Source organism: Harpegnathos saltator, unplaced genomic scaffold (assembly GCF_003227715.2).
Source record: "Harpegnathos saltator strain DR-91 unplaced genomic scaffold, Hsal_v8.6 scaffold627, whole genome shotgun sequence".
NCBI classification, from domain to species: Eukaryota; Metazoa; Arthropoda; class Insecta; order Hymenoptera; family Formicidae; genus Harpegnathos; species Harpegnathos saltator.
The window spans coordinates 1-221,898 of NW_020230457.1; the positions used below are offsets into that span (position 1 = coordinate 1).

At 41.6% G+C, this 221,898-nt stretch overlaps 9 protein-coding genes and 1 non-coding gene across 25 annotated transcripts; 5 read left to right on the top strand and 5 right to left on the bottom strand.

Moving 5' to 3' along the window:
• The first annotated feature begins 8,933 nt into the window (after nt 1-8,933).
• On the top strand, nt 8,934-10,932 carry PI31 (Proteasome inhibitor 31 kDa). Its single transcript, XM_011148004.3, has 5 exons — nt 8,934-9,188; nt 9,571-9,720; nt 9,832-10,118; nt 10,403-10,540; nt 10,616-10,932. Exons 1-5 carry the CDS (start codon nt 9,042-9,044, stop codon nt 10,746-10,748), a joined length of 855 nt encoding a protein of 284 aa, XP_011146306.2. The 5' UTR covers nt 8,934-9,041; the 3' UTR covers nt 10,749-10,932.
• A 201-nt stretch (nt 10,933-11,133) lies between these two features.
• On the bottom strand, nt 11,134-56,208 carry LOC105187285 (protein tyrosine phosphatase type IVA 1). Of its 13 annotated transcripts, none has more exons than XM_011148013.3 (7): nt 56,032-56,208; nt 16,412-16,524; nt 16,061-16,119; nt 15,408-15,895; nt 15,192-15,323; nt 14,870-15,036; nt 11,134-14,768 (listed from the first exon to the last, which is right to left on the bottom strand). In XM_011148013.3, exons 4-7 carry the CDS (start codon nt 15,522-15,524, stop codon nt 14,657-14,659), a joined length of 528 nt encoding a protein of 175 aa, XP_011146315.1. In that variant the 5' UTR covers nt 15,525-15,895; nt 16,061-16,119; nt 16,412-16,524; nt 56,032-56,208; the 3' UTR covers nt 11,134-14,656. The 13 variants fall into 13 exon arrangements, with proteins under 13 accessions (XP_011146315.1, XP_011146312.1, XP_011146314.1 ...); XM_011148010.3 differs by having other exon boundaries at nt 16,061-16,122; XM_011148012.3 differs by having other exon boundaries at nt 16,355-16,524.
• Nucleotides 56,209-62,405: 6,197 nt separating this feature from the next.
• LOC105187283 (Organic anion transporting polypeptide 30B) lies at nt 62,406-96,780 on the bottom strand. 2 transcript variants are annotated; one of them, XM_011148003.3, is made up of 15 exons: nt 96,409-96,780; nt 72,535-72,816; nt 72,228-72,428; nt 69,322-69,375; nt 68,000-68,105; nt 67,112-67,328; nt 66,839-66,982; nt 65,743-65,958; nt 65,443-65,550; nt 65,129-65,362; nt 64,467-65,009; nt 64,191-64,380; nt 63,930-64,118; nt 63,702-63,853; nt 62,406-63,601 (listed from the first exon to the last, which is right to left on the bottom strand). In XM_011148003.3, exons 2-15 carry the CDS (start codon nt 72,741-72,743, stop codon nt 63,297-63,299), a joined length of 2,868 nt encoding a protein of 955 aa, XP_011146305.1. In that variant the 5' UTR covers nt 72,744-72,816; nt 96,409-96,780; the 3' UTR covers nt 62,406-63,296. The 2 variants fall into 2 exon arrangements, with proteins under 2 accessions (XP_011146305.1, XP_019698779.1); XM_019843220.2 differs by lacking the exon at nt 69,322-69,375.
• Nucleotides 96,781-98,004: 1,224 nt separating this feature from the next.
• On the bottom strand, nt 98,005-98,076 carry TRNAP-UGG (transfer RNA proline (anticodon UGG)). Its single transcript has one exon. It is a non-coding gene; the product is annotated as a tRNA-Pro (tRNA).
• Nucleotides 98,077-100,655: 2,579 nt separating this feature from the next.
• Nucleotides 100,656-160,594, bottom strand: Oatp26F (Organic anion transporting polypeptide 26F). Of its 2 annotated transcripts, XM_011148000.3 has the most exons (13): nt 160,398-160,594; nt 154,210-154,262; nt 125,880-126,099; nt 121,306-121,474; nt 120,716-120,857; nt 117,970-118,144; nt 117,762-117,864; nt 106,764-106,885; nt 105,990-106,253; nt 104,532-104,733; nt 104,269-104,419; nt 103,483-103,865; nt 100,656-101,308 (listed from the first exon to the last, which is right to left on the bottom strand). In XM_011148000.3, the coding sequence occupies exons 2-13, from the start codon at nt 154,252-154,254 to the stop codon at nt 101,122-101,124; spliced, it is 2,163 nt and encodes a 720-aa protein (XP_011146302.1). In that variant the 5' UTR covers nt 154,255-154,262; nt 160,398-160,594; the 3' UTR covers nt 100,656-101,121. The 2 variants fall into 2 exon arrangements, with proteins under 2 accessions (XP_011146302.1, XP_011146303.1); XM_011148001.3 differs by lacking the exons at nt 154,210-154,262; nt 160,398-160,594 and adding an exon at nt 127,659-128,972.
• Nucleotides 160,595-164,788: 4,194 nt separating this feature from the next.
• Nucleotides 164,789-178,016, bottom strand: LOC105187280 (dynein assembly factor with WDR repeat domains 1). Its single transcript, XM_011147999.3, has 8 exons — nt 177,656-178,016; nt 172,808-172,880; nt 172,277-172,486; nt 170,429-170,551; nt 168,769-168,953; nt 167,073-167,202; nt 165,206-165,504; nt 164,789-165,123 (listed from the first exon to the last, which is right to left on the bottom strand). Exons 1-8 carry the CDS (start codon nt 177,693-177,695, stop codon nt 164,927-164,929), a joined length of 1,257 nt encoding a protein of 418 aa, XP_011146301.2. The 5' UTR covers nt 177,696-178,016; the 3' UTR covers nt 164,789-164,926.
• Nucleotides 178,017-180,069: 2,053 nt separating this feature from the next.
• On the top strand, nt 180,070-182,398 carry nmdyn-D7 (nucleoside diphosphate kinase homolog 7). 2 transcript variants are annotated; one of them, XM_011147997.3, is made up of 10 exons: nt 180,070-180,334; nt 180,451-180,587; nt 180,659-180,825; nt 180,904-181,062; nt 181,154-181,361; nt 181,456-181,576; nt 181,686-181,810; nt 181,902-182,015; nt 182,074-182,181; nt 182,278-182,398. In XM_011147997.3, exons 2-10 carry the CDS (start codon nt 180,471-180,473, stop codon nt 182,311-182,313), a joined length of 1,155 nt encoding a protein of 384 aa, XP_011146299.1. In that variant the 5' UTR covers nt 180,070-180,334; nt 180,451-180,470; the 3' UTR covers nt 182,314-182,398. The 2 variants fall into 2 exon arrangements, with proteins under 2 accessions (XP_011146299.1, XP_011146300.1); XM_011147998.3 differs by having other exon boundaries at nt 180,073-180,183; nt 180,460-180,587.
• Nucleotides 182,399-185,908: 3,510 nt separating this feature from the next.
• LOC105187278 (uncharacterized) lies at nt 185,909-208,778 on the top strand. Its single transcript, XM_011147995.3, has 12 exons — nt 185,909-186,286; nt 192,937-193,156; nt 195,206-195,360; nt 197,901-198,121; nt 199,110-199,254; nt 200,834-201,037; nt 203,096-203,471; nt 203,712-203,892; nt 203,994-204,157; nt 206,912-207,115; nt 207,234-207,401; nt 207,747-208,778. The coding sequence occupies exons 2-12, from the start codon at nt 193,060-193,062 to the stop codon at nt 208,364-208,366; spliced, it is 2,535 nt and encodes an 844-aa protein (XP_011146297.1). The 5' UTR covers nt 185,909-186,286; nt 192,937-193,059; the 3' UTR covers nt 208,367-208,778.
• Nucleotides 208,779-212,325: 3,547 nt separating this feature from the next.
• LOC105187290 (uncharacterized) lies at nt 212,326-215,621 on the top strand. Its single transcript, XM_011148020.3, has 4 exons — nt 212,326-212,638; nt 212,794-212,943; nt 213,029-213,335; nt 214,760-215,621. The coding sequence occupies exons 1-4, from the start codon at nt 212,499-212,501 to the stop codon at nt 215,300-215,302; spliced, it is 1,140 nt and encodes a 379-aa protein (XP_011146322.1). The 5' UTR covers nt 212,326-212,498; the 3' UTR covers nt 215,303-215,621.
• A 754-nt stretch (nt 215,622-216,375) lies between these two features.
• LOC105187289 (uncharacterized) lies at nt 216,376-221,629 on the top strand. The gene is made up of 4 exons (XM_011148019.2): nt 216,376-216,560; nt 216,754-216,910; nt 220,680-220,902; nt 221,014-221,629. Exons 1-4 carry the CDS (start codon nt 216,557-216,559, stop codon nt 221,245-221,247), a joined length of 618 nt encoding a protein of 205 aa, XP_011146321.1. The 5' UTR covers nt 216,376-216,556; the 3' UTR covers nt 221,248-221,629.
• The last annotated feature ends 269 nt before the right edge of the window (nt 221,630-221,898 follow it).

The window sequence follows — 221,898 nt, forward strand, 5'->3', positions numbered from 1 at the left end:
TCCTGTCCGAAGCCTGTATCTCTAACCGTTTAGGAGATATCGAAGGTTAAAGTTTTCCAACCTTTCTCGTCGAATCCAGTTTCATCCGTCGATATCTCCGCTTCTACTGGGAGTAGAGAGTCGTCCATGTAGTCCAAAATGTAGGTTTTGAAAGGGCTTTAATTTGGTACCTGTCCGAAGCCTGTATCTCTAACCGTTTAGGAGATATCGAAGGTTAAAGTTTTCCAACCTTTCTCCGTCGATATCTCCGCTTCTACTGGGAGTAGAGAGTCGTCCATGTAGTCCAAAATGTAGGGTTTTGAAAGGGCTTTAATTTGGTACCTGTCCGAAGCCTGTATCTCTAACCGTTTAGGAGATATCGAAGGTTAAAGTTTTCCAACCTTTCTCCGTCGATATCCATCTCATCCGTCGATATCTCCGCTTCTACTGGGAGTAGAGAGTCGTCCATGTAGTGCAAAATGTAGGGTTTTGAAAGGGCTTTAATTTGGTACCTGTCCGAAGCCTGTATCTCTAACCGTTTAGGAGATATCGAAGGTTAAAGTTTTCCAACCTTTCTCCGTCGATATCCAGTCTTCATCCGTCGATATCTCCGCTTCTACTGGGAGTAGAGAGTCGTCCATGTAGTCCAAAATGTAGGGTTTTGAAAGGGCTTAATTTGGTACCTGTCCGAAGCCTGTATCTCTAACCGTTTAGGAGATATCGAAGGTTAAAGTTTTCCAACCTTTCTCCGTCGATATCTCCGCTTCTACTGGGAGTAGAGAGTCGTCCATGTAGTCCAAAATGGGTTTTGAAAGGGCTTTAATTTGGTACCTGTCCGAAGCCTGTATCTCTAACCGTTTAGGAGATATCGAAGGTTAAAGTTTTCCAACCTTTCTCCGTCGATATCTCCGCTTCTACTGGGAGTAGAGAGTCGTCCATGTAGTCCAAAATGTAGGGTTTTGAAAGGGCTTTAATTTGGTACCTGTCCGAAGCCTGTATCTCTAACCGTTTAGGAGATATCGAAGGTTAAAGTTTTCCAAGTTTTCGTCGATATCCATTCATCCGTCGATATCTCCGCTTCTACTGGGAGTAGAGAGTCGTCCATGTAGTCCAAAATGTAGGGTTTTGAAAGGGCTTTAATTTGGTACCTGTCCGAAGCCTGTATCTCTAACCGTTTAGGAGATATCGAAGGTTAAAGTTTTCCAACCTTTCTCCGTCGATATCTCCGCTTCTACTGGGAGTAGAGAGTCGTCCATGTAGTCCAAAATGTAGGGTTTTGAAAGGGCTTTAATTTGGTACCTGTCCGAAGCCTGTATCTCTAACCGTTTAGGAGATATCGAAGGTTAAAGTTTTCCAACCTTTCTCCGTCGATATCCACCTTCATCCGTCGATATCTCCGCTTCTACTGGGAGTAGAGAGTCGTCCATGTAGTCCAAAATGTAGGGTTTTGAAAGGGCTTTAATTTGGTACCTGTCCGAAGCCTGTATCTCTAACCGTTTAGGAGATATCGAAGGTTAAAGTTTTCCAACCTTTCTCCGTCGATATCCAGTTCATCCGTCGATATCTCCGCTTCTACTGGGAGTAGAGAGTCGTCCATGTAGTCCAAAATGTAGGGTTTTGAAAGGGCTTTAATTTGGTACCTGTCCGAAGCCTGTATCTCTAACCGTTTAGGAGATATCGAAGGTTAAAGTTTTCCAACCTTTCTCCGTCGATATCCAGCCTTCATCCGTCGATATCTCCGCTTCTACTGGGAGTAGGAGTCGTCCATGTAGTCCAAAATGTAGGGTTTTGAAAGGGCTTTAATTTGGTACCTGTCCGAAGCCTGTATCTCTAACCGTTTAGGAGATATCGAAGGTTAAAGTTTTCCAACCTTTCTCCGTCGATATCTCCGCTTCTACTGGGAGTAGAGAGTCGTCCATGTAGTCCAAAATGTAGGGTTTTGAAAGGGCTTTAATTTGGTACCTGTCCGAAGCCTGTATCTCTAACCGTTTAGGAGATATCGAAGGTTAAAGTTTTCCAACCTTTCTCCGTCGATATCCAGCCTTCATCCGTCGATATCTCCGCTTCTACTGGGAGTAGAGAGTCGTCCATGTAGTCCAAAATGTAGGGTTTTGAAAGGGCTTTAATTTGGTACCTGTCCGAAGCCTGTATCTCTAACCGTTTAGGAGATATCGAAGGTTAAAGTTTTCCAACCTTTCTCCGTCGATATCCAGTCTTCATCCGTCGATATCTCCGCTTCTACTGGGAGTAGAGAGTCGTCCATGTAGTCCAAAATGTAGGGTTTTGAAAGGGCTTTAATTTGGTACCTGTCCGAAGCCTGTATCTCTAACCGTTTAGGAGATATCGAAGGTTAAAGTTTTCCAACCTTTCTCCGTCGATATCTCCGCTTCTACTGGGAGTAGAGGTCGTCCATGTAGTCCAAAATGTAGGGTTTTGAAAGGGCTTTAATTTGGTACCTGTCCGAAGCCTGTATCTCTAACCGTTTAGGAGATATCGAAGGTTAAAGTTTTCAACCTTTCTCCGTCGATATCCAGCCTTCATCCGTCGATATCTCCGCTTCTACTGGGAGTAGAGAGTCGTCCATGTAGTCCAAAATGTAGGGTTTTGAAAGGGCTTTAATTTGGTACCTGTCCGAAGCCTGTATCTCTAACCGTTTAGGAGATATCGAAGGTTAAAGTTTTCCAACCTTTCTCCGTCGATATCCAGCCTTCATCCGTCGATATCTCCGCTTCTACTGGGAGTAGAGAGTCGTCCATGTAGTCCAAAATGTAGGGTTTTGAAAGGGCTTTAATTTGGTACCTGTCCGAAGCCTGTATCTCTAACCGTTTAGGAGATATCGAAGGTTAAAGTTTTCCAACCTTTCTCCGTCGATATCCAGCCTTCATCCGTCGATATCTCCGCTTCTACTGGGAGTAGAGGTCGTCCATGTAGTCCAAAATGTAGGGTTTTGAAAGGGCTTTAATTTGGTACCTGTCCGAAGCCTGTATCTCTAACCGTTTAGGAGATATCGAAGGTTAAAGTTTTCCAACCTTTCTCCGTCGATATCTCCGTTTCTACTGGGAGTAGAGAGTCGTCCATGTAGTCCAAAATGTAGGGTTTTGAAAGGGCTTTAATTTGGTACCTGTCCGAAGCCTGTATCTCTAACCGTTTAGGAGATATCGAAGGTTAAAGTTTTCCAACCTTTCTCCGTCGATATCCAGTCTTCATCCGTCGATATCTCCGCTTCTACTGGGAGTAGGAGTCGTCCATGTAGTCCAAAATGTAGGGTTTTGAAAGGGCTTTAATTTGGTACCTGTCCGAAGCCTGTATCTCTAACCGTTTAGGAGATATCGAAGGTTAAAGTTTTCCAACCTTTCTCCGTCGATATCTCCGCTTCTACTGGGAGTAGAGAGTCGTCCATGTAGTCCAAAATGTAGGGTTTTGAAAGGGCTTTAATTTGGTACCTGTCCGAAGCCTGTATCTCTAACCGTTTAGGAGATATCGAAGGTTAAAGTTTTCCAACCTTTCTCCGTCGATATCCAGCCTTCATCCGTCGATATCTCCGCTTCTACTGGGAGTAGAGAGTCGTCCATGTAGTCCAAAATGTAGGGTTTTGAAAGGGCTTTAATTTGGTACCTGTCCGAAGCCTGTATCTCTAACCGTTTAGGAGATATCGAAGGTTAAAGTTTTCAACCTTTCTCCGTCGATATCCAGTCTTCATCCGTCGATATCTCCGCTTCTACTGGGAGTAGAGAGTCGTCCATGTAGTCCAAAATGTAGGGTTTTGAAAGGGCTTTAATTTGGTACCTGTCCGAAGCCTGTATCTCTAACCGTTTAGGAGATATCGAAGGTTAAAGTTTTCCAACCTTTCTCCGTCGATATCTCCGCTTCTACTGGGAGTAGAGGTCGTCCATGTAGTCCAAAATGTAGGGTTTTGAAAGGGCTTTAATTTGGTACCTGTCCGAAGCCTGTATCTCTAACCGTTTAGGAGATATCGAAGGTTAAAGTTTTCCAACCTTTCTCCGTCGATATCCATCTTCATCCGTCGATATCTCCGCTTCTACTGGGAGTAGAGAGTCGTCCATGTAGTCCAAAATGTAGGGTTTTGAAAGGGCTTTAATTTGGTACCTGTCCGAAGCCTGTATCTCTAACCGTTTAGGAGATATCGAAGGTTAAAGTTTTCCAACCTTTCTCCGTCGATATCCAGCCTTCATCCGTCGATATCTCCGCTTCTACTGGGAGTAGGAGTCGTCCATGTAGTCCAAAATGTAGGGTTTTGAAAGGGCTTTAATTTGGTACCTGTCCGAAGCCTGTATCTCTAACCGTTTAGGAGATATCGAAGGTTAAAGTTTTCCAACCTTTCTCCGTCGATATCCATCCTTCATCCGTCGATATCTCCGCTTCTACTGGGAGTAGGAGTCGTCCATGTAGTCCAAAATGTAGGGTTTTGAAAGGGCTTTAATTTGGTACCTGTCCGAAGCCTGTATCTCTAACCGTTTAGGAGATATCGAAGGTTAAAGTTTTCCAACCTTTCTCCGTCGATATCTCCGCTTCTACTGGGAGTAGAGGTCGTCCATGTAGTCCAAAATGTAGGGTTTTGAAAGGGCTTTAATTTGGTACCTGTCCGAAGCCTGTATCTCTAACCGTTTAGGAGATATCGAAGGTTAAAGTTTTCCAACCTTTCTTTGTCGATATCTCCGCTTCTACTGGGAGTAGAGAGTCGTCCATGTAGTCCAAAATGTAGGGTTTTGAAAGGGCTTTAATTTGGTACCTGTCCGAAGCCTGTATCTCTAACCGTTTAGGAGATATCGAAGGTTAAAGTTTTCCAACCTTTCTCCGTCGATATCCAGCCTTCATCCGTCGATATCTCCGCTTCTACTGGGAGTAGAGAGTCGTCCATGTAGTCCAAAATGTAGGGTTTTGAAAGGGCTTTAATTTGGTACCTGTCCGAAGCCTGTATCTCTAACCGTTTAGGAGATATCGAAGGTTAAAGTTTAACTTTCTCCGTCGATATCCAGTCTTCATCCGTCGATATCTCCGCTTCTACTGGGAGTAGAGGTCGTCCATGTAGTCCAAAATGTAGGGTTTTGAAAGGGCTTTAATTTGGTACCTGTCCGAAGCCTGTATCTCTAACCGTTTAGGAGATATCGAAGGTTAAAGTTTTCCAACCTTCATCCGTCGATATCTCCGCTTCTACTGGGAGTAGAGAGTCGTCCATGTAGTCCAAAATGTAGGGTTTTGAAAGGGCTTTAATTTGGTACCTGTCCGAAGCCTGTATCTCTAACCGTTTAGGAGATATCGAAGGTTAAAGTTTTCCAACCTTTCTCGTCGATATCCATCTTCATCCGTCGATATCTCCGCTTCTACTGGGAGTAGAGAGTCGTCCATGTAGTCCAAAATGTAGGGTTTTGAAAGGGCTTTAATTTGGTACCTGTCCGAAGCCTGTATCTCTAACCGTTTAGGAGATATCGAAGGTTAAAGTTTTCCAACCTTTCTCCGTCGATATCCAGTCTTCATCCGTCGATATCTCCGCTTCTACTGGGAGTAGAGAGTCGTCCATGTAGTCCAAAATGTAGGGTTTTGAAAGGGCTTTAATTTGGTACCTGTCCGAAGCCTGTATCTCTAACCGTTTAGGAGATATCGAAGGTTAAAGTTTTCCAACCTTTCTCCGTCGATATCCAGTCATCCGTCGATATCTCCGCTTCTACTGGGAGTAGAGAGTCGTCCATGTAGTCCAAAATGTAGGGTTTTGAAAGGGCTTTAATTTGGTACCTGTCCGAAGCCTGTATCTCTAACCGTTTAGGAGATATCGAAGGTTAAAGTTTTCCAACCTTTCTCCGTCGATATCTCCGCTTCTACTGGGAGTAGAGAGTCGTCCATGTAGTCCAAAATGTAGGGTTTTGAAAGGGCTTTAATTTGGTACCTGTCCGAAGCCTGTATCTCTAACCGTTTAGGAGATATCGAAGGTTAAAGTTTTCCAACCTTTCTCCGTCGATATCCAGCCTTCATCGTCGATATCTCCGCTTCTACTGGGAGTAGAGGTCGTCCATGTAGTCCAAAATGTAGGGTTTTGAAAGGGCTTTAATTTGGTACCTGTCCGAAGCCTGTATCTCTAACCGTTTAGGAGATATCGAAGGTTAAAGTTTTCCAACCTTTCTCCTCGTCGATATCTCCGCTTCTACTGGGAGTAGAGAGTCGTCCATGTAGTCCAAAATGTAGGGTTTTGAAAGGGCTTTAATTTGGTACCTGTCCGAAGCCTGTATCTCTAACCGTTTAGGAGATATCGAAGGTTAAAGTTTTCCAACCTTTCTCCGTCGATATCCACTTCATCCGTCGATATCTCCGCTTCTACTGGGAGTAGAGAGTCGTCCATGTAGTCCAAAATGTAGGGTTTGAATGGGCTTTAATTTGGTACCTGTCCGAAGCCTGTATCTCTAACCGTTTAGGAGATATCGAAGGTTAAAGTTTTGCAACATTTCTCCGTCGATATCCAGTCTTCATCCGTCGATATCTCCGCTTCTACTGGGAGAAGAGGGTCGTCCATGTAGTGCAAAATGTAGGGTTTTGAAAGGGCTTAATTTGGTACCTGTCCGAAGCCTGTATCTCTAACCGTTTAGGAGATATCGAAGGTTAAAGTTTTCCAACCTTTCTCCGTCGATATCCAGTCTTCATCCGTCGATTTCTCCGCTTCTACTGGGAGTAGAGAGTCGTCCATGTAGTCCAAAATGTAGGGTTTTGAAAGGGCTTTAATTTGGTACATGTCCGAAGCCTGTATCTCTAACCGTTTAGGAGATATCGAAGGTTAAAGTTTTCCAACCTTTCTCCGTCGATATCTCCGCTTCTACTGGGAGTAGAGAGTCGTCCATGTAGTGCAAAATGTAGGGTTTTGAAAGTGCTTTAATTTGGTACCTGTCCGAAGCCTGTATCTCTAACCGTTTAGGAGATATCGAAGGTTAAAGTTTTCCAACCTTTCTTCGTCGATATCCAGTCTTCATCCGTCGATATCTCCGCTTCTACTGGAAGTAGAGAGTCGTCCATGTAGTCCAAAATGTAGGGTTTTGAAAGGGCTTTAATTTGGTACTGTCCGAAGCCTGTATCTCTAACCGTTTAGGAGATATCGAAGGTTAAAGTTTTCCAACCTTTCTCCGTCGATATCTCCGCTTCTACTGGGAGTAGAGAGTCGTCACTTACGGCAAAATGTAGGGTTTTGAAAGGGCTTTAATTTGGTACCTGTCCGAAGCCTGTATCTCTAACCGTTTAGGAGATATCGAAGGTTAAAGTTTTCCAACCTTTCTCCGTCGATATCCAGTCTTCATCCGTCGATATCTCCGCTTCTACTGGGAGTAGAGAGTCGTCCATGTAGTCCAAAAATGTAGGGTTTTGAAAGGGCTTTAATTTGGTACCTGTCCGAAGCCTGTATCTCTAACCGTTTAGGAGATATCGAAGGTTAAAATTTTCCAACCTTTCTCCGTCGATATCTCCGCTTCTACTGGGAGTAGAGAGTCGTCCATGTAGTGCAAAATGTAGGGTTTTGAAAGGGCTTTAATTTGGTACCTGTCCGAAGCCTGTATCTCTAACCGTTTAGGAGATATCGAAGGTTAAAGTTTTCCAACCTTTCTCCGTCGATATCCATCCTTCATCCGTCGATATCTCCGCTTCTACTGGGAGTAGAGGTCGTCCATGTAGTCCAAAATGTAGGGTTTTGAAAGGGCTTTAATTTGGTACCTGTCCGAAGCCTGTATCTCTAACCGTTTAGGAGATATCGAAGGTTAAAGTTTTCCACCTTTCTCCGTCGATATCTCCGCTTCTACTGGGAGTAGAGAGTCGTCCATGTAGTGCAAAATGTAGGGTTTTGAAAGGGCTTTAATTTGGTACCTGTCCGAAGCCTGTATCTCTAACCGTTTAGGAGATATCGAAGGTTAAAGTTTTCCAACCTTTCTCCGTCGTATCCAGTCTTCATCCGTCGATATCTCCGCTTCTACTGGGAGTAGAGAGTCGTCCATGTAGTCCAAAATGTAGGGTTTTGAAAGGGCTTTAATTTGGTACCTGTCCGAAGCCTGTATCTCTAACCGTTTAGGAGATATCGAAGGTTAAAGTTTTCCAACCTTTCGTCAACCGTCTTCATCCGTCGATATCTCCGCTTCTACTGGGAGTAGGAGTCGTCCTGTAGTAAAATTAGTTTTGAAATGCTTTATTGGTACCTGTCCGAAGCTGTATCTCTAACGTTTAGAGATATGAAGTTAAAGTTTTCCAACCTTTCTCCGTCGATATCTCCGCTTCTACTGGGAGTAGAGGGTCGTCCATGTAGTCCAAAATGTAGGGTTTTGAAAGGGCTTTAATTTGGTACCTGTCCGAAGCCTGTATCTCTAACCGTTTAGGAGATATCGAAGGTTAAAATTTTCCAAGCTTTCTCCGTGGATATCTCCGCTTCTACTGGGAGTAGAGAGTCGTCACTTACGGCAAAATGTAGGGTTTTGAGAGGACTTTAATTTGGTGCCAGAACCAGGTCTGTATCTCTAACCGTTTAGGAGATATCGAAGGCTAAAGTTTTCCAAGCTTTCTCCGTCGATATCTCCGCTTCTACTGGGAGTAGAGAGTCGTCACTTACGGCAAAATGTAGGGTTTTGAGAGGACTTTAATTTGGTGCCAGAACCAGGCCTGTATCTCTAACCGTTTAGGAGATATCGAAGGTTAAAGTAATTCGTCAACATTATTGGTCTGAATGTAAGGATCTAAAGCCAGCGGCACACGGTGCTTGTTTTCGTGCTGGATTGCTTGCTAGATGAGAATATTGCGTTCTGATTGGTACATTTCCGAAGATGGATGGAAATGCACCAATCACAACGCAGTATTTTCATCCAGCAAGCAATCTAGCACGAAAACAAGCACCGTGTGCCGCTGGCTTAAGGACCAATAGTTCCTAAGCGCTCAGTGAGCGCTTAGTTTTCTGAACGCAACCACTGTGTGCCGCTGACTTTAGTACTGTCAATGCATTTTGGAACGCAGTATGAGAGCTCAGTAATAATGGCGTATACTCGGAAAATTTGCAACTAATCTTTCAGTGAGAGTCACATTCAGTCATAATGGCAAACGTGAATGATACATTTGGCTTTGAGGCCTTTCATAAATTGTATCATAATGAGATCCAGAAAAAAGAAGACATATTAATCTTATTTGTGCATTGGTACTTGGTCAAGTGTGGACTTCGTTGTATTGGCATCGGAGATAATGTGAGTTTCGAGATAGATTAAAACGTTGTTAAAATCACATCTCATAATAAAATTGATAGTTTACGTTATACCTTCCCATTACTATGTTTCTATCTAAAGTATCCTCTTTCATGCTTTTTTTCTGCTATTTATACCATGTTTTCTCATACTCATACCATGTTTTCTTAAAGGTCATTCCACGATATGTGTCGTAAGTTGTAAGCCGTAAGAATTGGCGAATCACAGTCGATTATTACAAAAATAATCGGCTATAATTGGTCAGTTCGTACGGCTTACAGCTTTCAACACGTATTGTAGAATAATTTTAATGTTTTAAGTGACTCTAACCTGCTATAAATATCAGTTATTTTGTAAAAGTAATATCTGAATGTGTATTTTGCAGAATGTTTTTAACATGTCAGACAAGGGATCAGAATTACTTCCAAAAGAGTGGAACACTGGTCCCAGCTATGCGTTACGTTATGTCAAAAATAATACATTGTATTTACTCTGTGGGATCAAATCAGACGATGAAATACTTATAAATCTCGCGGTAATTTGCAATAACTTTATGATAAAATTGAGATTAATTTACCACCAAGTCTATGGCAATTATGTGTTTTGTATCTGTAGTATGTTATGTTACTTGATATTATTCTTGCAGAAACTTGACAATGATACTATTTCCAACACTGCATTCCCAATTGACAAAACTGTAACTACACTAGATGGATCTCTAGAAACTATGATACCATGTTATGAAGCACTGTTGCATCAGTTACGCAATGAATTTTTGAAACCAGTATGTAAATTGACGCTGACTGATTTGGAAAATACTGTGGAAACAGCAACCCAAACAAACACAGGCGAGGTTGTGGATTTTTCATTGTCGTCAAGAATTCGAAATCCACGGGAACTCGATTGGCGGCAGCCAATACAGCCTGTACAGCGGTAATGACATTAAATTAAGCTTGCGCTTAGTTTGACATTAAATTAATGCTTGCGCTTAAGTTGATACTTCTTGATTCTCCAGTTATATATTATGAATCTGGTATAATCTCAATTTAAAACACAGCTATATTGATTTTTTCAAATACAGAATTACATTTACTTTTGTAAATTGAACAATGTTAACCTTACCAATGTTAACTTTAACAATGGTATCATTGTTCAATTAATGGGTACAATTTTGCAATAATTCTACGATATAAAGTGGTCTAATTCATTCCTTGTAGTCCACCTGAACCTGGAACTATCGGTGTCTCTGATCTGTATCCAGGTGGAAACGGCGGCGGTATGATTTTTGATCCTTTCCAAAGACGTACACCTGCTGATTTGCACGATCCTCTAGGAGTTCCTGGGAGATTGCCGGTGTATGTAGACCTGACTTGACATTTCGAATTTGGATATGGAAGCTTCATTTAGACCGCACATGTATTTCCTCTTAGAGGTGCGGTGCCACCTGGTGCGAGATTCGATCCGTTCGGCCCGCCTGATCTGGACCCGATAAGGCCACCTCGTCACAGACCCGGAGACGATCACATGCGACCTCCGCGATTCTTCGGCGATATGTTTATGTAGACAAATAAAACTGCACACGAAATGAACCCGGAGAAGTAAACTACAAATACGTCTGGTGCGTGTACATGCATACCCAATATTCTGCGGCGACGAATGTACGTATCTTGATTGTATGAGAGAATAAGATGCGCGCGCTATACTTGTTTCGCTGAAATAAAATTAGAAACTTTATTTTCACAGCATACATCAGAGTATAAGAATCGTTATAAAACATCGTTCTTTATTTTCTCACAAAAAAAAACAACTTCCTTTCTGTTTTATTTCATCACTGACATTTACAATGTAATAAAACGAGCGTTTGTTAAATTTAATTAAAGGTAAATCGTAGTAGTAATGGGTATAGGAGAAATTGCATCGTGAAATTAAAACAGTAAAGCAACGTTCATTTAAATTGCGCTAACTCGTTACTTTTATTCCTTTTTTTTTTTCTTTTCTTTTGTATAATCAATTTGTAGGGAGTGATTGTTCTTATTTTATTACGTCGGTTCAAAATAGAGGATTTCTTTGCTATCTAAATTGTTCTTGCTTCGAATATTCACATTGAACGTGTAATTAAACGCAAAAAGGTTTTTATCGGCGCGTAAAATTATCGTATTATCGAGATCATCAAGTAGCTATTGAGAAAAGAAAGATTCATTTATGCAATTACGTTTCTTCGAGCGATTGTTAACGTTTTTGCAGCAGCGATTCGATTCATTTCTTCGAGAGAAACAACATTCCACGCTCTCGTATGTATATCGTTTATAAATAGCATTATTGCACAAGTATGTGATTTTTCAACCTGTTAAATTGCAATTTAACATTCAACTTTCCGAACGAAACAGCAACGTGCATAATTTTCTACACAGGAGACCGCGCAAGCATTTACACTTAGCATCACAGTAGTTTCAACATCGCAATTGTCGCTCTACACTATTTCTCTCAGTCTGCGCCTTCTTTATGCACACGAGGAAAAACCTATCACAGATATGAAAGAAAAGAGAAGAGGAGAGAGAAAAAAAAGAAGACATTTTACATTTATAGTTATTTATCGGATTAACTACACGTCTTGAAGAAGTGAATCGATGTGTGCAAAAGCAATAGCTAAATGATGAAAATCATTGCATGGTAACTTGTCTCTTTCGAGGCCACGCCTACCCTCCCGCACGATGTCGGGGCGTGCCTGTTTGAAAAAGGGGGGAGCTCGATATATCGGAAAAGAAGACGCGCGTGTCCAATTGCTTTTTAATTATCGTAATTAAATTAGGAGTGAATAATAAAGAGTAATGTTACTTTTGTATCTAAGGTTGGATCATCTTTTTTTCTTTTCTACGAATATCCCCTCGTCCCATCCTCTGGTAAAAAATATTGCAATTTTTTAATATTACAAAAAAGGAGATGTACCAGATTTAGATTTCAATCCGAGTATCTGCGATCGTAGCGCGTGAATGTACTCCGTTGTATACACAATCGTGTGTCGTCACCCGTTATAAAAACACACGCACGGCAATCGGAAAAGGCGCTTTTGCGGAGGAGAGATGGATTGCTCGCTGTCCACCGGATAACTGAACGTCGATCGGTCGTGTCTTGCGGAATAAAAGGTGAATATTGCCGGTCAAAAGAAAATAATGCGACGACGACGATGAGTCGCTGCGCTCTGGAGATACGACCGCGCGCCGGTGCCGGTAACCGCGACGATTCAACACGGTTGGGGTCGAACATAGCATGGTGTATGTATGTGTGTACGCAAAAGCAAAGCTTGATCATCGCCGCGTAATCGTCGGAGAAACCATTTTCGGCGCGTGTCTATTGTTGTCGGACGGCGCGAGAGACAGTCGGAAGCGAAGATGGCGGCGGCGCATCGGTTCGTTTACAAAGTGCGTACATTCACGTGAAATCGGCAGACGCCGGGCGAAATGTTTTCTAAGTTATTATATTCGTTATTAGTTTACGAGTGAATTTCTTTTTCTATCCTTTGAACACAGTTTAGTGTGGCGTATAGCGTCATTGACAATTTTACCAAAATAGAAGACGACGATGGCTTTCACATAAAATGCTTGTGTCAGATTGAAAAATCTATCCCTTTGTTTCCGCACTAAAAAGTTCATATATAATAGATATGCAAACATTTTGGTGAAATTGTCGTTGAGCTACGATAAACGTGATATACAACTCTGGAGTGTGATTCTTTTTTCTTTTCTGTTTTTTTTTCTTTTTTTTTTTACCTCGCGTTAGTTTCTCATTATTCTCGAGTTATTCGTGTGCTCGTCGTTCAAGTTAACGCAGATTCCAAGTCCAATAAGAGTTAAGAACATCCATCAGCGGTTCGGCATGCCATTGGAAATGCAACGCAATACACGCACGTGACAACGCGTTCTCTTCGTGCGTTCTTTAAATCTGTGGACGAATCTTTAAAGAACGCTCGCGCGAGTTATATTTTCGAAAGATCTGAAAAACGCGCCTCGCTACTACAATTCGCGTGTATTCGAGAATATTAAAAAAGGAAAAGTACATTTGTTTTGACAGATGTACGTATCTATATCTACACGTGTGTGTATGTATACAAGTAAACCAAGCATCGACTGTGTTTCTCTCTCTGCAATTTGTATTGTGTTGACAAAAGTTAATATTAGCCGTGGACTCAACCTCGTGACCACTCGCAGGAGCGGCAAAAAAAAAAAAAAAGAAATTTTCGGCAGATTTGCAATGTCACGCGTTTCGCAAACTTAGCACCCAGCACTTGGCACAGCGCATGTTTACATCGCAAGATTCACAACTCCTCGTTGCTGTGAGGCTGATCCTGATTCATCGTAAAAATAATTGTGACATCGATCGTGTCCGTTCGTCTTACAAAGCTGCGACCGATACGTTATATCAAAACCATACATATGTTAGACATTTAAAAAAATGCGCATGTATACATATATAGCTCCTTTTTATTCTAAACATATTTTGTAAAAAATAGATTTTTATAAGACGCTTCCAAAGAGTGATCAGGTAGTCAAGATGTACTCCCCCCCTTTTTTTTGAGACGAAAAAGAAATTCGAGTCTAACGTTCCACTTCGGATGTCTTTGAGTCATTTTTGCACATGCTTTGTAAAAAGAAAAAGAATTCTATGGTTTCCTCATAATGGGGTATTTGTCTCTTGGCTACGCTTATCTGGAAATGTAGACCGTAATCACTCAATGTAATCTTAACAGTAATTTTCTAACGGTTTGTTAAAAATCCTACAAATTAGAAATATCCTACATTTCCTACTTCCTCAAACACAATGTATAATTATCGATGATGATAAAAAGATGAAAAAGAAAAATTAAGCGAAGAGCCGCGATTCGTACATCACATATATTAGCCGTTTACAATATAGTTATGATTGAAATTTCTCCAATATAAATCGATCACAAGCTTGCAACGATGATTTACACAATGAACTTTTCGTTCGCCACATTGGAGGGGAAGCGTATAATGAACAATGCGTGTGAGTAAAAATCTGGTGTCGCGATTCGTATTTTACGCACGAGCGAGCGAGAGTAGCAATAATAATGACTGGCGAATATTTTAAAGTTAATAGTTATTACACAGTTTTAAAGCTTAACTTCTGTCTTATTACGATCAATATCGATTAAGTATCAAAAATAAATACAGGTTTTTCATAAAAGGAAACACAGCAACAATTTGAAGCAATTCACGTGTTAACGGCTCGTCTCAAGATACATAATTGGACAGACAGAATGTGCCTCAAAATTGCGGCTGGTTGTTCGCAACTGGCAAGTTGCAGTTCTTCATCACGGTTGCATTTCCATTGATAGGCCATTCAAAACAGATTCGCTACAATATACCGGTTTTTGTTGCCAGACGTCAAAACCTATATCAATCGTGAATTAGTGACTTTTCTGTCTTCCGCTCTTCGAAGAGAGATCCTTCCGTCTACTGGATGCAGCAGGAGTTCTTCTGCCCGTTCTTAATCTTCAATCGAGACTTGGGACGATACTTCTCAAGGAAAGTCAACTGCTTCGCGTTTATGGCGCCTCGTCTTTTCCTGGAAACACACACACACACACACAAGGTGATTAATCCGCGCGCGCCTAGTAGACAGAGTCCAATGTGCGTGGACGACAAAGATGTGCAAAAGCTATTTACTCCCTGATTAGGGCAACGGCATCTTCGAACTTAAGCCCGAGTTCAATGAGAGCCACCGCTACCAGGACTGGTGCTCTGCCGAGACCCGCGACGCAGTGTACTGCTACACACGCGTCAGGCGATTCCCGGAATCGATTTTTCAGCAATTCGAACCATTCATCCACCACCTGAAATGTTTTGGCAAGTTGAAGTGTTGATCTCTTTGTCTCTTTCTCTTTCTCTCTCTCTCTCTCTCTCTCTCTCTCTCTCTCTCTCTCTCTCTCTCTCTCTCTCTCTCTCTCTCTCACTTCCCCTCTCTCATACGCGTATAAGAATACGTTACCTCGTTAGGCGGGAATGTACCGTCATCAAACACCAAATCTATCACATTGATCCCTTCCGACTTAAGTTCTTCGACTTTGTACGTTGGTTCGCAGACTCTCACCACCTCCTTCACATTGTGCTTTTTCAGTTCCTGTGGAGAAGACAGACAACGTTATATAGTTTGTTGTATAGTCCTGAGAACGAAAGCGTTCCCGCGGAGAGGGGGCTGACTTACTTGAATAAAAGTATGGATGGTTTGATCATTGGGCCGATCGGTGATGAGGAACTTCATGTTTTTGTATTCAATTTCGGCGGGCGCCGGCCTGATATCCTTCACCCTCATGTTGCTCATTTCCTTCTTAACGGCAGATGGTTGTATAATATATCTATCTCCCCTTATTGTTGTTAACTCTTAAAAGATCTTAGAACTTGTCTCTTCGAGTCTCGTACGTGTGCCACACTATACGAAGCGACAAAGGCTGGATTTGACAACTTAGCCCATTAAATGTCAGTCTTATAAAGTTGCTTCTCATTTAACTAATAAGAATTATCCCTTATTTTTTTACAGAGGACAGAACCGTGGGTTTACATGTAGACTTCGAGAGAGGTTGTCGGGATGCGAATCTCGCCGAAAGGGTAAGGGCTACGTTACATTAGGCGGTGTTGATATGCGCTTTACTCTTTCCCACTTGAGAGACTTTCGACTATGACTCGGAAGATTATCTGAAAGAAGAACAACGCGGTTACACGCCGCGGAGTGAGCCGCGCTCTTACTTTCTCAATGCTCTCGACACGTCGAGAGCGAGATAACGGCGCCGCTAATCTCTCCTCGTATCTCTCAAAACGGAGCTCAGTCTCCTCGGAGACGACGAGGATACCCTCACTCACCTATTTGGCACTGGGTGCTCCCGTGTGACAGGTGCGCTCAGTAACTACGATGCTTGCATCTACTAATGTAAATTAATAATTGTTTCTATTAAAATTCTCCTACGCCTTGCGTGATGACTAGTTGATGCCTTTTCTGTTTCCAGCTCCCCCCGGCTGTGTATGTGAGAGCGTGTGTCCGTGTGTATATGTGTGTGTGTGTGTGTGTAAGTGAGTGAATGAATGAGTGAGTGAATGAGTGAGTGAGTGTGTGTGTGTATGTGTGTGTGATAATTCTCTACTTCAACGTGTGTCCACCTTTCTTCTCTCTCCGAGACGTGTCTATAACCCTCCCTCTGCTCGCTTCAACAGTACCTAATAGTCCTCAGCGAGAGTGCGGGCGTATCTCTCTATTTGTGTTGAGCCTGGCAGTATTCTGCGCTATCCAACTGAAACTCCATGTATGTGAGGATGCACTCACCAGGAAACTGCAACAGAGACGAGATCACACACATCAATGGCGGCACGAGCAACGATACACACCCCCACGTTCACAGGGTGTCGCGAAATCCTGCGGCTCGCGCGCGCGACCACCCGATCGTTCGTTTCTTTTCTTTTCTTTTCTTTTCCTCTCCTCTCTTCTCCGGGCTACCTGCGTCCCCCCTCGCTGCACTCGCGCGACTCCCAACAACGGCGAGAGAGCCCTCGGCGGTCGCGACAGGTAATAGCCGAAAGTCGCGCGGCCGATGCCAATTTGCCCGCGCGCGACATATGTCTATTCAATGTCTTTCCCATCTGAATAGACGCGACGAATCAAAGCGACCTGCTCGACGTGGCGCCGCCGAAGTCGCTCGCTCGCACGTGCGACGAACGTGCCCCGAGATCATTTCTCGGGAGCTTCATGCATATATAAAGCCGCCACCGCGGCGCGGCGCGGCGCAGCGCGTTATGTCACGCAGGTCGCGCGGTATTTCCTTCGCGTCATTCCATGCCAAGCCTGGCCGGGAAGAGCGAGGCGGCGCACACAGTGGGGCCAGATGACAGTTTTTGCTTGAAAATTCTGTAGAGACCTGAATTCCCAACCGATCGACACATCAATGGATGAGATTGATCCTGAATGAATTCCCAAGAGATCTGTCTTGGCACAATTAAAAAAAAAATGTTTTTTCTCGGATTTCTAGCCCCAAGAGAGGAAAAATTATCGTTAAACGCGAGAAACTTGTGAAACACTCATTATTCGACATTTATTTCTATCTAATAGCGTATTCAGCGGATTGAAACTATGAAAGCAATCAACAGACACTTTGAGATTTATCGATTCTGAAGCAGAAACCCATTAACCCAAAACTCGTGTGCCCGAAATACAAAAACATGAAATATAGACAAAACCGAGGGATTTTGAGTCTTAAGCCCATCAACCTAGGAATCTGTCAATCCGCGAACTTTTTAGCTCGTGGATGCACGAAGCCGTACATACATTAAGAGCCCCAAATAATCCAAGAACCCAATCTAGCCATAGCTCGAGAACCTAATAATACTCGACGTTGAATAATATTCAGCTATAAAACATTAAGTTCGAGCCTCGAAACTTTTAAGACAAACCCTGAAAACCCACGAACCCTGAACCAATAATTTTTTTCAAAAGATCTCGGCTAGACAGATCTCTTTGGAATTTATTCAGGATCAACCTCATCCATCGGTGTGTCGATGATCGATTGGAAATTCAGTTCTCTAGAGAACTGTTTGAACCAAAAAAATATCATCTGGCCTCACTATGCGCGGCGTTTGACAGACCGCGCGACGTAGTTGCAGCAACCTAACGACGACCTCTCGCTCTTCGTCCGGACGGATTTGCGAAAGCTCCCCTTTGCGCAACGCCGCTGTCGATATGCGACGTGAGCGCGTTTGACTGATGGGGAAAAAAGTGCGACCGACCGACCGACCGACATTCGGCCGCGCGTACGTACCGGAATAACCGAAATAATTGGCAAGGGACGCCGAGCCACGAGAGGAGCGGACTTTACGCTCCGCGTGCCACCGCCAAGGTCGAGTCCGCCGTGACGACACTCGCGGCCGCGACGACGGCAACGACGATGAAGAGGACGACGACGACGGCGTCGGCGTCGGCGTCGTCGTCGCGCTCCGCTCATATTTTACACCGCGTCGAAACTTGGCGATCGAATTTTTCAACTTCGAGCAACGTCCTTCCTCGCTTTGGACGGCGCGATTCAAGGGTCTCACACTCGCGAAGAGAATCACTGATACGTGCGAGTCACGAGTCTTCCTCGAGAGAAGTTCCTCGTGTCGTCCGCGTGACGATTGACGCACGCACACACACGCCATGCAGTCACTCGATAATGTTGTAGGAAGTAGCAAGATTTCATTTATTTTATATTATTGGAAGATCTTTCTTGCGCGCTAAAGCGAGCGCTGTGACGGTTGGTTCCATAGACTTCTATATTATAGATTAGACCAGGGGTCCTCAATCAGGGATGCTCGCACCATCTGGGGGTGCGAACGAACATTCTTGGGGATGTGAGGAAAAATTGATGGTAATTGATAATGATTAAGATGAATTCTGGAATAATCCGGCATTTTTACCATCAAATTAAAAAAATGTTACTAAAATTATATATTTTTTACGTACGTATTCTTTACGCTCATATATATTCATTATATATCACTACGCGAAGCTTAATACCATGGATAATAATTTATAATATTAAAATGATAGTTAATTTCTATAAAACAATACTATGTAATAATAAATCATTATAAATTAAATTCTTATCTTAAAACCCTAACATCTAATTTTTATCATAAAACATATGAATGATTTTTTTGTAGGGGGTGCGAAGGTCAATAAATTTTTAAGGATGCAAAATACAAAAAAGGTTGGGAAACCTTGCACTAGACCGATAACTGGTCTCTTTAACATGTCCCTTAAAAATAGGTATTAAAATTCTGCACATGCGCATTGCAAAATCCCGAAAGGAATCTAACTGCACCGTACAGGCATTTTTATTCCAAAAAATGTTAATATTTATATATTTAATATTTCCTCTTGCAACGTCACATTCAATGTTTATTCAATATATAGAATACTAACGGGATCTTGCAACATGCATGTGAACACGATTTTATATTTTACATAAGAGTCACTTTTATACATGAAAACCAATGGAAGTTCTCAGTCTAGCTTATATATAGAAGTCTATGGTTGATTTCGTCCTTGCTTCGTGTTTTGGAGAAGTCGCCGCGGTGGCGCTGAGGTGCGCAATTTTGTTTGAAGAGAAGAGACAGACGTAACTTTAGCGTTGCCCCGTCCTCTGTCGCTTCTGTACTCCATATAAAGAAAATATATTTCTTTTTTTATTTTCCTACAATATTATACCGAATTTTGCAGCGGGCGACACGCACGAAGGGCTGCGCCGCCCCCCATCGGCGAAAAATGCCGCTTGGAGCTGTCGCAAAATTCGCACATCTCCGACTGTCGCGTGTTCTCGATCCTCTGGCCGAGTCTAACCAAACAGACTTGCGGATTTTACAACAGCTGCAAAGCAGCTTGTTGCCCTCACAAGTGTGTCGAAGACGTACTTGCCAGACGCACTCCAGAAATCGATCTTTGTGCAAATCATTTCTTACTTATGACCGGTATTCGTTCATCGATGTTGTTTCGTTTACCCCTGGATAATCAACCTTTTGCAAAGGCGATCGGAGCGTTCCAAATTCGATTGATAAATTTAATGCCAGATATTAACGCCACTTAATTTCATTTATCTTGTTTCTTTAGAAGATAACCCAGGTAGCAAAATGACGTTATAATGACGTTAAAAACGTCTTAATGACGCATAATGAGATCTTTAAATGTCATCTTGCTACTTGGGAAAATATTTTGTTGCCAAAGAATTAAAGAAACTTAATTATTCGTTTCTTTTTTTTATTGACGTAATTTTCACGAACGTTTAGTGATAACGTTACTCGCAGATAGCTTAGTTATCTTAATGGAGAACTCAATCGCGTTTCATACAAAACTCAAGCAGGAAAGAATCGAATTTTTAGTCGCTTCTTTCAAATGTTGATGAACCTGTTTGCGTTACAATTGTTGAATACAGACAATATTGATAAACAAATACATTCATACATAACAATTCTCGGCTATATCAATTTTATCATTACGCTGTTTATTTTTGTATTATTTATTATGTTACTATTAAGAGTGTGATTTAGTTTTGAGAGTATTGCAAGAGATGGCACTAACCTCACCTTTCTCGAAGACATTCCAATCACAGCTATTGTTTCTTAATATTAACCCATGATATTTAGTCATTTACTAACAATAGACGCAGTAAAAATCGTTTTGATATCCATTTTAAAAATGGAGCTTCCTAAAAAATATCTTCGATATGCGTTGTTTTTATTTTTTAATCAGAAGAAAACAACGGCTGAAGGTTATAGAATTCAGTGGTGGAAAACTTACGGGTGATGTTGCTTCATCAATTGAGACATATAAATATTGGTTTAGACGATTCAAAAGTGATGAATGTTAACGACAAATATCGGAACAAGCAAAAACGCTTGAAAATGCAGATTCGCAGGCATTATTGAACGAAAATCTAGCACGATTCACTTCAGAACTTGTCAGAATATTAAGTGTTGATTGTACAACAGTTGCTAAACGTTTACATGATATGGGAAAGACTCACAATGAAGGAAAATGGCTTCCACATCAATCATCGGAAAATGCCATTGCGAACCGGTTGAACATTTGCGTTTTGTTGATCGCCAGACAAAAAATGAAGAGATTTTTGTATCGAATTGTTACTGAGGATGAAAAACGGATCTATTTCGATAATCCTGAATGAAAAAATCATGGGTTGATCCAATCCAACCAGCAACATCCACTTCGATGCGCAATATTCACGGCTTAAAGATATCGCTGTATATTTGGTGGGATCGAAAAGATATTGTGTACTATGGACTGTTAAATCCGAATGAAACTGTCACCGCTGATCGTTATCGACAATAATTATACAAATTTAAGCGAGCATTGGACCAAAAATGATCACCAATTGCGAGTAAACGACGCAAAGTAATCCTTCTTCACGACAATGCTCGACCCCATGTTGCATTATCAGTGAAGCAAACGCTATTAGAGCTGGAGTGGGAAGTCTTACCACATCCTGCATATTCTCCAGACATTGCTCCATCCAATTATCACTTGTTCCGGTCGATGCAACATGTTCTCTAGAGGGTACACACTTTCATAACTTGAAACTTGTGCGAAGATTTGTTGAAAATTGGATCGACTCTAAAGAAGAACCTTTTTATCGTCGCGGAATACGTCTCTTGCCAGAAAGATGGGGAAAAGTTGTAAAAAACGAAGGAAGATATTTTGACTAAGGTATTCCTTCGTTATCTTATTTAAATGAACCCGTTTTTGAGAAAAAGACTCTTCAAAACCAAATCACACTCCTAATATCATACTCACAAAGTAACACTACCCAATTGTCACTCACCAATCGGAATGAAACTTTGCTCTCTTATAAAGCATTGAAAAATATTGAAAATCCGTTTTTTATTTTTCCTCAAAACGCTTTTTACTCCCTTAACTGTCGGAGGCAAATTGTACCTTGTGTAACTAAAATGCGTTGACACAAAGTAACTCTGATGGTCATAAAACTCGGTATTCTAAGGTTTTTTGGGTCGCTAAATCCGAATATATCAAAATTTTAAAATTAAAAATGGCGGACACCAATTAAAAGAAGTCAACATATTTTCATAAAACTCGGTATCCTCAGATTTTTTTGGGACACTGAATCGGAATATGATATCGAAATTTCAAAATTAGAATACCGAGTTTTACAAAAATATGTTGATTTTTCGAAATTGGTGTCAGCTACGTTGGATCTGCCATTCTCAATTTTGAAATTCTGATATATTCGGATTCAGCAATGCAAAAAATGCTTAGAATATCGAGTTTTATGATCAGACTCACTTTGTGTCAACGCGTTTTTGGCCCATTAAGTACAATTTGCCTCCGACCGAGTTAAGGGATTAAAAAGCGATTTGAAGAAAAATAAAAATAAAAACGGATTTTCAATATTTTTCAATGCCTTATAAGAGTGCTAAGTTTCATTCCGATTGGTGAATGACAGTTAGATAGTGTTACTTGTCAGTATACTTATTCATCAGCGTATAACCGACGAATAGGCGTATTCTCGAGGAAGGAAATCGATCCTCTGAAAATCGAATCGAGGTGGGTGCAGATCGCGCAGGGATTACCGTTAGATTCACAAAAGAGATCCCGGGGCGAGAAGCGAACTCGAGAGGCAGCCTACAAACCTACTTAGGCCGCGGCGCGTAAAACGACGCGCGCAAACTCGCTGGGGCACGCTCGCGCGGACTTAAGCGGGAACCCCGCGTGTGCGATTACAGCATGGCGATGTGTGTCTGATTTGAACTTTGCACCGCGCTTTGCGGCGGCGCGCGCACACACACGTTCTCGCGGAACCCGGCGCTGTTACTCGAATCCGGCGGAAATAAAACAGCCAGTCGCGCGTCAGTTGGCCGATAATCGGCAGCGCAGAGGAAAAATTCGCGCGAACGCGCGGACCGCCGCTAACTTCTCGTCGAGGGGAGGAAACGAGCGCGAACGCGTATCGATGCGCGAAGGAGGGATATATACAGGGTGACTCATTTTGATTTACCCGTTCAAACATCTCGAAAAATATAAACGACACGGAAAAATGTGTGAGACAAGAGTCGTTTGGTTTGCGAGTGGGCACAAGACGCGAGCGATATCGTTTTGTTTACAGACGGCGCCATGATGATTTCGAAATGACGATCAGTGAATATTTCGAGAGTAACGCCATCTATAAACAAAATGATATAGTTGTTTCTGAAACATTTTTTCCGTATCTTTTACATTTGTCGAGATATTTGAATGAATATATTAAAATAAGCCACTATACATATACAGGATATTTTGGAAACGAAAAATTGTCAAGATTAATCAAGTCAAACTGAGAAGAAAAGTTATGTACCATTTTACAAAAATCGCGATAGTTATTAATGATTGAAACGATCATATCCAGCTTTTTTAATTGATAACTTGAAAATTTGCGTACTTATTTGCAAAATGGTAAAGAACTTTTTTGTTCGGAATGGCCTAATCTACAATTATATGACGATTATTGTGCCTAGCAACAGATTCAAGATTCAGGGCTCAAAGTTCAATATACTCATATCTATTGCTACAAACTCTACCTAGATATAATAGCCGTCGTATAATTGTAGGTTAGGTCATTCTGAATAAAAAATCCTTTACCATTTTGCATGTAAATACGCAAATTTTCAAGTTATCAATTAAAAGAGCCTCCGAATGTGTCATTTTCAATTCACTTAAAAACTATTGCGATTTTTGCAAAATGGTATATAATCTTTCTTCTTAGTTTGATCCGGTTAATCTTCACAATTTTTTGTTTCCAAAAGATCCTGGACACCCGGTATATACAAAGTGGCTTATTTTAATTTATTCATAACTATTTTGACACAATAATACTTGACTTTTCTTCTCAGTTTGATTTGATTAATCTTCACCATTTTTCAGTCCCAAAAGATCTTGGATACCCTGTGTATGTATATATATATATATATATGTGTGTATATACACACACACACACACACACACACACACACACACACACACACACACGCACGCACGCACGCACACACACACACACCGATACACACACACACACACACACACACACACACACACACACACACACATATGTGTGTGTGTGTGTGTGTGCGTGCATATGCGTTGCATCGCGAATGGAATTCTTTCACGTCGCGATTCATACAGAAGATCATCGCGTGCGTGTTTTGCAAACAACACGCACCGCTGTCACAAACACACGTACGCACAAACACACAACACGCACATACATACGCGTGCGCATGTAGGTGCAGAAGCACAATCGCGCACGGTGTATGTAATATGAATGTACATACGCATCTACGTTGTGGAAACAAACGAAGCGGCTGAGTTGTTTCGCATACGACGGACGACGAGAGTTTCCTCCACTCGCTCGCTCACTCGCTCGCCCGCGACTAGACAGAGACGAGAGACGATCCGCGACGACTTCGAAAGCGATCGAATATTTCGAGCTCGTGTCCATCACCGGCGCGCGAAAGCATCACACCGCGGCTTGTCACAAGACCGATGATGCGTCGGCTGCCCTCACACGGTAAACAAAATTCTATTTGTAGAGTTGCGTCGTGCGGGAGCGAGCGAGCGAGCGCCGCCGGTCAGCCGGAGCGAGGCGCGAAACGAGAGAGGACCGTTTGTGTCCGTAGCGATTCTGTCGATAGACTGTTAGATATGTACAGATAGAATAGCGCGGAGGCGCTCTACAACGTGAGATAACGGAGCGGAAGTTTCCGCTTCGGAGAGGGGAGAAGAAACTGCCTTTTCTCGAATCAGAATCGAGAACCACCATGCGCGACTTTATGATTCGATCTCCGGAAAATTGATTTGTTCCAACTGACCCTTTTCTAGGGATGCCGATTTTAAATCGATGTAATCGAAGATCGATTAATTGCAGTCTAAAAGATCGATTTCAAATCGATTTTCCGGGACTGAATCAATTCAAAGATCGATCTTATGTAAATTCTGAAAATCGCCAACACGATTCTTTCAGTCTCTACTAGTAATATAGTTATATAGTAATATAGTTTTTTTTAAATTCTTTTAGTTGTAACATTTAAACTCACTCAATGGCTGCACTATGTATTTTATGTTGCCTTTAGGCCGATGTCCCATAGGCGAAAATTTTCAGCGGAACGCGCGAACCAATCACAGCCACTCCGTATAATAGTATAATAGTATACATTGTATACATATGCATATGCATATAATAGTAAATGTGATTTCTTATTTAATAACGTTAAAAACCCTTGATTGACGTTTAATCGAACTAATTAAATCCTTAGCATGAAAATTTAAAGATCTTTTTCTATCTTATTTTGGTCACACATATACACACACAAAACCAAAAGAGTACCATCTGTTTAATTTCTTTAATTCATATTAAACTTTATATGAATTGCACGAGGTCTACTTTAGAGTGTAGAAATTTGACAGATAGTATACTCTAATATGAGTAGTTCACTTTACATGCATACCAATTCAAATCGATTTTCTGAAATCGATTCTTTACAAACCGGTTTTTTAAAGATCGATTCTTTTCTCCGTGTTCGAATTCGAATCGATCTTTAAATCGTTTGAAAAAAAATCGGCATCCCTACCCTTTTCTATTCGACTTTTCTGCAAACAGATTCTCGCTCACGACCGGCATTATTTATCAACGTTATCTCGTCTGATGGAGAATTCAAGCGGGGTCGAAATGTTTGGAGGAACCGATGTAAAAATCGATCTTCTGAAGATCGAATCTAGATCGGCCGTCGTTAGCGCGCGAAGCAAAGGTAAAGTACACTTAAATCTTCGCTTAATTAATTTTTTATGGCTCCGAGTTGTTTCGCTTCGTTTAACCCTTTGAGGCATAGTGGTAAGTATACTTACCACCTATTTATTCTCACATTTTCATGAAATATTTCATATTTGAGGGATACTTGTTGGGTTTTTTGCGTTTTTTAGCTTCTTATATGATATGGGAACATATATGAAAGATTGAAAAGTGTATTGCATAAGTTGTCCATTTACCATAAATAAAGCGTGAAAAATACACATTTTTACAGAAAAAAATCATTTTCCACAAACTATGAGTGAATTTTTTTCTCAAAATTAAGATTTGGGGATTTTTTGAGTCGCTGATCACGAATCTGAGGTCCAAATTCCAAAATTAATTTTCCAAGATGGCGGATCATAGAATTTTTATTAAATTAGCTACAATCGTACTCTGGTTAGTTTTTGAACTCGCTGATTACGAATCCGAGGTCCAAAATTCATTGTTCAAGATTGCAGATTCAAGTTGGCGGATCATGGAATTCTAATATATTTATCTGACATTGTCTTCCGGTTGGTTAATTTTTCATATTTGTGGCCGCCATCTTGAATTTTGAAAATCTGATAACGGATTCGTAATCAGCGACTTCAAAAACCCCACAATACCCATTGTCACCGAAATTATTGTGGTTTTTCATTTTTGCGTCCGCCATCTTGAATTTTGAAATTCTGATAACGGATTCGTAATCAGCGACTTCAAACACTCCACAATACCCATTGCCACCGAAATTATCGCGTTTTTTCATTTTTGCGTCCGCCATCTTGAATTTCGAAAATCTGATAACGGATTCGTCATCAGCGACCCTAGAAAACCAGAGAACCCCGTATGTAAATTTTCATGTGATTCGGATTTTCTGAAAAATACCTGCCTCAAAGGGTTAACTAATAAACGCTACTTCTTCACTCAACACACACATCTAGACAGTTCTTAATTGCCCTCGTTCAACTTTGTGATGACTTCGTCAGTATTTCTCCCGAAATCTGTTTTCAACGTCCCGTCTTCACGCCCGAGCATTATCAAGTCGAATGAGTGTGCGAAGGAAAAAAACACTCACGAACGGCTCGGCCGGCTCGTCGGTGTGCAATTAGCAAGAGACACGCCACATATCGTGCGCGACGAAGACGGGACGAGACGAGACGGGACGAGAGAAATCGCGGGTCAAGAGTCAGAACAGCCATATCCGGCTGCGAGCGACGCAAGGACCCATTTATCCGCCTTCGCTAAAACGCGAAAGAGCGCCGAAAGAAAACATCTCCTCACACCGTCAGACGCCTCTCTCGGGCGACGACAGCGAGAACGAGGATCTCTCTCCGGAAGACGAGAGTCGTCGGTAGCGAGCGGCGATCTGCGTCTCGCGAACAATAGAGTGAGCATTGCATAATCCGCGAGCGACATCGACGAATTTATACGGCTCGCACACGCGCGCTCTCGGAGGAAACCGAAAGTCGTAAAATCGCCCCGACGAAAGTAAGAGACAAGGCTAATCGCTACCGGTTTCACGGCGACGGGAAACTGCGCGCGTGGCGCAAGCAGGTGGACTCTGCCAAACGGAAAACCGTGGGCGGAAACCGTCGACGGATTTTTCAGTCCGCTGCTACGCGGGAGTAGCAGCTAAAAAAAGTCCCGGCGAAGCTCAAGAGCGAATTCACGGGCGCACGCCTCGAGTTCAACTCCAAATTCCTCTATGAGGAACTCCCCCCCCCCCGCGCCATCGTTCTTGAGGAACTTGCAACTCGTGCTGCATTGCGTGCGCGACGACAATTTGCTTCATTCATATGCGCGTCACGACTTTGCCGAGTGTACGTTGCATCGGCTGACGGTAGAACGGTAGGATTTTTCTGTGTGTATGAACCCTTAAGCGGCGTGTAGAAAAGATGTAGGCAGTAAGGGAACTGACCCATCAAAATTGACTATCCTCCTTACGGTCGGAAAATGTTCAACCGATCGGTTCACTTGCTCGCCACTACGGTTTTTCGGTGAGTACGGGCCTTAAAGCGGATCGCACATAGAAAAACGCAAGCAGTAAGCAAATTAACCAACCGCAGTTGAATTATTTTCGGATCGTAAGGAGAACAATCGATTTTGACCAGACAATTTCCTCATTGTCGAGTCGGTGCATAATTTCGTAGCGCTTTTTCCGACGGAAATTTGTCCAAGAAAAAGACATTTTGTAATGTCTTATACGTTATTTTAAAGCCTTCTAAAGGCTTGTTCTTTCAGATCGTGTTTGAATATTTTGATTTGAATAATTTTTTTTTCTAATTATCGATTAAAAATTAGGGAGTGTCAAGTGAAGAAAAAGAAATATTTTCGAACGTGCGTCCAAACTGAAAAGAAAAATCCTTTACCATTTTGCAAATAGGTACGCAAATTTTCAAGTTATCAGTTAAAAGAGCCTCTAGATGTGCTCATTTTCAATTAATTTTCGTTAATAACTTAATAACTATTGCAAGTTTTACAAAATGGTACGTGACCTTTTTTCTCAGTTCGATGTGATTAACTTTCATAATGTTTCGTTTCTAAAAGATCCCGGGCACTCTATATATATGTAATATTAATATACAGGGTGTCCCATTTTAAATAAACCAGACAAAAATCTCGAAAGACATAAAAGAAAAACGTTTCACACAAAAGTTGTTTGATTTGAAGGGGGACATTTATATGGCGATATCATTATGTTTACAGATGGCGCCACTTTTGAACTATTCACTTTTGATCGTCACTTTTCTTAAGTAGAAACTTCATTTTTCTTTATTATATCATCTTTTCCTATCAATTTTAACAACTTTTGTCTCGAACATTTTTTTATTTGCATAATATTTGTTTAGATATTTAATGAAAACTTGGTAACTTTCTCAATATTTAGTCTACGATATCTCGCCAACTATTTGTCGAAAGAGAAAATAGTCCTAGACTATTTTACTCTAGTCTCAAAAATATATTGTTACAATAGCGCCCTGATTTTTGTTAACTTCTCGACTCTTGGAAATTTCAAAATCATCAAATTAACAAAAGTCTATTGTAACAATATATTCTTAATACCAAACAGAGTAAAAAGTCTAGTACCACTTTTTCTTCCAACAAATAGCGAGATATCGTGAGTTAAATATTGAAAAAGTTATCAAGTTTTCCTCAAATATCTAAAAAAATATTAGACCGGATTAGACAGGATTAGAATAAAAAAAATGTTTCAAACAAATGCTGTGGAAATTAATTGATAGAAAAAGAGGATATAAGTAAAAACTTGGGGATTTCCATTTGAGAAAAGTAACGATCAGCGAATATCTCGAGTGTGGCGCCATCTGTAAACGAAATGATACAGTTTTGTTTTATGTCCCTCTTGAAACTATACAACTTTTGTCTGACATTTTTTTCTAAAATGCTTAGTTTTCGAGATATTTCGCCGTCCCGGTGTACTTTTTATACACTCTGTACGTTATATATTGCACACTATAGTTTAAATTATAAACTATAGTGGAGTAGAGTCGAACATTTCTGAGTCATAAGAATAATCAATTTTGACGATCGATCAATTTCTCGCCGCTTACGTCTTACTGCTGGGCTTTTTCCGGACATTGAATTCTCTTCGTCTCTCCGAAGGCCAGCTGCGTGTCTCCGCGGCACGTGTACTCCCGAGGACACACGTTCGATCCTTGGCGACTTTTACCTCACGGTCATCCGGCGAGAGGGCTCCGTGCGGAGTCCGAGGGTGGCGGAGAGCCTCGCGAGCAACGAAGACTCGATCAGCCGCCTTTCCTCCCCCCCCTCTCTCTCTCTCTCTCACTCTCTCTCTCTCTCACGCCACCGGCTGCCGTCGAGTCCGAGAGACAATGTCGTCGCGTGACGCGAGGCGGCCGAGAGCCGGAGGATCACAGAGAGCGCGCCGCTCGCTCAGGAAGTCACATCTTCATTCCACGCGCGCACACTCGCGGGACACCTCCCGGAAGTTCGGCACTCTCAGCGCGCGAACGGCCTAGCGGCGCGGCGCATCGCACGACTTACGACTCAAGATTTCTCTCTCTCTCTCTCTCTCTCTCTCTCTCTCTCTCTCTCTCTCTCTCTCTCTCTCTCTCTCTCTCTCTTTCTCTCTCAGGGCTCTACGCAGCGTCCTCGCAGGCTCACATCCTCCTCCGCGAGCTCCTCGACGTACCGAGAACGCGCGAGAGGGACCGCAGCGAGCGCGAGCAGGCACGGTTCAGCAGTCGGGCGATCTCGGCGCGAAGCACTCGGCGCGGCGGTCGTGTCGAATCTGGGCCAGCCGCGAGTGCTGATGAAAATAGCACGGCGTCGAGACAGCTTCCCTCTCGCCGTCTTCCTCGCCTCGCCGCCGCCGCCGCCGTCGGGTGCTCGTTCGTCATCTGATCCCCCACGCGCGTTCACGCACGCACGCACGCACGCAATGTTCACTCTCCGCGCCACGCCGGCAAGTCGCCCCTCTGCCATTCGCTTTTGTGCCGAGTCCCTGCGGCGATGACGTCCGTCGTCGCTTTTTCGCGCCTCGGCCGTCGGCGTCGTGCACGCGCAGTTCCGCCGGAAACCGTGGCCGTTGTTATTATTGTCGGTTGAGCAACGGCCGGGGCGTCAAAGGCCGACGGAGCAAAGTCGGTTGGGTCTCTCTTTCTCTCTCTCTCTCTCTCTCTCTCTCTATCGCGCAGGTGGATTCCTGTACCTTGACGGAGGGCGGGAGGTCGTTGACCGTCTGACCTTCTTGGGTTCCTCCGGAAGGCGCGCGGCGCACCACGTGCTACGCGCCTCGAGCGCGCTCGCTTTCCTCTTCGGCGAGGAGAAGAGGAAAGTTCGGCCGTCGCGGCCTTTTCCGGGATGAAACGCGAGTATATCGGCGGGGCGGGCTCTGTCGAGGAGAATCGGTTTGTCGGAAACGGCGAGCTGCGCTCGCGACGCCCGCCACCGACTGGCCGCCGCGTTTAATCAGCTTCGGACTTCGACACCGCCGGCGCTTATCTGAGCGCCGTTATCTAAGCGTAGATAAACGTGGCGCCAGATTTTCGTCGGCCACGGGCCGACGAAATCGCGATTGACGATCGGGATTGTTGATCGACGAATAATCGGCCGGGTAGAATCGATCAATCGCGACGACTCGCGTCGTCGATCCTCGCCCGCCGTCCTTGCTCAGTGACGTAGTGGACGACCTTCGAAAAATCGATCTTTTTCCGACGGAAATTGATTTTCTTTCTTACATCGATCCTTTCCCCCCGCATACGAACCGATTCTGTCCGATAGACGATCGAGTTTCGATCCGTCGATTGATACGCTTATTCGTCAGTGTTTATTTTCCGGGACGCTGAGCACTCTACCTTTGTTCTCTCTCAGCCCTGGAAATGTTTCAAGGACTGCTCAACAAAACCGATGGAGTTTTCTTGTTGTCTCGTAGGTCCATAGAGCATTGGCAAATGCGACAAAAGTACATGCAGTCGTTAATCGTTAACTGCAAAAGTATTATGAACAAACGAGTAGTCAAAATTAGCAGTTTCTTTTTTTAATGTACTCGGCCATGTTTTTTCTTCGCCATCAACGTCTCTCTCGTCAGAAGGTACAAACTTTGGTCAAGAAATCCAAACGAACACCCAAAACAAAGTATTCTATTTGTAAAGTGATTTTTCCCATAATCTCATATTCTAAGCGAAAGCCTTTTACAGAAAACGGATTCCTCTTTCGATCAAGTGATTAAAATGAGCCATTTATCTAAAATTTATTAGATATTATTCTGTTTTTCTCTTGTTTCAAGAGGATTCCCTCTTAGATCAATTAACTTTCCTCTTATATGAAGAGGAATATGTTGATTTGAATGTCGGTCTTTTTTGTTCAGTCATGGCTCTATCTCTAGATATCAACGAAAAAATAACCATATGCTCATGGATCAGAATATTTGAAACAAGATATTTAAGCTTTTTAAACAAGATATATGTGTAACATATAACGAAGATAATTTACCCATATTTGGTCAAATACAGTTTATAATCTATTGCAAGAAGTTGAACAATATATTCTTTCTTTTAATTATGTTTCATGTAATTGATTATGATAAACATCTGTGTAGCTATGGAATCCATAACAAAATTGATTGGAAATTTGTTTGTTATGATGATCTTATTTCATTCGTGCCTACTTATTGTAGAACCAGAGCCAGAAATACATCTATATATATATATATATATTATTTTTCGCTATACATTATAATAATTTTTTCAAATTAACTAGTATAACCAGCAAGGATAAAGTACAGCAAGAATAACAATCCTCCTAAAAAGATTAAATAATCTGTGTATAAGAGGAAATTTATTGTATATTGAATAATATATTACATAATATATAATCTTAATATATAATGTATAATATTAAATAATAAATTAATATATTAAAATGAATAAGATTTGCATTATACATATAATATATAATCTTCTCTTTTTTTTTCTTTTTTATTATTTTCGTTCACTTTTTATTGTATGGAAATTTTCTTACTCGTATACTACTGTCTCAATTTTTGTATACCAAAGGGATTAGACCTATATATTATTAATAAATAAATAAATAAATAATCCCTCTAACTTTAAGAATAATGTGTTTATAATATTTTCCTCTTAATCTTAGAGGAATCCTCTCGAAGCTGTATATAAGAATAAAATTTTCTAAAATTTCGATGATTCTGCTTGTTCTGAAATTGCTTCTTTTTTTTTAATGAACCATTTTATTGCTTTCGAAACGACCCCCTGTCTATTTGTACTTTCAACCGCCTTATTGAGTTCTCGAAATTAAAAAATCCCGTTTATGGATCTGGACTCAGCAGTCCGGAAAAAAAAAAACAGATATTCCCGATTATTTTCAACGCAAGGAACGACAGGAAAATTGAATCCCAATCGCCCATCGTCCCTCCCCCGCAGCCGCTAATTAATTCGTCCGCTCCGAGCGAGGTGCGGGCGCGCTCGCTCGCTCTTGTCGCTCGAGGAAATCGCGCAATGTCCGCCGCGCAGTTCGCTCTCGCCAACGGTCGAGACGAATTAGTAATCTGCTGCCGAGATCGCGTGTGATTGCAGGCTATTGCATGGGATTGCATAAGGTTGCACGGCTCCTCCGTTCCGCGGGCGCGCACAAGCCCGACAAGACGCTGCCGGCCGCGTCGGCGACGCTTTGCGAGCGTCCCCCACGCACTCGCGAGTGCGTGGTCGTCCTGCGGAAACTACGCGCGGACTGTTTTCTTTTATGAGGCGCAACGTCATCTCTCCTGAGCAGAAAAGTTTCTCAATCCTATTTGTATTTCGCATCCCTAAAAATTTATTAATGAACTTTTACGCCCCCTACAAAAAGCAAATTATTCGTACGTTTTGTGGTAAAAATTAGTTGTTAGGGGTTAGGGTTAGGGGTTAGGGTTTTAAGGTAAGAAGTTAATTTATAATAACTTATTATTACATAGTATTGTTTTATAGAAATTAACTCTCATTTTAATATTATAAAATTATTATCCATAGTATAAAGCTTCGCATAGTGATACGTAATGAATATACCGGGTGTTTCAGACCACCCGGGTCACCCGATTTTTTCGTTAACACATTTTAGAGAAAAATATTTCAGACCAAAGTTGTAGGGCTTCAAAGGATCTATTTACTGACGCTATGAATTTGACCTTGGGATAACCTTGAAAAGTCCAGCCAAGATTAACATAAAAATCTTAAATGGATACCTCAATTTTTTATTACATCATCTTTTTCTAGCAATTAATTTGAACAACTTTTGTCTGAAACATTTTTTATTTACCTAATTTCTTTTTTAGATATTTAAGGAAAACTTGATAACTCTTTCAATATTTAACTCACGATATCTCGCTAACTATTTGTCAGAAGGAAAAGTGATACTAGACTTTTTTGCTCTATTTAGTTTGAAGAATATATTGTTCCAATAGCGCGCTGAATTTGATTAATTTGATGATTTTAAAATTTCCAACAATCAGCAAGTTAACAAAAGTCAGGGCACTATTGTCAAAATATATTCTTGAGACTAAATAGAGCAAAAAAGTCTAGTACCACTTTTTCTTCTGACATATAGTTAGCGAGATATCGTGAGTTAATTATTAAAAAAGTTATCAAGTTTTTCTTAAATATCTAAAAAAAATATTAGGTAAATAAAAAATGTTTCAGATAAAAGTTGTTCAAATTAATTGCTAGAAAAAGATGATGTAATAAAAAATTGGGGTATCCATTTAAGATTTTTGTTGATCTTGACTGGACTTTTCAAGGTAAAATTCAACGTAAAATTCAACGTAAAAAATATATAATTCTAATAACATTTTCTTTAATTTGATGGTAAAAATGCCGGATTATTTTAGAATTCATCTTAATCATTATTAATTATAATTATTTTTTCTTGCACCTCCAAGAATGTTTTTTCGCACCCCTCCTTGGGAATCCCTGCTCCAGAGACTCTCTTCCCCCCGTAACCCTTTCGTATCATTAATATCTTCCGAATTCCCTTCGCGCATTTTTTTATGCTAACCAAATACCAGGGAACTTCAGAGTTTCTCCATTGTTGCGGAGAGTATTTTAAATGGACAAATAAATTTAAGTTTTTTTAATGCAGTCTCTTTCGTGAAAATTGTTACGCGATTCTTTTTTCATACTCTCAGTGCAAATTGGTTTTAAAAATTTTTATTTAAAACAAGAGTTTTAAATAAGTTTTAAACATTCGATAATCCTAAACACACTTTCTTTTTATCTTAGATGTTTAATATAAATTTTGGACGTAAAATTGTTGGTGATATAAATTTGATCTTTCCGCAAAATATCTAGTTTTTCATATTCTTGCAGATTGCAGTATTATATATTACATGTGTGAATTAATTCGGTCCATTTTTTCTTCCAAAAAAGGTTTTAGTATGAAAAAACATGAAAAAATATACTAATAAAAGTATTTGCCATCGCTTGCTATTATTTTTTCCCATCTGTCTGGCAGTTGCATTCCGTGACGGAAAAACGACTCGTCCTTCGAAGCGATCCATTCATTGAGCCATTTCTCTGTTTCTTCATAATTGTTGAAGTGCTGGTCCGAAAGCCCGTGTGCCATCGATCTGAACAAGTGATAATCGGATGGAGCAATGTCTGGTGAATACGGCGGGTGAGGTAAAACGTCCCAGTCAAGTGCTTCCAAGTGAAGGTGGCTTTCACAATCTTTCCAACATGTGGCTGAGTGTTATCGTGCTGGAAGATCACTTTGTCGTGTCTCTGCATATTCCGACCGACTATTCTCCAATGCGTTGTTTAAACGGATCAATTGTTGTTGGTAAAGTTCGGCAGTGATGGTTTGGCTCTGTTTTAATAGTTCATGATACACTACACCCTTCTGGTCCCACCATATACAGAGCATTATTTTCTTGCCGTGAATATTCCGCTTTGGTATCAATGTGGATGGTTTTCCTGGGTCGCTAACGCATTTCCTTTGTTTGGGATTATCGAAATATATCTACTTTTCGTCTCCAGTCACGATGCAAAAAACCTTTTTTTCTTTTTTGCCTGGTAAGCAAGATTTTAGACATGGCTTTTCGCCTCTCGACGTCTCTTTCTTTCAGTTCGTATGGCACCCATCTTCCTTCTTTGTAAATCTTTCCCATGGCTGCCAAACGCACAGAAATTGTTGATCGATCAACATTCAACAATTGTTGCGAGCTCATGTTGCGATTGACACGGATCTTCATCGATTAGCTCCTGCAATTCCTCGTCCTCGAATTTCTTCGACTGACCTGGACGAGGTTTGTCATCGACACTGAAATCATCACTTTTGAAATGTCGAAACCATTCTCTGCATGATTTATCGGTGGGAGCACTTTCACCATGAGCTTCTACGAGCATTCGATGAGCTTCAGCGGCTGTTTTCTTCAAATGAAAACAGAAAATGAGAATTTCTCGGGAATGATGCTCGAATTTCGACATTTTCGAATCAGATAAACACCATATTATTGTTACAAACCCAAACATTTACTGAGTCAACTGAATATTATTGCCAGATATCAAAACTAAAAAATAAAGCCTTCTGCAGACATTAGAAGTTAGAAAATTACATAGTACAGCAATTGACCACCATAACGATACGCTCAAGTTTAAAGAGGTTAATGAGGAGACATGTCTGATTAAATGCTGAAATGTACCGTGAAAGACATCTCGAAATGCTCGAAGGTAAAAATACGTTATAAAAAATGTCAGCTATCGTGTATTGAGATATTAGCGTCACTGCGCCAACTACGTACTTATGGAGTTATTACTCCGTAATAATTGGACCTTCTTTACTAAAAATCAAATGCATATATGTTTAAAGCATGTTTCTTGCGCTTGTCTAAAACATGTTTAAAACACAAAAAGTTTTAAACAAAAAAACATGTTTCTATTTTTTTTTCATTTTAACGGTATATTTTACCGAGTCTGCCATATGGTATACTCTTCGGCATTTTAGCAGGATTCCCGACCATCTTTTTTCTTTGTAAAAATTTTTTTCATCAAAAAGCGTAAAAGTGATCAAGTTCCTTATGCTACTCGCCTTCAGTTCGCAACGATACATCTCCGTAAATCCCACCTTGTAGCGCAGTCGTATAAATCTTGAGCGAAAACTTCAGGTCCTGAGATGCGACCTCTACGAATCACATAGCAACTGATGGAAGACGGCGAAGAAGTTCGCTTCCCGACATGCTCGCGACTCGTCCTAGCTACTTGAGGCAATTCCGAGTCCGGTATGGAGCGACCTTTGAATAAACTTCTCTCATCGCGCAGCAACGGTGCATATTAACAAAACCTGGTTCTCCCATTACGCTCGCGAGTCCCGAAGGGGCGTAACAGGACGGCGCAGCGCGCGTGAGATCGGCGCGACGCGACTTTCACGGTCATTCTCGGCGGCGGAGAGAAAACGGAAACGTTTTAATGACGTCAAAAGCCGTCCGACCGGCTAAATTACTGGGTCACTTACGCAGTGGCGTATGTATTCGCGCGCGCGCGCTTTCGGGGAATCACGGGTCGCCTCGCGACCGCGCGTCCTCGTCGTCGTTGACGTCGCGGTCGCGCCACGTGCGCCGGCAGATAATGTCCTGGTACCGTTGCGGCCCGACGTGTCCTTCGGGCACGAAACCGTCGCAGCGCGGGGCACAACGCAAGTGATTAAGCGCACGACAAGCAGCAGCGACAAGTCGAACGTTTTTTTTCCACGGACGCCCTTCGGGATGCGCGCGCGAGCGCGCTCTCGGTACCTGGGGCGCCTGATACGGTTTCCGGCCGAATTTACTCACTAACCGCATTGTCATTTTACGTGACGTTGGTCAAGCAATTACGAAACTGTCGAGTGAAAATGCAAGGTGACTGGGCATTTCCGGCGAAGCGATCGACTGGGCATTTTCGCGAAGGCTGCGCCGCGTTCGTCGCTTCGGACGTTTTCGCGCAAAACGAGCGCGACCGATTCGCCAATGGCGCCAGCAAAGGTTAAGATTGCGACAGATTTGCTAAGAAATTGCGCGATTATCGGGGAAACGTGTGCTGTTGGCAACCGCTCGTCCTGATGATTAATACCTTGGGTCGGTTGTTAGAAAAAGAGAATAAAGATGAAAATAGAATGGACATTACGGAGAAGCAGAAAAGAGTATTATTGAATCATTACCGTGATCAATATTAATGTTAATTATTATCATTATTAAATGGAATTATCCACTGTGGAGATAATTTCTCCTCGTCACTGTACTTCGGTTTGCTCTTTTCAGCTGCGCTGCTACACCGGTGTAACAAATTGGAGTGAGACGGATATATAGGGTGTCCGGGATTTTTTGGAAAGGGAAAATTGTGAAGATTAATCGGATCAAACTGAGAGGAAAAATACGATTTTGCGAACATCGCAATGGTTATTAAGTTATTAATGAAAAAGATCACATCTAGAAGCCCTTTTACTTGAGAATTTGAAAATTCCCGTCCCTTACTTGCAAAATGGTAAAGGACTTTCTGATTCAGAATAATTTAACCTAACCTAACCTACAATTATATGATGACTATTGCATCTAGCGATAGATATGGGTATATTGAACTTTGAACCTGTCGCTAGACACAATAGCCGTCATATAATTGTAGGTCATTCTGAACAAAAAAGTCCCTTATCATTTCGCAAATAAATACGCAAATTTTCAAGTTATCAATTAAAAGAGCCTCTAGATGTGGTCAATGTTTTCAATCATTAATAACTCAATAACGATTTTTACAAAATGGTATAAATGATAACTTTTCTTCTCAGTTTGATCTGATTAATCTTCATAATTTTTCGTTTTCAAAAGATCCCGGACACCCTGTATTTTGTTGCGTCATTTCACCTTTTCGCATGAAATTTTGCATCAAGTGTCGAGTTTGCTCACGCGAGTAACTTTGCATTTTCACGAAGGTGAGTGAATATTGCGCGAGTTGCTCGCTCCTGTCATCTTCGCTTAATCTGGGAATCCTAAGAGGCCCCCTGAGCCTCCGGGTCCGAAGAATCGCAGAAGAAGGAGAGAGAAGAGAAAAGACACGGGAAACCACACAAACAACGAAGGCACGCGGCATTTCGCGAATGAAGCAGTTAAGTCACCGGAAATCAATAACGAACGAACGAGCGAGCGAGCGAGCGAGCGAGCGGGAGGACAAGCGGGAGTGGGAGGCGTCGTGACGTCGTCGTCGAGGCGTGACGTCACAGCGGGTGCCACGTGTGTGGGTGGGGATGCACATAAGTATGCGTGCACTTCGCTCGGCCGGTGTGTATGGCTTCTTTACTACCGAAGTTGCAAATGTTTTTATGGAACGGAGAGAGAGAGAGAGAGAGAGAGAGAGAAAGAGAGAGAGAGAGAACGATAAGTCAAGGCGAAACGCATAAAGATATGACGTCTGCCATATCGAGTTTCCGCGCGTGCGTGTCTTCGTACGTCACGCGGATTTCGTTATCTGCGCCACCCTGGTGCCCCCTCCCCCTTCCTCATTCCCCTCGCGACACCGCCGGCGAGTTTTCCAGACGACAGGGGGGCGGGGTTGAACGAGCCCTGGGGGGCCGACGAACCGCGCGCGCATTAGGCACCGTTCATAACTGCGTGCTCTGCGGTTCCTCGCCCGCCCTACTAGGTCTTTCGCTCCTCCCTCCGGCAAAAAGTCTGGCCGGCCGCTCGGTCGGGACAATGCGCGACCTTGGAGAGCCGCGATATCGAGGGTGGAAAGGTCTCCGGGAGGTTTCCCGGGATAACGAGAGATACTCGTCGAGCATTGACACGCCGTGAAACGTCGGCCTCAAAGAGAAAGTGGCCGCCGTCGTGACCTCGGGCTGACGACGAAGCCACGCTCTGGGAATTAGCCGCAACCTTCGGCGCGATTTTTCGACGGCGCGCCTACGCGCCCGCCCTGCGCGCTATTCTTGAACAAAAGAGCGTCTATAAATAATTTCCTTCGACACGCGCTCTCTCATATACATGCTCGGCCGCGAAAAGCGCGCGGCGGCCGCGGCACGAGCGGTCTCAGGTGCCCGTTAAAATCGATATTTCAAGTAGGTCAGTGGGTTAGCAGGCGAAGGATGATAAGAGAGACGACCTCCTCCTCCTCCTCCTGCTCCACCTCGGCCGCAGGATCGTCGGCGTGATCGCGATCCGAAGTAACGTCCCGTGCGCCGGAAGTGTATCCGTCCATCACGTTTCGAGCGCCGCCGCCGCCTGCGCGCGCGCGCGAGAGAGAAAGAGAGAGAGGTGCGGACCCTTATCGGCCCTCGCGCGGGGGAAATCAGCTGGGTGAAAGCCGCTGTATTTTTACAGCGTGCTCCCTCTCCGCTCGCCTCGCTCCTCGCGGCGCGGAGAACGCGGCCGCAGTGCGCGAAAGCAGGGCTTGAGGGGCGAAGGGGGACGGGAGAGAGCCTGTGCATTGTTCGCTTCTAAATCAGGAACTAGCCGCGGAGCGGATCCGCGTGGCTCCCCTTTGACGAGCTCAGCTGGACCCGCCGTCGCCGATGGCCCGGCAGACATCGGCGATCGTTAGGCAAGGTCAGTGACACCGGTCGTCCACCCTAGGCGCGTCTGGGCGTCGAATATCTCCCCCCTCTTTTTTGTCTCTCCTTCATCGAGCAACGCTCCTGCGGGGACGGCGACACTCGTCGTCCTGCGGCCGACCCTCGCAAGGCTTGTTCACACCCCCCGCAGACGGCGCTCTATTTTTGACCGTCCCTGTGTGTGTGTGTGTGTGCGTGCGTGCGTGTGTATGTATGTGTGTCTTTCACGAGACCCTTTCGCCTCGCGAAACGAGAAGGCTTGCGCGAGTTCGCTCATGGCGGCCGGATCGCGAGAAGTCAATCGCGCGCGCGCATCTCTCTCTCGTGCATTTCATCACCTGGACGACGAGAGGAGCACGTGCTTAGAAACGTGCGGCCGTGTGCGCAGCCCATGTGACTCATAGCCCATGTATTTGCAGAGCGCGAGCGAGGCGAGAGATCGCGCCTAGGTCGGCGCCGTTGCGCGATTACGTCCCGCTGCGCGAACGCGCCAATCAATTAGCGGGGGGTTGGCAGTTCTCCCAATTCGGCCGAATTCCTGCCGGCTTGGCCGGCGTTAATTGTTTCGGAAGCGCGCCCCCTACCTCGGCTAAATTTAAGAGCGCCGGAAATCCGCCGCTCGCGGCGCCCGCTGGCGGGCGAAAGCGAAGCGCTCCAAAGAAGCGCGCGATTGCCAGCGACGGACGACACGCGACGACGACGACGGTGGTCCGCCGCTCTTTGTCTCTTGTCCGCCTGTGTTTTGTCTCGTGTTGCGACCGTGACGACCAACAGCAGCGGAGGAGCCGCACAAGGGGGCAACTTAATCCGAGCACGCCGAGGAGCCTCTCCTTATCGCCCGGCTGAGTGTTCAAACGCTAACACACAATGTTACATCAATAGATCATTCCACGTCGTCACAAGGGTGATTTACATGGTGTTGCTTTCGTTTGCTGGCGAACTCGCTGCTAAAAACTTCTAGACGGCAGACTTTTATTTAGACGCTAACGTCTAAAATTTCGAGGACGCGAGACGAAGTTGGACACGTTCAACCTTGACCACTCTAGGCATTGCGTTTTCTAAATTTCAGACGCTGGCGAATAAAAAGAATAAAAAGAAGTTTTTATCGGCGAATTCGCTGGCGAATCAAGAAGCTTGCTCAGAGCGAATAAAGGCAGCAGCATGTGAATCGCCCTACAGATGGCTCCGTCTGGCATCGACGCTTGTAGGTTGGCGATGTGGCGATCTCGATTCGATTTTCGGAATGGCGATTCTCTCCCGTTCGACTTTTGCACAAGTCGATCCTCTCGAACGTTCGCTCCGGTTGGACTCTTCATCGAAGCTGATTTTTACCAACGCCGGTTGTGATCTAACCGACGGTTAAAAGTAGCAGAGTACCAACTTAAATTCTAATGGTCACGGATACTTAACCTCAATTTTCCGATTGCAGTTTGTAGTTGTCATGTCACATCTCGCGTTAGAAGATTCGAGGTCATTGTGAAGTATCACGTCAAGGTGAGTGATAAAGGTCCATATTGAGTCCTCTTTCATCGATAAATGTGATTTATAATCCATTAAACATAACACATTTAATCGCAGTTTACAATGGTGAGTTAAGCTTTAAGCCGGGACTTATCGATAAGAGCTCTATCACTTTTAAAAAAGTAAAAGATCAAAGTAGCAAGGTGATGGATTAAATTCTAACGGATACTTCATACTTAACCTCAATTTTCTGATTGTAGTTTGTATCACTCCGTCTCACGTTAAAAACTCGAGATCATTAATCCGCCGTCATTGAGGCTGGTTTTTCAAATATTAAATATTTTATCAAATTAAAAGACTACTATTCCATAAAAGCCACTAGCTTTCTAAAATCACAGCTGACATTGCGAGACCAGAAGAAATTCATTAAATCGAGCAAATGTTACATCACGGTTACAGCGCTAAAGGCCCAAATTTTAAATTCTCTTTCGTCCATAAATGCGCTTAGATGTGATTTATAATCCATTAAAAGACACTTATCGATAAGAGAGTTAAAAATAGTTTCACAGCTTATTACTTCCGCTTCTTCGCTTTAATGACTTCGAATTTTTGATGCGAGACCCAACTACAATTGGAAAATTGAAATTAAACCTGAAGCATTCACGTTCATTATTAGAATTCAAGTTGGCACCCCTTCTGTTTTTGACCGCCGCGGCCGCGGTTGGATGAACTAGAGTTGGCGAAAGTCATCCTAAAAACGAAGCAACATTGACGAGTGAGGCCCAGTTCCACAAAATCAAGTTTAAATCGTGATTATCTGAACTGACGTTACATTTAACGGCACTTAACGGGTTAAACTTATATATCGCGTTCCACATCGTGCTTTTAACAATAGTTTACTTAAACCTATAGTCTGTGTGAAGAAACTGTCAAAGACTTCTCTTTCTTTTCAAACGTAGAGTATGATTGGTTGTTGCTAAAAGTGAAAAGAGGGAAAATTGAAATAAGCTGGATGCTATGATACCTAATAGAGCAATATATCTGTTTTGTATCAAGTAAACACTAACCAACATTAACATTTGCTCTAATTGTTTATAAGTATTAATTTATTAAAAGGTGGAAGTCCAGTGTTAATAATAATCAATTAGTTTATATTATTGATTTGATTAAATTCATCATATAATAATTGACTTTTATATGTAGCTGCTACTCTGTTTTAGAATATAATCTGTCGAAGTAAAAAACTCAATATTTTAAATTAAATTTATATATTTACTGTTCTGTTTTATGAGAAATTTTATGCTCGATTTCTGCTAGAACTGCAATAACAGATTCTTTTGATAATCTACATCGTGCATAAAAACCGACATTATCAAATTCTTCCAAATATGATGGTCATCTTATTCTTATATTTCTTGTCCGTCGATAAATTAAGTTTTCAAAATCTTCATCTTCAGATGAAGATAATATGTAATATGTATTCTAAAGCCATATCTCTTTGGCGTTCAAACGTTCAAAATATTTGTCAACTGAACTCCAACAGCGGGATATATAAATACATAAATTTGTTTCTCAAATTGATGGTGCTGCAGTGTTAAACTTCGTTTAAATTCGTTAAATGCCCTAAGTTTTAGGTTTAACTTTAACTGTGAGAAATCAACGTTAATCATGGTTTAAGGCAGTTGTGGAACGCAATTTTTCGTCTAAACTAGGGTTAACGAATTAAACGTTTACAATACATTGTGGAACCGGGCCTGAGTGTATCAACGGATCGAAACTCGATCCGCCATTGAAAAGAATCGACTTGTGCAACAATCGAGCAGAAAAGGATCTATCTTTGGAGGAAAAGGATCGGCTTTCTGAAGATCGAGATCATCCATCGTTGTACCACAGATCGGCTTACGGATCTGCCGGCGCGATCACCTTCGGCCAGCGAGAGTGCGTCGAACCTTCCGAGCGAGCTCGAATCCCGCGGAAGGACGTATCGCGTGTTGCCGCTGGAACAATGAGAGTCTCGTCCGACTGTTTCTCGCGTTCGGTCCCGCGGCGTTGCTATCGACTATGAGCCGGCCGGATATCTCAACGCTCCGGGTAGCCGGGGAATACCCAAAAGACTAGTCTGATCGTGCCTGAGGCCGAAACTGACGGTGCTCTATTATGCAAAAGGTCTGGCTGGTATAAAAAAGAGCCCCTCCGCTGGATGTCTTTTCAATGAATTGTCCGAGCCGCCGAGGAAACGACCGCGCTCGGAGAGACGGAGACGAAGGGTCAATCGAATGCGAGTAGACGAATTCGCAGGAAAGATTCTGAGCGGGAAAACTCAAGAGACCGGGTTAAGCCTGGCGCGCCTATTGTTGCGTAATAGGCCAGAGCACTCCTATTGTCGCTTATAAATATAAATTCTCCTCCGATGTAGGCGCACGATATCTCTCCTCGCTCGAGCTCGGCAGCCTTTCTCAGCGAGATAACGAGGACCTGTCGCGGCGAAGAGAACGAATCGTCGACAGCTCGGCCATTGAGCCGCGCGTTTTCCTCTCTTCAAAGATAAAAAGCGCGACCCACCAGCTGTCCGCTCAAGAGCGCTTCGTGTTCTACCTGCTATCGGAGGACGGCGTTTCCGGCTATCGCGAGCTACAATATTGGCTGAAGACTGCCGGCAGTACACAAACATTCCGAAGACGAATTCCTAGTCTTTAGCTGCCTTATGTTACATTCGCTTTTTCCCAAATGCAAGAATAATCGGGCGGAACAAGTCGAAGCGGAACGTCAACGAATGAGTTTTAGAGTTCGTATGTGCAAAGTCTAGGTTTCGGTTGACCTTGGTGGGAACGGACTTTGGGCACAGTAGCGACACTCTGTCGGCACTGTGTTTTAGCTGCACTGCTGAACTAAGTGTGATAAGTTAGAGTGAGATGTATAGTATATTTTCTGCGAGAAAGTGAGATAGAAAAATATGTCTGTAACGCTATTGGTTAGGTAACACAGCTGCGCATGTGCAGTTCATTTTTGGAGATGCGAAATTTGGAGAGTGTCGTTACTGTGTACACTGAGCTTCGGGGAGGCGAGCGTCACTTCTTGTGTTCTCGCTCTCGCATCGATGCGTACGGCCCTGCACGCACGTCGTGCTGAATCGTCCTTTGCCTCGAGCCACACGTATCGCTCGCAACCGGTCTAGTCGAGATAGTAACTCTATCCAACACGTGGCGCGGCGGGAAGAAAGAGGAGAGTCTCGGAATAATCTTGCGGGAAAAGCCTTGGCCGCGGCCACCGGGAGCTGGTCGGAGGCCTCTGAAAAGACGACACCGACAGAAAAAGAGGCGGTACTTACTAGTGCCGCCGTCCTTCTCCTTCGTCGAATTACTCGGAGCGCACGCTCGACCTAGCGCGTGCTCCCAGTGTCCAGTTCGTTTGGACGAAACAGAAACACTCATTGAACCTACGACTCGAATTCAACACCGTAATTATCGCTAACGACATCCCGACGACCCTTGGATTTCGGTCATCTCCCACTCGGTTTTAACTCACTGCGGTCTGGCCAGAATCCTTCCGGCGACCGCGCTTCGACTTGGTTCAAAGCTTTGCAAACGGAATCGTTTTAAGTTAAAAAAATATCCCCAAGGAATATCCTCAGCAGCCTTCAATGCTAAGCAAGTTTCTAAACATTTTTTTTACATCTTCATGCTTTTCGTTTTTCTTGCAAACTACTGATTGCAACACAAGTATATATATTTATGTATAAACATCAAAACATGTATATATTTTTAGTTTCTTGTAAACTGCTGACGAAAGAAAGAAAAAAAGAAAAAGGAGAAGAGAAAACTAAGGATTTCCTTTGAGGCTTTATAGATAAATGAGATACGAATTTTTATTTATAAAAACGAACAATCGCTGTTACTTAATGTTTCGATTTATACAAAAACCCGCTCGCGTAATGCAAATAAACGGACAACAACAAAGTGAAAGAGAAAAGGAAGAAGCAACCTCTTGTCTGTCTCGAATCTTCTTCGTAGGACATACATTTTTGACACTATAGATTCCCCTAACCTGTATTACAATTTTTAACAATTTGCTGATGCAAATCAAGATATATTGAAATACACAGAAAACATAAGAGTATAAAAAAATATTTAAGTAACCAGCTTAGTTCTCGCCAAAAATTCTCTTGGGAGATACTTTGTTTTCAATATAAAATGAATTTACAAAACTCGAGTTTCAGCGGAATCAGCGGGTGACCGGTTTTGGAGGAACAGCGCCGCCGCCCGAATTATTCGCGTCCTTTCCGGTCGATCTACAAAAATTCTGTTGTTTCATCGCGGTATCGTGTAGTTTGTGTTCATAGTTCGATATTTAGATATTTATTCTTCGATATTTAACCCATTTGCATCGCGACGAAAGAATGAAAAGTATGCCGTTATTACCAAATTTTTTTTTTCATTAAATCTAAGCACAAATATTTTAAAAAGCATTGAAAACTTAATATTTCAGTGATTTAAGGATAAAGGATAAAAGTGAAGAAAGAAGTTCACATGTACATCATGTGTCGATTATTTCACGATAAAAATCCAATGTTCTATAATAAAAAGGAAAAAAAAAGAAATATGTATACAGGGTGTCTGGGATCTTTTGAAAACGAAAAATTGTGAAGCTAAGAAGAAAAGTTAAGTACCATTTTGCAAATAAGTATGCAAATTTTCAAGTTATCAATTAAAAGAGCATCTAGATGTGGTAATTTTCAATTATTAATAACTTAATTACGATTTTTGCAAAATGGTACTTGAACTTTTCTTCTCAGTTTGATCTGATTAATCTTGACAATTTTTCGGTTCCAAAAGATCCCGGGCATCCTGCATAATTATTTAAGATAAAAGAAGTTTCGAAGAAATAATATCTTACATTACTTTAATTGTTATAAATAATTTAGCCTGCTCGCGGCCGTCACAAAACTTGATGATTTTGAAATTTCCAATGGTCAATATCGATACATTTTACGTTAACAAAAGTTAGGATATTATTAGATAAATAGTTAGGACACTATTAGACAAATAGATAGATTAAGGCGCTATTGTTCAGCAGTACATTCTTGAGACCAAATAGATTAAAAAAGTCTCGTACCACTTTTTCTTCCGACAAATAGTTATTGAGATATCGAGAAAGTTTTCCTGAAATATCTCAAGAAATATTAAACAATAAAAAAATGAAATTCAGACAAAGTCGCCGAAATTAATTGGTGGAAAAAGATGATATGATAAAAAACGGAGGTTTCTAGGATCTTAAAGCTGACTTCAAGATTTCTTTCATAACTGTTCTCAAGGACAAATTGCTATTTGGACGTATTGCTATTTGTTAAAACCCTACAACTTTTGTCTGAAACATTCTTATCTGCCGCGTTCAGTTGTCGAGTTATTCGGCTGGCGGAGATAGTGTGTATATTTATGTATGTGTATATATATGACTCGGTTGTAGACGCGACGACTAAGCCAGATTTAACGTGGGATGAAGATAAAAGCGACAAAGACTTCAGGTAATCAAGGCACTCTTAAATTCCTCGTCTTATTACGCTTGACCGATTTTACGACAAGGAGCGTTGGCAATGTCACATATGCATGGTTCGAGGATTTTCAGAAAGTTTTTCGGATGACATGGCAACTGGACATTTCTAAAATTCCTCGGATATCTCGACATTTGGAGATAATATTCTCACAGATAGTAGAACGATTATTTCCGGTGCTCGTGTTTGTGCTCCATCTTTCCGAACAACAAAATAGGTATAACACGTGAGTAACAAAAGGAAAGATGAGTAAAGGGGAGAATAAAAAGAGAAGGAGGGACATACGCCGATAGTACACGCGAGATGCGGGATCGCGGAGTTAATTACATTAGTTAATATTCACGTAATTATGCCACGCGCAGCACGACCACTCCCAGCTCGCCGCCCTGGACTCTCTCTCTGTTCTCTCTGTTCACTGTTATATAATGTAATGCAATTTGCATAACAGGAAACGGAACGTTAGATCTGTCCTAACGAATCGCGGGTGCAGTCGCCGCCGCAGTTTTTCGGCGCAAAACTGCAACGCAGGCGACTTTATTCGCGCGATGATCGCGCAAACGCCATTTTCGCATGCTCAGTGATGGGCGATTTTCTAGAAAGAAATCGATATGGAATCGATTTACCAGAAAAGAAAAAACATCGACCTAAGAGGAACAGTCTCCTAAAAATTGGACTAGAAAAATCGCACGCAATGAGCACAATTATTCGTGTTTCTTACGATTTTATGAAATTTTATAAAATTCATAAAATATTTTTATATCGCTCTGGGATCGATTTACTGAAGAAAAAGGAATCAGTCTGAAACGGTTTCCTAAAAATAGATCTGAAAGAATTATACGCAATGAGTGTAACTAAACTCTTCCTGATTTTATAAAATTTATAAAACTGGTTTTTGTATCGATCTAAAGTCGATTTCCATCAGAAAAAATATCAGAAGAGAAAGAAACGGCTTAAAAGAAATGGTTTCTTGAAAATCGATCTAAAAAAGTTGTACGCACAATTATTCGTGTTCTTTCTGATTTTATAAAATTCTATCAAATTCGTAAAATTGATTTTTGTATCGATCTGGAATCAATTTACCCAAGAAGAAAAATAATCAGTTTGAAACGGTTTCCTAAAAATTGATCTGAAAGAATCGTACGCAATGAGCGTAACCAAACAATGCTGTTTCTGATTTTATAAATTTTGATAGAATCTATAAAATTGGTTTTTGTGTCGACATGAAATCGATCTACCACCAGAAGAAATAAAAATCGACCTAAGAGAAACGGTTTCTTGAAAATCAACTTAAAGAAATTGTACGCAGTGATCACAATTAAGCGTGTTCCTTCCGACTTTATAAAGCCGACGCCACACGGGGTTTTAAAAGAGCGAAAATGTAAAGCGGACGGCTTTACACAAATTTCCATAACTACAGGCGTCAGTGAAAACGTAATCCTTGAACACTAGTTGTTGTTACCTCCTGTTACTAGAATGAATGAATTTTCAGCCATATATTTTTATCTTTTTTTTTCATTACATATGTACTATATTAATAAAGATTATAAATCCCAACAGGGTACCGCTCCAACGTAATGTCCTGTAATAATTAAAAAATGTCGGATGAATTTTCACCCAACCTAGCGTTTAAGAGTTAAGCTGAGAAGGACCAATGGAGACATTGCTCTAGGTTTGCGTAATCTAGAAAAAGACGGAAATAACCCCGTGTACGCAGTAAACGAGTAAACAGAATCTCAACCGCTTGCGTTCTAGTTACTTCTGCGTAACAGGTTCACCGTCAGTCGATCCTCTTCCAGAGGACATAAAAATAAAACGATATCCTGATTGTATTGAATGTCGACTCTGCATGTCAACTCTTCGTTAACCCTTTGAAGCATGGTGGTATCCCACAATCCCACCTTTTCTCTCTTCATTTTTAATTATTTAAGCTATCTTTTTGATTTTTTCATCCGAACTTTTTTCACTTCTAAGATATTTTAGATATTAATATACGTGCTAAAAATGTAAAATGTCCATTTTTTTTAATTTAAGTATCCTATAAACAAAGAAATTGCATAAAATTATATATTTTTCAATAAAAATTCACTTAACGGTGATCTATAAAAACAGTCGTAACGAAACTTGTTCATTTTACGTTTTTGAGGTCGCCGATTACGAATTCGGGGTCAGAATTTCAAAATTCAAAATGGCGAATCCAATATGGCGGACAAAAATGTTCAAAATCCTTCGATTTCGACAGAAATAGAGATACATGGAGGTTTTTTGGGTCATTGATCACGAATTTGTTATCAGATTTCCGAAATTAAAATTCATATCATATCAAAGTTAGCTATTTGAAGTCGCCATATTGGATCCGTCATTTTTAATTTCGACTCTGTATTTGTCATCTATGATCGGAGAAACATATATAGTTTAATACATATCCAGAATATCATATCAAAGTTAACCATTTGAAGTCATCATATTGAATTTTAAAATTTTGACTCCAGATTCGTAATCAGAGATCCAGGAAACCTCTATATACATAATCAGTTTCTTTTATTATTGCATAAAAAAATTCGTGCTTCAAAGGGTTAAAAGAGACAACGTCGATGAGAATAAGCGCATCAACGAGCTGAAAAAAATCGAGCGAGAAGGAATCGATCTGAAAGACGCGTTTTGGGGAAAAAAGTCGATTCTCCAGAAATCGAGAGATCGCCAAGTACATTCAAGGAATGTCCGTTCGGACTTGTTCTCGCGCGCCCTCCAGGCAACGAGAAGGCGAAAGAAGAAGGATGGCGACGGAGAGCGAAAGTTCGCGCGCGGCTTTTTGACAGCCCCCCCCCCCCTCCTAGTCGCCTGTGCGCGTCCGGATGTAGGTTATTTTCATTGCAAACACCGCGAGAAATCCGACGACCGCGACATCCGACTGAACCGATCGGTCGTTGCACGCGGCGTGAAAAGCACGTCGGCCTTATCAGCGACAACGGGCGGGATAAAGACTTGCGCAATTTCCGCCTTGCGTGAGGATGCCGGCGTTCGCAGCCACGACGAGACGTAAAATGTGCGAAGAGCTCGGCGACACGCGCCAATTAACGAAGAGAGGCGAACCGCGGACTAGAGAGACGCGCGATTTTCCTTTCTTCGACCGCGCCGCGAATTTCTGCCGCGAGATCGCGCTCGCGGCGAATCGTCCGTGCTCCGATTCAGCCGACTTGTGTGTGTATGGGTGTATGTGAAAACGGGCTCTCCTTAGATAAAAAATAAATATCCCGAGAAGATTTCCGGCAACTCGACTTAAACTAAACTAATCTAACGCGCCATGTCGTATTTTCCAGACTTGCAGCAGGGAAAATAACTTGCTCTCTCGTCTCGGCACGAATCACCCGTTGCTTGCGTTTTGCACATCGCTCATACATCATGAATGAGTTGCATTTCTTTGAGACTCTCGCCGCGACTGTTGTTCGGCAATCGTTCAATCTCTCGGCGGGAGAAAATATTAATTTAGACGGTCATCCGACGTGTCGAAGTCAGTCGGGACACATGTTTGTACACAGCGTTCGTTATCGGCCGACTAACTCGGAATCTCGCGAACCGAAGCAGCTCACAAGCGATGTAAACAATGTGCACCAACCAACTGACAACGTTACTACAACGCACGTACAATTGATAGCCAAGAACATGATCGTGACAATACACGGCAGAATAAACATCATCGCAACGCTGCACGTCGCGTCCTTTGACTCGATTAATTTTTTTCGCGGATATAAAAAAGGTTGTGTAACGCAAAAATAGCGAATATTAACTTCTCGATGTGAATTGATATAGATAACTCTAACTATTATTATATTAATAACAATTTTAACAAGTCGATAATTAATTTACAATTCTCAAAGATTTTATTTTATAAAAAAAAAAAAAAAAACCGGTTGTAAGTTTAGAGTTACACCGGGATATATATGTAATTTATTATAATTATTGATAAATACGCATAAAAGGTTATACCGATTTTTTTCATCTTGAAATATGTTGTAAAAAATGAAATTCTGAATAACTTTTCCCGATACAATTATATGGGAGTCGCTTATAGTTTCCGAGATACATGACTTTAAGGTTTCAAAAGGTAAATATGCATGAATGGTTGTACACTTCACTGATTTTGTTGAAATTGAATATATATTGTAGGAGTGATGGAAATTATTTCCAAAAAGGACCTAAATTAACTTATTGTTAATTATTGGCAAAAAGAGCCTAACCTAATTTGATCTTTGACAAATTTACCGTATACTAAAAATAAAAATCTTGCGAAGATTAGTAAAAACCCGTACGCAAGGTTAGGAAGAATTGATTTTAATCTATGAAGTATTGGATTTAAACTTTTTAATTTTTTAATAAATTTTTCTGCAAGACGTATATGTATCTGTCACTTTTGTCAACTTTGTATCTTTGAAGAAATCTTTGCTAATCTTCATAAAATTTCCATTTTTAGTACATGTAAGTTCATTAGTAAATTCATCAATTTAATAAGACGAAAGATTTATGTAACTGTAAACAATAAATATTTAGAACAAGATTGTTAAATAAAAATAAACTTCTACAAATAATTGCATTCAACACGTACAATTTTATAAGTTAATAATTCTATAATTTCAAAATCATATGTCTTGGAAACTACAAGTGATCTCTATATAATATATTAGGAAAATATGTTTATTACATTTACAATTTATTTTTATGTATGTAATTTAGATTAAAAATATCGACATCAGTATGTAACCTTAAAATTACACGGCGTAATAGAAGGTTAGAACATACAGAGCACAGAAAATTGTTAAAAAAGATAAAAAAAAAAGCTCATCCCAAATTGAAGCGCCGACGTTCCCGGAAGAAACTCGCAAACGCAACAAGTCGCGCCATTTGCGATGGCGATTGAAGAGATTCAATGGCCGGTGTGAAATTGCCGACCGAAAGCCGCACCAGCAACGCGAAATTGCACCTGCACTAAAAACCGCGATCGCGATTCCGCGGAGAAATCGCGTCGCAAAGCGCGACTTCGTAAATCGCCACCGCGAACAAAAAAAAATAACATAAAGCATATGTGTACACCGGCGAACAACGAACAATGGCGGGACGAGGTGAGGAGGGCGAAGCAGAGGGCAGCGTTTAGAAAATACTCGAGCGCGAATCGGCGCGCGATCGATCGATCGCACTTCCTGAGATTCGCGCTCTCCCGGCGACGGCGATATCGCGCGCCGATTAAATTCGCAGCGTGAAAATCGCGAGTGAAAAATCGCCGCGGTCGCCAGCTCGATCGCTCGACCGGCGCGGCGCGGCGCGAGCCAATTTCGCGAGTTACGATCGTACCTGATATGTTCTACATAGGTGAAATGCGATCGCGGCGTAATTCGACGACCCACGCGAACCAGACCGCGCACGTGGTCGCGTAAAGCGAGATGACGAGAGCGGATAACGAGACTTTTTCTTCGGAAAAGCCGAGCCCGAGCCGTTCTCCGAATTCGCGACAGCACAATATTTCCGGAGCGATACACGGTACATATTAATACATACACAGCGGGATACATATTAACACATATTAATAGACGCGACCTCACCATGTGCGAGACGTGCGGCGATAGCTGCCGTCCGCAATCGACGACGACGACGACGACGACGACGACGACGACGATGACGCTTCGACGGATCTCTCGAAACGGGCATGCACGTCGCCGGCGAGTGATCTTTCTAGTTTAGTTGGGTTGCATTTCTTGCATTGCGTGGAGTAAACCGAGTATACAGGGTATTTCGAAACGAACGGACTGGTCCTCTGTATTCTTCTCAGCGGGACGAAGAAAAAACATGGCGCCCAGAAAACGCTCGGTTGAGAAGGTTACGCCGGAATTAGAGGAATTGGTTTCGATGTTATAACATTTTATGGTTGTTTATAATTATTAAAACACGCTTGACTTTTATCCATTCGAAAACGATTGTTTACTCGGCTCCGACTGACGATGAATAACAAGTTTTACAAAGAATGGAAGGCGAATTATATTGCGAGAGATATCAGCAAAGCATCCGGTGATTTTTTTTTAGTTTTTGAAATTCATGTCGATAATTATATATTAAAATCGACATTGGCTTTTTAAATAAGCATTTTAGGCACTGCGTTCGTCGGAACTTTTTTGTCTGTCTCGATGAGAAGGTTACAACTACATATAGCCAAGCCAGTCTTTTTGAAACATCCTCTGTATAGCTTCCCACTTGGAAACGCAAGTCGACGCAAGCATCGTCTTACTTTTGCCACTCGCTGTACACAGAGAAAAATATAATTCTGCTGCTAAAAGAAAACCGATTCTTCGACTCACGCTTTTTCCCTTAAGTAACGATTATTTTCTCTCGACGATTCTTAAAACATATTAAAATATACTCATCGCAAGTCGGAGAAAATCTCACTGTCATATGCTGAGAAGAAGAACTTAACCTCTGCTTAAGAGAATCACAAAACTTGCGCTTTACATAGCGAAAAAAAAAAACAAAAAAAAAACAAAAAACCGGATTTTTGTTTCAGTTTAATATTCTCGATCAAAGTCCCAAACTTACTAGCCACACAAACTTGCTTCAGACACTCGAAACGAGTGACCTTTGCAACGTGTATTCTTCTGTGTGTGAAACAAGGAGCGATAGTTCGCGCGGCCCGCGTTACCGAGTGGAAAGCCTCGGCTGGCCGGCCGCACGTCGCAGGGGGAGGGGGCCCGAAAGTCCCGATACAGCCCTGCTCCGGCCGAAAAGAACAGGCCTGACACCGCGCGCGCGATCTCACGGGGCGAGAGTTGCCGCGCGTAAAGGCCAACGGCGTATTTCGCGAGCATCGCTTTCGCGGCCCTCGGCGGGCATGGACGCCGCGTCGGGCGCGCTCGTGCCGGCCGTATCGTGATTACGAAACCGATAACGACGTGGCGCTTCTCGATCACTCTCGCGCGTGCGACGCGGCGGAAAGAAACGCCGACGCACGGCCGCCGCGCCGGCACTCGCGGTCGTTCTCGCCGGACGAGACGTTCGGCGGGCGCGCTCGATAAGCCGAAGTCACGACAATGACTGCAATTTCGCACCTATCGGACCGGTTGACGCAAAGCGCCAGTAAAACATGGCCGAAGTTCGCCGACGCGATTATCACTTCCCGGCCTCACCGCACCATCGCGCGCGTCACACACACATATCATGCGTGCGCTCGCTCGTCCGCTGGTTAGTTAGACGCCTCTTGGTCGCGCCGCGCCACGCCGCGCCACCGAATGACGTCAAGCCATTTTTCCGTTTTTTTCCGAGAAATCGAGTCACCGCGGGGTGGCAATCGGGCGAAAATGTGTGGGAGATCGGATCTATCGAGCGGACAGGGACGCTCCTGAATAAACCAGCCTCCTTTTTGTTCGTATCGCAATTATAATTAACACCGATGGGGATCAGCGATTTGTCGCCGAGGGGAGGAGGCGAACGACGTCGGAAAAAAGAGAGAGAGAGAGATCTCGCGTTTTGCGTTCGCCTTTGTCGGCCCTCTTTCTCTCACTCTCTCTCTCTCTCTCTCTCTCTCTCTCTCTCTCTCTCTCTCGATATTTCACGAATTCGCCCACGTCAAGGCGAATTTGTCATCGACAAGTAGATGACCCGCGTCTGTTTATCTTCTTGATGCGCCATATCCAATCTCTATACGCGTTGCGCATCTAGATTATCCACATATATACGGGACTTACGGTTTAACGCCGATTCCGAACAGCAATATTAGAGAGATTTTACCAGGCAGGATACTCTCTCGGTGCTTTGCCGAGAGGAGAGCGATCTGTTTAACGGACACGTTTTTCCTCGGGGGTCCTTCGGACGTAAAGCCAATTGGAAAAGGGAAAATAATCTCAAATATAGCAAACTCAGTCTTGACTGGTTAAATTTCAATCCAATACTCAATCCCAATCCGTAGTCTGATCCGGGCTTAAGGCGACTGCGAGATGCGCGCTACGCCAAGATACCGGCTGGTACTCGTCGGTGCGCGTACGCGCGACGGAGTTATCTCCGGCGACAGCCGGCGCTCCAAACGGGAATAAACCGCGGCCGAGTCGGCCGATTGCGAGATATCCGCTTGTTTCGCATTGTTACGCGTTGAGTCACGGCCGCGATATACGCGCGAGTGGACTCGCCGGTTTCGCACGCGCGCGTGCGCGCGCGCGCTCGCGCCGCCGAGATTGAGATCGAGATCGGGATTATGCGAGGACGCTCTTCGGCGACCTCGGCGCCGAGTAATCATCGGCGCAACGCAACTCTCGGAAGTCGGCAAGAAGGTTCTCTCTGAAGACTCGCCGAGGAAGGAGGAAGCCGAGCGCCGAAAGCTACTCGAGCAAGACCAAACGTCCTCAAGAGAGAGAGAAAGAGAGAGAGAGAGAGAGAAGAGCAGCAGGAAAGAAACGGAAGCTCTTGCGACCCCCCCCGTCGATAAACAAAAGAGCGAGCCCGACGCGATCGCCACGCGGTTACGCTACACACTGCGCAACGTTGCGCGGCCACATGTCTCATGCACACACATGCGCGCGTGGCCGAAGCACACTTTTTCCTCGAGCAAGGGGGGAGGGAGGAAACGTACATCCATCGATCACCAAAAGTATCGGCGAGCCGGCGCGATCGAGAGAGCGTGAGGAAATTGGCGCGGGCGCGTCAACCTCGACGACGTGTTTGACGTTTCATGCGTCGTCGGGCTGGAGAAACCCACTCGAGAGCGGGCCCGCCTTTTCTCTCTGTCTCTCTCTCCCTGTGACTAGTGTGAGTAGAAGAGACGACGCGTGGACGCTCGAGCGCGCAAAGCATGCACGCAACACGCAGGCCGTCGCGGAGCTGGCGAAGGAGGCGTCACGCCTCGCGAGGCGAAGCGATCCGATGCGTCCCGAGCGTGCAGAGGCTGCCTCCTCGGGGACATTTCGCGAGATTACCGTCGGCCGAGAGGGACCGGGGCGCGGGCGCGTGCCGAGAGACTCACGTTTCGACACGACGCGACGCGACGCGACGCGGCGCGGCACGCCACGCCACGCCACGCCACGGCGAGAGCGCGGCTCTGATGGGGAGAGAGAAAAAAGATCGCGGTTTCGCGTGCGATGGAGTTGGCGGCAGTGGAGACGAGACGCCAGAGTTCGTCGCCCGCGCCGCGTACATCCACCGAATGCAGCACACGGACGAACGGGAGGACGGAGGGACGGGGATGCACACGACGCACGCAAGGACGAGCGCAAATACGCGTCGTGCACGAGCGTGTTTTCAGCGAAACCGCCGACACGACGAGCGATCGACATTACGCTCGTCCGCCTGTTCGTCCGTCCGCTCGCTCTCTCGCTCGTACGCAAGTGTGTACACACGCATGTCGTGCCGTGTACCTCGCGACTTTGCGCGTCGTCTCTCGGGCGTTCCGCATGGGCGCGAGCACTCACCTGAATCGCCATACACATTGAATATGGAAGCTACGGTGGGGCGTTCGTTAGCGAAAACGCAACTCCGTAGGTGACAGGAAACACGCCGAGGATACTCGCACCGCTCGCGCACTCGTCCACTCGCCTGAGAAGCCCGTGAACAACTGGAACGGCCGACCGCACTGACGGACGCACTCCGGATGAAGGGACAACTCCCACCACGCGCCGCGCAGCCGCGCACCCGGAACCTGCGCGCCCGGCTCACGTGACCGCCGCGCGCCAGGGCTGTAAGGCCGCCCGGCGGGCCCGTGGGTCGCTGTGCGACTTCTTATCCATAATTTTTTTATTCTTGTCTATAATTCTTTTTATCTTCTTATATTTCTATATTTTCTTATCTTTTCTTAATTTTGTTTATTTTCTTATATTTTCTATAATTTTTTTTACTCAATGGCGTGTCGAAATACGTGTACCGGTGTATACATGTAACGAAAAGATTCATTCGTTTTGTCTGGGAGTCTGGGCGAATAAACTCGAGTAGGATTTATATATACTTGTTCAAATTGTAATATTTTGCTCGTCCGCCCTATCGAGATTTTCGAAAAATTTCCTACATGGGATCTCAATTATTTCATACATCTTAATCGAGATATCACATGAAAAAGTAAGTAATGAAAAATAGAAGATTATTTCTTATGTGATATATCAATTGAGATATCGTATAAAATAATTGAGATCTCACGTAGGAAATTTTTCATGTAGGAAATCTCATTTCAGATCTCAAAAAAGCTTTTCACTAAGGTGGGAGGAAATTATCCGTATATGAATTTCCTCTAAAATCGTGTATACGAATGTTGTGCAAGCATAATTGAAGTAAATGGTGGTGTTTGTAGACTGTAATGTCAACGTTTAATTGACCCAAATCATTATTTCCTGTTTCCATTCAGTAGCATTTTTTGGTGTGAATTATGGTTATATATGCTCAAGTATAGAGACAAAATTCATGTGAATCGTATACGATTATATGCAATTATATATAATTTTATATAATTATAAATTTTTTAGATTTTTAGATTTTCTGCTGCCTCGCTTCAAATATTGATAACTGTGTGATAATTTGCGAGAGCAAACGATTCGATCTGCTCAACTTTTCTCAATCAACCGACATGAATTTTATAAATTTTTGTGTCTTCCGCACAAATCAAGGATACCTCTTTTTTCGGAAAAAACTACGCTACTGGAGACTGACCGTACTGCTGACGCTATTGCGCGTGCGTGACGCTTGTCCATTTGGAAACGCTGGATGGATGAACGGGTTAGGAAATGGCGGAAATGGCCGGAAGTGCCGCAGTCGGATCTTCGCTGCGATTGGACGACGGGAGAGCGTGCGAAATTCCAATAATACCGCTCCGTGCAAAGGGGAATTCGAATAATCGTATGTCTCGTGCGAAATAATGCACAAGGTGTCGGAAAGAGAACAACGCTTTGCTGAATCCAGTTACGATACGGAACGTGCGAATCGACAGAATTATCGTTTCGCATCGTCGAGATCGGCTCTCGGGGAATTGCGGTCGCGCGTCACATCAGACCTCCGACGAATAACAGTTTTCAAAACATTTATTCATTGTAAATACATTGTCTGTTTGTGCCTTACTCTTCGAAAAATTAGGCTTGTATGAGTCACATAAAAGGCGTTTCCGATCATTATGATTATTATTTCTATTTTTTTTTCCCCGGTTGAAGTAGTTAATTCGACAATAATGATTCCGGCACGCGAGACACGTTACGTCCTGTGCATCAACCGTAAAAATCGCGCGCGGCGACTCGCTCCCTCATTCGGCACGGACGAGTGTTTTCGAATTATGCGAGCACTCTCGAAAATCCAAAACATCGCTCTTCGTCGCAGAAGGGAGAACGAGATAATTTATAAGAAGCAGAGATTTCACAGATTTCGCGGGCGCGCAGCCGTCGGTCGAGTGCCAGCGGCTCCGCACGCGGGATTACTCAGAAATAAGATGGCGGTCGCAAAAGTGCGCTGCGATTTGACTGTTTCTTCCGCAAGCGCTCCGCGCATTTCTGCAACCATCTCTTTTTAATCCTTTAACTCTTTCGCTGCGAAAGTGCGCGCGTGTACCGTTCAAAAAATATGACTCGACATCTTCAAGGGATATGCTTTCGATTGCCGTAAGCGGTCGCCTAAAGAAAGCTGCTCCGGAAATTTGCGCCGGAAACGGATGGTAGAACTCCTCGGATGAGTAACATCGCTACGAAAGAGTTAATTACGTTTTTTTCTTTTTAATCTCCCTATGTTTTAAGGCATATCTTGACTTGGATAAAATTCGATCCGTGTTTCTAAAGCAGAAAGAATTCTAGAGATTTAGTCGTTTTCTCTCCCTAAATCTCGTATCGCATTGCATCTTCGTATCACCTAATATCTCGCGCCGCGCGTCCTTATCGCTCCGATCGACGCTTAAGGCCCAGTTGCACCAACATTATTTTGGTTTTAAGTGAGACTTAAACATAAGTCTATCTTTATTTTTCTTACTAAATAAATAAAGACAGAGATATATTTAAGTCTCACTTAAAACCAAAATAATGTTGGTACAACTGGGCCTAAGACACGCTATCTCGCTTTAATATAATCGTCGTGACAAACATAAGTGATAACGCATCTCTCTCTCTCTCTCTCTCTCTCTCTCTCGCTATTTTGTTCCTCGCACTATTACAGTGTCGCGACCGATTGCGTATTGCTTTCATAAATGTGACAAAGAATCATCGATTTGTATCACTCGTTAGTACTGATCGTAACTTTATATATATATATATATATATATAATATATATATATTCCGCTTATATTATGGTCCCTACAAAAAATACATTACATCTATAAGCAGCTTACGTTACCGTGTGTAATAATCATATGTATGTACATAACAGTTTCGTCGCACTTGAACGCATTACCGCTACGTGTGCGTAGAGATGTGCGAATGTCCGAAATCGCGGTAGTCCCGTCCCGCGAACCCCGAAGAAAATACCCGACGAAAATATCCGACCCGAAATTTTCGGGAAGTCGCACATCTCTAGCAACTACTCGATCCCTAGGAGACGGTCGATCGTTCTCTCACACTCGTCCGTCTTCTAACCTCTCGTCCTCTCTCCGCATTCTCCTCGTACCACTCCGCTCACGCACGCACGCACGCACGCAAGTACAGACACACCTTTAGCTCCGGAATGTTATCAACGCATTAGTATCAACGGTCGTAAGAAAAAAAAAAGGACTGTATCAAGCTGCGCGAACGAAGGGTTCGTCAAATTAACGATACAGCACTGTTGTCGCAGCGATGATGGTAGAGCAATAGTAACGATACGCGCATTATATTACTCGTGTTAATAATATAATAATAATAATAATAGCGACAGAGCGACAGGCGGTGGAGCAACGCAACACGACGATCGTAAAAACCGACGACGCTTCATTACGCGAGAGAGTAAACGAAAACTACGAGATCCGGTGAGGGCGTTTTGCGTCTCGCCTCGCTCACACGGCGGAAAGAACAATATACACACATGTACAGGAGAGAAAAACTCTTACAAAAGTACTTAAGTAACGCTCTTAGAAAAGAAGAAAGAAATATACAACAATAAATACGAGCTACGCGCAAATTATAGGCTGCTACAGGCGAGTCAATCGTCTTTTCAGAGTCGATTACGCTGCGATCGCCCGCTTTACGCCGATAAAAATGTCGTTTCATCATGGCAACCTCAACGAACGAGATTATACTATGCGATACATGCGCTCTTCTCTCTCTCTCTCTCTCTCTTTCTCGCTTGATATAAATCGCCCTAACTACTTTATGTATGTACAGTCGCGGGACAAAGATCCGGCATGAACTCGCGCCTCTCCCTCCTACCGTCTTTCTTTCTCTCTCTCTCTCTCTCTCTCTCTCTCTCTCTCTCTCTCTCTCTCTCTCTCTCTCTCTCTCTCTCGGCACGTACATTGAGTAAAATTTGATTTTAACGCGTGTATTTTTCCCTCCCCCTCTCTATTCACAGCACTTTTTTGTTATTCTCTACGGTTCTTCCTCAAAGGTTACCGTTCGGAAGAAGTTTATATCACAAAGCAGGTATATAAGTGTTCAGTAATATGTAGTTACGGAGATCATACGCGCGCTGTCCTTCGAAACGTGGTGGCGAACGGTTAGCTTTGACGAAGTGATTTACAGTAAACTCGAAAATCCCGTCTCTAAAATATAGTAACGTGTATTACAGTATCGAGAAATTGACAGTGATGAGCCAAAGCGGGGTGGGTAGAATTACGTGAAATTAAGGCTACGCCTGCTCTTTCGGTAAGCGACAATACGCGCTAAACTATTTAGTACCCGCGAAGCGTGGAGAATAGCCTGCAGAGAAATGTCCGAAAGTCAGCCGGCGGCGAACGTATATCCGCGGAAAGCAATTGCGCCTAAATCGTCTACTCTAGATATCCTTCCTCTTTGTTTTCCTCATTCACGGCTCAGTACCCTCGAATCCTTCATGGAGAGGAAGTTTCATCGGAGAAGAAATAGATTCGACGCGCAACAAAGACAAGCTCCTACTTCCTCTACTACTAACAATCTCTCTCTCTCTCTCTCTCTCTCTCTCTCTCTCTCTCTCTCTCTCTCTCTCTCTCTCTCTCTCTCTCTCTCTCTCTCTCTCTCTCTCTCAAACGGCATATTGATTCGTACGAGTCCTTTAGTTTGAGTTAAATTAGGAGTGGTGCCACTACCCTCTATATAGAATTTCACATTCCTGAGTGATTTTATAATAGTTTCCTTTTACATCGAAATTGATTCGAGAGGCTTTCAGGTACGAAGCAAACAGGCTCCCCGTACGGCGAGCGAGCTCTTTGCGTAAAGCCAGGACTTTGAACCGAGACAAAACGGTGATATACGTTAATCCCAATCATCCCTCGATACACACCGAGCCACGGTCAGCAAATAAAAGTCATCATTTTCGTTGCTTGGAAGCATCGTTTGTATGATATAGGTGTACAGCGACTTCCACGGTTCATCGTGGAAACGTTATCCTCTAGGACTCTCTATGAAAAGCTCACGTAAAGGAACGGTCGCCTACGAACCGAAGGAAAGAAGAGCGTGTAGAAGAACTAAAAGGAGACAAGAGATCACGTGCGGCTGATCGATGCGCACTTTGTGACGGTTGCGTATGTTTGCCTACGGGGAACAAACATAAGACACAGATCAACGCGTCGTTCAACAATGGGAATTACTTATAGAAATTCGTCATACTAATCCTCGTCGTTTGTCTCACTACGCTAAATTGACTACTGGTTTTCCGAGAAACCTAATCTCTAGTTATAAAATAAATCGTAGCTCTTACCTTTGCACTAGTGATATCATATATATATATATATATATATATATATACAAGGTGTCTCAAAAATACCGGACCCCCTGGATAACTTTGCAGGATCAAATTTTTATGAAAAACTTTACATACAAAAGTTGTAGGAAATCGAGCAACGGACTTGAAGGTGACCTTGAATTTGACCTTGGCCATGACCTTCAAGATCATTTAGAGGTCAACTTGAAAAATTTAAATAGGAACCCCTATTTTTTATCACACTGTTTTTTTTCTACCAATTAATTTTAACAACTTTTGTCTAAAACATACTTTTATTTGCCTAATATTTTTTGAGATATTTGAGGAAAACTTGATAACTTTTTCAATATTTAACTTACGATATCTCGCTAACTATTTGTTGGAAGAAAAAGCGGTATTAGACCTTCTTGCTTTATTTAGTTTCAAGAATATATTGTTACAATAGTGCCGTGATTTTTGTTAATTTGATGATTTTAAAATTTCCAAAAGCCAATAAGTTAACAAAAGTCAGGGCGCTATTGTAACAATATATTCTTGAGATTAAATAAAGCAAAAAAGTCTAGTACCATTTTTCCTTCCGACAAATAGCCAGATATCGTAAGTTAAATATTGAAAAAGTTATCAAGCTTTCCTCAAATATCTCAAAAAATATTAGGCAAATAAAAAAATGTTTTAGACAAAAGTTGTTCAAATTAATTGGTAGAAAAAAACAGTGTCACAAAAAATAGGAGTTCCCATTAAAAATTTTCAAGTTGACTTTCAAATCACCTTGAAGGTCATGGCCAAGGTCAAATTCAAGGTCATCATCAAGTCCGTTACTCGATTTCCTACAACTTTTGTATTTAAAGTTTTTCATGAAAGTTTGATCCTGCAAACTTATCCGGGGGGTCCGGTATTTTTGAGACACCTTATATATATGTATATATATATATATACATATACATACATACATATATATATTTATATATATATATATACATATATATATATTTATATTTATATATTTATATATAGATCGTTAGTTCTGATACTTAGTTCATTATCTTTAAATATACATTTGTCTAGTCTTGTATATTTCTTAAGGCAGGAATTTTCATATTTACAATTTCATCGTTACGTTGGCCTTCTCTTGCAATAGCGCAAGGCTTATTTTATCGCGACGCGACAGAACGATTCGGACGACAAGAGAAGTTTATCCGCATTGCACATCCGTCGTATCTTTCCCCATCTCGCTCACCACCCTATCCCCCCTCCCTCCCCCCGTACATATTTGTTCGTTAACGATATACGTAGCAACAGTATAAATCTAAATGTGCAATGAATAATACAATCTCACAAGTTGTACGTTTGAAACGAACTACACTTACGCGTTATATATCTACTTATTGACATACATATGATTGCTGTAAAAATTTACGTTCTAGTGATATTATTATTCCCTAAGAGTAATCGACTCGGCTATTTAAATTTGTGACAAATCATCTCGACTAATAAATAATAAATTTTTACGTGCACCCATACGCGCATGGTACACGGTGTGCTATATGCATACAAAGAGAGATGGAAATATAATAAATAAATACAATCGCGAGAATTCATTACATTTACGGCTTCTCGGATGTTTCAGTATCGTACAAACTTTTACCGCCTACGGACATTGTAACGCATCTTCTGTCGACGGAAAAGAAAGAATGTACATGTGTGTATGTGTGTGTGTGTGTGTCTGTGTGTGTGTGGATATGTAGACCTGTATTACTCAGGCAAGATCCATCAGCAAATATACCTGTATACACGTGTGTGTATATATATATATATATATATATATAGTTATATAAAATAATTTGTCACAAATTTACATATCACTAATTTGATATATTCATTTTTATAGCTTCTAGTGTGAAATAAACATTAAACATTTCGGTTACGATTCTCCGCCATACCGCTCGACGGCTTGATCTCGACGTCCGGCGGCTCTTGCATGGCGGCGAACGGCGCTTGCCTCGTATCGGGAACTTCCATTTCCGTGTGTTTTGAGCGATTCGTCGTCTCCGTGGAATCTTGCGTCTGATTCGACGACCCTGTTTCCTCGAGATTCGTTGACTTGGTAGGTTCTGTAGGCGACGAGATGGAGGATGGCGTTGGAATCTCGGAACTCGGCAGAGTTGCGTCACCATCTCCACCTAGATTCTGATGATGCGGCTTCTCCTCAAACACTGTACGGCGTGCGATAGCGCGCGTTATCGTTTCATCGTCGAGTCGCGAGCGCGATATATATCCTGTAACTATGCGATGTAACCGTCGTTTGCTACTCACGTTTATCTAGGCTGATAATTGACCCTACAAACTCATTGACAGTGAAGGATGGCGGCTGGTCTTCCATTTGTCTTCTCCTCCTCACCAGCCACCAATCGATTAGAAATAACGCCAGGGCTAAAATTTTTATACCAGCACATAGGCCGACGTACCTGGAATCGTGTCAAGGAAAGATTCGCGTCAAGATCAAGCGCAAACACGCAATCAAGATATACGAAACCTGTCTACCTGTATCTAAATTGTTCGATGTCGTAGAGTAGACATCGACCCCCCTTTTCCCCGCAGGTGCTCTTCCACAGCAAGCACGTGGAGTCGATCAGATTACCGAACAGTATCGGTGCCGGTATATAACCGAACAATCGAAAGATTACAAATTGCATACCCAGAGCGAAGGATCTTTCTTCTTCGGAAACGGACCTGCAAGCGACACACATAGCGGTAGAAGCGCACTCTCGCGGCAACCGGCAGACATGCACGCTGGGGACTCACCGTAATACTATCATGAGTAAAGGCATCTGAGTCACGGCGACAATGAACGTCATGAAGAATAAAAGAATTAAAAATGGAAATATAGTTTTGCACGGCGAAGTGCAAGGACCGGCGGTCGCTACCGGCACGACGGTCACTTCCGCAAATTCCGGAGCGGCTGGTGGTAACATAGTCAAATTACCGTGTATACCTGAGGACACGGGAACGAGGCGATTAGTCGCGACAATGCCGCCTCACTCATTATCCCGGACTATCGCACACTGAACATGGACTTACATGCGCAATTTGTGAAATTTGATTTTGAACTGAAGGCAGTGCAACCTGCGTGACATGGACTAAAGTACGTCAGACCGTTGTTGCCGCAAACCGGCTCGACGTCCGTCATTCGGCATTCACAACCAAAGTTGCATGCGGCAGTGAGATTTACTTGAAAGGGTTCGGGGCCCTTTGTACTACTGTTAAAGTACGGTATAGTGGTCCCAGCCATCTTTACATTTTCGCAGCCGAGGAAAAATAGCAGACCGTAACACACCAAGCAAATTATATTCGACACGAGAACGAACTGTACCGCACCCTTCGGCCTTAGTTCTAAGCGTTTGAGCAAACATCCGCCGGAGAAGATCCCGATGCAGGCGCCCGGTATTGCGATCGAGCCGGTGAAGATGCTAGCTTGGCTCTTCCCAAGACTGAACTGCGTTTCCAGGTACTTTGGTAGAAACACCACGAAGCCGGACACGATCACCAGCTCCATGCACGCTCCCAAACACGTCACTACGTAGACTGGATTGCAGACAAGCCTCCACATACTTCGTGGGATATCTGTCGCGAGAAGAATAACATCTCAGGGAGATTCGCGTTGCATTAACGTTAAGCGGACTTAACGACACGACGTTCGACTGAACATTGAGAGTGGGAACTGCGCAGAAACTGATTCATACCTTTCACATCCTTGCCGTAGCCGCTATCGTCGACGTTTTCTTTCTTAATTTCCTTCTGTTGCTCCTTCTCCTTCTGGTTGGTTGGTTTGTTCTTTTCTATGATCCGTATCTTTTCTTTCTCACGCTGCAGTGTCTTGGGAAAACTGAAAAAGGGGATTGCCACTAAAATCAGAAGCAGGCCGCAGAGTAGAAATCCGCCCCACCACATGCCGACCCATCTGTGATCTCCGGGATCTGAAACGAATTTGTGTTACAGGCGAGTTCGGGTGACAACGACACACGGTTCAAGGTACAAGGAGAGAGACTTGTCTTACCGATGCTTATGATCGTTCCAGAAAATGAGTCCATATGAAAGGACAAAAGATACGCTCCGAGGAGAAAACCCAAGACTGGTCCAAAGGCCGCCATACTATACATACAACCTGGCAAGGAGAAAGACCACTTCTTGCAGCGCGATTGGGAAAGATTCGCTGTCGATTCATCATCGACAATCAGAAGAGAAGAGCAAATGCGAAGAGTAAAAGCACAAAAATTCGACTTGACCAAACGTCGACCTTCACTTTTGACAAACACCCTCTTCAACGCACGCGCGATCCTGCGGCACTTTTACTCACCGATATATAAAGACGCGCTTTCCGGTCTCACGTGATCGTCTATATAAGTAGTACCGAGAGTAAACAAAGGAGAACCCCCACATCCTAATAGTAACTGAGCAAGTACAAACAGCATGACGGGTCCAGCTGTAGACGGAGATCCCTGTATGCAATTGTCACCTCTTAAATTATTATGTGGCGCTAAAGGAGGCGAAGATAACCCTGACGAGAGCCGACCTGCGGACAGATTTCCAAATTACACGGTTTTGAACCCTTGAACATTGGGATGTTTTTGTTACTTCATTATCGTTAGAACGAGTGAATTTTCACCCACAATTGTTTTGTGTTACTTTCTTTGAGTGTACATGAACTATAAATATTTGGCCAAAATTTGTGGTAACGTATAAACAGTTTCAAATCATATACAATTTTTCAAAGGAAAAATAATAACCCTTTGCTGTAGAAGAAAAAAAAAGATTGCTTTTATTTGAATGGTCCGAGATCTTTATCAACATTATAAATCTTTTCTTTAAGAATGCAGAAAAATATATACTTTTGTTTGAAACAAAAGTTTCAAGCATTCGATAATTTTAAACATATGTTTCGTTTTAAAGCAAGCTTTTTTTAATTGTTTAATATAAATTTTGGGCAATTATTGATGATATAAATTGATCTCCTTGCAAAATATCCATTTTCTCATTACTTTTGCACATTACACGGTTTTACACACAAATGTATACATTATTGCACGATTATTTAAAAAGAAAATAATTCCTGCATCAACAATTGGCACAAAATTATAAATATTTTCCTTAAAAGTGTAGAAAAATATACATTTTTGTTTAAAATAAAAGTTTCAAGCATTCGATAATTTTAAACATATGTTTCGTTTTAAAGCAAGCTTTTTTTAATTGTTTAATATAAATTTTGGGCAATTATTGATGATATAAATTGATCTCCTTGCAAAATATCCATTTTCTCATTACTTTTGCACATTACAGTATAACACAGAAACAGATGTAGCTTGTTAAGGGTTGATTGAAAAAGCAAAAAAAGACAAGAGAGAAAACTCGATACGGAGCTTTCTCAACAAACATCACTCTCTGGAGACGCTCACCCAAACCCATGTCCTGTTCACGCAACGACACGCCACGACAGATATTATCCGAATTGGAATGATTCGCTGTAGTCGTCAGGTTGGGTTCCGCTGTGAAATGTGGCACCATAAAGATCATCGATCCCAGTCCCATTATCACTGCACCTTCATCGCAAGAGAAAGAGAGAGAGAGAGAGAGAGAGAAAGAGGTGTGAGTTAATAAAACACATCTCGCCGTCCGGCGTGGTCGCGAAGTCGTCGCGTGCGCGTTTAATCAAATGACCATTATCGTACCGATCGCTATCCAGACAGGTATATGCCTGCGACTACCGAGATAACTGACGAAAATGACAGTGATAACATTGCCGATCTCGTAGGAGCTCGCAATGAGGCCTGAAAGGCTGGACGGGATCTCGAACCTCTTCTCTATGGTCGTTATCACAGAATTGATGTAACCTGAGCTAAGCGCTTGCTGCAACGTAACGAGGAACGACAGGAGGAATACGAACACCTGAAATTCGAACATCACATCGGTGATCGGCAGGAGTGAGTAAGGCTCGCGCGGGTCCTCCCGTGATCCTGAGCCGTCGCTCGACCTCAGCGAGGGACGGCGCAGGTTCTATTCCGAGAGGCGAACTTATTCGCGCGATATGTCGCGGCGATCGCCGCGCGCGGTCCCGAGCCTCTTTCGTACAATTCCACCGTCATACGGCACGGCTCGTATCCTTTCGAATGATGAGTCACGGCGCCTGTTTTATACATCCGCGTGCACCGCGCCAATTGAAACGCGCCACTCGCCGCTTGTAATATGTGAGCGACCTTATAAGATGAAGAGCGCGGCGATCGCTCACCTCGTAACGCGTTATCTCCCTCGCGACTTCGGCGACTTGACGCTCTCCTACGACGTAAAAGAAGAAGAAAAACAAAAAAATTCGCGACACGGATCTCTCTCGCCCCGTTATCCTCCGCGTAGGACGAATACAAATCTCCGAAACGCCGCCGCACGGCAACGATCAATTTCCCTTGAAACGCGTCGAGAGAGCAAGCGAGATGCCAAAATACTCCGCGCGCGCGTGCGAGAGAGAGAGAGAGAGAGAGAGAGAGAGAGAGAGAATCAAGACACGGCTTTTCCCAAAGGCGCCCCCTCTCGCGAATAAACATGCAAATTCGCGGCCTTCGTACCTTTATTCCGGCGAATCTCTGAATGAAGGCCGGCCTACAACTCAGAATCCCACAGTCCTTGGAGTCCGGATTAAACGGCGGAGTTTGCGCCCTCTCCTTCTCCGCCCTGCATTCGTTTCAAGGAGATCAGACAATGAACAACGGAGCGTGTTAAAGTGTGAAACCGCGAGAATGAGTAAACTGCGGCCCGGCGATAAAGATCGACGCGACGCGGCGCGGCGCGGCGCGGGCGGGGGGAAGAGAACAAGCGGGAAATCGAATTGAACGCACGGCCGGCGGGCCGAAGAGAAAACACATCGGGGAAATCCCCCGAGATCTTCCTCTCCTCTTAATACGCGCGATCGTCGTTTCCCCGAACAAGCGTGTCGCGCTAATAGGTTTGTCCGCGTTGCTTGCACCTTTGACATCTTTATTAGGAGTGTGATTTAGTTCTGAGGGTTTCGCGAGAGGTGGGGCACTAATGTCAGTTTTTCCGAAGACATTCCAATCACAGCTATTGTTGTTTCTTAAGGGGACTGGAGAGTCAGATTACTGAAAAATCGTGCTTGTTTTTGATAATATTTTCTGACGAACTGAATAAATGTGCAAGAATGAAAATTTTTGATATATTTATATATCAAAGGCATCGAATGTCCCCCTTAGAACTGAGCAACATTTGTCTGACATTTTTTTCTGGAAAATATCATTCTCGAATTTTATTCAGCCGGCCGGATTAAAATGGGACACCCTGTATAATTTTAATATTTTTTTTTAATCTGATGATGAAAATGCCAGATTATTCTAGAATTCATCTTAATCATTATCAAATTGTAATCACTTTTCCTCGCACCCCCTCCCCCCAAGAATGCTTTTTCGTACCGCCGGTTGGGAACCCCTGCTCTAGGGAGTACACACTTTCATAACTTGGAACAAACGCGAAAATTTGATGGAAATTGGATCAACTCCAAAGGAAAATCTTTTCAACGTCGCGGAATTCATCTCTTGCCAGGAAGGCTGTAGGAGACAAAGGAAAATATGTTGATCGAGGTATTCGTTCGTCGTTTGTTTAAGTAATTCAGTTTGAGAAAACAAAACCATCAAAATTAAGTCACACTCCTAATATATCTAATGCCTGTTACACACCGGACGCGATAGACGATATCCAACAAGAGGCCTCTTCTTTCTAAAGAGAGGCCAGTATGCAACGCCCAGTGGGCGCGAGGTACAAAAGTGTCAAAAGTGCAAGCAAACAGACTGAACACAAGGCACGAACAGCAAACTACGCTAATGACGACGGACAACAAAACAGCGAGCGGCAATGGAATGATGACGTGATATTTTACCTGTCCACCATAGAAGCACTGGGATTCCTGCTGTGACATTTGATGATAAAATCTCTGAAAAATAATTGGAACAAGAGAAACGAAGCATGAATACATGTGTGCTGTGCGATGCGGCGGCGTATGTACGTGCATGTCGGTGCTGCGACGTTACGACCGACGGCGCGGCGCGGCGTTAGAATCGCCCGCGTTAGAACGCCGTAATTAACCCTGGGTGACCAGGCTTGGCACGTTTTGAACTTTCTGTTTAAAACTGAAGTTTCAAACATGCCTTAAACACTCGGTCATGTTAAACGCGCGTTTTCTTCTAAAACGTGTTTTTCTTTTTCTTTTAAACATTTAACATCAATTCTCGTAATTGTTCGGAGTAAGGTCTATTTTGCGAATTTTGATATTCTTTGCACTTTTCTTGATAAAAATTTTTATTGTGCTCTAATAGTGATAATAAGTCAGGGGAGCCTGAGAAATATCGTCGTTTGCGTATTTTTTTAACTTAACCTAACCTATTTAATTAAAACATATCTATACATATTTGCATCACATCAGTCCTTTTTAGAGCTGCATGATGTACAAAATCCGACCGAGCAACCTCTTCGTGGTGTGCACCGGGTAACGCTAATGAGAGCGGTTTTTAAACTTTAATATCTCATAACATAAAAATTCTGAAAGAAATTCAACTTATCCATAGCGTCTTGAAAAGACCTCGATGTCTGCTACAAGAATCTACAATAAAAAATAGAAGTTTATATTAAATAAAAATTTCAATGTGACCTTCACGTGAGCTCGGAATTGTGGACGCGAGGTCAAACTGACTTTATCACTTTGTGTCTCCTTCAAAATTAAACAACTTTATCTGAAACATTTTTTTTCTAAAACGCGACGTTTTTGATACATCTAAGTATATATATATATTTTTTAATGTGACACCCTGTATATATTCTACTTTTTTACCCTTGTTAATCTTTTTCTATAGTCTTGTTTCGTTTACAGCTTTGTTTTCAAGCATAAACAGGCACAAAATCGGCTCTTTCAAAGGCCATCATCCATATTTTTAACCTTGCCAGATCCAGACAGCCATGTTGGAAAGAAATAGTTAAAAAAAAGTATATAGATAGCATGTTTTTCAGGCTTCCCCGATTGATTATCACTGTTAGAGTCACAATGAAGATTTTTATCAAGAAAACCGCAAAAAAATGTCAAAAATCGAGAAAGACCTTACTTCGAATAATTATATGAATTTTGGACGTAAAATTACGATATAAATTTGATCTTTTTACAAAATATCTATTTTTTCATACTCTTGTACGTTACAGCGTTACACACAAATATATGCATCATTGCACGATTATAAAAAAGGAATAATTATTACATATATATGTGTATATGTATATTATACCTATTTACTTAATAATTCCCATTTTGTTTACATACATCTCATAGTTTATCTAAATGAAATAATTAAAAAAAAATTTTAACCGCCGACTACGCTCCAAACCGCATCAAGAGTCAAATGTTCAAACTGTACTAAAAATCAAATGCATATATGCCTAAAACATATTTTTTCTTACGCTTGTTGAAAGCATATTCAAAACACAAGAAAACAGTTTTAAACAAAAAGGCGTGTTTCGTTTTTTTTTTATTTTACTTTAATCGTATTTTTTATCAACCCTGTGGATAGCAAACCTTTCGTAGAAATGACGAACGTCGGGACATTTGTTCCAAATGTTTCAATATGAAAAATATAATTTTCTAATTTCACTTATCCCGTTTCTTTGCGAGATAAGATGTTTCCGCCGTTGAATCAAAAGAGCCTAATTGTATTCGCGTTTTTTTTTAACTGACGTCGTCATTTTCACGAATGTTTAGTCACAACGTTACTCGTAAGTAGCTTAGTTCCTATCCGGGGTTAAGCGCCACGCGTTTTCTCCTCCGAATGACACGGGGAGCGCGCGGTCACGCTTCCGAGCTTCTCCGTTAATTCTCCGCCGGCTCTGCAGTAGGTGTCGCAAATCGCAAGCCGTAAGAATTGCTCGCAATCACAGCCGCGATTATTCTCGTGGTGATCAACTGTGATCGACCGTTTCTTACTTACCGGCTTACGACTCGCGATATTTATCGCCGAGAACCGGCCCAAGAAGAAGAAGAAGAAGAAGAACCTTTTCACGCCACAGTTCGCTCGTCGTCGACGACCCCCTCCCCCCTCCCCCCACCCGGCCCGGCCCGACTTTGCCCGATGAATTGCGTATTGCGAAGCGAGAAAACGGTGGTGGAGCAACGAGAGTGCGGCGTAACGATTGTGACGATAACGAAAAGCGTGCGGTGCGCTCCGACACGAAAATCTACGCACCACGCACGGGCAAATATGTCATGGTCGTCGTGCTCTCGCTTTCTACTTGGCTACTTGAGCAGTCTTTCGCGGTAGCGCACTTGCGACTTTGTCGCGCGCCGTGTTAACATTTCGCAAAGCTCCGGTCGGGGCGAGAATACAAAGGTGCGTGCGCTTACGGCGCAGCTCGGAAACGCGAAAATATCGCTACCTATAAAGAGAGGAAGAGAGAGAGAGAGAGAGGGGGGGGAGGCGCAACAATAATCTCTCCTTCTGCGCGGACGAGCGAGAATGAATCACGGTTAATCGCAGCGAGCGAGAGACTGAAATCCGCAATGACGTGTCGCGCGCGTGGCGAAAGGACATCGATGCGATCAGCCGGTCCGACGGCGAGATAAGAGCCGGGGGGGGGGGAGGGGGCACCTGGCGATCTTCCGTCGGCCGAGGGAGCCGAGGTGTCGCGGACAAAGAGAAGAAGGAACGGCCGCGGGCGAGGGATGCGCGATGATCAGAGTGACGTAGGCGGCTCGGCTTGGCTCGGCTAGTCATCGCTCGCGGGACTCGGAGGACCTTCGCCGCTCACCTATGATCCACAAGGCCGGAACTCGGGTTTCTGCTGTGACACCTAATGACGGTGTCGTGGGTCAGTCTGCTGCCGCTCGCCTGCAACGGGTCCGCGTTGTCGTCGGTGCCAGTGCCGGCGCTCTCGGCGTAGAGGCCCGTCATGGCGTACATGCTCTCATTCCGCCGGTGGCCGGCATGGTAGTTGCTGCCGGACTCGGACCTGCAAGAGAGAGAGAGAGAGAGATAGGCGAGAGGGGGGCGTGAGAAGGAGGCTAGGAGCCAGGAGCTCTGTCTGAAGGAAAAGAAAAGAAAAAAATATGAGTCACCTCTTGTGACCGAAGCCGCCGCTGCTCTCGTTCCTCTTGTGGCCACTCTCCGATCGCTTGTGGCCAAAGGCACTGGATATACTCTCGGCACGCTTGTGGCCGCCCTCGGTGCGCTTGTAGCCGACGAAGCCACCCCCGGACTCGGTGCGTTTGTGCGCGAACATGCTCGAGCTGGAGCCGTTCCTCTTGTGCCCGCTGGTGGACGCCATTCTTCTGACATCTATCTGTCCCCGTTCCCTCGCGCTACTCCGGATATTACGAGTCGACCGACGGCATTGTTGTCTGCAACAGAAATCAATCGCACTAGTCAGCGGGGGAGGACGACTGCGGCTACGGCGTCGTGATCTGGGCCCTCTCTCTCTCTCTCTCTCTCTCGCTCTCTCTTTCTTTCTCACTCTTTCCCGGCCCAGACACCGGCGCGTTCCCGAGCGCGCCGGGGAGACGCGCATTAGCGAGCTTCATTCGCCGCGCTGACCGCGCATTGTGAAGCTGCACGATCAATTGACATCTCAAGATTCAACGGTTCAACGAACCCGCGCCCATAAGGTCAGGGCCGTTCGCCAGCGCGCACGGTGCGCACCGGCGACGAGAGCTCGCGCGCTATCATCTCCGTAGCGGAGATAACTAGATATAACTGTATTCGTCACGCTACATACGGTATACGGAGAACAAAAGGAGCGACCCCACGTGCTCGGGGCCTTTTCGGCGGAACCTCACGCGAGCGCGCGCTTTGTTTTAGCGATCCAGCAGCAAGTCGCTAGAGAATCACCGTCGACGCGCTGCACGTCGCAGCCCGCGCGGGGCAAATTTATTTTCTTCAACCCTCGTCAACCCCGACGTTGCTGTCGATCTGACTTTTTTTCAGGCTCATTTGAGCGGGACTTCTTTTTGGTAAATATTCATAAAAACGGAACATCCTCTAGTGACCTTGACATACAGAGTGTCCGGGATCTCTTGGGAGCGAAAAATTGTGAGATTGATCAGATGAAACTGAGGAGAAAAGTCATGTGCCGTTTTGCGAAAATTGTAATGGTTGAATAGATTGAAAATGACCACATCTAGAGGCTTTTTTAATTGATAACTTGAAAATGTGCGTACTTATTTGCAAAATGAAGCAGGATCTTTTGTTCAGAATGACCTAATCTACAATTATATGACGGCTATTGTGTCTAGCGATAGATATGAGTATATTGAACTTTGAACCTGTCGCTAGGCACAACAATAGCCGTCATATAATTAAAGGTTAGGTCATTCTGAACAAAAGGTCCTTTACCATTTTGCAAATAAGTACGTAAATTTTCAAGTTATCAATTAAAAAAGCTAGATGCGATCGTTTCAATCATTAACAACTTAATAACTATTGCTATTTCGGCAAAATGACACATTTACTTTTCTTCTCAGATTGATCTGATTAATCTTCGCAATTTTTCGTTTCCAAAAGATCCTGGACACTCTGTATATTATATACGGTATAGTTGGTTGGTTGGTTGGTTGGATTGAGTTAGATCAAGTTAGGTTTATATATCATTGTGCTTCGTAGTAATAAGGTAATAATAACAAAGATTATATTTCGTTGATCCAACATTACAAGTCCAAGTTACGTCAATACAAGCTACAAGTGCCCATACTTAAAATATAGAACGGTTGTGGCGTGATATGCGAACGACAATATCACTCTATGAGATACGCAAGTATCATTACGAAAGCTATATTGCAGGATTTCTAATTAAAAGGCAAATAAAATTAGATAACCGATCTGATAGTTTCTTTTTTTAAATAATGAACGACGCATATCATCAACAATATACAAACTAAACTTAATCTAACCTAACCCTAATCCAATCTAATCAACTGACTATATCATGTTTACATACATGGTGTCCAAAAGTTCCGTCCAAAAATGTCGGAAAATTGCATTATGTGTTAATAAAACTTCTCTTGTTAATAACTATTTAATAAACAATGAGCGGCGGCTAAAACTTTTAGTATGCTACTCAGGACGATGACCTTTACAATACATATCAAAGTCTCAAGGTCATTGGAGGGTATTCCGTTTTTATGAATATATTCTTTTTTGTTTCCTGCAATCTCATCCGATAACCTCGTCTTTTAGCTTCTATCAAACTATAAAATGTCATCGTTACTTTATTCAGCATATCGATTTACTTGCGGTAATCGAATTCACCCTGACATCTGATCTGAGCTTTGAAACGAACATCCGATGAATAATAACAATCCGGAAACCAAAGTACTTCTTTACACTGCGAGAGCCTAAATTATCTGTTTGTCCGGATACTCTTTGAATTTTACAATATGAAAATTTATACCACACATAAGATAATTTCCCATGTTACCTTCAAATATCTCGAATGGAATACGAATATATCCTAGCTGGACACTAATGTGGAATTTTTTCAGTATATGGGTGCTATAAATCTTCCAGAAAAATGTCCTATATGCAGGAAAATGGCATATTTTCAATTTTTTGTTTAAAACAAAGGTTTTTAATATGTTTCAAACATTCCATCGCTTTAAATATATATTTCTTAAAAACATGTTTTAAGCATGTTTAAAAAAACGTATGTTTAAAACATGTATTTTTTAAGTGTTTAATGTGAATTTTGGACGTAAAATTATTGATGACACAAATAAATAATTTGATAAATCTGACACAAAATAAATCTTTCACAAAATATTTATCTCTTTTCTATATTTCATTTTCTTGCACATTACAGTATTACACGCAGATTCATATTTATGTTTTTTTCCACTTTAAAATATAAAAAAAGTTTTAAACAATAAACATGATTTGTTTTTTTATTTTAAACATATTTTTTATCAACTATGTCTATGTGTGGGACGCATTACTTATACTATATATGTAAAAGTTGTGAACGTTAGAAATTCTTATAAGAAATTTCTATATATGTAAAAATTATCCTTCTGATATGAATTCACGGTCTCAATTTTGTTTTATATTTACTTATTTTTCTTTTCTTTTTTTGAGATACTTATAATTTCTTTTCCATATTACTTTCAAATGTTTCGGATAACACAAACGTATTTTAAAACTGGACAAGCTACCCGACCAAAAATTGTTAGGATCATTCTCATGAAGCATAAGGCCTCGATAAGGTTGAAAGCAGAATGCCCTAAAAAGGGATGCCTTATTGTTGCTACATCAGGTATTCCGAGATAGATATCTGAGAGTTTACGAAATAAGGCTTTGATAAGAAAAACTGATGAGGGCCTTGGAAGGATCTTTTAAGAGGATATGCTTTAGATATAAAAAATCAAGTTTTGTTACAGAAAATTAATAAAGTCCGAAGCGTGTAATAAAATTGTCATAGTTTAGTCATAGTATTGTTTTAGTAGGTACGCTCTATCTGTTCCTTTAAAAAATTTTTTAATTATACCGCAATTAAAAACCAATTTTATTAGCTTTCATCAGTTGCCATATTCATTAGTCTGTTCTAAGGATTTTTCTAGTATTGCCTTCGTTTTGAAATGCAGCAAACTTTAATAAAAACAGTAGCAGGAGTTTTGTATGTAAAGAATGCTATATTTTATTGTAAAGTATGCTATATTTCTAAAATAAAAAATTCCTGTTGTATACTAACAAGGTTATAAAGAAATAAAGAAATTACAGGCTAAATTTCTTGGAATGAAAAGAATAAATATTTTTACTCAAGCAATAATAAAAATATTTCCTTATAAGGCCTATTAATATTGCCTTGTAAGGCCCTCTCATAATATCGCCTCAGTAAGGACTCGTTAAACCATTTGTTACACATCTTACAGGGCCCTAGGGTCTTTTTATCCCCACTAGGGTCCGATTCATGTCAGAGAAAAATAATCAGGATCTTACCAGAGGCCTACTAATTTTTCTACTCAGGTGGTATAGTGCTGAGGATTTAGTGCGACAACGAATGTTAACATCCTGCGGAAAAATTCTACGTTCACAATCCCTACTCAAGTGTCTCCCTAATATGCATCCACTTTTGTACTTTGTAAAGAGTGCAAAGAGGGACGTTCTTGTTGATCGAGTAAACAGACAAATTCCCGAGGCTCTTGTAATCCGGAAACCGAGCAACGAGACGTTGGTCCTTCGCACCTCGGGAATCCCTCCTCTGGAAGATACCATGACGATGAAAACGATATCGCTCGTTGCCCATCGCGGCGCACAGATGGCCGTGGGGCCAGATAACATTCTTTGGTTGAAAATTCTCTAGAGACCTGAATTTCCAACCGATCATCGACACCAATGGATGAGGTTGACCCTGAATAAATTCCGAAGAGATCTGTCTTGCCAAAATAAAAAAATGTTTTTCTCGAATTACTAGCCCCGAAAGAGGACAAATTATCGTTAAACGCGAGAAACTTGTGGAACACTCATTATTCGACACTTATTTCTATCTAATAGCATATTCAGCAGATTGAAACTATAAAACCAATCAACAGACATCTCAAGATTTATCGATCTTGGACCAGAAACCCAGTAACCCAAAACTCATACGCCCAAAATAGAAAAACATGAAATATAGACCCGTTAAGCACAAAACCGAGGGATTTTGAGTCTTAAGCCCATCAACTTAGGAATCTATCAATCCGAGAACTTTTTAGTTCATGGATGCACAAAGCCGTATATACATTAAGAGCCCCAAATAGTCCAAAATCCCAATCTAGCCATAGCTCGAGAACCTAATAATACTCGACGTTGAATATTCTAGCTATAAAACATTAAGTTCGAGCCTCGAAACGTTTCAGACAAATCCTAAACTCATGAACCCTGAACCGATAATTTTTTCAAACGATTTCGGCTAGACAGATCTCTTTGGATTTATTCAGGATCAACCTCACCCATTGGTGTGTCGATGATCGGTTGGAAATTCAGGTCTCTAGAGAATTTTCAACCAAAAAATGTCACCTGGCCCGACTGTGCGGCGGCGCCGGCAGACGAGTCTAATGATCGAATAATTCGGCAATCGGCCGATCGCGAGCTCCCGTGCTATCGATTGTTCGGCGATATAATCGCGTCCCTACCGCGGCAGCGAGCGAACGAGCGTACGCGAACGCCCGCTGCTTCCTCATGTTTTTTTTAGATTATCGATCGCGCGCGTCCTTGATTTCCCTGTTACGATGAAAAATTGAAGGGGGTATGGCCGATGTAACGCGGATCGACGACAGATTCAAAGTCAGGGCTACTGACGATACGATGATCGCGCGCGATTCTATATCGTCTTCGCGGACAGGCGGTTGTTTACGGTTGTAGAGACTCGCGCGATCGATCGATGCGCCGACAAGTTCGAACTTTCGCGCTCGCGCTGCACCTCCAAAGCAGAACGCGCGTCTCGAAGCCTCGATCCGCGATCGTTTGGCGAGAAAAAAGCCACGGAAAAAGAGGAAAAAGAGGCCCGTTATCGGCAGCATTGACGTGTCGCCAGTCGCGAAACTCGCGCTTTTAGCAGGTTTTACTTTTTGTTTACAATAGAACTTTTTAAATGTGTTCCAAAGATTCGGTCATCTTAATCTCTCGCGCTGGAATTACGTGGATACTACGCACGTCGTTTGTTATTTGTTGACCCCAAATGTCTCGTTGTATCACACATTCCACATTGTTTTGAAATGTTGCATACTGCACGAAGTTATTAATAAAAATCTCTAACCTTTTAAGTGCTACAGGGCGCTTATATGTTTTTTTAGGTACTTAATGTAAATTTTGGACAATTCTTGAGATGATATGAACTGATCTCTTTACGAAGTATCTATTTTTTTATGTTTTTGCATATTACAGTACTACACATAAATATGTACATTATTACGCGAATATGTAAAAAAAATAATTATTACATATACATGTATATAATATATTTATTGGCTTGATAATCCACATTTTGTATATATATTTCCGGTGTACGGAATCTTTTGGTAAAATTGTAAAGATTAATCGGATCAGACTGAGAAGAAAAATCAAGTATTTACTTATTTTGCAAAAATCGCAGTAATTATAATTGGAAATGACTGCATCTAGAAGCTCTTTTAATCGATAACTTGAAAATTCGTGTACTTATTTGTAAAATGGTAAGGACTTTTTTATTCAGAATGATCTAATTTGCAATTATATATATGACAGCTATTGCGATAGATACGAGTATATTGAACTTTGAACCTTGAACCTTGAACCTGTCGCTGGGCACAATAACCATCATATAATTGTAGATTAGGTCATTCTGAACAAAAAAGTTCTTTATCATTTTGCAAATAAGTACGCAACTTTCAAGTTATGAATTAAAAAAGCTTCTGCGGTCATTTTCAATCATTAATAACTTAATTATTGCGATTTTTGCAAAATGGTACTTCATTTTTTTCTCAGTTTCATCTGATTGATCTTCATACTTTTTCGTTTCCAAAGGATTCTGGACACCCTGTATATATATTTCATAATTTGTTTAAATTAGACGATTTAAAAAAAGTTTTCTTATTAAACCATTGACTCCCACTAACCGCATTAAAAGTCAAACGTTTAAACTATACTAGAAACCAAATGCATACACATTTTTCATGTTTTAAAGATTTTCTTCTGCGCTTGTCTAGAACATCCTTAAAACGTAAGAAACAGTTTTGCAAACAAAAAACGTTTTGTTTCTTTTTTTATTTCAAACATGTTTTTGCACTGATCCTGCTTTTAAGCTCCAAGGAAGGCCGTCTCAGTAAGTTGTTTTCCTGTCTGCGTGAAATCTTCTGAAAATTATATTCGCGCCGACGGTTTAAACGAGACTCTCGGCTGCTTCAGAGAAAATTATCTCTTCCCGGCATCCATGGGATGCTTCACTTGCGGAGAGTGCACTCATCGCATTTCACTCGTGCCGGGTAATCCAGGAATTTCGTGGTTCTTTAAGTGTTCGATGTGTGTTTGAGGAGAAAATAAAAAGCGATGAGGGGACACATTTGTACACATGGTACGTTGGATGAGTGCTTTCTCATTCCGCTTACAGAAAAGTGCCTATTTTTCGAATACATTTTGAACTCCTTGCACTATTCCGTTGACCTCCACAATGCACTGTTCATGTGTAGAATTTTAATTAAACTTGGCAACAGGGAAAAATGAGGGTTTACACGGAACAATAAAGAAAGTCGCGAACTATCTAAAAAAAAAGGCTTTTTTTACAAATAGTATAAAAATACGTGTTTTACGCGTCGCAAATGTATCCTGACAGTTTTGATTGACTTTTTTTTATTGAACATACGGTAGATTTACATATGTATAACATTTACAGGCTGGGGGAACTATGAAATATCCAGAGCGCTGGGTAAGTTAGTTTGTTTTAGACTAAATTAATTTAAAAATTAATGATTCATAAACAAGTTAAGTTTACGTTAAAGGTTTACTTAAACAACCAACTCGATTAAAAGTCAAGTAAAAAATTAGATCAACCTGTTAAAGTTGAAAGTTAATTATGCTGAGCTGTATATTTTCTTTTTACAGAATTAACCTTTTAATTGTACATTAAGTTCAGGTGAAATGATAAAAAAGTAGTATTTCGTGAGAGAGAGAGAGAGAGAGAGAGAGAGAGAGAGAGAGAGAGAGAGATAATCTCTGTTTTTCCCCTCTTAATAATATATGTTATTTAAAAAGTACAATAGCTGTAATAGAGGGATTAGTGTGTTTTTAAAAGCAAAAGTCAGAACAATTAAAAACAGTGAAAGATAAAATACTTGTGCGCAGGTAGAGCGAATCAAACTGAACGGGAAAATCCTGCGCCATTTTACGAATTATAGAACAGTTATCAAGGAATTGATTAACAAACAATGTTAGCGCGAATGAGTACGCGCGGGGAACGAGAAGCGGGAGGACGAGCTCTGTAGACGAGATCTCATCCAAATGGCTCGAATTTATCGACTATCTGTTGGCAACGGCAAACGGTGCATAATACCAACTGCTCAACTCCAATGTCTACCATCATGAGCCTTTGCCAGGAAATCAGCAACAGATTCGAGTCATATTTTGAACGAGAGACTTGTTTGCAGAGATCGCCCCGCCGCATCATGCGTTCACTAATACTGTTTAATTAATTCCTTAACTAACTACTGTGCACCGCTTCCGCATGACTTTAATATCGATGAATTATTGTGACTTGAAAAGGGTTAACAAGTTAAAGTTAGAACACTTGAAAGTGATTGGTTCAAGTTCAAAAATCAACACGTTTAAAATTAACTGAAAGTTATTAACTTCTTGACCTAACCTTTCACTGACTAACTGATCACCGCCCAGGCCTGAGGAAAGAGATCATCTGTTTAATTACTTACTTGACTAAGTATTGTGCACCGTTTTCACACGACTTTAATATTGATGAATTATCGTAACCTAATCTATCACTTGAAAAAAAATTAACAAGTTAACGCATCTGAGAATGACCGGTTTGAGTTAAAAATCGACACGTTTAAAATGAACTGAGCCAAATTAAAAAAGTTATTAATTTTTCAACTTAACCTTCAACTGATCAACTGATTACCGCTCAACGCTGAGGAGAGCGAGAGAGAGAGAGAGAGAGAGAGAGAGAGAGAGAGAGAGAGAGAGAGAGAGGAAGGGAGGGAGGGAGGGAGGGAGGGAGGGGGAGAGAGAGAGAGAGAGAGAGAGAGAGATCACCTCGTTCGGAGTACTCGGACTTTGAGCCATCAACGCAACACACAATTTCCAGAAGATTCGACGACTTTTGTTGACACTCGCCCCTCTCTCATTAGCGAACCGTTTCTCTCCTCGACGAGACGGAGAAAAAGCTGCTGAACCGTCTTGCGTAAGTAAGGAGCCACGGACACGTGTCGTTCATGTAAACGTTCTCTCGCGATTACCTCAGCCGAGACCCGCTAAAAACGAAAGTGCGACACTCTCCTCTTGAAAGCTGCACTCGAGTTATTTGAGGAAAAAGAGCGGCGGGGAAGAGAAGAAAAGGAAGAGAGAAAGAAAGTCCCACTCGCGCGTCGTTATCAGCCAGCCATCTACAACGGGGGTCCTCGTCGGCATTAAGCTTCGTTAACAACCGTTCGGCTGTAACAATGGCGCCGGTTGAATACTCCGATAACCGCACGGCAACACTGATAACATCCGCGCGATGACGGTAATTCGACGCACGCGAAACGTGGATGTACTGTCGTCGTCGTTGTCGTTGTCGTCATGTTACGTCACTCGCGGGTGTTTCTCCGGCAGAAGTAGTTCGGCTGGAACCCATTATGATCGATCGAACGCAGCGGACGCGAACGGAATCGCGATACTCTAACGCGAATCTCGCGCGGGGCCGATTAATTCGGAGCCGACGTTCTCAAGGAAGCACGTTCGCCCGATGATCCCGTCTTAAAAATCCCCCCTCCCCCTCCCCAATCGCAGCATCGCAGGACGGGACCCGGTTGAATCACGGCGTGACGACCGCGAGGCCGAATTAGCGGCAGCGGAATTGCCGAATCCCGGACAGAGCGATGAACCATAAACGTGTCCCGTTAGCCCGACGATTTTCGACGCCGCGCTCGCGTTCCGTCTTTCTCCTCGGCTGAGCTGACTCATTCGGACCTCGAAGAAGAAGCGGGAGGAGAGAGTCGGCCTGTTTTCTGAGTCGCGATTTTCCGATTGATCAGCTTATATCCCCTCTCCCCCCTTGCTCCGTAAACGATCCCCTGGATCGTCGCGCGACGACGAGGAGGACGACGACGAGGGGCGAAAATTTGATTAGCCGGTAATAATCGGTCGCTAATTACGCGTCATGGCGGACCCTGGAGAATTAACGACCGTCCCGCGGCTCATTTCCTCCGCGGACTGCGGAAATGAACGCGGCGTCTCTCCGAGGTGAATCGATCGAAGCGGCATAGCGAGCCTCGAGCGGCCGGTGGATGCGGCCTAAATCGACGAGAATCCGTCTATCCTCGCGCGCGCAGATCGAACCTCGGGCCCTCGCGTGCTGGAAGGTCTTGGAGTTCCTCGCGATAGCTCGGCCACTAGGTCACCCTTTCACCCTTGCGGCCGCACGATATCGCCGCCCCATTGCGGCGCGATATTTCAACTTCTCGTCCTCGCTATTCTATCGCTATCTCGCTATCTCGCTCTCGCGCTCGTTCTTCCGCTTCTCTTTCCTTCATTTTTGATGACGGGCGATGAATCTTTTAATCGCCGACGGCGGGCGGGGCAATTGAAAGATTCACCGCCGGAGGGGGCGTTTCACCCGTGCGTTGTGATACTCGGGCCTTGTTCCGACGTCGGTTTCGGGAACTTTGGTTTTAGTCATGAGGGGTTGGTAGGCCTTAAAGTAATTTAGGTTAGGTTCCATAATTGATCAGCTGATCGATTCAAGCATGTTTTAAATTTTTTGTTTGAAATAAAAGTTTTAAGCGTGTGTTCGAGCGTGTGTTCGAGCGTGTGTTTCGAGCATTCCAGAATTGTAAACATACGTTTTTTGAAACACGTGCTTTTTAGATGTTTAATAAGTAAATTTTGGGCGTAAAATTATTAAATGTATACATTATTGCACGATTATTACTAAAAAAATAATTATTACATATACGCGTATATATATTATATCTATTATATATTTAACAATTCACGTATTGTATATGTATATCTCATAGTTTATTTAAATAAAACGATTCAAAAAAAGTTTTCTTATTGAATCACCGACTACGCTCCAAATCGCATCAAAAGTCAAATGTCCGAACTATATTAAAAATTATATGTTTCAAACATGTTTTTTTCTACGCTTGTTTAAAACATGTCTGAAGCAGTTAAAAAAGTGATGTTTTGTTTTCTTATTTTAAACATGTTTTTTGCCAACCTTGGGTTGATCATCAAAATAATAAGTAATAAGACATTTATCCATTTCTCCATCTAATATTAGCACAAAATATTGTGTATTAATATTACATTAACAGAAAATTAACAGTTAAAAGGCCAAGTTTGTAAATAGGAGTGGTACCGACTGCGAGCGTCCAAGCGTGATCAGCTGATCAACTACGGAACGTATAACTAAAGGCCTGTTTCGAAATCGATTTCGGAAACTTTGGTTTTAGTTACAAGGTTGGTAAGTCTTAGATTCAGACATGTTCCGTAATTGATCAGTTGGTCGCGCTTGAACGTCACATAACTACGTACCATTTCCGTACACGAACTTGATTCTAACTTAGCCATTAATTTTACAATATTAGATCGAAAAATTTTTTATTACTTACTACCTTGATAATTGATCAGCTGATTAATTATGAAAATCTATCTAAGTTAGCTCAAGAGGCGTACCAACCCCTTATAACTAAAACTAAAGTTTCCGAAACCGATTTCGCAGCAAGTTTCGGGTTAACTGAAGGCCTACCAACTTTGTAACCGAAGCCAAAGTTTCCGAAACCGATTTCGGAACAAACCGTCGGCGCTGCCGACGATCGGACGCTGTCTCTCGAGTGGGGATAAGCAATGTTCGAAAATATATCGGTGTTTAAAATATCGATTAATAAAAAAAATGAAATAATATCGATTATTTTCTAAACAAAAAAAAAACAAAAAAAGTCGATTTATCGATTGACCGATTAAATTTGCAAAGTAAACATTTAAATTGGTTAGCACCAGATGAAACACTAACTGCTAAGAGTGCGTTCGGAAACATCACTCGAATGCTCTCCTTGCTTACATGTTGGATGCGTTCTTAAATTCGCAACAGATGTAGCCGACGTTAATCAATCCTTATTTTTCATTGAATGTTAAACAAGGGTGGAATAACGTCCGCAGTATTCTCAGTATTATCAGAAATCCTCCTGAAGGATCTTGCACATTGGACGCAACTAGCAGCATGCTATGAGCGAAATCTAATGAAAGTTCTGTTTTAAGAAGAAAGAGCTTTCATTTCTTCTTTAAAACAGAACTCTCATTAGATATCGCTTATTATTCGTCGCTAATCGCGTCAATGTGCGAGGCCTTTAACTCGGTATCTCGTTTGATGTATTTTCCATGTGATAAGAGGACTCATTTTGGGAAGATAAATGCTCTCATTGGACCACATTCGGCAACGTTCCGAAACTTATCAATAAAAACTGAACAACCCTATTGTCCATGACTGTACGATAGAGGTAGTAAACTTTAAACCTTAAGAAATTAACCAATCCTAACCTACTTTTACAAGAATAATTGACTATGGTTGGCTAATTTCTTAAGACTTAACTTTCTTAAAGCTTACTATGCCCTACTAGATCCGGACTCGACGTTCACAAATTTCGTTCATTTCGTATTTTAAAGACGATATTACAAAAATTCTCTATTAAGAAAAAAAAAGAAAGTAAAAATCGGTTGCCGATGATGAGAAAACATCATCAAATTTTTAATTTTGTCTTAGATTAGTTATCTTAGATATTGTCTTAGATTAAATTTGTCTTAGATTGTTTATAATTTTTAACAACAAATGAAGCGGAAAATCGAAAATGTAACACATGTTTCTTTAGTGATGATTTTTCCCGTAGAATCATCGATTGGCGTGGTTAGTTTTTCGGAAAAATTAATTTTTTCCTAATTCGTTTACAATTTGTTTGAGACATTTTCTTTTCAACCAATTTAAAGCACCAATAATCATTTTGCTGGGGAACCCTGCTAGAAAACCAATAGTTACTTCTTTCATATCTCTACTGGTCTAAGGATGGGCCTTAATGGGTTAATTGAGTAAAAATAGAATCATCTGAAAACATGGATTAATTAAAGACGAACTATCGGCTCTTTCGATTAATCGATGAAAATCGCCCATCCCTACTTGCAGCCGCCAACACACACACACACACACACACACATGTCCCGATCCCGCGTTAGCGCGAAACGAGCGTCGGCCGGCTGTGCCGCGGATCGCGGCGATGCGAGGCTCCGCTTTGCACAATGCGCGCGCGTACCGCACGCGAGGACTCGCCGCGCGCCGCCCACCTTCGTGACAGTGGATTATTTGTCGAATGCAAAAGCGAGAATCTAGGCAGCTCGGACGTAGCCGGGGATCGCCGGCGCGCACAGCGCGCCCTACTTTTCAGCACCGCTGAATTTCTTCCTTTTCCTTTCCTCTCTCTCTCTCTCTCTCTCTCTCTCTCTCTCTCTCTCTCTCACCTTCCTCCCCGCCGCGCGCTTCCCCCATCCGTTCGTCCGTACTTTTCGCTCGCCGAAACGATGACGAAACACCGCGTCGTCCGCGCGAAGATACATAAGCGGGCGAAAGGACACCCCTGATGCTTCGCCACTATTTCGAGCTTTCGCAATATGCAAAACGGCGCGACCGCTGCTGTCACTCCCTCTCTTTTTCTTTCTCTCTGCGCGCCGATAAACGCTCTCGTGCGCGACTTTACATAATCGCCAGTCGGACGAAAGTTTATCGCGCCGATCGCGTGGCGCGCGCGCGCGCGCAAAGTTTCGGCGCGCGTCGGGACGGGGGGAGGAGGGGGGCGGCGGCCGGGAGGCCGCAACAAAATACCGCGCGGTGAGTACGTACCGAGAGTGCATGCCGCAATGCAGAAAGATCAAATGCGGCGAGACACGATTCGTTACATAATTCGCGGCCGTGCCGTGGCGTATGAGAGAGCGATGCGTGCGCGTTTCCGCGCATTCAACCGTCTTCGCGCTCTCCGCGCTCTCCGCGCGCCCGTGCTCGGGAGAAAACGTTCTCTTCCGCGGGAGAGCGACGTGTGTGTCGTGTCGCGATCCCGCCGATTCGGATCGCTCGATATCGCCGACCTGCCGCGCCTGACACCTCGCGCTCGTTCACTCGGCTGGATCCGAACGAAAGGCTTTACCGCGCGCACACACACGTACACACACGCGCGCGCGCGCGCGACACGTGGCAAAGTCAGAAATGTACTTTCCAAGTGTCTCCGACGACGCAGCTGACCTTCCGCTCCGGCTTCTCGGCGTCCGATATGCGCTCTATTAAAGGATTTCAATGCCTTTGGATGGTGTCCAAGGCGTTCTGTATAATGCTGTTATAATGCTAATTCCCTCTCTCCCCCAGCCCCTCCCCAGGCCCCGCCACGCGGTCGTGACGCGTCCCGTGGTGCCAGGCGAAACTACGCGTACCGGCCCGTCGAGCTTATACGGAGCACACTTCGGCTCTCTCTGTGGGTGTGTGTGTGTCTTCTGGTACCGAGACGCAAATATATTCATGTAATCAGCTCTGCCTGCGAATTAACCTTTACTTGGCACCACGATGCGGGGCTTGCGACGCTCTCTGATCCGGCGCGTTGGATCTGCCGTTTCTGCCAGCGGTGCCTTTCGATCGTCAGGGATGCGTTAAAAAATCACGCAGGGCCGGGCAAAAAGCCGTCACGCCGCTGAGAAAAGCGGATCGTGGCCGCCGGCGAATATTTTCCTGCGATGGTCACTTCGGGGGTCATCGATATGTTCGTCGCACGTTTCCGGGTAGTCCTCATTGTCGTGCGCTCGAGACAAGAGAGTTTATTCCTTTCTTGAGAATTCAGGATTGTGGAAACTCCTTGTACTCCAGAGTAAAACGGCTCCACGGAAAAGACGACCGCGATTTCTCCGCGATAATTACCAAACAGTCCGTTTTTTTGCAAGCATTCACAAAAATAATTGATATTTATGTGCGGTAGTTTATGTGCGTAAACTATTCGGGATGACAATATCGTGAATATTATATCATGGTCATCTTAGTCAAGTTTATCTTGTGTAGGGTGTTTAAAAAGAAGTGGCAATTATTCAGAAGTTGGTAACTATTCTTTTTGAATTTTGAAACTTTTTTTGCGCTTCTCTTGATCTTTGTCGCGATTCTAATAGTGATGATCAATCAGGGCAGCCTGAAAAATATGTCATCTACATATTTTTTAACCTAACTTAACCTAACCTAACTTAACTTATTTGGTCAAAACTTATATGTAAGTAAACTTATATGTAAGTCAAAGCTTATATGTATTCTGAAATAAGTTCAACTTATCCATAACATTTTGAAAAGGCCTTGATGCAAGCTACAAGAATCTACAATAAAAAATAAGGGTTTATGCTTAAAAATGTCAATATGACCTTGACGCGCGACTTCGGAATTGTCATGTAAGGCCAAACTGACTTTATCACTTTGTGTCCTCCTCAAAGCCAAAACAATCTTTATTTGGGACATTTTTTTCCTAAAACGCGATGTTTTTAATATATTTGAGCATATTTTATTTTTAATAGAACACCCTGTATATTCTACTTTGCTACTCTTGCTAATCTTTTTCAGTAACTTTGTATTGTTTGTAACTTTGTTTTCAAGCATAAACAGGCAGAAAATCAGCCCTTTTAAAGGCCATCATATATTTTTAACCTTAGCACATCCCGACAGCCATGTTGGAAAGAAATAGTTAAAAAAAGTGTATAGATGGCATATTTTTCAGGCTCCCACGATTGATTACCACTATTAGAGTCACAATGGAGATTTTTATCAAGGAAACCACAAAACAATATCAAAGTTCGAAAAAGGCCTTATTTCAAATAATTGCCGAATAAATTTGGGCTCAGGACTTAAAGAGTAGATAGTCTCACAAAATGGAGGGAAAAAATCCTAATAAGGATGGATCGAAAAATTAATATTAATTATCAAAGTTATAGACAATTATTTGTTTTAATTAAAGTAAGCGACTTACTCGCTTCTGGTGCTTTTGTATTCTCCCATGTAATTTATCCATGTTATTTATCAGTGAAGAGAGTATCATCCTTTGTATCCTGAATTAATCTACCCAAGACCTTATTAAATTTTTGCGTAACCAAAAACTTCTGGCATATTATAAACATAAGGAATAGGAAAATAAATTTTATAACAATTTTAAAGTGGTATTTTTTAAGTACCGACAGAAATGTAAGGTAAGACAAGAAAGGTGAGAAAAAAGTTCAAAAACATATGAGCGTTTATATAGAGCGGTACTTTTCTAACCTGATGTGAACCTGGCAAGCAACTTGATCAGAAAAATATTCGCAATACGGTTCGATTGCATTGACAATACTTCGTTTGTACTTGTTTGTATCACTTTTTGTTTCGTTTGTACCTTGAAGGATAAAAAATAAGGGGAAGAGGAAAAATAGCCAGCAAGCAAGTATAAGATCTCGCAAAACGGCCAACGCCATTCGAGAGAGAATCGTTTGTACCTGTTTGTACCTCTCTTCAAATCGTTTGTACCTCAGAGGAATCGGAAGTACAGGATCTTCAAAATATGTCGGAAGGTTATTTTCGTACTTTCGGTCCCTTTGAGGTACAAACGATTTGAAGAGAGGTACAAACGGGTACAAACGATTCTCTTTCAAATATTGGCCGTTTTGCGATATTTCAAAAATTGGCGAAAGTACCTCTTGGACATTTTTTGAAGATCCTGTACTTTCGGTCCTTTTGAGGTACAAACGATTTGAAAAGAGTTACAAATGAGTATAAACGATTCTCTTTCGAATGGCGTTGGTCGTTTTGCGATATCTAAAAAATTTGCGAAAATACCTCTTGGACGTTTTTTGAAGATCCTGTACTTCCGGTTCCTTTGAGATACAAACGATATGAAGAAAGATATAAACGGGTATAAATGATTTTCTTTCGAATGGCGTTGGCCGTTTTCGAATATCTTATATTTGCTTGCTGGCTATTTTTCCCCCTCCCCCTATCTTTTTATTCTCTGAGATACAAACGAAACAAAAAGTGCTACAAACAGGTACACAAACGAAGTACAATCGAACCGTATTGAGAATTTTTTTTTTTATTAAGTTTGCCAGGTTCACATTGGTATACTTTTAAGTACTAGGATATAAAGGGTTAAAAGAATCCCTAAAAATAGTTCGCTCTTGCTAGGAACGCAAACAAATATATATTTTCTTTCCATTTATACGCACCAAGCTTCACCAAGCAATTGTTAGTCACATATTCTCATGAACAATGAACAGTTGCAGTGTGCCATCACAAAGTTTTCACAATACGGTAGTGTAAGAATGACATTGTACTATTCCAACCTAGAAATGCATTTCATATATGGCCGTGCGGCAGAAGCGAGCAAGTCACTTGTTTCAATTAAAATTGTTTCAATTGAAACAATTAAATAATTGTTCATAACTCCGACGATATTAATTTTTCGATCCATTTATTAGAACTTTTTTCTTCCATTTTGTGAGTATTATCTGCCCTTAAAATCCAAATCTCTTTTTAAACATGCTGATAAAAACGGGATTCTTGTCTCAAATTTCATATCCTTGATTAAGGTACTGATTTTACTGGGACTCGGGAGGTATCTTGAATAAATTCGACGCTCATGACGAATTTAATACGACAGACTTGTAAAATACTTGGAACAAGTAACATTTACTTTGCCGTGTGTAACAGACCCTAACGTCTCTCTTTGTACAGACATAAACGAGAAGAAATGAGCTGAGAATCTTTTCGCGCGATACCTTTCGAAAGAGCAAACTTTTGGAGAGAAAAATGTTTTATTTAAATATATTAGGTAACCGAGAGAAAGTTCGTGCCGTTTCTGAATTTTATCATTGTCAAACTGCATATGCGCATACTATCAATTAAAAGTCTGTTACGTTATGTTTAAAAGTCAGTTACGTATGTTTAAACAAAAGCTTATTTAACGGAGAATTTAGCGGCGTGTAACACTTATGGAAATTAATTATTACAAAAATTTATTATTTATCTCTATTGATTAAAACGGCATGAACTTTCTTGCTTACATAGTATTATGATATATATTACGTTACATTATAATTATATTATATTACTTTTATATATTTTTATGTAAATTCTTATATAAAAATAATATAAAAACATTAATATATATTATATATACAATATAGTATAATATATAATATAATATAATAATTTAATTATATATTATATATATATATATATATATTAAAAATATATTATATAAAATTATTATACAGAGTGTCCGGGATCTTTGGGAACGGAAAATTGTGAATTAGATCAATCTGAGAAGAAAAGTCGTTAGTACCGAAAGTCAAAAGTACCATTTAGCAAAAGTCGCAATAGTTATTAAGTTATTAATAATTGAAAATGACCATGTTTAGAAGCTCTTTTCATCGATAGCTTGAAGATTTGCCTACTTATTTGCAAAATGATAAAGGACTTTTTCATTCAGAATGACTTAACCTACAATTATATGACGACTATTGTGCCTAGCGACAGGTTCAAAATTCAGGGTTCAAAGTTCAACATACTCATATCTATCGCCAGACACAATAGCCATCATGTGATTGTAGATTAGGTCTGATTCTGAACAGAAAAGTCCTCTACCATTTTGCAAACAAGTACGCAAATTTTCAAGCTGTCAATTAAAAGGGCCTCTAGATGTCGTCGCTTTCAATCATTAATAATTTAATAAGTATTGCGATTTTTGCAAAATGATACTTGACTTTTCTTCTCAGTCTCATCCGATTAATCTCCGCAATTTTTCGCTTCCAAAAGATCCCGGACACCCTGTATAAACTAAAAACCGTTATAGTAGTAATTCTCCTAACCACGACTGAGCATACCTCGCAACCGAGAGCATGTAAACGTAAAGAGACCGAGGAGCGACGCGTGGGTCCTCAGACAAAACGGAGCCGCAGGAGCTCTCACGCCGAGAAGAAGGCACGAGAGGCTCGATGAACACGACGAGCACGAATCCGCGTAAAGTCGCGCGCAAAAATCCGCGCGTTCGACGACACTTAAACGACTCCAAGGACTACCGTGTTAGCGGACGCACAATGACGCCTGTGTTCTCGCAGGCGAGTCCCGCTAGAAAACTGAAGCTTGCGATTCCGAATCTAAATTCGGCCTCGGGAGAAAGTTTAGGCTCCGGCAGAACCGCTCTGGCGGGGAGAGGGGGGGGCCTGGGTCTTTTCCGCAGCAGAATCGCAAACGAGTTTCGCGCTTGGCGCGAAAGACGAAAGGTGATTTTGGATCTGCGTGCGGGAGGAAGAAAGAAAAGTCCAGCTTCGCAGGAGCCGCCGCCTCGAGTAGACGAGAGCTTGCGGGATAGGCTTGAGGGGAAATCAGAGACGAAGTAGCCGGATATGCCGGACTGTCACTGATTCGATAAGAGATCGACCTTAACCTCCTTACCGCCGCCTTGACGGGGAAATCAAGTCAATTATCGCAAACTTGCACTTTCTCGCATGTGCGTGCACGCGTGAGTCGCTAATAGCGGAAGTCCGCTATGCCGAGCCGACGTCGACGTAAACGTTATAAAACGGGTCGCACTGACCGATAAACCAATCCCCGATCGATACCGCATCGCGACTCCGAGGCGATTCCGACGAGTGCGTCGCAATTGATTCATTTCCGTCACGCCGCCGTCGCGATGTATCGCGTCCCGGTTGTCTCGGCCGCCCGAGAATGCGATATTTAACGAGGAACAGAACGTTTTCGACGTTTCGACGTGTGTGAAGAAATATAACGCAATTCACGTTCGTCCGCGGCAGAGAAGCGTTGCGTAATCGTATCACGAGCTCCGCGATAACGAAACGGCCGGCTTGAAATCAAGAAACGTGCGATTATACGTGACTTTCAATTTCAATGGCGCGTTATATGGCTCGCTCTCTCTCTCTCTCTCTCTCTCTTTCTCTCCCTCCCTCTCTCTCTCTCTCTCTCGAGAGAAGTCTTTCGAGGACGGATTTCAAAATCGGACACCGTGGAATATGGCGCACTGGGAGAAAAGCGTTTGCCGTTTGCGACTATGCGATCGGCTACCGGGAGGAATCACAGATGGGAGAGTCATTTCTCCAAGTTTTGCTAGCAATAAAATAAAATAAAACCAATTGCTTCTTTCTTGTTACAACAAAGAAACGAGAAGACACAGATGGGGGACCAAGGAACACTGAAATAATTTTAACCCTTAAGAGCTGCCATCAAATATCCAGCCAGGCCAACTTTTCTTGTTGTTTATAATAAAGTATGAGAATGTGTTTGATATGTTTTATCACAATGTCGTCATTATGTTGACAGTAAGTGAGTAAACACCTATAAAACTGGTATTGTCAGTGTGGTTGTGTTCTTTAATAAGATCAAAAACTCGCACGGGGTGAAATTTCAGCAGCCCTTAAGAGTTAATAACGCATTTACTAGAGATGTGCGAATCAAGAATTTTTATGTCGAATCGAATCGAATCTCATTTTTTTAATTCGAATTCGAGTCGAATTGAATCCATGAAATTTTATTCGAATTCGAATCGAACCGAATCTATGAAATTTTATTCGAATTCGAATCGAATCGAATCTATGAAATTTTATTCGGATTCGAATCGAATCGAATGAAATCGAAGCGAATCATTAAAAAATTTAACATGACTATTAAACATGCAAATAATGATGGAAAATTTTAATATGAAAGGGAATATTGATATTGTGATATCTTCTTAAAGTAAAATATATTTTTAAATATTTAAAGTTATTTATCATTAAGTTATGAATTATAAGTTAATTACAAGTTAAGGGTTCAAACATATAGGCCCAGATAGTCCGTTTTGTAGCTGATGCGCGCGCAAACGCTAATATGTTTGATTCGTATTCGAATCTTCACGATTCGAGATTTTCGAATTATTCGGATTCGAATCGAATCGAATAATGTAATTCGATTCGAATTCGAATAGTTCGCACATCTCTAATATTATCCACATCTTTCTCTCCGCGAGAGAGCGGCCATTTGCCGGACGTGTAGTTTGCGTCTCGCCTGGAAAAAAAGAAACGGAAGAAGAGTCCTCGGAAGAAGAGTGTCCCGTCGGTCTAATTATAGAGGAGAAGGTGGTATTATGGCCCCTCCATTCACACTTTACACAATAACTTTGTCAATAATCAATATCTTAAAGCGAGAACTGAACGACTACATTCGTCACAGTGTTGCTTCATCGATTACAGATTCATATTTACGTAATGTTATTACTCAGAATGTTCTTTGTAAAAATATGGCAACACGGCAAAATGGATCGGCGAGAAAATGGAGCGGCACAATGTGGTCTCCCACTAAAACTGATACGAAAAATTAATCTTGTTTAAAATAATACAAAGTGTTTAGCTGCGAAATTATACATTCATTCAAATTAAACTCTTAGAAGGGGAATAATGATGAATGCAATGCGAACTTTTAATGCGGATATTGACTTGCTTGTTGGTAAACGTAACCTACCAGGAAGACAGCGGTGTAATGGAAACATAAGTGCAACGGTGGACTACAGATTAGAATCGACTTATCGAATAATTACTTTGGTATGAAAAACCCCAAAAAAGGGACAGTATTCATCAGCAGGATGTTATGCTATTTCCTTCAACTTTGCATAACTTGAAGGATGTACAGCCGAATAAAACGTCAAGTGACAAACAAAATACTCAATTGTACATACATTCGTGTGATGATACGCTCAAGTTTAAAGATAATGAGGAGACATGTCTAATTAAACGCTGAAATGGAAGGCATCTCCAAGTGCTCGAAGGTAAAAATACGTTACAAAAAGTGTCAGCTATCGCGTATTGATATATTAACATCATTGCCCCAACGGCGAACTACCAAACAAATGATCCCACAAGTAACAACTGGAATTCGCTGCCTAATAACGGAGATACTGAGAGTGGCCGTGATACCTGCAAGGGCCATAGTACCACCTTCTCTCCTAATAATCCTGTAATAATATAAATATTTAAATATGTGCGAGTCAAGAATTTTTATATCAAATCGAATCGAATCTCATTTTTTAAATTCGAATTCGATGATCGAATCTATGAAATTTTATTCGAATTCGAATCGAATCATTAAAAAATTTAACATGACTATTAAACATGCAAATAATGATGGAAGATTTTAATACGAAAGGGAATATTGATATAATATCTTCTTAAAATAAAATATATATTTAAATATTTAAAATAATTTATAATTAAATTATGAATTATAAGTTGAGTTAATTAAGGGAGTTAAGGGTCCAAATATACAGGCCCAGATGACCCGTTTTCTAGCCGATGTGCGCAAACGCTAATGTATTTTATTCGTATTCGAATCTTCATGATTCGAAATTTTCGAATTATTCGCATTCGAATCGAATCGAATTACATTAGATTCGATTCGAATTCGAATAGTTCGCACATTTCTCATAATAATAATAATAATAAAACTCCTTTTTAATGCGGATATTGACTTGCTTGCTGGAGATACAATCTGCTAGGAAGATAGCAGTGTAGTGCAACATAAGTGTAACAATGGACTACAGATTAGAATCGACTTCCCGAATAATTACTTTGGTATGAGAACCCCGAAGAGGAGACAGTATCTTCATCAGCACTCTTATGGGACCGTGACACCTGCAAGGGCCATAGTACCACCGTATCCCCCAATAATCCTCCCCTTTGTATCCTTCCTGCTCCCGCATGCTCCCGACACCCATCACAGCTCTCTCGCCGACGAGGAGAACCCGCAGCTCTTGAGAGGCGCAATCGTGGCCGGGCAGGGCGCGTTTCTCGCGGAAGGCTCGTCTTATGCCTACGTACGCGCGCATCTCCGCCGATTATCGTCGCATCAGCCTAATTGGCAATGTGGGCCAAACTACGTATGTTAATTGACACGACAGTTATTAGTGCAGTTGCCGGCGCGGCCGCGACGGCGATCGTCGCAACGGTGCAAGGTCTCGCGAGGCTCGCTCTTTCTCCCGGCCGGCCGGGGCGATTTCCCGAACGCGATCATCGGATTCCTGTCGATTAGCTCGACGACGCACGCGAGGTCGTTCCGCCGCTGCACAAAGCCTCGTCGGAATCGCCGACAGATAGACGTGCGTAGCCGCGGAACGATAACGAAACGTTCGCGTTCCGTCGAGTCGCGCGCACGACGTTACGTGCCGACGAGAGACGAGAGAGAGGAGACTCGCAATATGGGCGAGCAGTATAGATCTCCGTTAAAAGTCTGCACGGACCATTCGACGGAGTACTCCTCTCGGCGTCCAGGACCTCCCTCTCTCTCTCTCTCTCTCTCTCTCTCTCATGTTTTTTTCTCCTATCGCAGCGGGTGACGTGGTCTGTTTGTCGCGGCGATATGATCGCGCTTAATAAAAGTCACCTGGCCGGCGGCTCCGAGGGAATAATATTTAGTCTATAAAGTCTGGCTCGCACACGCGCGCCGAGATTCGCGTCTTCATCAGCGACAACACTCCCTCGTCCCTCGGCCGTGCGTCGCGAAAAAACAAACTCCAGCCGCGTTTCCGTCGAGTACAACAAACTGATCGCCGTGACGTTCCATCTGTCGCGTTCATTAACAATAAGGAAGAGGGTGCGAGGATTATTCATTTGCCAACGGAGTAAATACACAGAGAGACAGAAGGAGGAGAGAGAGAGATAGAGAGAGAGAGAGAGAGAGAGAGAGAGAGAGAGAGAGAGAGAGAGAGAGAGAGAGAGAGAGAGAGAGAGAGAGAGAGAGAAGGGGGCGAGGGGGAGGGACGCGACGAGTCTGACGAAATGCTCCAGATAACACAGCTCGCGAGAGACGGCGATGCTCGACGACTCAAAAACATGGGGTTAAAGGGTAGCGCGGGAGAAAAGGAGAGAGGAGAGAGAGAGAGAGAGAGAAAGTACCGATGCTCTCACGCCGTTTACGGGTCGCGCGACACGAGAGATCCGCGTCCGCGACGCACGTAAATTCCGCTTATCGTCCGCTGCGATTGCGAGCCCGGATCGCCCCGGAGTAGCTTGGCCAGCTCGAGTCCGGAATTTTCGGGAACACGACGCGAGTCCCGTCGGATCTCTCCCGAGGAGCGGAATCGGGCAGCTCGGGCGACTCGGACGAGCATACACACGTCGAGTCGCCGAGAACAAAAAGAACGGCCAGGCCAGGTTAAAAGGTGATCCCATCGAGCGCGTCGCGTCGACGATCCTGACGAACTCACCGAAAGGAGACGGTCGTGTCGGCGGCGAGACTCCTTTGTACTCAGAGCTGGGGAGACCAGTTGAAAAATCCTCCTGGTGACACCGCCGCGGTTCTCCAGGCTACATCGGCGACGACCACACTCTCCTCTCGCTCTCTCTCTCTCTCCCTCTCTCTCTCTCTCCCTCTCTCTCTCTCTCTTTGCCCTCCGCAGCACTGTTCAACTTCACGGACGCGACCGACGCCCGATCACGTTCACTGCAGCCGCACGCTCGCGCGAGCCACGCAGCTCGGCTCGACAGATCGGCACGGAATCGCATAAATCACATTGGACACAACGCTCGACCGTCAGCTCGCTTCGAGGACCATAGACCAGCTGTGTTTTTGCCCGACCGTCGAGGAACTCGCGCATGCGCCGCCGAGCCGACGCGCCGCCATCTTGCGCGCGGCGGCGGCGGCGGCGGCCGAGGACGGCGCGGGGTTCAAATTAGCACTCGGGGCGTCAAGGTGATCGAACTGTTCGGTCGAACTTCGAGATTGGTTCTTGGGTTGTTTAAATTCCCTTCTTCAGCACGGAGGCAAGAGTTCAATTCCAGCCTCCAGATTGAGAACAGTGGTGCTTCGGCGAACTCTGTTCTTAATTATATTCATCAAACGAGATTCATCTTGTTAAACACCTGCAGCCAGAATTGAGAGAGATAGAGAGAGAGAGAGAGAGGGAGAATGAAGGTGTATTCAAATTTTTTAATCCTTTATATCCCGGCGGCACTAAAAATACCGTTTATACAAACGCTCGTATGTTTTTAAACTCTTTTTCTAGGTCTTATCTAGAGATGTGCGAACTATTCGGATTTGAATCCGAATCCCTATGATTCGAATCCGAATAATTCGAATAGGAATCAAATACATTATCGTTTGCGTGCATCAGCTACAAAACGGGCCTGTATGTTTGAACCTTTAACTTGTAATTAACTTAACTTATAATTAATAACTTAATTATAAATTACTTTAATTATTTAAATATATATTTTACTTTAATATGATATTACAATATCAATATTCCCTTTCATATTAAAATCTTCCACCATTATTTGCATGTTTAATAGTCATATTAAATTTTTTAATGATTCGATTCGATTTCATTCGATTTGATTCGAATTCGAGCGAAATTTCATAGATTCGATTCGAATTCCAATTTAAAAAATGAGATTCGATTCGATTCGATTCGATTTGACATAAAAATTCTTGATTCGCATATCTCTAGTCGTATCTTATGTTTCTGCTGGCACTTACAAATATCACCTTAAAATTCAATCATTAAATTGTTATAAAATTTACTTTTCTATTCCTTACGCTTATAATATGCTATTTAAGGCTATGCTTATAAGGCTATTTAATTACACAAAAATTTAATAAGATCCTAGATTAATTTAGAATATGAAGGATTAAACTCTGCAGAATCGGCCGATATACCTGAATAATGGAAACAAAAATTACTGGTTTCCTGTCTATGAAGAATATTCTTATTTGAGAAGCGATATAGATGAAAGTCTCGCAATTTGATACTTAACGACATAATAACAAGAAGCAAAATAGAGTTTTGTAGTTGTAAAAAAACGGGCCTCTCCGGGATTTGAACCCGGGACCTCCTGCACCCAAAGCAGGAATCATACCCCTAGACCAAGAGGCCACATGGTAGGCAGCATTCACAGAATATTAATCCAGTGGATACTATTTCGAAAATTTCACGGAATACAATCTTAATCATGTTCGAAAACGTTTTCATATAGATGATTGAAGGAAGATTATATCTTTAAATACGAATCTGTCATAAAACGTTCGACCCCCATTGCAATGAGATCCGTCGGTAAGTTAGTTAGACTACCGGTAAAACCGCAGCGACTCGATTGAGTTTGGTTCTCTCAGAGAGCGCCAACAGTCGTTAACGGCTTTCGGTCGACTACGCGGATGTTGTACAACGAACTTGTGAATAAAAAAAGAAACGGTAAAGCCAAAACTGTCGATAACGTTATAACCTATTCGGCATTACCGATTTTACGTATAAATACGCAGCGGACGGAGTAAGAAGCGACACAACGATGGAGAACGTTAGGTTAAAACAAGTTTCACACGATCACGATACTCCGACGTTGCAAGGCAGCGTCGGTATCTTAACAATAATAATTTAACCGTGGCAACCTCTTCATAAAGATAAGTGAATTTTTCTGCTTATGAGCAGCCCGCCATATCGTGCGTTTCGATAGTTCGAGGATCGCGAGCGTTTCGATACTCGGCTACGTTCACTTCGAAGGACGTTGAGACGCGGCATTTCGTACTCGAAGAGTAGCTCCGTATTTCTCGCGATTTCGACACGCCGAATACGAGTCTCGCGGCCGAAGTGCTACCCAGCGGGAGTGTCGAAGATGAGTCCCGCGCGCTTGTCGCGGAAAAGTGCTACGGAGTGGCCGCCGGAGGCGAGCATCTCGTCGATCGAGTCGTCGGGAATGTTGGACGAAGAATCGCGTAACCGTCGCATAATGGCGGCTCAAAGTTCAAACCGTCGTTCTGCGTTTACGACGCGCGAAGTGGTCTCGCGCGCGAAATGTCGTCGGGAGTGCCGAGAGTGCCGTTTCGCGTATTCGCTGCTGTGAGATTACCCTGAAGAACTGCTAATTCCGAGGAGCCAACGGTGAGCAGCCAGGTTAAACGTGTTACGACAGGTCCGCAGTTAAAATGGCCGCTCGCGAGAGAATTGGTGAGTGATTTTGAAGCGAACAGCGTAAGAAATAAAGGTTTCTCACAGTCCTTTTTGTCTCTGCTTGCCTGGTGCGCTATTGTTTCAAGGATAAAACTCATCGCTGATATTTAACCCTTAGCGGCGTAGAGGTCCTCCCAGAGCGCCACCTATCATCCAAGCCTGTTTTTCCAATAATTTAAATTTTTCACATATTTCTTTAACATATTTGGTATTGTTGGACTACTAGAATGTTCCTCTAGCTAATACATCAAGTTTTAGAGTCATTTAAAATAAGTAATTTGTTATTAATAAGCATATAATGAACAAAACTGTCGTTCTTAAAGAATAAACTCGTTTACATGAAATTTTAGGTAATAATGTATACTTTAAAATCATTCTGGGAGTTTATGCAGTCGCTGAATACAAATCCGGTGTGAAAAATATAAAATTCAAAATAATGGACCTAATATGGCGGACGGAACTTTCAAAATCATTCGGACTCGCTTGAAACTTGTTACTCGGGGGTTTTTGAAGTCGCTGAATTCGAATCCGGCGTGAAAAATATAAAATTCAAACGGACAGATCTCATACGGCGAACACAATTATAAAAATGAAACAATTGAATTTGGAAGTGGCTATTGATCAGGTTTTCTTGTACCGTAGATATTCTATAATTGATCGAAGATCTTTAACTTACTCTTTTAGATAACGAATTTGTAATTAGCAACCTCGGAAATCCTTAAATAACACATTTCAAGCGATTTCGGCTGATTTTGAAAACTTGGTCCGCCATATTGGACCCGCCATTTCGAATTTTGTATTTTTCACACCAGATTTGTATTCAGCGGCCCTAAAAACCCCCGAGTAACAAGTTCCACAAAATTATATTTATTAGAAAAAAAAAAAACGTGCAACAAAGGGTTAATATTCTTTACGCAAAAATGTTTCGGTGAGCGTTTCGCCGAGACAGAAGATGGAGAACATTGGCGAGACAGCGGGCAGAGATCGGTGACGCTTCGCGTACTTCGCTAGCTCTTTATTGGTGACATATATAATGCGTGCTCTAGGCGTACCGGTATTTCCCGTTTGACAAAAATAATTACGAGTGAAAAACGGCGCAAAAAGTTCGATATCAAACTGACGATACATACGACAACCACCAAGGCATTATTGTTGATACATCGGACATATTGTTGACAGAACCGTCTCCGAAGTCCACGTGTGTCACTCACCGCTCACCCACCCACACCACACCCACACCCACACACCCACACCCACACCCACACACATACCCACACATACACACACCCACACACACACACACACACACACACACACACACACACACACGCACGCACGCACGCACGCACGCACGCACCCACACCCACCCACACACACACACACACACACATAAACAAACACAGACACACACACACACACGCATATGTTACGTTTTCTCGCGGGTATACAAAGTACTATCGATACTCACCGTTACAGGAAACATTATCTAACTAACTGACCTTTAATTGACAATTGGTAAACGTCGGGATTACAAAAATTCACGTTTAGGAGGCTCGGAAGTTCGAGCCTCGCGAGCCGGCTGCTTGATTGCCTTGCAGCGATTAATTGGGTAATCAAACAACAACGACTTCCGGACCTCACCTGCGGAGCTACCGAAAATTTGTAACTCGTTCAACGCGCGAGAGCGGGGTTCTTCCATCACGCAGGATCACTTCGCTTTTCGACGCACACATACACGCACACATGCACGGTTTATCCAGTCGCGTTGCTACGACATGTACATGCGCGTCTCGCTTCATTTTCATATTTACCTACGCTTCCGCGACGCGGATTATCCTACTTTGTTCCTCAGGATATTCCTCCCGTCGCGAAACAAATGCCGGGGCATTTTCTCCGCGCGATAAACTGCAATTGCTTCTGTCGTGCCTATAAAGCACTCCAGGAGGATAATCTTCTAAGGGACAAAGTAACCCCAGTTTACGATATCGTGGTCGGAACTATTTGAGCTTCCTGGGACGTGTCGCTTAGCATTAGAGTGGCCGCGGTTTGCTGCCGGGAATTCTGGTCAATGCCTCGGCCGCCCGGTGGCACGTACGACCACCACGCTAGGAAGAAGAAGAGCAGGGAAGCTGCTTTTCCGATAAACGCCAGAGCGAGCATGTACCTGAAATATATGGCGCATTAGGAAACGGGATTAAAGTTTTAAGAAAATTCAAGTACAAGCGCGCGCTTCGCGTTACGGCCCGCCTCAACGGCCCGCATCAGCGAGAAGCACGATGACTTGTAAAACTACAACTTGCCGAATTGTCTCTGCGTATCTCTTTCCGTACTTTTTTCTCTCTAAAAGTTCTCTGCCTTGATTTGCGATAGAAACAACTGTACCGGATACAAATTGAATACAAAATTAAAAAAATGACAATGCAAAAGTAAACACAAGAAACTACGAATCAGAGAGTTGCAAATATTTCCTTGAGATATACAGGGTGTTGAGAAAAAAGGGTTCAGGATTTTTAAAGCAGATAGTAGTCGCATAAAAAGTTCTAATAAACATGGCTCGAAAAATTAATATTGTAGGAGTTACGAGAAGAATTATTTATCTTAATTAAAGCAAACGACTTACTCGCGTCTGCTGCTTTAGTATTCTCTGATGTAATTTGTCTACGTCATTTATTATGAAGAGATATTCCATGCTTTAGAAGAAAAAAATGCCCTAAAAAGAGTCTTTTCGCTCTTGCACAGAATGTAAATAAACATCTATTTTCTCTCCATTTAGACGCATGCTTCACCAAGCAATTGTTAGTCACATATCTTCGTGAACAAAGTAAATAATTGAGAGAGTTGTCACAAAATTTACACAATACGATAAGAACAATATCGACTATTTTAATCAAGAAATGGAAGAAATGCATTTCATGTACGGTATCTCCTGCGGTAGAAGCGAGCAAGTCACTTGCTTTAATCAAAATAAATAATTAATTGTTCGTATCTCCGGCAATATTAATTTTTCGACCCATGTTTATTAGGACTTTCTACCTCCATTTTGTAAGTTCTGTCTGCCTTTAAAATCCAGAATCCCTTTTTTAAGAAAACACTCCCTTTTATATTTATATTGTTATATTTTATATTATTGATGAGATGAAAAATAATGATTGCCCGAAACACCCTAAAATTCAACCAGTCTTGTCTCTTATCAGCGCTGCCGCATGATGGCATGATTACGATAACTTTGGCCCCTCAAAATAAAAGTGACTTTTGGAAGCGCTTTTAACGAGGAAAAATAATAAAAAAATTGTATTATCAATATTAACACGAGAAGAATGGTAAGAAAATTCTAGATAAAACTCCCGTTTATAGGAAAGACATTATCTTTATACAGGGTGTCCGGGATCTTTTGAAAACGAAAAATTGTGAAGATTAATCAGATGAAATTGAGAAGAAAAGTCAAGTGCCATTTTGCAAAAATTGCAATAGTTATGATTGAAAATGACCACATTTAGAAACTCTTTTAATTGATAAGTTAAAAATTTGCATACTTATTTGCAAAAAAGTAGAGGACTTTTTCGTTCAAAATAACCTAATTTACAATTATATGACGGTTATTATGTCTGGCGATAGATATGAATATATTGGACTTTGAGCCCAGAATTTCGAACCTGTCGCTAGGCACAATAGCCGTCATATAATTGTAGGTTAAGTCATTCTGAAAAAAAAAGTCCTTTACCATTTTGCAAATTTTCGAGCTATCAATTAAAAGTTTCTAGATGTATTATCAATTAAAACCTTCTAAATGTGGTAATTTTCAATCATTAATAACTTAACAACTATTGCGATTTTTGCAAAATAGTATATGACAGTTTGATCTGATTAATTTTCATTAATTTTTATTAATTTTTCGTTTCCAAAAGATCCCGGATACCCTGTATATCATTGAACATTATTGAAAAGGTCCCCTTTTCCAACCAACAACACATAACCATATGCAAAGATATAAGACGTTGGGTTAGGTTAAGTTAGGTTTCTCTTGAGGGAGGGAGTTAGCTTTTTGTTGGGGAGAGGCCGAAACCTTTTGTACGTCAGTCAGGAGGGTCGGTACTATAATACGTAATACGTATATGCCAACATCAAGACCACCGGAGGTGCCTTCCCTAAACGAGCGTTTCACCTAAAATCTCCTTACTATTTTTCTCGTGTTAATATTGATGATAAATTTTTTTTTATTATTTCTCCCATGATCTTCTTGCTAAAAATACTTGCGAAAACCGCTTTCATTTCGAGGGGCCAAAGTTACTGGGCGTAATCTCCCGCAGCCGATATACGTGAATCGCACGAGTGGCCAACCTGCTCATGTAGTAATTGTCGTAAACGAGACACGCTCCGCTGTCTTCGCACGCTTTGTTCCACAAGATGCACGTGTCGTCTATGAGAGCGCCGAATATCATGGGCGCTGGTATCGTGCCCAGAATCCGCACTTTGATCCACTGTATGCCCAGAGCGAAGGATCTCTGGTCGTCCCGCACGACTCGCAGCGTAGACGAGAGCGCCGGCATCGTGCACAAGAAGGTCATGAACATGTTGCAAAAAGCCAGGACGATGAACAGCCACAAGTGCGAGCACGTGCTCGAGCAGGTAGTGTTGACAGCTTCGTACGGGACGACGTCGCCGGCGTCGCTCGTCGTCAGATTCATCGCCGGCGCGTGGATGCAACTGCAATTCGTGTATATCTGCGACAGAGAAAGAAACGTTTCCTTGAATATCTCTCCGCTCTCGGTACAAAATCCACTCGCGGATGCGAGTTAGGTCGAGACCAAAGCTCCATCGTCTACCCGTCAGCTCTGACCGGAACGAAAATGCAAGACGTATATCGCGGACCTAACAATGATCGATAATTCATTTAGATTCGACATTTAATTTAGTTCGATGATTAGTTGGAAAAAAAAATCACTTGGAGATGCATACCGTGTGCACGGTTCACGCGTTTAACTCCAGTCGCAAACATGAAGAACGTAGCGAAATGGATCATCTGCGCGAAATTAATTCTCTGCGCGAGAGATAGGCAGTGCTGAAAAGAAAATGACGTGCGACGCAGGACGACTTGAACATGTGTATGCTGGGGGACACACTCACCTTCACGTCGTTGATCGGCGTTTCCCGATAACATCCGGCGTGACAGGGTGAATAATACGTGATCCCATCGACGCCGCATATGGGGTCGAACTGCGATTTCGAACAGCCGCAGCCGCTGTTGCAGACGTTCTCCAGAGATAACGCGACCTTCCTGCGGTAATAAGATACCATTTAGCGAGGGAGAAGCAGGTGTAACGAACGAGCCAAGTTCCGCGGAGCGATTAATCAATCGTTGCCACGGACTTTTGTTAATTGGCACGTACTTGGTGGTATTTTGATACGGTACGGTTAATCCGGCGAAATCGAGGTTCGGACAGTTGAGGGCGAAGCATAGCGTGAAGACGATACAGGCGGCTGTGGCTAACAGGCAAAACTTGAGAATACCGGAGCAGGGCAGGTTGAAGCGTTTTATCAGATAGCCACCGAGAAAGGTACCACCGCCCCCAGCGGGTACGGTTACCAACCCTGAAAGGGGGAGGAAACCGCTGTGTCAATATAAATCTTACCATAGGCAACTGTGTCGAAGTTTCACTCGCCGCAGCTTTGCGCGTTACATTGTTTTAAGACCGGTGTTGCATAGCAGACACGTCTTTTGGAATAACTCGATGCGGTTACGGATAAAAGAGAAATATTACGAGTTTGATATTAAAAGGAGAAATATTATGGATATTAAGAGAGAAATATTAGTGGTGTGATTCAGTTTTGAGGGTTTTCTTATAGAAAAAAACTGATTTATTTAAACAAGACAATGAACGAATATCTCAATCAAAATATCTTTCTTCGTTCTCTACAACATTTTCCTTATTAAATTTATCTTTCTGGTAAGAGGTGAATCCCGCGACGATAAAATATCCATTTTTCATCCCCCAGTAACAATTCGATACGAAAAATTCTTCATTTTTTGTCCGGCGATCAACGAAATGCAAATGTTCCACCAGTTCGCAATGACATTTTCCAATAATTGATGTGGAACCCATTTTCCTTCTTTGCGAATTTTCTTTCTTTCCCGTATCACGTAAACGCTTAGTAACTGTTGTACGAATGTAAATATTATATCGGATGTAAATACTATATGTGAATGCACTTAGATACATCTTAAATATTTTTCAAACATATTTTAGTAAAGACAACGAACGTTCTTCAGAATTTTGTGAATTTCAGAATTGCCAAAATATTCAAAATTTTTTTTATTTACACATTTCTCTGCATTGTATTGCAAATATATGGAATATAAATTTATTCGTTGCCATTCAAGTAATTTCCGGAATTTTAAGGTATGATGAAATTTAAAAAATACGAGGAAGATAGTTTCATGCGATTATGTAAAAAATTCAAAATCTATTTTTTCGAAACTTTAAGGACATACCGCAACCCTCCAGTCAATAAATCCCGCTTTATATATATATATTTTATATATATATATATATGGGGACACCAAAATTGTATCTTTATCTGAAGTGAGATTTTAGATAGAGATGCAAAGAAGAGAAAACTAGTTATAGTTGCAGTTATACTGTACTAGCAAACAGATACATATAAAAAATACGTAAATACCGTAACTAGACACGTTACAACCCTGTTCAAGCCGTCGCCGACCGGCGTCGACAGCTGACCCTTTCTCTACCGCGTCGCAAAGCAGCCAAACAACACAGTACGCGGGTATGCTAGGTTGTTTAAACGCGATATGATAGACTATTAATCGAAATGTCATTATTATTCACCCATCAGCAACGCGGCCGAGCTGGCATTGACGCTGAATTGATTTTCAATCAGCTTCGGCAGGAAGGCAGCGAATCCGGCAATCAGCAATCCTTCACTGGCACCTGCCAGGTTCAGCATAAAAAATGCCGGGTTGCCGAGTAGCTCGGTGAGGGCGCGTGGCAGCTCACGTATTTTGGAAAACGCTTCCCCTGTCGCCGCGGTGGACGATCGAGTCGATTTCTCGTGCGCCTCCGACACTTTATCCTTGGCCAATTCCTCCGATCCTGTTCGCATTATCGATCACGTTAAGGTGGTTCGATCGTACTTTCTAGCCGACATAGGTCAAAGTTTATTTGTAGCGTCGCGCTTGGATGATTTAAAACATTTGCTTGATGAAGATAAGAGCAAATGCAAACTCTTCTCGTGACATTTTATCCTAATTATTCTAACTGTATATAAATTCCAATACGTAATATTAGCCTGTTATCTGCTATCTGCAATAATAATGTAAACGTCTACGATGTGAAAAAAATGTTTGAGTATCTTCAGCACATTTTCAGTGATGCGGACTAAATTATCTGCGAATGTCAGATTAGATAATTAAAGATGACACTTTTCTCGATTCAAGATGCAGATTAAGATAATATACATCTGTATTTTCTAGATAAAATTTAATTTTGTGCTGCCAGAACACATTATCTGAGATTGATCTCAGATATTATCTGAGATCTGATCTGAGAAAATTGGGATTATTTGATAGACTTTATTAAATGCACGGCAATAGATGTTCGTACCTGGCAAAGCTGCCGGAAATGCTAAAATAGGCACCGCAATGACAAAGCAAATGACAGCCGCTGCCAAGAAACCAATCCACCATGCGCCAATCCAAACGTTACTGTCGGGAGTTAGCCCAATCCTGAAATTCGGTATTTTTAAGTTCCAACGCGCCCGTTCGATTATATCGACAAGTCTGTTGTCTCACAAGTAAATTATCGGAAGAAAAATTCAAGAGGATAAAAATGGAGATAGATTTAGAATTCGTATCAGCTACGTTCGGAGACGTTGACTTCCTATTTCGAGATTTCTGTTGCAACGATAATGGATGGTAGACTGGAGAACAAAACTAGACCGTCGATTAGAGTTCGCGCTACTTTTCCCGAGCTAGAGTTTCGACTTTGCATTAAACTGGCAAATTACGTTGAATCAATTGATTATTTGAATTACGTTATTAAATAACGTTATACCGAATATTGTCTCACTTTGATGCTGTAAATATTTATATACTACCGTTACCTTGACATTCCAGCTTTAAAATAGCTTTAAAACAGACTTATTTTACAATTACGATATTTAATATTCGATTATCTCAATATTAACTAACTTTCTTAACTATAAACGGAGCATATGAGATGAGCAAATATGAAACCATTGTATGATTAAGTGGATCAATGCACACAAAATAAGAAATGTTATTCTTAACATGATTATTGTTTTTTTCTTATTAGCGCGTCGGAAGATTTGCTAAGATTTAAAATATTCACAACTGTAAATTATTTGATCATTTTTCGATCAAGAGCATAATTGATTATATACTCGTATTTACGGGCCATTATTCGGCTTTTGATTTAATATTCTTGTATAAAATAATATGATAAGTATATACAGGGTGATCCGAAATTCGGAGTACAGGACATGATATTTTATGCTAAAACAAACAACTTTTTCCTTCATTTTTCCAAAATTGCGTCCGACAAGTAGTTTTTGCAGAAGAACGTGTTAAAGTTAACGAATAAGTGCTCTTATCTATGTAGCGCTCAGAGCCGGCTCGCGCGCCATTTGGTTATGTAGCCGCCTCGAAACGTTGATTTGTCGACTTCGAGGGCCACTGACAATTCTTCGAGCGTCTGTGCTGGATTTTCATCCAATAACTTCCTCGTCGTCAAATTTTTTCGGCTGCCCTGAACGTTTCTTATCTTGAACTTCGATATTACCTTCTTCGAAACGTTGCATCCATTTTCTGCACGTTTTTTTCGAAGAAGCAGCTTCGCCACGAGTGTCCAGGAAGCAATTAATAAGCTTCAGCTGCACTTTTTTCAAGTCAAAGTAATAAAGGAGCACATGTCGGGAAAACATTTTACGCGCGTTCTTTATCACCCTTTTCTGTACACAGAAACGTCTTTGTCGACTGGACGTTGTTTGCAAATGACGAGATGTATAACCTCTAAAACTTAACGGCTACGCCGCTAAAGTAACATCCAGAACCATCTGTTCCCAACGGCACGAATTAATGCAACCTCCTACTATTTCCGAGTATGTCGAATCATTTATCACACATAGGAGAGCGTGTTAAGGACAATTTGCACGGTGCTGTTTTCATTCTTCTTCGAGCTTCTTCATTCGCCAGCGTACTCGCCGGTAAAAACTTCTTCTAGACGGTAGATTTTTATTCGCTGGCTTCTAAAATTTAGAACTCGCCGGTAAACACTTCTTCTAGACGCTCGATTTTCATTCGCTAGCGTCTGCAATTTAGAAGACGTCCAATGGTCGCCGCGGCAAAGTTGGACGCATTCAACTTTGAGACCACTAGACGCCGCGTCTTTTAATTCTAGACTAGCTAGCGAATAAAAATCTATTGTGTAGAAGAAGTTTTTACCAGAGATTACCTCGCTGGCGAATTAAGAAGCTTGCTCGAAGCGAATAAAAACAGCACCCTGCGTAGAGCGTCCTTTATCAAGAAATTTAGTTGAGATGAAATTTGGACTAGTATTTGGTCGGTCGTCATTGGACAGATAATTTTAGAATTAATCATAAATCTTCGTTATGATTTATATACTGATTGGAAAAAAACAATGTAGAGATAATCAGCCGTTAAATAATTTTTTTAATTTAGTCCCGATAATTATTCAGTTCGGGAAAGTCAGCTCGAATGAGCTTGACGTAGTTGCTGAGGTCATCTTGCTGAGTATCCTTGAAAAAGTTTCAGTCAATTGTTTATCGAAAAAGTTATAAATAAAGTTATTTCACAAACACGATGCAGCTTTCTACCGAGATAGATAGAATTGTAGATGTGTGTGTGGAATTTACAAGACTTCTCGCTATATTCAAGTGTAAATATCACATTGGTGAATTGTTCAAAATTATGGCTGCGTTGTTTCCCGCCGAAGATCATCATGAACTGGAAAACATGATGAATAAATAAAAATATAATTGCAATTGTGTGTGTGAAAGTTCTTTACAAAAAATCAATTAGTGCATAAAAACAGTTCACGTATAACGGTACGCGCTAGGGAAGGGACGCGCCCCCTCTCCAAACCAAACTAACCTAACTCAATCTATATCATCGTGAATAATAATGGTTGGGTTGGATGAGTTTAGCTTGGGGTGAGAGTGCGGAGGAAAGGGTGAAGCACGTGCATGTACACGTATTGTTTTACATACACACACATCGCTTTTTCATAAACCTCTTACATTACCCATTTTTTAATGTGTACAGTGTCGGAAAACTCGTACTTATGGAACTTCCTTTTAACTTTTCAGTGAAAAATCAATGACGGCTAAAGCTTGTCAAAGATTTCTCAAGGTTAGGTCCTTGACGACATATGTCAAGATCGAGTCAAGTTTAAATTCAAATCCCTTAACCCTTTCACTGTTAGTGGAAAGTATACTTCCCACCTTTTCTTGATTCAATTTTGCGTTGTAAATCACATAATTTTGAGGAACTAATCGGAGATTTGAGTTTTCCAGATAACTGAATAGTTGTTCAACATACTCCAATAGGTTTTTATACCCAATTATTCATTTGTGATTATTTATAACAAATCACAGTTGAAAAATATGCTTATTTTAGGGAAAAATCGATTCCTCGGAGAGTATTGAATGTAGAGGTCCGAAATTTTCACCAAATATTTTTCTGATGTTGTACAAAAACATATATTTCTTTCAGTATTTTTTTGCAGGTTAGATTTTTTTTATAAACAAATATTCCTACAAAAACGGAAATTTGATTTTTTTGCACCTTTTAGTTTTATTTTCCTACTTTTTTCATTCTGTATCTCCATCTTATCCATACTATCAATATTATTTTACTCAAAAATGAATGTTTAATCTCTAGTAAGCATAAATATGCAGTATTGAACATTTTCCCACATAAATTTTTTCCAGCTCGATCGAGTTCCATCGTCTAGAATTATATGTTCTATCACGACCTGATCATTATTTCATAATAATTGGAATTTTCATTAATTTTGTACATCATGATTGTCATATTGAGCCCGCCATTTTGAATTTTACAAATCTGACTTTAGGTTCGTAATCAGCGATCCAAAAAACGTAGGACTACCAAATATTTTAATAATTTCCTCAAGGGAAGTTAATTCAGCAGTGAAAGGGTTAAATCCTTGAAATTTAAACACGGAGGAAATTGGCCACGGATATCTGGAGCGGATAAAGATAAAATCTAGCGTGACTAAAAATGCTCATTGAATACACGAAAATAGCACCATCATTGAAAAAACATGGCAGTCTAGAAATACAGGATGATCTCTTTTAATGCGCTACCTTGAGCTGTGAAGCTTATATAACTCTAATTTATTAAATTACCTAAATTACATTTGTTTCTATATATTATTACTATCGGGTATTTGCTAAATGCTTAGAGACACGTTATAATCGATTAAAGAAATGGGAGAGAAATTAAAATAGACCTTGTATGAAATAATTATCAATTTTCCTTGTCAGTGTCATTCAGGACCACGTTGCTGGAAAATTGAATCAACGCCTGTCATATCTAAAAAACCGTAAAATAGTCATAAGGTGCATAGCACATTAGGTTTATTTTTGCATTGCCAATAATTGCCAATAATTGTTGACGCTTATAATTGGCTCGATACCAATTTCGATACACGCACCCAGAGAAAAGTTTGATATTTGCAGCTATAATCGTACAACTAAATAATTATAGTCGAAACTATTTTTGGAATAAGTGTCATTATAGTGTCAGCGATAACAACTATATATAGGGTGTACCGGAAAGATGAGTATCCCGAATTAACTTAAAGGGACGATGTTTTTGAAGAAAATGTCAAGTACAAAAATTTTAGGATTTAGAAATGGATATCTAGTGGTACTTGAACTTAACCTAGAAATCAAATTCAGAGGTCGAATTAAGGTCAACTTTAAAATCGTAAGTGAAACTCTCATTTTTTATTACATCATCTTCTTCTACTAATTTATTTGACCAACTATTGTCTGAAATATTGTTTTATTTGTCTAATACTTTTTGAGATGGTTAAGAATATTTTTAAGATAATTAAAACTTGGTAACTTTTTTAATATCCAGTTTACGATATCTCGGTAACTATTTGTCGGAAGAAAAAAGTGACACTAGAGACTTTCTTTACTCTACTTGGTCTCAAGAATGTACTGTTACAATGCCCTAACTTTTGTTAACTTGATGACCTTTAAAAATTCCACAACTACCAAAGCGCCTATCTTTTTAGTATATATCCTGTATTTACGCATATTGCAACTACTATTTTTTGTTAGAATAACAAGAAGATATAGTTGAGTTCCTAAATAAACTGTGATTTAGTAGCAATAGCTACTAATTCTCCCTCATAAATAAATATTTCGGAGTTTTGTAGTCTTCACAACTCAAGCTGGCTCCAGGCCGCTAAGAAAATCGTCAAGAATCGTCTGAAGACTGTAATATTTTTCAATAATGGTGTCATCACAATTTTTTGCGCATCTACTGAGTACTTTTAATCGTGCTACATTTTATCTATACAGGGTGTCTTAAAAATACCGGAACCCTCGAATAACTTTGCAGGAGGATCAAGTTTCATGAGAAACTTTAAATATAAAAATTTTATAAAATCGAGTAATGGACTTGATGATGACCTTATATTTGACCTTAGTCATGACCTTCAAGATCATTTGGAGATCAACTTGCGTTTTTTAAATAGGAACCCTTATTTTTTATTACACTGTTTTTTTAATTAACCAATTAATTTGAACAACTTTTGTCTAAAATATTTTTTTATTTGCCTGATATTTTTTGAGATATTTGAGGAAAACTTGATAACTTTTTCAATATTTAATTTACGATATCTCGCTAACTATTTGTCGGAAGAAAAAATGGTACTAGACTTTCTTGCTTTATTAGTCTCAAGAATATATTGTTACAATAGCGCCCTGACTTTTGTTAACTTATTGACTTTTAGAAATTTCAAAATCATCAAATTAACAAAAATCGGGGCACTATTGTAACAATATATTCTTGAGACTAAATAAAGCAAGAAAGTCTAGTACCACTTTTTCTTCCGACAAATAGTTACCGAGATATCGCAAGTTAAATATTGAAAAAGTTATCAAGCTTTCCTCAAATATCTCAAAAAATATTAGGCAAATAAAAAAATGTTTTAGACAAAAGTCGTCCAAATTAATTGGTAGAAAAAGACAGTGTAATAAAAAATAAGAATTCCCGTTTAAAAAATGCAAGTTGACCTCCAAATGATCTTGAAGATCATGGTCAAGGTTAAATTCAAGGTCACCATCAAGTCACCGTTACTCGATTTTCTACAACTTTTGTATTTAAAGTTTTTCCTGAAAACTTGATGCTGCAAAGTTATCCGGGGGTTTCGGTATTTTTAAGACACCCTGTATATGTTCCAGAACCATTCTGGTGCACATCTTCTTTGCAAGATTAATGCCAATAAAATCAAATTCCGACTCGGCGGGAATCGGCGCGAATGGAAATAGCCGACCGGACTCTCCACTTGGCAAAGCAAAAATGCACAGCGAGGGGAGGTCGCGAAGGATCCGAAAGATCTGAGGTTTCACCGCGGATTCTCGTATCTGCCTATTAACGGCTCGAACTAATTTCCCCGAGCTTTCTCGTCGAGCTCTGATCCTCGCACGACACGTGCGCGGCAACGGCGGCTCGGCAGTCTCGTTTGCGCGCTTTTAATTTCGCGCGGCTAGAAATTCCGCAGCGCCGGCGGAAGCTTACGTAACTTTTCCGGCTAATTGCCCCGCTACGAGATACACCCCCTGGAAGAAGCCGCTTCGCGCTGCTGGGGCGCGACCGTTTGGCCGGACAAAAGTGCGGCAATCTCGTCGGGTTACGGCGCGTAGTGACGGGCCCGAATGAATTCGGCAACGTGTAATTATCGATCGATCCGGAAGCGAAAAACCGGCGCGGGACGGGAGAGCCTTCCGCATTTCTCGTGGGTGAAGAAGACTCGTGGGCGAGTCCGCTGCCTCTCGCCGTGGGCGTTATTTGCGAGTAAACATTAGGTGACCAAAAAAGTTCCGTCACTCCTTGAGATGTAAATAAAAATGTTTGTATATTATATTTTTATTGTATATTATATATTTAAAATAATTTTTTAACTATTTTATGTAAATGAAGTTTGTTTCATCGCTCGGTCTCAGCGAAACTCTTCAGCGAGCATCTAACACGTCAAATTTGAATTTGTTTCAATTATTGTCTTTAATTCATCAGTATCTACAATAAATTTGAGAGTCTTCTGAAGGATTCATCTTCTGAAGCGAAATTTTTCAACCCTCTCCGAGCGGTTCTTGACGTTGCTGCATTTATTTGGCACAGACATTTTGAAGAGTTGAAACATCGCTTTAAATCGATGTTAACGATAACGTTCGAAACATTAAATACGAGCAAAAATATGAAATTTATCGCTCAGTTAACACACGATAATGAGTTATTGTACACATAAAGGGTTATTCAAACTATAAAACACGCGCGAGCGACAGGACTTTTTTGATTACCTGATATTAATAGCGCCAACAAATGTCGCGTTGTATTGAATATTCGGCGATTATGGAAACACGTATGACAAACGCACATGTCGGTTCTAAAAAGAAATTAGAAATGGACTTTGCACAAAATAATTACTCGTTATCGTCATCAGTGCGTCATCCAGAACCACGCAGACATCGCACAGCGATACTGCTAGAAAATCGGATTAGTGTCTGCCAAAAAATTGAATTTTGGATATTTTTTGTCCGGCCAAAAAATATCCAAAAATAAAAAAAAAATTATAGAACAATCATAATGTGTACAGCACTCGACGGTTAAGTCGTAATTTGTCTAAAGAAGCTAAACTAAAGAACGCGCGTGCGATTGGCCGGTGGTTGACGCGCATGAAGAAGAATCCACGAGCAATTTCCCCTCCCCTTCACCGTCAACCCGAACTTGTTCCAAAATCAGTTCGGAAACTTTGGTTTTAGTTGGAAGGTCTTAAACTAACTTGGATACGTTCCGTAGTTGATCAGCTGATCAATTATCAAGATAATAGGTAGTAAGACATCTATCTATCCGTTTCCCTATCTAATGTTACAAAATTAACCAGTCCATTGATAATGGCTGATATATGAATGAAAAAAAGAAGTGCCACAACTGGTAATGACTCATACATGAGCGCCATGAATAGCTCTGCCAATTTTCAACGGATTTGTATCAAACTTGACTTTTTGGGTCGATGACTATGAATCCGGAATCAAATGTGAGAAATCATAATGGCGGATCCAATATGGCGGCGCTAAACTGCTAAGTTTTGTCAGTTTTTGAAAAATATTTATTAAGATTGATATTCCCATTCGATTTTATACAAAGTTTTCTTTATAGAAGGTTTCTCAGGTCGTTGCTGACGAGTCCGTGGTCGAAATTTTAAAATTCAAAATGCTAGATCCAATATGGCGGCTCCAAGTGACCAGCTTTGTTATTCCATTATGGAGGAAATTATTTTCAATATGTTCATGTTTTCCGGGTTGCTGAATTCAGTCGAAATTGCAAAATCTCTAATAGCGAATCCAATGTAACCTCTTCTAACGACTAACGGTGTTCTATTATAGATATTCTTACCTCCATTATTAGCGAGTGAAATATGTTGAAGGAAACTGCTTTTTTGCCAAATGGCTCTAGTAGAAACTTTAGATTTATAACAGTTATTATCTGCGGCTAAAAGAAATACGTACCAAGTTTGATACGTACTCATAACGGAATATCAAAGTTAGTCGCTTGAAACCGCCATATTGGATCTGTCATTTTACATTTTGAAATTTCGTTCCTGGATTCGCCAATATCAGCAACTCTTACAAATAAGCTTGTAAAGTACAAAATTATTCGTTCTCACCAGCTTTGCCACAAAACGTTGATTTCGGGCCCGCCAATGGACAGTAAATAGCAAAAACCAAGTTTGTAAACAGAAACAGTGTATGCCAAGCGAAGTGAAGGTCCAAGCGTGATCAGCTGATGAATTACGGAACGTAAGTCTAAGTTTTTTATAGTTTAAGGTCCACCAACCTTCTGCAACTAAAAGCAAAGTTTCCGAAACCGATTTCGGAAGCTCTGGAGAGGAATCAAGACACAGGAGATAGGAACGTTTCGGAGCGACGACGAAATGATTTGGGCAACGTTCGATCCCCTCGCTGCAAGGAGTAGGGGGGGAGGGAGGCACGCACGGGCCGTACGATGTAACCTATCGTGGGAAGGAGCTCGGGGAGGTGAGAAAGCGGAAAAAGTGATCACGCATAGAAGAGTCGTTCACCTCCTTGAGCCGCGTTTGCCGCGCTGCGTTGCCATCGGAACTTTTCATTTGCCCGCGGAATTAACCCCTTGCACTATGATTTAAGTCGCGACAGCGCATGCCAAAGTCGGTGACAAAGTTGTACCTATAATGCCCAGTTTACATAAATTGCAACTCGCAAAACGTAAATCGCACACGCAGAACATTGACCAAAACACGTGAAAATTGAATCACAAGTCTCACTTGTGTTTCCTACATTTGGCTTGACAAGAAACATACGATGAATCTTACCCGTTCTTCTTATAATTAGCCCGATATACGTACCACAAGCCTGATTTCTTATATTTGACTCGAATTCCTTCCTACGAGTCTCACACGATTTTGTAGGTTAGGTTAAACGCCGCGGCGTGCGAGCGGCTCTCTCGAGTGTCGCGGCGTACAGGTGAATGGCCATTACGCGAATAATTCCACCTTACCCGTTCTTTCCCACGAGAATCGCGTGAGGAGGAGGAGGAGGAGGGGGGGGGGCAGGTAAAGAGGGAACGATAATTGCAGCCGCAGAAACGCGAAACATTGTGCGTCGAGCATCGCGCTCTTCCTCGTGCTGAACTGGAACTTCTCCCAGGAAGCTCCGAGACGGTCTCGAAGTCGAGCGCGATCGACTTCCATCGAACGAGCGGCCCGGAGTCCCGACAGACTCGCGGAACTCTGCGTGGTGAGTCGACGTCGCCGGAATCGCCGAAACTCGATTTGCCACGCCGCTATTCGGCGTGGAAAAAAAATCGTCGCTTCGGCTAACGATTAATTCGATTCGCGCACGGCACGGTGACTCAACAAGGTCGACGCGAGGAGGGGTTTCCGCGCTCTCCGCCGGGACAGAGAGAGAGCGAGAGAGAGAGAAGGAGCGGAGGGGGAGGGGGAGAGAGAGAGACAGAGAGAGCGAGCGAGCGAGTTCGGGGAGACGCGTAGACAAATGGAACTTGATTGTGTCCTAAGTGCCGGGGGATGAACCGACAGTTTTGAAGGGTAACACTGGCGTCATCGTCAAACATTGGATCACCGCTTGACATTTTCCCCACGGGAGCGCGTTATACACCGGTGCGCTGTGTTACACGCACTATTAATCCCGGCCCATTATACGCTCTAATGGTTCCGCGGAATATTTTTATCGGCGCCGGCCGGCTGCGACGTCGCAAGAGGCACGTGTCCTCTCGCGCTTTTCTACCCCCCTCCTCTCTCTCTCTCTCTCTCTTTCTCTCTCTCTCTGTCTCTCTCTCCCTTTCTCCCTCTCGTGTGCTCGCGCGCGTACACACACACACACACGCACGTATATGCCGCTGCGCGCGAGGCGCCGGAGCTTCGTTATCGTTGGATCGTTCGATAATTACTCGCGGAGATCAGTTAATCGAATCAAAGCCGTCGATATCACCTCGGTGCGCGATATTTAACCGGCGCTTGATTAGCGACAGAATCTCGCTAGCGATATCAGATTTCCTACAAAACGCGATCAAACGCACCGCCGCCGCCGCCGCCGCCGCCGCTGGCAAAATGACGAATATGCGAGCATTTGCATACCATCAGATCGGCGAGTTATTCCGTCGAAACCGCACGTCGACGCGCGCGTTATCGTCGCCCCGTCCGCCCGCCCCCTCCCTCCTCCTGCCGCTGCCCCCGCGGCGTACATATGTACACACATGTGTATGCGTGTGTATATACACCGTCCGGGAGATCGGCGCAAACGGCCGATAAATCCTCGCGAGAATTTAATAAAGTTGCCGCTGACGCGTGACTAAACGCTGCCGCGTGTTATCAGGTGGCAGCGGTGTCGGCGGGGGCGGGGCGGGGGCGGGCGGGAAAAAGTGGAAAACGCGTGACAACGGCTCGCGACGAATTCCGATGGGCACGACGGCCGTTGACACGTCTCCGCCAGACCGCTTTCGTCGACTACTCTCGACTACCACTCGACGCATCTTGCAAAGTGAAGCCATACAGCTGCGGCAATACTTGCTGCAACGTTGCAACTAAACAACTTGCAACGTTGCTGCAAGTTTTGTGCCGTATCCATCCACCTTCCTCGTCGTCTCGCTCTGTCTCGCGACCGCGAGGACACGCAGTTGTCTCGCTTGTTGTCCCCACGGGGTCGCTGGTGACCAGCGAGACTGCTAAGAGATATACGAGAAAGCCTCGCGGCGCGGACCAAATGAATTTAGGACGGCAATTCGGCCGCTGTCTTTCGCGACTTACGTCGAGGAGTCCACCGTGAAGAAGTCCGTGTAAATCTTCAGCAGCTCACCTCCCACCACGTAGCCCAACGCGGGTCCTATTATGGCCATAGTGTAGTAGATACCTGGCGAGACACACATTTCACAAGTCTCGTTGAGATCGAAGAAATCGATAAGCGGCCTGCGAGCGCGTCGCCTCGTCGGCGAGACGTCGCGCGCGCGCATCTTACCTAGATACACCGAGGACATCTTCTTCGAGACGTTCTCGTCTAGATACGTCACCCCGAGTGTATAAAAGGGCGCCGCACCGGCGCCATGTAGCAGCTGAGCTACCAGGAATATGGTTAAGTACACGCCACTGTAAGGCTCTAGCTCCGCTTGAACGGCCGATCCTGTGCAGGATATCTGAGAGAAAGAGAGTGACAGAGTGGCCGGAATCATCACGGAGGTCTGTCGTGAAATCGGTTTCGGAAACTTTGGTTTTAGCTGTAAGGTTAGCAGGCCTTAAAATAACTCAGGCCCAGTTCCACGCACTCGAGCTTAACTGAACGACTGTTACGCTTGACGTCATGGTTAAACTCGCATCGTCATCAGATATTTACAACTGTATTTTACGTAAATCTATAGTCTGTACGAAGGATTTCTCCTTCGTGTCAAACACAGACAGAGATGGTAAATGGTTAGTGATAAATTCGCCGGTCGGAAGTAGGACAGAAGGAAAGACGTAAGGACGAAAACCATGTTGCATGTCGGAATCTCGTGTCTGCAGATTGTGTGCGCGTGTCAACGGTAGCGCAGAATTTTGTACTGTGTTTACTGAGCAGTCAAAATGCAAATGACGCATTAAATATTGTATATTTAAGCATATTATCAACATAATTATAAATTTTTATATATTAATTGTTTGCTTGTATATTCTTTGTTTTATTGAATTTATGATAACCGACCTTTATGTTATTGCTGCCTCGTTCCGTTGTGGAACCGTCGAATTAAAAGTCCAACATTCTTTTTTAATCAACTTTATATGATACTTATTATTCTGTTTTATGAGAAATGTTCTGCTTGATTCCTGCTAACACTGCAGTACTCAATCAGTAGACAATATTTTTTTAACGTTTCTCAAATATTCATTTTATATTTTTTCTACATTTCTTCCATTCATTGTAGAAAAAATATTTGTTTAACGTTTATTCGGTGTATATTTTACATTAATTCTTCATTTAAAGTAATAATTAAGAAAAAATATTTATTTGACGTTTACTTAATGTTTATTTAATATTTATTTTACATTAATAACTTGTTTTAAATTATTTCTAACGTCTTAAGAATGTTTCTTAAATATTTTTTAAATATCTTTAAAAACATTTTTTAAATATTTTTTTCTGATTGGATAACAGATTCTCTTTGGATGAGCGAAATCGCGCATGAAAATCGGATTCTTCTAAATATAATTTTTTTTATAACTTTTGGGCGCCGATAAATTAAATCTTCGAAATCTTTATCCTCAGATGAAGATGATATATATTCTAAAGCCATATTTTCCAACAAATTTATTCCTCACTTTTTGTATAGATTAGTTTCTCATTACTTTTCGACATTCGATAAATCGCGATGGTGTACCAACATAACCCCAAAAAGTTGGGCAACTCGACTCTGAAATGGCACTGCAGTATTATTCCTTCGTTTATGTTATTAAACGTCCAAAATTCGGCGTTTAACTTTAACCACAACAAATCGACGGTAACCGAAGTTTATGACAATTGTGGAATACAACATTTCCTTTGAACTAGATTTAGAACGAGTTAAACTTCGTTCAAAGTGAATTATGAAATCAGGCCTTAGACACGTTCCATGATTAATCAACTGATTAATTATCAAGAAAATAAATAGTAAAAAATATATCTATTTTTTTATCTAATATTACAAAATTAGTGGTTAAAACCAAGTTTGTAAACAGAAGTGGTGCATGACTGTGAACGTCCAAGCATGATCAGCTGATCAATTGCGGAACGCATCTGAGTTAATCCAAGGCTTATCAAGCTTATAACTAAAACCAAAGTTTCCGAAATCGATTTCGGAGCAGGCCTATGGTAAGATCGCCGATTGAGAGTAACGACTACGCTAAATGGATGCATCGGCGGCGGTGGCGATGGAGAAGAAAAGAACCTGATGGAATCGATCCTGATCGCTTCTAACCATAGACATAGTATATCTAGACTGCGCTATCTCTTAAATTTCAAGAGCGGGGGTAAAGCTCGCGTAGAAAAGGATGCATTTTGTTTTGTGCCTATGCGTGATCTCTCCACTTCTCGACACGCAGTCTAGGTATACTATGTCCATGCTCCTGACCATGTTTTTGTTACTGTGCGATCGTAGCGCTCGGAGATCGCGAATTAGCGCGGAGAAGGCACGATTATCTTCACGCATGGAGATAATCGTGGCGGGGATGCGACAATGCGGGATGACGAGTGCTTAACCCTTTGTGTGGCACATATTTTCTATCTAACAAATTTTTGTGAAATCTTGCTATTTCTATGTTTTTGGCTCGCCGATCACAAATCTGAGATCAGATTTCAAAAATTCAAAATGGCGGGTCCAATATGGCTGTTATATAAGAAAAAATGGATGTAAGTCAGATCAACACGCTATAAATGTTTCTCAGACTGTTAATTACGAGTTTCATGTCGGACTTACAAAATTCATTCGAGTGATTTGTTTATAAAAGAAAATCTAGCGAAGAATTCTGGAAAAAAAATGTATTATATTTTGGCACGTGAAGGATATTCAAAAATTTGCAGCCTCTAATCTTAAGCGCTTTCCAAGGAATTAGATTTTCTTTAAGTGATTTAAGAAATCACTTTTTTCAACTTATTTGCCACCACACGTACACACACACACAAAGGGTTAAACGAAGGAAATTTTCAGCTACATTTCCCGAGTAATGATCTAAGACAGCTCTTAACGATGATCGCTCACCGAACGGCCGGCCGAGGTATTGGCGGCACTTTGGCATAAGTTTTCCGTCTGCTGACCTCCCCGGTACGGTCCGGCGAGATAATGCGGCGTCGCGAAGAGCAGGCTTCCTATACCTAAGACTAGAACTCCCACGCCGATGTACCTGCAATAGTTTGGTAATTTCCGGTTAGAATCGCAGGTAAGATGAGGACTCTCGACTCGTTGACGCGCCCGATGTGTCCGGAGCAAGTCGGGCTCGACGGAGTCGGCGACGAACGCAGGTTTTCGTTCTAACGCGAAACGGCGTGCATTAACTTCAGCAAGGATACTCTCGATCGCGAGACTCCCTCTCGGAGGGAGCGATCGCCGGCGACGGTGTCCACCGGCGGAAGTCTGAGATCTCCGTGGGTCCATCGATTATCGATTATGACCGCTCGCGGAGGGTGCACGGCAAAGAAACGGGATGGAGATTAACGCCGACAGGGTGTCGGACGGACTGATGTAGGGATTAATATTTATGAGAATCGTCGAGCGGAGGTGATATCGGTATTAATATTAATGCGTAAGACAATGGCGCCGTGGCGACACACGCGCGCGCATGGTGCTCGTACCTCGGTTTCGACGCTTTCGACCGGCCGCCAAGGTAGCTCACTGGTACGAGCAGGAGGAAGCTGGCGATGTCGTAACCGCCCGCTATCAAGCCGGTCTCCGACGATTTCAGTCCGAATCTCCTCTCGATCGTCGTTATGACGACGTTTATAAAACCATTCACGACCATTCCTGGAACAACGAGTACGCGCGCTTAGCAGAGACCCGAACTCTCTATGTTCGTGCGCCATCGGTCCTCGAGAGATATTCGTTGGTAGGTCATGAGGTCCAACTGCGATATCTTGTTGACCGTCAAGAAGCAGAGGATCGTGTGTGATTATTGGAAACGTCCTTTGAGAAAAATTATGTTCTCTATGTCGCGCAACGCGAGCTTGAAGAAGCGAAACTTAACGCTTTTGACGCAGCATTACGCTTGGATAGTTTTAACAATTAGCTCGATAGAGATGAGATGAAATTGCTGTTGGCATTTTCTCTGGGCATTTTCGCCAGGCGAATTCCGAATTTCAGTCTCTGCGGCGTATATGCGGTAATAACGCAAACGTCTACCATGTGAAGATAGATATTGAAAATATTTTACACATTTTCTGCGCAATGTAATCTCAATTATCTGTGAACGTCACCTTAGATTATTTCGTAAAGATGCTGATGAAGTTAATATACATTCACTAACTAGATAAACATAAGTTATCAGAACTTTAGATAATCATCTATACAGTGTGTTAAAAAAAGGAAAGGGTTCAGAATTTTAAGGGTAGATAGTATTCACAAAATGCAGGAAAATAGTCCTAATAAACATGAGCAAGAAATTAATATTGTCGGGAAAATTAACATTGTAACAATTATTTATTTTAATTAAAGCGACTTAGTGGCTTTTATACTCTCTGATGCAAATTATCTACGTCGTTTATTGGTGGAGAGTGCTCAAAGAAATTCCTAAGAAAAGTCTCTTCGCTTTTGTACAGAATGTCGACAAACATCTATTTTCTTTACACTTAAACGCACACTTCACCAAGCAATTGTTAGTCACATATCCTCGTGAAGAGAGTAAACAGTTGCAGAGAGCTGTCACAAAGTTTTCATAGTACGCTAAGAATGACGTGCTGCTCCAATTAAGAAATAGAAGAAGTGAATTTCACGTATGGCTGTACGAGAAGCGAGCAAGTCACTTGCTTCAATTAAAATAAATAATTGTTCGCAACTCCGCCAATATGAATTTTTAGATCCATGTTTATCAGGGCTTTCTTCCTCCATTTTGCGAGTACTGTCTTGCAAGTACCTTAAAGTCCACAGTCCCTTTTCCAAACATCCTGTAGATAAAAATAAATTGGTACCAGAATTTTATCTGGATGATCACCTGTATAACTTTATCTAGAAAAGAACAATTCGGGTCAATATCTGCCGATAATAACAGCCTATAATTGGGATATAGATTCGAAGGGTCCCTATGAACCAGCAAGCTGAATTTTTTGCAGCTGAACTTCCCACACTTCTCCAAGTATGGGAAATGTAAATATACAATATTAGCCCTCCGGCAATTTAAATAAAAGCCCGGAGAGTTTAGCGAGTTTTGCTTCTTAACCATTCGGCACACCTTTTTACTTCTACGTCAATATTTTGAGAATGGAAATGATATGTGATCTCATAAAGAGCAAAAAGTGATTGAACAAATAAAGTTAGTAATTCAAACAATCCAACGTAACCTAACCTAAAGTCTATAAGACATGCTTGAATATAAGGGATGTAATCATCCTAAACTGAACCATAGCGTCGAGTTTGTTTACTAAGAAGCGGAACTAATACCCAGATGATTGAATCCCAGTGGAGACCTTTACAACTCAGGTTACAAGGAGACAATATTTTATCGGAGTAACTCGACTATCACATCTGCGAGTATCTTCGGCAGCAAGAGGTGCGTCAAATGAACCTTGATCCGTTCTCAGAACTGATTAAAGCGATTAGATAAATTTATCCTAGCAAAGGTTGTTAAGTGGACCTACCGTTAAGAAGCAAAAGTCCTGAAACTCGGTTCTTAAGAAACAAATAGACTACTAACAAACAATTAATAAACAATTGTTGGGACCAATATTTTATATTCAGTATTCCCACACCTACACAAGTGTACTCCAAAAATCTCAGCTAACTCATAGGGGTCCTTCGGAATTACAGCCTCTAACTGTAACACGACAATATGACAGAGACTAAATAGAGGTAGATTTATGCATTCGTACGCACAAGGAGGGTGCTTGCCTCTTGAAAGACCGTCTAAGCGAGTTCTCGCGATCCGCAGGTGGCGAGCGAGCATTTTTTCACACGATAAGCGCGGCCGTGAAAATGTCAGTGATCAGGTTCCTTCAGATTCACGACGACTCATAACGCGGTTAAGAACCCGCAGCTGGGGAGAAGGATTCACATACTCGTTGACCAGTTCACTGGTGGACCCGAAATCAATGTTTTGTGTCAAAACTAGTGAAAGCGAATATTTTATATGGAAACTTATCTATAAGAGTTTCTTTGGGTCGTTGGTGACAAATTCAGAAACGAAATTCCAAAATTTTAAAAAACGGATCCAACATGGCGGCTCCAAGTGGTTAACTTTGATGTTCCATTATGTGTGGATATATATCAAAATTCAACATGATTCTTTTTAGTCGTAGATAACGATTGTCATAAATTCAAAATTTCCACCAGAATCATTCGGCAAAGAAATAATTTCTTTCAACATACTTCACTGGATGATAATAGAGGTAAGAATATCCATAATAGAATACCATTAGTCACTAGAAGCCATATTGGATCCGCCATTATAGATTTCGCAATTTCGACTGAATTCATCGTCAACAAGCCGAAAAACATAAACATCAAATATGATCTCCACAGTGAAATAAAATTAGTTTCTTGGAATCTCCATATTAAATCTGCCGTTTTGAATTTTGAAATTTCGACCCTGGTTTTGTCATCAGCTACTTGAAAAACCTTCTATAAAAAAGGTATCATACTAAATCAAATAGAGATATCAATCTTAATAAATATTCTTCAAAAACTGACAAAATTGAGTATTTCAGCGCCGTCATATTGAATTCGCCTTTTTAGATTTTGCGATTTCGACTGAATTCATCGTCAGCAACCCGAAAAACATCAACATATCGAACATGATGATTTCCTCCATAATGGAATAACAAAATTAGTCACTTGGAGTCGCCATATTGGATGTGTCATTTTGAATTTCGAAATTTCGACCCCGGTTCGTCACCAGTTACCCGAGAAACCTTCTATAAAAAAGATTTCACACAAAATCAAATGGGGATATCAATCTTCATAAATATTTTTTAGAAACCGACCAAATTGAATATTTAAGCACCGCCATGTCAGATCCGCCATTGTGCATTCTCAAATTTGATTCCGGATTCATAGTCGGCGAACCAAAAAATACGAGTACATCAAATCTGATGTAGATCCGTTGAAAGTTGGCAGGGCCATTCACGGTGCTCATGTATGAGCCATTACCAGTTGTGGCACTTCTTCTCCTCGCTCAAATGCGAGTCACTAGCAGTGAGCTGGTTAAGAAGCGTATTCTCGCTTTCAGCCTGCGGGATATTTCGCCGGGAAGCACGCCCGTAAATATCGTTCGCGCTCCTTTAGACTCGCCCGTTGTTGGGTCGTGCGCGGTCGTGGGAAGCTGACGGCACTACAATGCGTCATGCTTCTTCCGCCAGTCCCCGCTGTATCGCGGCGGGGTAAATGCGCCCCTCAGGACGCATTTAACAGATACACTCTAATCCCGTGGAAGCGCGCCCTGCGGCGCGCGAGAGCGCGCGGCCGTCGCGGACGGAAAACTTGAAAAATAGCGCGCGCTCGCGCTGTTGAGATTTCTTATCTCTCTTCGTCTATCCCTCAACGCGTCCTTCCTCTCTCTCTCTCTCTCTCTCTCTCTCTCTCTCTCTCTCTCTCCTCCCTGCTGCCCTCTTCCCTTCGCGCCCGCCGCGTCCTCCAGCTGTATACACACGTCTCCCGCACCCCCGTAAATACGAGACGCTTGACATCGGTCCGACAAACTCGATTTCCGCTTATCGCCAGTCATCGGCCGGGCCCTCCTCCGCCGCCGCTTGCCCTCCCCCGTTGCAGCTCCCCGGTGAAAGCCCCCGAAATTGCATTCGAACATACGAACGGCTATTAGCGCCGCCTAAACGGTAACGTCGCGCCGCGTCAAACGCTACCGCGAAATTACGCGTTCAGGCGCAGGGAGGGAGGCGCGACCGCCCCCGACCCCATCAGCGAGAGGAGGCAGAGGGCGGCGAGGAGGAGATGCCGGGAGATGAAAATACACGCGTCCCTGACACTCGCTCGTCTAATCTCGGCTGATCGAAGGTGAGTTCACGCTTTACGCACCGACGCTCGGCCGGTGCTAATGACGGCCTCTCGAAGGGGCGAGTTCTCGCGAGCGCGCGCGCGCAGCGAGCCCTCTCTCTTTCTCTCTCTCTCTCTCTCTCTCTCCTCTCTCGGGGCGCTATTATTAAAAAGCGCGCTCCCAGCAGAGCGACGAATCGCTGGTAAACTGCTGGTAAGACTTGAAACGTACCTTGCATGGCTCCCGCCCAACACAGCCAGAAGAGCGCCCACTTGGCCGTGCGGAATCTCTGTAGGTAGAGCGGCCTGAACCAGAACCAACCGCACTTGAGACTGTCCGCGGCCCTGTCAGTCTCCTTGGGAGCCTCCGGCTTGATTTCCGGCTTCCTCGGCCCGTCCCCGAACTGCTCCGGGAAGCTGGACAGGGTCTCGTGCATGTCCGGCACTCCCGACTGGAAATTACACCGACCGCGAGGGTCATCGGTTACTAGCTATCGCTTGAACTCGCGATAAGTCATGACCGCGGACGCGCCTGAGGGAAACGCATAAGAGAGTGCTGATGAGAACGCTGGTGGGGAATTTTGCGGATCACGCGATTCACCTCAAGCCGGAAAAGAGAGAAAACGCGCTCAGCCTCGGTTCGCTCGCTTCACAGCGAGCAGAATTTTGTCTCGCTTCTTCGAGATGAACGGCCAGTGCTTCGCAAGAAGCAGGGCCTGAAGAGTGAGCAAGCAAGTGCATCAGAAGCGGATCGCAGAGGTGTCGCGGTTCCCGGCTGTACTCAGAACTGAATGATCGAAAGCGACGCAATGTTGACGCCGATGCGGCGAGCGAACTTGAGGAGAACTCGCGAAGGGGTGGACTCGATCGGTGTTTCTTTTCACTTCCCGCTATCTCGCGACCGTGGTCTCGTAGGGACAAGAGGAGACGTCAACATTCCGAGCAAAAAATTGTTAGGGCCATCCTCATGAAGCATAAAAGGCACCGATAAGGCTGAAAATAGAATGCCTTAAAACGGGATGCCTCATTACTATCAGGTCCCGAAATGGATCTTTTAAGGGTACCTTAGATTTTATGAAATCAGGCTTTGATAAGGAAAATTAATGAGGGCCTTGGAAGGATTTTTTAAGGATACTTTAGATCTAATAAATTTTAGTGAAGAAGGCTTTAGTGAAGAAAGTTGAGAAGGGCCTTAGGACGATTTTTTAGGGATGCCTTAGATTTAATAAATACGGCTTTCATAGAGGGAAAACTGATAAGGGACTTGGAAGAATTTTTTCGGGATGCCTTAGTTCTAATAAATGAGGCTTTGATAGGAAAAGCTGAGAAGGGCCTTAGGATTTTTAGGAATGCCTTAGATTTTACGAAATAACGCTTTAACGTGGAAAACTGATGTGGGCCTTAGGAGGATCTTTCAAGAGGAGATGCTTTAGATATGCAAAATCAAGTTTTGTTATAGAAAATTAATAAGATCTGAAGCGTGTAATAAAATTGTCATAATTCCTTACCCGCCGTAGGTCCTATTAATGTTGCCTTATAAGGACCCGTTAAACCATTTCTCACACATCTCGCAGGGCCCTTGTCTTTCTATCCCTACCAGGGCCTGATTAATATTAGAGAAAAATAATCACGCCCTTACCAGAGCCTTATTAATTTTTCTATTCGGGGCGTTACAAATTTTTGTCTCCAAGAAAATTGTTTCGGACAAAAGTTGCAAAGTATATGAAGGAAAATGTAAGATTTTTGACGTTACAGAAATATTTCAGGTGACTTTCAAGGTTATTTCTCGGTCGACTTAATTTTATCAAACGAAAATGGGTGTTTTTTTTTTAGACGGATATTTTTTTATACCGAAGACTGAAAGACTGTTTAATTTTAATGCAAAAAATGTATCTCGAAATTTCTTTTAGTTTAGAAGAAATCTGTGTGTTAAAATCGAACACTGAAGAAACCTCCAAAGTCTCTATTAATTTTTCCACTCGGGATGAGGGTCAACCGAGACAATACTCACGCTGAACGCAAACTTGTCCCTCATAATCGCCGTTACTTTCCCCAAGACGAACGATTTACTTCCAGCACTCGGGGCTCCCACTGATCGCGAGTCCTCTCGCCGCCGGTCTCCGCCGGAGATCAATCTCCACGCGTGGCTTCAACAAACACCATCGGGGCACAATTTCGCGCTCTTTCGCGCGTTTCGCCAAGTATTAGTCCATGCCGCCGAATGTTGAGATCACTTATCCTCGCTTTCCGCCGAGGCTCCGGCCGAGCGAAGTCGCGCCGTCGGATTTTCCCTCCGCGAAAAGTCACCGCGCGGGAACGAGAGAGAGAGAGAGAGAGAGAGAGAGGGGGGGCGGGGAGGGGGCAGGGGAGAGAAGCGATTCTCTCAGTCGGGGAAGTCCACTGGATCGCGACTCGTTAGGAATCGAGAGTCAAGCGCTCCTCACGCGCGCGATATTCTTATCGCGCAGTCTCGAACTTTTCAATGGCGCTGAATTCGTACTCCTCTCTCGCCCGGTAACGAATATTATTGTCCGCCAAGCGCCCTTACTTCCACCCTCCGCCTCGCATCTTCCTCGCCACCTCCGCCGCCCTTCCGCCCTGCCTGCCCTTCGACCCTGTTTTCCGCCGCCGCCCGCGCGCGCCAGGCTTTAATTGCAATTTTCCCGGCCGGCGAGGACTCGCCGCGGCGGCGGGATGCAAATCGCTTCGTGAGATCGCGCCGCGCGTTCCGTCTCATCGACTCGGCGAAATTGATTCCGCGGACAGGCCTCCGGCGCTCTCACCGCTCTCGATCGATCGCTGGATCGCTCGATCCCGGAGTCAACGCTTGTGCCGCGTCATCTTCCCGCGTCTTCCCGACACGCCCTCGGCCCGATTTGAATCAGCCGAGGCGCGCACTCGTCCGGCGACACCGCGAGCTGCAGCGGGAAAGAAGACGGAAGCAGCGAAGGGGAGAGAGAGAGAAAGCGCACCCCTCTCTCTCTCTCTCTCTCTCTCTCTCTCTCTCTCTTCTCTCCTTCTTTCTCGGATCCGCGGATTTCAAGTCGGCGAAACTGATAACGAGCGATCCGATAAATCAGCCGGACGCGATGCGCGGACGCATTAGAATGACACGCGGCGATTCTCGATCGCGCGCGCGCGCGCGCGCGCGACGTCCGGTCGAGAGTCGCGCGTCGGAAGCGTAGCCGGGGAGTTCGCGGAGCGCGGAGCGACCGGGAGCGCGCGTCGCACGCGACTGAAGTCCGCACCCGCGCCGCGCGTTCGAGCTCTCGCGCACCCGCTCTTAGCAGTTTTCCCCGTGAGTTAAAACGCGGTGGTACTCACATACCACCACCGGCGAACACTCCGCGCCGCGCGCCACCCCCGCGCTGCCCCCCTCCCTCCCACCCTCCCACCCTCCCTCTCCCCCCACCACTATCAGCAACAGCACCACTACCGTCTAAGCCGCCACCGGCGGCTTTTACCGCTACGCCAGACGTGGCCTCTCTCTCTCTCTCTCTCTTTCTCTCCTCCCTCTCCCCCCCTCTCTCTCTCTCTCTCTGTTTCTCCTTCCGCCCCCGTTCTCTCCTATCAATCGTTCGCCTCCCACCAGTCACGTAGAGAGAGGGGGCGAGAGAATCGGCTCTCTTCTTCTTCTTCTTCTTCTTCTTCTTCTTCTTCTTCTTCCTCCTCTTCTTCTTCAGACCATTGCACCCTCCTCGAGGCGAGGCGTTGTAAACCGCCTCCACTAGCTGTTGCTTCGCCGGCGGGAGTGCGAGCGGAAGCCAGCGCGATTCCGCCCGTCATTTAAATGTGATCAAGTTTATTGGCTCTCTCGCGCGCCCGCGCGAGCCGGGAATTTATGCATCTCGCGTAATAACACCGAGTTCCTCGCGGAAGCGCGCCGCCGTCGCCGCCGCCGCCGCCGCCGCCGCCGCGCAGTCGGATCGCGCGGCAATAAGCGTTTGCGCGTGTACGCGTGCCCGCGCTAATTAACGAGCACTCGTTATCGGTTACGCTCTGGGCGCGCTTCAAAGGCAGATAAGCGGAGAGAAAGGGGGAGAAAGAGAGCGAGAGAGGAGGGACCGTTTGCTATTCTCAAACGTCGCCGGTGTTATCGTCACCGATAATTGTCGCTTAACCTCGCAGGAGGAGGGGTGGGCGAAGGGAGGAGGGGGGAGTAACAGACGCCGGACAGGTGAAACTAACGCGGCGAGTCGCGCGCGCTTTCGTCCATGCCGCCCGTCCGTAAATTCGCCGCGGCTCGATTGATCCTTGAACAATAGGATGTTTCTGTTACTTTCTATCACTAGAAAACGGTGAGCTTTCATCCGTTTCTTTTATTCTTTTTGTCAGAGCGTGTGTGTTAGGAGTGTGATTTAGTGATTTGAAGGCTTTGCAAGAGATGACCAAGTCAGTCGTGGTGAAAATCGCGGTAAAAATCGTATTAATGCCATCTTGAAAATGGAGCTTCGTAAAGAGCATTTTTGATACGCGTTGCTTTTGTTTTTTTAATCAGAAGAAAATGGCGGCTGAGGGTCATAGAATCCCGACAGAAACTTGCGATAATGTTGCTCCATCAATTGAGAAGTGTGAATATTGGTTTGGACGATTTAAAAATGGTGATTTCAGTGTCAACGGCAAGGACAAGCTCGGGACAAGCGGAGAAACTTGAAAATGCAGATTTGCGAGAATTATTGGATGAAAATCCAGCGCAATCCACTTCAGGACTTGCCGGAGCATTCAATGTTGACGTACTAACAGTTGCCAAACGTTTATATGATATGGGAAAGATTTACAAAGAAGGAAAGTGAGTTCCTCATGAATTATTAGGAAATACCGTTGCGAACCGGTTGAACATTTGCATTTCGTTGATCGCCAGACAAAAAATGAAGAGTGTTTCGTATCGGATTGTTACTGAGGATGAAAAATGGATCTATTTCGATAATTCCAAACGAAAAAAATCATGGGTTGACCCGGGCCAACCAGCAACATCCACTTCGAGGCGCAATATTCACGATTCAAAGGTATCGCTGTATATTTGGTGGGATCAAGAAGGTGTTGTGTACTATTAAATCCGAGTGAAACTATCACCGCTGATCGTTATCGACAACAATTATACAAATTGAAGCGAGCATTGGACCAGAAATGATCACCAATTGCGAGTAAACGGCGCAAAGTGATCCTTCTTCACGATAATCCTCGACTTCATGTTGCATTATCAGTGAAGCAAACGTTATTAGAGCTGGAATAGTAAGTCTTACCGCATATCGCGTATTCTCCAGAAATTGCTCCATCCAATTATCACTTTCATCACTTTCATCGCTTGGAACAAGCGCGAAAATTTGTCGAAAATTGGATCAACTCCAAAGAAGAATCTTTTTATCGTCGCGGAATCCATCTCTGGCCAGAAAGATGGGAAAAAGTTGTAGGAAACGAGGGAACATATTTCGATTGAGATATTCGTTCATCATCCTGCTTAAGTAAATCAGTATTTGAGAAAAAAAATCTTCAAAACTAAATCACACTCCTAACATTATAAATATGTATGGACACCGCTGTGTAATGAGCTGCTAATGGCAGCGGTTAAAAAATATCACTAAGCGAATTTTCGCTCATCCTAGCATTCATATTTAGTGGTTAAGGAGAGATCGAAGGAATCGATCGTCGTTCAGCCGTGTGCACGCAGAAGACTATTCGATCGATGCGACTGATCTTCAGCCGCGACAACCGAAATCTTCCGTTTTCCGGAAGTCGGCTGAAAATTCGGTTGCGATACGACCGAGAAATTCTGTTAGACGGTTTCCGTTGTCCCAGAAATATCTTCGGTCACCTGAATCGAACATCAACAAGTTACAAGTTTCGTCCTTCACGCGGATAAACGGGGCGTCCCTGTATACGTAAGTGGTAAAGGGAGGAAAACGCTTGCGCGGCCGGCTTGAAAATCGCATCATCGGCGGCGTGTCATTCAACTTCTTCGGACGAATCTTCTCGCTTGCGGTGACTGAAATTTCGTTTCTCTCTGTGCGATGTAGTCGCGCGCCTTCTGCGAGAGTAGTCGATTACTCTGCTGCGGTGACTATATTGTCGAGACGGAAAAAAGGTTACAGTTTCTCCGGTCAAAAGCGGTCTTTGCTTTGCGGAACAGCATTTTCCGTTGCCACAACAGGACCTCACATGTAACAGAAAATTTCTGGTCGTCACTGCAGGATATATTCGAAGCTCGCCTCGCGTGGGTCCCCTTAAGGGGACCGGAGAGTCAGATTGCTGAAAAATCGTGCTTGTTTTTGACAATATCTTGTGACGAACTGAATTACAGCAAAAATGAAAATTTTGGATATATTTATACAACGTATGAAGAGCAGAAAAATTTTGTTTATTAACAAATACTCATAAATATACGTCCACTTAAACGCGTTTTTCTCGAAATTTTATTGTTCAACTTTTTGCAGTGATTTCTCCGAAACTGAGCTTCGTATCGATTTGAAATTTTAGAGCAGTGATACTCGTTCATCTGGCTCTCGGGCGAATCATGGACAACTTCGTCAAACTATTTCATTTCGAGATATTAAATTTTTTATTGTAAAAGAACTGAAAAATTTGAATTTTTTCCTAATAATAGCTGCTAGTTTGTTAATTTTGTTCGATTTTTTATAGTGATTCACCGGATAATGATAAGCCCTTTCAAGATTTCTAGCTAAAATTCGCTCTGGTCGGATCACCGAGAGCCAAGATATTACTGCAAAAGCAACTTGAAAAAAAAGAGTATGTTTCAGTTATATATATCGTATATTTATATGAGTATTTGTTAATAAACAAAATTTTTCTACTCTTCATATATTGTATTAGGTGCACAAATAAGTAACTTCTTTAAACCTTTCACCGCTGAATTAACTTCCCTTGAGAAAATTATCAAAATATTTGGTGGTCTTGTGTTTTTCGAGTCGCTGATTACGAATCTGAAATCAGATTTGCGAAATTCAAAATGGTGAATTCAATATGGCGACCATAATGTACGAAATTAATATGATAAAAATTCCGATTATTATTGATGATATATGGGGTTTTCGAATCGCTGATTACAAATCTTTTGAGTAAAATAATATTGATAGTATGGATAAGATGGAGATACAGAATGAAGAAAACTAGGAAAATAGAGCTAAAAAGTGTAGAAAAATCCAATTTTGGCCGTTTTTGTAGAAATATTTGTTTGTAAAAAAAAATCTAATCTGCAAAAAAATACTGAAAAAAAATATATGTTTTTGTACATCAGAAAAATATTTAGTGAAAATTTCAGACCTCTACATTCAATACTCTTCGAGGAACCAATTTTTCCCTAAAAAAAGCATTTCTTTCAACTTTGATTTATTATAAATAATCACAAATGAATAATTGGATATAAAAACTTCTTGGAGTGTGTTGAACAACTATTCAGTTATCTGGAAGACTCAAATCCTCGATTAGTTCTTCAAAATTATGTGATTTACAACGCAAAATTGAATCAAGAAAAGGTGAGAAGTATACTTTGCACTAACAGTGAAAGGGTTAAGGCTAAGGAATTAGCTTTAAAACAATCAAATTTTCTCGCTCTCTTACGGTTATGTAGTGTTGACATATAGCTATTAAAAGTTACATTTAGTATGGCGGGAGGCTCAACACAACCTCAAAAATTATTCAGTTCAATACAGTGAAAAATGACGACAGATGAGGTGCATATCCGACACTGCACTTCTTTACGAATTCCAACAAGGAGAAAATGCACTGCAAGAGCATGCGAATCGATTTGTCCCTTTCTCGACGAAGCTGTCGTATCGTACGATGTGTGTGCATTTTGGTTTAGACGGTTTAAAAGCGGCGATTTCAGTCTGAGTGACAAAGAACGCCCTGGAGGCCCTCGGAAGTGCGGCAACAATGATTTGAAGCAGCTGCTTGCTGAGAATTCAGCACAAACGCAAAAGAGCTTGCGGAGCAGTTAGGAGTAACGCAACAAACTGTCTCCAAACGCCTACACGAAGTGGGGAAGATTCAGAAAGAAAGAAAACGGGTTCCGCATGACGCAGCGCTAGGCTACACATTGCTTTTACGACAAGAGACATCATAATGAGTCTTGGCTGGGACGTCTTGCAGCACGGCCGGCGTATTCACCAGACATCGCTCCTACTGAATACCACGTTTTTCTGACCGATGGCACCATGCCTTGTTCGATATGCGCTTCAAAGCAGTGGATGAGATTCGAAAATGGCTTGACGACTTTATCGTGTCCAAAGACGCAACATTTTTCCGACATGGAATTCGCCAGCTGCCTGAAAGATGGCTTAAAGTTATGGAAAACAACGGCGAATATTTGGTTTGGCAAAGGACCCCGCACAATTCCTTATGTAAATTGGATTTCGGTGGAATTGGCTGAATATTTGATATGTTGTAGATCTTGTCTCTCTGATAAAAAGTTCCCATAGGCACAACCCCCAATAATTGACCATTTGACTTCTACCAGGCGTGAAATGTGAAAAGTGTCTAATATCACAATTTCTTATTTTCAACGAGTAAGATATATTCCTACTTTGACTTGCATCTAAAAACTTTCTTTCTGTGTATATTTAAAAATAAAAAGCTGTAAAGCTGATATTGACTTATCTTCTGATTTCAGAGATTTCAATGATACTTTCATTTTCTATGTGAAACACGTGTTTCAATGTATAATACATTGACAACCAAGTACCATTCGATTATGTTTCGCTTTCTGTTGAGAGCACAAAGCACAACCTTTTTAATTGAACTATATTTTAAAGCGTAACAATTCAGAATATTTTTGGTTCATTAAAAATTCACTTTTTAATCACGTGTAATGTCCAGCAGCTAATAAATTCCACTGCTATTCGTTCGGATGTGATACTTGACAGTCTAGAAAAATCCACATTACCCCACTATTACACAATACTCGCACTTCCTCTGATATTGAATATTTAGTATTGACTAAAATGGCAAATGGAAATCAAATGTCTTGTTTTGTTTGTGATCGAGCTTTTTCGTCCAAATCAGTTAGCTCGATTAAACGGTGATTAAATGGTGACGATAATGCGATAAAACGAGAAATAGCTATGAGAAGGTGCGAAGAAGCTGATAGGCAGGTTGATTTGATGGATAATGCACCTTTGTGTGTTAATTGTAAATGAACCAAAAATATCCTGAGAGAGACTAACTCAGAGACACAAGATCTACAACGTATCAAATACTCAGCCAATTCCACCGAAATCCAATTGATACAAGGAATTGTGCGGGGTCCTTTGTTACACTTTCTTTTAACCCTTTCACTGTTAGCGGGAAGTGTACTTCCCACCTTTTCTTGATTCAATTTTGCGTTGTAAATCACATAATTTTGAAGAACTATTCGGGGATTTGAGTTTTCCAGATAACTGAATAGTTGTTCAACATACTCCAATAGATTTTTATACCCAATTATTCACTTGTGATTATTTACAACAAATCAAAGTTGAAAAAAAATGCTTCTTTTAGGGAAAAATCCTCGGAGAGTATTGAATGTAGAGATCTGAAATTTTCACTGAATATTTTTCTGATGTACAAGAACATATATATTTTTCAGTATTTTTTTGCAGGTTAGATTTTTTTTATAAACAAATATTTCTACAGAAACGGCCGAAGTTAGATTTCTTTGCACCTTTTAGCTCTATTTTCCTAGTTTTTTCAGTCTGTATCTCCATCTTATTCATACTATCAATATTATTTTATATTCAATATTATCTTACTCAAAAATGAATGTTTAATCTCTAATAAGCATAAATATGCAGTATTGAACATTTTCCCACATAAATTTTTTCCAGCTCGATCGAGTTCCATCGTCTAGAATCATATGTTCTTATCACGACCTGATTATTATTTAATAATAATTGGAATTTTCATTAATTTTGTACATCGTGATCGCCATATTGAGCCCGCCATTTTGAATTTTGCAAATTTAACTTTAGGTTCGTAATCAGCGACCCAAAAAACGTAAGGACTACCAAATATTTTAATAATTTCCTCAAGGGACGTTAATTTAGTGCAGTGAAAGGGTTAAGATAAACCTTGAATTTAACTGAAAAGTTTGAATTATTTGTTTGTACACCTAATATAAATATACCTAAAATTTTCATTCTTGCACATTTGTTCAGTTGGTCAGAAAATATTATCAAAAACAAGCACGATTTTTCAGCAATCTGACCCTCCAGTCAGCCCTTCAACCATCCCGTCCAGGATAACCGTATGTCTCGCTCCGATCGAGCATGCCGCGACTGAAAGTTGAAGTTGCCCGATTTGCTGCGAGCCCACATGGGACTCTCTCGTTTCCCATAAGATTTCACTTGCACGGCGATACGAAGCTGGCACAGACGCTGGCCGCGTGGTGGAAATGGGCAACAGGGAGAAGCGCTGAACGCGACGTGAAGTATTCAGAGGGGCTGCGCATCGAGGGACGAGGAGAAAGAACGGAGGAGCGACGCGGTGGTGGCGACGTTGATTGGGAAAGTTTCATTATTCTCTGGCGGAAACGTCCGAAATTCCACGGGCGCGCGCGGAAGATGGAAAGGCGGAAGACGAGCGTAGGTCAGGTCGGATATCAAACATCGCGGACGCGGCTGGATTTATGGCCGCAATAACCGCTGGCACGCGCGGCCGAAAAGATCGGAATAAATCACTATGATAATATCAAGCCGCCCGAAGAAGAGAGAAGCCGGCGCGAAACAGCTGATCGAGCGGCTGTCGTCGCACTCGGGACGAAAATGCGCGAGTCATCGGGTCATTCGACTCACTGATGACAACCGCTCAAGAGTCCCGGCTTGTTCCTCGGAGTACGACCGAGTGAACTGGAACGTCCGAAAGGTCCGGCTGCCACCTCAGTCGGGAAGCTAATGAAGCATTTTTTGCCGAAATCGCGAGGGCCTGAAACATCAGAAGAGAGTCGCACTCGCGGTGAAAACGCGTGAGAAAATAAGAAGAGAAGGGTGCACGAGGTTACCAGGCTGTCTTGACGACAGCGTTGCGTGGCGGGCTGAAAAAGCCCACCGTTCGTTGACTGAGGAAACAGAACAGCAGAGGGGCGGGAAGAAACGGGAGGGAGAGTTGCAAGACGTGGAGGAAAATACGCGCGGCAAAAGACAAAGATAAAACGACGCTCGTCAAAGCGTGCCGTCTCCGTTCAACTTTTCCTGACTTTTTAGCCAAACACGCAGCCTAGGTAGAAGTCCTTAGAGACTAGCATGGATAAAATTTCAGCCCACGCGAGAGAAATTTTGCTTCGTTGTTGTTTTTGTTGAATGTCAAATTATCCGCTACGAACAGTAACTTCTCTACTCTTCGTCTGATATTCAGTATTAAGAAACATTTTAATTGCATTCGTTTGACTTTTCTGATTTCCAAAATCTCTAAAATTTCTAAAATGGGGAGGTAAAGAAAGGGTTGAGGACTTTAAGGGCAGACAGTACTCACAAAATGGAGGGAAAATCCTGATAAATGTCGGACTTGTGTAAGATTATTTATTTTAATTGAAGCTAATGACTTACTCGCTTCCGGTGCACGGCCATATATGACGTACATTTCTGCCATTTCTTAATTAAAGTGATACGATATCATTCTTACCGTATTGTGAAAACTTTATGACAGCAACTATTCATTGTTCATGTGACTAACAATTGCCTGGTGAAGCTTGGTATGTATAAATAGGAAGAAAATAAATATTTGTTCTTTTTAAGAATTCCTTTTAAGGTTTTTTTTCTTTAAGGATTCTTTTAAAACATGGTACTCTCTTCACCAAGAAATGACATAGACGAATTATTATACATACAGAGAATACAAAAATACTAGAAACGAGTAAATTACTCGCTTAAATTAAAATTAAAATAAATAATTGTTCTCATAACTCCGACAATATACAGAGCGAGGCACTTAAAACTTAAGAATAACTTTGAAAATATGCGAGATAGAAAAAAATATTAAGTACAGAAATTGTAGGGTTTTAAGTGACGCATCCCATAGCAACTGGTCTGACTTTGAACAGCATCATCAAGGTTACGAGAAGGTCACTTTGAATTTCTTAAATGGAGACCCCATTTTTTATTACATCATCTTTCCCTATCGATTAATTTGAACAACTTTTCTTTTGCCTAATATTTTTTGAGATATTTAAGAAAAATTTTCTCAATATTCGGCTTACGGTATTTCGGTAACTATTTGTCAAAAGAAAAAAAATGAGAGAGAGAGAGAGAGAGAGAGAGAGAGAGAGAGAGAAAAATACTACAATTTTTTATTCTATTTGATCTCAACAATATGCTGTTACAATAATGCCCTAATTTTTGTTACTTTGATGACGTTTGGGAATTTCGAAATCATCCAGTTAACAAAAGTGACCCGTTTTAAGTGCGTCACCCTGTATATTACTTTTTCGACCCATGTTTATCAGAACTTTTTTCCTCCATGTTGCGCGTACTATCTGCCCTTAAAGTTCTGAATCTTTTTTTTAAACATCCTGTATATTCCAAGCAAATACTGCAACTCTCCGATTCGCACAGTTTCATGTTTGCTTTGGCATTGTTATTTTTTAATTTTGCATTTAATTCGTATCTAGTAGAGTTGTTCTACCGTAAATAAAGGCAGAGGCTGGATGAAATTTCATCCGTGGTAGCATCAACGCGATCTTTTTCGATGATAACTTCAACAAGGGAAGCTCCCTCATCAAGCCGTCACAGTTTCACGTGATTTTTTTAAATAATCCAAACAATAATGCGGTCGGCAAATTTGCTTGCAATGTGAGGCTCGAGGTTTACGTTGTAGGAGGCCCTTAAACCCTTAAACCCGCGTATGGACGTAAGGTAAATGTCCGAGTAACCGGACGTTTAAGCGTAGGTCGTGACAAAAAATATTAATTATATTAATTATATAAAAATAATATTAAGAATAGTTTCGATATAAATATTTGCATTTGTTCGAAAACTTAAGATTTCTTTAAGTAGAGAAAAATGATTTAAGCCAATGTTCATATATCTATTGTTAATGAAATTTTTACACAAGTAACGAAGCGCATTAATATACCCAGTGACCGGACAGTTGAAGTAGATTGAAATGGCCCAATGCTCGGACGTAATTTGTCCCAGCGTCTGACCGTAATTAGAAGATTAGAAATGCGCTAACGGGAAATAATATAAATATAGATACTATCTTTTAACGAATTTATTAACGATTGACCGTTGCTTTGCCGAGCCATACGTGCATATTTACTTAATTAATTTTTATTTTGATACGAAAGTAAATATATTTTTAATATATTTACAAATATATTAAACATATATATTTACAAAATATATTTTTTAATATATTTTACAAATTAAATATATTTTTAATTTGCATAATTTAATTAAGTATTTAATTAAGTATATTAAGTACATTTTTCCCAACTAATTGTCAAATATTGGAGTTTCTTCTAAAATAATTATTACTTTCATTCATTATTGTTAAAATAAACAGTAAATATTTTTTTTCAAAATGTCGGATCGGATACTGAGACGTGTCCGGCCATTGGGACGTTTACCTTACGTGCTCCGGTCGAGTCGCGCCGCCGCACAGTGGGGCCGGATGACATTTTTTGGTTGAAAATTCTGTAGAGACCTGAATTTCCAACCGATCATCGACACCAATGGATGAGGTCGATCCTGAATAAATTCCAAAGAGATCTGTCTAGCCGAAATTTTGAAAAAATTATCGGTTCAGGGTTCATGCGTTTAGGGTTTGTTTTAAAAGTTAAATCGTTTAAAGCACAGTGTCCTGGGACCTCGATGGATTCGAGCCTGTGGATACTAAATGCGAGACCTCAGAACTTGTAATCACCTTTTAGAAAACTCAGAATTTCAAAGCTCATCATTTCAGCCCACATTAAGAAAGAATTAAGGATTAAAATCCCCCGGTTTTGTGCTCAACGGGTCTATATTTCACGTTTTTGTATTTTGGGCATATGGGTTTTGGGTTAATGGGTTTCTGCTTCAAGTTCGATAAATCTCGAGGTGTCTGTTGACGACTGGTTTCATAGCTTCAATCCGCTGAATACGCTATCAGATAGAAATAAATGTCGGATAATGAGTATTTCACAAGTTTCTCGCGTTTAACGATAATTTTCCTCTTTTAAGGCTGGTAATTCGAAAAAAAAATTCTTTTTTAAATTGTGGCAAGACAGATCTCTTCGAAATTTATTCAGGATCAACCTCATCCATTGGTGTCGATGGTCAATTGGAAATTCAGGTCTCTAGAGAATATTGAACCAAAGAATGTCATCTGGCCCCACTGTGCGCCGCCGGGAAGAGTCCGTCCGTCCGCGGAGGCGGCTATTTACCGCATCGAATTAAATATCACGTCCATTTGCCTCGCGGACTCGTGATTACCCGCTCGCCCGCTCGCGAATGAACGGCGCGTCGGTGGAAATAAAAAAGGATTGTCACACATTACGGCCGACACGCGCGTACGCGTGTGTGCGAGCGAGTGCGAGCATGTTACACAATGGGAACGGCCAAAGCAAACCGGGATCGCGCGCACGTTGCGGCCGCAGGGGGAGGGGCAGGGAGGAGGAGGAGGGGTGGGCCGAGGGGAGAGATAAATACCCTTCCGGGGAGCATCGCGGCGCACGTTTCACGAGCCACGCGACCGCTCTTCGACATAAATTTCGTGGATTTAATAAAGATTCATGGCTTCCGCTCGCAGAGCGGAGAGCTGCCACGTCGGAGCGGCGCGGCGGGGCGAGGCGAGCCGAAGCGAGGTTAGGTTCTCGTCGGGAAGACGCTGAGAGATCGGACGTCGCGATCCTTGCAGCCCATAGGCGTCGCTTTTCCGAAATCCGCCGCGCGATCCGCGCCGGCGGGCAGCTCGCGACCGCGTTCGCCAAGGACGAGGACGAAGCCGAGGAGGTAGCCGAGAGCTCACCGAGCGGCGCCGAGACGAGACGTCTCGGCCGCTTTTTTGCCCGCGTTCGGCCACGCGCGCAAAAAAAATACGCGCGCGCCGGCGATGTTTGCGCGGTGCGTGCAATTTTTCATTCGCGCACGTTCTCGCGACCGCATCGCGCGACGCCAATGACAGTGGGCAAACAACGGCTCGTGTCGGTGCTCGAGGGCGTCGGCGAATTCAAGCGAGTTACACGGCGGGGACTCAAAGGAAGCTTTTAATAATTTTCCAATTTGTTGTGCGAAGCGCGCGCGCGCAGGGCGATCTTCATCAAGGCTACGCGAGTGCGACTTTCTTCGTTGTTTCCTTTCTCCCTTCCTGTCTGCTTTCCTCTCTCCTCTCACTCCTTCTCCCACACTCAGTCTCTCTCTCTCTCTCTCTCTCCCCCTCCTTCCCTCGGAGCCCTCCATCGAGACTGTCTCTCATCGAGATGCACGGAGGTTAGGGGTTAGGGCATAATTAGTCGGACCGCACACGTCTCGTCCCTCCTCCCTCCCCTCCCCCCTCTCACTCTCTCTCTCTCTTTCTCTTTGTGTCTCTTTCTCTCACCGGGCGTCGCGGGAATCTTCCGGAAATGCGACGCATCGATGCGCCGCCGCCTCTTAACAGCCGCTTGACGTTTAATCCCCTTATATGAATGCGAGTCACGGCGTATAACCTACGTTGATTGGGGAAATACGGGCTCGTGTCGTCGGTCCACACAGACCCGCCATTCCGTTTCGTTTGCACGGCGAGCTGACATGACGTTAGCCGTGATTTACGCTCGATATCGCTCTCAATCGCGGCGAGATATCGCGCGTGCAAACGAGAGGAGGCGCTCCCTGCAATTCGTGGCTTACCGAGGGTAGTCCCAGAAGTACCTGACCTAACAAAGAAAACACAACAGATTTGGGAGAAAATATCTTTATTTCTCTACATAGCCTCGTTTTAGCTCAATACACTTTTCCCCAGCGATGTTCAATAGCTTCGATACCTTGTTTATAGTGGGAATCGTCGAGCTCCTCAAAATAGCCATCAAGCCACCTTGGTCCATTGTTTTGACTGTTCCTTCGTCTCGGGTGTGAAGTGATGGACCCATGTTTCATCCATGGTTATGAATCGGCTTTATTGCTGCGAAACTTCGCCAAACACCCGACTGAGACATCCTCACGACGCTGTTTTTGTTCCAATCGCGGCACACCCATCTTGCGCACAGCTTTCTCATGTCCAAATTTTCAGTCAATATGCGATGTACAGCACTTTTTGAAAAGCCCACCATGTCTGCTAACTCGCGCACTTTCAGTCGACGGTCATCCAGTACCATTTTGTGGATTTTCTTCACCATTTCTGGCGTGGTCACCTCATTTCGTCGACCGCTGCGATGTTCGTCTACGGCAGCTCGTACGGCCTCGTTTAAACTCTGCCAGCCAATATTTTACTGTTGTAAACGAAGAAGCAGGCTCCCCCAGAGTAGAATCTAGCTCCGCTTTGATATTGGTTCGACTGAGGCCTTTCAAATGAAAGTATTGTATCACATAACGATGACCAATTTTTTCCATGTTTACAAATTCACCGAGAGCGTTCACTATTCATGGCTGCCAAACAAATACTAAACAACGTAGCGTCGTCAAACTTCAAACTTAAGCTTTATAAGGTTGGTACTTTCTACCATAGTCATTCTTTTCAAACAACAACCGCTATCTATACGTCTGGTCAGGTACTTCTGGGATCACCCTCATACAACGCGCGGTACGTTATTTTTCTGCTCGACCATCGTTGATGACTGTCCTCCCTCGTCCATCTCTCTCTCTCTCTCTCTCTCTCTCTCTCTCTCTCTCTCTCTCTATCTATCTCTCTGTCGAGCGCTGATCATTTCTTTTGAAGATGTCGCGCGGCGGACGCTTGAAGCGCATCGATCGCGCGATGAATCTTGCGCGGCCGCGAATAATGGAATACACTTTCGTCGCGGCTTTTTGCCCGCCCGGCAAAAGTCTCGCTCGGCCGGAATGAGTGTCTGAAAGGAGCTTTGTGCGCGTCTCCATCAGCTTCGATATTCGTACGTTCTTTTATGCCGGCACGTTCTCTCGCCCTCGGGAGCGCCGCGCCGTGCCGCGCGTTCGGGAGGATTCTCGGTGGGAAAGGCCGCGCCGCGTCGCGCCGCGCCGCGCCGCGCGACATAAAGCGCGCTCTGTTTGCCGCTCGGATTTTCCTCCTTTTCGGCGGCCCTTTAGCGCCGAGGCGGCAGGACGGAGAGAGTCCTCCGCAGTCAGTCAGTCAGTCGCCCGCGAGTCGATAACTGCCCCTCGTTGTCGCGAAATTCGCGAATCCGCGAATCGCTTTTGCACCCCGGCGTTTGCGTGCCTGCGGATCTCGTCCTTTCCCTCCCCCCATCTGCTGATTTTCGACCCGCGGCTCGAAATACGAGATGTCGATTTTCGAGAGAAAATATCGTGTTTGAGTATACTCGTAAATGTTTCAAGCGCTCCCTTTAATGTCGAATTAACAGTCAATATATCGAATAAAATGCCGAATAATTCTCATCTTCGAGAGGAACTTTGAAATTTTCGTCGGGACACCTTTGATTTATCGCAACGAAAACGTATTAAGAGAGAAATGTCTCATTATTGCACTAAAGTTGAAATTTGAGGGGTGGTAATGTTAGGTAAATCTTAAAGACGACTACCACGGATGAAATTTCATCCCGTTCTTATTAAATGTTAAATTATACGTAAAAATAACTTCTATTTTTCACTAATTTCAAATATAATAAGACATTTAATCGCATTTGTTTGACCTTTTTTTATTTCTAAAATAAAAATTATACACCGGGATGAAACTTCACCCATGACAGCATTAACATTTTTTTTATGACAGTTTTTAATATTACACATATATGGTACTAATGTACACACACACACACACACACACACACACACACACACACACACACACACACACACACACACACACACACACACACACATACATACACACAAAATATTTAATCTTGGAAATAAAAAATTTGCAAGTTACATTCTTATACTTCGTTACGTAGTGAAAATCTACTATAGTTCATATTGCATATACTGTAGATTTTTAATAATGACAGTGCATATCGGAATACACGATACATAGGGTGTTCAGGAAAAAGAGATTCAGGACTTTAAGAGTAGATAATACTCACAAAATGGAGGAAAAAAGTCCTAATAAACATGAATCGAAAAATTAATATATATATATTGTCGGAGTTATGGACAATTATTTATTTTAATTAAAGCAAGCGAGAAAAGTCTCTTTGGTTTTGTACATGTCTTGAAAGAATCCCTAAAAAAAGTCCCTTTGCTCTCGCTCGGAATGTAAACAATCATTTATTTTCTTCCCGTTTATACACGCTTCATCCCATGTAATTATTAGTCATATATCCTCATAAACAGTAAACAGCTCGCAAAGAGCTGTCAACAACAACGCATTACTCTGATAAAAAAATGGCAGAAATATTTCATATACGGCCACGCATGAGAAGAGAGCAAGTCATTTGCTTTAATCAAAATAAATAATTGTTCATGTCTCCGGCAATATTAATTTTTCGACCCATGTTTATCAGGACTGTTCTTCTCCATTTTGTAAGTATTATCCGCCTTTAAAGTGCCTTTAAAGCCATTTCTTTACACTCTGTACATTAATATTCTTGCTTAAAAATATACACTTTTGAGAAATGAAATATTCGCCAATTAAAAGACAATAATATTCGATTGCCTATTCAAGAACTTTTTCCATTCGGTACTTCTACGTCGTAATCGAAATAATATCGAACATTCGATCATCTCGAACGTTCGATATTATTTCGACTTCGATGTAAAAATATACAGGGTATCCGAGATCTTTTGGAAATGAAAATTGTGAAGATGTCATGCTGAACAAAAAAGTCCATTTTTGGACCACCATTTTGCAAACAAGTACGCAAATTTTCAAATTATCAGTTAAAAAAGACTCTAGATGTTCTCTTGGAATTTCTTTTAGTTTAAGAGAAATCCGTGTTTTATGATCGAATTGAAGAAACCTTCAAATGCTAATCACTCAAAATCCTAACCTATTTTCTAAATTCTTAATCTAAATTCGAAATTGTCTTATATGCATAATTGTCTAGCATACATAACTGATAGTCAAGCTGTCAAGGACCTGATCGTGACGATATATATAAGGTGTCCGGGATCTTTTGGAAACAAGAAAAAAATTGTAAAAATTAATCAGATAAAATCGAGAAGAAAAGTCAAGTATCATTTTGCAAATAAGTAGGCAAATCTTCAAGTTATCAATTAAAAGAGCCTCTGAATATGAATCTCATTTCCGATCGTTAATAACTTAAATAACTATTGCGACTTTTTGCAACTTGACTTTTCTTCTCAGCTTGACCCGATTAATCTTCGCAATTTTTCGTTTCCAAACGATCCGGGACACCCTGTATACACACACCGTACAGGAAACGTTGGTGAACGGATAATCGATCAAGCGTCTCTTAATTGGCGAATATTTCACATCTCAGGAGTGTATATTCTTAAATAAGAATATTAATATACAGAGTGTTTAAGAAAGAGGGTTCATAAACGAGCCGATAAACGAGCCATCGTCGCGGCGAGTTTTCAAGATCGACGCGCCGGGCTGCGCCTCGTAATGATGAATAACCGTGCAATTAACATCGCCGCACGGCCTGCATTCTTGCGCGTCGCGGTGAGAGACGGAAAGTTGACGGAAAGTTCATCCGTCTAGCTGGGGGGGGGGGGGCGGGGGGGATAACTTTTCGTCGCGTCGCGTCGCGCGTTTACGCACGGCGCGGCGCCTCGCTGAATCCGGGGTGCATTCCTAACAACTATATTCAGCCGGTGACTCGATTTGCGGCTGCACGCGAATATGCCGAACAGCTTGTTAATGCAAATTAAATGACACTCAGCCGGCAAACAGGCGTTTCGCGCGCGGCGGGTGCCAATTATTTGGTGTCGCTCCTCCTCCTCGCTCTCGTCTTCGGCTCCTCGCTCGTCCCTTCGTCTCCCTCTGCCGCCCTCGCCCCGCGCCACCCACCCAGCCCAGCGCCGGTATCGACGGCTTCGAACGGGCTGCGAACAAACGTACCGCCGCTTCCGCTTCCTCTTTACGCGTGGCTTTTTTCAGTAGCCGAGCGAGCGAAGGATATCGCGCGGGACGCGCTCCTGCCGCGAGTTTCGATCTCTTTTCCATTTGCGTGCGTCGTCGTCGTCGCTGTCGCCGCCGTCGCGAACAGAAATATATTGGTGCATCCAAAGATCGTTAGAGGCTCTCGGGAGAGCTTCCCCGTCTGCTCTCCGCGAGGACGAGAGTCGTTTCCGCGCGTATCATCCGCGCGCATCGACTGATTATTCAACGAGGTTACACGATGAACACGACGGCGCTCTCTCCCTCCCTCTCTCTCTCTCTCTCTCTCTCTCTCTCTCTCTCTCTCTCTCTCTCTCTCTCTCTCTCTCTCTCTCTCTCTCCCTCTCTCTCTCTCTCTCTCTCTCTCTCTCACTCTGCTGCCTCCGTCTCTTTCTCCTTTTTCACAGTTCTTCGAGCTTTCGAGCACGGCCCATTAATTGAGACAATGCCGGAGTACGCCGCGATTTCCGCTCTATCTCTCTCTTTCTCTCTCTCTCTCTCTCTCTCCGCTCCTCTCCCCCGCCCCCTTTCTCCGTCATTATTTTTCTCTTCGACATTTTTTCGTCATGGCGCAGCGCTACTTCCCGTAATTGCAGCGCAATCGCGCGTTCTCTGTGCTTTAAGCCGGCACAAAACGTCCGTCTCGTTCGCGCGAGCAATGTTACCGAAAATAAGCATCGCACAATAGAAACGAAAAACGAAACCGGGCTCCCTCTCGCCGCCTCTCTCTCTCTCTCTCTCTCTCTCTCTCTGTCTCTCTCTCCGTCTCTATCTCTTTCTCATCGTATTCAGCCGCGCCGGCAGACTTTCGATCGAAAAGCGACGAGCGACGAGAAAAGACACACTCCGCTGGTCTGTTATTTTCAAGCGTCACAGTTACGAGCGCGAGCGCGCGCCTCATCGCGAAAAAGGTGCACGCGGAAAACTCGACGACGACGACGACGACGACGGCGACGACGGCAGCGTGTACGTACGCTGATACGTCCCGCGGAAGTCTTGCGATTCCGTTACCGCGTGTTTATCTCGGAAATTAACCGTTCAATCGCGCGGACGAGTCCGCGGGCGCTGACCGCAAAAACCAGAACCGCGAAATTAACTATCGCCTGGCCGATCGATTCAGCCGCGAACGGTGATATCGCGCATAGGCGAATGCGGAATTCAACAGCGCCAGAGAGACAGCGGGAGAGACAGAGGGAGCGGCAGGGAGGGAGGGAGGCCGCGATATTCCTGTTCCAGCGTAAACACGTGGCGCGCGCGCGCGTCGGTTTATCGAAGGAAAATAAAAACGCCGGTTTTATTCCGATTTTTCAGCGAGCGTGAGCGCCGAGGCGTATCACAGCGGGACGCTAAACGGTCGCGACACAGAGTCAGGGTTGAACTCTGAACATCCCTCGTCGCCGGGGCGACTTTCCGCGCGTGATGCGGCCGACCCCGAGAAGAAAAATTAATAGGGCTCTGCTAAGGGTCCTGATTATTTTTCCCTAACATCAATCGAGCCCTAGTAGGGATAGAAAGATAAAGGCCCTGCAAAATGTGTAACAAATGATTTTACGGGTCCTTGTAAGGCAATATTATGAGGGTCTTATAAGGCAATATCAATAGGGCCTTATAAGACAATATTAAGAGGGCCTTATAAAGAAATATTTTTACTATTGCTATTGAGTAAAGATATTTGTTCTTTTTTTTTCCAAGGAATTCAGACTGTAATTTCTTTATTTCTTTATAACCTTTTTAGTATACAACAAGAATGTTTTATTTTAAAAATATAGCATATTTTACAATGAAATATAGCATTCTCTGTACATAAAAATCCTGCTATTGTTTTTATTGAAGTTTGCCGCATTTCAAAACGAAGGCAATACCAGAAAAATCCTTGGAAGAGACTAATGAATATGGTAATTAGTAAAATTAATAACATTTATTTTTAATTGCGGTATAATTAAAAAATCTTTAAAAGAACTAGATAGAGCGTACCTACTGAAACAACACTAAACTATGACAATTTTATTACACGCTTCAGATCTTATTAATTTTCTATAACAAAACTTGATTTTATATATCTAAAGTATCCTCTCTCTTAAAAAATCCTTCTAAGGCCCACATCAGTTTTCCATGTTTAAGCGTTATTTCGTAAAATCTATGGCATTTCTAAAAAATTCTTCTTAGACCCTTCTAAGTTTTTCCTACCAAACCTTATTTCGGAAAATCTAAAGCATCCCTAAAAGATCCTTTTATGGTCCTTATCAGTTTTCTCTAACAAAGCCTTATTTGCTAATTTAAGGCATCTCTAAAAGATCCTTCTAAGGCCTTCATAAGTTTTCTTGATCAAAGCCTTATTTCTAATAATAAAATCTAAAGTATCCCTAACAGATCCTTTTAAGGTCTTTATCAGTTTTCCCTACCGGAGCCTTATTTGTTAAATCTAACGCATCTCTAAAAAATTCGCTTAAGGCTCTTCTCAGTTTTTCTTATCAAAGCCTTATTTCGGAAAATCTAAGGCACCCCTAAAATATCTTTTTACAGTCCTTATCAGTTTTCCCTATCAAAGGCAAAACCCTTATTTGCTAATCTAAGACATCTCTAAAAGATCCTTCCAAGGCCCTTCTCAGCTTTTCCTATCAGAGCCTTATTTCTAGTAAAATCTAAGGTATCCCTAAAAGATCCTAAGATCCCTATCGAAGCCTTATTTATTAAATCTAAGGCATACCTAAAAAAATCCTTCTAAAGCCCTTCTCAGCTTTCCCTATCAAAGCCTTATCTCGGAAAATCTAAGGTATCCTAAAAAGATCCATCTCGGGACCTGATGTGGTAATAACGAGTAATTCCTTTTCCCACCGGGGCATAAGGCCCCGATGAAAGAGCATTCTACTCTTTCATCGGGGCCTTATGCTTCATGAGGATGGCCCTAACAATTTTTTACTCAGGACATTGCGCGAAAGCACGCGCGCGCTGGAAATACGACAATGGGCAATTCGCGCGCGCGCGCGGCTTTTTATAGATTATTGCGTAAACTCGGGTGTGTATCCGTTCGGAGGGAAGCTGCGACGATATCTCGCAGCTGCTCGTCGGGGCTCACCCGCGCGGCTTCACCTTACATATACTTATGCAAATTTCCCGCGCGCTCGCGCCGATGCAAATTTTCGAGCGAGCGCAAACACCGTTGGGCCAGGTGAAACGCGCTGGGATATCGCGCGGTTGTTTATTCTTTCGAGACGCCGCGGAAGGATACGCGAGTACGCCGCGCAGCGAGTACTCCCGGCTTATCCTTCACGAGATTAAAACGGGGCTTTAAGTTTGCAAAAGGCGGAACGCGGCGTTTACAGGCCGGGGACAATGACGCGCTGCTCTCTCCGTGCGCGCGGTTACACGCGATGTATCAGGTGACCGAAAAAGTCCCGTCGCTTCTTCAGACGTAGATGAAGGCGCTGGAATTTTTTATTTCACGACCGCTGGTTCTTAAATCTGACAAGTCAGATTTCGAAAATTCAAAATGATATACGGGGGTAAATTAGTGCGAATCTGAATAAGTGTCAATCAGACCAACACGATGAAACTTATTATACATATAAAACATGTTTGTGAAATTCACAGAATATCGATAAATCAATCATTTTTATCATCACGGTAAAACCAGTAATTTATTTATCAAAGGAGAAACTGGCACGCGGCGAGTTCGAAAAATAATTTTCAAACTATCTCGCGTAAATGAAAAGCGACTGTTTCGCCACTTACTTGAATCTCTCTAGCAAGCATCTGACTCGTCAGATTCGAGTGAGCTTCAATTAATGTCCTTGACTCATCGGTGTCTAAATTTGACGGCCTTTCTGACCTGCCTTCGTCTTCCGAGGATTCATCTGCCGAACGAATTTTCTCAACCATCCCTGAGCGGTTCTTGATATTATTTTCAAATATGATACAAGTCTTTCTAGAAGCCTCGGCGGCATTAGTCTCAAGGTTGCATTCGTAGAACGAATACGCGCACATTATTCGACACAGGCATTTTAAAGCAATGTTTACGGCTCGAGACACTATGAACGAATGAAGGAAAATATAAAATTGATTCCTCACTTAACAAACAGTAGATAATGGGTTATTGTACACATAAACGGTTATCCGAACTATAACTCGCGCGCGGGCGACAGGACTTTTTTGATTACCTGATATATTGTGCGTATATATACGGGGTGTCCGACGATAACTCGCTCGTATAATTAGGCGGAACTGAACGAAAAATTGCTACACCGCTTTGCGAGGAACCGCGTAAAATTGTGAATTATTGTACGCGCGCTACGCGGCAGATGAACTGCCATTGCCTCCACATGACAGCCATGTTGGATCTGCCATTTTGAATTTTTGAAATCTGACTTGTCAGATTTACAATCAGTCATCGAGGAAGCACAGAAATGCAAGATTTCACAGAGATTCGTCAGGTAGAAAAAAAATGTTCCGCACAAAGGGTTAATTAATGAGTAAGGGTTAATGAATGAAAATTGCAAACATGCTTGTTCGCAAACCGACAGAGGAATTTCGCCTGATTTGCACATCGAGCAGTGACACGCGGCAAAAATCGTGCACCTCATAAATGGTATCTATATATAGGGTGTCTTTATATTAGGAGTGTCATTTAGTTTTGAAGATTCTTTTCTCTAAACCTGATTCACTTAAACAAGATAATGAACGAATACCTCAATCAAAATATTTTCCTTCGTTTTCTACAACCTTTTCCCATCTTTCTGGCAAGAGATGGATTCCGCAGCGATATACAGATTCTTCTTTGGAGTTGATTCAATTTTCAATAAATTTCCCCACTTGTTCCAAGTTATGAAAGTGTGTAACCTCTAGAACACGTTGTATCGACCAGAATAAGTGAATCAGATGGAGCAATGTCTGAAGAACACGGGGTGCGCTGAGACTTTCCACTCCAGCTCTAATAACGTTTGCTTCGCTGATAATGCAACATGAGGTCGAGCATTGTCGTGAAGAAGGATCACTCCGCGCCGTTTACTCGCAATTGCTGATCGGTTTTGGTCCAATGCTCGCTTCAATTTGTATAATTGTGGTCGATAACGATCAGCGGTGACAGTTTCATTCGGATTTAACAGTTAATAGTACCCAACATCTTCTTGATCCCACTAAATCGTACACACAGCGATACCTTTGAACCGTGAATATTGCGCCTTGAAGTGGATATTGCCGGTTGACCTGAATCATTTTTCATTTAGGATTATCGAAATAGATCCATTTTTCATCCCCAGTAACAATTCGATACGAAAAACTCTCTATTTTTTGTCTGTCGATCAACGAAATGCAAATGTTCAACCTGTTCGCAATGACATTTTCCGATGATTGATGTGGAACCCATTTTTCTTCTTTGTGAATCTTTCCCACATCATATAAACGTTTAGCAACCGTTGTACGATCAACATTTAATGTTCTGGCAAGTTTTGAAGTGGATTTTCGTCCAATAATGCTTGCAAATCTATATTTAATAAACTTTTGTGCTTGTGCCAAGCGATCTTTGTCGTTAACATTGAAATCACCGGCTTTGAAGAGTCTAAACCTATTCACGTGTCTTAATTGATGCAACAACATCACCATAAGTTTCTATCAGAATTCTATGATCTTCAGCCGCCATTTTCTTCTGATTAAAAAACAACAGCAACGCGTATCAGAAATGCTCTTTACGAAATGCTCCATTTTTAAGATGTTATTAACACGATTTTTATCTATTTTGTCTATTATTGATAAATGACTAAATATCATTAATATTGATTATTGAAGCGTTACGAAACAATAGCTATGATTGGAATATTTTTGACAAAAGTGACATTAACCTTTAGAGGACCGGGATGACTCCTGTAGGAGCCACATATAAATCGGCATTCAGTGTTTTCTTAAAGGTTATATTATGCATTATTTATGCATTTACGTCGATGTTTATGTGCTCTAAAAATATATTTGCATATGTGTTCGTGTGATTTTTACCTTACTTGTAAATAAACATTTATTAACAAGTACATATCAGGTGTAGTAAAAAGAAATCCATTATTTTTCCAATAGATGGCTTTAGTTATCTGTATCTCGCGTTGTATAAGTCCGATCGGGTTCCACTGGATGGCGTTAGAAAGATGAGATTTCGTACTAAAAAAACTTTTCTGACAGTTTTGTGATTAGTTGACTCAATTTTGTTTGAGCGCGTGTCAAAGATGAACACTAGCAAAGAGAAGATACGCTATATTTTACAGTTTTTCTTCGATAAAGGCGAAAACGCAAGCCAGGCGGCTGAAAATGTGAATAGTGTTTATGGTCCTGATACTGTAACAGCCAATCACGCGCAATTTTGGTTTCGTCGATTCCGTTCCGGTAATTTCGATGTCAAAGATGCACCACGCACTGGAAGGCCAATTGTCGAAAATATCGATAAAATCATGGACATTGTCGAGTCCGACCGTCATGTAAGCACTGTTTCGATTGCCCAAGAGCTAAAGATTGCACAAAAAACCGTTTGGAACCATTTGAATAAGGCTGGATACAAAAAGAAGCTCGATGTATGGGTGCCACACGAGTTAACGCAAAAAAACCTCATGGACCGAATTTCCATCTGCGAATCGCTGCTGAATCGCAACAAAATCGACCCATTTCTGAAGCGGTTGGTCACTGGTGATGAAAAGTGGATCACTTACGACAACGTCAAGCGAAAACGGTCGTGGTCGAATCGCGGTGAGCCGGTGGAAACGGTGGCCAAGCCAGGATTGACGGCCAGGAAGGTTTTGCTGTGTGTTTGGTGGGATTGGCAGGGAATTATCTACTATGAGCTGCTCCCCTACGGCAAAACTCTTAACTCGGAACTGTACTGTCAACAATTGGACCGTCTGAAGGAAGCAATCGCCCAGAAGCGGCCAGCTTTGGCCAATAGGGGAGGAATTGTGTTCCGTCAGGACAACGCCAGGCCACACACATCGATAGTGACTCGCCAGAAGCTCCGGGAGCTTGGTTGGGAGGTTCTTATGCATCCACCTTATAGTCCGGACCTGGCACCAAGTGATTACCATCTGTTCCTGTCCATGGCGAACAATTTTGCTGGTAAAAAATTCGCTTCAAGAGAGGCTTGCGAAAATCGACTGTCTCAATTTTTTGCCAACAGGGACGAGGGCTTCTATGAGAGAGGCATAATGAAATTACCTTCAAAATAGCAACAAGTTATCGAACAAAACGGCGCATATTTGACCTAAATCGGATCATTCTAACTATGGTAATTAAAGCCTTCAATTTCATGCAAAAATAATGGATTTCTTTTTACTACACCTGATATTTTAAGTAGTATATAGTAATTTGCATCTCAGTACGTTTTTATTTATAATAGACCTACTTTCTCTCAGAATTATATACAATCAGCACACAACACTATGAGAGTTTCGATTGCGCACAGTGCTTGTTTCGGAAAATTGCATACGAAAGAAACATTACCGTAAGTAATGTGATAACAATCACTCTAAAAGTAACAAATAAGTATAAAAAATACAGAAAAATAGTTTTTGAAATAAAATAATTTTTATTATTTTTTAAAACCAAAATTTAAGAAAATTATAAAAAAATAGAAAAATAAAAAAATTTTTAAATAACAAAAAGAAGTATGAAAAAACAAAGGAGCTACATAACTTTCTAAGTCCACGTCGTTAGCTCTGGGTTATGCTAAAGGAAAGTTTTATTACTGTATGAGATTACTTATAGTAATATAGACTTATTTCAGGTAAATAATTGCCTTTCTTTGTAAAATTTCGATAATCTGATATCAAAATGATAATCAGCGATATAAAAAAAAAAACCCTAAAAATGCCAAGATCCAAATTTTGAAAATTTTTTATTTTGACCGTTCCGTTCCGAATCGGGGTGGCTCCTATAGGAGCCACTAACAAACTCGAAAACTCTACGCGACATGATACATATATTACATATATATATATATATATAAATTTTCTGCGAAAAAAATTGCAAATTTTAAAAGAAAAATACCGGTCCTTTAAAGATTAATGCCATCTACTGGTGGAGCCCTCAAAACTAACTCACACCCCTAATATGTTGTCGTCGCAGACACCCTGTATATGGATACACGTGCAGACGCGGGTATATTATTTATAACGTGCACGATTTTCGCCACGTATCACGTTCAATGTATCCCCGGGAAATAATAAAAAGGATGGGAAGCAACGAGACGAAAAGCCGGATGGGTCATAGTCCCGTCTTCCCTCCGGGTACCCACGTGGCTTGAGCGTTTAAATTACTCCTACAATCGCGCGCGCTCGCAGTGTATTTGAAATTCAATTATCCCGATTTCGATTATCCGAAGAACTTGGGGATCAGAAGCAGAGCAAGACTTCTTTAGACGTCTCCCAAGCGGTGGGCGTAACATTTTCATAATATTCATCCGCCGATCGAGGCGTTGCATAATGTTGCTGACTTACCGTCGGCTCGACGCCATCATAAGCCCGATTGTCTATGCCAGTCATGTTGTCATCTGCAAGAAAAGAGACTAGATTTTCCCTGTATTCTCGATGACGATGTTCGATCAAGCAAACGTTATGTCATTCGGGAAATTACGCGCTCGAAGATACTCAACGCCGTGGCTGTATTGTGTAAGCATGTAATTAGTAATAAGTATGAGGTATTACAAATGTATTGAAGATACTTGATGCGTCTCGCGATAAAAGTCACGGCGTGATATCAGCCGAACAGAAAATAACTTTATATTTTTTGCCAAGGCTGACATGTTTTGAACCTTTAAAATAGAAGCTGCAAACATGTTTTAAACGGTTCGATTTTTATAACATTTTAAACATACGTCTTTTTTAAGTGTTTAATATAAATTCTGGATGTTAAATTATGGATGATCGAAACTTTTTTTTGCGGTGCAGTTCGGAACGTAGTCGGTGGTTCGGTGAAATAAATTATCTTTTGTGAATTTGCAGAAATAAAGTTTTTTTTTTATTAAACCATCTCAAACCGTATCAACAATCAAGTTCTCAAACTGTACTAAAAATCAAACATGTATACAGGATGTATAAAAAGTACCGGGACATCGAAATATCTTGAAAACTAAGCATTTTAGAAAATAATGTTTCAGACAAAAGTTGCATGGTTTCAAGGGAGACATAAAACAACTATATCATTTTGTTTAAAGTGGCGGCGCCACTTTCGAGATATTCACTGATCGTTACTTTTTTTTTAATGAAAACTCCAATTTTTTATCATATAACCTTTTTCTACCAATTAATTTCAATAATTTTTGTCTAAAACATTTTTTTATTTGCCCAATATTTTTAAGATATTTAAGAAAACTTGGTAACTTTTTCAGTATTTAACTTACGATATCTCGCTAACTATTTGTCGGAAGGAAAAATGGTACTAGACTTTTTTACTCTATTTGGTCTCTAGAATATATTGCTACAATAAAGTTAGGGAACTTTTGTTAACTTATCGATCTTTGGAAATTTAAAAATCAAGTTAACAAAAGTCAGGACGCTATTCATGAAACCAAAGGGAGTAAAAAATTCCACTACCACTTTTTCTTCCGACAAAGCGAGATATCAGAAGTTAAATATTGAAAAAGTTACCGAGTTTTCTTTAAATATCTCAAAAAAATATTAAATATTTATATAAAAGTATTAGGCAAATAAAAACATTTTTCCAACAAAAGTCGTTCAAATTAAATTGGTAAAAAGAGATGATATAATAAAAAATTCCATTTCAATTTACGAAAAGAGATCTTCATTTAAGAAGAATAATGACCAGTGAGTATCTCGAAAGTGACGCAATCTGTACACAAATAACAAAATGCTTAGTTTTCGAGACATTTCGCCGTCCCGGTACTTTTTATACACTCTGTATATGTTCCAAACATATTTGAAACATAAAAACAGTTTTAAACGTAAAAAACACAATGTCATACATCACGTTTTTCATTTTAAACACGTTTTTATTAACCCTACACGCCGCCGTACACGAAGCTATAGATATCTTTATTTTTCTTTCCTATGTTTTAATTTTACATTGAAAAAGATAAGAACGTAGAACTGACACTGAGCGCGCACGCCTATCCATAAGGTGTACTCTTGTTCTTGTTCTTGTTCGTCGAGGCCGCCACCGTGCCTCTTTGAACGCCACTCTGTAGTGTCTTAGTAAGACAGTCGTTGATAGGTGCGAATAAAACGTAATAGCGCTCAGTCAAAGTAACAAGATAATAGACATCACGTTTAAATTATTATGCACCCTGCGCGGAATGTGTGGCCGGACTTAATCTTTCAGACGAACGAAACTCAAGGCTCGCCTCGTAGTAGGTCACTCACTCTCTCTCTCTCTCTCTCTCTCTCTCTCTCTCTCTCTCTCTCTCTCTCTCTCTCTCTCTCTCTCTCTCTCCCTCTCTTCGTCGCGTGCATCCTCTCCCTGAATCTGGCGAAATGGAACTTTCAAGGCTGCAAGGGGAGAGCGAGAGGCTCGTCGATCGGAACGTTCCCTCAGGTTCAACGCGATTTCGGCCATTAGCGACCCTTCCGCCCGATTCGTCGCGTCGCGATTCGCGATTACCGCCTTCGTGATCACTTCTCTTGTAATTCCGTCCGAGCGGGGAAAATCGCGCGGAAGTTCCCGGACTTTCGTCGCGAGTTTCATTCGCGCGGAATCCAATCCGCGCTTCTCGTCTCGCGGCTGAGCGGCGTTCTGAACGAACTCGCGTCTGCTGATCGGCGAAGGAATCTTGACACCAGCCGTCACATTCGCTGAAAGCGGATATTTTCACCGATGGCGACGACGTGCGTTCGCGAACGATTACCTTCAACCGGCAATTGCCGACTCGTTGACGGCCGTCGTTTGTAGCAAGTACAACGAATTCAGATCCGAGATCTCATTCACACACGCGAGTGATGAGAAGTACGATAATCCGCTTCCTCCCGATTGCGATCCGCCTCGCAGCCGATGAGAAACTACCGGCCACTTCTGGCCAGCGGATCATCACGATGAACAAGCCACGTGGAAACAACGCACGCGATCGGAAAATCCGATCGGCGGCGATAAACGCGGCGGCTCGCATCGCGTCGTTAGCTCGCCTTTTCACACGGGTTTTTTCCCCAGAACAGAAATATTCACTCGGCGCGAGCGACGCGCGTCTCCTCTGGAATTTACGAGGGAAGAAGGTCCGCCCGCGCGACTTCGTGCTTTATCGCGACCGCGATAATAACATTTGTTTTATACCGTCCTAACAGTCAGCGGCCGCGACGGGGATGGCGGTTGTTATCGTTATGAATCGCCCGGTCATCGCTCAACCTCCCGTCTCATCTGAATCTTCACGCCCGCGCGCTGCGAAGCCGCACGTTGAGAGAGAGAGAGAGAGAGAGAGAGAGAGAGAGAGAGAAAGAGAGAGAGAGAGAGAGAAAAGACTGAAGGAAAACAGCGTCGGGAATCGGTCGAGGTTCGCGTCGCACCGTGACACTTTTTATCCGGTGTGACCTTGGCTCTCCGTAACTGATCTTTTTTGTGGATATGAAAAAAATTACGTGACGTGAAACCAGCGAGTATTAAGCCCCTTGCACAATGCCAGGCAACAGGCAATAAGAATAAAAATAGACCAATCACAATAGATTATTCTTGTAATAGTCGATCGTGATTCGTCTATTTTTATTCTTATTGCTTGTTGCCTGGCATTGTGCAAGGGGCCTTAACCTCCGGATGTAAATTAACAATTAACTCACCATTCTCAAAGATTTTATTTCAAAAGAAAAACGGTTTGTAATTTACAATGGGTTTACAATGGGTTACAGCATCTACGGGATGTTTGAAAAAAGGCTTCAGGACTTTAAGGACAGATACAGAGTTGGTAAGAACATGTTTAAATAATGAAAACAAAGCATCATGTTTTTTGTATAAAACCGTTTTTATGTTTCAAACAAGATTTTATGTTTTAAACAAGAGCAAAGAAACATAGGAAATATGTTTTAAACAAGTGCAATAAAACATGTTTAAAAGATGGAAAATATGTTTTAAACATGCTTTAGAGATATATTTGACTTTTGCATTTGACTTTTAGTACAGTTTGACTTCTGATGCGGTTTGAAGTGTAATCGGTGGCTTGATAAGAAAACTTTTTTTAAATCTTTTCATTTAAATAAATAAACTAAGAAATATATACAGGGTGTCCGGGATCCTTTGGAAGCGAAAAATTGTCAAGATTAATCAGATCAAAGTGAAAAGAAAAGTCAAGTATTATTTTGCAAAAATCATTATACGTTATTAAGTTATTAATGATTGAAAATGACCATATCTACAAGGCCTTTTAATTGGTAACTTGAAAACTTGCGTAAATAGTAAAAGATTCTTTTGTTCAGAATGATCTAACCTGCAATTATATGACGGCTATTGTTCCTAACGATAAGTTCAAGATTCAGAGTTCAAAGTTCAACATACTCATGTCTATCGCCACACACAATAGCTGCCATATAATTGTAGATTAGGTTATTCTAAACAAAAAAGTCCTTTACTATTTTGCAAACAAATACGCAAATTTTCAAATTATCAATTAAAAGAGTCTCTAGATATGGTCATTTTCAATTATTAATAACTGTTGCAAAATGATATATGACTTTTCTTCTCAGTTTGATCTGATTAATCTTCATAATTTGTCGTTTCCAAAAGATCCCGGACACCCTATATATATATATATATATATATCTATTTATTTAATAATTCATTCGTTTAATAATTCACATATACAATATATGAATTATTAAATAAATAGATATATATACATGTATGTGTAATAACTACCTTTTTAATAATCGTATAATAATGTATATATTTGTGTATAATATCGTAATATGCAAGAATATGAAAAAAAATAGATATTTTGTGAGATCAATTTATATCACGTATAATTTTATAAAATTTATATTAAATACCTAAAAGAAACAAAAACACATGTTTAAAAAAAATGTATATGTTTAAAATTATCCAATATTTGATACATGTTTAAAGCCTTTGTTTAACAAAGAGTTTAAAACATGCCAACCGTGCGCAGATAAAACCCACAAAATGAAGGAAAAAAAGTGCTGATTAATGGATTTAAATCTATGGATCGAAGAATTAATATTCTCGGAGTTATGAATAATTTGTTTTCACCGAAGCAAGTAACTCACTCGCTTCTGCTGCTTTTATGTATATTCTCTGATGTAATTTGTCCACGTCATTTATCGGTGAGGAGAGCACCGTCCCTCAAAGGAATCCCTAAAATAAGTTTCTTCGCTCTTGCACGGAATGCTCGAACAACAGAAATCGATTTTCTCTCCACTTATGCATACGCTTCGCCAAGCAATTGTTAATCACATAACCTCGTGAACATTGAACGGCTGCGGGGAGCTGTCATAAGGTTTTTACCATAGACATAGTATACCTAGACTACGTGTTCGAGGAGTGGGAGTATAGCTCACGTAGAAAAGGATATACTCTGTTTTTACTGTGCACGCTCTCTCTCTCTCTCTCTCTCTCTCTCGCACATTCTCGATGGAAGGGGAATAAGGGAGGCAGTTGCTAATCTGCAGGACAGTACAGCCGCTGTTTTTTATTTTTTTCCGATATTGATCCGATTGATTGATTCCGATAGTGATCAACTTAGATCACTGTGCCTTCAGCTTATCTCGAAATATATACAGGTATAGCCGCTGTACTGTCGTACAGGTTAGCAACTGCCTCCGCTATTCCCCTTCCATCGAGAGTGTGCGAGAGAGAACGCACAGTAAAAACACAGTGCATCCTTTTCTACTTCTAGCTATACTCCCACCCTTGAAATTTGGGAGAACGCGCAGTCTAGGTATACTATGTCTATGGTTTTCACAGTACGGTAAGAATGACACCGTACTACTCTAATAAAAAAAAAAGAAAAATGGCGGAAATGCATATGGCCGTGCACCGGAAGCGACCGGAATCACTTGCTTCAATTAAAATAGACAATTGTTCATATCTCCGGCGATATTAACTTTTCGACCCCATATTCGTCAGAACTTTTCTCCCCATTCCGCGAGCATCATCTGCCCTTCGAAACCTCCCGAAGCCCTCCTTTTAAAGAACCCCATGCAATTTAAGAATACCGATACATCAGTATATGACTTCAAAGTTACACAGCGCAAGGTTACAGAGGGTTAATTATATGACTCCTGCGCGCGACGCCGGCGCTTCCGTTAATTAATTCGCGTCCGTCTGCGCCCGCACCTGTCTCTCTCTCTCTCTCTCTCTCTCTCTCTCTCTCGTCCCTGTTTTCCTCACGGCTGTATAATTAATTAACGTAACCGTGTAGGCTTACTAGGAAGAAACCGAGGTAGAGCATTACTGATTACAGTCGTGTTCTATACACCGGGTGGACACGCGTGTCCTCCTCTTCCTCTTGCCGATAGCCGACACGCCGCGCGGAGCGTGACGGACTAAATAAACGACACCGCGAGTAATCCTTTCTTATCGTAAGCTCCTTATCCCGGTAAGTCATCGCGAATGAAGTAAGATACATCAATTTATCTGCGTAATCCCCGTACATGTTTACGCGCGATCATCGTCGCTATTAACGGCATTATCGGGCCACGGGATTACGGTGGAATTAAGTCCGTCTCCTACTCACCATATCAGGCGATACCCGAGGAGGCGAGTCCCGCGACCTGGAGGCCGTCGCGCTGCAGGCAGCAGCAGGCTCTTCCGCAATCCGCGCGATCAGTCCGTTGCGTTTATGTCACGCGGACGACGGCTGCGTCCGTCCGAAGAGCTCGCGGAAACGCATCGCGCGCGCTGGAATCCGCGGACGACCGAGATGACGAGTTCGAGAAGACTGCCTTGGATTCGCGCCGGGATCGCTGATGTAGCCCGACGCGACTGGGGAACTCGAAGAGTGGGGCTCCTGCCGCGTCCGACGTACAGTTACTCGGCGGAGCGCCGCTTTGGACTTTCATCGGTGTGCCCTGCTGCGTCTGCCGCGGCCAAGCACACCCGGAGCGGGTCCTAACATCGTTGGAGAACGTTTCTTTCCAGCGGTTTCCTTCCAGCTAAGGTTGCCGAATTTGCAAGTTAGCAAAGGGGACCGGAAATTTTGATGAATGAAAAGAAACAGGGTGGGAGTGCGTCTGTCATGGCAGCGCATCTGACAAGTAAAAGAAGAAATACCTTCGATGCGGTGGGGAGGAACAAACAGCGTTCTTAGCAGGACATGAAAATTTCGGCTATGAAGAACAATTCTTCTTCGCGCTCGCTACGTGGCGCTGCGCTTATGTTTCCCGTAAGGAATTATGGACGCGACTTAGACCGCGCGATTGCCCGAAGGGACTTTCGAAATTCAACAGGAACGGCATGTTCTTCCATCAGCACTCGGCCTTTCTTATCACACATCACGTTGGGAAGAGATAGGCTGCTAATCGCGCATGGAGATCTTCTCTTCTTATCTTCTTACGTCTTTTCACTATGGCAGCCGTAACACCAAACTGCGTTGTTCATGTGTTTGTATATGTATGTGTTTCTATTATTTTATATACAAGGTGCTAAATTTCAGATGTAGCAGGTCCAACATCTCTAGGACTAGATGATATTGAAGTTTGTTTTCCTTTTTAGGAAATGGAGACATGTTTGTTCTAATGATTACATTAGTCACATTCAGTCTTCAGTATCAACTGACTTGCTTCAGATAGTCCTCACATCTTCTTACGCGTGTCTAGTCTATCTGTTACATATTTATCTCCTGGAGAGTGTTTACAGTTTTGGCATCGTCAACGCCAGCATCCATTCCATATCTATTTATACCAAGTTTCAGCACAGGAAGCGATGTGTGAGCAGGATAAACGCTGATTTTACTAATATCTCTGACTCCTTTTTCCCATTCTTTCACCTCTAGTCACCTCGGGTTTATACTTTATGGTCATTGAATTCGTTGTGATAACGGCTATAAATAAAGGTGATCAAAAAATTAGACTTCCATTGAAAAATATAATTTCATTTCTATTTTACTTGACGACTTCACCCAAAATTAAAATCTCTTTTTATCAAAATATGCCTGCTTCGAAACAATACAATCTAAAAAAACGGTCGATATCATTTAGTTTTCGAGATATTTGACCTGTTACGTTTGAAATTTAGCAACCTATGTGTGCGCATGTGTGTGTGTATGTAATGTATTAATATATTATATACAGGGTGTCCGGGATCTTTTGGAAAGGAAAAATTATGAAGATTACTCAGATCAAACTGAGAAGAAAAGTCAAGCACGATTTTGCAAAAATTGCAAGTGATTGAAAATGACCATATCTAGAGGCTCTTTCAATTGATAACTTTACGTACTTGTTTGAAAAATGGTAAAGGACTTTTTTGTTCAGAATGATCTAATCTACAATTATATAACGGCTTATGTGCCTAACAATAGATACGAGTATGTATTGAACTTTGAATCCTGAATCTTGAACCTGCCGCTAGGCACAACCGCCGTTGTATAATTGTAGGTTAGGTCAGTCTGAACAAAAAAGTCCTTTACTATTTTGCAAACGAGTACGCAAATTTTCAAGTTATCAATTAAAAGAGCTTCTAGATGTAGTCATGTTCAATTGTTAATAACTTAATAACTATTGCGATTTTTGCAAAATGATACTTGACTCTTCTTCTCAGTTTGTTCTGATTAATCTACACAATTCTTCCTTCTTAAAAGATTCCGGACACTCTATATGTTAATATATTATATTTGTTAGTATGATATAATACATAGTTATTTTATATTACATATATAATGTATGTGTACACACACACACACACACACACATATGCATTATACGTCTATAACGAGAATCACGCGTGCTTCGAGCCGTTTCATCCGGCAACCTCAATCTTCGTCTCCTAATACCTCGTTTTGGCGTCTTACTCGCCTCGACGAGAGGAGAAGAGAGACGGGCGGAAAGATTGTTGTCCGTGAGAGCGTGTTATCAGACGAATCCTACTTACTAGAGGTAACAATATGCTGTGTCAGCGTTCTACAAGCAGGTGTACGAAACCGCTCGCGACGTTCGCCTCGAGTGTTATATACACACATTTTTCTCTCTCTCTCTCTCTCTCTCACACACACACACGCGCGCGCGCGCGCAATTATATACCGATTAAATGTCACAGATAATTAATATCGGGCAGAGAGCGACGTTTACCCGGCGACGTTATCGATTTGTCAAAGTTCAAAGCGGAAATGTACACTGCTGCGTCTACTCGTTATGCGCGTTGATAAGTGCAAGCGTTGCCTGCATCAGCTACTCATTCAATTTAATAAACGCGCTTCCGATTGGATAGAAGTTGGTGCCTACGTAACGATCGCTAATGTTCACGTGTATGTCGCAGTTTAATACGGAAGCTGGAAGATACGCCGCCTGTTCCGCTCGTCGAAGAACATGGACGGAAAGGCTGGCCGTAATCTCTCCTGCGACTCTTCGTCTTTCAGCGTCTCGACTTTGTCCGGAGAGTTCTCCCATCAGGAAAGAAATTCGATCGGACGGGCGAAAGTTACGCGAACAATCGCGGCCTTTCCGTCCACAAGTGCGCATCAGCGACGGGCGATCTTCTGATCTTCAGAAAATCGATCTTCTCTTTCAGAAATCAATTCTTTTAATCGGTCCTTTTTTGCTGGGTTTTTCTACAAGGCGATCCTTTTCAACAGGGAATTTGTTGATATACCTATTCGTCAGTTCACCTGTTCAGTCGTTTCGTTTAACGAAGAATCGAACCGTTTGAAAGAAATAAAAATCGAACAGGAAACAATTGATTTGAAAAGTCGATGTTTTACCAAAAGATCGACGCCTGTCACCTAATCTGAGTTTTATCGGTTCCAGTTAATCTAACCGATGATTAATCAGTTCACTGGTAACGATTTATATATGAGCGAAAAAAAGAATGCTACAACTGATAATAGCTTGTATATGAGCACCAAAAATAATTCTGCCAATTTTCAACGGATTTGCATTAAACTTAATACACTCATATTTTTTTGCTTGGTGGCTATGAATCCGAAAACAAATTTGAGAAATTCATGATGGCGGATCCAATATGGCGGCACTGAAATAATATCGAGCGAATAATATAGTATTTTACATGGAATTATCTGTAAGGAATGTTTTAGGTCATTGATGACAAATCCAGAAACGAAATTTCAAAATTCAAAATGGCGGATCCAATGACACCTTCAAGTGCCTAACTTTGATATTCCGTTTAAGTACGTATCATACTCGGCATGTTTTTCTTCTTTTAGTCGCAGATAACGACTGTCATAAATCTAAATCTTTGAGTCGTTCATGACAAATCCAGGAACGAAATTTCAAAACTCAAAATGGCAGATTCAATATGACGGCTAACTTGACTTTGATATTCCATTATCGGTACATATCAAACTCGGTACATTTTTTTTACCGCAATTAATGACTGTCATAAATTCAAGGTTATTACGAGAGCCATTCACCAAAGAAGTGGTTTTCTTCAATATATTATAATTCAATATAATATTTCATTCGTTAATAATGGAGGTAAAAGTATCCATAATGGAATACCGTTAGGCACTAAACCGCCATTTTAGGTTTTGCAATTTCGATTAAATTCATCATCAGCAACCCGAAAAACATGAACATATCGAATATGATTTCCTCTATAATAGAATAACAAAATTAGTCACTTGGAGTCGCTGTTGCCATTTTGTACAACAACTATTGCCATTTTGAATCTTGAAATGTTGATCCCGGTTTCGTCACCAGCTACCCGAAAAACCTTCTATAAAAAAGATTTCATACTAAATCAAACGGGGATATCTCAATAAATATTCTTCAAAAACTAACAAAATTAGTTATTCTAACGAAATTGTCATATTCGTCGTTCGTTAGAATCGTCAAACGCGATTGGTCAATTCCGATGGAATAACCAGCCGGTTAAATTAACCGCAGTTGGTGGAAACGGCCATAAGCCTGCTCGCGACCAGACCGTTGGTCACCATTTGCGCAAAATCGAGCAGAAGAGAATCGATTATTCGAAGACCGACTGGAGATCGCCCGCGTCTACACTCGGCAGGGTTCAAAGAATGTAAAAGTACACGACGTAAGCGACGAACAGAGCGACGAGCAGAAGCTAGCCGCACACCTGGAACCAGTCCAGTCATCTCCAGATCGTGCAAGTTTTGTCCTTGCTGGCGGTGATCACGCTGTCGCCGGTGTACGAGAAGGCACAAGCGAACACTTCGTCGGTGTGCTCCCTCAGCTGTTGGAGGCAGCTGCCGTCGTCCGTGGACCAGAGTCTGGCCGTTCTGTCCGAGGAGCCGGTCAGCAGTTGGTGGCCGTTTGGACTGAAGCATACTGTGAAACACACGGCAGCCGTGATCGTTCGGGATTCTCGGGGGCAGGCACTCGGCATCCTCCGCGGGAGAAAGAGACTTGCCTTTGGAGACCTCCTGCTGATGATCCTGCATCAAGGCCAGCTGTTGGAAGTTGCCGCTTATGTCCCAGACACGCGCAGTGGTGTCGCCGCTGGCCGTCGCCAGCTTCCTGCCGTTGTTGTCGAAAGCGAGATCCAGAACTTCGTCGTCGTGGCCCAATAGAGTGGCCATGCAGGAGTTGGTCCTAGTGTCCCACACCTTGGCGCTCTGGTCTATCGAGGACGTCGCGATCAGCGAGCAGTCGAAATTGTACAGGCAGTTGGACAATTCCGCGCGATGGCCGATTAGCGCGCTCGTGCGTCTGCAATTGTTCGTTTGGAGCGTCGTCGTGCTCAATAGAAGATACTCCGTAGCGAAGTTAGCGGGGAGGGGGTGGAGTGGCATTATTGAGAATATGGGGATCGCGTTTCTATGTGTGGGGATTACACGTTAGACGATGCGAGTCGAAGGGGAAGACATCGCGCCCTTTGGTCGCATAGCTTTTCGCAGCTAAATGCTGAGGACGAAACATTCTCCGGGCCGTCGTAGGCAAATCGATGAGAGGAGCGGGGAAAGGTGAACGAGCGATAGAGAGAGAGAGAGAGAGAGACGGGTGAAAGTTTATCTATTACTGTCACTGAGACACTTGAAGGAACATGAATATCCGTCGCAACAGTGGATTATTGTAAACTGCGCTGAGAATAGGGTAATTATATATAAAAGGTAACGCCTCATCGATTTTCTTTTTATTTTGAATGTTATAGAGGATGAAATTCTGAGTGACTTTTTTTGTAAAACAACTCGGGGACGCTTGTTATTTCCGAGACATTTGACATTGAAGTATTGGAATTATGCAAAAGTTGCTGTTTATTTTTATGATCGTGTAACACATGTTGTTATTCCGAGTTAGGTTAAGTTAGCTTATTGTTTATTTATTAATAAATTTAAAGTTTAAAACTACAAGTTATATACTGATGTTTTATATAATATACTCAATATAGCTACACACAATTACTCGCTACGCACATATTATACAGGATAGGAAGAAAAGGTCTTCCCCCCCTGTCGGATCCCTTGAATAACTTTGAAAATATGCAAGATAAAAAAAATATTAAATACAGTAGTTGCAGGGTTTTAAGTGACGCATCACATGGCAATACTACGAGGATAGTTCTAGAAGTTGCCTGACCTAACAAAGAAAACACAACAAATTTGGGAAAAAATATCTTTATTTTAAAGTTTTTTGTAAATCATGTCCTTGTTTCTTAGCTGTATCTCGAAATATAAATAAATTGATTGATTGACAATTATCCATAACTCTGACAATATATATTTTTCGGCCCATGTTTATTAGAACTTTTTTCCTCCGTTTGTATTACCTGCCTTTAAAGTTCTGAATCCTTTTTTTGAACACCCTATATACAAATACACACAATAACCTAAGTTAACTTAACTTAGGATAACAACATATGTTGTATGATTATACAAATAAACAACCTTTGAGAATGCATAATTCCAATATTTTAAATGTTTCGGGAACTACAACCGACCCCTATATAATTATATCACAAAAGATTACTCAGAATTTCACTCTTCATAACATATCTCAAAGTAAAAAAAAAAAATCAGTAGATGTCACCTTTTATGCATATTTACCAAAATTTCTAAGGCTCTTCCTTAATATTCGGCGAACGAAGGATAAAACGCGCCAAGAAGAAAAGAGGTGCGATCGAAATGGAGGCTGCTAAGACGCTCAGGCAGCTTCGAATCGAATCAGGCGGGTCTGATTGATGATGATTGAGAATTTACTCGTGCGTGACGAATAAACTCGCATATTCGCCGGTGAGATGGATTTGCAAGTAGGCAAGGGGGAAGGAAGAGGAGACTCACGCGAAAATTCTTGTATCCCAGATGTTCACGGTCCCGTCGAAGGAACCCGATATGATCTGATTTCCATCGTCGTTGTAATGCAGCGCAATAACTTCCGCAGTGTGGCCCCTCAACGTCCCCAACTCCTGACCTGTCGAATCCAAATCGTGTCTCTCGCATAAAAGCAGAATACGCTCGCGGAAATAGCGCGTCGGTGACTTGATCCCGAGGAACACGTGTCGTACGTGTCGCCTTTTGCTCAATCGATGGGCCGATTAACCCTTTGAAGCATGAATTTTTCTATGCAATAATAAAAGAAACTGATTATGTACATAGAGGTTTTCTGGGTCACTGATTATGCGTCTGGAGTCAAAATTTTAAAATTCAAAATGGCGGATTAAATATGGCAATTTCAAATGGCTAACTTTAATATGATATTATGGATATCATATCATGGTATCAAACTCGGTATATATATGTTTTCTCGATCATAAATGACAAATATTGAGTCGAAATTAAAAAATTCAAAATGGCGGATCCAATATGGCGACTTTAAATGGCTAACTTTAATATGATATCATGGATTTTAATTTCGGAAATCTGGTAACAAATTCGTGATCAGCGGCCCAGAAAACCTCTACGTACCTATTTCTATCGAAATCGAAGGATTTTGAATATTTTTATCCATCATATTGGATCCGCCATTTTGAATTTCGAAATTCTGACCTCGGATTTGTAATCGACGACCTCAAAAACGTAAAATGAACAAGTTTCGTTACGACTGTTTTTATAGATCACCGTTAAGTGAATTTTTACTGAAAAATATATAATTTTACGCAATTTGTTTATTTAGAGGATTGGACATTTTATATTTTTAGCACATATATTAATACCTAACATATCTTAGAGGTGAAAAAAATTCGGACGAAAATATCAAAAAGATAGCTTAAATAATTAAAAATAAAGAAAGAAAAGGTGGGATTGTGGGATCCCACCATGCTTCAAAGGGTTAAGCGGTTCAAATCGCGGCGCGATTAGCCCAAATCGGTCAGATCGATTCGCTTGAAGAAAGATTAAAGTGGAGCAGCCATCGTGCTACGACGCAAAATCCGCAACCGATTTGAAATCGGTCGCTCGTTAATTTTTCACTTGCCACTCCGAGTCGCTTGCCGAACGGGCGCTACGGGATTAGCAATGGCGTTATTATTCCACGGAGTAATAAAGTGAATAAAATAAACTCTTAAGTAATAAAGTAATAAAGGGAGTAAAGTAAACCCTTAAGAGCCATCTTATCAAAGAAGATCATGTTAATGCTGTCATGGGTGTGGAATTTCAGAATACGTTCCTTTATTCTAGAGATCAAAACACTCAAACAGGTGTGTAATTAAATGTTCCATTATTATCGAATATTGGATGGGAAATAGAGAAGTTGTCGCTTGCAGCGAGATAACGAACGTTTCTTTCGTTTAATAAAATCGAAACAAAATTCGCATGGGGTGAAATTTCAGCCACGGTGGCCCTTAAGGGTCAGAATTGAATGGAATTGTCCACGCTATAACGCGAGCCGCTGATAATTGGAGGACAAAGCGGTGATGAACTGTCGCGCTACATTACCGGACGAGATCGAGAAACAGACTCGACATTCGCGGCTCGTGTCGCGAATCGGCGCGCGGGCGCGCGTCTATTGTGTGAAATAACACCGCGGTATTTTCAATACCGGTCTCCACGTGGAATATTTTCGACGTCGCGTCGATGGAGCCGGTCGCGAGCTTGCATCGCGTCGGCGAAAATTTCGCCACCACCACTTCCGCCTCGTGGCCCCACATGGTCGTGAGGCAGTGACCCGTCTGCGAGCACCAGACCTTCGCGGTTTTGTCGAAGGATGCGGTTACGATTTTGTCCCTGGAACGCAAAACAACGCTGGTAAATCTGTGTGGAATTCTTACGTCAGTTATCAGATTGGCAACGAAATCGTGTCATTTTTCACAGATAGATGGCTTTACTGGTGGTTAGCCCTTTGTTGCACTTTCTAGTTCTTTTCTAGTGAATATAATTTTGTGAAACTTGTTACTCGGGAGTTTTTAAGGTCGCTGAATACAAATCCGGTGTGAAAAATACGAAATTCAAAATGATGGATCAAATATGGCGGATGAAATTTTCAAAATCAGCCGAATTCGTTTGAAAGAACCTCCGCAAAAAGGGTCGATTTTTTAAGGCCCGTTTTTCGGTCTTCGATTTTGGAATTGAATTTTATGCCAAAAGATAGTTCATGATGAGACATTAATTACAGAAAAGTTTTACGTTGAGCATACGATTGGTTTCAAAGATGTAGAGGGTCAAAGTGGTCACTACCTACTAAGAAAGTATGACACTAATAATGCTTTATCGCACGAACTTTTGCAAAATTCGGTATTTATGGGTTCTTTGAGTTGCTGATTATGAATCTGATGTCAGATTTTAAAAATTCAAGATGGCAGGTGCAACATGGCAGACACACATAGCGAAACAATCATTTACTTTTATTGGAACTGTTATGTTGTGGTTTTTTGGCTAGCTGATTGCGAATTTTCTATTAGGTTTCTATTAGGTTTTCTATTAGTTTTCGAAAGTAATTTTTCCAACGACAATTTTTGAATGGAAAAAGTACTTTCTTTATTGTTTTTTCATAAAAAAAATATCAAATTCAAATTGATACGTTACATGACGCATAAAGGATAACGTGACAGTTTTATTTGTTATATTTAGAAGCTTATCTTGCCTTCATTGGCTGGATAACCTTTTCATCTTGCTTTCACTGGCTGGATAACATTTTTATCTTGCCTTCATCAGCTGGATAACTTTTTTATCTTGCCTACACTGAAGGTAAATGTAAATTTGATAGAAAATTCGCAATCTTCGGCTTCTTCTGATGGGGTTGATTCCGATAGGTCAAACAGTACTTGGATCCGTTTTTCGCCGACAAGGGCCAGAAGTTCCATGAAGAGTCATGAAGCTACCAGACAACAAAAACATATAGCAAACAGATAGCAAAAGTCCATCGAAATAAACGGACAATGTATTGCAGAATAAAGTTTTCGCTTTGTAAAAAATCGCTTTTCATTTACATAGAAAAAAAACGACATGACTTTCTTGCCAACCTGATAATTCTGGATCACACGCGACCTCTCGCAGGAGCGATTTCGCGACACAACTGCATCGAAGGAGTGCTCGCGATGTGTCGCAAGATCGTGCATTTTTCGTCGCCACGCTCGCACGGACGAAGCAGGTCGTGCGCCGATCTAATAAGTGTGCCACCCGAGCGAGCGCGTCTTTTATTCATGGGCGGATCGATATCGTGTTGCGAGCAAGTTCGATTGTCGGGTGATTGTCCTACTCACGAAGCCGGATTGTTGAAGGAAACGGCATAGACGACGTTTTTATGGCCTTCGAGAGTAAGAAGCTCCGTTCCACTGTCAATGTCCCAAACTTTACAAGTTCGGTCATAGCTGCCCGTCAAGCATCTGCCGAGCAAACATCGATATTATCCCATCATCGATATTACGTCGATACTACGTCGTTCCTCGAACGACGGTCTGGCAAGTGAGTTATCCGGCATCGGTTCGTCCCTCACATCGAATGAAAGTATGGTTGTTCTTCCGGAAATGTCTATATGCTCCGATTTAGCTTGAACTTTGCAAGTAGGTTCCTTTTGGGTAATAAAGAAATACGTCAAAAGGACTCTTGGCGACTCGGAAGTTGAGCAACTTCTTCGATAATCTTTCATAATTTTCTGTGTTAAGGGTCAACATTGTGGTGATGTATGTTCTGATATGTACAAGATGTTCAGGATCTTTTGGAAACGAAAAATTGTGAAGATTAAATCAAAGGAAACTGAGAAGAAAAGTCAAGTACTATTTTATAAAAATCGCAATAGTTATTAAGTTATTGTTGATTGAAAATGATCATACCTAGAGGCTCTTTTAATTGATAACTTGAAAGTTTGATGATCATTTGCGTACTTTTTGCAAAATGGTACTTGACTTTTCTTCTCAATTTGATCCAATTAATCTTCACAATTTTTCATTTCCAAAAGATTCCGGACACCCTGTATATTATCACGATCAGATCATTGACTATGAGTTATGTATGTTAGACAATTATGCAAGACAATTTCGAATTTAAGTAAAATAAGTTAGGTTAGGTTAGGTTAAGTTAAATAGGTTAGGATTAAATTATTAAAATAAAATATATCATTCTTTACGCATAAAAATCCTGCTACTCTTTATTAAAGTTTGCTGCATTTTAAAACGAAGACAATATTAGAAAAATCCTTGGAAGAGACTAATGAGTATGGCAACTAATAAAACTAATAAAATTTATTTTTAATTGCGATATAATTAAGAAATCTTTAAGAAAAACCAGATAGAACGTGCCTATTAAAATATAGAATACTAAAACATAAAATACTAAAATATAAAATATTAAACTATGACAATTTTATTACCCGCTTCAGATCTTTTCTATAACAGATTAATTTTCTATAACTGGATTTTATCGTGATATATCTAAAGCATCCTCTTAAAATATCTTTCTAACGCCCACATCAGTTTTCCATGTTAAAGCGTTATTTCGCAAAATCTAAAGCATCCCTAAACGATCCTTCTAAGACCCATTTTCAGCTTTTCCTATCAAAGCCTTATTTTGTAAAATCTAAAGTATGCCTAAAAGAGTATGCATCTCGAAACCTGATGTGGTAATAATGAGGTATCCCTTTTTAGGGTATCTTACTTTCAGTCTTATCGGGGCCTTATGCTTCATGAGGATGGCCCTAACATTTTTTTGCTCGGTTTGTTTTGCGCACCCTATCGGCGACTGTCCCTTGATATACTTAAATTGAATTACTTAAAAAACTAGTTCAACATTCGAGTCGCCAAATATCTTTCTGGAATATTTTTTTTTTTTCTAAGGGCCTATTTACAAGGCTGTTTTTTCAGCTAAACCGGAGCATGGGCGTTTCCGGAAGTTCCGTAAATGCTTCCGCGCGTTAAATTGATCGCGCGCATAATTATCCTTACGTGCTTCTCTTTAAGCGATTAGTCGAGCGCCAAGCTGTTACATGAAACACCGGCCGCTCTCTCTCTCTCTCTCTCTCTCTCTCTCTCTCTCTCTCTCTCTCTCTCTCTCTCTTGTTTCATAAATCTCGTGAATTTTCTGAATTATTGATCGACGATATTAACGCGGAGTACCTTTTACCTAGTTTATCGAGCGCCACGTTAGTGACCGGCAAAAGGTGGGTCTGCAGGGTTTTGTATTTATAGTAGCGCTTGTGTGCGGCGTTTGTGTCGCAAACTTTAGCCTGCAGCCTCTGCAGGGTCTCGACTAACTGGTCCATTACACTTTCGGTTATTACGGGTTCGGTCGCTTTTATGCTCTCCGCTAATGCTCTTATGTCCGTTCTGCAAAGTAAGTCGTGTAATTTCTCGCTTTACTGCGCGTGCATACGTCAGATACGTGTATATATAGCGAGCTTGACATTTAAGGCGCAGCGAAAGTGCGAAAATACAAGACAACAATGTCAGATGAGTTTTCTCTTTTTCTTTTGGTTTTTTTTTTATAAGAACAAGCGTGAGAAAATAGGAACGGAAGCAGACAATTGGAACAGAGTGAGTTTCGCTGCGCGAAACGCAAGCGGAATAATGCATGATCGACGAGCAATTTTAGTCGTCTCTCATTCTGAAGCGGTGGAAAATAATCGTGAGAGTCGAATGCGCAGTTACTCGGCGGACAAATCCAGCAGATCGATGATCTTCGTCCTGACATCGCCGCCTTGCGTGTATTCCAGCGCGAGCCCTGCAAACATTTCAGCCGCTTTACGTATATTTATAAATTCAGCTAATCTTAAGGGGGGAATTATATGCGGAGCAGGCCGTTCCCAAGGCTATTTTTACGAAATTTTTTACACAAATGGTAAGATCAATGGACTTGAAATTTTCACAGTATATTCATTGATGTTCAAAGTATAAAATAAGTTTTATTGAATCACAAAAACCGATGAAAAGTAGTCTACGACCGTGCATTCCATGTTTGGTATACTAAAAATTGCAAAGTTTGGCGGAATGCACGGACGTGGACAATTTTTTTTTCAGGCACGCCGTTTGCATCGTCATAAAGTTCAAATCTTCCCCTTCAATTTGAAAAGAAAATGGAGTCGCTACAATTTTTTTTCGCAAAGTTACAGCCCTTCAAAAATATCGTTGTTTTTGACTTTCGGGCCAAGTACCGGCCGGCGGATTAAATAACTGGAAATCATAGTGGAGCAACGGCAAAAGCGTTTGTTGACATACGTTGGAGTCAATAATTACTGTGGAAGTGACGAACCACGGAGTCCTTATCTCTTCTGTGACGGACACACACACACACAACACACATGCGTGCACACGTGGCCCGAAGGCTAAAAACAACGATATTTTTGAAGGGCTATAATTTTGCGAAAAAAAATCATAGCGACTCCATTTTTTTCAAATTGAAGGGGAAGATTTGAACTTTATGACGATGCAAACGGCGTCCCCGAAAAAAAGTAGTCTACGACCGTACATTCCGTCAAACTTTGCAATTTTCAGTACACCAAACATGCCCTCAGATATCAGGGGTTACAGGGGTAGGGGTGCATCGCATGCAAAAAATGGAGATGCATTCTTAAAGTAGAGACTTCAAGCTTCATTTAAATAGAAAATCATTAGTCTACAATAATTTTTCGCGAGATAATCGCCAGTCAAAATTGGCCAATTTTTGGCAATAAATTATCTATGCCATAATTCTTTTGAGCAGTGTATATACAGGGTGCTAAATTTCATACGTAACAGGTAAAAAATTTCGAAAACTATGAAAGATATTAAGAAAAACTAAAACACATGTTCCATGATTTCGATGGAGAAAGAGAATGGCATTATCAGTTTTTTATTTAGAGGACATTTTCAAGGTCAGTTGAAGGTCAACTTAATTTTTTAAAATAAAAAGCCCAATTTTTTTATTATATCTTCTTTTTCTACCAATTAATTTGAACAACTTTTGTCTGAAACATTTTTTTTATTTGCCTAATATTTTTTGAAATATTTAAGGAAAACTTGGTAACTTTTTCAACATTTAACTTACGATATCTCGCTAACTATTCGTCGAAAGAAAAAATAGTATTAGACTTTTTTACTTTATTTACTATCAAGAATATATTACTATAATAGTGCCCTAACTTTTGTTAACTTACCGAGCTTTGGAAATTTCAAAATTATTAAATTAACAGAAGTTAGAGCACTATTATAATAATATATTCTTGACAAATAAGGTGAATAAAGTGAATAAAGTAAAAAAGTCTAATGCTATTTTTTCTTCTGACGAATAGTTAGCGAGATATCGTAAGTTAAATGTTACAAAAATTACCAAGTTTTCCTTAAATATTTCAAAAAATATTAGGCAAATAAAAAAATGCTTCAGACAAAAGTTGTTCAAATTAATTGGTAGAAAAAGAAGATATAATAAAAAATGGGGCTTTCTATTTTAAAAACTTCTATTTTAAGTTGACCTTCAACTGATCTTGAAAATGTCTTCCAAATAAAAACTGATAATGCCATTCTCTTTCCTCTTCGAAATCATGGAATATGTGTTTTAGCTTTATTTAATATCTTTCATAGTTTTCGAGATTTTTTATCTGTTATATCTGTTTTATCTGTTATGATATTTGAAATTTAGCACTCTGTATATATATTTTTCACTTTTATCCTATTTGAAGAGTATTTGACGAGATATGCAAATTGGAAGATGAAACTAACAAGGTTATTAATTTTTGTATGAAGAGTCCTATCTTTCCTCTTTAAAATCAGCTCAAGAAGAAGTCGCTATCCTTATTTGTGTGAGAGATATGAATTTTTAAAGTTCTGGAGCATATAAGTCCCAGGCACGAAAGACGCAGCTATCATGCATGTTCGCGATTCGTCTCGACTCTATCGGATTTTTACTCTTGGTATTTTTACTCTATCGGATCTTTACTTCTAATCACTGATTCTTCCTCTTGCCTCCGCGGGAAAAGCTCAATTTCTCGGAGTGAGATCTCGCTCGAGGTGAGCGAGACATTTTTTAAACGATCATGAAAATACCGCTCATAATACTCAAGGACGCAAAATATCGAATGCTTCGCCCGAATTTAGACTCCGACTCGATATGAGCGAATGATTTAATCCATTGAAGCGAATGCTTGACGCGGCGATGGAATAAACTCGGCTACCGGAGCGATTTTCTCTAATGAAACTGTCGCTCTGCAAATCGTGTCGCGATTGAGAGACACGATTGTTGACGCGTCTGCGCACAAATCGGTCATGAGCAGCTATTACAATACACGTGACAGCCGACATCACAACCGTAGCGGAGAACCGCAGGAAAAGATTAGTAATATTCTTATCTATCAGATAAGAATACGACACTAGCCAATAATTAGGGGTATGCAAAAGTTTCCATTATAGATATACGTTCGCATATAGATGGCATTGTGAATTATTCGCATTAAAGTTGCGACGCATTTTTGTTGGATTACGTCAGTATTGGTACTCGACATAGAAACTGCATAAAAACTGATGCATAATACATGGAAAGAAAGGTTTGCTAATATAGGGACTACTAAAAATATCAACTACAGAAGCAAATTTGCTTGCTTTCGCAGCAAAGGATTTAGTTATGATAACCAAAAAATTTGCCAATATATGATATTAGCAAATCTTTTAGCTATCACAATTAAATCTCTTGCTATAAAAGCAAGCAAATTTGCTCTTGCAGCTGATATTTTTAGCTGTCTATATATTAGCAAATCTTTATTTTCCGTGTAAGTCATGTTCATTGACGTAAGCATTTTTAATTCGTATGAAGATGAAGGTCGATAAGACGCATATTCGTCATTGTACGCTTTTTTTTATTTCATCAGCGCAAAACAGCTGCCGAAGCAACCGGAATCGTTTGTGAAATTCATGGTGAGAGAATGGTAGTTAAAAATTCATGTCGTGAGTGGTTTCGGCACTTTAAAAGTGGCGATTTTGACCTGGAAGACAAGAAGTGTTCCGGGCGACCGCAAAAGAGACGAGTTCAAGTTGGAAGCGTTATTGCAAGAGGATTCGACTCAGTCGAGTGTAAAACTTGCGAAAAGATTACATGTTAATCAGAGCACTGTAATTCGATTCGCTTGCATGAGACGGCAAAGATTCCGAAGAAAGAAAAATGGGTTTCCCATGAATTATCCGAGAACGCTGCCCGCCGAGCCACCATTTGCCTTTCGCTGTTCAATAGACACAAACACAAATCTTTTTTGTATCGGATTGTGATCGGCGACGAGAAATGGATTATAACAAGTTGATGGTCAGTACGATGTTGAAATTTGATAACACTAAAAGATTTGACATTTCTCTATGAGATGTGACAGTTTGCGCGCTAGTTTGTTACTGACAGTTTCATTGTTTATACACGTCTAAAATGGATCGCACAAAATTGCATTTTCGACATTCGTTACTTTTTTGTTTGATTTAAAAAGACCGGCAACTGAAGCTCACGAAATGCTTGTTACTTATGGTGATCAAGCTCCATTGTATTCCAGCTGTAAATTTTCGTTTCAACGACTCAAAAGTGGTAATTTCTATTTGAGTGACAAAGAATGTACTGGTCAACCAAAAAAATTCGAAGATTCTGAATTGCAAGCATTATTGAATGAAGACACCGCTCAAACGGAAAAATAATTGGCTGGACAACTTAACGTCGATAAATCAACAATTTTGTAAACGCCTACACGCCATGGAAAACTTTCAAAAGGAAGGCAAATGGCTTCCACATGAATCGAGTGAAAGTGCCATTGCAAATCGTTTGAATGTCGCCATGTCTTTGCCTGCCAGACAGAAAACAAGTTCTTGTGGTGAATTGTAACTGGAGATGAAAAGTGGATTTATTTTGATAATCCAAAGCGAAAAAAATCATGGGTTGTTCCAGGATAACCATCAATATTGACACCAAAACGGAACATTCACGGTCACAAAGCAGCGCTCTGTATTTGATGGGATATGGAAGGAGTGATGTACTATCAGCTTCTAAAACCGAATGAAACAGTCATGGGGAAGCGATGCCAGCAACGATCGAACAAATTGAATGATGAATTGATGCAAAAAAGGCCAGCGATAGCCAGCGACAGACGCAAAGTGACTCTTTTGCACGATAATGCTCGTCCACATGTTGCTTCAATAGTTAAACCAACATTGTTAGAACTCGAATGGAAAATCCTTCCGCACCCAGCTCCATTCGCCAGACCTAGCACCATCTGATTACCATTTAATCCGATCGATGCAACACGCTCTGGCAGATACACACTTCAATAATTACGAGGATGTGCAAGAATGAGTGTCTGATTTTTCTCCGGGTCAAATTCGTGCGACTCGATCCGCTGCCCAGGTGAAATTTCACCCCGAAAAGTCCAGACACTAATGAAAAGCTAATAGACCGAAATCGATTTCACACCGGTTAGGTTAAGTAATCTCGCTTCTACTGATATCCGCCACAGGTCTGAATTGCAGATCCCTTCGATGCACCATCACGCTTGTGCTTACCTGGCGGGAAATAACGGAGCAGAAATTTCAGCAGCTTCATGTGGGCGCATTCAAATTACGTGGCAAGATGAGTGTTTCGGACAGGACCGCGCGAGTTGTTACTATCCGACGGAGAGGTGGCGCGAACCTAATTATAAAATGTGATTACACATCACACACACGGCGAGATTATGACGTATCGCGTAGATGCGTTTCCTCCGCGCTGACCGGAGCTGTCAAAACCGCGCTTCGTGCGTGCCTGCCCGTCAAACGCGCCGTCCTGCAAGAATGATCGTCTTTCGTTGCTTGGCGCTAGCAGATTGGTTACCAAGGCTCGCTTGATCAATTTCGTACGGTAGTTGGATTCACGGTAAAATCTACGGATCGAATGAATATTAATAAAGAAATAGAAAAGAAAAGAAATTTGCGTTCTCCGCAAATTGCGGTCCTTTAGAGAATTTGATGCAAAAAGAAAATATATATATACATATACAGGGTGTATAAAAAGTACCGAGACGGTGAAATATCACAAAAACTAAGCATTTTAGAAAAAAATGTTTCAAATAAAAATTGTAGGGTTTCAAAAGATCTATTTATAGATATTATGCGTTTGACCTTGGGTGGGTCGCCAAGATCGGGACAAGGTCACCTTGAATTTTTGGAATGGGACCCCCTATTTTTTTTATTACATATTCTTGTAGCCCTTCTTCAGACTTTTCAAAGCACTATAACTTTTTCTACTTTGAGTAAGCCATTTCGAAGTTATCGAGCTTTTTATGATAAGATGTCCAGCCAGCCAAGGCAAGGTCCTTACAGAAGCGTTTGAGAATAATGTTAATCTCTAAAAAAAAAAAGTAAAGTCTAACGAATAAGCTAGGAAACAAAAAGATTTATCCAATAAACAGAAATTTGTATTAATTAGTTAACAAAATTGATAATTCAATTAAAGAAAGAAAAATTAGGAAGAAAAATCATTTATCTTTTCCTCACGAAACAACGCGTACAACATGTACAAATAATGTGTTCTACTTCAAGTCAAATTCATTGCAATTGATTTGTAATGATTCGAAGGTGAATTTTAGTACTATTATAAATTTAGTACATTAGTATTATTTTTTAATATTACATGTGTCTGAAATACAAGTCATGAAATTTGGGAGGAAAGAAAGGAGTTAGAGAAGATACTGATGGACTATGTAAGATGGGTTTTTAATTTAGAATTCTGTACACCGAGATATTTAATCACAAAGGAGTTGGAGTTAGGGAAATTGAAAATAGACTGAAGTATCAGAACAGGTAAATTTGAAAGGAAAATAAAAGAAATGGAAGATGGAAGATGGGTTAAGAGCTGCTGGGAAGAGAAACAGAAGAAGGAGAGGAGATATGAATATAGTTTAGAAAGGGAAAGATATTACAATAGGAATGATTGGGGAACTGTTTGGGGATTGTAATAGAGGCTATTCTAGAAAGAGAGGGAAACATAGAAGGAAAGCTGATTAGAAGAGAAAGGGATATACAAAGACAGATAGAGGAAGGAAAGATAAGAGAGGTGAAATATAACAGAAAGTATAAGGATATAATGGTTAGGGAGGGAAATGTTAGATATTTGTTAAAGGAAAATTTGAGTAGGGTAGGCAACAAGGAAGGAATAAAAGCTTTAGCTAGATTAAAATGTGGTAATATGGAGGAACGGAGTAAATATTGGCTGAAAGAGGAATACAGGAAATGTGTTTTTTGTAAAGAAGGTTGGGACACAGTGGAACATTACATCAGAGAGTGTTGGGAGATTAAAGGATGGTTTGTAGAATTAGGTAAGAATGAGGAAGTTAGGATAAAAAGAATATAGGATGACGAGTTAGATGAAAAAAAAAGAGAAAGTTAAAGTTAAAGAAAATATGGCGGGAAAAAGAAAAGAAGTTAAAAGAAGGCAAAAATAGAGAAATTTTGGGATAGGAGACGATCTGTGATAATATATAATAAATAAATTAAGAGTGAGATTAGATAGGTAGTAGACAATATAATAAAAAATTGGAATTTCCATTTAAGAAAAATAATGATCGGTGAATATCTCGAAATGGCGCCATCTGTAAACAAAATGATATGGTTATTTTATCTCCCCCTTGAAACCATACAACTTTTGTCTGAAACATTTTTTTTTTTAAATGCTTAGTTTCCGAGATATTTCGCCGTCTCGGTACTTTTTATACACTCTGTATATACATATACAAATATATATGTATATTTCTATTAGGTGACTCAAGTAAAATATTTTTCGTGTATTTTTATTCGTATAATGTATGAAATAAAACAATGTAAAATTATACCAAAGTATGGTACGGTATAGAAAATTTGTTATCACTTGTTCCCATGTACATCATGAGTTATCGGAGGAGCGTGACGTCGCCTTCGCTGTTTTATCGACGAAAAATGTATACTCGACATAATTCGTAATATTTTCGCGAGCGGCGTCCATCTGCAAGCTCCATTTATTATTTGCGATCGCGCCAGCGTCTTCGAATTGCTAGGGTATCCTTTATTTGAGTGCTTTTGTGGGTATCTTTTATTATTATGCTGCATCAACTGCTTTGTTTCTTCTATTGTTGATTTATCCTTGTCGTTGAGATTGTTTGATATGTACCTTAACCGTGAAAATACCGTCCTGAGAGGAAGATATTGATAATTTGCTTGATCTTTTGCATTGTGAGTGCCAATTTATAATTCCTCCAATTTCTATGACGTTCTATTGGCATTCTTGAAATGCTTGACTACATATTATTTTGAGAAACATTGGTATAATCACATATCAATTGTATTAGCAAACATAGGTTGCTTCAAAATGTCTGCGGACTACAGTGACAGATATGTATTTGAAGCTGAATGGTACGACAAAATTGCCAGCCTGTTGAAGAAATTTTACTTGTATTATTTTCCATCGGACAATACTATTGAATTGGTGTGTACAAGTTATTACAAGTTGATGCTACAACCAACATGACACAACTGTACATAATTTGTGTGTTTCAGTTTGACTTAAAGACCAGGAAAACCTTCCTAAAGAGAACAAGATGCGAAGGCATTAAGGCTGATGATATTTATGTGGGTGCTGTAGTGACAATATTTTCAAGAAACATGAAAATTACCAGCTATGCAGATACTTATACCAAAAACAAATTGCAGACACATATGGAAAAGTATACGCACATGCACAAATTATTGTAAAAATTTTACTTGTAAACCTTTCTGTTGGAATAACAATTTCATTTCTTCAGGGTTTTTGTATTTCTAAAGCCAGATGTTTTGGACAAGATGGGTGAAATATTAAAGATGATTCTAAACTATGATTTTCAAATTACAAATATGAAAATGATGAAATTGACTCCGGATGAAGTAACAGAACATTATCCAATGAAAGATACAGATAACAAAACGTAAGTGGAATTGGTATAATGAAAATAGTTTATTTCACTGACTATTATTTTCTAGTGATTAGTCTTGGATACATTTTATATGTTTCTTTAGATGTATTATAAATTACCTTACCTCTGGTCCCGTTGTTGCTTTGGAACTGTTGGGAAAACATGGTGTAGCAAGATGGAAAGAACTGGCAGGTCCAAAAGATAGTAACGAAGCTTGTTCAACAGCAAGATCTTCATTAAGAGCTTGTTATGGAAAGGACGAAATACATAATGCTGTGTATGGATCTGAGAATGTTGAAAGAGCAACACAAGTAAGTGATTCTTTTTTTCAATTTTAACACACAATCATTGATTCGAAATATATTCCAATCTTATGTGTTTTCAACACGCGGTTCATATTTGTAGGAGTTGCAATATTTCTTTCCCGATGCAAAAAGTAAGACCAAAGGACCAAAGAACACTGCGACTCTACAAGATTGCACCTGTTGTATTATCAAGCCGCATGCCGTACAAGCGAAGCTTGCTGGTAAGTCGTGCATCTTTACGTATAATGTACAAATGTAAAATGTATTGTCCACATATTTTATATTCTAAATTCAATATATGTAAATTTAACGTATGAATATATTGTTTAGGCGCTATTATCGACGACATTCAAAAAGCAGGTTATACGATTAACGCGGTGCAACAGTTTCACGTGAATCACGTTAACGCCGAGGAATTTTTAGAGATCTATAAAGGCGTCCTTCCCGAGTACAACGTACGTCTCTATTCACTTTGCGATTTTTGCACAGACGCGTAATCATTTAAACGTCCGGAGGAGGAAATACTTTCATAAACGTCTGCTACAGGCAATGGTGACTGAATTACATTCTGGCCCATGTGTCGTCATGGAAGTGAGTCGTAAAGACGAAGGTCAGAACGTAATTGCCGATTTCAGGAATTTATGCGGCCCAAGAGATCCGGTAAGTATCACTTGGATTCGCCTCGCTCGCAGCGTTATTGACTTGCTCGGCGTTGCAGGAGATTGCGCGACAAATCAGACCGGGCACGCTTCGAGCGAAATACGGGAAAACGAAGGCGCAGAACGCCGTGCACTGTTCCGACTTACCGGAGGACGGCGTGCTGGAGGTGATTAAAGTCCCAGTCGTGTTTCTATAACTGATGATTGTACGACAAACCTACAAACTTAGACGCATTATGTGCAAAAAATTGAATCTTTTTCAGGTGGAATATTTCTTCAAGATACTCGACGGGCTCTGAGCGACCGAATTGCGGCGTGTATCGCGCTATTGTGTTGAGAATATTTTTATACTTTTGTACGACCAAATAAACAGCCTTGAAGAAACAAAATGTCAGCTCTCAGGGCCCTGCAGCAATCGAGAGATAGAAATAACAATATTTCCAATGTTGAGTTTGACGATGTTTGCTTGCGGAATGGAAAAATTGCTCGGGTCACTTTGATCGCTCAGGCGCGCGTTTGTATTAGCGCTCATTTTGAGCCGCGCGTCTGCTTCATACCTGAACTTTCTATCGCTTGATACATACGACGCGTTTCTTCTGTGCGATGTCGCCTGATCAGCAGGATCGACGAGCGGACACTTTCATTCCTACTGTTGCTCGGACCAATCACGCGTGCGTGCGTGCGTGCGTGCGATCTTTCTCCCTCCTTAATTAATGTCCTTCCTAGCGCGTCAGCGTTATAACATTTCAGTAACAGGTAACCGAATACTCGACCCACTTGGGCCGCGTCTTTCTCGACGCGGAAAAATGCAAAGAGGTCACCGGAGTTCTTTCGAATTAACATATTTCCCACCTCGGGGATTTTTGCAACCTCTCCGGCGGAGCGTCGGCATTCGCCGGACACTAAACGAATCTAATTTTCAGGGGCAAGCATGAAAGTCGGTGACATCGTCGCGTTCGACATTGACAGCTCCTCTCGGATGAGCCTTGCGTACGCACGCACCCGCCACGCAAGTGCGGTCGAAAGTGTAGTCGAGCTTTCTTATATTCCACTCTCGAGGTGTACGATTACGCACGCGTGTCTACGTCTGCTCCGCCAGAGTCTACGTTTCGCTCGGATATCTCCAGCGGGCAAGGGTTTCCGGAGAAAGGGGGACTCCTGAAGTAGCTCGAAGCTAGTTTCGCAATGTTCCACTTTGGCACGCGGTTACTCCGACACTGATACTCGCGCGCGCGCGCGCGCGCGGCGATCAGCTCGATCCTCCTAAAGCCCGTGTCACACTACGGGTTGAAGATCAAGGATTGCGGATTGAAGATTGAAATTTGACCAATCGGAATAAAGCGAATCAAAACCGTTCGTTCGTTAATTTGTCGAGATCTAATCTTCAATCCGCAATCCTTGATCTTCAATCCGTAGTGTGGCACGGGCTTAATGCTCGGCGGAATCGCGGACGAAAGAAATTCTTCCGTCCTCGAAAGCCAACGATAAAGTTACGTGATCGAGATGATATATTGGGAGGTTGAATTAATTCTGGTCTTGTTTTGTCAACATTTTTTATCTTTATTTTAAAGAAATCGCTAAATTTACATCAACCAAAATATTTTCCGCCGTTAGCTGCGACTTTTTCCCATCTTTCCGGCAACATGGCGATTCCACGACGATAGAACGATCTTTTGTCAACATTATTATCTTTATTTTAAAGAAATGGCTAAATTTACATCAATCAAAATATTTTCCGCCGTTAGCCGCGACTTTCTGGCAACATGACGATTCCGCGACGATGGGACGATCTGTCTTTCGAAGCAATCCAATGAGACACCCATTTTCGCGCATCCTCGTAATCATTGAAGTGTGTACCTGCCAAAGCGTGTCGCATCGATCGGAATAGATGGTAACCAGATGATGCTAGATCTGGAGAGTACGCTGGATGCGGAAGGATTTCCCGTTCGAGCTCTAACAATGTTTGTTTAACGATTGAAGGCAACATGTGGACGAGCATTATCGTGCAAAAGAGTCACTTTGCGTCTATCGCTGGCTATCGCTGGCCTTGTTTGCAACAATTCATCATTCAATTTGTTCGATCGTTGCTGGTATCGCTCCCCCGTAAAGCCCTAAACACAATGCCAGGCAACAGGCAATAAGAATAAAAATAGACCAATCACAATAGATTACTGTTTAATTCGGTTTTAGAAGCTCATAGTACACCACACCTTCCATATCCCACCAAATACAGAGCGCTGCTTTCTGACCGTGAATGTTTATCAAAATAAATCCACTTTTTATCTCCAGTTACAATCCGCCACAAGAAACTCTTTTTTTTCTGTCTGGCAAGCAAAGGCATGGCGACATTCTGCAAACGATCTGCAATGGCACTTTCACTCGATTCATATGGGATCCACATGCCTTCCTTTTGAATTTTTGCCATGGTGTGTAGGCGTGTAGGTTTAGAAATTATTGATTCATCGACATTGAGTTGTTCGGCCAATTGTTTTTCCATTTGAACGGTGTTTTCATTCATTAACGCTTGCAACTCAGAATTTTCGAATTTTTTTGGTTGATCAGTACGTAGTTCATTGTCACTCAAATCGAAATCACTTTTGAATCGTTGAAACGAAAATTTACAGCTTGATCGCCATAAGTAACAAGCATTTCGTGAGCTTCAGTTGCCGATTTTTTTCAAATCAAACAGAAAAGGTAACGAATGTCGAAAATGCAATTTTGTACGATCCATTTTAGACACGTATATAAACAATGAAACTGTCAGTAACAATAGCGCGTAAACTGTCATATGTTATAGAGAAATGTCAAATCCTTCAGTGTCGCCAGGTTTCAATATTCGTACTAACCATAAACTTGTTACTAAAGCCACTTATCGCTGTAGTGACCGGAACCAATTCGATCTCCTAATAACTTAAAACTGGCGAGAAAATCCCTCGGATTTTCTTCGAATTCTACAGAAGGTTGCAGAATTCCTCAGAACTCCTCAGCACGTCCGAGAAGTTTCTCCGAAGTTTCGAGAACTGCTCAGAATTTTTCACTTCTTCCGTCTGAGATTTTCCGAGGGGAAACGCTGCGACTCCTGCGAAAAGTCGGAAAAATGTCTCGGAGAAAATCTCCGAGAAGATTCGATTTCCCGAGAGATTTCCTCAGAACGGAGCAACAGCGGCGCGTCCTTGCCTCTCTCGCAGGCCTCCCGTTATACATAACATCCATTTATTATTAATTCACACAACATAGCTACGTGGTATCGCGCGACGCGCACGGTTAAGCAGCCAGTCGTCTGAGCCTTTTTGCATTACTGTAAAATGGTTTCGTAATTGGCCAGGCGGTTGTTCAGTCGGAGCGATAATTCCACGAGCCGACAAGGCACCGTCGCGCGCGCTCGCGCACGCGGCGATCATCTACCTCGAGGAGCTGCAGGATCTACCGCGGTTTAATAACGGCACAATGATGCGTGTCAAGGATCCAGTCTGCGGTGCGTCGTGGGCGACGTGTTACGTGTTACGAGACCCTGAGGACGAGCCGTCGGTTCTCACCGCGCGTGCGGCAGGCACCGCGATGCGAGGGAGAGACGGAGCGAGTTTTTTTCCCGCCGACAATTTTCTATTGTCCGGGCCGGAGAAGTTGCGTAAAGACGTGACTTCCCGCCTGCGTTCGCCTGCGCGCTTCTCAGACAATCACTCGCGCGCGCGCGTAATTCATATCGGCGGCGTACTGACTGTTGCTGTTTTCAGGGGCCAGCAGCCGCTGAGCCGAAGGTGCGGACGCCTCCTCGTCGGCGACCCCAAGAGACGACTCCGAGAGGCCAGGCGAGGCGACTCGGAGGGAACGCGCCTCGGCTGCGCGCATCTTCGCGACGCGACGCGACGCGACGCATCGCGCCGCGGCCGTCGCGATCGTCGTGCTTAGATCGGATCGGTGTATTGGAATACGCGCGCTCTCTTTGCTCCCGGCGCCGCCACCTTCAGTCAGTACTGCGCCCGACATCGCGCCGCGCGGATCTATCGGTGTTGTTTTTTTTGTTTCTTTCTTTCAGGAGACCCGCCGCGCGGCTTATCTTAGCGGAAAGGTGCGCGATTTCTCTCGACTTCCCTCCCGACGTGCCTCTTGCTTTCCTCTCATTTATCCGGCGGATTATCGCACCGCGGGCTGCTTCGTCGCGAACCGAGTGGCAGCCGCTCGCCGTTGGGGCTTCTCGCCCTCGGTCGCGTCGGTCCTTCGATATCCTGCGAGGCCCAGCTCGGCAGAGTCGGCGGCGAACGCTTCGCAAACGTAAGTTGCGTGTCACCTCGAGGCCGGAGATTGAAAGCTTCCGTGTTTCCCGGCGCGTCGCGTCGCCGCGATTCGCTCGCAATTTGCTCGTAACGATGCAAGAACATGGCGAGTTTCTCGGAGAGACCAACCGGCGCGTCGCGTCGGCGCGGCGGTCGGAAAACGCTCCGGATTAGCTGCGCTGCTCGTACGTGCAGTGTCGTGTACATTACGACGCGCGTCGCGCGGAGTTAATAATATAATTTAGCAGTTCCTTTCAGCAAGCTCCGGAGACTGTACTGGACTAGAAAGTAATATCCGACCTCGATACACTTGAACCAATCTGTCCTTTGCTCGTGGGAAAATAGTCGCCGATCGCTGAGCGCTGAAGTATCGCGGTGATTGTTGCAGGATGCGTTTCTTTCTTTCTTTTTCAAAGGATCGTGAAATCCTCGCGAAAGAGTGCCTCCCGCCTCCCCCCTCTTGCCCACCATTCGGAGACAATTGTTCTCGAATCGTAACGTATCGCGTAATTGCGTGGGTATCGTGTGGGTCTGAATATATTCATACCAAAGTCTAAATTCGTATATTAATATATATTACACTTTATACAGGATGTTTGAGAGAAAAGGGTTTGAGAAAAAAGTGGTGCAATTCTGTAACTCGGTATTGGAGTTAACGACACCGTAGAAAAGCCGTGCAATAATAACGAAACTGTCGTTAATTCCAATAACGAGTTAAAGAATCGCACTACTGGACTTTAAGGACAGAAATGGAAACTCACGAAATGGAGGAAAAAAGTCCCGGTAAACGTTGATCGAGAAATCAATATTGTCGGATTTGCGAGCAATTGTTTATCTTAATTAAAACTGGTGACTTACTCATTTCTGATGCATGAAACCGTACATGAAATGCATTTCTGCCATTTCTTGGTTAAAGTAACGCGATGACATCGTTATCATTCGTTCTGCGAAAACTTCGTGACAGCTGTCCGCAGCTGTTCAATGTTCATGAGGATATGTGACTAACAATTGCTTGGTGAAACGTGTGTATAAGTGGGAAGAAAATAGATGCTTGTTTGCATTCCGAGCAAGAGCGGAAGGACTTTTCTTTAAGGATTCCTTCGGAGCATGCTATTCTCTTCACCGAGAAATGACATAGACGAAGTACACCACAGAATACAGAAACACGAGAAGCGAGTAAGTCACTTGCTTAAATTAAAATAAATAAAATTAAAATAACTAAAATTAAAATAAATAATCGTTCTCGGCGCTCCGACGATATATATTAATCTTTTGACCTTGGATGTCCATCAGGACTTTTTTTATCCCGTTTTGTGAGAACTGTTTGTCCTTCTAAAATTATATGTACAGTGCATCCGGGATCTTTTGGAAAAATTGTGAAGATTAATCGGGTCAAACTGAGAAGAAAAGTTATGTGCCATTTTGCAGAAATTACAATAATATTCTCTTCACCGAGGAATTACATAGATGAATTACACCAGAGAATACAATACCACCGGAAGCGAGTAAGTCACTTGCTTAAATTAAAATTAAAATAAATAATTAAAATTGAAATAAATAATTGTTCTCAGAACCCCGAGAATGTATATTAATTTTTTGACTTATGTTTGTTAGTTATTAAATTATTAATGATTGAAAATGACCATATCTAGAGGCTCTTTTAATTGATAACTTGAAAATTTGCGTGCTTATTTGCAAAATGATAAAGGACTTTTTTCTTCAGAAATAACCTAATTTGCAATTATGTGACGGATATTGTATTTAGCGATAGATATGAGTATATATTGAATTTTGAACCTTGAATTTCGAAATTGTCGCTAGGCAAAATAGTCGTCGTATAATTGTAGATGAGGTCATTCTGAACGAAAAAGTCTTTTACTATTTTGCATCTTACTATTTGCATTTACTATTTGCATAAATATGCAAATTTTCAAATTATCGATTAAAAGCTTCTAGTTGTGCTATCAATTAAGACCTTCTAAATGCGGCCATTTTCAATCATTAATAATTTAATAACTATTGCGATTTTTGCAAAATGATACATGACTTTTTTTCTCAGTTTAATCTTCACAATTTTTCGCTTCCAAAAGATCCCGAACACCCTGTATATATAATTCTCAATAACTAATAATATAATAACTATTGCGATTTTTGCAAAGTGGCGTACACGACTTTTCTTCTCAATTTGATCTGATTAATCTTCACAATTTTTCGTTTCCAAAAGATCCTGAACACCCTGTATATATAATTTTCATATTGTAAAATGGAAAAGATAGTTGAGAAGACTGTTAATTAATTAATTTTCAACATGTAAATTATACATGTACAAAGTATTGAAGAAAATCCAAAACTTTAAAGGCAGATAGTATTCACAAAATGGAGAAAAAAGTCCTGATAAACATCGGTCAAAAAATTAACATATGTTATCAGAGTTAGAAGAACAATTATTTATTTTAATTTAATTATTTCAATTTTAAATATATATTTTAATTTTAATTTAAGCAAGTGACTTACTTGTTCTGGTGTCTTTGTATATATATATATATATAATTTTTATTAATAAATAGATAAGTTGGTTACTTTTTCCAATTAATTAATTAGTGTGTATATATAATTTGTATATTACAATTATTAATTAATAATTTGTTCGGATGTCCTTTCAATTTCACAATATGAAAATGTACAGCATACGCATTTAGTTTCTCCTACTATCTTCAAACTTCCTTTAAATAACATGAATATACCCAAGCCGGAGAAGCTATTATCGTATCTTCCAAGTGAACGTCGATAGCTCTCAGAAAAATTCTCTCCGTGTAGACAGTTTACGCAGAAGAACGTGAAGAAAGTCGTAATTGATTCATGCATTCTAATCTGTCGCCTATTGTCGGTATTCTTCCTGAATAAGATCTAACGCGAAGCTAATCGCAGATAACACTTACGTAAGAATTCCAACAATAATGCGGCGTCTTCTATACGAGACGATAGATGCAATCCGTTACGCCAATTATCGGCAAAGTGACATTTATATTACATCGGACAAATGCATACTTTTACCGCGTTAAACCTCCATCGCGTGCCAAGGCGTTCTTCGCCGATTCCGCCGGTCATCAGTTTTTCTACATATTCTAATTATATATATTTACGCGAGCGCGAGGCGTATCGCGCGGCTGAGCGAAACGCGCCCGGCTAACCGGAAATGATAATCCGATCGTAGAATATCCCAGCGTGACGTATCGACAGGAATGCTCACTTTTGTCGCGGTAATTCGTTCGTTCCGATTGCGAGGTACTCGATGCTTTTTACGATACAATCTCGACCGTCGACGGCCGATGGCTGATTTTTGCAATGCAAACAGCTGGAGCGTGCCGATAACATTGTGGAAACGATAAACGCGGCATACCGTTTCACGTAAGCGCTATTCTTCTGCTGCGATTGCCGCATAACCGCGAGCCGCTTATTCGATTGTTTCGGCGAGCGATTGCGAGACCGCGGCCGTGCGACATTTCTTCGATCTTTACCGTTCGCGGGGGGTTGCATAGCGGCAGGCGCTTCGCGCTTTGGAAGAGGCGGCGTGCAGGCGGTCGAAAATCGTGAAAACCTGGCCAAAAATCAATTTTTTTCATTCGTTTAACTCTGAGTCGATTGTCAAGTGAGTGGTCGAGTTCTCACAAAAATCATGATTCTATATGTTTTTAGAATTCGAATTCGTAGAATTCGAATCTGCCATCAGAATTCGAAAAAATGCGATCCAAGATGGAAGACGCAATATGGCGGCTTGAAAGGATATTTAGTTGACGAATCCGTACAAAAATTATTATTTTTCATATTTTTGGAGTCGCTGAGTTCTAAATCATTTGATACTTCGACAGATTCCAGAAATTGCTCGTATGAAAACAATAGTATTTTATCCAAGAATTTTCATTTAGGAATTATTATCAGTAGAACCTTGTAAGATACGAAGACGAATATTATGATAAATATACAACACATATACAGAAATAAGACTGCCAATGTTGGATGGGTCAATGTCGGATTTATATTGCAACACAATCGTCTGAAATCATAAAAATTGTGTGTGAAGTGAGCATATTTCCAAAAAAAATACAATGCTTACTACATACGGATGATTGTTACTTAGGAATAAATATAAATACTTATTTCACTGAGAAGATTGAATTCCTAGGTCAAATCTAATGGGAAATTCATGTTTAGCACATCCAAATTTATGTATATAGAAACATGTGTCGCTTCCTTTGCAAAAGAAAAATTATCATTTGTCGGAATAATAATAAATTATTTATAGCAAAAAAATGATAACTTTTTTTATATTTTCCTTGTTTTTATTAAATTTGTTATATCTATTATCTATCAGAAAGCTTTCACGTAAAAATAGCTGCGTCCTTCCTTCTGATATGCTTAAACTCTTAAATTTTTAAGTTCGATATGAATGCTTTAAGATTTGAAATATTCTTCCATCAACTCAATCTAGCACGTTTAACAACTAGCGTATCTATGTCGTTGATGAATTTTTGTTTTTCCTTTAAATTTATTCTCTGTCAAAATAAGATATTAAAATATGCGCGTGTATGTGATATTTAAGATAATATTTAAAAAAATTGATATATTAATATATTTATGTTTCACCGAGCGGATAATGTACCTCATTTTATCTTTATACGTTATTGTTTTTACAAAAATGTCGGTGATCCTTAAATTTCGAAAAATATGAGCTAAGGACAGAAATATTGGCAATAATATTTATCCTCACGCGACATTTAATTATAAAAAATGATTTAAGTCGCTATCTTCAACAGTTGAAGAATAATTAACACGTACCGCTTTAAAAATCCCACTTTGTATATCTTTTTATATCAGTAATGATCCTCCTGGATAACAAATGTCATTTGCATCGTATTTGCATCGTATGCGATTTATCGTTACCAACGATATTAATTTTTGCCACAAAATCGGACGTTTAGACCACTGTGCGGCGTATTGCTGCTCGCGTTACACGAAGAAATTCCTTCGATGTTTCATCGCGAGCAAATGAAGCCCCCTTCCTCCGCTCTCATAACAATAATCCTCGGTTGTGTCGGAGCTCCTTTATCTTTCCACCTCTCGTATCGCTACGAGTGACAAACTCGTCCAGAGCAAGCGTCGCCATTCGAGTCGCTTTTGCATATGTCTTTTGCACGCATCGCCTTCGCGGCGATGGAAGTTCGCTGGCGGTACAAGGACTCAGCATTCGCGTTACTTACGAGGAAGGGCCATGAGCATCCTTCAAACGATTCTTCGTACGTTCGTAACCTTCCGTTCGTCGCGCGCGTGGGACCTTGAACGGAGAACGTGCTTATCCAGCATTAACGACACAGCGAGCGATTTTCGCGATCATAGAGAATAACAAAAAACGAGAGAGACAGAGACAGAGAGACAGAGAGAGAGAGAGAGAGAGAGAGACGAATTGCAGAAGGGGAACGCCGCGTTCGACCTACGCGTCTTTCGCTTCGCGAAAAGTCGCCGGGAAATCCGTGCGTTTCTTCGCGGAGGTCGTCGAAAGGACTCCACAAGGATTCATCGATCTGAAATACCTGGAATATCGAGCGAGCTTGCGGACTCGCGCAGCGGCTACCGCGACGAAGCGGTCAAGATGCGAGACGGTGATCCGCCCGATACAGAGCCGAGATGCGCAGAAAAAGGATATTCAGGATATTCGCACATCCGCGTTTGGAGACACGCTGAATGAAGCCATTAATTACCCGCGACGTTGACGTTTCGTTTGCATGATTCGCAAGGCCCATTCGCGAGCGGCCATTATTTTCCTCGGAGACATTTTCGTCGAGCCGCAATTCTCATTTTCGATCCGGTTAGGAAAACCAAGAGGGGGGGGGGGGGCAATGGTTAGTATTCGCCTATTTCCGTGGCGAGGTCCGCCCCGATGCGCGAGTTATGCAATTAGGACGATAATGATCTTCTCTCTCTCTCTCTTTCTCTCTCTCTTTCTTCGCGACGCGTCAACAGCCGGCAATTTGCGCGCTAATTATGGTACTCGGAGATGCGGGGTCGACGGGGGGGGGGGGGAAATTAATGAGTGATCTCGCATGTTCGCGCTCGCGCTCGGCGGCGACGAAAACACGAAAGATCATCATTGTTCGTCCTGCGAGAGCGGCGAAATCGGATGATTAGCATAGCGTTGCCGATCGCGTGTCGTTCCGTTATTAACGCTCGACGATGACGACTCCCATCCTCGCGACGACGCAGTTGATCCGTCCAGCGGGCATAAATATTTGTACGCGCGGCCACGCGTTCTCCCACGGCGGCGCGGCGCGGACGCCTGGCGAATTTCATTCCGCGAGCGGAAGCTGACGCGCCTCGCGGCCGCGCAGGATGTATCGCGAAACCGTTATGTAAAACCCGTGACACTCGTATCGACGCGACGCGACGTTTTGTGCCACGGCCGTCGGATCTCTCTGTGCACGGCCGGCCAAATTAATAGGTCGGAGAGGAAGATAAGGATAGAGAGGCGGGGCGGGGGGGGGAGCGTCTCATCGCGTCGCGATCGATTTGAATTCGAAATCGCGCGGACGGCCGGCCTCGCCGATGAGAATTCCGTCACTCACATCGAAAGGATTTTCCATTTTGTATCCGCAGGATATCACAGACGCGGAGGATGAAGCACTGAGACGAGCGCGAGCGACGGAAATGTGCACGACACCGGCCGTGAAGGATCTCGAGACCGATTAATAACTCGCGGACCTACGGCGGCGCGTCAAGATGCTGGCGCTCAAGAGCTTCTTCGGGAGGATCAGCAAGGACTTCCGGCAGAAGGAGCTGATGCCTCTGAAGCTGATATTCTTCGTGCAGGCCTCCAGTGAGTAATTCCCATTGACTCCCGAATATACAGGATGTGTATTCGGATGTAACTCAAAATAGGATCCAGGACTCTAAGGGCAGATAGCACTCACAAGATGGAGGAAGAAAGTCCTGATAAACAAATCGCGACCACAAGCAAGCGACCCACTCGCTCCTGGTGTTTACAAAGTTTACAGATTTTCCACATATCCTCTTTCTATTTCTACACACACTTTATATTTTCGTAGGACAGAAATGCAAACCCTTAAAAAATATTCCGGTTTTATTCTAACTAAGTTTTAGTCTTCTTTTTCAGCCTTCTAATGTAATTGTTTTAAATCGAAAATTTTCCCATTTTCCCACCATTTTATGCTCTTGTAAGGTTGATATTAGACTTTCTAAGACGCCATTCATTATGATTCGTTGGTGTGCATGACCCTTCGCACCTCACCAAATACACGAAAGGACCTTTTCGCTGTCGCTGTGAATATTTGGTTTCGCCGCTACGACGTAAAAGACTGTCCGGGGTCTAGCCGCGAATGTCTGCGTTTAGGATTGTCACACATAATCCAATTTTCGCCAGTAACAATTTTCGACACAACATCTTTTTTGCATTATCCGGAGAACAATGAAATGCGCGTACTCAACCGGCGGATAATGCTGTTTCGCGACAATTCATGCGGCACTTATTTTCCGAGTTTCTGAATTTTCCCCAATTTATGCAGTAGCCTTGAAACTGTTGCTTGTTCAACTCCGAACTATCCTGCAAGTTTTATTTGCGTTTGAGTCGAGTTTTCATTCAACAACACTTCCAAATTGATCTGATCAAGCTTTCGTGGCGTTCCAGAGCGCGTTCAAAATCATCGTCTTTAGAGCGACGAAAGCAATATTTGCGCGTATTGTGGGATACAATATTTTCCCCAAGAACAGAACAAAAGGATTTGCACGCTTTAGCAGCATTTCTTCCTTGCTGGAATTAATATCGAATGCAATGTCGAATATAAAGTTTCTCGTCGTTCACTGTATCAACTATTATTTTTAAGGTTATGTGCGCCAATGAATCATAATGTATATGAATGACGTTTTAGAAGGGTCAATATCAGGCCTGGTCTACAATATGTGTTGTAAGCTGTAAGCCGTAAGAACTGACCAATTATAGCCGATTATTTTTGTAATAATCGACTGTGATTCGCCAATTCTTACGGCTTACAACTTACGATACGTATTGTAGATCAGGCCTCAATCTTACAAAAACACAAAACGGTGGGAAAATATTTCAATTTAAAATAATTATATTAGGGACGGAAGGAAAGATTAAAACTATTTTGCATGCACCTAATAATTCGTTTGTCATTTATCGGAGTACATCATATTCTTGAGAATTCCCCACAAAAATGTCCAGATTTAAATCAGGAGACTGATCCACCCAGTCCAATCCATTTTTCACCGAAGGAGCTACTCTAATTTCGAATCTAATAAAAAAAGAGTTCTATACTTTGCGTACTACCTGCCCTTAAAATTCAGAACTTTTTTGACACCCTGTATAAAATTTATTGTATGAAATGTATTATATTTTGTACGAAATATATTAAATCTTATGTAAAATATATAAAGTACACAAAATACGTTCATCAAAATATAATAAAAAAAGAGTTCTATATTTTGTGTACTACCTGCCCTTAAAATTCAGAACTTTTTTTTGACACCCTGTATAAAATATATTATATAAAATGTATTATATTTTGTACGAAATATATTAAATTTTATATAAAATATATAAAGTACACAAAATACACTCGTCAAAATATAATAAAAAAGGAGTTCTGTATTCAATTTACGCCCTTTACGCCCTTAAAATTCAGAACTTTTTTTTTTACACCCTGTATATAAAATATATTATATAAAATGTATTTTCTACAAAATATATTAAATTTTACATAAAATATATAAAGTACACAAAATGCCCCGTGTCGTCGCTGGTCACGGAGGACGTTCCTTCTCGTTCCCCCCCCCCCCTCCTCGTCACCACGATGCAATAACGAAAATAAATTCCATGGTCTCGCTGTAGCGCTCTACGTGTTGTATCCGTACCTGACTATACACATGAGAGAGCTGGGAATCAACGTGGAGGAGACGGCGATAATGAGTGCCATCACTCCGCTCATGGCGATGGTGATGCCGCCGCTTGCCGGTATGCTGGCCGATCGGATAGGGAACTTCAGGGTAAGTGATTTCCCGAAGTAATTGACTTTCGCAATGCGCCGCGGTCGTGTAATGCGAGGGTTGACTTTCCTCGGCCGCGCGCGCGCGCGGCGCGGCGTTGCGCAAAAACTTCTCTCTCGCCGTTTCTTCTCCTCGTTCTTTTACTCTCCAGCCGAGACGAGTTGCGCGTTTAACCTTTCCGAGGCTGCGGACTTGCCGATGCGCGTATTATATGCGTGTCTGATGAATTTCTTCGCTTTACGCGCGAGCGGCTGCAACAGTCGACTGTATTGCGACGCGCATTTGTCTTTCTGGGGTGTTTCTCGTCGGCAAAATGGCGCCCCGAAAGTGACCTGCGAACCTCCTGATGATTTTCGGGTCACACTCTTGGCAAAAGCCGCTTTTATCGGCAAAAAGCAGTTCAGAACACTGCTGTTTGCCTGCTTCTTTATCTTGGGTCCATTACTTTTTCCGAACATTTCCGAACGTCAGAACTTTGGTCTTCTTTCACAATTTTCAAAATGGAGGCAAACTGCGCAAGCAAGCAAGTACTCCGTCCTCAGCGATCAATCGCGGAGCTTCTCCTCTAGCGTGAAGAGTGAGGTAATTTCGAAGCGAATTGAATTTCTCTGAACCAAATCCCGAGCTGAAGACTCGTTCCAACTCGAAAGCATTTCTAGAAACGCTCGTTTTTTGCGAAATCGCACTGGAAAAAAAAAATTATGATCGCTCGCTCCGCGTTCAGAGAATTAACCCCTTAACAAGTTTTATGTTATCACAATGTATACTCTGATAGCATAGATGCCCAGAGGACGTCCCCAGGAGAATATCAGAGTAAACACGCTCACGCGATAAACGCGGGCAATAAAAAATAATTTCAAGAAAGTCATAATTGTATAAAAGAAGAATTATACTATTTCGGTATTTGCAAAATTTAACCTAATTTCTAGTGACTTTTGTAACCTTTCCTAAGGTTAAAATATCCATTATATATAATAGCCATTATTTGCATACACCCATAAATAATTTTCGATAAATAATTTTCGTCGTATTTTTATCGTATTATTGTATTATATTCTATCTGTAATCTTTTTTTCTTGTTATCCTTAGAATCATCATAATTATTGTGTCTCCATTTTACGTACAATTTTTAATGATTTTAGCCATTCGTAGGCTAAAATATCGTGATTATTTACGTAAATCCATATCGATAAATAATTTTTATGTTTATTGTATTTTTATTGTATTATTACATTATTTTATTGTATTCCTTTACAATTTTTTTGTTATCCTTAAAACTATTATAGTTATTATATCTATATTTCAACGTACAATAACTCGAAGAGATAAAATGAATGTTTTTGAGTGGATATTTTATCTTTTGTCCTTATATATATATATATATATATATATATATATAAGTATATACAGGGTGTCCGGGAAACGAGAAATTGTGAAGATTAATGAGATCAAGCTGAGAAGAAAAGTCAAGTATCATTTTGCAAAAATCATAATAGTTAGTAATCATAAAAATCATAATAGTTATTAATGATTCGAAATAACCGCATCTAGAGAGGGTCGTTTGAATAATAACTTAAAAATTTGCTTACTTATTTGCAAAACGGTAAAGGACTTTTTTGTTCAGAATGATCTAATCTACAATTATACAACGGCTATTATGCTTAGCGACAGGTTCAAGATTTAGGATTCAAGGTTTAATTCACTCATGTCTATCGCTGGGCACAATAGCCGTCATACAATTGTAGGTTAGGTCATTCTGAACAAAAAAGTTCATTACCACTTTGCAAATATGTACGCATATTTTCAAGTTATTAATTAAAAAAGCTTCCCGATGTGGTCATTTTCAATCATGGTAATGGCAAAATGGTATATGACTTTTCTCCTCAGTTTAATCTCCACAATTTTTCGTTTCCAAAAGATCCCGAGCACCCAGTATATATATTATACAAAAATATATATTTCCATGGAAAAAAAGGAAAAACTGTCTTTCCGACGATTTAAAAAGAAAAACGCTCATTATGGGGTTAATCTAAGGTTGCCAGATGGCCGGGGATGTCCCGGAATTTTAAAGTTTGTCCAATGCCCAGGAATTTAAGTCTTCTGTCCCGGAAAGTCAGAATTTCAACAAAATCATAATCATAACATTCATGTTTCTAACTGGTACCAGAGAGAAACCTGAGAGATTTTGTAGGCTCGTAGGTCACCGCGATTTATAGGGTCGAATTTCTCGACGTGCCACACAAAAGAATTGATGTCAACTAAGCCATTCGCGTGGTACAAGATACAATCGCACGTTTTATGTCCAAACTTCTCTCTGCTGGTACCTAATTCACGCATTTGTACGTTGTGAGTGTACAACGGCATTTCTTAGCCCTCTCGTCTTACTCCTCTATCTCTCCAATTTAAGTAAAATTCTTTAACAATTTATTTTTCAATCGTCGCCTAAAAAATGTCCCGGAAATAGTCATTTCACATCAGGCAAACCTAATCACGCATTTGCTTATTAATGAGATTTCCCTGGCAAACTCTTCTCCCCGCAGATCTTGCTGGCGGTGTTCTCCGCGTTCGGCGGTTTGGCGGCGTTATTGCTGCTGTTAGTGCCGGTCGGCAGGGTGACGGTTTATTTCCCCGAGAGGATAGTTATGGATCTCGGTTGTCTGGAGGCTGGAGGAGACGGCCCGTTAGTCTACACAATGAGCCAGGCTCATCCGTGCGAGGCAAAATTAGAATCGGAGATCACGGTGACGGTAGAAAGTTGCGGGTGAGTAAAAAGCCGAATTGCGCGTCGGTAGCGCGAACGGAATAACGGAACGAGCAGAGAGAGAGAGAGAGAGAGAGAGAGAGAGAGAGAGAGAGAGAGAGAGAGAGAGAGAGAGAGAGTGAATGGTGTTGAACAAACCTCCCTCTATCTTGCTCCATGCTGTAAAAATCTTGCTCCGTTGCGTTGAAATTCCGGACGAGAGATACGTCTCGCTCGTTTATTCGCGTCATCGTTAATTTCAATGACAACGCACGTGAGACGCAGCGTGTCGATGAAGACACGGTTATCGCGAACGGTAATTTCGGGCAATCGCGACAGAAAGCTTTAACCCGCGCGCGCACACACACACGCACACGCATACGCACACGCAACACGCAACATGCACACGCACACACACATACACAGACACATGTGCGTGTGCACAAGCACGTTTCGTCTTCCTGTTTGTTTCAGCTTCTGCGCGAGATCCGTTAACGGCGAACTGGAATCTCTCGTTATTTCGCTAGGACGAGACACTTCAATGACGGAAGATTGAAGCGCAAGCATATGAAATCGCGACTTGCGCGTTTCCCGTTTGCGATCCTGAACTCGTTTCGTGGCGAGGAGTATTAATAATCGTTGCTTCAAACTGCTCTTACAAATCAGATGCTCGAAAATTAATTGGTAGAAAAAGAAGATATAATAAAACATTGGGCTTTCTGTTTTTAAAAATTAAGTTGACCTTCAACTGACCTTGAAAATGCCCTCCAGATGAAAAACTGATAATGCCATTCTGTTTCCCCTTCGAAATCATGGGACACGTGTTTTAGCTTTTTCAAATATCTTTCATAGTTTTTGAGATTTTTTACCTGTTACGTTTGAAATTTAGCACCCTGTATAATATGTAATAAATATGGCCCGCCGATAAAAACGCTGGCCCACTTGTAGCCCACCCGCATGAATAGTTCTGGCGCCGCCTATGGGTATGAGTGATTTTTTCACTACGCAGATTCGTGTGTCACGTGGACGCGGACAACGAGACGGAGCGGGACTTGATTCTGAAATCGAGAATTTACACGCTCAGGCATTACAATGTCCGGACTGGCGCCAATACTACGTACAAGTACACCATTGCACAGAACGACCTGCCAACGGTACGTCGCACGTTTGCGCGCTACGTATATGTTAATCAGAGTTGATGGAAAAAAACATGCTTAAAATAAAAAAGAAACGAAACATCACGTTTTTCGTTTAAAACTTCGTGCCTTCGTGCCTTAAATGTGTTTTAAACAAGCGCGGAAAGGAACATGTTTCAAACATACTTTAAACATATGTGCATTTGATTTTTAGTATAGTTTGAACACTCGACTCTTGATGCGCCTTGGACCGTAGTCGGTGATAAACAATAAGAAAACTTTCTAAATCGTTTCATTTAAATAAACTATGAAATATATACAGGGAGTCCGGGATCTTTTGGAAACAAAAAATTGTGAAGATTAATCAGATGAAACTAAGAAGAAAAGTCAAATATCATTTTTCAAAAGTCGCAGTAGTTGAGTCATTAATGATTGAAAATGACCATATCTAGAGGCTTTCTTAATTGTTAATTTGAAGATTTGAGTACTTTTTTGCAAAATAGTAAAGAACTTTTTTTGTTCAGAATGACCTAATCTGCAATTATATGACGGCTGTTGTGTCTAGCGACAGGTTCAAGATTCGGGGTTCAAAGCTCAATATACTCATATCTATAGCTGACTTGGATTTTTCTTATTTTGAATTTCCTTCTCAGTTTGACCTGATTATATTATTATTATTATAATTCCATTTTTTAATAATTTTACAATAATATATACATTTATGCGTAATATTGTAATGTGCCAGAGAATATGAAAAAATAGATATTTTGTGAAAAGATAAAAGATCTATCACCAATAATTTTACGTTCATGATTTATATCAAACACCTAACAAAAATATGTTTAAAGGAAACATATGTTTAAAATTATGGAATGTTTAAAACATGTATGACTTTTCTTATTTATAACTTTTGTTTTACATATGTTTTAAACATACATTTCTTTTTAAACACGTTCTAAATATATGTTTAAAGACACATATGTTTAAAATATGTTTTTTCTTAAGTATTTAATATTTGGGTGTAAAATTATTGGTGATATAAATTTTATCTTAATATTTATTATATATACACGTATAGATATTATTTACTTAATAATTCACATTTTGCTTACATATATTTCGTAGTTTATTTAAATGAAATGATTTAAAAACTTTTTTCGACGTAGTTCGGAACATAGTCGGTGGTTCAATAAAATAAATTATCTTTTGCGAAATTTTCCAGAAATAAAGTTTTTTTTATTAAACCATTGATTACGTTCCAAACTGTACTAAAGATTAAATATATTTAATCCAAACTGTACTAAAGATTAAATATATTTAAATGTTTAAAATATATTAAAAAACAATTCGGACTGTCCCATTTTTTGAAAATGAAAACCAAATTTTTAGGAAAAACAAGACGGGAAAAATAGAAATTTCAAATTTGAGATGAAAACATAAAAACAGTTTTAAATAAAAAAATATGATGTTTTGTTTTTTTATTTTAAACAAGTTTTTTACCAATCCTGTTCAATGCGCGTAAGAGAACACGCGATGCATTATTTCCTGTGACATCATGTCGCTAATGAACATATCGTCGTATTGTAATCATTCGCAGGATGTCAGCCAGCAAGACATGAAGGAACATCGGCGATTGAAGAACAACGAGTTCTTCAAGACTTCCATCCGGCAGGTGTCGAAGAGCAGTTACTTCTTCCCGACGGATCAGCTCTATCAGTTCTCGTGTATCCCTCCGGGACACGCCGGAAACGATGATAACGTCGCGACCTCCTGCACGTTAGGTCAGCTGACTAAGCCGAAGGTATGAGAGTTCGCGACATAGCAATGCAACAACAACATGCGATTCGTGTATCATGTCGGAATATAAAAACACAGATATAGAGATGTAGAGATATACAGAGTGTATGAAAAGTATCGGGACGGAGAAATATCTCGAAAACTAAGCATTTTAGAAAAAACATGTTTCAGATAAAAGTTATATTTTAAGGGGGACAAAAAGCAACTGTATCACTTTGTTTACTGATGGCGCCACTTTCGAGATATTCACCGTTCATTACTTTTCGTAAACGGAAACCCCAATTTTTAATTACATCATCTTTTTCTGCCAATTAATTTAAACAACTTTTGTCTGAAATATTTTTTTACTTGTCTAATATTTTTTGAGATATTCAAGGAAAACTTGATGACTTTTTTAATATTTAACTTATCTCGCTAACTATTTGTTGGAAGAAAAAACAGTACTAGACTTTTTCACTCTGTTTGGCCTCAAAAATATATTGTTACAATAGTACCCTAACTTTTGTTAACTTATCGATCTTTGAAAATTTTAAAGTCATCAAATCAATAGGAAATTTTTCGGAAATTTTATCTTGGATCTCGATCAAAATTTTTAGTAAGGGAATTTCTATCACGATCTTGGCAATAATTAGGACGATGCTCTTTCTCTTCATGCTCCTATTGGCAATTACTTTATCAATTTCTGGTTACATACTACAATGGTTGCAAGTATTTGTAGAATGATATAATTTTTATCGTTTTTCAGCCGTATAATGCCGAAACCCAAGCGCGGTATGAATGATAATATTATAGAAGAGAATTTATATTATAGAAGAAAATTTCTCTCTATTGAAAGTTTAGATGAAAATGTTGAATGTCCAAATATCAGAAGAGAAAAAACTTGTTGGACAGATCCATAAATCTGCTAAATATTCTAATGAATCTAAAGCATAAACTTGACTATTGTATATTTCTTAAAGCTGCAATTTGTTTAATTATGTTGTTATGTTGAGTTATTTGTGATTTCTAATTTTTTTCAAAGTAGAATTTGTGTTAGTTAAGGTATGTATTTTTACACCACTATCTTATTTAAAGTACAATACATAATATATAACAGATTTATTTATTTGATTTTCTTAATTCTTAATACATTCTGTTTTTCTGTTAAATGTCTGTAAGACACACTTTTAAGTAAAAATTTGGAAATGTACTAGTTAAAAAATATGGGGATTCTGTTCAAATTTCCAACATTGTCGGGGTATTTACGTTGAAACCGAACCGGAGATACGTGATTTTCATTACAATTTGTAATCATTTTCATTATAATGTACGCGACGATACTTCACAGAGTGTCTGACGATAACGTAGAAATCTCTCATTGTACGTGCAGATTAAATGGAACTGTCTAAAAGAATCCTCCACCATTTTGCGAGCAACCACGTAGAATTCCGAGTTATCAATTGAGGACAATTATTGAATAATCACGCGCGATGAGATAGCCGTGAACTGCGAAAGCCATTCCTGCTGTCGTATGCTTGCATTAGTTAGATTAAGTTAAACTGGACAAAAATGTCCTGTACCGGACAACCACATAGATGTATTAATTTTTCGACCCGTGCTTATTATGGGGCTTTTTTCATCCATTTTGTGAGCTTTGACCTTTTTTTTTAAACATCCTATATAGAAGCGATAAAATTGGTTTTTTGTATCTCCAAAGCACTTTATGGCCATTTATGATACGAAAACGCTGCGCCTTAATCGCGATATAATTGAAAGGAACGATCCATTTCGAAAGAGAAATCGAGTAGAAAAATTAATAGGGTTCTGGTAAGGGCCTGATTATTTTTCCCAAACATTAATCGAGTCTTAGTAGGGACGGAAAGACAAGAACCCTACAAGATGTATAACAAATGGTTTAACGGATCCTTATAAAGTAATATTATGAGGGCCTTATAAAGTAATATCAACAGGACCTTATAAAGCAATATTAACAGGGCTTTATAAGGAAATATTTTTATTATTGCTCGAGTAAAAATATTCATTTCACTCGGGAATCTAACGTACACTTTGTATCGTTTTCCAGAGTAGTGGCAATCGAACGGTAAATTACCACTTGTACAAGTCGAAGATGAAAGGTCTGCAATTGGACGAGGCGGACCGGCGAGAGAAGCGGCAGCGGTTCCTGGCGGACGAGGTGTCCTGGTCAGGGGAAGATTTTCGCAAGCTTACCTGCGGCGTCCCGGATTCCGCGGACACTCGAGTCGTGATAGACACGCGGCTCGGCGATCACAGTGTCCGGGGGGATCCGCAGGACAAGCGAGTCCTGAGCACGAACGAGTGCCAGAAAAGATGCATAGTTACTGTACCTCGCGACGCGATGTGCTCAAATATGAGCACGGAGATCGAATACAATGTAAGCTTGACGTTCTGGCTTTACCTCGTCATTAGAGTATTCATAGGTCAGTACATGATTCGTTTCAACGTCCCGCGAACACGTCCCGCTCGAGATAAAGATCTCTCTCTCTCTCTCTCTCTCTCTCTCTCTCTCTCTCTCTCTCTCTCTCTCTCTCTCTCTCTCTCTCTCTCCCTCTCTCTCTCTGATTGAGCTTACCTTGACTCTCGCGCGGCGCATTTTTTCCATCACTGAGTGAGCGTCGCAGCGCCGTTAAAAGCCGGCTTCCTCTCGCCGCTCGTTTCAGGTATTATCGGCGGCACGACCTTCGCGATGTTCGAGGGCGCCGTGATAGCGATACTGCGCGAGCAAGAAGCGGATTACGGCCTCCAGAGGATCTACGGCAGCATAGGCGGAATGATTTCCTCGCCCTTGTCGGGCCTTCTCATAGACTACGCCAGCAGGGACAAGGGCTACACGGATTTCAGGTAACTCGAGACTACCCGCGACGTAACCACCTGCGGTGGTTTCTTACGCTGCAGTAGCATAAGCTCCGCTCGAACTCTCTCGGCGAATCTCCCCCTTCCAGGCCGGCGTTCTACTTGTATGCGGCATTGAAACTCGCGTCAGGTTTCCTCATGCTGCTGATCAATTTGGAATTCAAGGCGCCGGCCACGGACGTCGTGCGCGACGTCTTCATCGTGCTGCGAAACATCGAGACCGCCGCGCTTTTCCTCGCTTGCTTCGTTCTCGGTGAGTGAGAAGGTTCGTCCTCTGAATAGCTGCAACTATGTAGTCACCAAGGTTAGCAAAAAACGTATTTAAAAAGGAACATATTTAAAATTTAAAAGGAACGTGTTTAAAATAAGAAGGAAACATGCATGTTTCTTTTGCTGGAAACTGTTTTTTATGTTTTAAACATGTTTTAAATGAAAGTAAAAAAATATGTTTAACACTGGAACATTAGAACACTAGACCGGATTTGACGACTCCCATAGAAGGACCGTAAGAGCCAATTGGCTCCAAGCATATCTTTTCATAAATAACAAATAGAAAGAAACGAAACGTATAGATAATTATAAAATTTAACGTTTTAACAATAATATTACTAATTTATTGAACGAAAAAACTGTTAGTTATATTACGTATATTGAATTTTTTTAGTCTTTGCTACGTTTTGAAAAACGTGAAATACAAAACGCCGTTATGTATAATACTACAGGAAACGTATTTGTACTCGTACATAATTTTCTTTGTACATTTACCGCACACAAATTTTTTACGCGAACATTTTCCAACTTTGTGATTTTTTTGCAGTTTTTCTTTTTTTATTTGACATGGTCATTTGCCTGATGCATCGTCGGATTCAGTTTCTTCTCCGGTTGATTCAAAATTTTGAGACTTTCGTTTTTGGGCAACATATGGGGCACTTAATTCTTCCACGAGATTTTATAAAAAAATTCTTCTTGATATTCTTACACATAACTTGTATATAATTCATGCACTTATAACAGCAAAATCCATAATATTATAAAAAGTATGAACTGGCAACGGTGAGATGCTGTATATGCATACTATGTGTACATATACAATTATAAATATGTATGTATATAATTGTTTTCCAAGCGAACAAATAGATAGATACACATAAAAATATTTATTTATCTATTTAAAGTCTTAAAACTTGTAAATAAACCCGTAAAACGTATGAGAATGCAATATCAGATATAAGGGAGCCAAATTGGCTCCAACGGTCCTTCTAGGTAGATAATTAAATAAAAATTCAACCATCTTATATAATTGAAAAGGTTTTTTATCAAAATGAAGAACATGACAAATGATGAAAAGTCACGAAAGGATATAACACGGAGGCAAAGTTGAAAAAAGTTATAGCGGTTTGATTTTCGCGAGGAGCCAAATTGGCTGCCTCGGTCTTTAAAGTGTTAAAACATACATGTATTTGATTTTTAATGCAGTTTGAACACTTGATTTTTAATACTTGACTTTTAATTGGTATGGAATATAATCAACAGCGAGAAGATTTCTGAGAATCCATGAAAGATTATTTATTTTATCGAGCCACCGACTGCATCGAAAAGAAGTTTCTAAATTATTCCGTTTGAATAAACTATGGAATATATACGGGATGTTAACAAAGTATACAAATAAACCTTGAAAGGTAATAGAAGATACGTAAATAAGCAATGTGAGATAGGAAACTAATAATCGGAAACGCATTACGTATGAGATATAAGATGCTGAAGGAAAATACCGTTATTATGCAATTACACTTTACCAACGTACCTTTTTATGCACGCAGAAGAAACGCAATCAATTTCAACTGAATGCAGCAGTATCAGCACATAATTAGCTAAATATGTTTAAATCTTGTAAAGAACGGGAAGATGTTTTCGGTCAATGGAAATGTATGTTTAAGATGTGATCTTTCTACGTTGTTACATGGTTTAATTTTCTGTGCTTTTTACGTCTTGAAATTATTGAATTATTACTTCGTTTATTGAAAATTGAGTGCACCTCTTCGTTATTATTACGTACGTAAAAACGTGCATCAATAAAGCGCAATTGTATAGTAACGGTATAGTTGTATAGTAACGGTATTTTTCTTCAACATCTTATGTCTCGTATATAATGCGTTTCCGGTCATTAGTTTCCTATCTCGTGTTGTTTACTTTCGATTACCTTTCAAGGTTTGTCGGCATACCTTTATTTGATACCCTGTATAAACAAAATATGAATTATTAAGTAAATATATGTAGAGAGGGGGAAAGAAAATCGGACTCCTAAATAACTTTGAAAATGTGCGAGATGGAAAAAAATGTCAAATACAGAAGTTGTAGGGTTTCAACTGACGCATCACATAGCAATATTAGTGTGATCTTGAACAGCATCATCAAGGTTACGGGACGGTCACGTTGAATTTCTTAAACGGAAACTCTCATATTTTATTATGTTATCTTTTTCTTAATATTTTATTATGCGAACAATATATTTGAGACCAAGCAGAGTAAAAAAATCCAAGTCAAAATTTTTCCTCTGACAAATAGTTACCGAGATATCGTAAGCCGAATGTTGAAAAAGTTGTTTCCAAATATCCCAAGAAATATTGAGCAATAATAATAAATAAAAGAATGTTTCAGACAAAAGTTGTTCAAAATAATCGGTAGAAAGAAATGATATAACAAAAGTGGGAGTTTCCGTTTAAAAAATTCAAGGCCTTCCCGTGACTTTGATAACGCTGTTCAAGGTCATACTAGTATTATCATATGGTACATCTCATTCAAGACCCTACGAAAAGGAGAAAACATGTTTAAAAAAACTTTTTGATTTGTTTAAAACTTTTGTTTTAAACATGTCAACCCTGGTAATGATCGAGCGAGGTAAGGGAAACGCTCGGGTCGTCCGGTGATCGGCGCGCGCTTAGACGAGTAACCCAAACGAACTCATGATCGCGCGGGAAAATGTGATAAAAGAGGAAGGTCTCGGCAGGCACCGCCTGGGGCTACATCGAGTCGTTCCTCTTCTGGCTGATCCAGGATTTAGGAGGGTCTAGGTCGCTCATGGGCATCACCATCACTGTCGGCGGAGTCGCTGGTATCCCACTGCTGGCGCTCTCCGGGCCGATAATTTCGAAGATCGGCCACGCGAATGTGCTGTTCATCGGCTTCGTGTTCTACGCCATCAGACTGTGCGGTGAGTGTCTCTCGCTGATTGCTCGGCGACATCCTGAGAGCTGCACATAGCGACGCGCGCGTGGAACGCGCGTACGTACGGACGCGTCCGGAAGCATAATGAGACGCTTCCTGCGTAGGATATTCGCTGATTTACAATCCTTGGCACACTTTGATCTTCGAGGCCCTGGAGTCGGTCACGGCGTCCCTCAGCTTCACCGCAGCCGTCACTTACGCGGCGAAATTATCAACCACGTCCACCGACAGCTCGATACAGGGACTGCTCGGTGGTGTTTATTACGGAGTCGGTACGTTCCTGAGTAAAGCCGCCGGAAGCTCTCGGCGCCTGACTTCGAGTCGTAATGACTTGACTCGGAGGCGGAATTTGCTGCCCGAGAAAAGCAATCGCTCGGCTTACTTCGCTTCCTCGAAGCGATGATTATTTCCGACCGAGAGAGTGCTTTCTTCACGGTAGTTTTGAGTCCTTTTAGAAAGGCTCATATTGCATTTATTCTTTCCTCGAGGATATAAGATCTCTACCCGATGTGTGTGTAGCAAAAATAGCAAAACAAATTTCTGCTTATTATTAAAATTGTTAATACTCTTGTTTTTGTTTAACATTGAATGTAGCGCGTATTTTTCTGTGTATACAGGCAAGGGCTCCGGAAGTTTGATCGGTGGTTACTTGATGAAGGCTTTCGGCACAAGGCCGACCTACCAGATTTTCGCGGTAGTAACTTTGCTGACCGGCGTGATGTATTTGGCATTCAACTTGACTTACCTGAAGAGACGACCCCAGCTCGAGGGCAATGATATCGTGAAGAAGAAGCCGAAAAGCACTGACGTCTCGCAGAATAGCCTCGAGAAGAAGTCGAACGACATCAGTCTCGAGGAGAAGCCGCAGCTGAAAGCAGCCGAAGAGAAGGGAAAGGACAACTCGACGGAAAACGACGGCGGGGTCGACAACAGAGGGTTCTTGAAGGAGCCGCGAAATGAGAAGTCGTCGACGGGAAGCAACGAGCGGGACTCGGCCCAAATCGAAGCTATCATGAACGCCAAGAACATCGACAAAACTGAACGACCTCCGAGCAGGCAACACGAAGACGACTCGACGAGGAAGAGCGACGCTACTCGCGCGAGAAAGGAGGACAGCAGTGCGCGTGAGAATTCCTTCGTTAATCCGAACTTTGAGACCGATAATTCGGATCAGTGCGAGATCACGGTGGAGCCAGCGAGGATAGACGACAAGCGTGTCGATCGGCCGAATTCCTAGCTTAACCGAAGCCATAGCCAATCGTAAGCGAGCGTATGTATTACAATAAAGGAAAAAAAATCGTGACCACACAAATTGCATTATCTCAGGGTGTATTTCAAGATCTCGTCCTGCTCCTTTGCTCTTGGTTAACTCTTTAAGGACCGATGACAAAGATCTCTGTCATTTAGGAATTTGCCCAAAGGACCGGAAAAAGGCGAATCTTTGCCATGAAACATTTTGCTATGCTGAAGTCCAGGCGTGTTTTAAATAATGACAAAGACTGTTACTAGATGTTTTCAAGCTCGGTGAACATGATGACGCGGCCAGTTTTTTCCATTTTCCGCATCATAAACGAAATATAGCCACTCGGGAAACGGTCTTTTTCCGATTTTCCACGAATCTTTGTCATGAAACATATGACCATCTTGAGGCTGAAAAAATCTGAAAAAAATTAGTTCTGGTGAGACCTTGTGTTTTTTGGATTGCTGAATGATACGAATTTGGTGTCAGTATTTCGAAACAGAATGGCTAAATCAATATGGCGAAGTCAATACTGTGGCAACACGGGATTTTTCGAAAGAATATATATATGATCTTGCTATTACTTTTATAGAGATTTTCAGGGATGCTAAATATGAATGTTCCGTTATAATTCAAAAATTGGCATTGGTGAATATGACGGATTATATATATGCAAAAAATTCCTACCCTTTACATTCGCGAATACATTTGTTGAAAATGTACTCCCCAGGATGTACATCCCCCAGAAATATTTTGTGGACTCGAGGAGGTTGACAATTGGATTTAACATCCCACTTTTTCGTTTTTCTGTGTTTTACTTTTTTATACTTTTTTTAATTTTTTGTTTTTTTTATTTCTTCATCATTTTCATTTTCTTTCCATTTTTCCTAATTTTTTCGTTATTTTTCATTCTTCAATGTACTTTATCATTCTCCTTTCTCATTCCTGTGTCTTTTTTCTCTCCTGTTCAATTATCGAATTTTTCCACTATTTTTCTACAGTTCATGGTACTTATCGAAACATGTATCTTTATATAATGCGACCTTGCAATTTTTACATATGTTTCGAACTTGTTTTCGGATACCATTTGTGAATAATTTGCAGTCGGCACTTAGAAAACCTGAACGTGGAGTTTGAGTGAATTTATTCTTCTCGAAAATACGGGAATTGTCGTGATCGATCCGCCATATTGGATCTGCTATCTTGAATTTCGGGAATTTAACATGAAATTCGTATTCAGCATCACTAAAACCCCTCATGTACGTCAAATTTCAGCGAAATATGACGGATTTTAATTTTTGAGACTTCAGGCCCTTTTCATGGATTTGGCTCGGTCCTTAAAGGGTTAACGAGACGTAGAGATTTGCGCTGACAATTCCTATGGATTGCGTCGAGAGTTGTAACACCCACAAAATGATCAACAATGAACAATCAGTCGTGCATTTCTAAAGTGTTCGGGGAATTTCTCTCGCTTTGACACAATAGATAGATAATCGACAAGTCAACATTACACACACAAGTGAATCAAACTAACTTTGCATAGCGTTAACATAAATTAATTACGACACGCAAGTTTCCTACTCAAACTCACCTTTCCACGCGATTTCGTTGTGCTGGTCTTTCGCCTGGCTGCGGTCGATTGTCTCGACGAGAAGGAAGTAGCCGGGCGCAGTTCGAAGACGCGCGTCAATTTACGGATACATCTTTTCGTTTCTGTGTAATCTGCAGTTTTCCTCGTTTCTAACTGCATCAGCGATTGCTGCGGTGAGGAAACAGGAGTCTCGACAATAATTCCCGTGGCGTACAGAGCACCGCAATTGGCGTTTACTCTACGACATTCCGAGATCGGCTGAGATCGGGATTTACTAGAAGCTTGAATTAATTCTGGTCTTATTTTATCAATTTTTTTATCTTTATTTTAACATTAGAAGGACCGGATTTGACGACTCCTCTAGAAGGACCGTAAGAGCCAATTTGGCATCAATTATACGAAAGGTAGTATTAACCATCAACTTGTTATTAAAGCCATCTGTTGCTAGGAACCAGAATTAATTTAACCTTCTAATACGTTGAGATAATAAAAGAGAAGACATGCTGCACGTCGCACACGCACACACACACGCACGCACGCGTACAAAGTACATGTAACGTCTTCCTCCTTGGACGTCAAGTTCCCGGTGAAGAGCACACCAATATAGGCCTATCCTGTAACTCTGAAGGTCGTGAGACGAAACAAGATGGAATCTACACACACGCGATCGCACTCTCTTCCTTTTCCTCGAAGCCGGCAACGGCGAGTCCTGCAACGTGCGATTACAGTCGAGCTCTGCGCGCTCCACTAACGGATCGTTACAGTTTGTAAAGTGAATTAGAGCGCTTTTTGTCAGGCGTCACTTCTTCTCGTTAGCATGACTGCACGCCGGCCGGGTATATTTTGTCGCCAGGACCGTCGACATCGCGACGCTTCGACGCCGGCGAGAGCGGCGATCCCCCGGCGATCTCGTGTTCACTCGGCTGCGAACAGGTAGCGAGAGGCGATTTCGTCCACGCGACACCCGATACCCGGGCGAAAGGGTGTTGGAGTGTCGCGCTAAGGCGATGCACAGTGTTGTGATACGGGAAATTGATGTTCAAGAAGGTCTACAGCATTAAATCTTCAACAGATTAGGACGATTTTTTTTTCAAATGAAGGTGAGAAGATTACCTACAATTCTACCGAGCGATATTTTCGATATTAGGAATCCTAACCAAATCCTTAATAGACAAAGTATGAAATATTGATACATTTCCAGAGGATGATGATTTTTTCTACTTCTGTCAACGTGCAAACCATTATAATTGCTAAACTATGAATCTATGGATTGTAAATCTTTTATTATTTAACTCGTAAACTCCAAATCTCATAACCCTGAACCTCATAATCTTGAGCCCCATAACCCCGAACCTCATAATCCCAAATCCCATAACCCCGAACTTCATAACGCCCAACCCTATAATATACATAATCCCGAACCCTATAACCTGGTATTCTATAACCCCCAACCCCATAACCCCAAACCTCATTATGACAAACATGATAACCCTAAATCTCATAACCTCATGTCTCAAAACTTCTGACCCTATTATTCCGAACCTTATGACACCAAACCATATAAGTTCAGACTTCATTGTTTTCGGGCTTTCATGTTTATGGATTCAAGGTTTACGGTGCTGGGTTCGTGATTGATAAAATTTTGGGTATATGAGTTTTGGATTTTTGAGTGAAGAAATTGTCATTCTGTTTAGAACGTAATTGTAGGTTTACGCGATCAGATCATCTGAAGATGCATTATTTTACATAATAGACTTTTTCACAAATACTTCTGTTTATGTTACGTTTACCGTCTGCATTTAATGCATAAACTATTGATTTCTTCGGATTTATATATCGCAAGTATAAGAAGACATTGGTAGAAAACCAAAATGACCATAGATCCTGACTGTGAGATATTACTTCTTATATACGTACAATGAATGCGTCATGATGGTAAAACGCCAGTAACTTGACAGTTGCATTTATTGTGTTTCGGGGTTCGAGTATCATGGGGTTTGAGGTTATGTTCGGTGTTATGGGGTTCGAGGTTATGAAGTTCGGGATTAAGGAGGTTTGAGGTTATGAGGTTCGGGATTTTAGGGCTCGAAGTTATGGGGTTCGGGGTTATAAGATTTGGAGTTTACGAGTTGAGTAGTAAAAGATTTACAATCCATGGATTCATAGTTTGGTAATTATAATGGTTTGCGCGTTGATAGGAGTAGAAAAAATCATCTGAAAATGTATCAATATTTCATACTTAGTCTATTAAGGATTTGGTTAGGATTCCTGATATCGAAAACTTCGTTCGGTAGAATTGTAGGTAATCTTCTCACCTTCATTAAAAAAAAAAAATCGTCCCAATCGGTTGAAAATTGAATGCTGTAGACCTTTTTGGACCTCAATTTCCTGCATCACAACACTGTGCGATGGATCGGCAAAGCGTCAAAGCGCGGACAATACCTTCCCGGCGGGCGCGAGCGGTACTTACAGTTACAAGTCTATATAGCGGACACCGGCTGCAGGATCACGGCCACTCATGTTCGACTATCAGCGAGTATGTTGCGCATTTTAATTTTGCTTCTCTTTCCACGCCTGTTTGCCGCCACGGTGCCGTCGGGAGTAACGTCGTACGCGAAGGTGTCGAGGAACGGCCAGCTAGCGAGAAGCTCTCACGACTCCTTCCCGTGGATCAGCAGGTGCGTACATGTCGTCAGGGAACAATTCAGCGGCTAGGGTGCGCCAAGTGTGTTCCGCTTGGTGCCGCCGAGACGAGTCCGCATCTTCGTTTGACCTTCGAGCCCTCCGAGGCATTTCTTTGCATGAACGTGAGACGTTTGCTTATGCATTTCAGGCTTATGCCTCAAGCGAGAAACGATACGAGCATGAACAACGAGAGCAGGAGTATAAGTGACATTGCCATCACAGTGTCGCCCGTGTACGTGACACCCAAGAACCCGAAGTTGAAGAAGGGCGAGATAATCGAGCACCCGGTCGCTCCGAGGTAGACGCAAACGTTCGCCGTGTGCAAATTCCTGTCGATACGAATTGCGAATCTTCTCTGTTGATAATCCATTGTACTCACGCAGATACTCCACGTTGGATCATGAGATGATAGCCAAGCTGAACGTGGGCAAGAAGCAGATCCAACAACGATACAATCCACCCGCGGCCGGCTTGTTCGGCCACGATGACGCGCCCATGAACGGTAGGCCGCAGAAAGGAACGAGCACGTCGAATTCGGGAGGCTTCTCGGGAGTAAATTCGTCCTCGTTTCCCGGCCCGATCTCCTTGGCCATGTACGAATACGGTCCGCCAGAATTTATCGAAGACAAGCCGACGTCCAAGCCGATGATCAGCGTTCAGAAGTATCCATCTATGCAAACGGACGATAAGGTAGCAATTTGTAAATTCGGAGTGAAATTACTCCTAGATGGTCGATTGAGTCCTGTATAATCTCACTTGTCAATTTGATACATATCTAAATCGATTAAGTTCCAGTAAAATTCAAAACTAATTTTATTTCAAAACTAATTGTAATCAATCTTATCTTAGAATTAATTTTACCTTGAATTACCTTTATTTCAAAATTAACTTGGTTCCACGAGTAAGGTGCACTCAAATTTTGCGTCTATAAGAAATATAATTTTTTTTTATAAAAGTACATAATTTTGATTTCAAAATTAATTTTAATAATTCTTATTTCGGAATTAATTTTGATAACCTTTACTTCAAAACTAATTTTGTTTCGCGAGCAAGGCGCATTTAAATTTTACATCTATGAAAATATATAATTTTCTTTATGAAAGTATATAATTTCCATTTCAAAATTAATTTTAATAAATCTTATCTTAGAATTAATTTTAATGACTTTTACTTCAAAATTAATTTTGTTTTGAGTAAAGTGCATTTCGATTTTATATCTATAAAAATATACAATTTTTTTTACAGAATTTTTATTTCAAAATTAATTTTAATGATTCTTATTTCGGAATTAATTTTGATAATCTTTAATCTTCAAAGCTAATTTTGTTTCATGAATAAAGTGCATTTCAATTTTGCACGTATAAAAATATATATAATATATATAAATATATAAATATAAAAATATATATATATATAATTCTTTTCATAAAAATATATAATTTTAATGACCTTTACTTCAAAATTTTTATTTCAAACTTAATTTTAATAATTCTTATTTCGAAATTAATTTTGATAATCTTTAATCTTCAAAATTAATTTTGTTTCACGAGCGAGATGCATTTAAATTTTGCATATATGAAAATATATATATTTTTTTAAAAGTACATAATTTCTATTTCAAAATTAATTTTAATAATTCTTATTTCAGAATTTGATAACCTTTACTTTTGATAACCTTTATTTTTTTTTGATAACCTTTACTTTAAAACTAATTTTGTTTCACGAGTAAGGTGCATTTCAATTCTGCATCTATAAGAATATACAATTTTTATTTCAAAATTAATTTTAATAATTCTTATTACAGAATTAATTTTGATAACCTTTACTTCAAACTTAATTTTGTTCCACAACTAAAGTGCATTTAAATTTTGCATTTATAAAAGTATACAATTTTTTTTTATAAAAGTAATTTTCATTTCAAAATTAATTTTAATAATTTTGATTTCGGAATTACTTTTGATAACTAAAAGATAGCTGAAAGATAACTAAGAGATTTACTTAAAAACTAATTTCGTTTCACGAATAAAGTGCGAATTTCAATTTTACATCTACAAAAGTATACACTTATAATAAAAGCAAAATACATTCTCACAATGCATCTACATCTGTCGCAGATGCCGAACGGTTATAAATCACCGTCGAGCAATTACCACGTCAATGATGCACCCGAAATGGAGTATCCCAACTTCGACGACGCTTCTTCGTACGAGAACGACGGGCCCGCGAAGAAACCCATGAAGTTCCCCAACCATCAAGAACGTCCGTTTCCATTCGCGGAGAACTCGTACGGGCATGACCATCACGATTTTCACCACGAGGTGATCTACGATCACTTGCCCGAGTACCATCACATTGAGCACACGACGCAGGAGCCGGAAATGAACGATCAGCGGCTCGACAAGCGGCCTTACTCATATTACTTCATAGGGAAGAAGCTCTGGTACATACCGCTGTACTTTAGCATTTATTTCATTATATACATAGCGGCGCTCGTGCTGAAGAGCATCGCTAGGCACAAGATCAACTTCCCGACGCATCTGGCGGAGGCTGCGGGCCACTCCAAGAGAAGCGAGCCCGACGAGTGGTGGGATTTCGCCGGGAGGATACTCGACGGGGTGGAACGACTCGCCGAGGTGTCCGGTGCTTGGGACTCTTGATCTTGGAATATGCGATTAAGCGTCAATTAAAATTAATTTATAATGTCAAAATGCGCGCGACCGTTTTAGCGTAAGCAATTAGCAATTAAACTGAAATCGACGATAATGATGTAAAAGGTACAACCGTACACACGCGTCGCTTAGACTTAAGTGGAATGTATATATTAAGTAAGTGAGTAAAGAGAGAGAGAGAGAGAGAGAGAGGGTGAGAGACGACACGGTCGTTTCCATTGTTTCCCGCTCTTTGTTCTCAATGGATTGCACATGGTAGATAAATTGAGCATCAGCGCGCGATTTGATCGCCCGCTTGTAAAAATAAATGCAGTACTTACGATCTTGTCGATTAATTCCCCCGTCGTCGCGACTCCTCGCCGCTTCCTCGGCAGCGCTCGAATTCTCGTGAATTGCGCTCGAGCGCGTCTAATGCGCGCGCTTTCAGCGCGTAGTTGAAATAATTTGCGTGAACGGCGCATGCGCGCGCGGCTCAAACGAGCGATCGTTAACTGCGCGGATGCCGGTGCACAATTATCGCCGATTTAGAATATCACCCGAACGGTACCGCCGGCTCCGTGCTTCGGAGTGACCAGGGTGTTAATCACTCGGTGATCTGACCGGTCGCGATAAAAACGACGACTTAGTCGACTTAGCGGCGGCCGCCATTGAGACGTCCGTCAGAATCGAAATCGATAGTCGACCGCCACTTAGCGGCTCGTAGTAACGTGCCGCGCTAATTGCGTAATGATCATCTTAGGGACATCAGCGCTGCGCGGGTCACGCGGAAGCGTGAGTGCCGCTCATCAATGAAGCTCGCCGCGGAGAAGACGGTAGTCGTTGGCGAGCGACGGCGGGGACGCGCGAAATCTGTAACAATTAGGGCGGTTAACGCCGTCGGATTTGCTTAACGTTACCGTCAATACAGTTACCGCGCACCGGACGCGGTACGGCTTGTCGAACCTAGGCCTGAAGAAGACCTTCAGTACCACGTCGGACGCCGGCGACCGGAGGTTTCCCGCCCCAAACTTTTCCTCGGCCGCGTCACTTGCCAAGTGTCAAAGCCTGCGGCTGAGTCGATAATCCAAAGGCCGGGGGAGTCTCTGCCTTTCCTCGTCAGCGGGATCTCAGGGCTGAGTGGAATGCGACGGCCGAGGTGGGATGGTGTCCATCTCGCGTGAAGAGGCAGAGCGCCTGAGGAAGATCACGGAAGCGCCGCGACGATAATTCCTCGTGATAACTTGGCGATCGCTCGAGGTTAAGATGGGTCAGTAGTTTCTCAGCTGCAGCGAGGAGAGCGTATCGCTCTGATCCATCCGGTAATCGCAGTCGAATCTCGTGCCGAAGTGCATACGATAGAACGATCCGCAGAAGATGAATCGAAGGCAATCTTGAGCGTGAGACTCGACCGCGAGTATCCTCCTAAGCGAATAACGCTCCCATAACATTCTCTTTCTCAGAGACGACTGGCAGCCGGTTAGCTTGCAAGTTTGTCCTGCTGTCAATTTGCATCTACCACGCCTCCGCCGAGTCGAGCGTCGAGAACGCGGAGTCGATCTCGGGGACGGAAGCATCCGGGGTAAACGTCGAGTTGACCACGAACGCGCAGACTTTCAGGTGAGTCATTCCGCCATTCTTACCGTCGCACAGTGTTGTGATACAGGAAATTGATGTTCAAAAAGGTCTACAGCATTAAATTTTCAACTGATTGGGACGATTTTTTTTTTTTAATGAAGGTGAGAAAATTACCTACAATTCTACCGAGCAATATTTTCGATGTCAGGAATCCTAATCAAATCCTTAATAGACAAAATATGAAATATTGATATATTTTCAGAAAATGATTTTTTCTACTTCTGTCAACGCGCAAACCATTATAATTGCTAAACTATGAATCTATGGATTGTAAATCTTTTACTACTTAACTCGTAAACTCCAAACCTCATAACCCTGAACCCCATAATCTTAAGCCCCATAACCCCAAACCTCATAATCCCAAACTCCATAACCCCGAATTTCATAACGCCCAACCCTATAATATACATAATCCCGAACCCTATAAACTGGTACTCTATAACCCCCAACCCCATAACCCCAAACCTCATTATGACAAACACGATAACTCTAAACCCCATAACCTTAATTCAAAACCCCAAACCTCATATCTCTAAACTTCTGACCCTACTATCCCGAACCTTATGACACCAAACCATATAAGTTCAGACTTCATTATTTTCGGGTTTTCATGTTTATGGATTCAATGTTTGCGGTGCAGGGTTCGTGATTGATAAGATTTTGGGTGTATAAGTTTTGGATTTTTGAGTGAAGAAATTTTGTTTAGAACGTAATTGTAGGTTTACGAGATCAGATCATCTGAAGATGCATTATTTTACATAATACACTTTTTCACAAATACTTCTGTTTATGTTACGTTTACCGTCTGCATTTAATGCATAAGCTATTGATTTCTTCGGATTTATATATCGCAAGTATAAGAAGACATTGGAAGAAAACCAAAATGACCATAGATCCTGACTGTGAGATATTACTTATTATATATGTACAATGAATGCGTTATGATGGTAAAACGTCAGTAACTTGACAGTTGCATTTATTGGGTTTCGGAGTTCGAGTATCATGGGGTTTGAAGTTATGTTCGGTGTTATGGGGTATTGGGGGTTATGAAGTTCGGGATTATGGGGTTTGATGTTATGAGGTTCGGGGTTATAGGGCTCGAAGTTATGGGGTTCAGGGTTATGAGGTTTGGAGTTTACGAGTTAAGTAGTAAAAGATTTACAATCCATAGATTCATAGTTTAGCAATTATATGCGCGTTGACAGAAGTAGAAAAAATCATTTTCTGAAAATATATCAATATTTCATACTTTGTCTATTAAGGATTTGATTAGGATTCCTGACATGGAAAATATTGCTCGGTAGAATTGTAGGTAATTTTCTCACCTTCATTAAAAAAAAAAATCGTCCCAATCGGTTGAAAATTGAATGCTGTAGACCTTTTTGAACACCAATTTCCTGTATCACAACACTGTGCGTCGTCTTTTTCACCGCCCTCTTCGTGTACGTAACACTAAAAATCCGATCGCGCTTCAAAACAACTGAGTCGGCATCTGTCGACCGTGCAAAAAATGTAAATTATGAAAGCGTAAATCACGCTCCTAACATCTTTTTATTAAAACATCTTATTATTTTGTTTTCATTTATTATTTATTCATTATTATACTTTAGTTGACATGCCAAGAAGTTACTTGGTTTACCATTTTTCTTGCCCGCACTCAAAATTCCACTCATCCATCCATAACTTAAGCGATTTTTGCTTATCTCCCTATAATCATAATTTATATATATAGTTAATTTATATTCGCAATCTTTCTACTTGCACTATTATCTATCACCTATCGATGAATCAACCAAATGAATTAAAATTTCTTACATAAAACCTATTTGCATTTACTATTATTTGAATTACTTTTCTTCTTCCTTATTTTATATTTAAATATTTCATACCTTATCTACATATTTCATACCTTAAGGTAAGTTAAATATCCCTCGTTATATTTTAAGTTAAGTTAAATATCCCTATCATCGCTGATATTTCACAGTCCTATCTAATCAGTCTTTTGAAACAGACCACTTACCTTGCACGTTTGGGCCTCCTGTCCTCTCAAATTACTCTACCTCTCATATTACCCTCTAATTTATACTATTTTATACTTTTTTAATAATAATAACTTCACTAATAATAATAATCTCACTTATCAATTTGATACATCTAACTTGATCAAGTCCCAATAAAATTCAGAATTAATTTTTTTTCCTTTCCACAATCTCCCCAAAAGAGAGACATCTTCATTCATCATATTTTAGGTATCTTACATGTCTTTAACCTTTTAAGGACCAATGACAAAGATCTTTGTCATTTAGGAATTTGCCCAAAGGATCGGGAAAATGCGAATCTTTACCATGAAACATTTTACTATGCTGAAGTCCAGGCGTGTTCTAAATAATGACAAAGAGTGTTACTAGATGTTTTCAAACTCGGTGAATACGATGACGCAGCCAGTTTTTCCATTTTCTGCATCATAAACGAAATATAGCCACTCGAAAAACGGTCTTTTTCTGATTTTCCGGGAATCTTTGTCATGAAACATATGACCGTCTTCAGGCTGCAAAAATCTGAAAAAAAATGAGTTCTGGCGAGACCTTATGTTTTTTGGGTTGCTGAATGATACGAGTCATTTAGTGTTAGTTTTCCGAAATTCAGAATGGCTAAATCAATATGGCGGAATCAATACTGTGGCAACACGGGATTTTTCGAAAGAATATATGTATGATCTTGCTATTATTTTTATAGAGATTTTCAGGGATGCTAAGTATGAATGTTCCATTATAATTCAAAAATTGACATTGGTGAATATGACGGATTATATATATGCAAAAAATTCTTACCCTTGACATTCGCGAATACATTTGTGGAAAATGTACTCCCTAGGATGCATCCCCCACAAGTATTTTGTGGATTCGAGGAGGTTGACAATTGGATTTAACATCCCACTTTTTCGTTTTTCTGTGTTTTATTTCTTTGTGCTTTTTTAAATTTTTTGTTTTTCTTTATTTTTGCATCATTTTCATTTTCTTTCCATTTTTCCTAATTTTTTCGTTATTTTTCATTCTTCAATGTCCTTTATCATTCTCCTTTCTCATTCCTGCGTCTTTTTTCTCTCCTGTTTAATTATCGAATTTTTCCATTATTTTTCTACAGTTCATGGTACTTATCGAAACATGTATCTTTATATAATGCGACCTTGCAATTTTTACATATGTTTCGAACTTGTTTTCGGATACCATTTGTGAATAATTTGCAGTCGGCACTTAGAAAACCTGAACGTGGAGTTTGAGTGAATTTATTCTTCTCGAAAATACGGGAATTGTCGTGATCGATCCGCCATATTGGCTCTGCTATCTTGAATTTCGGGAATTTAACATGAAATTCGTATTCAGCATCACTAAAACCCCTCATATACAGATTTTCAGCGAAATACGAGGGATTTTAATTTTTGGGACTTCAGGCCCTTTCCATGGATTTTTGACTCGGTTCTTAAAGAGTTAAGACGTCTCTTAGAAGTTCGTGCTATCTTGGATACTACATAGCTGAAGAGAGCTTGCTTCAGGACAGCTAATATAAAACTTTTCTCCCACTCGCTCGCTCTTGGCCTCGATAATGTCAAACAATCTAAACGTAGAACTTCATCTTCCTCGAGTCGCCAATTCACCAAGAAGCGTGAGATACAAATCAGACTGACGCGACGGGTTCGACTCAATGAATGTAAATTAATCGGCACTCACCTTAATCCCCGCTTGATCCGCAGACGAGGCAGAGCGTACAGACGCGGTTACAACGCCAGAGGGGACAACAAGGATTACCAAGACGATCAGCAGGACCATTACGATGATGATATGGACGATCACGCGGACGACGAGACCGATCACGGTCATACGAAGGCGATGACTCAGCCTAAGGTCGATTACTGGGCTGGCTACTACGACTTTCTCATCAATGAAGGCAGCTACAAGTTCTGGGCCGTTTTCCAGGTAATCCACAAGCGCGTTCGCGCAGCTTCGACTTCGAAGCTGAACGGAATTCCCGCGTTATCGCCTCGCCAATCGACCCGAGCTCACTGATCGTTCTTGCCCGGCCCTTAGCTCGCCACCGCAGCCTTGCTGATCTACAGCGGCTTCGCGGCTCTCTACTACGCGAAAGTGAACCCTCCGACCACGGACGACGACTTCGACGACATATTTCGCCGGCGACGACGACGACGAAGGAGACGCCGCTCGCTACCGCTCGCGCCACGCGACAGGCCCTTTGTCGGGCTGGACGCCGTGACGTTCCAGAGGATAGTCGAAGCCGCGGACGCCGAACGAGCGAAGCGTTGACTTGCTCCTGGTCGTTTCTTTGGCAGAAGCGCGAAAGGACTCGCTGCGAGAGGACGGTCGGACGTTCGAGCGCATTTCGGCGAGAGACGATCACTGGGAAACGCAAACGATGTACCTTCGAGTGCTCGCTTCTTAGTGAAACGATGAGTAATGCCGTACCTGGGGAGAAAAAAGACCGACGTCTAAATTTCCGAGTTGGCGATACAAGAGCGTTCCTCTCGAAGGTACAGTATCGTCCACGCGAGCTCTTGAAAAAAGAGACGTTTTTGACTGGTTTCAACCCGTAAGTGATGCGGCAGAGTGCACGTCATGTTGCGATCAACTCGAAGAAATGTTTCTAACCCTTAGCCGTGCAGGGCGATGAAAACGCTTGCGTGCTCAAAGGGAGCTTCTCGACAATGGAGTTGGAGTTAAATTACAGGGTTGGGAAGTAACTCGTGTGTTACTTGTAACGGAGTTACAGTTATAGTTTTTTTTTTTTTTGGTAACTACAACTTAACTTCGTTCCGTTTTTTCCGTCTACAACTGTAACTCAACTTAGTCACATTTGTTTGATAACCAGCGACTAATTTAACAGTTACTTTAATAGTTACTTTATATATTTCAAACTTGAGTTTCTAGCAGACTAGTACGATAACGCGACGTGCGATA

Excerpts from the sequence above, each read along its gene's own strand:
- PI31 (XM_011148004.3), top strand. The coding sequence starts at position 9,042 with ATGGCAAACGTGAATGATACATTTGGCTTTGAGGCCTTTCATAAATTG. Across the intron at positions 9,189-9,570 it reads GTATTGGCATCGGAGATAAT|AATGTTTTTAACATGTCAGA; the intron begins GTGAGTTTCGAG and ends TGTATTTTGCAG. Across the intron at positions 10,541-10,615 it reads GTTCCTGGGAGATTGCCGGT|AGGTGCGGTGCCACCTGGTG; the intron begins GTATGTAGACCT and ends ATTTCCTCTTAG.
- LOC105187285 (XM_011148014.3), bottom strand. The coding sequence starts at position 15,524 with ATGAGCAACATGAGGGTGAAGGATATCAGGCCGGCGCCCGCCGAAATT. Across the intron at positions 15,324-15,407 it reads CCATCCATACTTTTATTCAA|GAACTGAAAAAGCACAATGT; the intron begins GTAAGTCAGCCC and ends TCTTCTCCACAG. Across the intron at positions 15,037-15,191 it reads GTACATTCCCGCCTAACGAG|GTGGTGGATGAATGGTTCGA; the intron begins GTAACGTATTCT and ends AAAACATTTCAG.
- LOC105187283 (XM_011148003.3), bottom strand. The coding sequence starts at position 72,743 with ATGGCGTCCACCAGCGGGCACAAGAGGAACGGCTCCAGCTCGAGCATG. Across the intron at positions 69,376-72,227 it reads TCCGGCCTTGTGGATCATAG|AGATTTTATCATCAAATGTC; the intron begins GTGAGCGGCGAA and ends ATTATTTTTCAG. Across the intron at positions 67,329-67,999 it reads AGAGATTCGCCGGAATAAAG|GTGTTCGTATTCCTCCTGTC; the intron begins GTACGAAGGCCG and ends TTCGAATTTCAG.
- Oatp26F (XM_011148000.3), bottom strand. The coding sequence starts at position 154,254 with ATGACTGGCATAGACAATCGGGCTTATGATGGCGTCGAGCCGACG. Across the intron at positions 106,254-106,763 it reads ATTTCCGGCAGCTTTGCCAG|GATCGGAGGAATTGGCCAAG; the intron begins GTACGAACATCT and ends TAATGCGAACAG. Across the intron at positions 104,734-105,989 it reads CTCGGCCGCGTTGCTGATGG|GGTTGGTAACCGTACCCGCT; the intron begins GTGAATAATAAT and ends TCCCCCTTTCAG.
- LOC105187280 (XM_011147999.3), bottom strand. The coding sequence starts at position 177,695 with ATGAAGCTGCTGAAATTTCTGCTCCGTTATTTCCCGCCAG. Across the intron at positions 172,881-177,655 it reads GCTCCGTTATTTCCCGCCAG|GGCTCGCGCTGGAATACACG; the intron begins GTAAGCACAAGC and ends AAATGTTTGCAG. Across the intron at positions 165,505-167,072 it reads TGGGATACAAGAATTTTCGC|ACGCACGAGCGCGCTAATCG; the intron begins GTGAGTCTCCTC and ends GAACAATTGCAG.
- nmdyn-D7 (XM_011147997.3), top strand. The coding sequence starts at position 180,471 with ATGTCTGCGGACTACAGTGACAGATATGTATTTGAAGCTGAATGGTAC. Across the intron at positions 181,362-181,455 it reads ATGTTGAAAGAGCAACACAA|GAGTTGCAATATTTCTTTCC; the intron begins GTAAGTGATTCT and ends TCATATTTGTAG. Across the intron at positions 182,182-182,277 it reads CGGAGGACGGCGTGCTGGAG|GTGGAATATTTCTTCAAGAT; the intron begins GTGATTAAAGTC and ends AATCTTTTTCAG.
- LOC105187278 (XM_011147995.3), top strand. The coding sequence starts at position 193,060 with ATGCTGGCGCTCAAGAGCTTCTTCGGGAGGATCAGCAAGGACTTCCGG. Across the intron at positions 195,361-197,900 it reads ATCGGATAGGGAACTTCAGG|ATCTTGCTGGCGGTGTTCTC; the intron begins GTAAGTGATTTC and ends TTCTCCCCGCAG. Across the intron at positions 203,893-203,993 it reads AAGGGCTACACGGATTTCAG|GCCGGCGTTCTACTTGTATG; the intron begins GTAACTCGAGAC and ends TCCCCCTTCCAG.
- LOC105187290 (XM_011148020.3), top strand. The coding sequence starts at position 212,499 with ATGTTGCGCATTTTAATTTTGCTTCTCTTTCCACGCCTGTTTGCCGCC. Across the intron at positions 212,639-212,793 it reads TCCTTCCCGTGGATCAGCAG|GCTTATGCCTCAAGCGAGAA; the intron begins GTGCGTACATGT and ends TATGCATTTCAG. Across the intron at positions 212,944-213,028 it reads GAGCACCCGGTCGCTCCGAG|ATACTCCACGTTGGATCATG; the intron begins GTAGACGCAAAC and ends GTACTCACGCAG.
- LOC105187289 (XM_011148019.2), top strand. Across the intron at positions 216,911-220,679 it reads ACGAACGCGCAGACTTTCAG|ACGAGGCAGAGCGTACAGAC; the intron begins GTGAGTCATTCC and ends CTTGATCCGCAG. Across the intron at positions 220,903-221,013 it reads AGTTCTGGGCCGTTTTCCAG|CTCGCCACCGCAGCCTTGCT; the intron begins GTAATCCACAAG and ends CCCGGCCCTTAG.